This window comes from Monodelphis domestica, chromosome X (genome assembly GCF_027887165.1).
Source record: "Monodelphis domestica isolate mMonDom1 chromosome X, mMonDom1.pri, whole genome shotgun sequence".
NCBI lineage: Eukaryota > Metazoa > Chordata > Mammalia > Didelphimorphia > Didelphidae > Monodelphis > Monodelphis domestica.
In genome coordinates this window covers 35,703,126-35,968,960 of record NC_077235.1, presented here as the reverse complement: position 1 = coordinate 35,968,960, position 265,835 = coordinate 35,703,126, and the positions used below count along the sequence as shown (strand labels likewise).

Genomic DNA, 265,835 nt, shown 5'->3' with positions numbered 1-265,835 from the left:
ACACAACCATGAAAGAAACTGACCGTGCTTTGGTGCAGAGGTATTGCTAACATATAAAAAGTGCTAAATACATCCTTTATAGATTTTAATAAAAATAGTAAGTGGTTTAGTATTCACAAATGAAAGGCAGATTCAAATGGAGACAAAAGAAATAATGACTGGGTAAAAAAACAAATCAAAGAAAAATAATAATTGTGTAAAAGAAGATGATGACTTAACATACCAAAATTTTTGGGAGGAAGCTAAAGCAATACTTGGGGGAATATCATAGCCTTTAAATATATACATAACAAAAAATGAAGAGAATTAATGATCTGATTAAACATTTTTACACATTGGAAAGCCAAAAAAATGAGAAGACATTAAAAAGTCAAGGAAAAACAGAAACCAAAAACACTATGGAAATGGTAAACAAAATTAAAAGCTGATTCTAGAAAGATCAAAGATAAGACAAGCTGTAGCAACTAACACCGTTAAAAGATCACTTGAGCCTGAGCTTTGATAGAAGAAACAAAAGGCACAGGGAAAGGAAGAGCAGTAATATTTTACAATGATAAAGCACTGTAAGGTTGGCCTAATGCTTCGAATCTCATTTTAACCTCCTAATAATCCTGAGCTAGGTACTATAATCATTGTCCCCTCATTTTAACAGAAGAAATTAAGGTTCACAGAGATTAGCTTACTTGCCCATAGTTACTCAGAGAGTATCAGAGGTAGGATTTCATCCCAGTCTTTCATCCTCTATACCACTTTCTCTCTAAATCCATGGTACTTACCTGTCAATGATCAGATATGGGTACAAGGGAAAGAAAAGCATCAAATATAACCCAAAGTTTGCAAGTCTGGGCTCAGGAGATAGGTAATTAATACATTCAGCAAAGGAATATCTTGTATTGAGGTACAGAGGACAGGAATTTCCAAAGACTCTCCAGTTGTTGCCAAACGCAAACCATCCCCAAGCCTTTGTGTAAGAGGGCCTGTTCAGGGGACATTCTAAGACTCATTCTAATGCAGAAAATCACAATGGCATGTCCTCACCCTGTCCTTGGTCAGAAATCCTTCCCAAGTTCATATTTCAGGTCAGTTCTCCAGGCAGCTGGCATGCCAAGTCCTTTACTCCCACTGGTGTGCTGTTACAGAAAGACCCTTCTGACAGTTTAAAATAGATACAAACTCTCACAAATGGTTCTGGATTTTGAAACCTTCAATAGTTACTTACTTTAGACTACAAAATTCTTGAGGGTGAGACATTTGCCTATAGGAAACAATAAGATGAGGGGTGTCTCTTATTAAGCTTCATTACAGTCTCCCAACAGTCTGTAAGCTGCCTTTTAATGGTCTGGAGCAGTAGGTAAGAATACAATATCAAGTAATCCTCTAGATATTGTGGTATCACTTGAGAACTATATTAAAAAAACTAGAAAATATTCTCACAAAAATAGAACTATGTGCTCCCATATTAAAGTCAAAGTTACTAAAAAAAGTGGAAAAGAAAATGTTAATTATCACAGTATATGTGAAATACATAACTGGGGAGAGAAAAAGAAATCACTTGCTCTAAGAACTGCGTACACTGTAATCTTTGCTCTTGTTTTGCTTCAGACCTATGATTTCCTCGGTCTATTGAGCAATAAGCAACTCGAATTTTTTATCTTAAAAAGTTAAATAATTTGCCTGTGATAACATAGCTAGTACATGTCAGGAGAACTTGGATCAAGGTCTTTGAGAAAACAAGTTGAACTGATTTTGGATTATGACAAAATATAATTTCCACAATTTAGCCTTATAATCTCAAGTTTTTTTTCCATCCTTTTATACCCAGTATGAGGTTTGAGGGACAGGTTGAGGCACTGATGATTCTAGGGTTCTAAGAAATACATGTTTCTGGTGGCTTCTGTAGATCTATGACTGCAAACATGCCTTAATGCAAGAAGCTTCTACATATTTCAAGTACTTTTGCTGATAGTTTGGAATATTGGATGAAATGGTAGGTCTACAATACTGAAGTTTGAGCTAATGAGGAAGGACCTCTCTTCTTTCAGTAGAGGTAAGGACTATGGAGGTGGAATGTGGCACCTGTCACATGTCAGATACTGTCACATGTCAGCCTAACCACTTAAAGATTAAATGCTTATCTTTGTTACAAAGGAGGGTTCACTTGGTAGTGGTTGAGAAGGGCTATATTTGGAACTGGCTGAAATAAAAATGAAAGACATCTATAACTTTTTTTTTATTAAAAACTTAAAGGTACAACAACCAAAAAAAAATTAGAGTCTGGAGGACTGGTAAGTCCAACAAGGAGTTTAGACTACATTGTCTCTCAAGTCCCTTCTATTTCTTATATATTAAGTAGTAGCAAAAAAAGTTAGTTTATATATCTCTTTAAAGTCTGCCAACTACATTATACATGTTATCTCATTGAATTCTAACAAAAGTAACCCTTAAAGGTAGCTATTATCATTCTCATTATACAGATGAAGTCACTGAGGCTAAGAAATGGTAAGTGACTTGCCCAAATTCTCACTGATACTAAATGTCAGATTCATATAATAATAGGATTCTAGATTTAAAGGGTAAAGGGATCTCCCAAGTTATATAGTTCAACTTTGACATTTTCCAGATAAGGAATGGAGGCCTAGAGAGGATAAGTGACTAGCCCAAGATCACATGGGTAATAAAAGGCAGCCCCAAGATTCAAAGGTGGGTTGTCTGACTCCAAATTAACTTCTTTTCCCACTATCCTACTTGGATTCTACTATTTTTAAATCCTAGGACTCCCATTAGTGAAGTAAGTTGCTGAAGATGTAACAGAAAGACAGGCAGGCAGTTTTCTGCTAAGAACCCAGATGAGGAAAATGCCTACAGGTAAATGCTCATTACAACTTCCCTACCTTTATTCATGCTATTACCTTAAGTCTGTTCCCTCTACCAACTTTTCTTCCAGCAACTGAACTTCTACTCATCTTTCAATGCTACCACCTCTGTGCAGGGTTCCCCTAACACATGGTCCTCACTGTCATCCATCTCCTTCAGCACAAGCAAGCCACTTTGGCACCTCCCTCCTCCTCATGGGTATTGAGAAATGCTACTACACTGGCACTGTGGTGGTTAGTTTTATTATTTAACTTGTTTTTTTTTGGTTTGGTTTTGGTTACAAGAGCAAGTTCAGTGGGTTTGTGGATGAGACACATGCAAAATTTACTTTGCAAGAAAAACAGAAAACATCGGTAAAACCCAAGAAAATATTATAAAATAATTCCTTTCCTTTCTCACAAAGATAATCCCATCTTATTATACAAACTCCATTACCTGTCTCAGATCCTTGCTCTCAGATTAACTTGGGATGCAGGCTCAATGGGTTAAAGATCCTTTCACTGATGAAAAAGTTCCCAGCTATTAGTCCATTTTGGAGATGGAGATACCTCAAACTTCAGAACTTCAAAAGGCTTTTCCCTAGCTAAGAAGGAAAACCACAGAATATATGGCCATTGTCATTTCTCACATCCCTATGATAGCAGAAATGAATTATTATTTAGCATAACTTTTCATTCCAATCTGGCCTTACAAATTTTTGTTTCTTTTCTATAAACACAAATTAGATAGCTGCATTACTGAGCATTTAGGTATCTTCTCCAAAGACTATCCAAATTTAACACTGTTCAGGTAAGAGAGGGAAGACTATCTATATAGATTATACATGATATTGTGCAGAGGACCAGCATGAATGACCTAAGGAAGTCTCTCTTCTTCTCCAATGTGTCTAAATTTCTTACTCTATAAGTTGAAGGGGTTGCACAAAATGGATAACCTTTAAGGTTTCTTCTGTCTATATATTTTTTTAAAACTCTTACCTTCCGTCTTGGAGTCAATACTGTGTATTAGCTCCAAGGCAGAAGAGCGGTAAGGGCTAGGCAATGGGGGTCAAGTGACTTGCCCAGGGTCACACAGCTGGGAAGTGTCTGAGGCCAGATTTGAATCTAGGACCTCCCATCTCTAGGCCTGGCTCTCAATCCACTGAGCTACCCAGCTGCCCCCTCTTCTGTCTATATTGATGAACAACAATGTGTTACTAACACTTGCCCTCTTCTCTTCATCTGCAGAGCATTCCATAGTCTAGAATCAAACCCACCATGGTACATTCCAAGAGGCAGAATAGTAAAGTAGATTTAAGTTCTGACTTGGCTAGGAGACCTGAATTTGAATACCATCTCCAACATTTAGTAACTGAATGATGACTTAAGGCAAGACACAATCTGAATCTCAACTTCCTTATCTGGAAAAGAAAGAATTAATTTTGCATTGTTGGAAAGGGAGGAACACTATATGAGAAATGTGAGTTGTCATAAAATATATTTCAAGATGAAAAGTGGACCACGGTCATATTAGTTTGGGAAACAGTAAAACATGAAATGTCTAAGATTGAATTATATAATTCTGCTGATAGCTTAGGGAAACTGAGGCAAATAAAACTAAGCAAAAAGAAACTAGCTACTGTGCATAAAGTTGAACTAATTTACGGGCTGGAACTACCTAGAAGAAAAACATTCTGAAACAGCAAGTGAGGAGATTAGATTTTAAATAGGATTGGAGTTAGATTTGAGAACATCCTCCAAAATATAAAGGGGTGAAACTACAGGCGCCATCCTATGGATTATGAATGGATTTGAGGTCCCCAGGACACCTGCAGTGACATATGTATATGAGTAATTAAAGACCTGGGTTTGGGGAAAATTAGGCAACCATTTTATTGGTCCCCATGAAAGAGTAGGGAGAGGGGATCCTACATCTAAGAGGTTTAGACACTGAACCAAGAAGAAAAGCCAAATCCAAATATTTGAAAAGGAGTGGTTCTATCCTCTAGCATGCTCTGTGTGTCAAGTAGATAGACCTCTTTATATGTGGCCCCTGCCTGTTCTGCCATCCTGTTTGGGTAGGGATTTCTTTCCTAATACCTTGGCAGATATACATGTAAGTAAATAGATATTCTGCCTAAGCAAGCTTGAGCTTGGACCTCAGGCCCCTAGTTGCCGCTTCACCTTGAGAAACTGAATTTTGATGCAATTATATCCTTCTCAGATAAAATGCCCTTATCCAGGTGATGAGTTGAAGCCATATCCTGGCTTTCCAGAAGATACTATTCAGATAGCACAGTGTTGAGATGAAGGTGAAATGGCAGTTCAGTAGTCACACTAAGTATTTCATGTCTTAATTATCAATCTCCCAGAAGAATATAACCCTAGTTATGGATTACTGTTACATGTTATATGACTTGGTCAATGTATGCTTACTGGCCACCTTTTTAAAAATCATTTCCTTTTGTTAAGGAATTCAAGTTGTTTTACATCTGATCTATGCTCTATAATGACCAAGGATACCCTAGACATGAGTCAAGTACAAGTTTTAAGTGATTTTTCCCTTTGGTTCCAGGATTGGCACCTTTAGTGGGAAGGGATACCCCAGCCTCATTGGGTCCAGTCATTTCTGTTGTTACATAAGAAAAGAAGAAAGGAGAAAAGAAGAAGAGTTGATAACAAGAGTTGACATTTATATGGTGCTTATAAATACTTCCTTACTTCATACTTAAGACAATCTTGTGAGGTAGATCTGAATCATCCTAAGTTTGCTTTCAGTAAAATGAAATGGCAGAAGGGTGTCACTGAGGAAGATGCTAGATTATACATACCTTGAGAGGCAAGTGTCATTATAATAATCCCACTTTATAGATTAGCAAACTGAGGTTCAGAGAGGCTATGGGGCTTACCTGTGTCTGCACTGGTAGTAAAAGCATGTGAGGTGGGACTCAAATCCAAGGCTCACTGATTCAGAATCCGGCAGGCACTATAGCTCACTGTGTTTCAAGAGATGATACCAATCACTCTAATCAACGAAGGAGTGTGATGGAACGAGAGCTATTACAGAGGCACAATGTTGGAGAACTTTGGGAGCAAGTTTCTTGAAATTTCCTGGAACCAGTTCCCATACTTTGCGTGCTGCTGATAGCTCACTCTGAGGCTGGGGTCCTGCAAAACTGGATGTAGATTCCTCCTTCCTCCACCCAGACTTTAGATCGCAGAAAAAGGTAAGAAGTACAAATATGTGTGGCGTCTAGGAATATTCTTCCTCTAATAAGAGTAGAACCACATAGAAACCCAACCCTCCCATCTCAAGAAGATCACTAACTCTTCCTCTGTAAGAAGAGACTCAGGATGCTACCTAGGACACTGAGTAACTTCAGTGACTTGTCCAGGGTCACACAGCCAGGATGTGGTCAGAGGCAAGACTTGAACGTGGGGCTTTTAACTTCAATGCTAGTCCCCTAGCCACTAGGCATTACTGATACTCCCCTTTCATTTGTTTCGTCTACGAAACTGCTTTGAAGCTTTAAGATGTATATAATATTTAAGTGTGCAGGTTTATTGTTCCTTCCTTTAAATCTATGTTTTAGATTAACTAGGCTATGATTCATAGGGTCACTTCTTGTTACCATGAAGGAAAAACCCAACAACCATGCTTAGGTCTATTATCCTTATGTGTTGTAAAGAAAACTCGCTCAGACATCCAGAGGTGGATCCAAAATGACAGAGTAATCCAGAGCAGCTCCAAAAGACCACAAGAAACCTCTCCAACCAAGATTAAAATATTGCCACAAAAAGAATACAGGAGTGAAAGAATCAATAAGGAGATAGAGTGAAACAATTTTGAGGAAAAGAAAAACCCCAAAAGTACACAAAGAACATCTGGGACACCGGGAGAGCCGAATCAGCAAGAAGCTGTAGCAAAGAGGGAAGAGCAAGCCACACTCCCGCACCCCACATCTGCTGTCACAAGTTTGGAACCTATGCTCAAGCCAACATCCAGACCCTAAAATCCTGCCTGGGCAAATAGTGGTATAAGCCTATTCCACACCCCTTGAAATTTCAAACCTGTGGAGAAGTCCAGAGCCAGAGCCCAGGGAATTCTAGCCTGGGCTTGAGAAAAGGACTTAGTACACACTTTAGGGTGGTTGATAGTACTAAGGACTAAGTACTAATCTTTTTGCCTAAAGCTCAGGGCAGAGACAATCAAAGGTTTGCCCGATTGGATCAAGTACAGAGCCCCTAACCTGATGGCCTAAGGCAAGTCTTTAAGCAATCAGCATCTCAAGAACCAACTGAATCAGCATGGGGAGGGAGCTTTCAGACCTATTATACCTCAGACCATCACACCATCCCCCCAAGCCTACCTATAATTAGATAGGAAAATGAGCAAATAACAAAAAAGAATTTTATGGTGACAAAAAGTAAGGTACAGACACAGAAGGAGACAGTGAAAGCAAAGGAAACACATGCAAAGTCCAAAAGAAAAATATGGATTGTATATATATTCTGGAAGAACTCAAAATAGACTTCAAAAACCAATTAAGAGAGGCAGAGGAAAAGCGGAAAAGAGTAATAAAAGTGATGCAAGAAGAAATGAGCCAATTGAAAAAGAACCAAAAATCAACAGAGGAAAATCAGGTCTTAAAAATCAAAATCGACCATCTAGAAACTAATGATTTCATGAGAAGTCAAGAAACAATAAAGCTGAATCAAAGGAATTAAAAAGCAGAGGAAAACATGAAATATCTCAATGAAAAAAAAATGACCTAGAAAGTAGATCTAGGAGAGACAATGTGAGAATGACTGGACTACCTGAAAGCCACAATCAAGAAAAAACCTTGGACATCAAATTAGAAGAAATTATCAAAGATAACTGCCCAAAGATCCTCAAACAAGAAAATAAAATTGAAATTAAAAGAATCCATAGATCACCTCCAGTAAGAAATCCTCAAATGACAACTAATATAATAGCTAAATACAAGAGCCACCAAGTCAAGGCAAAAATGCTTCAAGCAGCTAGAAATAAACCAATCAAAAACCATGGACCCAGAGGCATCTACATTAAAGGATTGAAAGGCATGGAATAGGATATATTCAGAAAGGCAAATGATTTGGGGTTATAACCCAGAGTCACCGATCCAGCAAAACTGAGTACATTTTTTCAGGGGAAAAATAGGCATTCAATAAGATAGAAGAGTTCCACCACATTGAGAAAAAGAATTATGAGAGTAGAAATACAAAAGCAAAACATGACATCACTCATCACATGTATATATGGGCATGTGATTTGGGGTTTAGGCCCTAAAACAATCACTCTATAGCAAAAATGAATAATATGGAAATAGGTATCAAGTGACAACATTTGTACAACCCAGCGAGGGGGAGGAAAGAGGAAAGGGAAAGAAAATGTATCATGTAAACATGGGAAAATATTTTTTAAAAAAGATAGATTTCAAAGCATTCCTGAGGAATAAGGCAGACCTAAACAAAAAATGTGAAGTCCAAACATGAGACACAAGAGAAGCACAAAAAGGTAAATAAGAAAGAGAAAATTTAAGGGATGCATTTAAGTCAAAATGTTTATGTCTACATGGAAAGAGGATTTCTGTAATTCTCAAAAATTACTTAGTAGTAGAGAAGATAGAAGTAATTTACTCAGAAAGAGGGTGGAGAAGTAAGCTGATTAAGATATGATATATAATGACATGATGTTTATGTAAATGTGATGATATGGAAAGATACATATTTATGATATATGTATGCATATGAATATGTAAAAAAATCAATCAAGGGTTGAAAGAGAGGGCTTCACTGAGAGAAAAGGGAAGGGAAAGAAAGAAGGTAAATTATATAACATAAAGAGGCCTGAAAAATCATTATAGAGAGGGGAGGATAAGGGAGGTGATGGGCAATGCTTAAACTTTACTCTCATCATAACTGGCTCAGAGAGGGTAAAACATGTATACTCAGTGGGGTAAAGAATTCTATCTTACCCTAAAGAGAAGTAAAAAGGGGAATAAGACAAGGGAAAAGGGAAGCAAATGAAAGGAGGGAGAAGTGAGGGTTGACAAAAAGCAAAACATAGGTGAGGAGGAACAGAGAGAAAGGGAAGAGAGCAGGATCTAAAAGCAATAACATGATGAAGGGCAATTAGTTAGTAGTAGTCTCTCAGTAACCAAGGATGATGATTGTCTTTGTGTGTTTTTGTGCACAAAGACACGTGCATGAAGATTTAAGTGGAAAAGTCGATGCACAGAGACAGTCCCACTCTCTCGGCATTGGAAGCCTGGGTCCAGTGGCACGAAAAGTCGTTACACCTGGAGACTTCCTCAGCTGCATTGGATGGCCGTGTTGTCTTTTGTGCTCCAACACACCCTAAGCACTCCACAGTGCCTTGCTGTATCGCCATCTCAGCCATTGAAACTTCTTGTTGGTTTCTTCTGCCTGTTCCGCCAAAACAGTCTTCACATGCTGGGTGAGCAAAATCCTAGTTCACTAGGGGTTGACGACGACCCAATGGCTACCCTCACAAGGTTTAGCCAGCCTGTCGAAGCCGTTGCCCAGGGTGTGGCCGCTGCCGCATGCTAGCAGCTACTAGGAGCCACAAGTGAGAGCTGGGTGTCAGGTGAGGGTCAGAGGCTGGAGAGCTGCCCTAGGAGCGCAAGACAAGCCCTCCATACCAAAGATATTACTCCTCCCTGAGCACCCCATACATGATGAAGGGCAATACACAGTTAGTAATCATAACACTGATTTTGAATGGGATGAACACACCCATTAAACAGAAGCAGATAGCAGAATGGATTAAAAACCAGAATCCTACCATATGTTGTTTACTAGAAAAACATTTGAGGTAGGATGACACATATATTCAAGGCAAAAGGCTGGAGCAGAATTTATTATGGATCAGCTAAAGTAAAAAAAGCAGGAGTATCAATCATGATACCAGACAAAACTAAAGTAGAAATTGATCTGATTAAAAGAGACAAGGAAGGAAATTACATTTTGCTAAATGGTACTATAAACAATGAAGTAATATCATTACTAAATATTTATGCACCAAATGGTATGGCATCTAGATTTCTAAAGGAGAAATTAAAGGAACTCAAGGAGGAAATAGATAGTAGGACCATACCAGTGGGGGATCTCAACCTTCCCCTTTGTAAAGATGAATTTAGAGTTGTGACTTTAAATCTAGATTTAAATAGTCTTCAAATAAAATTCCCAAGTCATTGGAAATTTATGATAATTTAATTAATAATTAATATAGAGGAAAGGAATTTAAGGAGAAGAGAGAGGGAGAGAAAAAAGAGTTAATTTAAATTGCTCCGGCTCAGTCTGAGCCAGGGAGGAGTTAAAGGTCTTGGCCTCCCTGAGCCCAAGGGAAAAAGAAGTCAGTCTTAACACTCACCATGAGACTGTCTCAAGGAAGCTGTCTGAGTGAGCTCCTCCAGGCTGAGTTCCAGCATCAAACTGGCACTCAAGCTTCTCACGGGAAGTGATCAGCCAGATCCAACTTTCCGGGGAAAGAGGTTTTGAGAGATGAAAAAATCCCAAATATATAGACCTTTCACCCTTGCATCTCCACCTCTAAATTTTCACATCTACCAATCACTTCAAAGGCTTTCTCCAGGACTGCCCATATTTTTAGTTCTCACCTTCTTTGATTAGTCTATATCTTTTGAGCAACTTCACACTTTTTTGTTAAGTTCACCTTTTGTTAGTTACTTGACCTCTTTGTGATTAATTTAACCTTTATAGTTACTTAACACCTTTTTGTATTAAGAATAGACTTAGCTTAAAATTCTAGCTTCACTATAAGGTGAGAACTAAGTACCTTCATTGTTCAGTTAGGAGATTACAACTTTATCTTCCCCTAAAGTATGTCTAAGTAGGGTGGAGTAAAGTACTACAAGACATTCGTGATTCTGTTAAAGAGATTGTCTTCACTGTTACAATCAGGAGATAGCTAAATCAAATCTTCTAAAGTACAGTCTAAGTAGGGTGGAGTAGTTTTAAAATTCACACATTTCAGAACAAGATAAATTGAACTGAAAAATAAATAAGAAACAAATAAGATATTTGGAGAAAACTGAATAGGGATAAAAAGAAACATACCTTCTTCTCAGTAGTACATGGTACATATACAAAGATTAACCATGTACTAGGGCATAGAAATATTGCAAACAAATGCAGAAGAAATAAATGCCACTTTTTCAGTTCACAATGTGATAAAAATTATAATTAACAAGAGTCAGTGGAAAGACAAATGTAAAATTACTTGGAAACTAAATAATCTAATTCTTAAAAACCGGTGACTCAAAAAAGAAGTCACAGAGGCGGAGTCAAGATGGTGGCTTAGGAGCAGCAATAGCTCAGACCTCTGAAAACTCTTCCTTACTGATCACAAACTAAATGATCCTAGGGGACTGAAAATCAAACCTAACAACAAGACAGAGTCGGGGAACCCTCCTGAAGGTCTCAATTCAAAAGCCTTCCAGGAAGTTTTGGCCTCAGGGCACATCCAGCCCAACCCAGCTGATCTTAATCCCATCAAAAGTCTTCAGAGCTCAGGGAAGCCCAAGTTCCAATTTGGGACATTAATTCATTGCTGGTGGAGTTGTGAACTGATCAAATCATTCTGGAGGGCAATTTGAAACTATGCCCAAAGGGTGATAAAAGTCTGTATGCTCTTTGATCCAGCCATAGCGCTGCTGGGTTTGTACCCCAAAGAGATAATAAGGAAAAAGACATGTACAAAAATATTCATAGCTATGCTCTTTGTGGTGGCAAAAAATTGGAAAATGAGGGGATGCCCTTCAATTGGAGAATGGCTGAACAAATTGTGGTATATGTTGGCGATGGAATACTACTATGCTCAAAGGAATAATAAAGTGGAGGAATTCCATGGGGACTGGAACAACCTCCAGGAATTGATGCAGAGTGAGAGGAGCAGAACCAGGAAAACATTGTACACAGAGACTGATACACTGTGGTACAATCGAACCTAATGAACTTCTCCATTAGTGGCAATGCAATGACCCTGAACACCTTGGAGGAACCTAAGAGAAAAACCACTATCCACAGTCAGAGGAAACACTGTGGGAGTAGAAACACCAAAGAAGAACAACTGCTTGAATACATGGGTCGAAGGGATACGGTTGGGGATGTAGACTCTAAATGAACATCTTAGTGTAAACAACAACATGGAAATAGGTCCTGATCAAGAACACAATACCAATGAAATTGCGCATTGGCTGAGGGAAGAGTGGGTAGAGGGGCAGGAGGGAAATAATGTGATTATTGTAAGCAAGGAATAATGTTCTAAATTGACTAAATAAACTAATTCAAATAGGAAAAAAAAGAAAACAACAGATCTTCCTGTTGGCTGGTTTCCATATCTAAAAATATCCTGGGGGTCTACCAAGATGCAGAGGCAAGGAATTTTACTGAGGGAATAGCACAAGTAACTGGTTATTATTATTGTGAATCAAATTCTAGAATTACAAGGATTCTACAGATTACCTATAGTTTATTGGATACAATGAGGAAACAAAGATCTACTATCTCCCAGTTCAGTGCTTCTGCCAATCATCAAAGTGCTTCTGTTGAAGTAGTTCTCATTTATCAGTGATTGGCGAACTCCTGATAGAGCATAATCCAACTGTCACCACCAGGTTATGGCCATAACCTGAGGCCAAAAGCTGCAACCCTAATTAGACTACTCTTAAGACATACATGAGAGTATGGAAGTCACTAGATGAAAATCCACCCCTACTATTATAAACACAACACTCAGAATCAGTATCAGAGTCAGAAGGGACCCTGGAGAGCATCAAAACTATCCCATTGGTGTACAGAAAAACTCACTACATTGTCCCCATAAAGTATCTACTGAACCTTAGCCTGAAAACATCAGATGATAGAGAACTCACTACAGGTGAAAATAGTCCAATTCCACTTTGAGATAGCTCTATTTTAGAAAATTTTCCCTTACACTGAGCAAAGATTTGTCCCACTCTAACATCTACCTCTGTACTTATACTTCTAGAATACAGCAGAATAAACTTAATGTCTTTCACATGATTAAGATTGTTGACAGTTAAGATCTTCCACTTTCTTAAATCAATCAATCAATATTTATTAAGAACTTTATAGGTTATAGGCATTGCAGATATAAGAACAAAGAACCAAGCATTCCCTATTTGCAATGAACTTAAATTTTAATGAAGGAGACAAGTATATAAAAATATGTACAGCATAAAGTCAGTAAATACAAATGTAAAGAAATAGTTAAAAGTTCAAGATTGTTTGAGAAGGAGGGTACTAGCAGTTGGGGAAGTCAAGAAAGGCTTCATGCTAGAAGATGGTTATTTGAGCTGTGAGAGGGCCTCTAAGCAAGGAAACAATTTATTCCAAGTCTGGGGGACAGACAGTACAAAGACACACAGATCAGAGATGAAGTATATAGTTCATGAAAAATAGAAAGGCTAGTCTGGCTGCATCAAAGAGTATGGGAATGAAAGTAATGCCCACTGAGGATGCAAAAATAGAGTGGGATCATATTGCTTAGGACTTTAAAAACTAAAGAGAGGACTTAATATTCAATTCTAAAGGCAACAGGATACTACTGGAATTGATGGAGTCAGGGAGAGTCCCATGGTCAGATCTGTGTTTAAGGAAAAATACTCTGAAAACAGCATACAGGATGGATGGCAGTGGAGAGAGAATGGAGGTAAAGAGACCAAATGAGGTTCAGATGAGGGGTGATGTAGGTCTGAATTAAGTCTACATGAATGGAAAAGAAGGCTTATATCTGAGAGATGCTGTAATATAAAGGTAGTAACAGATTTAGAAAGCTGACTGTTCATGCAGAGTGAGGGAGAAAGAGTCTAGGACAACAGTAACTTTAGGAACTTGAGGCATTGGAAGGACTTTGGTCCCTTCAATAGAAGATTTCGGGAAAGAGGAGGATGTAGGAGAAAAGGTAAGGAGTTCAGTTTTAGATGTGCTGAATTGAAGAGATCCCTGGGATATCTAGTTTAACACGTCCAACAGTAAATTTGTCAAGTTAGAACCAAAACTCAAAGAGAGAGACTGAGGCTAGATAAACTGACCTCTGAGTCATCCATGTAATAGTAAATTAAACATATGGCAGTGATAAGGTTATAGAGAGGGTAGATAGAAAAGAGGGCATAGGGCAGAAATTTGGAGAATATCCCCAAACAGGAATGACATGCTATGGATGATGCATCAGCAAAGGACCCCAAGGAGAAGCAGTCAAGACAGATAGGAAAAACAAGGACCCACATCATGAAAATCCAGTGAGGAGAAAGGTGTCCAGTAGGGGAAGGTAGTCAGCAGATAAAGGTTGAGAAGAGATCATCACATTGTTATTTGAGAGATCAATGGTAACTTTGGATAAAGCTGTTTCAGTGGAGGAATGAGGAATGAGTGGCCAGACTGAAAAGGGATGAGGAGTGAATGGGAAGACAAGAACAAGGGTTGGAAATGTAGTCAAATGATTTTCAAGGACTTGAGCACAGAAAGGAAGGAGACATAGGATGACAGTTTGAGGGGATGGTAGAGGAGAAGCATGGAAATTTAAGGATGGCGAGGCTTGGGCATGTTTGAAGGAAGAGAGGAAACAATGGTTAGGTAGGAGATGAAGATTCAAAAGAGAACAGGTCCCAACTTTTTCAGAAAAGTAAGAGGCTTAGCTGAAGGGAATGGAAGAGTTGAGGAAGGAATAAAAGGTTCGCAGATAACTTCTGTGAGGCATGAAAAAGGGAATCAAATAGGAAAGAATAAAAGAATGCCTTATTGAGCAGTAAGAGCCAGTTGAGACTGGGTAACATGCACTTGTAATGTGCCCAGGCAGTTATCACAGTTGTATAAGACTTCCTTCAGCTTTATTCAGCAGCTCCATACCTGGCATGGTCTTGAAGGACCTCATTATTCTGGTCACCCATTTCTTGACCCTCTCCAGTTTGTCAATGCTTTTTTTTTTTAACCCTTACCTTCTGTCTTGGAGTCAGTACTGTGTATTGGCTCCAAGGCAGAAGAGTGGTAAGGGCTAGGCAATGGGGGTCAAGTGACTTGCCCAGGGTCACACAGCTGAGAAGTGTCTGAGGCCAGATTTGAACCTAGGACCTCCCGTCTCTAGGGCTAGCTCTCATTCCACTGAGCTACCCAGCTGCCCCCTTGTCAATGCTTTTAATAATGCTGTGCCTCGCAATAATGCACCCTTTACATTAAAATTGAAAAGGGAAACTGAAAAAAAAGTAGAACTAAGCTTTATTATAAGTCTCAATAAAGGATCCAGGGAATTAGTGAACTGTGAGGTTTTTTAAAAACCCTTTACTTTCTGTCTCAGAATCAATACAAAGCATTGGTTCCAAGGCAGAGGAGGACCAAGGGCTAGTCAACAGGAGTTAAGTGACTTGTTCAGGGCCACAAAACTAGAAAGTGTCTTGAGGTCACATTTGCACCCAAGACCTCACATCTCCAGGCCTGACTGTCAATCCACTGAGCCACCTAGCTGGCCCTGTGTGCTTATTTTTAAAGTGTGCATGTGTAAATAGATTTGAGGTTTTCAGGGTATACATAACTCATATTCCTATAGTGTGTAATGTCTGCAAAGTACCTTTCCTCATGGCTGTGAGACAGATTGCATAGATGTTTGACTCATTTCAGAGAATTAGACTTGGAATGGACTTCAGAGACTATTTAGTCCAACAAGCACATATGACTTTAAAGAAAAGGAAAAAGAGCAGAATTAAAACTAAGAATCATTCATTAGTATTTTCAAGAAACACCAAAAGGTATTAAACTGATTTACGAAAAGTTGGAAAGAAATAAAGTAACTCAATTCAGATTAAAACCAACCAGGACAGTTTCCAAATTTAGAAATTTGTTTGAAGGAATGGAACTTTGGACCTCAAAGGGAGCTGAGAGGTTATCTAGAACAAACCATAAATAGACTCTAAATGGCTCTTACAAAGGTTCTTGACACATGGGATCCAGTTACCACTTTAAAGCCTCCAATGGCAAGAAACTCCATTTCACTTTTGGAAAAGTCTTAATTTTGGAGGATTCTTTTCCTTATTGAAGTGACATCTGCCTCAGTGAATGAAACTCCTACCCATTGATTTTATTTCTGGCTGCAAAAGGTTAGTAATCCACACACCAGGACATCTGAATCCCAAACCAATAGTGTGTCAGGACACATCATTCATTTATCCTTAGCACCTCCCAGGGAAAAATAATTCATGTCTCTCCTACAAAGTTCTACTTGTTTCTTGTCTCCCACTAAGAATGCTTGAAAAAGGCTTTAGAGAAAAGACATGGCACTGTCAGTATTTTTGCATCTAGACTTCCTGTAGTGCAATACTGTCAAATTCTAACAGAAAGGGGGACCATTAACTTATATGTAAGGATACTTGAGGGCTATATATTGACTTAGAAAATCACTTGTAGGCTATGTTCCCCTGCCTTTCTATTTATTTTGTTAAATATTTCCAATTACATTTTAGCTGGCTCAGGTCACACTCAGGAGTATCATGGGTCCACAAGCCTAATAAACAATATCACTTTAGGGTATAAGAATATCTCCCTTAATGGAAGGTACAGTAAATATTGGAATCAATGTCCTACATGTTTCTATACCTTTTTTAATCAGTGGGACTCACAGTGTAGGAGGCTGAGGCTCTAGCCTAGTTGCACAGACTAGGAATTTCACTGTGGCAGGAGGACCACTGTGAGATATACTACATCAAACTGGGGAGTCAGAGAAATTTTGTTCCACTCATATCTCCTGTTACTACCTTCTGTGGTCTTTATTAAGTTAAGTAACCTCTAAGGGCTGATTTCCTCATTTATAAGATGAAAACAAGGTGAACTAGATGACTTCTGATGCCCCTTCTACATCTATGATTCTATGACTGTTGGTTACCACTACTTGGTTGTGTAGGTTAGAGACATCATGGAATATTTGTGGCATATAATGCAAAAAAGTATCAGTAAAAAATTTTTTTAAGAAGAATGGACCACTGAATTGTTGATGTCTACCTAAGTCTGTGTCTATTAATAAAAAAATAAATAAAAAAAATAAATAAAAAAATAAAAACACTTAAGCCTTTACATAAGTTACTTTTAATCACCTTCTAATTCAAATGCAAGCACAGATCAGCTGATTGATCCGTCAAGCTAACATGGACAAAACAAAAGATGTTTCAAAAACCGTTCTCATCACAGCTTTCTATTCTAAATTACAGTATGTTGAGAACATCATAAAGATAAAAACTGAAGAAAGCTTCATACTCTGAAAAAAAAGTTAAAGCATTTACTTATTACAAAAAAATTAATGGAAAAAGCATGGCTTTTGCCTCTAACATCCATAGTAATCACAGCCTTCCAAATGTTTTGCTAGCCTGATATGGTAAAGACAGCAAAAGAGACTGGTAGAAAGCTCCACTGATCTTTTAGCATTTTTTTAAAAGACCAGCTAAATTAAAAAAGCAGTATCAGTAATTACTGAAGCTAGGTTAAAAAGGAAGTCCCACCAAAGAATATTTTAAAGGACAGCATATCTGTCCTAAATAACATTAATCCCCAAAGTGGTAAATAGAAACAAGACAATTAAGATAGACTCCCTCCCCCAGAGTCCAATTTCCTCATCCATGGTTTCCAGTAACCAAACAAGTCGGAAATGGTATAGATGAATAAAAAAGCTCTATTGTCTAATCAGTGACTAGAACAGAAACTTCATTGGACAAAAAAGTTAAAACTCGGAAAACAGGAATGGATGATAAAATCACGTAAAAAACTTTCTTACTAACCTCTTATAGCCCTGATGCTAGTTGTAGGCCATGTGCTCAGTCTCCATAGAGTTTCATAAGGTATTATCAGGCCATAAAGTTATTAAATAGATCTTGAGAAGGTATCCAAATTAGAGTAGTTGAAACCAACCCACAAGCCTTGGGAATAAAAGGAGATGTCAGAGCATAAGAGCTGTCCAAAGGGAAAAAGAACTAAGGAGAAAAGAATTCTCCAGAATAAAAAGGGAAGGAAACTGAGTGAGACTGAGGCAATGAGGGCGATCAAAATCAAAATCCTAATAAGTTATTCCAATTCAGCATCACAAGGTACAGCAATACAATCATATTCTTTAAGTCTAAGATTTCAGTAACATACAAAGTATACAAAGTACTGTTGGTATACACCAAAAGGATAGAAGGATATACACATCAAATCAGCTCCACTGCCACCCAATTTCATGGATATCTATTCTGGTCCCTGAGAAGCAAAGCAGTATATTAGGTGGCATATTCCAGAAAAATTAGCCTTGTGCTTAACTACAGGCCAGATCTGAGTGCAGAAGTAATATACTCAGGGTGATTGGGAGCTGGTGCCTTTTCCAAATGTACCATCCTCTGGTAAAAAACAAAGACCAAGCAACTTTTGAATCTATCAGACATGAGTAAACTAGATAAGGAAACACAAAGGGGTTGGAAGGATTTCTTTCAACACTGCAGGTGCTATAGGCATGAATCTACTGATCATTCTAGCTGTACCTCCTTCTAACAGGGCACAATGCTCCATCTGGCATTATTATTTAATCTACCTACCCACCCCCATGAACAATAAAGATAAAATCACACTGGTGTAGGATCTCCTAATAAAATCTAAAAGATACATAGAACAATATGCCAGTGGAATTAGTAGTCATTTTCTTCTGTATATCCAGGGGAAAGACCCATCAGATTTAAGACTTCCAAGATGTACTTGAGTCATTAATGTCTAGTACATCCTTGTTCACAATCCTTATTTTCTGCTATTGGCTGGAAGAATTGTCTTTAGGCAGGTAGTGATATTATCTAGGGAGAAAAGATATATTATGTACAAGAGCATTTTTATCAGAGAAGGTCTGACTTGTTTTGAGTTACCCATTCATCCTCTCTAGGTAGTGAACACTAATAAGAATACCTACCCCCCCCATACAAACATATTGGGGATATCCAATTGTAATGATAATTTTAGTGTTTTGACTTAAAATCTAAATAATTTGGTCACCAGGGATGATACCCAAATAATAAAATACCCAAGTCAGCTGGAAATTATGGAGATTTTAATTAATTAGAGAGAAGGAATTAAGGAAAGGGGAGAGAGAGAGAGAGAGAGAGAGAGAGAGAGAGAGAGAGAGAGAGAGAGAGAGAGAGAGAGAGAGAGAGAGAATTTAAATTGCTCTCGCTCACGCTGAGCCAGGCAGTAGTTAAAGGCCTTGGCCAAAATGGCCTTCCTGAGTCTAAAGGAAAGGGAGTCAGTCTTATCATTCACCATGAGACCATCTCCAAGCTGGGTTCCAGTCCTTCACTGAACTCAATCTCCTGAACTGAGTTCAGAATATTTCTGAACTGACTTTTAGCCTCCTTTTAAAGAGAATTTTCTCTTATGTCACCTCCCCTAAATTTTTAAGTCTACCAATCAAAGTAGATGCTTTTTTCCCAGGACTGCCCATTCTTAGTTCTCACCACTCTTTAGTTCTCACCTTCTCTGGTTAGATTATATCTTCTGAGGTACTTCACACTTCTTTGTTAAGCTTGCCTTTTGTGAGTTTCTTGACCTTTTTGTGATTAATTTAACCTTTTTAGGCACTTAACACCTTTTAGCTTCACTATAAGATATGAGTTAAGTACCTTCATTGTTTAATCAGGAGTTTACAACTTTATCTTCCCCTAAAGTATGTCTAATTAGGGTGGAGTAGTTTCCAAGTTCATACAACTCATGAGCTACATTAAGCAAAGCAACCTAAATGTAAAAGGCAATATAATTCCTAAAAACTGGATGAAAATGGAACTGTCTTTCACATTTATAAGTGTGAGGAAAATGTTAAGCCAAGGGAATAAAGGCAATTTAAAAAGATTATAGGGTCACAGAACAAAAGCTAACAGAGACCTCAAAAGCCATTAATGTAACCTTCTCATTTTACAAATGATAAAGCTGTCTAAGAAGGATGAGTGACTTACCCAAGATTATGAAGAGGAGGGATATGAACTGGGTCTTCTATTGAGTCAGTGTTCTTTATACCATTTTAGACAATTAAATGCTTTTGCATCAACAAAATTCAAGTAGGATAAAAAGGTAAAATGTTGACTGGAAAAGAAATTTTTTTCCAGTTAAATATATCTGATCAAAATCTGAAATCCAAGATTATATAGGAAATTGACAAAGATTAACCACCATATTAAATCAGATTGTTCGAAGTCACTACTAAGAAAAATGCAAAAACCACTCAGGTTTCACCTCATAACCAGCCTACTAGCAAAGATGGAATTATTCAATATTAGAGATACTGTGAAAGCTAGTAAAACTATGAATTAATTCAAACATTCAGAGCGTGATTAGAAATTATGCAAAAGAGGGGCCGGAGTCAAGATAGCAGCTTAATAAGCAACAAAAGAAGAAGAAAAGATTCACTCCGACAATACTCCCAAACCAACCTTAAAATAACACCTCAAAACAATAGGAGTCATAGAACCAAAAAAGATGAATAAGGGGGTTTTCCTATGGAAAATAACTTGAAAGGTAGGCAGAGAGATTTGATTTTCATAGGATGGGGGAAACATAAGTAAAACAACACAGAGGAGTGTGGGCTGACCACGTACTGTGCCAAGTTCTAATTCTGGGCATAAGCCAACTTTGGGATCCCAAGACCCTACCTAAATCAACAACAGAGCACCTCATACCTACCCCTTTAAGTTCCAAGCCCTGGCACCACTCCTAACTCCAGGGCAAAATAGTACACAGTCCTCTAAGTCCTACAAGCCATCAGCAACTTTTAGAACTCCCAGTTTACAGGAAAAAATGCTGGGAAAATGACCAAATAGGAAAAAAAAACAAAAAAACACCTAACCATAAAAAATTTCTATGGAGACAAAGACCAAGGCAGACTCAGAAGGATGAGATCCAAGCAACCACATACAAAACTTCAAAGAAAAATGGGAATTGGTCTCAGTCACTGAAGAACTCAAAAAGGAATTAAAAATCAAATAAGAGAGATGGATGAAAAATGGGAAAAAGAAATCAAAGTAATACAGAAAGAAAATAACAGCTTAAAAAGTAAAATTGGCCAACTGGAAAAAAGGCACAAAAATTCAATGCAAAAAAGAATTCCATAAAAAAGCAGAATTGATTGACTGGAAAACGTGGGTCAAAAGGTCAAGGAAGAAAACTATTATTTACAAATTAGAAATGGGCAAATAGAAACTAATGACTTCACGAGATACCAAGAAAAACAAAACAAAACTAAAAGAATGAAAAAGTAGAAGAAAATATGAAATATCTCACTAAAAAAGTGATCTGAAAAATAGATCCAGGAGAGATAGTCTTAAAAAGTTACTGGACTATCTTATACCTAGCAGACTGGCCAATATGGCAGCAAAAGAAAGTGATAAATGCTGGAAGGGATGTGGCAAAATTGGGACACTAATGTATTGCTGAGAGAGTTGTGAATTGGTCCAACCATTCTGGAAGGCAATTAGGAACTTTGTGCAAAAGGCTTTAAAAGAACACCTACTCTTTGACTGAGTCATACCACTGCTGGGTTTGTACCCCAAAGAGATAATAAGGAAAAAGACTTGTACAAAAATATTTATAGCCATGTTCTTTGTGGTAGCAAAAAATTGGAAAATGAGGGAGTGTCCATCAATTGAGGAATAACTGAACAAATTATGGTATCTGATGGTGATGTAATATTATTGTGCTGAAAGGAATGATGAACTGTAGGAATTCCATGTGAACTGAAATGACATCCAGGAATGGATGCAATGTGAAAGGAGCAGAACCAAGAGAACATTGTATATAGAGACTGATACATTATGGCACAATCAAATGTAATGGACTTCTCTACTAGCAGCAATGCAATGACCCAGGACAATTCAGAGGAACTTGTGAGAAAGAATGCTCTTCACATCCAGAGAAAGAACTGTAGAAATAGAAATGCACTAGAAAAATATGTGATCCATCCCTTAATGTGATATAGATATGATTGGGGTTTTGATGTTAAAGGGTTGCACTACTACAGATAAGAATAACATGGAAATAGGTTTTGAAAAATGACACATGTATAACCCAGTGGAACTGCTTGTTAGATTCAGGAGGGGGGGGGAGGAATGAGCTGGAGGGGGGGGGGAATCATGAATCATATAACCATGGAAAAATATTCTAAATTTTAAAAGGGGGGAAAAAAAGAATTTACTGGACTACCTGAAAGTTATGATTTTTTAAAAAAGCCTAGACATCATATTACAAGAAACTATCAGAGAAAACTGCCCTGATATATTTTTTATTTTTTAAACATTATTTTATTTGGTCATTTCCAAACATTATTCATTGGAAACAAAGATCATTTTCTTTTCCTCCCCCCCCACCTCTCCCACAGCCTATGTGCAATTCCACTGGGTATCACATGTGTCCTTGATTCAAACCCATTTCCATGTTGTTGGTATTTGCATTAGAGTGTTCATTTAGAGTTTCTCCTCAGTCATATCCCCTCAACCCCTGTAGTGAAGCAGTTGCTTTTCATTGGTGTTTTTACTCCCACAGTTTATCCTCTGCTTGTGGATAGTTTTTTAGATCCCTGCAGATTGTTCAGGGTCATTGCACTGACACTAATGGAGAAGTCCATTACATTCAATTGTACCACAGTGTATCAGTCTCTGGGTACAATGTTTTCCTGGTTCTGCTCCTCTCGCTCTGCATCACTTCCTGGAGGTTGTTCCAGTCTCCATGGAATTCCTCTACTTTATTATTCCTTTCAGCACAATAGTATTCCATCACCAACATAAACCACAATTTGTTCAGCCATTCCCCAATTGAAAGGCATCCCCTCATTTTCCAATTTTTGGCCACCACAAAGAGTGCAGCTATGAATATTCTTGTACAAGTCTTTTTCCTTATTATCTCTTTGGGGTACGAACCCAGCAGTGCTATGGCTGGATCAAAGGGCAGACAGTCTTTTATCGCCCTTTGGGCAGAGTTCCAAATTGCCCTCCAGAATGGTTGAACCAATTCACAACTCCACCAGCAATGCATTAATGTCCCAACTTTGCTACATCCCCTCAAGCATTCATTACTTTCCATAGCTGTCATGTTAGCCAATCTGCTAGGTGTGAGGTGATACCTCAGAGTTGTTTTGATTTGCATCTCTCTGATTACAAGAGATTTAGAACACTTTTTCATGTGATTATTAATAGTTTTGATTTCTTTGGCTGAAAACTGCCTGTTCATGTCCCGTGCCCATTTATCAATTGGAGAATGGCTTGATTTTTGTACAATTGATTTAGATCTTTGTAAATCTGAGTAATTAAACCTTTGTCAGAGGTTTTTATGAACATTATTTCCCAATTTGTTGCTTCCCTTCTGATTTTAGTTACATTGGTTTTTTTTGTTCAAAACCTTTTTAATTTGATGTAGTCAAAATTATTTATTTTACATTTTGTGACTCTTTCTAAGTCTTGCTTGGTTTTAAAATCTTTCCCTTCCCAAAGGTCTGACATGTATACTATTCTGTGTTCACCTAATTAATTATAGTTTCCTTCTTTATGTTCAAGTCATTCACCCATTCTGAATTTATCTTGGTGTAGGGTGTAAGGTGTTGATCCAAACCTAATCTCTCCCACACTGTCTTCCAATTTTCCCAGCAGTTTTTATCAAATAATGGATTTTTGTCCCAAAAGCTGGGGTCTTTGGGTTTGTCATAAACTGTCTTGCTGAGATCATTTACGCCAAGTCTATTCCACTGATCCTCTGTTCTGTCTCTAAGCCAGTATCAAATTGTTTTGATAACCACTGCTTTATAGTATAGTTTGAGATCTGGGAATGCAAGTGCTCTGATATTTTTGAACAAGAGGGTACAACAGAAATTGAAAGAATCCACAGATCACCTCCTGCACTAAATCCCCAAATGACAACTCCCAGGAATGTTATAGCCAAGTTCAAGAACCCCCCAGGCCAAGGAGAAAATAATGCAAACATCCAGAAAGAAACAATTCAATTATCATGGAGCAACAGTCAGGATTACACAGAATCTGACAGCTTCTATGTTGAAGGATCACTGAAGGCTTGGAATATGATATTCCGGAAGGCAGAGGAACTAGGTTTACAACCAGGAATAACCTACCCATCAAAACTGACTATAGCATATTCATCTATCATGGGAGTCATATTCCAGAGACCTCTGAAATAGGTGAAAAACCATGAAATAGTGGTGTTATGTTTTATTATTTATATATATTTTAAGGCTTTACAAACCTTTTCCACATTCTTATTATTAACCTTTCACACATGCTTATAAACACTTCATATGCTCTTAAACACATTAAACATTCTTAAACCTATGTAATTTGACACTTGGGTTCACTATAAGAAGCAAGAGGCTCAGAACATTTGGGTGCCATAGTGCTTGAAATAAATCCAAACTTTTATGAAAACTTCACAAAAACACAACAATGCAGAGCAACACTACACTCAGCAATCAGGTTGATGTGAAATGGGCAACAGGAGATCCTGCTGACTGTTTGGGTACAGTGCTGGAGAGCAAAAAGACCAATGCTACAGTCACTGAACCAATCAGTGCCCAGAGTACAGAACAGAGAGCTTTCATTTCACCTTTTATTCCAACAGCCATGTACAATCTCACATTAGCAAACTTGTGCAAGTGGTAGTGGCATAATGCATTTCCATGGTGTGCAGTATAGTATTCATCCACAAAATCCTGTAATATAGTGAAAACTTCGCAACACAGAATTAGATATGATTCTGTGAAGTCTGTGATATAGCAAGGAACGACTGTATATTCTTTCAGGGGAAAATATGATCTTTTAATGAAATAGAAGATTTCCCAGCATTCCTGAATTAAAGACCAGATCTAAACAGAAAATCTGATGTTCAAAATTGAAGAGAACCATAAAAAGGTAAAAAAAATTACAGAAAAAATGTAGGGACTCAAGGTCAAATTGTTTATTTTCCAACATGAAAAGATGCTATTTGTAACTTTAAAATTTTCATTATCATAGTAGTTAGAAGTATAAATAGAGCAAGGGTGTGGTAGTAAGCTCGAGGAGTGAAAAAGAATATTGCATGGAGAAAAGTGGGAAGAGAGAGGTAAAACGAGGAAAATTATATCACAGAAAGAGGTGTGTGTGTGTGTAATTTTACCGTGGAGGGGAGAAGAGGGTGATAACAGGCAACATGGAAACCTTACTCTCATTAAAATTGGCTCAGAAAGGAAATAACAGTCAAATTCACTGGGGGGTAGAAAATCTCTATAGAGAAGGAGAAAGGGAATAAGAAAGGGGATGGGAAATATGAGGGTGTGTGATTAAAAGAACCTATAGAGAAGTAAGAGGGTAATAAGATGGGTGGTGGTGGGAAAGGGATTAATATAAAAGAGAAGGAATAGGAGAAGTGATTAAAATCAAAATACTGGTGTGGAGGGAAAGAGTGAAAGGAAAAAGTTAAGGATTAAAAGGGAAAAACAAGATGGAGGGGAATACACAGATGGTAATCATAATTGTGACTATAAATGGGATGAACTCACCTATAAAATGGGAAGTGAATAGCAAAATGGATTAAAAATCAGAATCCTATGATATGCTGTTCACAAGAAACACTTATACATTGTGGCACAATCAAATATAATGGACTTCTTTACTAGTACCATGCAATGATCCAGGACAATCCAGAGGGACTTATGAGAAAGAACACTATTCACATCAAGAGAAAGAACTATGGGAGTATAAACACAGAAAAAAACCATATGATTGATCACATGGTTCAATGGATATATGATTGGGGATTGTGACTTTAAATGATCACTCTATTGCAAATGTTAATAATATGGAAATGGGCTTTAAACAATGATACATGTATAACCCAGTCGAATTGTTTGTCAGCTCTGGGAATGGGGAGGGAAGAGGGGAAGGAAAGAACATGAATCATGTAGCCATGGAAAAATAATCTAAATAAATAAATTAATCTAATTTAAAATGTAAAAAAGTATAAAAAAACAATATGGGCGATTTCACCTCTGAAGAAAAAATTAAAGCAATCATTAGGAGCTATTTTACCCAATTATATGACAATAAATCTGATAACCTAGGTGAAATGGATGAATATTTACAAAAATATAAATTACTCAGATTAACAAAAGAGGAAATAGAATACTTAAATAATCCCATTTCATAAAAAGCAATTGAATAAGCTAACAATGAACTCCGTAAGAAAAAAATTCTCAGGGTAATATGGATTCACAAGTGAATTCTATCAAACATTTAAAGAACAATTAATCACAGTATTATAAAAACTATTTGGCAAAATAAGCAAAGAAGGAGTCTTATGAAATTCATTTTATGACACAAAATATGGTGCTGATTCCCAAATCAGGAAGACCAAAAACAGAAAGATTACAAAACATTTTCCCTAATGAATATTGAAGCAAAAATCTTAAATAAAATACTAGCAAAGAGACTATAGCAATATATCACAAAGATTCACTATGACCAGGTGGGATTTATGCCAGGAATGCAAGGCTGGTTTAATATTAGGAAAATTATCAGCATAATTATAATTGACCATGTCAATAACCAAACTAACAGAAATCACATGATTATCTCAATAAATGCAGAAAAAGCCTTCAAGAAAATACAACACTAATTCCTATGAAAAACATTAAAAAGCATAGGTATAAATGAGCCTTTCCTTAAAAATAATAATTAGCATCTATCTAAAACCATCAGTAAATATCATCTGCAATGGAGATAAATTAGAAGTTTTCTCAATAAGATCAAGATGTGAAACAAGGTTGCCCTTTATCACCACTATTATTTAATACTGTACTAGAAATGCTAGTTTAGCAATAAGACAAAAAAGAAACCGAAGGAATAAAAATAGGCAAAGAAGAAACTAAACTATCACTCTTTGAGAATATAATGGATTACTTAGAGAATCCCAGAGAATCAACTAAAAAAACTAGTTGAAATAATTAATAACTTTAGCACAGTTGCAAGATACAAAATAAACTCACATAAATCACCAGCATTTCTATATATTTCTAACAAAGCCCAGCAGGAAGAGTTAGAAAGAGAATTTCCATTTAAAATCACTCTCGACAATATAAAATCCTTGGGAATATATTTGCTAAGACAAATGCAGGAATTATATAAACACAATTACAAAACACTTTTCATACCAATAAAGTTAGAGCTAAACAACTGGAAAAATAATCATTGCTTATGGGTAGGACAAGCTAACATAATTAAAATGACAATTCTACCTAAGTTAATTTACTTATTTAGTGCCATATCAATCATACTACCAAAAAACTATTTAAAGAACTAGAAAAAAATAATGAAACTAATCTGGAAGAACAAAAGATCAAGAATGTCAAGGAAACTAATGGAAAAATGTGAAGTGGCCAAGCAGTGTCAGATCTTAAATTGTACTATAAAGAAGTAATCATCCAAACAATCTGGTACTGGGTAAGAAATAGAAGAATAGATCAATGGAACAGATTAGGGGGGTAAGTGACTTCAGCAATCTAGTGTTTGATAAACTCAAAGATCCCAGCTTTGTGGATAAGAACTATTTGACAAAAACTATTTGGCAAAATAAAGATCCCAGTTTGGGGGATAAGAACTTTGGCAAAAACTTCTAGGAAAATTGGAAAAATGAATGGCAAAAATTAGATTTAGATATGAATAATTTTGATTATATTATATTTTAAAGCTTTTGTATAAACAAAACAAATGCAACCAAAATTATAAAGGGAACAACTGGGAAAAATTTTTAACAAGTTTCTCTGATAAAGGTCTCATTTCCCAAATATATAAAGAACTAAGTCAAATTTATAAGAATACAAGTTATTCTTCAATTGACAAATGGTCAAAAGGTATGAATATGTAGTTTTCAGAAGGAAGAAATCAAAGCTACCAATATTCATATGAAAAAATATTCTAAGTCACTCTTGATTAGAGAAATGAAAATTAAAACAACTGAGGTACCACCTCATATCTATCAGATTCACTAAAATAGATGTCAAGGAAAATGATAAAAATTAGAAGGGATGTGGCAAAATTGGGACACTAATGTATTGCTGGTGGTGTTCTGAAACGATCCAACCATTCTAGAGGGCCATTTAGAATTATGTCCAAAGGGTTAAAAAACAATGTATACCCATAACCCAAAGAGAATTTTTTTTAAATGGGAAAGGATCTGTATGTACAAAAATACTTATAGATGCTCTTTTTGTGGTGGAAAATAATTAGAAACTAAAAGGATGTCCCTCAACTGAGGAACAGATGAACAAATTGTGGTATGTAATGGAATACTTTTGTGGATAAGGAATGATGAACAGGATGATTGCAGAAAGAGTTGGAAAGATCTACATGAACTAATGCAGAGTGAAATGAGCAGAATAAGAACACTGTATACAATATAACAGCAATATTATGGAACAATCTAATGTGATAGACTTGGCTCCTATAAGCAATACAATGATACAGAATAATTCTGAAGGACTCATGAAAAAGGCTATCCATCTACAGAGAAAGAACTGTTAGAATAGAAATGCAGATAAAAGCATATGATTTTTTACTTGTGTATTTGGTTATACATTGTAGAGTTTTGGTTTTTTAAGATTATTCACTTATAAAAATGAATATGGAAATATGTTTTACGTGATGATATATGTATAGCCCAGCTCTCAGAAGAGGGAGGGAGGAAGGGAAAGAGACAACCTAGATCACATAACTTCAGAAAACTGATGTAGAAATTTGTTATTACATGTAATTGGTAAAAAACAAAATTTTAACTGGGGGGGTAGAATAAGAGATGAAGGCCTGGCCAAATATTTTTTAAAAAGGAATTATGGAAAAAAGGGAGGGGGGGACTTAAAAGTCTTATTCCCTTTTACGAAGAGATCTTATTGCTGGGTACATACTACCCCAAAGAAAGTCTAAAAAAAGGCCTTATATATACAAAAATATGAACAGAGACTTCTGGGAAAGCATGGCGGCAGTCTAGACCCAAGACTCATCCTCTCATCAGCACCGACTGATATAGACTACCTCAAAAGACAAAAAATACCAAATTCATGAGAATGAAGGGACTCTACAGTAGGGCGCAGCATTGAAGGTACATGGGATTTGGGCATTTCCACACTATAAGGGAGTGAAAAAGCTCCCACCAAAACATGAGCTGATCTACCTCACCCCACCTAAGGGAGCCAGAATCAGAGCCATGTGATTTTTAAATTTCCTCCATCTTGCTTGGTCTAGCACCCAAAAATGTCCACACCCACACTACACAGGCATGTGCTAGTTAATGACAAATCATAAATAACTAACTGCTCCTGGGCTGTCCTAAGCCAAGCTTGAGTCACCACTGGCATGTGTGAGGCGCAGGAAGTGAGGTAGAGGACAGCCTCTGGAGTTCGCTCACTTCATAGGCTTTTAAAAATGCCATACAGCAACTTATGTGAAATATGATAGTGGGTTTGTTTGCTATTGTAACTAACTGGACTATTGAGAATTTTGGGGATACTGATCTAACTGTTACCTTGTGAAATTCATTTGCTTATACCCACAGTGGATCATTGCCAGATATTAAGAGGAAATGGATCTCATTTTGGTGGGAAAGCCATATATTCTATATTTTCTTAGCTGACACACAGTGTCAATGATTATAAGCTACATTTTTGAATTTTTAAAACTCTTTAATTATGTTTTTCTTGCATGTGCAATATTCTATTTCAGTTTTTTATTTTTTCTCTTTTTATATTTTTAGTACATGTCACCAGTATTAAGTTTTCTTTAACTTTTTGATTCTGCAGTAATATAAGTTTAAAATGCATTTGCTAATGCATGCCCCAGAAGCTTGAGACTATAAAAATAATGCCACTAATTGTTTAACAAAATTATGGGACTTTGCTTAATGATTCTGTCTGATTCCAGGACAAGATATACACAAAAGAGGCATTACACAGGGCCAAAGATAAACCAATCCAGGACGGATTGATGCACTTCTAAGCCAATACAAAGGACTTGAACCTAGTGTGAAGACTCAAGGTTGTGATGCTTAACATACATTAAGGCATAGGCCTTCCTTGTATCCACACTCACTCTGAAAATACTTACAGACGAGTATCCCAAACTTGGCTCCTATCTGGCTTCTATAATCTAGACCCTTTTCTGTCTTTCATAGTGTGGCAAACTTTCTGTAGTCCTGGCTAGTGACTGGGTAAATACATCATTGCTTAGATCATTTTAATTGGGCCCTGATTCAAGAACCTGTTATAGATTTGTTTTTCCTTTACTTGGAATTTTTACACATAAGACTTTGAATATTTTTATCTAGAAATTTTCTTTTTTATTTGGATTTTTCTGATGTCTTTTTAATATCTCTTGCCAATTGATTCATATACCTCATAACTCAGTCATGCATCCGCAGGTGATCCTGTGTTTTTCAATCACCCTCTTCACGGGGAAATGTAAAAATATTATTATTTTAAATTGCAAAGTTTAAATTCCTTTTGAGAAGAATTTTAGATTAAGAAACATGCTACCTCTCCGAATCCAGAAACTGAACTGTTTGGAGAAGACACCATGAAGATGCCTCCAGACCACAAGCTGCACAAGAAGATCAAGAATGAACTTTGGGTGTGATTGATTGAATATTTATTTGTATGTATACTTTCATGGCAAAGGTGACTGACCCCTAACTGGCTTTTGTCAATGCATCTAGCAATTATTGTTTTTTTCCTTTTTCCTCTTATCCTCAAATTGTTGTAGTGTTTAAGTTGATTATGTTTTCATGATCCTTTTGGGGAAAATCTTTGCCCAAACGATCAAACGTAGGATTGAAAAAGAATGGATATTTGGACCCCGGGCTTATAAAGATTAAAATTTAGGGGAGACTGAGGGAGGTAGAAATTAGTTTCTCTCTGCAAGGAGTATTATATTTTTTAGAGGTTTATTGAAGATTAAGGATTAAAGAAAATACAGGATAAGGACAACGTGCCTAGGCCAGAGAGGCCTAGACAAGACCTCATCTACATTATGGAAAGAGCCATGTCTGCCCCAAAACGGAAGTCCAAAAGAGAGCTCAAAAACCTTTGCAATCAGGTTAAATACTTTCTCGATCTCGGCCCACGTGAGAATTCAAAGCATTCCGGGGAAGTGGAGCAAAGACTTCTGGGTATTAAAGTCCAGAGTTCAAGTCTATTTTTTACATTCCCTCGTTTGATAAAAATAATTTTTCCCCAAAGGATCATGAAAACATAATCAATTTAAAGATTACAATAATTTGAGGATAAGAGAAAAAAAGAATAAAACCAATAATTGCTGAATGCATTGACAAAAAGCCAGTTAGGGGGCAGTCCCCTTTGGCATAAAAGTATACATACAAATAAATGTTCAATCAATCACACCCAAAGTTCAATTTTTTTTTGTGCAGCTGGCTGGTCTGGAGGCTTCTTCATGGTGTCTTCTCCAACAGTTCGGTTCTGGATTCAGAGAGGTAGCATCTTCTTTACCTAAAATTCTTCTCAAAAGGGATTTAAACTTTGCAATTTAAATAATGATATTTTTACATTCCCCCCGTTAAGAGGGTGATTGAAAAAAGGATCACTTAGGGATGCATGGCTGAGGTATGAGGTATATGAATCAATTGAAAAGAGATATTAAAAAGATATCAGAAAAATCCAAAAAAAAATTTCTGGATGAAAATATAGACTATCAAAGTCTTATGTGTAAAAATTCCAAGTAAAAAGAAAAATAAATCTATAACAGGTCCTTGAATCAGGGCCCAATTAAAATGATCTAAGCAATGATGCATTTACCCAGTGTAAATCTTAAAATTTCTTAGACTTCTGAATGTTGGAAATTTCACCATTGGAATGTGAACCCCGTTGGCAAGGGAGGTTCCTCCTCCTCCCTTCTTAAGATTACTTTAGGAAAGAAACCTTTTGCTGAACAATAGAAAGGGCTTTGACCTATGCTTAAGCATAGAACAGGAAGTTCTTTGAGTCATGATTGATTTTAGAATTGATACAATAGAGATACTTGGAATGACAGAACCAGGTCTTGGAAATTACAATCTCCACCCTACTCAGTCCTAACAGGATTTAGGAAGGGCTGCAGCATAGATCAAAATTTAATTATTCCAATCTCCACCCTACTCAGGGTAACAGGATTTAGGAAGGGCTGTAGCAAAGGATCAAGATTTAATTATTTGAGAATATGACTTTCAACAGACATGTGCAAAGCCACAGACCTCTGGGCAGTCCTGGGTTAAGGTAGAGCCACCATTGGCACAGGGAAGACATGGACAGTGATTGGTAGATGTGAGAACTGAGGGGAGGGAACTTGGATGGTGTCCTTAAAGATAGCGGGGTCTGAGGACTAGAGAGGGGTTGGTTGGAGAGGTTGTGCTCTGAGAAGCTTGCTCTGAAGGAAGCTGGAGGTGGAGGCCCCTGAGACTGTTTCTCCATTTTGGTCATGTGAGTGATAGGGACTGATCTCTTTTCTTTGCCTCAGCTATCTAAGGGCTTGGGCCTTTTGGCCCAGCCTAAACAGAAGGGGTATTTAAGCCCTATTCCCTCCTCTCCCCTTTCTCTCTCCCTCTCTCTCTCTATCTCTAATACCTTTCTTCCTCCTGTTTGTAATTAAACTCCATAAAAGGTTGACTGCTGACTTGAGTTTTCATTTAGGAAATACATAGCTGAATTCCTTGGCGACCTTAAATTAATATATATCAGTCTTTTAAAGTGATTTCCTTGTCACACCAGTCAATAGCCAGGACTATAGAAGGTACCACACTATGGAAGGCAGAACAGGGGACCAGATTATAGAAGCCAAGTTTGGGGATACTCGTCTGTGAGTATTTTCAGAGTGAGTGTGGACACAAGGAAAGCCTATGTCTAACAATGTTAAACACAGTAACCTCGAGTCTTCACACTAGGATCAAGACCTTTGTATTGGCCTGGAAGTGCATCAATACATCCTGGATTGGCTTTTCTTTGGCTCTGTGCAAAGGCTCTGATGTGTATATCTTGTCCTGGAATCAGACAGAATCATTAAGCAAAGTCCCATAATTTTTTAAATAATTAGTGGCATCATTTTTATAGTCACAAGCTTTTTTGGGGTATGCATTGGCAAATGTATCTTAGACTTGTAGTACTGAAAAATCAAAAGGTTAAAGAAAATCTTAATACTGGTGACATGTGCTTCAAATATAAAAAAGAGAGAAAAAAATAAAAAAAACTGAAAAAGTATATTGCACATACAAGAAAAATATAATAATAAAAGTGCTATTAAAAATTCAAAAATGTAGCTTATAATCATTGACACTCTGTCAGCTAAGAAAATATAAAATACAAGGCTTTCTCACCAAAAATGAAATCCATTTCCTCTTAATATCTGGCCATGTAACTGTAAGTATGAGGCAAATGAATTGAACAAGGTAACAATTTTTCATTTTTAAAATAAAGAACAATAGTATAAATATGTAGATATCAATATCCCCAAAATTCTCAATAGCCCAATCAATTACAATAGCAAACAAACACACTTTCACATTTCACATAAGTTGCTGTATGGCATTTTAAAAACCTATGAATTGATGGATATTTGTCACAGTTTTTACAAACGTAGCAAATCTTTCAACCTTGGTAATAAACATATATATATATATATATATTTTTTTTTAAACAAGGTAAAACTCATCTTGGGTTAAGAACATAATCAAGAAATCTATATATCATTCTGGTGCAAGTAAAGTAGTAAGCTGAAGAGTATAAATGAGAGATGCTCCTTTTTTTGGAGGCTTTTTAGGGATACAAATGCCTAAAGATTAACTGCCCCAACTTCCATTCACATATTTAGAAATGCGGGAAGGTTGGGGGTTATAAAATGTATTTCACTTCAGCTAGAATTATCCTTACCTCGTGGTAGGGGCTGGCAAAAATGACCAGAGATTGTTAAAAAATTTCAAAAATCAAAAACCCTTAAAATCATTTGAGATATTTAGCACATTAAAATTTCCAAAGGTTGTTATACAATTATAACCAGTCCTGAAGTCCATCTATCCTCTATGTGATAATTTACAAAGTCAAAATAGAAAGGCTGTTTTTTTTCATATGGGCTTCAAAGCATTCTGGGAAAGTGGAGCAAGGACTTCTGGGGATTGAAGTCCAGAGTTCGAGTCTATTTTTTACAGACTTCAATTCCCAGGAGTCCTTGGCCACTTCCCAAAACGCCTTGTAACTTCCCCAGAATTCTCAACTGGGCCAGAGAAAAAGGGGTATTTAAATGAACTGTATGGCCCTTCCCACTCTCTCCCTGCTTCTGCTACCAAGCACACACGTCTCTCAAGATGTAGTGTAAGTGAAACTGAATGGGCCTTTCGGCCCTCCTAGGCACTTGCTTTCTTATTTTGTATTTTCTTTATTTCTTAATCTTTAAAAACCTCATAAAAATATAATACTTTTAGAAGAGAAACTAATTTTAAATTTAACAGCAAGCAGGCACCAGAATCAGTGAGTGAGTGAGGGGCACATCTAGGTCCTCGGGAGCTAAGACCACCAAAGACCTACCTCTGAGGGCAGCTACACCTGAAACCCCAGCAGGCTGAAGAGTGCAGACCATGGGAGCTCTTAGGAAGGGCACAGGGAAGGGCAGCAAATAGTAAAAGCTGTTTTGCTTGCTTCAGCCAAAATTCTTGCTCCTTAACTCCATACACAGAGAGCTTGCCCATCTCACTTAGATTTCTGACTACAAAGGGAATGAAAAACCTCTACAGTGATGGCAAATTGTGCCCAGGAACAACAACCTCCCTCCAAGAAAAAAAGGAAGAAGGGGTTGACCCTGGAAAATTTTTATGGAGAAAAACCCAGGCTACAGAGGAAATAGAGGAGGAAATTCAAACATATTCACCAAAACCTTCCAAAAAAATAGAAATTGTCCACAAGCTCTTGAAGAATTTAAATTGGAGCTCATCAAAAAGATGGAAGCCTTCTGGCAAAAAAGTGGGAAATAGTTCAAAAAGAAAATGACAGTTTAAAGGACAAGAATTCCCAAATGGAGAAACAGCTAGAAGCCAGGAAAAGCAGGATAGACCAAAATGAAAAGGAAAAGCAGTCATTAAAGACCAGAATTAGGCAACTGGAAGCCAACGATCTTGAAAAACAACAAGAATTAATAAAGAAAAGTCAAAAGACTGAAAAAATAGAAGAAAACATAAAATATCTCACTGAGAAGATGACAGATCAGGAAAACAGCAAGGAGAGACAATTTGAGAATCATTGGTCTACCTGAAAATCCAGAAATAAACAGAAATCTTGACATCATACTACAAGAAATCATCCAAGAAAACCGCCCTGATGTTCTCCAACAAGGGGGCAAAACATACAATGAAAGAGTTCATAGAAAACCCTCTACACTAAATCCTCAAAAGACAACTCCCAGGAATGTAATTGCCAAATTCAAGAGCTTTCATGCTAAGGAGAAAATTTTACAAGAAGCCAAAAAGAGACAATTCAGATATCAAGGAGCACCAATCAGGATCACACAAGACCTGGCAGCCTCCACACTAAAGGATTGCAAGGCTTGGAACATGATATTCAGAAAGGCAAGAGAATTGGGTACTCAACCAAGGATCACCTATCCATCAAAACTAAGTATGGGCATTCAACAAAATAGAAGATTCCCAAGTATTTGTAAAGAAAAGACCAGAACTAAGTGTAAAGTTTGATATCTAAACACAAAGATCAAGAGAAACATGAAAAGATAAATAAGAAAGAGAGGGAAAAGGGGAAAAAATTTTTTTATTCAAACTTTCTTCTTTAAGGACTATAATTAGATCAAATTATATATATTAATATATGGGGGAAATGTTATTTGTAACTCTCACAAATTATATTCACTATTATAGTAATTAGAAGAATCATTCACAGGAAGAGATTGGGGTAATATGTGCTATAGGATGATATGCAAAAAAAGGGAGGGAGGGAATCGAAGATGGCACCAACAGATACTTGAAGAAATAAAATAAATACGATAATCTTTATCACACAAAGATACACATCAGAAGGGGAGGGGAAGGATATTCTTATAAGAAGTAGAGGAAGAGAGTGCTAATAGGTAATACTTAAACTTTACTCTCAGTGAAATCAATTCTGAGACGGAAGAGCATCTATATCCACTGGGGTCTGGAATTCTATTTTATCCTACAGGGAAAGTGAGAAGGGAAAACTAAGGGACGTAGGGTGGAGGGAGCACAAAAAAGGTAGGGAAAGAGAGGGGGAAGGAACTTAACAGACCCTAAAAAAACAAGAAGGGAACAAAAAGGGAGAGGCCAGAAAGGGAAGCATATTAAGGGAGGGGATTAGGGGGAATGATTAAAAGTAAACTGCTGGTTTTAAAGGATATAGCAAAAGAAGGACAGAACTAGGAGAGGATATCAAAATGCTGAGGAAAACACAAGTGAAATCATAACTTTGAACGTGAATGGGATTAACTCACCCACAAAATGAAAACAAACAGGAGAGTGGATTAGAATCCAAAATCTTACCATATGCTGACTACAAGAAATACACCTGAGGTGGGTAGATATTAAAGTGGGTAGAATTAAAGGTTGGAGCAAAACCTATTGGGCCTCAACTGATAAAAAGAAGGTAGCAGTTGCAATCATGATATCTGACAAAGCCAAAGTAAAAATGGATCTGATTAAAAGGGATAGGGAAAAGTAAATACATCCTGATAAAAGGGAATATAGACAATGAGGAAATATCAGTACTCAACATGTATGCACCAAATGGTATAGTATCCAAATTTCTAAACGAGAAACTAGTGGAATTGAAGGAGGAAATAGATAGTAAAACTATACTAGTGGGAGACCTAAACCTACGACTATCAAATTTAGATAAATCAAATTAAAAAATAAGAAAGAGGTAAAGGATGTGAATGAAATCTTGGAAAAATTAGAGTTAATAGATATATGGAGAAAAATAAAATAGGGACAAAAAGGAATACACCTTTTCAGCAGCACATGGTACATTCACAAAGATTGACCATGTACTAAGAAATAAAAACGTGGCAAACAAATACAGAAAAGCAGAAATAATAAATGCAACCATTTCAGATCATAATGTAATAAAAATAATGATCAGTAAGGGTACATGGATCAAAAATTAATTGGAAATTAAATAATATGATTCTCCAAAATCAGATAATAAATCATAGAAACAATTAATAATTGCATTAAAGAAAATGACAATGATGAGACATCCTTTCAAAATTCATAAGATGCAGCCAAAGCTGTACTCAAGGGAAAATTTATATCCCTGAGTTCATATATTAACAAATTGGGGAGAGAAGAGGTCAATTAATTGGACATGTAAATCAAAAAACTTGAAAGCGAACAAATTAAAAATCCCCAGAAGAAAATTAAATTAGAGATCCTAAAAATTAAGGGAGAAATTAATAAAATCACAAGTGAAAGAACTATTGAACTAATAAATAAGAATAGAAGTTGGTATTTTGAAAAAACAAACAAAATAGACAAAGTACTGGTCAATCTAATTAAAAAAAAGCAAAGAAGAAACCAAATTAACAGTATCATAGATGAAAAGGGAGACCTCAGCTCCAATGAAGAGGAAATTGAGGCAATCATTAAAAACTATTTTGCCGAATCATATGTCAATAAATATGCCAATCTAGGTGATATGGATGAATATTTACAAAAATATATAAATTGCCTAGACTAACAGAAGAAGAAATACAATTCTTAAATAATCCCATATCAGAAAAAGAAACTGAACAAGCCATCAAAGAACTCTCTGAGAAAAAAATCCCCAGGGCCTGATGGATTCACAAGTGAATTCTATCAAATATTCAAAGAACAGCTAATCCCAATATTATACAAACTATTTGACATAATAAGCAAAGAGAGAGTTCTACCAAATTCCTTTTATGACACAAATATGGTTCTGATTTCAAAGCCAGGCAGGTCAAAAACAGAAAAAGAAAATTATAGACCAATCTCCTTAATGAACATAGATGCAAAAATCTTAAATAGGATACCAGCAAAAAGACTACAGCAAGTCATCAAAAGGGTTATTCACTATAATCAGGTGGGATTTATACCAGGAATGCAAGGATGGTTCAATATTAGGATAACCATCCACATAATTGACCATATCAACATGCAAACCAACAAAAATCACATCATTATCTCAATAGACGCAGAAAAAGTCTTTGATAAAATACAACACCCATTCCTATTGAAAACACTAGAAAGTATAGGAATAGAAGGGTCGTTCCTAAAAATAATAAACACCATATATCTAAAACCATCAGCCAACATCATCTGCAATGGGGATAAACTAGATGCATTCCCAATAAGATCAGGAGTGAAACAAGGATGCCCATTATCACCTCTATTATTTAACATTGTACTAGAAACACTAGCTATAGTGATTAGAGAAGAAAAAGAAATTGAAGGTATGAAAATTGGCAATGAGGAGACCACACTATCACTCTTTGAGGATGATATGATGGTCTACTTAAAGAATCCTAGAGAAATCAACCAAAAAGCTAGTCAAAACAATCAACAACTTTAGCAAAGTTGCAGGATACAAAATAAACCCACATAAGCCATCATCATTTCTATATATCTCCAACACATCTCAGCAGCAAGAATTAGAAAGAGAAATTCCATTTAAAATCACCCTAGACAATATAAAATACTTAGGAATCTATCTGCTGAGACAGACACAGGAACTATATGGACACAAGTACAAAGCACTTTCCACACAAATAAAACTAGATCTAAAAATTTGGAAAAACATTAACTGCTCATGGGTAGGACGAGCTAACATAATAAAAATGACCATTCTACCCAAACTTATTTACTTATTTAGTGCCATACCCATCGAACTATCAAAAAACTTTTTTATTTAATTAGAAAAAAAACATAACAAAGTTCATTTGGAAGAACAAATGATCAAGGATATCCAGGGAAATCATGAAAAAAAATGCAAAGGAAGGTGGTCTTGTAGTACCAGATCTCAAACTATACTATAAAGCAGTGGTCATCAAAACAACATGGTACTAAGAGACAGAAGGAGGATCAGTGGAATAGACTTGGGGTAAGTGACCTCAGCAAGACAGTCTATGATAAGCCCATAGAACCCAGCTTTTGGGATCAAAATCCATTATTTGATAAAAACTGCTGGGAAAATTAGAAGACAGTGTGGGAGAGATTAATTTTGAATCAACATCTCACATCCTACACCAAGATAAACTCAGAATGGGTGAATGACTTGAATGTAAAGAAGGAAACTATAAGTAAATTAGGTGAACACAGAATAGTATACATGTCAGACCTTTGGGAAAGGAAAGATTTTAAAACCAAGCAAGACTTAGAAAAAGTCACAAAATGTAAAATAAATAATATTTTGATTACATCAAATTAAAATGATTTTGTACAAACAAAACCAATGTAACCAAAATTAGAAAGGAAGTAACAAATTGGGAAACAATCTTCATAACAAAAACCTCTGACAAAGGTCTAATTACTCAAATTTACAAAGATCTAAATCAATTGTACAAAAAATCAAGCCATTCTCCAATTGATAAATGAGCAAGGGACATGAATAGGCAATTTTCAGTCAAAGAAATCAAAACTATTAATAAACACATGAAAAAATGTTCTAAATCTCTTGTAATCACAGAGATGCAAATCTAAAGAACTCTGAGGTATCACCTCACACCTAGCAGATTGGCTAACATGACAGCAAAGGAAAGTAATGAATGCTGGAGGGGATGTGGCAAAGTCGGGACATTAATTCATTGCTGGTGGAGTTGTGAATTGATCCAGCCATTCTGGAGGGCAATTTGGAACTATGGCCAAATGGCGCTAAAACACTGTCTGCCCTTTGATCCATCCATAGCACTGCTGGGTTTGTACCCCAAAGAGATAATAAGGAAAATACATGTACAAGAATAGTCATAGCTGCGTTCTTTGTGGTGGCCAAAAATTGGAAAATGAGGGGATGCCCTTCATTTGGGGAATGGCTGAACAAATTGTAGTATATGTTGGTGTTGGAATACTATTGTGCTCAAAGGAATAATGAACTGGAGGAATTCCATGTGAAATGGAATGACCTCCAGAAACTGATGCAGAGTGAATGGAGCAAAACCAGGAGAATGTTGTACACAGAGACTGATACACTGCGGTACAATCGAATGTCATGGACTTCTCCATTAGTGGCAACGCAATGATCCTGAACAACCCGGAGGGATCTATGAGAAAGAACACTATCCTCATTCAGAGGAAAAACCATGGGAGTAAAAACACCGAAGAAAAACAACTGTTTGATTACATGGATCGAAGGGGATATGATTGGGGATACAGACCCTAAATGAACATCCTAGTGCAAACATCAACAGCATGGAAATAGGTTCTGATCAAGGACACATGTAATACCCAGTGGAATTGAGCATCGGCTATGGGAAGGATGGGGGGAGGGGAGGGAGGAATAGAATATGATTTTTGTAACCAAGGAATAATGTTTGAAATTGACCAAATAAAAAAATAAAAATTAAAAAATAAATAAAGTATGAACAGCACTTCTGTGGTAGCAAAGAACTAGAAAGAAAATAGGTACCCATCAATTAGGGAACTGATCATAAATGGAATAGAATACTATACCATAAAATTTGGTTATTATGAAGAATTTAGATAAACATGGGAAGACTTCTATTAAATGATGAGGCAAAGTAAATAGAAGCAAGAAATCAGGAAAATCACACATGATAATAATATATAAGAAGTATAACACAAAATTGATTGTTCCATAATTATAAGGAATAAGCTTGGCGGACTTCCGGTTAAGATGGCGGCTTAGAGAAAGCTGAAGTTCAGATCTCCGGAAAACCCTTCCCGACCGATCTCAAACTAGAAGCTCCTAAGGCGCCGAAATTCAAAACGATCAACAGCACAGACCCTGGGAACCCTCCTCCTGGACCTGGACCCGGTTCAAAAGGTACGGCTCCCCTTAAAAGCCAGAACCCGAGATCCCTCGGACCTCAGGGGTAGGAGCGCAGAGTCCAAGGCTCCCGGAAGCGGCAGCCGCGCAGGGCTCAGAGAGCAGGGTCTGAGGAACAACAACCCTCAGGGTCTTCTACCCAAGTCCCAGTCCGGGTGAAAGTTACTGCCTGGGGCTTCCGCTGCAGAGAGCCGGTAGGTCCGGGTGAAAGTTACTGCCTGGGGCCTCCGCTGCAGAGAGCTGGTCAAAACAACAGCAACCCTCAGGGCGGGCAAGACAGCCTCACGGGCTGGATCCTGCTATCCAAGTCTCAGTGAAAGTCTGTGCTCTCGGAGCTTGGGGAAGCGGCAGCCCATCCCCCCGCAGGCCGACGAAACAGCCTCACGGCCAGGGATTCTGAAGGCAACTTCCGGAAATCGAGCCAGGGGGAGAGTGTGGCCTCGTGGTCCGACCCTTCCATTCCAGTTCCAGTGAGGCATATTCAGTTTAACCCAGGGAACGCTCATAGAACCAACATCTGCCCAGGACTAAAGCCTCTGATCACCAGACAAAGACAAGAAAAGCCAATCCTCCACGTTCAGAGATGACAAACTCCACAGAAGCACAGAAGCCCCAAAATACCAAGAAAAATAAGAAGAAAGGGGCGACTCTGGACACATTCTATGGAGCCAAAATACAAAATACAGAGCAGATAGAAGAAGATATACAAGAAAATTCTCCAAAATCTTCCAAAGGAAATAGAAACTCTCCACAAGCCCATGAAGAATTTGAATCAGAAAGGACCAAAAAGATGGAAGCCCTCTGGGAGGAAAAGTGGGAAATGATGCAAAAGAAATTCACGCATCTACAAAACCAGTTTGACCAAACTGTAAAAGAAAACCAGGCTTTAAAGCAAGAACTAATAAAGCAAAGCCAAAACACCAAGAAATTAGAAGAGAACATAAAATATCTCACCGACAAGGTGATAGATCTGGAAAACAGGGGGAGAAGAGAAAATTTAAGAATAATTGGACTCCCAGAAAAGCCAGAAATAAACACCAAACTGGACATGGTGATACAAGATATAATCAAAGAAAATTGCCCAGAGATTCTAGAACAAGGGGGCAATACAGCCACTGACAGAGCTCACAGAACACCTTCTACACTAAACCCCCAAAAGACAACTCCCAGGAATGTAATTGCCAAATTCCAAAGCTATCAAACAAAAGAAAAAATCCTACAGGAAGCCAGAAAAAGACAATTTAGATATAAAGGAATGCCAATCAGGGTCACACAAGACCTTGCAAGTTCTACGCTGAATGATCGTAAGGCATGGAACATGATCTTCAGAAAGGCAAGAGAGCTGGGTCTCCAACCAAGAATCAGCTACCCAGCAAAACTGACTATATACTTCCAAGGGAAAGTATGGGCATTCAACAAAATAGAAGACTTCCAACTTTTTGCAAAGAAAAGACCAGAGCTCTGTGGAAAGTTTGATACCGAAAATCAAAGAGCAAGGAATACCTGAAAAGGTAAATATTAAGGAAAGGGGAAAAATGTTATCTTCTTTTACTCAAACTCTCTTCTATAAGGACTACATTTATATCAACCTATGTATACTAATATGTGGGGAAAATGTAATGTATAAATAGGGGGTAAAGAAAGACCAAATAGAATAATGGTTCTCACACAAAGATTCACAGGGGAAGGGGAGGGGAAGAAAACTCCTATAAGAAGGAGAGGAAGAGGGGGGGGGGGTTACTTAAACCTCAATCTCAGGGAAATCAACTCTGAGAGGGAAAAACATCCAGATCCATTGGGATCTTGAATTCTATCTTACCCAACAAGGGTAAGGAGAAGGGAAAACCAAGGGGGGGAGGGGGGGAGGGAGAACAAAAAGGGAGGGAAAGAGAGGGGGGAGGGGGAGGGAACAAAAAGGGAGGGACTAAAAAGGGAAACATCAAGGGAGGGGACAAGGGGGACTGATTCAAAGTAAATCACTGGACTAAAAGGTAGAGCCGAAGAAGAAAAGGTTAGAATTAGGGAAGGCAATCAAAATGCCAGGGAGTCCACAAATGACAATCATAACTTTGAACGTGAATGGGATGAACTCACCCATAAAACGTAGACGAATAGCAGAATGGATTAGAATCCAAAACCCTACCATATGTTGTCTTCAAGAAACACACATGAGGCGGGTTGACACCCACAAGGTCAGAATTAAAGGATGGAGTAAGACCTTCTGGGCCTCAACTGATAGAAAGAAGGCAGGAGTGGTAATCATGATATCTGATAAAGCCAATGCAAAAATAGACCTGATCAAAAGGGATAGGGAAGGTAATTATATTTTGTTAAAAGGGACTCTAGACAATGAGGAAATAACATTAATCAACATGTATGCACCAAATAATATAGCACCCAAATTTCTAATGGAGAAACTAGGAGAATTGAAGGAAGAAATAGACAATAAAACCATACTAGTGGGAGACTTAAACCAACCATTATCAAATTTAGATAAATCAAATCAAAAAATAAATAAGAAAGAGGTAAAAGAAGTGAATGAAATCTTAGAAAAATTAGAATTAATAGACATATGGAGAAAAATAAATAGGGATAAAAAGGAATACACCTTCTTCTCAGCACCACATGGCACATTCACAAAAATTGACCATACATTAGGTCACAGAAACATAGCACACAAATGCAAAAAAGCAGAAATAATGAATGCAGCCTTCTCAGATCACAAGGCAATAAAAATAATGATTAGTAATGGTACATGGAAAACCAAATCTAAAACCAATTGGAAATTAAACAATATGATACTCCAAAACCGTTTAGCTAAAGAAGAAATCATAGAAACAATTAATAATTTCATCAAGGAAAATGACAATGGCGAAACATCCTTTCAAACCTTTTGGGATGCAGCCAAAGCGGTAATTAGAGGCAAAATCATATCCCTGAAAGCTCATATTAACAAACAAGGGAGAGCAGAGATCAATCAATTGGAAATGCAATTGAAAAAACTCGAAAGCGATCAAATTAAAAACCCCCAGCAGAAAACCAAATTAGAAATCCTAAAAATTAAGGGAGAAATTAATAAAATCGAAAGTGATAGAACTATTGATTTAATAAATAAGACAAGAAGCTGGTACTTTGAAAAAACAAACAAAATAGACAAAGTACTGGTCAATCTAATTAAAAAAAGGAAGGAAGAAAAGCAAATTCACAGCATTAAAGATGAAAAGGGGGACAGCACCTCCAATGAGGAGGAAATTAAGGCAATCATTAGAAATTACTTTGCCCAATTATATGGCAATAAATACACCAATTTAGGAGAAATGGATGAATATATACAAAAATACAAACTGCCTAGACTAACAGAAGAGGAAATAGAATTCTTAAATAATCCCATATCAGAAATTGAAATCCATCAAGCCATCAAAGAACTTCCTAAGAAAAAATCCCCAGGGCCTGATGGATTCACCTGTGAATTCTATCAAACATTCAGAGAACAGTTAACCCCAATACTATACAAACTATTTGACATAATAAGCAAAGAGGGAGTTCTACCAAACTCCTTTTACGACACAAACATGGTACTGATTCCAAAACCAGGCAGGTCAAAAACAGAGAAAGAAAACTATAGACCAATCTCCCTAATGAATATAGATGCAAAAATTTTAAATAGGATACTAGCAAAAAGACTCCAGCAAGTGATCAGAAGGATCATTCACCATGATCAAGTAGGATTCATACCAGGGATGCAGGGCTGGTTCAACATTAGGAAAACCATCCACATAATTGACTACATCAACAAGCAAACTAGCAAGAACCACATGATTATCTCAATAGATGCAGAAAAAGCCTTTGATAAAATACAACACCCATTCCTATTAAAAACACTAGAAAGCATAGGAATAGAAGGGTCATTCCTAAAAATAATAAACAGTATATATCTAAAACCAACAGCTAATATCATCTGCAATGGGGATAAACTAGATGCATTCCCAATAAGATCAGGAGTGAAACAAGGATGCCCATTATCACCTCTACTATTTGACATTGTGCTAGAAACACTAGCAGTAGCAATTAGAGAAGATAAAGAAATTGAAGGCATCAGAATAGGCAAGGAGGAGACCAAGTTATCACTCTTTGCGGATGACATGATGGTCTACTTAAAGAATCCTAGAGATTCAACCAAAAAGCTAATTGAAATAATCAACAACTTTAGCAAAGTTGCAGGATACAAAATAAACCCACATAAATCATCAGCTTTTCTATATATCTCCAACACAGCTCAGCAGCAAGAACTAGAAAGAGAAATCCCATTCAAAATCACCTTAGACAAAATAAAATACCTAGGAATCTATCTCCCAAGACAAACACAGGAACTATATGAACACAACTACAAAACACTCGCCACACAACTAAAACTAGACTTGAACAATTGGAAAAACATTAACTGCTCATGGATAGGACGAGCCAATATAATAAAAATGACCATCCTACCCAAACTTATTTATCTATTTAGTGCCATACCCATTGAACTACCAAAATACTTCTTCACTGATTTAGAAAAAACCATAACAAAGTTCATTTGGAAGAACAAAAGATCAAGGATATCCAGGGAAATAATGAAAAAAAACACATATGATGGGGGCCTTGCAGTCCCAGACCTCAAACTATATTACAAAGCAGCAGTCATCAAAACAATTTGGTACTGGCTAAGAAACAGAAAGGAAGATCAGTGGAATAGACTGGGGGAAAACGACCTCAGCAAGACAGTATACGATAAACCCAAAGATCCCAGCTTTTGGGACAAAAATCCACTATTCGATAAAAACTGCTGGGAAAATTGGAAGACAGTGTGGGAGAGACTAGGAATAGATCAACACCTCACACCCTACACCAAGATAAATTCAAAATGGGTGAGTGACTTAAACATAAAGAAGGAAACCATAAGTAAATTGGGTAAACACAGAATAGTATACATGTCAGACCTTTGGGAGGGGAAAGGCTTTAAAACCAAGCAAGATATAGAAAGAATCACAAAATGTAAAATAAATAATTTTGACTACATCAAACTAAAAAGCTTTTGTACAAACAAAACCAATATAACTAAAATCAGAAGGGAAACAACAAATTGGGAAAAAATCTTCATAGAAACCTCTGACAAAGGTTTAATTACTCATATTTATAATGAGCTAAATCAATTGTACAAAAAATCAAGCCATTCTCCAATTGATAAATGGGCAAGGGAAATGGATAGGCAGTTCTCAGATAAAGAAATCAAAACTATTAACAAGCACATGAAGAAGTGTTCTACATCTCTTATAATCAGAGAGATGCAAATCAAAACAACTCTGAGGTATCACCTCACACCTAGCAGATTGGCTAACATAACAGCAAAGGAAAGTAATGAATGCTGGAGGGGATGTGGCAAAGTAGGGACATTAATTCATTGCTGGTGGAGTTGTGAACTGATCCAACCATTCTGGAGGGCAATTTGGAACTATGCCCAAAGGGCGACAAAAGAATATCTACCCTTTGACCCAGCCATAGCACTGCTGGGTCTGTACCCCAAAGAGATAATGGACACAAAGACTTGTACAAAAATATTCATAGCTGCGCTCTTTGTGGTGGCCCAAAACTGGAAAACGAGGGGATGCCCATCAATTGGGGAATGGCTGAACAAACTGTGGTATATGTTGGTGATGGAATACTATTGTGCTCAAAGGAATAATAAAGTGGAGAAGTTCCATGGAGACTGGAACAACCTCCAGGAAGTGATGCAGAGCGAGAGGAGCAGAACCAGGAGAACATTGTACACAGAGACTAATACACTGTGGTATAATCGAACGTAATGGACTTCTCCATTAGGGGCGGTGTAATGTCCCTGAACAACTTTCAGGGATCCAGGAGAAAAAAAACACCATTCATAAGCAAAGGATAAACTATGGGAGTGGAAACACCGAGAAAAAGCAACTGCCTGAATACAGCGGTTGAGGGGACATGACAGAGGATAGACTCTAAATGAACACTCTAATGCAAATACTATCAACAAAGCAATGGGTTCAAATCAAGAAAACATCTAATGCCCAGTGGACTTACGCGTCGGCTATGGGGGGTGGGGGGGAGGAAAAGAAAATGATCTATGTCTTTAACGAATAATGCTTGGAAATGATCAAATAAAATATATTAAAAAAAAAAGAAAAAAAAAAGGAATAAGCTTGGCAAGGAATAAGCAAGTGAGTAAGAAAGTGTATCCTCTTATTTTTGATGGTCATGGGGGATGCTCAGAGTATGAAAATTAACATAAGCTATCAGATACAGCTAATGTGTTGCTTTTTAAAAAAAATTGTTTATTCTTTCTTTCAAGGGGAGTATTACTGAGTAGGGGAGAAGGGATAAATACAGAAACCAATACAATGGTAAAAGCAAAAGGTTTCACTAACATAACAGAGATGGGGCCAGCCAGTTGTAAATTTAAATATCTTTTAGGTAAGGAGAAACTATTAGAGTAATTACTCAGGTGTCAATCACCCTACCCTAGCTTCTCTGTCAGGTTATTCTTCCTTTCTAGGAAGAGTACATACACCCAGCTTTGTGAAAGAAGGAGGGGCTATCCATCAAGGATACTGAGATTCAGCTCTTATCATTTCTCTCAAAATAATTTAGTTACGGTTGTTTGTTTTATTTAAGATACTTCACTCAAATGGAGTATCTTCTCCTTGAATGTCTCCCTCTTAGTTGTGGCACTAACTTTTCCAAGGGTGATGCTCACCTGGGCTATTGTATTAATTAATATACAGGCAAGATGAAATGGTGGTATGGTTCTCCGTTCTGTGGTTATTTGAGAACATCCCCCAAAGTGCAAAGAATTCCATTTTTATTGTTATATCTAATGTTACTACTTCACCACTCCCAGGAATAAGCAGAGATTTCAAAAGGGGTATTAGTTTTTGGCATTAGCATTATAGACCAAGATAATGGCTAAGTCTTTACTTAGATGTTTACCACTCCTTCTTTGTCTTTCTATTTATCTATTTTTCACCCCGTAACCAGGTAACAGGCCAAAATTAGAATGAAAATACAGTTTTGACAGGTCTAGTTTCATTTATTCTCATTTTGATATTGAGTAATTTTGGATTAAGAACTGTCAATTCATACAAAGTTTTATCATCCAAAGGGCATGGCTGACGACTTGGGGGCAGCTACTTTCTTTTAAAAAGCCAACACTTTGTTTTTATATCACCTTTATTTTTAATATATCCCCTCAACTCCTATACCTAGTTAGTTATCCCTTGTTAAGAATAGAGAGATAAAAAATCGGTCCAGGAAAACTAATCAACATACCTGAATGTGATAATATACACAACTTTCCACTGTTTCCTCCATCTCTATTGGAAAAAAGGGGGTATGTGTGGACAATGAGTCTTTTCATCCATTTTCCAGGACCACTGTTATTACAATTATATATCATCCAGTTGTTTTTTTGTCCCCTCTCCCTCTTTTAAAAGTAGTGACAGGTAGGATTCAAACCTGGATCTAGTAGTAGTTGAATTTATATATGCAGGGGTTCTCTATCCAACATACTATACATCCCCCTTGCACAAGGGCTGCCATTTTCAAGAAAGGGAAACAATGGGTATGCTCAGAAAAATTCAGCCAACAGCTTTATGAGGCTACTTCCTGAATCCTTACTACTGCTCCTAAAATTCACCTAAAGTCAAATTAGTAGTCAGAATATATTTTCAAGGCCAGCATTACAGAATAAAGTCCATAAATACTCAATAAGGAACCTATGGACCATCTCCCCCAGAAGGCCTGCCAATTCATCAACATGTCTACCAAACTAACACCATTTTCTAGCACCAGTTTGGTCTCTCAATTTATTAAAGTTACAAAAATAGAAGTATATTGTCTAATGTATAGAACCCAAACCAAATAGGCTCACAAGGTAATACTCTAAGTAAGTCACCCTATGATTGTTTAATTTTTCCAATTGGTAAATCTCATTGATCCTCAGAGAGGATACTACCCTCACATTAACATGATGGATCTTACTAATATAATTATAAAATCCCTTCCCAATTACTATAGTAGCTTTATAAAAATAACCTCAAATACTAGTAAATATTTATTATCTAGCATAAAAATATACAGAAAAACTGAAAGAATCAAACCACTAAAACAAAATTTACAAGACAGTGGTGCAAAGTGTATAGCTTGATAGGTGTCCTGCATCCTACAATATCATTAGCAACTCATGCCTAGTTGGTATACTTGCCTCTTTAACCTACAGAAATGCAGATTGTCAATTAATTAACCAGGAAAGGAGTGCAATAGGCCCTTTTTTCACTAGGTGGTGATATGCTCATCACGAATCAAATGTTTTCATCAAGGCATAGGCAACACACTTGTATAGATTTTCAGATGTTTTCAATAGCCCCACTACTTACCAAATTTTGCCCATTCTTCTCAGATCCCCTCTACACTCCCTACTTCCCCACACTATGGGTGCAAATGGACAAGTTTAGTTGCCTTCACTAGCCAGTTTCAAGTTATAGTTTAGGGCAGTGATGGCAAACCTTTTAGGGACCAAGTGCCCCAAATGAAACCCTCATGTCACATGTGAACCCTCCCCCTCCTTACCCCAGACAGGGGAGGAAGGGAGTGCTCTCATTGGGCTGCTGAGCAGAGGGGTGGTGATAGGAAAAATGTCCTCAGGCACATGTGGAGAGGGGGAAGGGAGCAGCCCCCTCCAGTACACATGGCATAGGTTCACCAACGCAGGTCTAGGGGGGAAGAAAAAAATCACTGTTTAAAAAAATTAAAATTATGGAAATCGTGACTTGGTTCTCAGTTCCAACCTGAGCTCACCATTTGGGAAATCTGCTGTCACCTAACCTCATTCATAATACTCAGATAACTGAGTGTGGCTACATGGTTTATTAAAACATAGTAAAGATCTGATATAGAGCAAAGCTGTAAAGAAACTGCTTCCCTTGATTGACTTCTCCCAAATCTCCTTCCAGTTTATAGATGGGAAAAAAATAAGGAAAAGAATTGTCTTTGGAACTTGCTGAAATCAGCTCTGTGAGCAATCAGTAGAATAGCACTGGGGTTTGGGATCAGTCTTGTTGGCCCATCTCACCAGCAGCTGAAGTTTAACAGGTTCATAGACGCTACCATTCCAAATACATCTCAGTCAAAAGACTTTCTCAGAACCTCAAAAGTCATGTGTTCCATCCTGCTGGTTCCCCAATGCTCCATGGTGATTGTGGTTATGCAAGGAAGATCTGTCCCAATTCGCCCTCCATTGTACCTAAGTATGGAAACAATGGTCTGAAATAATAAACTAAACAGTTTTCATTGTTTACATGAATATAGAAATTTTGTGATATGTACACTTACATTTTCTTACCTTTTAATTTTGAACTCACTAATCAATTCTCCCCATTCAAGACTCTAAAAGACATTAGGAAAACCTATGTCATGGCCCATGTCTCTATTACAAAGATATAGCACCATTATTTGTCAATTATCTACAGCAAATGATCAAATGCATTCTCATATAATATAGCAAATCAAATTTATATTTTAAACTCAAATTTAAATTGATCAAACCTAAGATGCCAAACATAAAAGTCAATTATTCATTTGTAAGAGAGGATACTATCAAGCTCCTTAGAAAAACACATTCTTTATCTGGTGATCCAACAGGGTGATATGATACTTTTTTCTTCTTCCTCAAACACTGACAAGACTTTATTTTATAATGAATTTCCCTGGGAACCCATCTCAAATTAAAGGGCATAGAAAAGAGATTTCAAAGTCTTTGCACTATATATATATATATCCTAGATCTCATAAGCAGTAATACTTCAAGGAAGGGAAACAATGCTTTCTTGGGAAACAGGTTGTGCTTGGAGGCGGGGTAGAGTTTTCTCTCACTCCCAAGGTATGGGTAAGATTTATGCTTGGGTCTCCTCAGAGCCAAACCTGGGATAAAATGCTTGGAGATATTATTTATTGTTGAGGGATGGGAGGATGAGACCACAAAGTTGAGGAAATGAGGATAGTATTTGGCCCCACAGATTCCTAGGAGAATTTTACTAACCTCCTCAATGGAGAAGTTCCTAATTTAGATTCTCTCCTTGAAGGATGTGAAATATTTCCAGCCCTGGGCAGCTGATGAAGTAGGCTTCCAATTCAATATTCAAGCTGTCTTTCCATTCCAGATCTGTAAAAATAAACTTGAAATGCATTATTAGTCTTTCCTCACCATCCATCTCAAGAAAAATTACAAATAAGTTAAGGCTTTTATATTCTTTTCCCTTACCCTCCACCATTCTAAGGAAAATAATATCCCAAGGGATGGATTGGTATAGCCCACCCTCCTCTTTTATTGACTATTATTTTCAAAGTCTTATTAGATTAAGGGTCCACTTGGGTGATTTTGGCCAGTCCAATTACTTTCTGTATTGATGAATGATCACCTTCCAAGGAGCCCTCAATCTCAAGTTGTAGGTCCTCTTGGCAACTCCATACTAAGCATGTGTCTGGTCCATGGTATCAATCCCTAAATGAGTAGGAGGGGCAGGTTTCTTGCCCTACTTGTTCTGCACAGCCAGATGGTCACAAATACAAATCACTAAATTATACAATTTAACAAGCTATTTAGAAAAAACACAATAGTAAACAGAAGCCAACTAAATACGGAACATCTAATTTCATAAAAATCTGTATACACACAGGCTCATTACAGAATATAATGTACACATACATATGTAGACATGGAATCCAACTGTAAACACAAAATAGGATGTAGAAAAATGAATGTACCATCCATCACTCCAATAATTCACTGACCATTTCTTGTCTAGGCATAAGAGCCAAGAGGTCTGACCCTAAATTACTTAAAATATTTACGTCTCCTAAAACAATGTCTGAACTTCAAAGTATTCTATGCTGAGCACAACAATTTACCTACCTTTTGGCATACATGGCAAGTCAAGATGTAAGTGTATGCCAAGTCACTGAGGTTCATTTAAGACATTACATATTTTCTTATACCTGCCATCCACCTTTGATTTCTCCCAGAATAATTAATTCCCTGGCAGCTGGGATAATCCTACTCATTCTCCATAGGAAGTATCCAGCTAAAGCAGTGAGCTCTCCATCCTGTACCTATGCTGGCACCTGGACTTAGGAGTCTCAGTCTGCTATCCAGAACATCAAGTCCTATTGCTCCATCACTCCCCAAAACTAACTACTGATTTCAAAGGGGATGTTAAGATTATGGTTCTCCTTGGGGAGGCTGGCAATAACAATGATGAGTTGTCATGTCATGGCCATTCTTTCCTCTTCTTACTCATTTATCCTCCTTACTTACTCAATAATCATGTCAGCTAAATAAACTGAAATAATAAAAAGGCTTATTTTTCAACAGATATAACTCTTTAGTGGGTCAGATGTCAAGGAAATAAAGGCCAACAGGCAGTGAGTATCTTTAAAATTTTCTTCTGCTTAGCTTAAAAGTCCTCAGGTTTTAGGTGAAAGGGGATAAAAGCTAAAACAATAAAGCAGTTAATTTTTCAACTGATTAAAAACTCAGTAGGTGAGATTCTCTATTTTGCCAAGGCAGTGGAGGGCGGTAGACAGTATGTCTTCAAAACCTCATTCCATACAGCTATAAGCTTCTCTGCCTCTGGGCATAAAAGAATGTGAGAAGCATAAACAATAAAGAGGCAACTTTTTCAACTGACAAAAATTCCTCAGTGGGCCAAATTTCCCAGGCTTCCAAGGCAGTGGAGGACAGTAGGCAATATTCCACACCTCATTCCACCTTCTATCTGCCAGGTGAAAGAGCGTGTGCTATCTTCAAATCTGTTGGTCTGCTCTTACAGCATTTGAGTCAGAAAGGTGAAAGCAGAAGGTGCCTAGAACAAATTCAATGCACTGAGGCATCCTGGTAGGGAAAATCAGATTTCTGTTCAAGGTCTTCAATTACAGTGGCTGGGCCAGATCAAAATATATCCAGCATAAGTATCATTGCATATGAAAGAGAATATTGCCAGCCTCAATGGATAGAAGATTATATTGTCGGAAATAAGAAAGACCCTCTCTTTACTCTACTGGTTAAGTTCTCAAGGCTAAAATTGTTATTCTTATCGACTGGAATTCCTGCACTTGATTTTTAAAGTCTTTGTGCTCTATTTAGAGGTTCTTTCTCAACTCAGAAAAATCAGTTCCTCAGGACTTGATCACTTCATAGTTTTAAGACTACAACAAACAATCCAAATCTTGAACACTTCCCAAATATACACAAGGACACTAACAAATTGGGTCAAATTTGGCCAAGATTATAAATATATGATTTTTTAAATCTCTGGAAACTAAAAATACATGTAGGACTACATTCTTTTTGCATATTATTTTCTTCCATTGCCCATAGGATTACTGGAAATGCATCGATACATACTTTATACATATTCCAAGAGTTTCAAGAACTAAGATTTTTTTAAAACTTTGGTAATCATCCCCTTGGCAAATTCATATCCAACTTATACTTCAGAAGTTCATCTTTGAACACAGAAGCATAGAAAATAACAATGTTTATCACACTTGGGACATGGTTATATAAAGAAAAATATGCAAATCTTTGCCTATCAAAAGAGAAAAGCTCAAATAACTAATTATGTGAAGAATTTAACTTTAAACAATTTCTAACAGTAAATCATATATACCAGGGTAAGATAGAAAAGAAATATACATAAGGTTGATAAAAAGGGTTTCCATAACAAAGGGGAGAAGATGCAAGGTGGAGGCTGCAACTTTAAGTCAAAGGATCTCCAAAAATTAAGACAAAACAATAAAGACTTTTCCCAGTCCCCTTTTAAAACCATTTTTGTTGGGGTATTTGGGGGCTTACTGAAAGCAGAAGCAGGAGAGGTAGAAAGATGGCTCAAAATGTAGCCTGAGTATAAATATTCAAATTATTCACAGAGACTAGCTATCCCATGCCTTTTATTTCCCTCCAATGTAATAATTCCTGGTGTATACATTCAGAAATCCACTATGGAAGATAACACCATGTTTCAAACTATATACAGCATTTTGAGTGAGTGGGCCCTTCCATCCATCAGTGCCAGTAGATCCAATGATGCCAGTGAAAATCAGAATTAGAATCGTAAAGTCCAATATCCATAACATTATAATTTGAGACTCACCAAATTATACTTAATAAAAGTATGCCTATAAAAGAATTTCAATTAATATTAAAATCAAACAAATACTACCTTTATCGAGTGATTGATGCCCCTCATTTAAAAAGCAGCATTCTTGAATATCTCTTGGAAATCTGTATGGAAAGAAATTTAACTCATCCATAAATTTCTGAATTAATATGACATTATCTAAAGGATGGTGGGTTAGACTAAATTTCAAAGTCAATTCTGTAATTAGAAGGATTGGTAAAGTATAAATTAATTTTTTGTTTTCTCTTCCAGATTGTTGGACTTTCTTCAATACCTGTAGTCTTTCACCTCTGCATTCTTAAACTTACTTATGCCTTGCAATTCTTCCAATACTTTAAAGTAATCCTCTATGTTAATATATACAAATTCAACTTTAAAAACTCATTTAATTCAATACAGAGACTAATTATCTTAAGCAGATACTGAGGAAAGACCTGAGTGCGAGTTCTACCTCTGCCTTATACTAGAGTTAGTATAAACCCAATTAAGTCACCTAACTTCTCAGTGTCCCAGGGGACTCAATGCTAGAGACTGGGGAGACAAAGTGAAAACTATAAGCAATCCCTATCCTCAAAGAGTCTACATACGTCTGGATACTTAAATCTACAAGCAGAGAAAACATTTAACTCCAAACCAAGACATTCATTTACTGGAGACAATGGCAGGTACCCTCAGGCATTACAAAACAGAAATGTAAATTAGCTAACTTTCTAGGCTCCAAACTGGGTCCTCTAACTTCTCTGGGTTTAGATTTGTTCTCCCACAATGTAGAAGGGCAATTCCATTTAATGCTCTAATGTAGCTGCTACCATCTTCCTGAAAGTCATCGTCAGTGGGCACCGTATCCATATTCCAAAGAATGACTAAGGAGTGGAGCTTAAATTGCCACTAAGTCAAAGAAAACAATTGCCCAGTAATCAAACCACCAAAGACAGAGATATTCCCTATCTCATTTCCCCTTCCTTCACATTTCTTTCCTTTGAATCCTGCTCTTCCCTGCAAGCTCTCTTGATAATTACATATTAAACCTATATCCGGGCCATGCAGAAATCCCTAGAAAAATAAATAGGAGGAAAAGGTTTCTTCCTCTGGATAGCAAGGTGGATAAAAACATCATTCACTAAGCTATCCAAATGAACAGGCTACCTATAAAAAGGTCCCAGTGCAGTATGGAAATGAATCACATAGAAGTTATCTATTTGTATAAAGATGTGTGTATAAACATACATACACACATATATTCATGCTAATTGTATAACTGGATATGCATATCCTCTACATGCAAATATGGAAAATCAGCTCTTGCTTTTATAAAACAAGATGTACAAGGAAGAACTAATACGCCAGCTATTCCAAACAAATATTTGTTGATCATTTTTTTAAAAAAACTAAAACCCTTACCTTCTGTCTTAGTATCAAATCTAAGAAGAGTGGTGGTAAAGCCTAGGCAATTGGGATTAAGTGACTTGCCCAGGGTCACACAGCTAGGAAGTATCCCAGGCGACACTTGAACCCAATCCTCCCAACTCCAGAGGTCTGACATTCTATCCATTTTGCTACTTAGCTGCTCCTTGTTGATGGCTTAAGCAGATAGTGCCAGTAAGTACATCTCTGATCAAAGTACACAATTTTAGACAGAAAAAAAAGATTAGACAGTACCTAATGAGAATGGTCAAAATCCAGAGCTACCCTTCTATATTTCTCCAAAGTCTTAGGAAAAAGTTGTCTACTTTAGTTGCTTTAACTGACTCTTCTTACTCACTTTCCAACCTCCTACAATCTGGTTTCTTATCTTAACTTTCGATTCAACTGAAATCCACCAAAATAATAAATCTCATGTTTTGTGTCAATGATCTCTTAATTGCCACATCTGAGGGCCTTTTCTTTTCGTCTTTTTTCTTGGTCTCTGCAACTTTTAAGGGTTGACCACTTCAGACACAATTTTTTTCTCTGGGTTTTCATGACACTATTCTCTCTCGGTTGTCCTACCTGTCTGACTATCCCTTCTGTCTCCTTTGCTAGATCATAGATATGCTTCCAAATTCTTCTCTATACTCTCTGACCTCAATAAGTCCCAATGGATTCAATTCTCATCTCTATGAAGATGACTCTTTGATAGCTAGCCCCTCATCTTTCTCCTGAGCTCCAGTAACATGTTACCAACTGATTATTAAACATGTCAAATTTTATATCCATAAGTATCTCAAATTCATCATATGCAAAAGTTCTTCATAACTTTCCTATTTCTTTCAAGGACATCACTATCCTTTCACTCATCCAAGTTTCAAAACTTCAGAGATACCCTCACACCTCACTCCAAACAGCCAAACTAGTTGCCAAGTCTTATTGATTTTACTTCTACAGTATCTTCCACATTCATCCTCTCCTCTCTATTCAAATGACCACTACCCTAATTCAAGCTGTCATCATTCTTCATCTAGCCTAATCAAAGAGCATTCTAGTTGGCTATCCTAAGTCTCTCCCTGTCTAATCTATGCTCCACACAGTTTGAGAACTAATATTCCTAAAGCACAGGACCAACCATATCACTCCCTTGGCTCAGCAACCTCAAATATGCCATTATTTTAGGGTTTAAATACAAATTCATTTGGCATTTAAAAACTTTTGCCTACCTTTCCAGATCATTCATTACTACCCTTTCATGAATCTTGTGATCCAGTCCAGTGGTGTCAAGCTCAAATAGAAATGGGGGCCACTAAAACACACACACGGATCTCTGTAGGCCACATATGGACTCAGAAAGCCACAGATTATTATTTTATATTTGTTGCTAAATATTTATCCAGCACATTTTAATCTAGTTCAGGCACACTCAAGAGTGTTGCGGGCTACAACAAAAAGTGTTTGACAGGGGGCAGCTGGGTAGCTCAGTGGATTAAGAGCCAGTCCTAGAGACGGGAGGTCCTAGGTTCAAATCTGGCCTCAGCCACTTCCTAGCTGTGTGACCCTGGGCAAGTCACTTGACCCCCATTGCCTAGCCCTTACCACTGTTCTGCCTTGGAGCCAATACACAGTATTGACTCCAAGACGGAAGGTAAGAGTTTTAAAAAAAAAAGTGTTTGACACTTCTGGATCCAGTCAAAATGGTCTTCCTACTTGTGTTCTTCACAATATATTCCATCAATATCCTTGCCTTTGGATAGGCACAGATATATACATGGATATTCATGCATAATATGTATTCCCTCCCCACCTTTGCCTGTTGGAACCTCTAGTTTCATTTAAAACAGCTCAAGAACCATAGCCTACATGAAATCATTCCTATGTTAGCTGCTAGTACCCTTCCACTCTACCTTCTTTATTTTGTATATATCTTACCCACATACTTCATCTTTGTCAATAGAATATTAACTCCACGAGGGTACACAGTTTTGTTTGTCTTTGTACTTTGCATTTTGTCTGACATATAGATTCTTAATAAAATGCCTGGTTCTCCCTAAATTTATATTTTTTCACAAAGATAGCACTTACATGATTTTCTTCCCAAACTCATTCTCAATTAACTAGAGCAGTAATTTATTTTCTTCTCAAATTTTCACTTTTCCTTGATACATGTGCTCTCTGAACATATTCACCCACACCCAAACTCATCTTGAACTCACATTCTCTTCACCTGGTAAAACTTGAATGTGTACTTGAATCACAATAGCAATGATATTTAATAGAAAAATAGTCATACATATATGAAACATTTTTTTTCAATCTATGGGAAATATGTTTTCATATTAATATTGAGTCACCTAACACATTTTGTTTGAGCAAAACATACATCAAAATGATGCCTAGCTTCATTGGTACCATATGTAGCAGTAACTCCTCAGTACCCAGGCTCCCACCATTGCATATGCTTTCTTGAAAAGAACACTACCTCCCAAAAATGCATTCACTGTGTTCTCCCCAAAATCTCTGTCTCTTCCTAAAATTGCACTTTCTGGTGCTCTTCCCTTAGTTGAAAGCACTCACCCTATATTCATCATCAATAGAGAAAACTAGGAGCCTTAGAAACCAGACTGAGCTCTATGACCCCATCTGTAAGGCTGTTTGATAGGGGAATGTGGTCAGTGAAGTAGACAGAAAGCAAACTCTCTAAAGCAAATTATGAGCTCAAGACTTTGGTGTGGTGGCTAGTTAATCAAAGGAAATGTTTTTCCTCCTCAATGAATAACTAACTGACCTTCAATTTTAAAAGACTAGGCATTGGGTAAACACTGTCCCCCACAATTCCATTCCTTGTCACTCAGCCTGTTCAGACAAGTTCCTATTGTCAATCCTCAAGGGTGTGCCATATGTTACCCATCAACTACATACATCAGAGTAGAGTGAGAAATGTATAGTAAATGTCAATGTATAGCAAAGTGGAAGTATATTCATTGAAGTAATCCTTTAAAGGGTGGTGGGAAAAAAGTGAAGGAAGATATGAGATATCCACCCTTCTAGAAACAATGCCTATACCTTTTTAAAGTCCCTTTTGCCCTAAGACTAGTCAAAAAGCTAGGATAAAGATGTTTGCTAGTTTATATAATGTTTCATTTATAATAATTAATTATTATTTAGTGTTTTATACAACACAATCAACTTAGTTCTACTCACTGTTGTTGCCTTTAGCATTGGGATTTAAATTTCTTTGTGGGGGTAGGGGAGGGAATGGGAGAATATAGGGCACCATACTTCCTTGGCTAGTTCTCATTTGGGAAATACCTCCTTCTCACTCTGCCTTTCTTAGATTAATCCTCTTGGGTCCTATGCCCTTATCATTTGCTCCCTTTTTGCCTCAGTTTCCTTATCAGCTATTTTGAAGATATATAGGTATGTGTGCAAGAGGGGAAGCATTGCAACAATATGATTTGCTTTATAGATGCCCTTTCATAGTAATAAGAGTTAGTATTTATAAAATACTTTCACAATCTGGCTCCAACCTAAACTGGCTCTAACCTTAGATTTCCAGACTAATTGCATGGTTAGACCCTTTCACATACTGGATGTTGCAGCCAAAAAGCCAGCCCATTTTCTAATCAGATCTCAAAGTGATCTTCCTAAAGTGCAAGTCTGACCATGTCACCCCTTCTTCATCCCCTCAATAAGCTCCAGGGGCTTCTTATCACCCCTAGGATCATATATACAATCCTCTGGCTTGATTCAAAGTCCTTCATAATCTGCCCTTTTTTACCCCTTTTACACTTTATATTCACCCCAAGTACTGCCTCTTATCTGTTCTTTGAGAAAGCCATTCTGCATCCCACTCCAGGCATTTTCTCTGATTGTCCCCGTTTCCTGGAATGCTGTCCCTCTTAACTTTCCTGGCTCCTTTCAAGTCCCTGCTAAAATTGCATGTTCTTACAGAAAGCCTTTCCCAATCCCTCCTAATTACAGTGCCTTCTCTCTGTTGATTAGTTCCAACATAACCAGTATATAGCTTGCTTGTTCATAGTTATTTGTATATTGTCTCCCCATTACATTGTGAGCTCAAGTTTACCTTATCTTTCTTTCTATCCCCAGCATTTAGCACAGGCCTTTACTGTTTACTGACTGATCTGATATTCCCTGTACACCACCTTCCATCTCCCTCTTTCATGCCTTTGCAAGAGCTGTACCCACATGTCTACAAGCTTCAGTTAGGAACAGTTTAGGTGCCACCTCCTATAAGAGGCCTTTCTTGATATCTCTAATTGTTGGTGCTCCCTGCACAACCCCCAAACTACTTTATATTTAACTTTATATATTTTGTAAGTCTTCCCCATTCCCAGTAGAATGAGTTCCTTCAGAGCAAGGATTATTTTGTATTTGCACCCTCTGCCCCTATGACTGTGCCTAGCACAAAATAAGTGTGTCAAAAATGTTTGCTGAGCAAACTAGGCCATTGGCCTCCAGACCCAAAGCCATATTTCTAAGGTCCCTCACCTCTGGGACTCAGTCTAGGAATGACTATGCCCAGATCCAGTAGATCAGATATCAGGCTGCTGACCTCCAGGACCTAGACAAAGATACCAAAACTTATACCTCCTTGATACTGCCTGAACCAGAGCATCAGCCATCAGGCCTCTAATCTATAGGTACTGAACCTCAGCCACCAGGGCTGTTTGTACAAGAGCAGCGCCTTAAGACACTACAGTAGTTCCTTCACCTTCAGGACCTGAACCAAGCCCAGAAGCTAAGACACCAGATCTTCACCTCCCAGATACCAGAGCTTTAGACACCAAGTCCCTCACTTCAAGGAACAAAGCTTCAGATACCAGATACAGCAAAGTGTCTTACAATAACAGGTACTCAACAAATGATTGTTAAGCAGACAAACTCAAGACTTTGTAGCATTAGCAAATAATGACACCTGAATTCATATAACCTGGCTGAGGAAAAAGCAAGAGCAGCAAATTATTAAGCCAGAGAAAAGAAGATCAACAGCTTCAGAAAATGTTCAGTGTCTGCAATCAGGCGTAGTAGCCACATATAGAAAATCTGGTGGAAGTCATTGAATCACTGAACAGACCAATGGCACTTCTGAGATTTTCTTTCCCTGAGACACTCATTTGATAATCCAATAGAGCTGACCACAGACTATTTGTGGTTACCCTTTGGTTTCCTTTCTATGTTTTCATCACAGCATCAAGGAGAGGGGGAGGAAAGGAGATGAAGGGGGGGGAAGAAGAGAAGAAAGAGGGAAAAGATGGGGAAGGAAGGAAAGGAGGGAAAAGAAGAGGGACGGGAAGGGAGAGGACGAGAGGACCTACACTCGAAATCTGGAGATATTTTGCAAACGTTGAATTTAACTTTAAAAAATGACTGAATTTAAAAATCAATTTGGACTTTTAAATTTCAAATCATATCTGGTACACTTGACTACAGACTGCTTGGTAATCAAATAATAAAGCTTAGGAATTATTATACTAGAGAGAAAAGTACTCCAAAACAATGTTAACTGGCCTCAAATAATTCTTTTGTACTCTGTCTTCTTTCTACTGACTAGTCAAAAATTTAAAGAAGAAAAGAATTTTCTCTTCCTCACCTAGCCTTGTTGAGAATATTAACCATTAAACTCAGAATCTACAGGATGGTCCTCATATTTGGGGAATAATTTACATGCTGCAGGGGAAATACCAATAAAGACTCAAAAGATAGGTTCTTCACCCAAAAGGACAAAGAAAGAACCTAACCCACGTAAGTCATTTGTCTTTCTAGGGAACAATTCCATATATTTAGTGGAAGGTAAATACCTTCCACTTTCAGTAAGATCATATGAGATGAGTTTGTTAGTTCCTTATCATTTCCCTCAATTAAGGCATGTTAATGTGGTTGAATTTACTTTTCTGGACAATAGAATCATTCCATGCTATACTGCCTCCCACCTTCTGACTCCAGCTATTTCCCGCCATTTCTCGCCATTTCTCACCATTTCCCATCACACATGGCACAAAATGGCTAAACAAAAAATGACCGAACACAATAATGCAAACGCAGTTACTTGAGGTCGACTAACGATAAAGAATCTATTACCTTTGGAGGCAGCCTATTACCTATTGGTATGACACCATTTGTTACTAATTTTCTCTTATTTCTTTATATCAAGTTCAAACCCGAGGCTCTTAGATTTCTGCTATCTTTTAAAAGCCAGGTCAAAGACAAATTCTAGATAACAAATAACTTTCCCCTGATCAAAGTGTTTAGAAAAGAGACCTTTTCTAGGCAGTCCATTCCACCTCGAAGTAACTTTTGGTTCTTTCCTTTCACTGCACCTGAACAAGTTCTTCCCAGCTATCCACCTTCGAGGTACCCCACCTAGCAAGTGTCCACTGCTGACTGCCCAATAAGTGAGAGATGTCAGGGCATCAAAACCAACCAACCAAACAACCCATAAATACTAGAAGGGGTGGGGGGAGGGGAACTCACATTCTCCTGCAACGCCAGCCTGTGCTTTGCTCTGCCCTCTCCTTCCAACAAAGAGGCCACCAGACATGGATTGCCTGGTGGTCGAAGCCTGAAGGCCTACTCCTTGAGAAGCATTGGGCCACCTCTCCACCTGGCCCCTTCGGAGGACTCAGATAGCTTAAGAGCTGCTCCTGCTGCACACTAATGCCTGCACCCAAAATAAACGACCACATGCCTAATCCTTCCTCCACAGGGTCAGACCTTCCAATCTGGCAGGGGGCTAGGAGGAAGGGACTTTTTTTTTAAGTGCAGGTTGCTGAGGGAGCAGTTGGGGAAGGAGGAGGAAAGGGGGTAGAGAAAAGTTTTGAGAACTAAGTCTTCCCAGAGGGGAGTGTGTAAGAGCGGGAAAATCGCCAAAGCTAGCGAGGCATGCAGTCTAGCGGTTGCAAGCCTTCTTCCCGCCCTTTTTCCCCACTGCCTTCCCTCAATCTGGCTGGTCTCTTCCTCTCCGGCTCAACTCAACTAGCCGCTTTTTCCTTTCCTCTCGTCTTTCTCTCTACAGCACCCTTCCCCTTCCCTTCCTCTCCCTCCCCTGTTCTTTTACTCCTGACTCAGACCATCGTCTTTTCTCTTAACCCAACTTGCCTCCCACGCTGAGAAAAGTGGAACGAACTTTCCCTCTACACACTACTCACAGAATACCTCCGCCTCGGGACTCTCCGCCTGTAAGCGCATGCTCAGTGAGATCCAACGGCCGCCCCACCCGACTCCGTTCAGCCCCCCTCCCTTCGGCTCGAGTCCGAGAACCCGACGGTTTCGTCAGGGTTAAACGCGCATGCTCAGTATCTTTACGGAAGCCGGTTAGGGAGGAGTTGGTGTAGGTGGGGGGGAAAGAGGAGGCGGCCTTTAGGGCCTCTGGAGGAGGAGAAGGGGGAGGAGGAGGAGGAGGTAAAGGCTAAGGAGGAAAGACGCGGACCCGAAGCAACGGCGGGACGGGTAACACCATGAATCCGTTGTGACGCGCAAGTAGTGCGGTGTCGGGGAGAAAGAAGAATAGTGAGCAGTGGAGTTCTTCGCCATGAACCTGAGGGGCCTCTTCCAGGACTTTAACCCAAGGTGAGGCCGCGCAGCGTCCCCCGGGAAGTATCGGGCCAGAGACACCGGGAGGGAAGAACCTGGAGGTGGGGGGAACAGCGAGAAAAGCTTTGGGGACCGGGAAGGAGATCGTCGGGCTCGATCCGTGGGCCCCTCTGCTTTCTCTTTTCCTATTTAAAGGTCCTTTACTGGAAACGACCCTTGTTCTCCTTCATTCTTCTCCTCTCCTGGCATTACCATCAATTCCTCTAACCCCTCCCAGGACAAACATTGTATGTCTACTTTCAAGTTATTTGTCAGTTAACTCCGACACACACACACACACACACACACACACATCAAGACACATTCACCCTGCCAACCGACGGTTTCCACGCCTCCCCCCTCACCCCCCTTTATTGTTTTCACCACTTCCTTCTCCTTCTCTTGTTCCTTCTTTCTCCCACCCCCTCTGCCCTCCAGGGTTCAGTACCAAACCTCTTTCATTTCTCTTATCCTTGTGTTACTTCCCAGCACTTGCCCTACGACTCTGAACCTCAAGGGTTTCCTTGATATTCAATCCTATACTTTGATCTTCCTTATTTATTTATTTATTTATTTATTGCCAAATTTGTATCTGGAACCCAGTCTGGAGTTGATGGCAGGATATGCTGGTACTTGCCTTACATAGCATCTTTTAATGAATAACTTAGAATTTCCCACCTTCACAGCTGGATAGGTACTGTGAGTGCCATCCCCCTGTGATTACCTCCCATTTACCATATATATACATTTTTGGTTTTTTACTATATATACATGTACATTTCTTTTTTTTAAACTTAGGTATATAGTTGTTTGCATATTGTTTCTCCCATTAAACTGACCTTTATCTTTGGAGCTTAACACAGTACCTGACACATAGTATGGACTTAACAAATATTTGTTGACTGATTGACTGACGTAAAGACCTTATTTCACAAATGGAAAAACTAAGGCAGAGAAGTCATCATTTTCCTTATCATATTAGTGATGAACCCAGGTTATATAGTGTGTTCCTATAAACAGAAATGTCTCTGTAGAAACTATACTCTGTATTCTAGGCAAAAGTTCTGTGGCTGGAAAAAGGTCACTGGAAGTTTTATAATATAGATCATAGTGAATTCTGTATGTGTTAGTTTTAGAAATAGGCAACATCATTGTTAGCCTCATAGGTATATTGTATAGAGACTCACCTTATTGGGGAATGGAGAACTTTTTCTGTGCTTCAGACTAGTTTTCCACAACTACAGGTGCCAGTAAAAGGTAATGGTTGATTCCCATTCATTCATTCATTCATTCACCAAGCATGTTAAATGCCTGCTGTTTGCAGAGCACTGTGCTAAGGGGGTGCAGTTTTCTATGATTTCAATAGAAACTATGGTATGGGAGGTCTAAAGGACAAAGATCCTTGCTATACAAGAGGATCAGGGAGGACCTTTTGGAGAAGGTGATGTTCAAGATGGGCTATAAAGGATGGAATAGAAAAGTTAAGATAAGAAATGTTGAAGAGGGACTTTCAAAACTAGGAAATACTGTGAACAAAGGTACAGATGAGGAAGAGGTACTGGTTTGAAAGAGAACAGAGTTTACTTAAGGCTGGCATATAATGCCTAATGAGTTATATGGAATAGGATTGTGGCGGTCCTCAGTGCCAGAGTTTAACCTTGATTTGGTAGGCAGTAGAAAATTACTTAAGATGTTTGAAGAGCAGCATGATGAGATGTATGCATACAAGGTGAGAATTTTGGCAACATAAAGAATGGATTAAAGGGTCCAGAGTTAAAAACTAAATGCCAAAAAGTAGTAAGACTTAGTCTTTAAGACTAAGTTTAGTGGAGATAATGAGAAAACAATTTAAAAACTGAACTTATTGATATAGTGGATATAGTGGAAAAAACACTGATTCTGGAGCTGTATCTAGACTTAAATCCTTTTGTGATTTTGGACAAATCATTTAATCTTCCTAAGCAGAAAAATGAGGATCTTGAACTAGATAGCCTCCAGGACCCATTCAGCTCTAGGAACCTGCTCTGTGACCTTGGACTACCCCCTCTGGTTTTGTTTTGTTTTATTTTTTCACAATGGAGGGAGAAGGATCTCTCACTAGAAATGTGACAGTTACTGTACAGCACTTCCCTGCCATAAAATGCCCAAAATTTTTTGGGTAATTATCCAACAATTCAGAATTCAGAAGGAATTGGAAGTAATTATTTATGGCACAGCACTGGGATTGGAGTCAGATGACCTGGGTTCAAATCTTTGGCTCTGTGTGACCTGGGGTCCAAGGTCTCTTCCAACTCCCAGCCTGTGACTTTAAGGGTGTTGGCAAGGAGAACTTTACTGCTGCAGCTACAAAAACATCAACAGGATTTTGGATTTGAGGTTTTTAAATCATTTTTGGTTATATTGAGTTTCTTCTGAGATCAATATAAGAAAATTTCATATCCCCAAACATCGACTTCATTATTTTAACTCTACTTTAAGTATATAGTCTTGAAAAGTTTAAATGTCTTCTGTATTGGCATACTTTGAAGTTGAGAAGAATGAATGAGATCATAGAGATTCCAAGAGATGAGATTTTTTTTTCTCTTGAAACAAAGAATGTTGATTGGTAGTGTTATCAAATCAAAGTTTTAGATCAGTGAGATTAGAAGGCATAGAATGGCTATATGTAGTCAACACTATTGGTGGCTATACCACTCTATTGAAGAATTTGATGTTTTGCACAATGGACTTGTCTTTTTTGGCATCCTTTACTTATATATTGTGAAGGGTCCTTAAGGCATATACATGGAACTTTTAAACACCAATTCAACAAACATTAAGCCCTAACTTTGTTCCATATATAACAGTAACCTTGTCCAGTGGATAGAATTCTGGGCTTTGAATATAGAAGACCTGGATTTAATACCAACAGGATATAGTAGCATGGGCAAGTTACCTAACCTCAAACAATTCCCCAGCTGCTTGATTGGAGTTTATCATACTCTATGCTGGTGGATATAGATGTGCCAGTCATTGAGCAGGTATAGAAAAGTGAAAAATCACACACATTCATTACCCTCAGTTAATTTACTGTCCAGTGTGGAATTAGGAAGAGAGCCTGTGCTGGAAAATGTGTTTTAAAAAGGTACTCTGTGGGGCAGCTAAGTGGCTCAGTGAATAGAAAGCCAGGTCTGGAGGCAGGAGATGCCAGGTTCAAATGTGGCCTCACATAACTTCCTAGCTCTATGACCCTGGGCACTTAACCCCAATTGTCTAGCTTTTACCATTCTTCTACCTTGGAACCAATACACAATATTGATTCTAAGACAGAGAAGATAAGGGTTTAAAAAGAATAAGACACCATGCATGTAATAGAATGTTGAGTTCTAGTTCTGTGAAATTTGCCATTGATAATAATGAAATCACTCTATGGACCTCAGTTGTTAAACAACTGTATTCGATTAAAGCAGAGGTTGTTAACCTGGGTTCCAGGTCCTTTAGAAAAAATATATTTTGTTAACTGTATTTCCATGTAGTTGATTTCCTTTCTAAACTCGGTATTTTATGTATCTTAAAACATTCAGAGGAGAGGTCCATAGGTTTCACCAGACCACCCAAGGGATCCCACGACACCAAAAAAGGTTAAGAACCTCTGGACTAAATGACTAAGCTAATGAGCTTCAAAAGCAGTGGTAGTCTTATGCTCCCTATGAAATCCTACCATTTAGCAACCTTTAGGGGAAACCCAATTCTGCTATTTTCTGCTACTACTTCCATGGAGTCCTAAAGCATACCTCCCCTCCCTCTCAAAAACAATTTGTCATTATAATACACAAAAGAGGCCTAACTTCAACAGGGGACCCAGATTATTCCAGCCTTCTGAGCATGGGAATCACTTTCTTTTCCCCTGTGCTATTGGAGCTAAAGTGACAGGTATATTTTTTCAGGTTATGGCTAATACTAGTTTCCCAGCACTCAGATGGGCAGGCAGAGTTACCAGGTAACTGCTGTGAGCCTTTTTCCAGCATCATGAAATTCTTTTCACAATTGTTCACAGCAAGTTAAGACTTGCTGAATCAGATAAATTGGCTTCATCATCAGTCATTACCTGCATGAATGAGGCTTTCTAATGGCTGGGGCATCCTAGTCATAGGATTTCCAAACCTCAATTCAGAGTGGCTGCTGGTTTACATGTATCTAGGGCATTAGCATGCCTCAGTCTTAGCCCATTCCTGGAATCATGAATTCTGGGGTTCCTAACTGCTTTGGAGATGCAAGGGACAAAAAAATGCTGCCCAATATCAGTGGTCTAAAAGCTATCTTTGGGCCTCCTGAAGCTTATAGACTCTAAGACAATTCAGATCCTGGCAGTCTTTGTTGTTGTTGTTGTTGTTGTTGAACAAATTGGAGGTCTGGAGTCAGACTCATGCCAGCATGGATTTTTAAATGAAGCTGGGTTGGGAAGGAGCCTAGGTAGGAAGAGAGAAGAGGGCTCATTAGGTAGACATTTTAAAAATTCAGTCTGTTATGTCTTTTAAGGCCACATCAGTAAAGTCTTGTCAGTATAAAATGTATAGCAATAGGGCAATGGTTGAACTTTAATAGGTATCATCAAAATATTTAAATTTATAATGGATTGTGTTTTTTCAAATAGTCTTAGGATTAAATGATCATAAATGTAATTATTTTCCCCTGACTGTTTATTAAAAAAACTGTTGAGAGGATTGAGTCATAGATCCATTGGACCTTTTCTGATCTGTTATTTTATAGCTGAGGAGATTGATACCCATAAAGGTAAAGTAATTTGCCCAAGGTCACAAGGCAGTGGCAGAGTTGAAATTTAGACTCAGGTTCTCAGCCTTGAAATTCATTGTTCTTTTCTTTCTCCTTTTTTTCTGTCATCATTCTATCTCTGTTTTTAATATAATTTTATTTTTTTAATTTTTCCATGATTATAGGATTCATGTTCTCTCCCCCACAAAACCTATTTCCATATTCAATTTTGTAATAGAGTGATTTTTTAAAACCAAAGCCTCTTCCTCTTTTTTTAAACCCTTACTTTCTATATTAGTAACAACTCCAAGGCAGAATGGCAAGGGCTGGGCATCTGTGGTTAAGTGATTTGCCCAGTCTCACAGCTAAGAAGTATCTGAGGCCATATTTGAACCCAAGTCCCCCTGACTCCAGGCATGGCACTCTATCCACTATCTTGTCACTGTACCACATTACCAAGCCTGGTCCCCCTCTCCACCCCTTCTCTTTCCCTAGCAGTCTGAGTAGGTTAGAATCAAAGAATCTAGAGATAACCAAGTTGGTTTCATGTTCTATAATTTTAAACATTTTAATTGTTTATTGAATCTCTGTGGATAAGCAGTGGCCCAATCACTCAGTAAAATTAATTTGGAGGAATTGTGATATAAACTATAGTGATTAAATGGTCCTCTCTCTAGTTGTTGAGCATCAACTGCACTTGCTGAATTGAGTGTAGTACTTCTTTCTTCACTTCTATGGTTTTTAGTCATTCAACCAATAAACATTAGCACCTACCATGTGCTGGTCACTGTGCTTAGTGCTGGGGATACAGAAAGATGCAGAAGATAGCCCCTACCCTAAAAAGCTCACAATCTATTAAGGGAGACAACAGGTAAGTAAATATGCACAAGCAAGATATATAGAGGATAAATTGGAATTAATTAACAGAAGAAAGGCGCTAGAATTAAGGTTGGTAAAGGCTTCCTAAAGAAGCTGGAATTTTTATTGGAACTCGAAGAAAGCCAAGGAAGACAGTAGGCAAAGATGAGGGTGGAAAGTAATGCTGAGAGTTGAGAAATATAATGTCTTGATCATGGAACAACCAAGAGGCCAGTATCACTGGGTCAGGGAGTCAGATGTAAGAAGACCATTAGGAGAGGGGTAGGTTATGAAGGACTTTGAACTCCAAATGTAGGATTTCCTATTTGCTCTTGGAGGAAGGTAAGAGTTCTATTGAGGATAAGGGTTTGAGGTGACATGGTTAGACCTGCAATTTTGGAAAATCATTTTGGTGGAGGTATAACAGATGGATTGGATTAGGGAGAGACCTGAGACAGGCAGACCCACCCGCACACTATTGTATAATTTTGATAAGAGGTGATATAGGCCTGCCTCAGAGTGGTGGCAATATCAGAGCAGAGGATCTGTTAGAGAGATGTCACAAAGGTGAATTTGACAGGTCTTGGCAACAGATTGGACGAGGAGATGGGGCAGAAATAGTGAGGATAGGTGGTTGACACCTAGGTTTCAAGTCACCCCATATGGTAATAGGAAACATAGGAGTTGGGGATGGTTTGGGGGGAAAGATAATTCAGTTTTGGACAGGTTGAGTTTAAGATGTCTATTGGACATCCAGTTCAAGATGTCTGTTGGAGACAAAATTGGAGGTCAGCAGAGGAGACCATCCAAGATAAGTAAATTTGAGAATCATCAACACAGAGATGATAATTAAATCCATGGGTGCTATGTGATTACTAAATGAAAAAAGAAAGAAAGAGAAAAGGAAAAGACCCTGGGTAGAATTCCATGGGACACCTTTTGTTGGAGGATATAATGTAGATAAGTATCCAGTAAAGGAAACTGAAGCAACAATTATAAGTAGAAGGAGAACCTCTAAATAATATTGTCCTGATAACCTAGGTCAGTGATGGCAAACCTTTTAGAGACTGAGTGCCCAAACTGCAACCCTCACACTACATGTAAGCTGCCCCCTCCCCTATCCCCAACAGGGGAGGGAACAAACACTCCCATTGGGCTGCTGGACAGAGGGGTGGAGCAGGTGATAAATGTCCTCAGGTGCCTTCAGAGAGGGAGACGGTAACAGCTCCCTCTGGCATGATCAGGTACACATGCCATAGGTGGACCTAGAGAAAAGAGAGTACCAAGGAGAAGAAAATGATCAACAGGATCAAAGGCTTAAGAGAGGCTAAGGAAAATAAAGGTTGAGAAAGGGCCTTTGGATTTGGCAGATTAAAAAATAGTTGGTAATTTCGGAGAAAGCAGTTTTAGTGGAATGATGAGGTTAAAAGGCAGAATATCTAGAAATTTAGCCACAAAGGGCAGAAAAGATAGTTTAGTGGATAGAAGGAGTAAGTAAGGATTCTTTGAAGATAAGTGGGAGACATGGACATGTTTATAGGTAGTAGGAAGGAGCCAGTAGGCAGGGAGAGATTGAAAATAAGTACTAGAGGCAGCAAGGTAGCCTAAGTGGATAGAGAGCCAAGCCTGGAGTCAGAAGGACCTAGGTTCAAATTTGACCTCAGACACTTCCTAGCTGTGTGACCACTTAACCCCAATTGCCTAGACCTTACCACCACTCTTAGAACTGTTACTAAGACAGAAGGTAAGGGCTTAAAAAATAAAAAGAAAGAAAAGAAGTTATAGAGATGACAGGAGGTAATTTGGTGGGAGAAGACAGAATAGAATGGGATCACCTGAGAAGGTCGAGGGGGTTAGCCTTGGTAAGGAGTAACTTAATTTTACTTTGTGAATGTTACATGAAAAATATACATGCCAAAAAATAAAAATCAGGTATGTTCTCTATTATCAAAAAACCTAGTATGTAAAGTATCGAGAAACTCATTAAATGCTATGCAGCTATCTTAAGGGCTGTCATGTTCAAGAGCAATTAGACAATTAGACTTGTGTTTGGACCCCGAGATCTGGCCTAGGGTCAGTGGGTATGCCTTTTGATGAAGGTATGTCCTCCAGAGCCATATTGTAGTGCTACTACATTTGACTAATTTGTGTATTTAGTCATCTGAAGCCATGGGTTTTCAGTTGCTGGCTATGTAGGATTTTGTCTTCTAAATTGCTAGGCATCTCAATTGCTATTCCGCCCACACTGAAGCTACCCTTTATGGTATTTAGTTTGATGTATATTTGGAGGCAGTTTCTCTGTCCCCCTTCCTTTTCAATTTAAAATTCTTATAATTAGATTTGCAAGACTCTCAGCAAGTAGATTCTTATCAGTCCTAAAATCTCCCTGGCCAGGAGCCAATTACTGCTATATTTTAAGCTGTGATTCAGAAATCCAAATCCTGTTCTCAGATACCATCTTTTTAACCAGCTGTTCATTTGGTTGAAGGATCACTCCTCTACCCTTCCATGTGGTGGGTTTTTTTTTTGGTCTCTTATCTCAAACCATCTATAAAAAGTTAAGTCTACCCTATAACAACCTTAGTGATATTTCATTGCAGTCAACCTGATCACTTCTAGAAATTAACCCAGAAGTAACCACATTATGTCATAAGGAACTTTCATTTAAGGAGAGGCTTTGATCTCAGCCTAGACTCTGCAAGCAAAAAAACCACACACAGATGAAAGTACATAAATCCAAATGACTGCTGGCCTTTAAAGAAGTTCCTTTGGGACTTTGGTTATACACTTAGTTCAGGGATTCTGCCATTGCTCAAAACCTTTTGGAAAATCTTCTTTGGAAATAACTCTGAGCCTGGGTAGGAAACCATAGAGGAACCATTGGCTCCACAGTCATTCTTTAAATGTTAAGCCAGAACAGAGTATTTACTTTTTCTTGAATGTAAACATACCTGTGCTCTTGAAAAGTGGATACAGAGGTGGTGGGGCAAAGAGATGAGGGAAGTATTTCAGAAGTGTTTGAAAATTCCCCGAGTTAGGGTTCCTTGTCTGAGAGCTTGGCATTTTCATTTACCCTAAGTGATCACAAGTAGAGTGGCAGTATATGGGACATTAATAGAATCAAAACCTTGAATTAAATTCCAGAACTGACTGTGTTCCAAATGGTAATTCAGAGTCTGTGTTCTATAATCCAGGCCACTCAGCATTAGCTGTTTATTATACTCAGTATAAAATATGGGTAAAAACATTTCCCTTTTGTTTAATAATGTTAGTAATTGTGTTTCCCAATACTTAGTTCTGTTATGTAGATAGTTTATTAATTCTGTCAGCTCTTGTTTTCTAAGCACATTATGGACCACATGAATTGTATTTTTATGTATGGTTTGATATGGAGAGAGGTGTCAGCATTAGTTAAGGGCTTGTCAAAGCAGATAAAAGTATCACTGGGAAAAAGTTTTAACAGAAAGTAAAAGGCAATAACAACAGATCATTTTAATTTGTGGTTTTCTAAGTCAATATGTTACCCACAGGGATCCATTTCTATTTGAGTTTGACACCACTGATTTACTATACCTCCTCTTTAGTAGAGAATACACTTTTGCATTCAGAATTAAACCAGCTGAAATTTCTGTTCAAAGACTTTGTTTATTGTTCACAAGGTTCTACTTTGTGCCAAGGATATATATGTACTTTTAAATAGATAATTTGTCATTCATACTGTATTATCTCAGAGCCAGGCTTAGGGAAGTGAGGTCCATCCTGGGTTCAAATCTGGCCTCAGCCACTTCTTAGCCATGTCACCCTGGGCGAGTCACTTAAACTCCATTTCCCAATCCTTACAACTCCTCTGCCTTAGAACCCATACGCAGTATTGATTCTAAGGAAGGTAAGAGAAAGAAACAAACAAATGGCAAATAATTGTATTTTCAATACCATGAAGCTCCTAGGAAGAATCTAGTATCTAGAGATAATTATTGTATGGAAATTGTTACAACAATGAACAAAGAATATGAAGAAACATGAGGGGGAAATTGTATGTAGAGATGTAGAGTTAATATTTGCACTGACTGCTGCTAAGTAAAGGAAAGCATCTTCCCCCAAATTAGATTTAGTACAACAGTCAGCAACAATGCTATCTGATTAAAAGTAAAGCACCTTGACTTAAAGGGCAAATTGCACAAAAAAGTAGAGATGGGATTAGGAACTGGACCTGGGATTTCATTGGTAGATGGAATTCCTAAGTAAAGGAGCTTTTCTCTCAATGCAGGGCAGCACCTTTGCTGTTCTTCAGTCTTTTAGAGAGTTGCCTGAAATATTAAGAATTGGTACAGGGACTTCCCCAGGGTCTCATAGCCAGGATATGTCAGAGGGAAATGGGAAGCTCACCCAGCTGGCATCAAGGTACTTTGGCTTGGGAAGAGGATGGCACAAAAGTATACAGATTGCAGATAGTAAGTATGGTGATTTGTCTTTGTCTCTCAACTATATTCAAACAAATTGTATTTGTTTTTAAAAATGTAAAGGGAAGAAAAAGCAATCATTGTGTTCTTTTTTTTCCAACTCTATTTGAGATAGGAGTTGGGGGTGAGAATACTCTTTCCTGGAAGAGAAGAGGAAGAACAGACACAAAGGCTTTTATATTTTGACCAAGGTTCTGTTTCCTTCCCACAAGGCATTACTCATTACAGGCTGTTTCTTCCTCTGCCTCTTTTTATTCTTTTTAGTCTATTTACCTGTGAAGAGGAAGAGGCAGGAAGTAGAAATCTGAGTGGAGAGCTCCATCTAAGTTTCTGCAAAACAGAAGCCCTGTAATAACAACACATTTATATAGCCCTGTACGCTTTACAGATCGCTTTCTCCACAACCCAGTGAATGTTAGTGCAAACACTAGCCCCATTTTATAGAATAGGAAGCTAAATCTTAGAAAGACAAACGGATTTGTCCCAAATCATATAAATAAACATAGCAAGTGCCAGATGTAGGATTCAAACCCAGAACTCCTGATTCATTACCACTAGCATTTAGTGACTTGAAAGCTCTAGGTTGTTTTTTGTGAAGTGAAACTAAACTTCTTTTAGCAATTTTTTTGGTGAACCTTGGGTTTAAAAATCATAGGAAAAATCACAGCCTCCAACAGAATCTGATTTTGCAGTTTGTTCTATGCTTGGGGAAAGTCACCATAATGATTATACATATTAATCCAGACTTAGTAAGTCTCCTTTTTAGAATTAAAGTGTTGGATGATTTTTTTTCTTTTTGGTAGGTTTTTGTAATTGTTTTTATCATAAAAAATTAGATTCCAACTAAGTAAAGTCAGGATGCTAAATAATGCTCTAAATAAGATTCATGTGGGGGAATTTATTTATATACTAATTATATGTTCCTCCAAATACCTCATTATAATTTTGTATAAATATTTTCGAGACATCAAGAGGGGCATGTTTTAATTACATCAAGTGAGTTGTGATTATTTTGTGTTTACATGTTTAATGTTAGGGTATGAACCTGGCTTCTGACTGTCTTTTCTTTTACAGAAGCTTTAAGCAGAGTTTAATTGATGGCTTTTGTTTTTATATCCCAGTCATTTCTGAATATGCCCATCATTCCCTTCTATTGCCAATTAGTCTTCCCTTTTAACAAAGAAAGTAAGTTAAGCAAAACCAATCTCCACAACCTTGGGTAGAAAATATTTTTATGCTTCAAGGAACATAGATTTTCTCTCTCATGGTGCCAGTCAGACTTTGCTAAAGGGAGTTCTTTTTAATCATTTTTTCTTTCTCTTTCTCTCCCTTTCTCTCTCATTCTCTCTTTTTTAGTAAATTCCTCATCTATGCTTGCTTGCTGCTGTTTTCAGTGCTGTTGGCCCTTCGGCTAGATGGCATCATTCAGTGGAGTTACTGGGCTGTATTTGCTCCAATATGGCTGTGGAAATTAATGGTCATTGTTGGCGCCTCAGTTGGAACAGGAGTCTGGGCACGAAACCCTCAGTATCGGTAAGATTGCTTTATCAGAAAGAATGTGTGATCACATTTTGATAAGTTTAACAGAGAACAGTGTGTCATAGACATATAAATTATTTTTAAATTTAGTAAGAAACCCTTTTTTGTATATGTAAATATAATGGTTGTTGGCAGTGTTGTACTATACAAGTATATCATTTTTTACAAGTTTTTACAAGTTCTTTTGATGAGCTGCAGTTTAAAAAATACTATATGATACAGAACTGTGACTTGTGAAAAGGGAAAAATTTAGATAGTCATCTGAGCAAAAACCTGGAGTATTTTTTCCCTATCTTTTGAGTCATAGAATAATAGAATGTTGTGACTAAAATGGATCTTGGACATTTTCTAGTTAAATCCTCCCATCCCAGACCAAAACAAATAAAAATGATGAAATTTAACAAGGTGAAAAAGCATGTGAGAAAACTGAGTCCTAGAGGGATGATAAGGCCAGGCTGAGACTAAAACCTAGGCCTCCTGCCTCTCAGTCCAGTTTTGCACCACTACACTTAGCTGCCTCTGCATTTTCTTGTTTAGTTTTTGATTAAGTGAGAGCAATTCATTCTGCTTGCTTATTGATTTCACTATGGTTTTAGAAAAAATAATTTATAAGCAGTTCTCCACTCAGGAGTGGGCAGCTTTTGGGAGTAAAGCTCTTCCTTCTCTCCCCTTTCCTGTTACTTGCTCACCTTTTCTAGCGAGACTATAGGCTTTTTAATGGTGTTAGAATAGACCATTTGCAACAGTCTCTGATATACTGATAAACTTACTGTGGCACAGTAGAAAGAGTGATGGATTTAGACTCAGAACATGGGTTCAGATCCCAATTCTGTCACCTGCATGACTGGGCATGTCACTTAAGCTCTCTGGGTCTGTTTTTCCCTCTAACTTTTGTGTTGATTGGATTTCTACAGTCCTTCTAGCTCTGAATCCAATCATAAGGTCCATCAAAGAGTGTGAGCTGTGGTAATAAATTGTCCAAGAAAAGAAAGTTGTACTTGGATTTGTATTTTTCTGGAAAAATACTAATGCTAGCATCTAGAGTCAGTATATAATGACGTCTTTAATCTTTTATGTCCATTGCCAGTACAAGGTTCACAAAACAGTGAAACATCTGGTGGTGTTTTGCTTATGAGTAGTCTTTTGATCTTCATTGGTAGAGGGTGTTCCTTACCATGAGATTCCTATGCCAATGAAATCACAGCCCCAGACCAAAACAAATAAAATAAAAATATTGAAATTTAGCAAGGTGAGACAGTCTAGTTTAGTTGTCTTGAGTCGTCATTTGATTCTGTATGAGTAGTTCCTTTATATTTGTAAAATTCTATTTAAGAAACTAAGTTTAAGAATAGCTAGGTGGCACAGTGGATAGAGTGCTCCACAGATTCTTGCTAGCTGTGTGACCCTAGGCAAATAACTTAACCCTGTTTCTTACTAATTCTGTGACTAGATAAGTCACTTAATCCTGTTTACCTCAAAGGGGGGGAGCAGTACTAGAAAATTAGCCTGCAGCCACTCATCCAAAATTTGAAGGGAAAAAAGAAATGAAGTTCAGTTAAAGCTTTCTTATTTTCCTTCACATAAATATATTTGTTACTGGTTTGCACATAAGGCTCTCAGAGCATTCTCGCTCTGAACTCTCATTTCTGACAGAGATTTGAACTGAAATATTTCCTGTTTTCTTTTTTCTTCCCCTCATGACCATTTTTAGAGCAGAAGGAGAAACCTGTGTGGAATTTAAAGCCATGTTGATTGCCGTGGGGATCCACCTGCTCCTTTTGATGTTTGAGGTTCTGGTCTGTGACAGGATTGAGAGGGGAAGCCATTTCTGGCTTCTAGTCTTCATGCCGCTGTTCTTTGTCTCCCCAGTATCTGTGGCAGCCTGTGTGTGGGGATTCCGACATGACAGGTCACTTGAGGTAAAAGACCATAAACTAAGGTTGATGCTTTACACTTAAACTTTTTGTTACTTATTTTAGTATGAATTTCTTTCCAATCATTTCAATGGAGTTGAGAGAGAGAGAGAGAGAGAGAGAGAGAGAGAGAGAGAGAGAGAGAGAGAGAGAGAGAGAGAGAGAGAGAGAGAGAGAGAACAAACCTGAGAAAACAGCAATAAAAATGTCCTTTTCTTACCATTTAAAAAGTGTACACAAAGTAATAAAATGATCCATCTGAAAATGACAGATTTTTATATCCGAGGCTGTTTCTTTGACCCTTACCTCTGGCAGTTTAAAATATTTTCTACTCATCAAATTGGCTGAGTTTCACTTAGTCCCTTTGAACTGCCTTCCTGACTGCATGAGGAGTAACTTTAAATAATCACTGTCTGAAGGCAGTGGATAAAGACTTTCACATGAGACTCCAACTCTTTCTATGATGGGAAGCACCACTCCAATGTATCTGATGAGTGTTTAGCCTCTGCTTGGAAACCTCTGATAAGGAGAAAGCCCCTACCTTCTGACTACCTTCTGAGGCTATCTGTTCTACTTTTACTTAGCTCTAATTTTGTATTTTCTTTCTTCCATCAAGCCTGAATTTTTCTCTTTCCCCTTTTTACACAATGCTTCTAGCTCTGAGGCCAATCTGGTATACCTCTTGCACGTATCCGTTCTTTGACTACATGAAAATAGCTGTCATGCTATTTTCTGCCTGCCCACAGCCTCCTCCTTTTCTTTATGTTCCACATCCTTGTTCCCTTCATCCAGTCCTCTGATGGCATTGTGGAAAAGCTTTTCACTCTCCTAGTTGCCTCTCTGGAGGCTCTCAAGCTTATACCAATGACTTTTCCTAAAAACGTGGTGCTCAAAACTGAGCAAAGTACTCTAGATATGGCCTGACCAGGGCAAAATAGGGCATCCTTTTCACCTCCATGGTTCTTGCAACTACTCCTTTCTTAATGCTTCCTGAAGATTACATGAGTTCGGGCAGCTAGGTAACACAGTGGATAGAGTGTCAAGCCTCTAATTGGGAGGACAAAACCTGGATTCAAATGTGGCCTCAGATACCTACTAGCTCTGTGATCCAGGCAAGTCATTTAACCTCAATTGCCTAGCTCTTGCCCTTCTGTCTTAGAGTTGAAACTAGGACAGAAGGTAAGGGTTAAAAAAAAGATTACATGAGCTTTTTTTGTCACATCATATGTCAATTCCTTGAGCTTTTAGACCATAATCAACCTATCCCCACATCTCTTCTTTTTGGAATGAAAAGAGCTAGAGAGAACCTTCCACATTTTGTACTAGTGAGGCCATCGGTTTATTTTTTTTAACCCACAGGTAACACTTTACATTTGTCTCTAATAAATGCCAACTCCTTAGAGTTAGCCAGTTAGCTGACTGCTCAGATCTTTTTGGATTCTGATGCTGTCATCTAATTTTTTAACTACCCCTCCTAACTTTGTATGAGATGTCATACTTTTTGAATTTGCAGATAAGTCTCTTTATCCAAATCATTGATAAAAATGACAAATAGCACAGATCCCTGGGTCACATTGACAGTGAATCATTAAATGGCTCTTCTTGCCATCTGGCTATTTACCAGGTTCCAGAGCCACTAGACTATACTGTCATCTAGCTCACGTTTCCTCATCTTGTTCACAAGAGTAGCGAGAGCGTTTTTGTTCAACATTTTGCTTGGATCTAGGTAAGCCATAACTACAACATTCCCCTGATAGTTCCCTACTCTAGTAATGCTGTCAAAGGAGCAGATTAGGTTATTCAAGAATGACCAATTCTTGATGAAAGCCTTCTAACCCTTTGTAATCTGATTTTTGGTTTTGTTTGTTTCCTTTTTGAGATACTAACTGACCAGCCTTTTAATAATGTTTTAGAATTGTACCAAAAATTAAAGTCAAGTTGACTGGCCTAGAGTTTGTGGACTTTGAAGTGAAGTTGGGGGGTAGTAGCATTTTTGAGAAAGTAAACATACATACAGATGCTAGCAATACTGCCCATTGATCCATTATTTCCACCTATAGAGCTTGAGAGAAATCTTTTCCGAGTCACAGTCTCAACAGTCCTTCCTACAAAAAGGAAAAATGTGGCAAAACTTGCCTGTTTCTTAGCTTGTGCGTTTGCCTTATTCATGCCTAAAACTTCAGTATTTGGAATAGTAGGATAGAACTTTGATTACGAAAATGTCACTAAGTGTTATGAGAGGATGACTTGCTAGCCAGACATGGAGAAAAGACTTAAGTGCTTGTACAGCTCCTTTGTGATATTTCATGTTCTAACAGTTGATTGATTGATTTGAGTCCCTATGAATTAAGCTGTGCCTCTAAACCTGCTTCATTCTAACTAGAATATCTCACCACCATCCTGTTTTGTTGTCCCACCTCCTCATTGCAGCAAGGTAACCCTTTAATTCCAACTAGACTATACTGTCATCTAGCTCACATTTCCTCATCTTGTCCCCAAGAGTAGCGCGAGCTTTTTTGTTCAACACTTTGCTTGGATCTAGGTAAGCCATAACTACAACATTCCCCTGATAGTTCCCTACTCCAGTAATGCTGTCAAAGGAGCAGATTAGGTTATTCAAGAATGACCAATTCTTGATGAGAGCCTTCTGACTCTTTGTAATCTGATTTACAATTACAAGATAATTGATTATCTTCCAGCTCACTCCCAACAGGAGCTATTGAAATGTTACTCTCTTCCCTCCTGAAGCTACTTATACTTACTCCTCACCTTTCTCTATCTCAGCTAAAGACCTTGCTTCTTAATTTACTGAAAAATTAAAGTTGTTCAACATCAGCCCCCTCTTCTCCCATTCTCTTCATCTAAAAGCCCATTAGCATTGGTCTTTCCTTCCAGCCCTTGACAAAGAAGTGGCCCTTCTTCTCAAGGCCAGTTTGCCTCTATGTGGACCCTTGATCTCATCCCCTCCTATCTTCTCCTCCAGAGTGCATCCTCACTTATCCCTCTCTCCAATCTTCATCTCCTACCTAGCCATTGTTTCCTCTCTTCCTTCAAACATGCCCAAGCCTCGCCATCCTTAAATTTCCATGCTTCTCCTCTACCATCCCCTCAAACTGTCATCCTATGTCTCCTTCCTTTCTGTGCTCAAGTCCTTGAAAATCAATTGACTACATTTCCAACCCTTGTTCTTGTCTTCCCATTCACTCCTCATCCCTTTTCAGTCTGGCCACCATCCTCATTCCTCCACTGAAACAGCTTTATCCAAAGTTACCATTGATCTCTCAAATAACAATGTGATGATCTCTTCTCAACCTCTATCTGCTGACTACCTTCCCCTTCTGGACACCCTTCTCCTCACTGGATTTTCATGATGTGGGTCCTTGTTTTACCTATCTGTCTTGACTGCTTCTCCTCGGGGTCCTTTGCTGACTCATCATCCATAGTATGCCACTCATGTGGGGGTATTCTTTAAATTTCTGCCCTGGATCCTCATCTCTTTCCTCTTTCCTGCTAAATGTACATGTTATCTCCCTCATTAAAATGTAAGTTCATTGCAAGTAGGAATTGTTTAAGTTTTGTATTTGTATTCCTGGTGCCTAGCACAGAGCCTGGCATATAGTAGGCACTTAATAAATGCTTGTCCACTAGTTGAGTGTGGCTAGGCTGGGAAAAAGAAAAACATAGAAAACAGTTGAGATCCCATGTATCTGTTTTTAACTGACAGAATCATTTAGCTTAGAGTCCATATAGTGAAGACTAGCTAAATTTATCTGTTTTTTAGAGTGCTCTCAAAAATACTGCCAAGTATTTGTATGAGAATGTGCAAACTCATGATGCCACTTACATTGATTATAATTTTTTTAAGTTTACAGATGCTTTATGTTTTTTGGTTAGTTGGGGGTTAGGGGATTGGGAGGTATCTGAACCTGAGATTTCATGGGAATGGGAGAGTGGGGGAGGAGTGAATCTTGATGTGGAAATTCATTTGCTCCCATGCGGATTGATTGGCAATTCTTCTGTAACTTCTGTTCAGAGTTGCCTAAGGCACGAAGGGGTCACATAGGGTTTCCTAACTTGACTGTTGGTCCTCCAGCCATTATACTGTCCTTTGTCTCTTTCATTATATTAACCTTTTCAGAATGCAAACTATACTAGAAGCTCTTTGGGTTGATTGCCAGATGGCTGACTTAAAAAGCCTGGATAAGGGGGCAGCTGGGTAGCTCAGTGGATTGAGAGCTAGCCCTAGAGACGGGAGAGGTCCTAGGTTCAAATCTGGCCTCAGACACTTCCCAGCTGTGTGACCCCGGGCAAGTCACTTGACCCCCATTGCCTAGCCCTTACCACTCTTCTGCCTTGGAGCCAATACACAGTATTGACTCCAAGACAGAAGGTAAGGGTTTAAAAAAAAAAGCCTGGATAAACAAATCTTTCTACACATGTAATATCTCATCAATTTGGGTACTCCTTCTGTGACAGAGAGCACAGCCCATCCACTCCTCCTCTGGCACATTTCTTGTGCATATCACCCCTTTGATTCTCCATTGCAGATATATACACTACACCTCTGAAAGCCTTTCTCCAGGTCTCTGAACATTAGGCATGGAGCTCTTGAGTTGCCCCTATACTTTGTTTTGTGACCTACCTACCACTTTCTCTAAATTTGCATGTTTTTGAAGGTAGCTACTACACCACTTTCATTGTTTCTCCTTTAAGAAAAAGAGAATTAGAGCAGAATTTGGAAAAATGTACTCTAGTGAGTAGAACAGCGAGGTGGACCACACCCAGTGGATAGAATACTGAACCTGAAGTCTTATTTTCCTGGCTTTAAATCCAGCCTCAGACACTGACTAGCCATGTGACTTGGGGCAAGGCCCTTTACCCTGTTGGCCTCCGTTTCCTTATCTGGAAAATGAGTTGGAGAAGGAAATGGCAAATCATTTCACTGTCTTTTCCGGAAAACCCCAAATAGAGTCACAGAGAGTCACTGTAATGACTACCCTCCCCACCTTATCCTGGGGCCTATACACAGACTTATGCTTATATATGTGCACTTTTGACCTATAACCCTGTCATGTGTGCAGTCGTGAAATGTCCAAAACCCAAGTTTTATTCATTGTACCTTCATGTCCAGGGACACCCAGAAAAGATTGATAATTGCTGTGACTTGGATTTTCCAGACAAGATACCTTCATGGCCTAAGTCTTGGGATTTCCTCCTGCCTATTTTATGTCAGAGAACCTTGGTCTCTGCCCACTCATATACTGAAATTGTACTCTCAATTTGTTCCCTTCCTTCAACAAGATTAAATGACATAGTATATTCACACAGTAGTTAGCCACCAGCCCAAGGAATAAAGGACCAAGTAAGACATTCTAAGCAGTGGAGGAAACTTGCAGGCTAGAACTGTGTTAGACAGAGTTATTGCAGTGTAGCCCTTCTGTGCTGCCTGCCTTGCTTTCATCCTGGGTGGTGAGGAGAATGGCAGTGACTGAGTGCGGAAGTGTCCATTATCCCCATCTTGTTCCATCTCTCATCACTCTCTGTTAATATTGATAGTCAGGACCTAACTGTTGGGCTGAAGTTATGAACCCCTTTAAATAATACATCATTATAGCTTGCATTATTGACTTGGTAGTATATGCTAACTTGGAAAGAGCAGTGTTCTTCAGCTTTGTCGTTAAATAATATTTTTCTTCTCCATTCTTAGTTAGAGATCCTGTGTTCCGTCAACATTCTTCAATTTATATTCATTGCCTTAAGACTGGACAAGATCATCCATTGGCCCTGGCTAGTATGTACCCTGTCTCTTTTTTTGTAACTGCTTTTTAAATTTGCCTCAGTTCATGGATAAAGTTGACTTAAAATTCCCTGTTCACTTAGTCAAAGGGAAGGAAGCAAGTGAGGGAAAATGAGTTGCAACTATTCATGAGTAAAGGTAAGCTTCAGAGACTCCATTTAAATTCTTTGGTGCTGAGGCAACTAAGTAGTACAGTGGATAGAGTGCTGGGCCTGGAGGTGGGAGGACCTGGGTTCAAATTTGGTCTCAGACACTTCCTAGCTGTGTGACCCTGGGCAAGTCACTTAACCCCCATTGCCTAGCCCTTGCTGCTCTTCTCTTGGAGTTGATACTGAGTCAGAAGATAAGGGTTTTTTAAAAAGAAGCAAATAAATTATTTGGTATTGATTCTTGTTGGAAGCTGTTTGGGAGCACTCTTTTATATCTGGGTGCCCACTTCTAAGTTAGGAGACTGATTGACAACATATAATTTCTCATCTTATTCCAAAGAGAATAGGTGATTAGTGATTCAGAATTAATTGTGTGAAGGATTGCGTTTTCATTTTATTCTTCATCCTGTGATCATCGATTGATTAGAGCCAAAAGGGGCCTTAGACATCATCTAATCTAAACACTGAGAGAGGGAAAGGGAGTTGCCTGAGGTTTCATTTAGAAGTGGATGTGTAAGTTTTCAAGCCTCACCATGGGAAGCAGAACTGTACAACATTCCTCAGGGTGATTAGGCAGTGTGGTGCAGCAGGAAAAGCACTGCCCTAGAATCAGAGGAGAGCTCAGATCCCAATCTTGGTCACTTTCTCTTCCTGCTACTCTATGTATAGCTTATATACATCTAGGCATTTCCATGTTGACTCACCCATTAGTATGTAAATTTCCTGAGGTCAGGGGCCATGTTTTTGGCTCTTGTTTATAAAATTGTGTTGATTGATTGATTGATTGATTACTGCCTGTGTGATCTTGGGCAAATCACTTAACTCCCCTGGGTCTCAGTTTCCTCCTATGTAAAACAAGGAGAGGCAGAGTGGACAAAATGACTTCTGAGGTCCCTTCCAGTTCTGTATCTGTTAACCTAGGAAAGGGTAAATATTAGGGGGAAATCTTTGTCATATCTATTAAAAAGCCCCACAAGAAAAGAATCAATAAGCTACATGACTCCAGGACATCCATAAACAAAGTACCTGGAGAAAACAGTGCCAAAACTATGCACCAACATTAACTCTCAAGAATAGTGGGCAAGCCAGCGAGGGTAAATGCTAATCCCTGCTGTGCTACTTGCTCTTCATACCATGGACTGGGTTAGTCATTAACAAAGCTATTTGTTTTCGCACAATATCAAGACAGACTCACTTCATCCTGAATTCATGATAAGGGGCAATATGTTCATTCCAGTGTTTTCTCAAAAAGTTAATTTAAATCAGAGGAGTTCTTAACCTTTTTAGTACTGGGGACCCAATAGTGTTTTTCAACACATAAGTAAAATACACATTAGGATTACAGAAGCACCAATTATACTAAAATACAAGTATCAAAAAAATTGTTTTCTATAACCCCTGACCTTCCATCTTAGAATCAAAACTGTGTATTGGTTCCAAGGCAGAAGAAGGTAAAGGCTAGGCAATGGGTTTTAAGTGATTTGCCCAGGGTCACATTTGAATCCCAGACCTCCCATCTTCAGGTCTGGATCTCTGTCCACTTAGCACCTAGTTGCTCCCTATCAAAATATTTTTTAAAGTTCACAGATTCCAGGTTGAGAACCCATGCAATAGGCAAGAGGTTCCAAAGAAGTTTCACATAGGAAGGAAGGCTGACAAACACAAGGCCTATAGGGATGTTGCTTCTAAAAGAGTATGTCCAAATTAGATCAGGATGAAATCTAATTATGCTTGGGGACCCCTCTACCTACCTTACAAGGTTTTACAAGTGATGTTTGTGAGAACACTATGAACAAAAAAATATGCTATAGGAGTACAAGTCTTATTCTTTTAACCTTGCTGATGCAAGCTTTTACCAAGCCCTGCCACATGCTACTTCATCAGTAAGGTGCTAACCAATAAATATTTTTTTTCTCCAGGTTGTTTGTGTTCCATTGTGGATTTTGATGTCCTTCTTGTGCCTGGTGGTGCTATATTACATTGTTTGGTCCGTCTTGTTCTTACGCTCTATGGACGTTATTGCAGAACAGAGGAGGACGCATATAACAATGGCAATCAGCTGGATGACAATTGTTGTACCACTGCTTACATTTGAGGTAATTGCACATAGATGAAAATATGATGGCTTTATACTTGTGAAGAAACTCCTCACAGCAGCTATGTTCCAGTGTTTGTTGAAAGTCAGATGTTGTTTCTGACATCAGCCTATAAAAATTGGAAAGCATCATTCTTTTTTCTTGCTTTATGGCAAAGGCATCGTGTACTCACGAGAACAAAAGGGATGTGTTTTTGTGGAAAATGATAGCATTTAAAACTTAAGTTTTGACAGCCTTCCCTGAAGTCCTTCTCTCATGTCAAACTGTGGTATAGAGGGTGATCCTGTAGTCTTGGAGGCTAGGTCAGTGGAGTGGAAATTCTGGGAGCTTCTACTGATCTGGAAAGGATTTAAGTACCGGCCCACTTCCAGATTGTACATTTCATGCACGAGGACCAACCTGAGTTCCTAGATCCCCATCAGACAATTGGCCAACAGGTGATGAGTAGCAGCTCGTGGCAGCATGCTAAGTGATGGAGACCTGGGATCTGCCTCAGTCGACTAAATGAGCATGTGCATTGATGAAGTCACAGATTCTTGAAATATAAAAGTAACTCAGACAAATAAATAGTATTTTTGGCTTTGTGTAGGCAGCCAAGTGATAGACAAATCAAAAAGGTGGGTTTTTCTTAAAAGGTAGACTGGGTTCTAATTGCCCCCTCCCCCACCTACTGTTAGTAATGCTAGACTTGACATTGCTTAATCTGCCTTTTTTTAAAAATGTTTCTGAACAGATTATGTTGAAAACTTTTTCTTTTAGATTCTGCTAGTTCATAAACTGGATGGCCATAATGCATTCTCATGTGTCCCTATATTTGTCCCACTTTGGCTTTCATTAATAACTTTAATGGCAACAACATTTGGACAGAAAGGAGGCAATCACTGTAAGTTAATATCTTGGAAAATACTTAAAGGGTTTTCAGTTTAATTTGGCTATTTCCTATGATGACTTTAGCTGGGCTGTTCAAAAAGGGCAGAGGCATTATGACATAGTGGAGAGGAAATCAGCTTTAAAGCCAAGAAGACTTGGGTTCAAGGCCCACTCTTTTTTTTTTAAACCCTCACCTTCCATCTTAGAATCAATACTGTGTATTGTTTCTAGGGCAGAAGAGTGGTAAGGGCTAGGCAATGGAGGTCAAGTGACTTGCCCAGGGTCATAAAGCTGGGAAGTGTCTGAGGCCAGATTTGAACCCAGGACCTCCCATCTCTGGGCCTGACTCTCAATCCACTGAGCCACCCAGCTGCTCCCAAAGTAGTGAAATGGTTTGCCATTTCCTTCTCCAGTTCATTTTATAGTTGAGGAAACTGAGGCAAATAGGGTTAAGTGACTTGCCCAAGGTCCCACAACTAATAAGTGTCTGAGGTCAGATTTGAACTCTGGAAGATGAGTCTTTCTGACTTGGCCCAGCACTCTATCCACTACACCAACTAGCTTCACTCCTTCCACTCTTAACACATGCTGGCAAGTCACTTAAGCACTTGGTGTTCTAGGCCAGAGGGGTCAGACACACGAAGCTAGGGACCTGGATTCAAATGACATTCAGAAATATTTAACAAAATAAAAATACAATAAAACCCAGGTAACATTACATTTTACAACTACACTAACATGTGGCTTGCATGGATCCTTATGTATGGATCAGCTGCCCCCAAGTCTGTTTTAGTTTGACACCACTGATCTAGATAACTTCAGTAAAATTGCAAGTTGCAAAGAAAGTGCTAATATACTTTGGTAGAGGAAATAACCTCTTCTGGAAGTTTCCTCTACCAATTCATTCACAGATCTCACCTCTTTCTCCATTTAAAAGGACTGTACCCTTGTGAGGGGGAAAAAAGAGGATTTCACATAAAAAGGAGAAGGCAAGTTCTCATTGGTGGTTAGGAATTGGCATTTCTGTTAAATCCGCATTTGTTTTCCTTTAAGAAACTTGAAAAAGTTTAGCTTCCTTTTTTGCATGGAGTTCTGGGAACTGCACATGGCTGAGATCTCTAGGATGATACAGGGTGTACAGTACCCATACCCCAGCAAGCCCCACTGCCTGAGCCTGGTTCAGGTAGTCTCCTAGAGCCACCTAGGGGCCAAGGCTGAGCTGACTTTTCTTAGCGTGGAAAGGGTTTTTTTTTTTTGAAACCCATCTGAGATAAGCGAAACAAGGCAATCACCCTTCCTCAGTGTTCAGAGCCTCCTAAAAGTAACTCTGGACCTTTCTTTTATAGGGTTAAAGTTGTTTATATAGGACAGAAGTTCTTAACCTGGGGTCCATGAACTTGTTTTATTCTAAATGTTTTGATGACTGTTTCAGTGTGATTAGTAACTGTCATTCTATGTGTTTTATGCATTTAAAGCAAGATTCTGAGGAGTCTGTAGGCTTCAACAGACTTCCCAAAAGGTCTCATGAGACCAGAAAGGCCGAGTCCCTGATTGAAAGGAAGAGTTTTTACCTTCTCTCTTGGTTATTTAAATGCTTTGTATAGTCAGGTAATTAGCAGGTTCTGAAATAAGACCCATTACAGAAATGCTTGTGTGACTTGTGACTTGAGAATTTGACATATGATGGAACCCTCAAGGGGACAAATTGCATACTCTCCATCTCAGGCACTTTGCTAGGTGTTTCTCCTTAATTTGGTGGGAAGACTGTACTCTGGGTGTGGCTTTCTCTGAGGGTGATGCCTGTTGGGCCACAACTGTGTTGGTTGGAAAAGTAAAAAGAAATTCATTCCAGAGTTGGTTTCTAATGAAACCCTTCAATTCATTTGCAACAAAGAGCTTGTGGAACTTGTAGAAAGAAGATATCCTTACAAATGTGAGGCTACATGAATCCTTCATTTATCCTTGTGGTCATTTTTCAAATTTCCCAATGGAAAATCTAAAAATGAATTGATGCATTTTTTACTGTTGGCCCCATGAGGCAGTACAGAAGTAGGTTGCATCACCATAAACTTGTTCAAAAAAGTGAATTTTACTCAACCTAAAACAATTTTTTAAAAAAACCCTTGAACTCTTCTTTTCCAGGGTGGTTCGGAATTCGTAAAGATTTCTGTCAGTTTCTCCTTGAGATTTTCCCTTTTTTAAGGGAATATGGAAATATTTCATATGATCTACATCATGAAGACACTGAAGAAACTGAAGAAACACCAGTTCCAGAACCTCCAAAAATTGCTCCTATGTTCCGGAAGAAGACTAGAGTAGTCATTACACAGAGCCCTGGAAAATATGTCCTTCCACCTCCAAAATTAAATATAGATATGCCTGATTAGGTGGAAATTCAAGACTCGTATGGACAGTATGTGGCATAAGAAATACACAAAATAGTTCTTCTACATTACTTTGCCTACATTATAAACTGAAACTGGAAGTAAAATCAAATCTCTTCATCTCATGCTTTGAATAAATATCACAGCCACTAGTGAATCATCAGTATGTAATATATAGATATTGACAATTATTTTAATATATGTCATGTGTGAGAAAGCTTTCAAGACCAACCTTTTCAGAGTTTCTATCAGCAAGTTGAAATGATATCATAAGATTGAGTAATCTGGAACTTGCCAAGCTGTTTTTTAAATGCTACTCTGCCTTTCAAAAGTAAGACTAGTCTCATTGGTGAAACATAATCTACAACCAGCCTAAATAGTTCTCTATTCCACGCCTTGTTTCATAGAATATGCATTCTTTTTAGTGTTGTTCTTGTTAAGATTTTCTTTGGGCATGCTCATAGCCATCTTTAATGGTCTAACTGGTGGATCTTTCTAATGGAGTAACTCCATGCCTGTATAGTATTTATATGAACGTTTTAGCAACGTGTAATATATTCTGTTGAAATTCTAGTTCTGTACAGTATAATTATATTATGTTAAAGTATTTTAAAAGCCTATATATGAAGATTATATGTTCTATATGGAAGAAGTCCTTTCAAGTGTTTTAGAAATATTAATGTGTGTCTGTCGGGGATGGGAACTTATCAAAGTAGTAATCAGCATGACCACGGCGACTGAAAATAGTGTTGATTTGAAATTCAAGTTTGTGTATATTTAGGTCTATACTAATAAGTCAGTGAAGACAATTTCAAAGCTCGATATATCACATCAGTAACCAGAGTTAGGCAGTTTTAGCTTTTGTTCGAATCTGGCATTCCTGTCTTGCTGATGCAATACCAGACTCTACAGTTCTGTTCTTTACCACTTTCAGACACCACATGGACAGCAGATCTAATCTCAGAACACTGAAAATGAGAAAGAAATGCAATGGCCAATTCTAAAAGGCCCCCATAATAGTTTCCCCAGAAGAGAAAGCATTAATTAGAGTTTGAATACTAAGACTTGCCTAAGGTGGGGGCAAGGGGAGGAAGCCCACATCAGAACTGTGTTCTTTTGAAGATCTGCAGTGACTTGGTGGCTATAAGCAATGCTACGCCAATTCAGATGCTTTTGTGAATTAATTCAAAAGTAATTTGTTAGTATTATCCCAGTGCTAAGAAGATAGGAAGTCAGATTCGTCCGGCTTAACAATCTTTTGACCACAAATGAAAAGAACCGTTGATACTCGTCCTCAGGATCGATCAGAAGGTGTTCGATTTGACTGCATAGGCAACTTTTTTTAATTGTCTGGATTCTGTCTAATGTAAATTCTGTAAATAACTAAAACCTTTGCACTGGCCTAGGAGCAGATATGTTCGGGTGGGGGGTGGGGGGAGGGAGTGAAGTTTTTCCAGTTTTGTGTGTAAAAACTTGAGCTAAAAGTCACTATTTTTTCCCCTCTACATAGCAGTTCAATAAACTGATTCCTCATTTTTCATGTGCACATTGTGTGACTTGTTTTGTGTGACCCTCGAGAAATGCATTCCTTTTACCCCTCTGATGTGTCGTTGCCATAGTAATTAATCCTGATTCAGTACAAGAGAATGGAAGGGGGGGTAGGCGGTGCCCCCCCACTGGGGTGAAGCTATCATCTGAGGAGTTATGACTGACTTCTAAGGCAACATCCTCCCTGAGCTGGCCTCAAATAACTGCCCTTCCCTCACAGTCCCTCAGTCCTGAGACAGTCCATCTCAGAAGCTGGAGGGCAAGCAGGGAAGGGGTCACATCTCCCTCATCCTGCACTTGCACCCCGTGTTGGCCAGGGGCCTGATGTGAAACCATTCCTAGAGTGATTTGGTTTAAGTCCCACAGAGCTCCTTTCTTCACTGAAGTCTTCCATCAGTTGGTGACGAAAGCTTTTTTTTCTTTAATTCCCCTTGTTCTGTCTAATCCCAGAGGGGGAAATTAGGAACAATCTGGAAGTTCTGAAGAGGCACTTTTAGACTCCTTATTTGAGATAGTGGCGGAATGATGAGACAGCATAGCCTGCTGGCTTCAAAGTCAAGCAGATCTGGGTTCAGATTTTGCCTCAGATACTAGTTAAGTCAAGTCACTTGAAACTTTTCTAAGCCTCAGTTTGCTTCTCTGTAAAATGGGAATAACAACAGTAACCTCACAGCTTTGAGGATCTCAAAGGTCAAGAGAACATGTGCTTAAGTTATGTCAGCTGCTAGGAATGGGGAAGTCGACCCTTCAAACTCTCCCAAAGGGGAAAGAAGGGGGTCTTCAGATGTCCTAAGGCTCACTACAGGGCATCCAGCCCAGAGGGCCCCGAGATCAATGAGGTGTGGTGCATTTTGATCTGGTGCCAAAGAACTTGGGAGCTGCTCTCGCAACCTTTCAGATTTCTGGACATCCAAGAATATTTCTCATGCCCTGCAATAAGAGAAAAGTGCAGAACTATCTTAAAACATCCAAAGCCATTTGTTATTTCTGTTTCTGATTGTGGAGTATCACTTTGACTTGCCCAAGTGCTGTGGGTGCCCGGACAGGCATCATACTTTTAAAGGGTCCTCACCGAACAGCAAATCACGGGGAATAAAATAACTCCACTTTGGCTCATTCCAGGTGTTCTGAACACCCCAGAAAGAAATCCATTGAGCAAGAGTTCTCTTCTTAGAAGCAATCTGGTGTTCCAGTTAGAGGGCTGGCCTTGAAATCAGGAAGACTAATGTTTCACTGCTGCCTCTGGAACACCATGACCATGTCCAAATCACTTCAATTCCCCCAGTCCCAACTAACTCCAAGATTACAAGATATAGGTGGGTCGGAGGCTGTCTGGGCCAGGAAACGTTAAGTCCTTGACATGAATGTGGTAAGAATTCACTGATTTTCACCATTCCAGAGAACTAGGCATTTCCACTAAGTTAACTGGAACAACTAAATAGATTTTCTCTGGGAAATCAAGAAAAAATACATCCTTCTTGAGGCCCTTAAGTGAAAGACCTGAGTGGGGCCCAGGAGAGAAAGAAGTTGCATGGAGGCCCGAGTTCACATCTGGACTGAGACATGTCCTAGTCGTGTGACCACCTCCCTGGCCCTGGATTTGCTCAGCTGTAAAATGAGAGGGTTGCTTTTGGAGGCTTTTACCTTCCCTTTGTATGAGATTCAAAAGGCAATAATCTCCAGGAATTATCTGTTCTGTTTCTTTAATTTGGGCAGGTGAGGGGGATGAGAGCTGTTACTTTTTTTGAGAACATTCAGTCTTCCATGCGGAATGAGTAGCAAGTTGTTTGGGTCCTATTGCAACAATTTCTCTAATGGGGGGGGGGCAGCCTTTTGCAGTTTATGCTGATTATTGTTGCTTATTTTTTCTGGTACACCCCACATAAAATGATTAGAATTTTCATATCCTGGGGCAGAAACCAAGATATGTTAGTTACTCTTTGACTTGTTTTGATAATTAGTGTTGGATTCTGGGAAAAAATTTGCCCATCCTAGTCATATAAAAATCCAGTGTGGGCAGGCACTTTTCCATCCACTTGGATTGAACCGGGGATCCGGACACTGATCCGGACACTCTCCTTTGTTTCTTCTCCCATGCCCTTTTGTTTTCTTTCGAAAACGAATTAACGCATTTTGTTTAGATCCAGTGGACCGATCCTGGGGCTTTCAGCAAGCCACAAGTGAAGGAAGACAATGGAAACGGTAAGTGTGCCCAATTTGGATTCAGAGGACCTCGGTCCAAATTCTAGCTCTCCCACTTATCTTTGTGACCTTAGGCAAGTCACTCTGTCTCTGGGCCTCAGGTTTCCTCATCTATAAAGGGAGACAGTTGGACTAGATGGCATCTAAGCTGTACATCTCTGGTCCTGTGACTTTTGCCTGACCTTTGCTGCATGCGGCTATTAGTGGGCCACTTTGCCCACTAAGGGGATATGGGGAGATATGGGATTGGTTGGTTTTTTTTTTCTTTAAAGATTGTATGTCCAGTATAAGAACTTGAGATATTTTGTGAAATATTTGCTAGCATAAGATGCCTTTTGTTGAGTAATATAAAGACTACCAGGGTGAGGAAAGAAACAGCTTGGCTTATATAGATAGGTCAGTGAGAAGGCAAAGGGATCAGCGAGCTTCCCTCCTGTGTGTCGCCTGATCCGACTCGGAGCCCACTCTAGAGCCGAGCTCTCACTCGGTAACTATATTAACTCTCCATGACAGCTCTGGGTCCCTTAGAACTCAATCCACTAATTCTATGAATTTATGCTGATGCCAAAACTTCCGTTTCTCCCAGCCCTGATGAGAACATTCTGAATGGCATTTTCAGTGCTGACAGGTGGCCGTGCTCATCTCTGTAACTTATTTAGCCTAATCGTTATTATAGTGCTTGGGAGGAAACCAAAATTATCCTGTGATGTCACATGAAATCCCTTCTGCTGAGCAATGTAAAGACTACTAGCTTTAAGGAACAAGATGCTTTGTATATCTAGCTCAGCAAGAAGGCAAAAGGTCAGGCAGCTTCCCTCCTGTGCTTGTCCGGTTGACATGGAGCCAGCTCTCGAGATAAGAGCTCAATAGCTCCGTTTACTAGCCATTAGAACGCTCTCCATTAATTATATGAAATTATGCTCGGGCGAAAACTTCCGTTTTTCTCCGCCCTGACGAGAACCTTCTGAATGGCATTTTCCGAGCTGACAGGTGGCTGTGAGGAGTACTCCTCTCAGTAATTTATTTAGCCTAATCATTATTGTGGTGCTTGCTAGGAAACCAAAATCATCCTCTGATGTCATAGCTGTGAAACTAGAGCAACCATTATGATGTCCTAGGCTGGCTCTGAAGTTTGTCTCTAAACTGCATTTTCACCATAAGCTCACTTGCTTAAAAGCACCAAGCCTGAGCAGACATAATGCCCATAGCTGAGAAAAACAGAGAAGATTGAACTATTTGTAATGGAATCTGGTAACTCAGAGCCACCAGAAAATTCTCCTCCTCAAGGTGGACCCGTAGACACAGAGTCCGATAATAATCCAACTGTTTCTTTTGTACCTCAGGAACAAGGTGAGATACCAAATATGGATGATGAACTGAGGGCTCTGGTTGAAGAAAATGCTTTTCGGGCTTTGATTGGAGTTCCTTTAGCAAAAAGATCCTATTTCCCGTTAACAAATGAAAGTGTGGCGGTGGAAGAAAATGAGTTTTTCTCCCTCACCTTTCCTAGAAAGCTTTGGAAAATAGTTGAAAGTGACAGATTTAAGTCAGTTTGGTGGAATGAAGATGGAAGTTGCATAATTATTGATGAGAAGCAGTTTAGAGAAGAGATTTTAGAAAATAAAGGGCCTTGTAGGATATTTGAAACTGATTGCATGAAGAGTTTCATCCGCCAGCTTAATCTCTATGGCTTCAGCAAACTGCGACACGATTTGGAAAGATCTGCCTCCCTCGATGAATTTTTGGTGGAAGAAAAAGAAGCTCTTCCATTAAGCAAGGTAATTTTAGCATGGAGCCTTTTACAGAACGAAATGTGGGCTTCTCTGCTGGGCTTTGCATGGAAAGCGGAACTTTCTGTGCATCAGTAAATAAGGGCTTTGCAGTACAACTGGGAAAATTCCCAATGGGACCTAATCATGATACTGAAGGGGTGGGTGGGTGGGGGGTTGGGGGGATGTGGTCGGAGGGGGGGTCCTTTGTTTTAGCTAAACTCCACTGCCTGTGACCTTGTCTGTATTTTAATAAGTGCCTTTCTAAAAATGATTTTCAGAAATATCTCAGTTGCATAAGCTCAGGGATTCGTATTAGAGCAGTGTAAGAAAATGGGACTTCAAATTATCTGCACTATAGTCATTTCACATTGAAAAAATGGCACCTAATTAAGAAGGATCAGTACTTTTTGGTAGCTGACTGACTAATTAGCAGAGTTTTCCAATCATGAATTAATGGACCTGGTAGTAAATATATATATATATATATATATATATGCAAAGCCCAGCATCTATATATAGAGACAGACAGAGAGAGAGAGAGAGAGAGAGAGAGAGTTACTGGGTCTTTACACTTTTTTAAAAGTTACACTTTTAAAAATAAATTTCTACTTTAAATTTAAATGTCCAGTTTAGCATTTTGAGGCTAAATCTGCTCAATCTTGATTTATTTTAGTGAGATGATTCTCTAGTGTGTGAAATCAAGGAGTTGACTGAAGGTGATCTCTACAGGTTAGAAATCTAAGGGTTAGTCAGCTCCCAAAATCTATGATTCTAAAGGGATAGAGTAAGATGGGACTTTTTATAGAAACTCCTGTGTGTACTTCTTGGATTGTAAATGCATTTTTTCATTTGATTTTTTTAGTTACAGTTGTACTATAATCCTAATTTTAAGAGAGGCTGCCCTCACCTATTGACAAGATTGAAGAGAAGAGTGGGTGTGAAAAATACAACGAAACCTCCATCCTTACCAAGTCAAGATAAAAGCAGGAGCATCTTAAAGAGAGATCACTGTGGGCTAGAAGACGAAAAATCTGCTCTGCCTGGCCAGTCAGCTAAGAAACATGCTGCTGCTGCTACTTATCCTATTTCTCGTTCCTCTTCTTCTTCTTCTGCTTCTTGCTCTTCTTCTAATTCTTCTAGTTCTTCTTCCTCTAGTTCTTCTAGCTCTTCTTCTTCTAGTTCTTCTAGTTCTTCTTCTTCCAGTTCTTCCAGTTCTTCTTCTGCTTCTAGTTCTTCTTCTTCTTCTGCTTCTCCTCCTTCTCCTCTTCCTTCTCCTTCTCCTTCTTCTTCAGTTTCAAGAGAAATGGATCCAAAAATTGTGGAGAACCAACATTTCAGTGGAAGATTTACTAGCAGCATAGAATTCAGAAGTGGCTTCTCTGCTCCACCTCTATTGGCAGGAGGAGTTCATCATACTATGCTGAACCAGCTCGGTCCTTTCCCACCTTTCCACCTGGCTCGTATGACCAGTCACACTCAAATGAGTATGTACGGAGTAGATGGAACCGCAAGTACTTCTTCATCTTTCTATCATTCTATGCCCCCTGTCCAGAGCTCATTCAGTTCTGTGGTATACCCAGGGATGTACACTGAGTTGACAACCATCCAGACACATCTGTCCAGCTTTGTACCTTTTTATGGCCCATGCTACTCGATACCCATGGTGGCTAGTGCCTCTGCCGTACCCATGCTCGTGCCGCCTGAAGAGCCCCAAACCTCTTGGTACCAACACTGTTCCGGTTGCAACTGTGGCTCTTCTAGCGATGCCCATTCTTCCAAAAGAGATGCAAGACCCGACTAATATCCAAGCTACCAACTGCTGAAGCTAAGCCCCCATTTCCCTGTTTTGTTTTGTTTTCAAGAGGCTAGTCACCAAAGAGCAAAGAGTTGGGCTACTTTATCTGAAGAATAAAATTAATTGCTTCACTTTTGGTTTCTTTTCTCTTTCTGGTTACTTCCCGAATGTGTGTGTGTGTGTGTGTGTGTGTGTGTATGTGTGTGTGTGAGACAGACAGACAGACAGACAGAATGAGAGAGGGAGAGAGAGAGAGAGAGAGAGAAAGAGAGAGAGAGAGAGAGAGAGAGAGAGAGAGAGAGAGAGAGAGAGAGAGAGAGAGAGAGAGAGAGAGAGAGAGAGAATTGCATTAATGAAACCATTCATGCCTTGTACAGTGCTAACTACATGTTTGGCACTGCAAATTTGGGATTCTTTGACCCCTTGAGTCCAGTCATTAGCAATCAGGAAGCCGTGAGCATACTAGAGGTGAATAAAAACCAGCCACTGGTGTATGTGCTATGGCTTTGAGGGGAACACAGGGCCACGGATCCCCCAGTCACTGGGATTTTTACTCAACCTCCCAGGCAGCATTCTACCTTTTGGTAATAATCTCCTCATTTTACAGATCAGAAAGTTTAAAAGCCCCTGTGATGTTTTTTAAGCCTGCTATTCTCTGAGGGGTTTCTGATGTACAGAGAATTTGAGACATCCTCATCCTTGTTCATCTTGTTCAGCTGTTTCTGGGTTTAGGCTAGGTCTGTTCCAAGATTAACCTGTCTAGCGAACCATTTTATTTATTTATGATGACCTTTACTTCTAATAGAGTCACATGGGATATTTGACTTTCGTGTGCTCTAATAGATGAAATCTGTTTGGAGAGGGTGATTCATGGCAAATCCCTTTATGAATAAGCTTACCAGTTCTTGGCAGGTGTTTCTAGGGAGAGGGAAAAGCCCTCCCACATCACACTGAGAAAAAAGAAGTGTTAAAAAAGAAAACAAAAACAAACCCCAATCCAGAAAGGCACCCTGGCCCTAGTTAGGAGAGGCCCAAAGTGGGAAAATGATATTGGATGGAGCAAAGAGGTGTAAAATCCAACCTCCAGTCCTGATCTCTAGTTTCCTTCCACGCACTGTTTGCCAGCTATAAAGTGAGGATAATTAATTAGCTTTTGTAGAATTCATGACTTCTTGATCTCATCATTCTGAGTAATAAGGATTATTATAAGAACAAAGCAAAATCACTTTATATCCTGTCTCCAGATGTCCTGTGATCTAATCGGCTCAATGAATGGGCGATAAATAATTGTATTAGCGGGCTACTTAAGCACTTTTCCAAATAGAACTGAAACATGGGTGTACCTTGGTTAAAGCAAACAGAATATAAAACTCTGAACTTGCCAGATAACAATCTGGGTGATGATTTGCTTGGAAGGCTTTCTAAAGGCCTGTGCAATGAAAGAGAATTAGCAGAATTAGGACTTATAGGATCATGGAAAAAGAAGAGGGCCCCCACTCTGTCCCTCTGGGTCAGGCAACAGGTTGAGTGACAAGAACATGAAAGGTAACACTATACCTCTGAGTTCACTGCCTGTGACTGAATGGAAAATCACTTCTGCTCTGGTGGCGCTTCTTTGGGGGAAGACCTGAACCCCTTTTCTCTGCCCACCCAGCCCCCAGAGTGAATTCCCAGCACTGAAGTCCAGTTGGGAGCAAAACTACTTACACCAATGACTGTTGGGTGGGCAGAGTGTGAGTGAGCAATCAGTAGAGGCTCTGGAGGACATTAATAAGAACTTGGATCTCATCTTGCACAAGGATGAGTTTCTGGAGGTCATGAAGTCCGGGAGGGTGACTGCTGGGGAAATGACAAGGTCACATGCTCTGGGAGTCATGTCCCCCCCCCCTTCCAACCAGAGGGATGGAAGGATGGAAGGAAGGAAGGAAGGGCCCCCAAAGCAGGGGGGCTGAGGAGGTGCTGGCATATCCTGTGAGTCAGCAGGACGGGTGGGAAAAGAAGAGATGTGCCTGCCTGGAGCTGCTGTCTGTCATACGGTTACATTTTGATCTTTTCCAGATGTTCCCAGACATCTGTTTCATGGGCAGATATCTGCCTAGCCCCAGGACAACAAACATCATTTGGATGTTGTCATTGCTCTGAATCCCGATTGGAAGGGGAGGCAGTGATCCAAACATCCCCAATGACTTCTTTACAGCCTCGTTTGGGGGAATCGGGGAACCACAGCAGGGCGTTTAAGGGAAGATCGGACCCAGGCCCCAGACACCACGGCTCGATCCCTTACCTCCCCGAGACGAGCTGGCACACTTCCCTCCTCCCGGCCGGGGAGAGGGGCCTGGGGGGGGGGACCACCAGCCGGCCCGCCCAGTGATACCCTGCCAAATGGCATTATGGGGGATGCTCTGCCAAAGGGAGTTGGTTCTAACATATGCACACCTCAGTAATGGAAATGGGACGAATACTCGGAATTCGGCTGAAGTGAAACCACCAGATGTGGCTTGGGAGACCCAGCTGCTCCCCATTGGCGGTGGGTGGGGGGCCCCCAGACCGACTTAGCCCGGCCCTTGGTTAACATTCGATAGCAGCTCAGGGTGGGAGGTACCCTGGGAAGGGCCTGGCATTTCCAAAGGAGCCATTTAGAAAATGGAATTTTAAATGTACTTACCAGCGAATCTTCTAGAACAACTGCAGCTTATGTCTTTGGGTGCTCTGGGATTTTTTAAATTCGCCATTGGGCTAGAAACCTTAGGGACATGAACTGGAGAGAGTTCCAGCTTCCCTTCTTCTCCCTCTTGCCTTCATTTTGATCCTTTGTTTTTCTAACATTTTTGTTTCTTTTGGAAAAGCGGTCACTTCTACTTAACGTGTCCCCTCAATGGCCTGGCCACCTCTCCCCGCCCCCCCCCCCCCCCCATTTAGGAACCAAGAAAAACCCTTTAGGCAGCCCTTGGGCAGGGAGAAGGTTAATTTCCTCAGCATTGTCTTCGTTTCTGGCTTTCTTCGGCCGAGGCTGCCCCGGGGTGGGGGATGGGGCCTGATCCAGCCTCGGGAGGTTTGGTGGAGGAACCGACACGGTTACCCATTCTATGCCCTTGACCCCGAGGCTGCAAACCCAGTAAATATTCACCGGGCAGTTGGACGACTCCGTGGACCGATCTGAGTTCAAATTCTACCTTAGGCTTATATATTTGCCAATTGTGTGACCCCGGGAAAAACCTCTGTACCTGTCTGCCCTGGGTTCCCCAACCGTTGTTCAGTAGTGTCCGACTCTCCATGACCCCATTTGCTTCATCCAGAGCCGGCAAGCGGTCTGTCTAGGACAAGTATGGACCTTGCTTCCGAGAACGAAGCTAGCACGGGAGAAAAACTTGAATAATAAGGTTCTGGGTTCCGGTTCCGAGCTACTGTGGCGGGGGTGGGGATGGGGGGGGGGGCGGGGAAATCGGGACAAGATTTTATTCCATTATCCAGGTTATAACCTGCCTCCCCACTCCCCTCTCCCCCTCCCCTTTTTAAAAAACAATTAAATCGCTCCCCTTAAATAGGAACTATTCTCTGGGAATAGTGCCAGGGGATTTTGACCCCTTAGGAAGCCTAGGCCTTTGGGATCCTCAATATCAGGAAATGGTGATAATCTGAGGAAGGTAAAGCAGGAAGGACAAGACTTATGGGCAGTGACGTGATGCCGTCGTCTTTTAGGGTAGGACACCTAGGAGGTCAATATTCGAAGGAGAGGATTCAGGCAATGCTTGGGGCAGGCTAAATCGGGACAGAGACCGGCCTCCTCTCTTCGCTAGTAAACCAAGGAGGAATTTCACAGCTTGGAAATCCGACAGGAGCAAAAGGAGTTTGGGGAGCCCCGCCCCCAGCCATTGCCAACCAAAGCAAAGGCGCGCGCTGCAGCGTCTGGGGACCCACTTGCCCGCTTCTCGCCTTCTCTGAGGTTTTAGCACCCTTCTCCGCCGCAGTGAAGTATTGATGCTGACTACTGACGAAAAACTTCCGCCAGCCCGCCAGCCCGCCAGCCCGGCCGCCCCACGGTCTGACAGCTTAGACTGTAACATTCCGCACCCATGTCCCCCCACCTCTCCAAGGTGCTGCCTCGTCCCTTCCCCAGAGCCCTTGGTCATGCCACTGAACATTGATAGAACGAAGAGCCCTGCCCTCCCTCCCTCCTTTGGACCACTGAACAAATGCTTCTCTTTGCGAGACTGGCCGTGGGAATAGCATCAACCGAAGGGGACACTTCGGACCTCTCTCCCAGGTCTGTTTCTCCTTCCGAGCAAGCCCACTTTTCATTCGGCTTTTCCGGCCCAACGGAGTCCTTGCTCTTGGAAAGGCTTCATAGGCACACTCCCTGAACCATCTCTGGCTCCCACTTGGCGCCTGGAAGTGCTCACTCTAGTAGTGGGCCGCTTACTGTAGCCTTAGACAGAAAGAAAGACAAAACTCCCTTCAATTCTTTTGGTACAGGACTGAAAAACCTAGACGTGTGTTTATAAGTAGAATAAATGCTTCTTAAAGAAAAGCTGGGACTGGACTGGGTAGGGGAAATTGAGGGCAGCTGAGGGAATCAGAGCAAACTCTGCCAGGACCTTTAGGGGATGGACTGCATGACCTCTAAGAGATCTTCCACTTCTAAATCGATAACCTTTGCTTCTCCCTCTGTCCCTCTCTGTCACCATCTCTGTCTCAGTCTGTCTCTGTCTCTCACAGACTCTCTCTTTCTCCCTCCCTCTTCCTCCCCCTGTCTCTCCTTCCCCATCTCTGTTTCTCTCTTTGTCTCATTCTCAGTCTCTTCCTCCCTCTCTGCTCTCTGTCTAGCAGCCTCTGTCTCTCTATCTCTGGGCAGTGTCTGTCTCTTGCTCACTTTCTCCCTCTGGCTCTTTCCCTGTCTCTTTTTTTTGTCTCTCTGTCTCAATCTCTGTCTCCCTGTCTGTCTCTGTCTCTCCCTTCCTCTGTTCTCCCTCTCCCTCTGTCTCTGTCTCCCCCTTGTCTCTATTTGTCTCTGTCTCTCTGTCCCTCTGTCTCACTCTCCCTCCCTCTGTCTCCATCTCCCCCTTGTCTCTGTCTCTGTCTGTCTCAGTCTGTCTCTCTTTCTCCTGTCTCTCGCTCTTCTCTTGTCTCTGTCTGTCTTTGTTTCTGTCTGTCTCTCTGCCTCTGTCAGCCTTTGTCTCTCTACATCCTTTTCTTCCCCCATCTCTCTCTGTCTTTGTCTCTATTTCCCTCTGTCTCCCTCTCCATCTGTTTCTGTCTCAGTCTTTGTCTCTGTCTCTGTCAGCCTGTCTCCCCCTCTCTCTACCTCTGTCTCCCTCTCCCTCCTTGACTCTATCTTTGTCTCCCTCTGTCTTGGTCTCTGTCTCTGTCTCTCTATTTCTCCGTCCCTCTCTTTTTTGCTCTCTGTCAGCCTCTGTGTCTCTATCTCTTTTTCTCTCCCCATCTCTCTGTCTCTCTCTTTCTAGCTTTCTGTCTATCTCTCTAAATCTCTCTTTTTCTGTCTCTTACTATATGTCTCTGCCAGTCTCTGTCTCTTTATCTCTGACTCTTTGTCTTTTTCTCTCTCCCTCTGTCTCAGTCTTTCTTTCTCTGTCTCAGTCCCTGTCTCAGTCTATCTCTCTATATCTTTCTATATCTTTCTCTATATCTCTATCTCTGTCTCAGTCTTTGTCTCAGTCTCTCTGTGTGTCTCAGTCTGTCTTTGTCTTTGTCTCCCCCTCTGTCTCCCTCTACCCTCTTGACTCTATCTTTGTCTCTGTCTGTCTTGGTTTCTGTCTCTATCTCTCTCTATTTGTTCTTTCTGTCTCCGTCATCCTCTCTCTCCCCACCTCTGTCTCTATCTCTATTTCTCCATCTGTGTCTCTGTCTGTCTGTCTGTCTGTCTGTCTGTTCAGTCTCTGTCTCTCTATCTCTGTTCCTCTGTCTCTTTTTTTTTCTCTCTCTGTCTCTCCCTATTTCTCTGTCTCAGGCTCAGTCACTGTCTCTGTCTCTGTCTGCCTCTTTCCCTCTTCTCCATCTCTCTTTGTCAGTCTCTGTCTGTCTCTGTCTCTGACTCTTTGTCTCTGTCTTTTTGTCTTTTTCTGTCTCTGTCAGCCTCTGCTTCTCTTTCTCTCCCCCTGTTTCTGTGTCTCTCTGTCTCTGTCTCTCTCTCCCTCTGTCTCCCTCTCTCTTCCTCTGTCTCTGTATCCCCCTTGTCTCTCTCTTAAGTCTCTGTCTCCCTCTGTCTCTGTCTCCCCTTGTCTCTTTGTCTCTGTCTGTCTCTGTCTGTCTCTGTCTCTCTGTCTCCCTCTCCCTTCCTGTCTTCATCTCCCCCCTTGTCTCTCTCTGTCTCTGTCTTTGTCTTTCTGTCTCTATTTTCTCTCTCAATCTCTCTGTGTATCTCAGTCTCTGTCTTTGTCTCTGCCTCCTCCTCTCTCTACCTCTGTCTCTCTCTGTCTCTTTCTCTGCCTCTCTCTCCCCCCTTGACTCTTTGTCTCTCTTTCTTTGTCTCTTGTCTCTCTATTTCTCCTTCCCTCTCTGTTTTGCTCTCTTTCTGTCTGTTAGCCCCTCTCTATCTCTCCCCATCTCTCTGTCTCTCTGTTTCTGTCTTTCTGTCTGTCTCTGCATCTCTCTTTTTTATCTCTGTGTCTCTCTCTTTCAATCTCTCTCTTTCTCTGTCTCTCTCACTGTCTGTCTCTGCCAGTCTCTGTCTGCCATTCTGTCTCTTTCTCTGTCTTTTTCTCTCTCCCTCTGTCTCAGTCTTTCTTTCTCTGTCTCAGTCCCTGTCTCAGTCTGTCTCTCTCTCCAACTTTGTCTCTGTCTCTGTTTCTCCCTCTGTGTCCCTGTCTGTCTCTCTATATGTCCCTCTGTCTCTCTTTGTTTTTTTCTCTTTGTCCCTCCCTATTTCTCAGTCTCCATCACTCTTTGTCTCTGTCTCTTTCCCCCTTTCTCCATCTCTATCTTTGTCTGTCTGTCTCTTTCTCTCTGTATCTCTCTCCCTATTTCTCTCTCTTGTCTTTTTCTCTCTATCTCTGTCTCACCCTCTTTCTCTTTGCCTCTATTTCTCCCTTTCTCTCTGTCTTTGTCTTTCTGTCTCAGTTTCAGTCTCTGTCTTTGACTTTGTCTCCCCCTCTCTCAACCTCTGTCTCCTCCTCGATCTTGATTCTATCTTTGTCTCTGTCTGTCTCTGTCTCAATTTCTCCTTCCCTCTCTTTTTTGTTCTTTCTGTCTCTGTCATCCTCTGTCTCTCTCCCCACCTCTGTCTCTATCTGTCCAGTCTCTGTCTCTATCTCTGTTCCTCTGTCTCTCTGTTCCTCTCTCTCTGTCTCTCCCTATTTCTTTGTCTCTGTCTCTGTCTCCCTCTGTCTCTGTCTCTTTGTCTCTGTCTTTTTGTCTTTTCTGTCTCTGTCAGCCTCTGTCTCTCTCCCCCATTTCTGTGTCTCCCTGTCTCTGTCTCCCTCTGTTTCTGCCTCCCCCTTGTCTCTCTTTGTCTCTGTCTCTCTGTCTCCCTCTCCTTTCCTCTGTCTTCATCTCCCTCTTGTCTCTCACTGTCTCTGTCTTTGTCTTTCTGTCTCTGTTTCTCTGTCTCTGTTTTCTCTCTCAATCTCTCTGTGTATCTCAGTCTCTGTCTTTATCTCTGTCCCCTCCTCTCTCTACCTCTGTCTCCCTCTGATCTCTTTCTCTGCCTCTCTCTCTCCCTCCTCCTTCTCTCCCACTCTTCCTCCTTCCCTCCCTTTCTCTGTCTCTCTGTCCCTCTGTCCCTCTCTCTTCTTTTCTCTGTCTCTGTCTCTCTGACTGTCTCCCCTCTTTCCCTACCTCTCTCTCTGTATCTCTTTCTCTCTGTCCCCCCCACCCCCACCCCCGTCTTTATCTGTCTATGTGCATCTCTGTCTTAGACTGTCTATCTCGGCGTCTCTCTCTCTCTCTCTCTCTCTCTCTCTCTCTCTCTCTCTCTCTCTCTCTCTCTCTCTCTCTCTCTCTCTCTCTCCCTCCCTCCCTCCCTTTCTCTTTCTCTCTCTCCCTTTCTCTGTGTATCTCAATCTCTATCTACTTCTCTCTGTCTCAGCCTTTCTCTTTGTCTCTCTGTCTATGGCCATCTTAGTCTCAATCTCTGTCTCTCTGTCTCTGTCTCCCTACCCCTCTCTCTGTGTATCTCTCTCTCCCCAATTCCATTTCTGTCTCTCTGTGTCCTTCTCTGTCTCTGTCTTTCTTTCTGTCTCTCTTTCCTCCCCTCTCTTTCTTTGTCACCCTCCCTCTTTCTCTCCCCACTCTCTATCTCCCTCTTTGTCTCTTAGTCTCTATCTCTTTCTCTCTGTCTCTCTTTCTCTCAGTTTCCCTCCCTCTCCCTCTTTCTCTGTCCCTCTGTCTCTCTCTCTTCCTCTCTCTGTCACTGTTTCTGTCTCTGTCTGTCCTTGTCTCAGCCTCTGTCAGTCTTTCTCTGTCTCTCCTTCCCTCCCCCCTTCTTTCCCTCTCTCCCTCCTTCCCTCCCTCTCTCTCTCTCTCTCTGTCTCTGTCTGTCTCTCTGTGTCTGTCTGTCTGCCTCTCTCTCCTCCCTAACCCCACTTGGTCCCTGTGCCAGTCTCTGTCTGTCTGGTCTATCTGACTCCCCCTTCCTTCCTCCTGTCTTTCTCTGCCTCTGTCTCAGTTTCTGTTTCAGTATCTGCATCTCTCTGTGTGTCTCTCCATCTCCCCTCAACAGCTGTCTCTTCCTCTCTATTTTTCTATTCCTGTCTCTGCCTATATCTGTCTCTGTCTCTGTCTCTGTCTTCCTCCCTACTTCCCCTCACCTCGCCTTTCTGTTTTTGTCTTTCTAGCTGTCTCTTCCCCCCCCCACCTCTTTATCTATTTCCATCTCTATTTCCCTCTTCCTCTCTCTGTCTCTGTCTCTCTGACTGTCTCTCTGTCTCCCTCTCTCTTTCCCTCCCTTGCTCTCTCTGTATCTCTCTTTCTCTCTGTCCTCCCATTCCTCCCTGCCTTTGTGTCTCTGTCTATGTGCATCTCTGTCTCAGACTGTCTATCTTGGTCTCTCTTGTATCTCTCTCCCCCCATCTCTCTCTGTCTCCTCTTTCCCCCCATCCTTTCTCTTTGTCTGAGTCTGTTTCCCTCTGTTCCTCTACTTCTGTCTCTCTATCAGTCTTTGTTTCTCTTTCTCCCTCATTTCCCCCCTTCCCCTTCTCTGTATCTCCCCTCTCCCCCTCTCTTTCTCTGTTTTGGTTTCTATCCCCCCATCCCCATCTCTCTTCGTCTCTGTCTCCCACTCTTTCTCTCCCTCATCTCTCTATTTCTCTATCTCCTATTCGTCTGTCAGCTTCCATTTGTTTCTCTCTGTGTATGTCTCTCTGTCTCTCCCTTTCTCTCTGCCTCTGTCTGTCTCCTTCCCTCCTTCCCCTCTCTGTCTCTGTCTCAGCATTTCTGTCTCTGTCACCCCACTATTTCTCTGTCTCTTCTCCCTCTCTGTTTCTCTTGGACTCTGTCTATCTCTGTCTCTTTTTCTCTGTCTCTTTCACTCTCTCCCTCAGTTTCCCTCCCTCTTCCTCTTTCTCTGTCCCTCTGTCTCTCTCTCTCTTCCCCAACTTTACTCAGTCTCTGTGCCAGTCTCTGTCTGTCTGATCTGTCCAGTCTGTCTCCCCCTTCCTTCCTCCTGTCTTTCTCTATCTCTGTCCCTGTCAGCCTTTCTATGTCTCTCCTGCCCTCCCTCCCTGCTCTTCCTCTATTATTCCTTCAAACATTCTCTGTCTCTGTCTTTGACTTCATCCCTACCTCCCCTATTCTGCCTCTGTTTCGGTCATTCTGTCTGTCTGTCTCTTTCCCCACCACTTTATTGCTCTCTGTCTCCATCTCTGTCTCAGTGTCTCTGTCTCTCACTGTCTCTGTCTCTGGCCACCCATCTGTTTGCCATTCTTTGTCTTCTGTCTCTCTGTTATCTCTCTGTTATCTCTCTGTCTCTGTCCTCCCCTTCCTCTCTCCCTCTGTCTCTGTCTCTGCCTCCATCTCTGTCTCAGTGTCTGTCTCTCATTGCCTCTGTCTCTGGCCATTCATCTCTTTGTCTCTCTATGTTATCTCTGTCTCTGTCCTTCCCTCCTTCTCCATCTCTGTCTCTGTCTCTGTCTCCATCTCTGTCTCATTGTCTCTTTCCCATTGTATCTGTCTCTGCCCAACCATCTGTTTGTCTCCCTCTGTCTTCTGTCTCTCTGTTATCTCTCTGTCTCTCTGTCCCTGTCCTTCCATACATCTCCCGCTCTGTCCCTGTCTCTGTCTCTGTCTCCATCTCTGTCTCAGTGTCTCTGTCTCTCATTGTCTCTGTCTCTGGCCATTCATCTCTTTGTCTCTCTATGTTATCTCTGTCTCTGTCCTTCCCTCCTTCTCCCTCTCTGTCTCTGTCTGTGTCTCAGTGTCTCTTTCCCATTGTATCTATCTCTGCCCAACCATCTGTCTACCTCTGTCTTCTGTCTCTCTATTATCTCTCTGTCTCTGACCTCCCCTATATCTCCCCATTTGTCTATGTCTCTGTCATCATCTCTGTCTCAGTGTCTCTGTCTCTCACTGTCTCTGTCTCTGGCCACCCATCTGTTTGTCTTTCTTTGTGTTCTGTCTCTCTGTTATCTCTCTGTTATCTCTCGGTCTCTGTCCTCCCCTTAGTCTCTCCGTCTGACTCTGTCTCCGTCTCTGTCTCTATCTCCATCTCTGTCTCAGTGTCTCTGTCACTCACTGTCTCTGTCTCTGGCCACCCATCTGTTTGCCATTCTTTGTCTTCTGTCTCTCTGTTCTCTCTCTGTTATCTCTCTGTCTCTGGCCACCTATCTGTTTGTCTTTCTTTGTGTTCTGTCTCTCTGTTATCTCTCTGTTATCTCTCGGTCTCTGTCCTCCCCTACATCTCCCCCTTTGCCTCTGTCTCTGTCTCCATCTCTGTCTCAGTGTCTCTGTCTATCACTGTCTCTGTCTCTGGCTACCCATTTGTTTGCCATTCTTTGTCTTCTGTCTCTCTGTTATCTCTCTGTTATCTCTCTGTCTCTGCCCTCCCCTATATCTCCCTCTTTGCCTCTGTCTCTGTCTCCATCTCTGTCTCAGTGTCTCTGTCTCTCACAGTCTCTGTCTCCGGACACCCATCTCTTTGTCTTTCTTTGTGTTCTGTCTCTCTGTTATCTCTTTGTTATCTCTCGGTCTCTGTCTCTGTCTCTGTCTCTGTCTCCATCTCTGTCTCAGTGTCTCTGTCTCTCATTGTCTCTCTCTCTGGCCATTCATCTGTTTGTCATTCTTTGTCTTTTATCTCTCTGTTATCTCTCTGTTATCTCTCTGTCTCTCACCTCCCCTATGTATCCACTTTGTCTCTGTCTCTGCCTCTATCTCTGTCTCACTGTCTCTGTCTCTTGCCTTTCATCTGTTTGTCATTCTTTGTCTTCTGTCTCTCTGTTATCTCTCTGTTAACTCTCTGTCTCTGCCCTCCCCTATATCTCCCCCTTTGTCTCTGTCCCTGTCCCTGTCTCCATCTCTGTCTCACTGTCTCTGTCTCTGGCCAAATATCTGTTTGTCTTTCTTTGTCTTCTGTCTCTCTGTTATCTCTCTGTTAACTCTCTGTCTCTGCCCTCCCCTATATCTCCACCTTTGCCTCTGTCTCTGTCTACATCTCTGTCTCAGTGTCTCTGTCTCTCACTGTCTCTGTCTCTGGCCATTCATCTGTTTGTCATTCTTTGTCTTTTATCTCTCTGTTATCTCTCTGTTATCTCTCTATCTCTCAACTCCCCTATGTCTCCCCTTTGTCTCTGTCTCTGTCTCTGTCTCAGTGTCTCTGTCTCTCACTGTCTCTGTCTCTGGCCATTCATCTTTTTGTCATTCTTTGTCTTCTGTCTCTCTGTTATCTCTCTGTCTCTGCCCTCCCCTACGTCTCCCCCTTTGTCTCTGTCTTTGTCTCCATCTCTGTCTCTCACTGTCTCTGTCTCTGGCCATTCATCTTTTTGTCATTCTTTGTCTTCTGTCTCTCTGTTATCTCTCTGTCTCTGCCCTCCCCTACGTCTCCCCCTTTGTCTCTGTCTTTGTCTCCATCTCTGTCTCTCACTGTCTCTGTCTCTGGCCACCCATCTGTTTGTCATCCTTTGTCTTCTGTCTCTCAGTTATCTCTCTGTCTCTGACCTTACCTCTGTCTCTGTCTCTGTCTCCATCTCTGTCTCAGTGTCTCTGTCTCTCATTGTCTCTGGCCACCCATCTGTTTGCCATTCTTTGTCTTCTGTCTCTCTGTTATCTCTCTGTTATCTCTATGTCTCTGACCTCCTCTAGGTCTCCCCCTTTGTCTCTATCTCTGTCTCTGTCTCTGTCTCAGTGCCTCTGTCTCTCACTGTCTCTGTCTCTGGCCACCCATCTGTTTGTCTTTCTTTGTGTTCGGTCTCTCTGTTATCTCTCTGTTATCTCTCGGTCTCTGTCCTCCCCTTTGTCTCTCCCTCTGTCTCTGTCTCTGTGTCTGTCTCCATCTCTGTCTCAGTGTCTCTGTCTCTGGCCACCCATCTGTTTGCCATTCTTTGTCTTCTGTCTCTCTGTTATCTCTCTGTCTCTGAACTCCCCTTCATTTTCCCTTTCTCTCTGTCTCTGTCTCCTTCTCTGTAGCAGGGTCTCTGTCTCTCATTGTCTCTGTCTCTGGCCACCCATCTGTTTGTCTTCCTTTGTGTTCTGTCTCTCTGTTATCTCTCTGTTATCTCTCTGTCTCTGAACTCCCCTATGTCTCCCCCTTGTCTCTGTCTCTGTCTCTCTCTCCATCTCTGTCTCAGTGTCTCTGTCTCTGGCCACCCATCTGTTTGCCATTCTTTGTCTTCTGTCTCTCTGTTATCTCTCTGTTATCTCTCTGTCTCTGTCCTCCCCTAAGTCTCCCCCTTTGTCTCTGTCTCTGTCTCTGTCTCCATCTCTGTCTCAGTGTCTCTGTCTCTCACTGTCTCTGTCTCTAGCCGTTCATCTGTTTGCCCTTCTTTGTCTGCTGTCTCTCTGTTATCTCTCCGTTATCTCTCTGTTTCTGACCTCCCATACGTCTCCCCCTTTGTCTCTGTCTCTGTCTCCATCTCTGTCTCAGGGTCTCTGTCTCTGGCCACCCATCTGTTTGTCTTTCCTCATCTTCTGTCTCTCTATTATCTCTCTGTCTCTGTCCTCTGCTTCTTCTCTCCCTCTGACTCTGTCTCCATCTCTGTCTCTGTCTCCATCTCTGTCTCAGTGTCTCTGTCTCTCACTGTGTCTGTCTCTGGCCACCCATCTGTTTGTCTTTCTTTGTGTTCTGTCTCTCTGTTATCTCTCTATTATCTCTCGGTCTCTGTCCTCCCCTTCTTCTCTCCCTCTGTCTACATCTCTGTCTCAGTGTCTCTGTCTCTCACTGTCTCTGTCTCTGGCCACCCATCTGTTTTGCATTCTTTGTCTTCTGCCTCCCTGTTATCTCTCTGTTATCTCTCTGTCTCTGACCTCCCCTATGTCTCCCCCTTTGTTTCTGTCTCTGACTCCATCTCTGTCTCAGTGTCTCTGTCTCTCATTGTCTCTGTCTCTGGCCACCTATCTGTTTGTCTTTCCTCATCTTCTGTCTCTTTATTATCTCTCTGTCTCTGTCCTCCCCTTCGTCTCTCCCTCTGTCTCTGTCTTTGTCTCTGTCTCTGTGTCTGTCTCCATCTCTTTCTCAGTGTAGCTGTCTCACACTGTCTCTGTCTCTGGCCACCCATCTGTTTGTCTTTCTTTGTGTTCTGTCTCTCTGTTATCTCTCTGTTATCTCTCTGTCTCTGTTGTCCCCTTCCTCTCTCCCTCTGTCTCTGTCTCTGTCTCTGTCTCTGTCTCCATCTCTGTCTCAGTGTCTCTGTCTCTCATTGTCTCTGTCTCTGGCCACCCATCTGTTTGTCATTCTTTGTCTTCTGTCTCTCTGTTATCTCTCTGTCTCTGTCCTTCCCTCTGTCTATGTCTCTGTCTCCATCTCTGTCTCAGGGTCTCTGTCTCTGGCCACCCATCTGTTTGTCTTTCCTAATCTTCTGTCTCTCTATTATCTCTCTGTCTCTGTCCTCCCCTTCGTCTCTCCCTCTGTCTCTGTCTCTGTCTCCATCTCTGTCTGTGTGTCTCTGTCTCTCACTGTCTCTGTCTCTGGCCAACCATCTGTTTGTCTTTCTTTGTGTTCTGCCTCTCTGTTATCTCTCTGTCTCTGTCCTCCCCGTCCTCTCTCCCTCTGTCTCTGTCTCTGTCTCTGTCTCTGTCTCCATCTCTGTCTCAGTGTCTCTGTCTCTCACTGTCTTTGTCTCTGGCCACCCATCTCTTTGCCATTCTTTGTCTTCTGTCTCTCTGTTATCTCTCTGTTATCTCTCTGTCTCTGTCCTCCCCTTCCTCTCTCCCTCTGTCTCTGTCTCTGTCTCTGTCTCCATCTCTGTCTCAATGTCTCTGTCTCAGTGTCTCTGTCTCTGGCCACCCATCTGTTTGCCATTCTTTGTCTTCTGTCTCTCTGTTATCTCTCTGTCTCTGTCCTTCCCTCTGTCTCTATCTCTGTCTCTGTCTCTGTCTCCATCTCTGTCTCAGTGTCTCTGTCTCTCACTGTCTCTGTCTCTGGCCACCCATCTGTTTGCCATTCTTTATCTTCTGTCTCTCTGTTATCTCTCTGTTATCTCTCTGTCTCTGACCACCTATCTGTTTGTCTTTCTTTGTGTTCTGTCTCTCTGTTACATCTCTGTTATCTCTCTGTCTCTAACCTCCCCTACATCTCCCCCTTTGACTCTGTCTCTGTCTCCATCTCTGTCTCAGTGTATCTGTCTCTCACTGTCTCTGTCTCTGGACACCCATCTCTTTGTCTTTCTTTGTGTTCTGTCTCTCTGTTATCTCTCTGTTATCTCTTGGTCTCTGTCCTCCCCTTCGTCTCTCCCTCTGTCTCTGTCTCTGTCTCTGTCTCCATCTCTGTCTCAGTGTCTCTGTCTCTCATTGTCTCTCTCTCTGGCCATTCATCTGTTTGTCATTCTTTGTCTTTTATCTCTCTGTTATCTCTCTGTCTCTCACCTCCCCTATGTCTCCCCTTTGTCTCTGTCTCTGTCTCTGTCTCCATCTCTGTCTCACTGTCTCTGTCTCTTGCCTTTCATCTATTTGTCATTCTTTGTCTTCTGTCTCTCTGTTATCTCTCTGTTATCTCTCTGTCTCTGCCCTCCCCTATATCTCCCCCTTTGCCTCTGTCTCTGTCTACATCTCTGTCTCAGTGTCTCTGTCTCTCACTGTCTCTGTCTCTGGCCATTCATCTGTTTGTCATTCTTTGTCTTTTATCTCTCTGTTATCTCTCTGTTATCTTTCTATCTCTCAACTCCCCTATGTCTCCGTTTTGTCTCTGTCTCTGTCTCCATCTCTGTCTCACTGTCTCTGTCTCTGGCCATTCATCTGTTTGCCATTATTTGTCTTCTGTCTCTCTGTTATCTCTCTGTCTCTGTCCTTCCCTCTGTCTCTGTCTCTGTCTCTGTCTCAATGTCTCTGTCTCTCACTGTCTCTGTCTCTGGCCATTCATGTGTTTGTCATTCTTTGTCTTCTGACTCTCAGTTATCTCTCTGTCTCTGACCTTACCTCTGTCTCTGTCTCTGTCTCTGTCTCCATCTCTGTCTCAGTGTCTCTGTCTCTCACTGTCTCTGTCTATGGCCACCCATCTGTTTGTCATTCTTTGTCTTCCGTCTCTCTGTTATGTCTCTGTTATCTCTCTGTCTCTGCCCTCCCCTATGTCTATCCTTTGTCTCTGTCTCTGTCTCCATCTCTGTCTCACTGTCTCTGTCTCTGGCCATTCATCTGTTTGCCATTCTTTGTTTTCTGTCTCTCTGATATCTCTCTGTCTCTGTCCTTCCCTCTGTCTCTGTCTCTGTCTCTGTCTCCATCTCTGTCTAAGTGTCTCTGTCTCTCACTGTCTCTGTCTCTGGCCACCCATCTGTTTGTCTTTTTTGTGTTCTGTCTCTCTGTTATCTCTCTGTTATCTCTCAGTCTCTGAACTCCCCTACGTCTCCCCCTTTGTCTCAGTCTCCATCTCTGTCTCAGTGTCTCTGTCTCTCACTGTCTCTGTCTCTAGCCGCTCATCAGTTTGCCCTTCTTTGTCTGCTGTCTCTCTGTTATCTCTCTGTTATCTCTCTGTCTCTGTCCTTCCCTCTGTCTCTGTCTCTGTCTCTGTCTCCATCTCTGTCTCAGTGTCTCTGTCTCTCACTGTCTCTGTCTCTGGCCACCCATCTGTTTGCCATTCATTGTCTTCTGACTCCCTGTTATATCTCTGTTATCTCTCTGTCTCTGACTTCTCCTAAGTCTCCCCCTCTGTCTCTGTCTCTGTCTCTGTCTCTGTCTCCATCTCTGTCTCAGTGTCTCTGTCTCTCACTGTCTCTGTCTCTGGCCACCCATCTGTTTGCCATTCTTTGTCTTCTGTCTTTCTCTTATCTCTCTGTCTCTGACCTCCCCTACGTCTCCCCCTCTGTCTCTGTCTCTGTCTCTGTCTCCATCTCTGTCTCAGTGTCTCTGTCTCTCATTGTCTCTCTCTCTGGCCATTCATCTGTTTGTCATTCTTTGTCTTTTATCTCTCTGTTATCTCTCTGTTATCTCTCTGTCTCTCACCTCCCCTATGTCTCCCCTTTGTCTCTGTCTCTGTCTCTGTCTCCATCTCTGTCTCACTGTCTCTGTCTCTTGCCTTTCATCTATTTGTCATTCTTTGTCTTCTGTCTCTCTGTTATCTCTCTGTTATCTCTCTGTCTCTGCCCTCCCCTATATCTCCCCCTTTGCCTCTGTCTCTGTCTACATCTCTGTCTCAGTGTCTCTGTCTCTCACTGTCTCTGTCTCTGGCCATTCATCTGTTTGTCATTCTTTGTCTTTTATCTCTCTGTTATCTCTCTGTTATCTCTCTATCTCTCAACTCCCCTATGTCTCCCCTTTGTCTCTGTCTCTGTCTCCATCTCTGTCTCACTGTCTCTGTCTCTGGCCATTCATCTGTTTGCCATTCTTTGTCTTCTGTCTCTCTGTTATCTCTCTGTCTCTGTCCTTCCCTCTGTCTCTGTCTCTGTCTCTGTCTCCATCTCTGTCTCACTGTCTCTGTCTCTGGCCATTCATCTGTTTGCCATTCTTTGTCTTCTGTCTCTCTGTTATCTCTCTGTCTCTGTCCTTCCCTCTGTCTCTGTCTCTGTCTCAGTGTCTCTGTCTCTCACTGTCTCTGTCTCTGGCCATTCATCATTTTGTCATTCTTTGTCTTCTGTCTCTCTGTTATCTCTCTGTCTCTGCCCTCCCCTACGTCTCCCCCTTTGTCTATGTCTTTGTCTCCATCTCTGTCTCTCACTGTCTCTGTCTCTGGCGACCCATCTGTTTGTCATTCTTTGTCTTCTGACTCTCAGTTATCTCTCTGTCTCTGACCTTACCTCTGTCTCTGTCTCTGTCTCTGTCTCCATCTCTGTCTCAGTGTCTCTGTCTCTCACTGTCTCTGTCTATGGCCACCCATCTGTTTGTCATTTTTGTCTTCTGTCTCTCTGTTATCTCTCTGTCTCTGTCCTTCCCTCGGACTCTGTCTCTGTCTCTGTCTCAGTGTCTCTGTCTATCACTGTCTCTGTCTCTGGCCACCCATCTGTTTGTCTTTCTTTGTGTTCGGTCTCTCTGTTATCTCTCTGTTATCTCTCGGTCTCTGTCCTCCCCTTTGTCTCTCCCTCTGTCTCTGTCTCTGTGTCTGTCTCCATTTCTGTCTCAGTGTCTCTGTCTCTGGCCACCCATCTGTTTGCCATTCTTTGTCTTCTGTCTCTCTGTTATGTCTCTGTTATCTCTCTGTCTCTGCCCTCCCCTATGTCTATCCTTTGTCTCTGTCTCTGTCTCCATCTCTGTCTCACTGTCTCTGTCTCTCACTGTCTCTGTCTCTGGCCACCCATCTGTTTGTCTTTGTCTTTTATCTCTCTGTTATCTCTCTGTTATTTCTCTGGCTCTGCCCTCCCCTATATCTCCCCCTTTGTCTCTGTCTCTGTCTCTGTCTCAATCTCTGTCTCACTGTCTCTGTCTCTGGCCAACCATCTGTTTGTCTTTCTTTGTCTTCTGTCTCTCTGTTATCTCTCTGTTATCTCTCTGTCTCTGTCCTTCCCTCTGTCTCTGTCTCTGTCTCTCACTGTCTCTGTCTCTGGCCACCCATCTGTTTCCCATTCTTTGTGTTCTGTCTCTCTGTTATCTCTCTGTTATCTCTCTGTCTCTGCCCTCCCCTACATCTCCCCCTTTGCCTCTGTCTCTGTCTCCATCTCTGTCTCAGTGTCTCTGTCTATCACTGTCTCTGTCTCTGGACACCCATCTCTTTGTCTTTCTTTGTGTTCTGTCACTCTGTTATCTCTCTGTTATCTCTCGGTCTCTGTCCTTCCCTCTGTCTCAATCTCTGTCTCTGTCTCTGTCTCCATCTCTGTCTCAGTGTATCTGTCTCTCATTGTCTCTGTCTCTGGCCATTCTTCTGTTTGTCATTCTTTGTCTTCGGTCTCTCTGTTATCTCTCTGTTAACTCTCTGTCTCTGCTCTCCCCTATATCTCCCCCTTTGTCTCTGTCTCTGTCTCTGTCTCCATCTCTGTCTCACTGTCTCTGTCTCTGTCTCTGTCTCCATCTCTGTCTCACTGTCTCTGTCTCTGGCCAACCATCTGTTTGTCTTTCTTTGTGTTCTGTCTCTCTGTTATCTCTCTGTTATCTTTTGGTCTCTGTCCTCCCCTATGTCTCCCCTTTGTCTCTGTCTCTGTCTCTCTCTCCATCTCTGTCTCAGTGTCTCTGTCTCTGGCCACCAATCTGTTTGCCATTCTTTGTCTTCTGTCTCTCTGTTATCTCTCTGTTATCTCTCTGTCTCTGTCCTCCCCTTCCTCTCTCCCTCTGTCTCTGTCTCTGTCTCTGTCTCCATCTCTGTCTCAATGTCTCTGTCTCAGTGTCTCTGTCTCTAGCCACCCATCTGTTTGCCATTCTTTGTCTTCTGTCTCTCTGTTATCTCTCTGTCTCTGTCCTTCCCTCTGTCTCTGTCTCTGTCTCTGTCTCCATCTCTGTCTCAGTGTCTCTGTCTCTCACTGTCTCTGTCTCTGGCCACCCATCTGTTTGCCATTCATTGTCTTCTGTCTCCCTGTTATATCTCTGTTATCTCTCTGTCTCTGACTTCTCCTAAGTCTCCCCCTCTGTCTCTGTCTCTGTCTCTGTCTCTGTCTCCATCTCTGTCTCAGTGTCTCTGTCTCTCACTGTCTCTGTCTCTGGCCACCCATCTGTTTGCCATTCTTTGTCTTCTGTCTTTCTCTTATCTCTCTGTCTCTGACCTCCCCTACGTCTCCCCCTCTGTCTCTGTCTCTGTCTCTGTCTCCATCTCTGTCTCAGTGTCTCTGTCTCTCATTGTCTCTCTCTCTGGCCATTCATCTGTTTGTCATTCTTTGTCTTTTATCTCTCTGTTATCTCTCTGTTATCTCTCTGTCTCTCACCTCCCCTATGTCTCCCCTTTGTCTCTGTCTCTGTCTCTGTCTCCATCTCTGTCTCACTGTCTCTGTCTCTTGCCTTTCATCTATTTGTCATTCTTTGTCTTCTGTCTCTTTGTTATCTCTCTGTTATCTCTCTGTCTCTGCCCTCCCCTATATCTCCCCCTTTGCCTCTGTCTCTGTCTACATCTCTGTCTCAGTGTCTCTGTCTCTCACTGTCTCTGTCTCTGGCCATTCATCTGTTTGTCATTCTTTGTCTTTTATCTCTCTGTTATCTCTCTGTTATCTCTCTATCTCTCAACTCCCCTATGTCTCCCCTTTGTCTCTGTCTCTGTCTCCATCTCTGTCTCACTGTCTCTGTCTCTGGCCATTCATCTGTTTGCCATTATTTGTCTTCTGTCTCTCTGTTATCTCTCTGTCTCTGTCCTTCCCTCTGTCTCTGTCTCTGTCTCTGTCTCCATCTCTGTCTCACTGTCTCTGTCTCTGGCCATTCATCTGTTTGCCATTCTTTGTCTTCTGTCTCTCTGTTATCTCTCTGTCTCTGTCCTTCCCTCTGTCTCTGTCTCTATCTCAGTGTCTCTGTCTCTCACTGTCTCTGTCTCTGGCCATTCATCTTTTTGTCATTCTTTGTCTTCTGTCTCTCTGTTATCTCTCTGTCTCTGCCCTCCCCTACGTCTCCCCCTTTGTCTATGTCTTTGTCTCCATCTCTGTCTCTCACTGTCTCTGTCTCTGGCGACCCATCTGTTTGTCATTCTTTGTCTTCTGACTCTCAGTTATCTCTCTGTCTCTGTCCTTCCCTCGGACTCTGTCTCTGTCTCTGTCTCAGTGTCTCTGTCTATCACTGTCTCTGTCTCTGGCCACCCATCTGTTTGTCTTTCTTTGTGTTCGGTCTCTCTGTTATCTCTCTGTTATCTCTCGGTCTCTGTCCTCCCCTTTGTCTCTCCCTCTGTCTCTGTCTCTGTGTCTGTCTCCATTTCTGTCTCAGTGTCTCTGTCTCTGGCCACCCATCTGTTTGCCATTCTTTGTCTTCTGTCTCTCTGTTATGTCTCTGTTATCTCTCTGTCTCTGCCCTCCCCTATATCTATCCTTTGTCTCTGTCTCTGTCTCCATCTCTGTCTCACTGTCTCTGTCTCTCACTGTCTCTGTCTCTGGCCACCCATCTGTTTGTCTTTCTTTGTCTTTTATCTCTCTGTTATCTCTCTGTTATCTCTGTCTCTGACATCCCCAATGTCTCCCCTTTGTCTCTGTCTCTGTCTCTGTCTCAATCTCTGTATCACTGTCTCTGTCTCTTGCCAACCATCTGTTTGTCTTTCTTTGTCTTCTGTCTCTCTGTTATCTCTCTGTTATTTCTCTGGCTCTGCCCTCCCCTATATATCCCCCTTTGTCTCTGTCTCTGTCTCTGTCTCAATCTCTGTCTCAGTGTCTCTGTCTCTGGCCAACCATCTGTTTGTCTTTCTTTGTCTTCTGTCTCTCTGTTATCTCTCTGTTATTTCTCTGGCTCTGCCCTCCCCTATATCTCCCCCTTTGTCTCTGTCTCTGTCTCTGTCTCCATCTCTGTCTCACTGTCTCTGTCTCTGGCCAACCATCTGTTTGTCTTTCTTTGTCTTCTGTCTCTCTGTTATCTCTCTGTTATCTCTCTGTCTCTGTCCTTCCCTCTGTCTCTGTCTCTGTCTCTCACTGTCTCTGTCTCTGGCCACCCATCTGTTTCCCATTCTTTGTGTTCTGTCTCTCTGTTATCTCTCTGTTATCTCTCTGTCTCTGCCCTCCCCTACATCTCCCCCTTTGCCTCTGTCTCTGTCTCCATCTCTGTCTCAGTGTCTCTGTCTATCACTGTCTCTGTCTCTGGACACCCATCTCTTTGTCTTTCTTTGTGTTCTGTCACTCTGTTATCTCTCTGTTATCTCTCGGTCTCTGTCCTTCCCTCTGTCTCAATCTCTGTCTCTGTCTCTGTCTCCATCTCTGTCTCAGTGTATCTGTCTCTCATTGTCTCTGTCTCTGGCCATTCTTCTGTTTGTCATTCTTTGTCTTCGGTCTCTCTGTTATCTCTCTGTTAACTCTCTGTCTCTGCTCTCCCCTATATCTCCCCCTTTGTCTCTGTCTCTGTCTCTGTCTCTGTCTCCATCTCTGTCTCACTGTCTCTGTCTCTGTCTCTGTCTCCATCTCTGTCTCACTGTCTCTGTCTCTGGCCAACCATCTGTTTGTCTTTCTTTGTGTTCTGTCTCTCTGTTATCTCTCTGTTATCTTTTGGTCTCTGTCCTCCCCTATGTCTCCCCTTTGTCTCTGTCTCTGTCTCTCTCTCCATCTCTGTCTCAGTGTCTCTGTCTCTGGCCACCAATCTGTTTGCCATTCTTTGTCTTCTGTCTCTCTGTTATCTCTCTGTTATCTCTCTGTCTCTGTCCTCCCCTTCCTCTCTCCCTCTGTCTCTGTCTCTGTCTCTGTCTCCATCTCTGTCTCAATGTCTCTGTCTCAGTGTCTCTGTCTCTAGCCACCCATCTGTTTGCCATTCTTTGTCTTCTGTCTCTCTGTTATCTCTCTGTCTCTGTCCTTCCCTCTGTCTCTGTCTCTGTCTCTGTCTCCATCTCTGTCTCAGTGTCTCTGTCTCTCACTGTCTCTGTCTCTGGCCACCCATCTGTTTGCCATTCATTGTCTTCTGACTCCCTGTTATATCTCTGTTATCTCTCTGTCTCTGACTTCTCCTAAGTCTCCCCCTCTGTCTCTGTCTCTGTCTCTGTCTCTGTCTCCATCTCTGTCTCAGTGTCTCTGTCTCTCACTGTCTCTGTCTCTGGCCACCCATCTGTTTGCCATTCTTTGTCTTCTGTCTTTCTCTTATCTCTCTGTCTCTGACCTCCCCTACGTCTCCCCCTCTGTCTCTGTCTCTGTCTCTGTCTCCATCTCTGTCTCAGTGTCTCTGTCTCTCATTGTCTCTCTCTCTGGCCATTCATCTGTTTGTCATTCTTTGTCTTTTATCTCTCTGTTATCTCTCTGTTATCTCTCTGTCTCTCACCTCCCCTATGTCTCCCCTTTGTCTCTGTCTCTGTCTCTGTCTCCATCTCTGTCTCACTGTCTCTGTCTCTTGCCTTTCATCTATTTGTCATTCTTTGTCTTCTGTCTCTTTGTTATCTCTCTGTTATCTCTCTGTCTCTGCCCTCCCCTATATCTCCCCCTTTGCCTCTGTCTCTGTCTACATCTCTGTCTCAGTGTCTCTGTCTCTCACTGTCTCTGTCTCTGGCCATTCATCTGTTTGTCATTCTTTGTCTTTTATCTCTCTGTTATCTCTCTGTTATCTCTCTATCTCTCAACTCCCCTATGTCTCCCCTTTGTCTCTGTCTCTGTCTCCATCTCTGTCTCACTGTCTCTGTCTCTGGCCATTCATCTGTTTGCCATTATTTGTCTTCTGTCTCTCTGTTATCTCTCTGTCTCTGTCCTTCCCTCTGTCTCTGTCTCTGTCTCTGTCTCCATCTCTGTCTCACTGTCTCTGTCTCTGGCCATTCATCTTTTTGTCATTCTTTGTCTTCTGTCTCTCTGTTATCTCTCTGTCTCTGCCCTCCCCTACGTCTCCCCCTTTGTCTATGTCTTTGTCTCCATCTCTGTCTCTCACTGTCTCTGTCTCTGGCGACCCATCTGTTTGTCATTCTTTGTCTTCTGACTCTCAGTTATCTCTCTGTCTCTGTCCTTCCCTCGGACTCTGTCTCTGTCTCTGTCTCAGTGTCTCTGTCTATCACTGTCTCTGTCTCTGGCCACCCATCTGTTTGTCTTTCTTTGTGTTCGGTCTCTCTGTTATCTCTCTGTTATCTCTCGGTCTCTGTCCTCCCCTTTGTCTCTCCCTCTGTCTCTGTCTCTGTGTCTGTCTCCATTTCTGTCTCAGTGTCTCTGTCTCTGGCCACCCATCTGTTTGCCATTCTTTGTCTTCTGTCTCTCTGTTATGTCTCTGTTATCTCTCTGTCTCTGCCCTCCCCTATATCTATCCTTTGTCTCTGTCTCTGTCTCCATCTCTGTCTCACTGTCTCTGTCTCTCACTGTCTCTGTCTCTGGCCACCCATCTGTTTGTCTTTCTTTGTCTTTTATCTCTCTGTTATCTCTCTGTTATCTCTGTCTCTGACATCCCCAATGTCTCCCCTTTGTCTCTGTCTCTGTCTCTGTCTCAATCTCTGTATCACTGTCTCTGTCTCTTGCCAACCATCTGTTTGTCTTTCTTTGTCTTCTGTCTCTCTGTTATCTCTCTGTTATTTCTCTGGCTCTGCCCTCCCCTATATATCCCCCTTTGTCTCTGTCTCTGTCTCTGTCTCAATCTCTGTCTCAGTGTCTCTGTCTCTGGCCAACCATCTGTTTGTCTTTCTTTGTCTTCTGTCTCTCTGTTATCTCTCTGTTATTTCTCTGGCTCTGCCCTCCCCTATATCTCCCCCTTTGTCTCTGTCTCTGTCTCCATCTCTGTCTCACTGTCTCTGTCTCTGGCCAACCATCTGTTTGTCTTTCTTTGTCTTCTGTCTCTCTGTTATCTCTCTGTTATCTCTCTGTCTCTGTCCTTCCCTCTGTCTCTGTCTCTGTCTCTCACTGTCTCTGTCTCTGGCCACCCATCTGTTTCCCATTCTTTGTGTTCTGTCTCTCTGTTATCTCTCTGTTATCTCTCTGTCTCTGCCCTCCCCTACATCTCCCCCTTTGCCTCTGTCTCTGTCTCCATCTCTGTCTCAGTGTCTCTGTCTATCACTGTCTCTGTCTCTGGACACCCATCTCTTTGTCTTTCTTTGTGTTCTGTCACTCTGTTATCTCTCTGTTATCTCTAGGTCTCTGTCCTTCCCTCTGTCTCAATCTCTGTCTCTGTCTCTGTCTCCATCTCTGTCTCAGTGTATCTGTCTCTCATTGTCTCTGTCTCTGGCCATTCTTCTGTTTGTCATTCTTTGTCTTCGGTCTCTCTGTTATCTCTCTGTTAACTCTCTGTCTCTGCTCTCCCCTATATCTCCCCCTTTGTCTCTGTCTCTGTCTCTGTCTCTGTCTCCATCTCTGTCTCACTGTCTCTGTCTCTGTCTCTGTCTCCATCTCTGTCTCACTGTCTCTGTCTCTGGCCAACCATCTGTTTGTCTTTCTTTGTGTTCTGTCTCTCTGTTATCTCTCTGTTATCTTTTGGTCTCTGTCCTCCCCTATGTCTCCCCTTTGTCTCTGTCTCTGTCTCTCTCTCCATCTCTGTCTCAGTGTCTCTGTCTCTGGCCACCAATCTGTTTGCCATTCTTTGTCTTCTGTCTCTCTGTTATCTCTCTGTTATCTCTCTGTCTCTGTCCTCCCCTAAGTCTCCCCCTTTGTCTCTGTCTCTGTCTCTGTCTCCATCTCTGTCTCACTGTCTCTGTCTCTTGCCTTTCATCTGTTTGTCATTCTTTGTCTTCTGTCTCTCTGTTATCTCTCTGTTATCTCTCTGTCTCTGTCCTCCCCTTCCTCTCTCCCTCTGTCTCTGTCTCTGTCTCTGTCTCCATCTCTGTCTCAGTGTCTCTGTCTCTCACTGTCTCTGTTGCCACACATCTGTTTGCCCTTCTTTGTCTTTTGTCTCTCTGTTATCTCTCTCTTATCTCTCTGTCTCTGAACTCCCCTTCCTCTCTCCCTCTGTCTCTGTCTCTGTCTCTGTCTCCATCTCTGTCTCAGTGTCTCTGTCTCTCACTGTCTCTGTCTCTGGCCACCCATCTGTTTGCCATTCTTTGTCTTCTGTCTCTCTGTTATCTCTCTGTTATCTCTCGGTCTCTGACCTCCCCTACTTCTCCCCCTTTGTCTATGTCTCTCTCTCCATCTCTGTCTCAGTGTCTCTGTCTCTGGCCACCCATCTGTTTGCCATTCTTTGTCTTCTGTCTCTCTATTATCTCTCTGTCTCTGTCCTCCCCTTCGTCTCTCCCTCTCTCTCTGTCTCTGTCTCTGTCTCGGTCTCCATCTCTGTCTCAGTGTCTCTGTCTCTCACTGTCTCTGTCTCTGGCCACCCATCTGTTTGTCTTTCTTTGTGTTCTGTCTTTCTGTTATCTCTCTGTTATCTCTCTGTCTCTGACCTCCCCTACTTCTCCCCCTTTGTCTATGTCTCTGTCTCCATCTCTGTCTCAGTGTCTCTGTCTCTAAATGTCTCTGTCTCTGGCCATTCTTCTGTTTGTCATTCTTTGTCTTTTATCTCACTGTTATCTCTCTGTTATCTCTCTGTCTCTGCCCTCCCCTATATCTCCCCCTTTGTCTCTGTCTCTGTCTCTGTCTCCATCTCTGTCTCACTGTCTCTGTCTCTGGCCAACCATCTGTTTGTCTTTCTTTGTCTTCTGTCTCTCTGTTATCTCTCTGTTATCTCTCTGTCTCTGTCCTCCCCTTCCTCTCTCCCTCTGTCTCTGTCTCTGTCTCTGTCTCCATCTCTGTCTCAGTGTCTCTGTCTCTCACTCTCTCTGTCTCTGGCCACCCATCTGTTTGTCTTTCCTCATCTTCTGTCTCTCTATTATCTCTCTGTCTCTGTCCTCCCCTTCATCTCTCCCTCTGTCTCTGTCTCTGTCTCTGTCTCCATCTCTGTCTCAGTGTTTCTGTCTCTCACTGTCTCTATCTCTGGCCACCCATCTGTTTGCCATTCTTTGTCTTCTGTCTCTCTGTTATCTCTTTGTTATCTCTCTGTCTCTGACCACCCCTAAGTCTCCCCTTTTGTCTCTGTCTCGTTCTCCATCTCTGTCTTAGTGTCTCTGTCTCTCCCTGTCTCTGTCTCTGGCCACCCATCTGTTTCTCTTTCTTTGTGTTCTGTCTCTCTGTTATCTCTCTGTTATCTCTCTGTCTCTGCCCTCCCCTATATCTCCCCCTTTGTCTCTGTCTCTTTCTCTGTCTTCATCTCTGTCTCACTGTCTCTGTCTCTGGCCAACCATCTGTTTGCCATTCTTTGTCTTCTGTCTCTCTGTTATCTCTCCGTTATCTCTCTGTCTCTGACCTCCGCTAAGTCTCCCTTTTTGTCTCTGTCTCGTTCTCCATCTCTGTCTTAGTGTCTCTGTCTCTCACTGTCTCTGTCTCTGGCCACCCATCTGTTTCTCTTTCTTTGTGTTCTGTCTCTCTGTTCTCTCTCTGTTATCTCTCTGTCTCTGTCCTCCCCTTCTTCTCTCCCTCTGTCTCTGTCTGTCTCTGTCTCCTTCTCTGTCGCAGGGTCTCTGTCTCTCATTGTCTCTGTCTCTGGCCACCCATCTGTTTGTCATTCTTTGTCTTCTGTCTCTCTGTGATCTCTCTGTCTCTGTCCTCCCCTTCCTCTCTCCCTCTGTCTCTGTCTCTGTCTCCATCTCTGTCTTTGTGTCTCTGTCTCTCACTGTCTCTGTCTCTAGGCACCCATCTCTTTGCCATTCTTTGTCTTCTGTCTCTCTGTTATCTCTCTGTTATCTCTCTGTCTCTGCCCTCCCCTATATCTCCCCCTTTGTCTCTGTCTCTGTCATCATCTCTGTTTCAGTGTCTCTGTCTCTCATTGTCTCTGTCTCTGGCCACCCATCTATTTGTCTTTCTTTGTGTTCTGTCTCTCTGTTATCTCTCTGTTATCTCTCTGTCTCTGTCCTCCCCTTCATCTCTTCCTCTCTCTCTGTCTCTGTCTCTGTCTCCATCTCTGTCTCAGTGTCTCTGTCTCTCACTGTCTCTGTCTATGGCCACCCATCTGTTTGCCATTCTTTGTCTTCTGTCTCTCTGTTATCTCTCTGTTATCTCTCTGTCTCTGTCCTTCCCTTCCTCTCTCCCTCTGTCTCTGTCTCTGTCTCCATCTCTGTCTCAATGTCTCTGTCTCTCACTGTCTCTGTCTGTGGCCACCCATTTGTTTGCCATTCTTTGTCTTCTGTCTCTCTGTTATCTCTCTGTTATCTCTCTGTCTCTGTCCTCCCCTTACTCTCTCCCTCTGTCTCTGTCTCTGTCTCTCACTGTCTCTGTCTCTGGCCACCCATTTGTTTGTCATTCTTTGTCTTCTGTCTCTCTGTTATCTCTCTGTTATCTCTCTGTCTCTGAACTCCCCTATGTCTCCCCTTTGTCTCTGTCTCTGTTTCCTTCTCTGTCTCGGGTTCTCTGTCTCTCATTGTCTCTGTCTCTGGCCACCCATCTGTTTGTCTTTCCTCATCTTCTGTCTCTCTATTATCTGTCTGTCTCTGTCCTCTCCTACATCTCCCCCTTTCCCTCTGTCTCTGTCTCCATCTCTGTCTCAGTGTCTCTGTCTCTCACAGTCTCTGTCTCTGGACACCCATCTCTTTGTCTTTCTTTGTGTTCTGTCTCTCAGTTATCTCTCTGTTATCTCTCGGTCTCTGTCCTCCCCTTCGTCTCTCCCTCTGTCTCTGTCTCTATCTCTGTCTCTGTCTCCATCTCTGTCTCAGTGTCTCTGTCTCTCATTGTCTCTGTCTCTGGCCATTCTTCTGTTTGTCATTCTTTGTCTTTTATCTCTCTGTTATCTCTCTGTCTCTGACCTCCCCTATATCTCCCCTTTGTCTCTGTCTCTGTCTCCATCTCTGTCTCAGTGTCTCTGTCTATCACTGTCTCTGTCTCTGGCCACCCATCTCTTTGTCTTTCTTTGTGTTCTGTCACTCTGTTATCTCTCTGTTATCTCTCGGTCTCTGACCTCCCCTATGTCTCCCCTTCGTCTCTCCCTCTGTCTCTGTCTCTGTCTCTATCTCTGTCTCAGTGTCTCTGTCTCTCACTGTCTCTGTCTTTGGCCACCCATCTGTTTGCCATTCTTTGTCTTTTATCTTTCTGTTATCTCTCTGTTATCTCTTTGTCTCTGACCTCCCCTATGTCTCCCCTTTGTCTCTGTCTCTGTCTCTGTCTCCATCTCTGTCTCACTGTCTCTGTCTCTTGCCATTCATCTGTTTGTCATTCTTTGTCTTCTGTCTCTCTGTTATCTCTCTGTTAACTCTCTGTCTCTGCTCTCCCCTATATCTCCCCCTTTGTCTCTGTCTCTGTCTCTGTCTCCATCTCTGTCTCACTGTCTCTGTCTCTGGCCAACCATCTGTTTGTCTTTCTTTGTCTTCTGTCTCTCTTTTATCTCTCTGTTATCTCTCTGTCTCTGTCCTCCCCTTCCTCTCTCCCTCTGTCTCAGTGTCTGTCTCTGTCTCCATCTCTGTCTCAATGTCTCTGTCTCAGTGTCTCTGTCTCTAGCCACCCATCTGTTTGCCATTCTTTGTCTTCTGTCTCTCTGTTATCTCTCTGTCTCTGTCCTTCCCTCTGTCTCTGTCTCTGTCTCTGTCTCCATCTCTGTCTCAGTGTCTCTGTCTCTCACTGTCTCTGTCTCTGGCCACCCATCTGTTTGCCATTCATTGTCTTCTGACTCCCTGTTATATCTCTGTTATCTCTCTGTCTCTGACTTCTCCTAAGTCTCCCCCTCTGTCTCTGTCTCTGTCTCTGTCTCTGTCTCCATCTCTGTCTCAGTGTCTCTGTCTCTCACTGTCTCTGTCTCTGGCCACCCATCTGTTTGCCATTCTTTGTCTTCTGTCTTTCTCTTATCTCTCTGTCTCTGACCTCCCCTACGTCTCCCCCTCTGTCTCTGTCTCTGTCTCTGTCTCCATCTCTGTCTCAGTGTCTCTGTCTCTCATTGTCTCTCTCTCTGGCCATTCATCTGTTTGTCATTCTTTGTCTTTTATCTCTCTGTTATCTCTCTGTTATCTCTCTGTCTCTCACCTCCCCTATGTCTCCCCTTTGTCTCTGTCTCTGTCTCTGTCTCCATCTCTGTCTCACTGTCTCTGTCTCTTGCCTTTCATCTATTTGTCATTCTTTGTCTTCTGTCTCTCTGTTATCTCTCTGTTATCTCTCTGTCTCTGCCCTCCCCTATATCTCCCCCTTTGCCTCTGTCTCTGTCTACATCTCTGTCTCAGTGTCTCTGTCTCTCACTGTCTCTGTCTCTGGCCATTCATCTGTTTGTCATTCTTTGTCTTTTATCTCTCTGTTATCTCTCTGTTATCTCTCTATCTCTCAACTCCCCTATGTCTCCCCTTTGTCTCTGTCTCTGTCTCCATCTCTGTCTCACTGTCTCTGTCTCTGGCCATTCATCTGTTTGCCATTATTTGTCTTCTGTCTCTCTGTTATCTCTCTGTCTCTGTCCTTCCCTCTGTCTCTGTCTCTGTCTCTGTCTCCATCTCTGTCTCACTGTCTCTGTCTCTGGCCATTCATCTGTTTGCCATTCTTTGTCTTCTGTCTCTCTGTTATCTCTCTGTCTCTGTCCTTCCCTCTGTCTCTGTCTCTGTCTCTGTCTCTGTCTCCATCTCTGTCTCACTGTCTCTGTCTCTGGCCATTCATCTTTTTGTCATTCTTTGTCTTCTGTCTCTCTGTTATCTCTCTGTCTCTGCCCTCCCCTACGTCTCCCCCTTTGTCTATGTCTTTGTCTCCATCTCTGTCTCTCACTGTCTCTGTCTCTGGCGACCCATCTGATTGTCATTCTTTGTCTTCTGACTCTCAGTTATCTCTCTGTCTCTGTCCTTCCCTCGGACTCTGTCTCTGTCTCTGTCTCACTGTCTCTGTCTCTGGCCAACCATCTGTTTGTCTTTCTTTGTCTTCTGTCTCTCTGTTATCTCTCTGTTATCTCTCTGTCTCTGTCCTCCCCTTCCTCTCTCCCTCTGTCTCAGTGTCTGTCTCTGTCTCCATCTCTGTCTCAATGTCTCTGTCTCAGTGTCTCTGTCTCTAGCCACCCATCTGTTTGCCATTCTTTGTCTTCTGTCTCTCTGTTATCTCTCTGTCTCTGTCCTTCCCTCTGTCTCTGTCTCTGTCTCTGTCTCCATCTCTGTCTCAGTGTCTCTGTCTCTCACTGTCTCTGTCTCTGGCCACCCATCTGTTTGCCATTCATTGTCTTCTGACTCCCTGTTATATCTCTGTTATCTCTCTGTCTCTGACTTCTCCTAAGTCTCCCCCTCTGTCTCTGTCTCTGTCTCTGTCTCTGTCTCCATCTCTGTCTCAGTGTCTCTGTCTCTCACTGTCTCTGTCTCTGGCCACCCATCTGTTTGCCATTCTTTGTCTTCTGTCTTTCTCTTATCTCTCTGTCTCTGACCTCCCCTACGTCTCCCCCTCTGTCTCTGTCTCTGTCTCTGTCTCCATCTCTGTCTCAGTGTCTCTGTCTCTCATTGTCTCTCTCTCTGGCCATTCATCTGTTTGTCATTCTTTGTCTTTTATCTCTCTGTTATCTCTCTGTTATCTCTCTGTCTCTCACCTCCCCTATGTCTCCCCTTTGTCTCTGTCTCTGTCTCTGTCTCCATCTCTGTCTCACTGTCTCTGTCTCTTGCCTTTCATCTATTTGTCATTCTTTGTCTTCTGTCTCTCTGTTATCTCTCTGTTATCTCTCTGTCTCTGCCCTCCCCTATATCTCCCCCTTTGCCTCTGTCTCTGTCTACATCTCTGTCTCAGTGTCTCTGTCTCTCACTGTCTCTGTCTCTGGCCATTCATCTGTTTGTCATTCTTTGTCTTTTATCTCTCTGTTATCTCTCTGTTATCTCTCTATCTCTCAACTCCCCTATGTCTCCCCTTTGTCTCTGTCTCTGTCTCCATCTCTGTCTCACTGTCTCTGTCTCTGGCCATTCATCTGTTTGCCATTATTTGTCTTCTGTCTCTCTGTTATCTCTCTGTCTCTGTCCTTCCCTCTGTCTCTGTCTCTGTCTCTGTCTCCATCTCTGTCTCACTGTCTCTGTCTCTGGCCATTCATCTGTTTGCCATTCTTTGTCTTCTGTCTCTCTGTTATCTCTCTGTCTCTGTCCTTCCCTCTGTCTCTGTCTCTGTCTCAGTGTCTCTGTCTCTCACTGTCTCTGTCTCTGGCCATTCATCTTTTTGTCATTCTTTGTCTTCTGTCTCTCTGTTATCTCTCTGTCTCTGCCCTCCCCTACGTCTCCCCCTTTGTCTATGTCTTTGTCTCCATCTCTGTCTCTCACTGTCTCTGTCTCTGGCGACCCATCTGTTTGTCATTCTTTGTCTTCTGACTCTCAGTTATCTCTCTGTCTCTGTCCTTCCCTCGGACTCTGTCTCTGTCTCTGTCTCAGTGTCTCTGTCTATCACTGTCTCTGTCTCTGGCCACCCATCTGTTTGTCTTTCTTTGTGTTCGGTCTCTCTGTTATCTCTCTGTTATCTCTCGGTCTCTGTCCTCCCCTTTGTCTCTCCCTCTGTCTCTGTCTCTGTGTCTGTCTCCATTTCTGTCTCAGTGTCTCTGTCTCTGGCCACCCATCTGTTTGCCATTCTTTGTCTCCTGTCTCTCTGTTATGTCTCTGTTATCTCTCTGTCTCTGCCCTCCCCTATGTCTATCCTTTGTCTCTGTCTCTGTCTCCATCTCTGTCTCACTGTCTCTGTCTCTCACTGTCTCTGTCTCTGGCCACCCATCTGTTTGTCTTTCTTTGTCTTTTATCTCTCTGTTATCTCTCTGTTATCTCTGTCTCTGACATCCCCAATGTCTCCCCTTTGTCTCTGTCTCTGTGTCTGTCTCAATCTCTGTATCACTGTCTCTGTCTCTTGCCAACCATCTGTTTGTCTTTCTTTGTCTTCTGTCTCTCTGTTATCTCTCTGTTATTTCTCTGGCTCTGCCCTCCCCTATATATCCCCCTTTGTCTCTGTCTCTGTCTCTGTCTCAATCTCTGTCTCAGTGTCTCTGTCTCTGGCCAACCATCTGTTTGTCTTTCTTTGTCTTCTGTCTCTCTGTTATCTCTCTGTTATTTCTCTGGCTCTGCCCTCCCCTATATCTCCCCCTTTGTCTCTGTCTCTGTCTCTGTCTCCATCTCTGTCTCACTGTCTCTGTCTCTGGCCAACCATCTGTTTGTCTTTCTTTGTCTTCTGTCTCTCTGTTATCTCTCTGTTATCTCTCTGTCTCTGTCCTTCCCTCTGTCTCTGTCTCTGTCTCTCACTGTCTCTGTCTCTGGCCACCCATCTGTTTCCCATTCTTTGTGTTCTGTCTCTCTGTTATCTCTCTGTTATCTCTCTGTCTCTGCCCTCCCCTACATCTCCCCCTTTGCCTCTGTCTCTGTCTCCATCTCTGTCTCAGTGTCTCTGTCTATCACTGTCTCTGTCTCTGGACACCCATCTCTTTGTCTTTCTTTGTGTTCTGTCACTCTGTTATCTCTCTGTTATCTCTCGGTCTCTGTCCTTCCCTCTGTCTCAATCTCTGTCTCTGTCTCTGTCTCCATCTCTGTCTCAGTGTATCTGTCTCTCATTGTCTCTGTCTCTGGCCATTCTTCTGTTTGTCATTCTTTGTCTTCGGTCTCTCTGTTATCTCTCTGTTAACTCTCTGTCTCTGCTCTCCCCTATATCTCCCCCTTTGTCTCTGTCTCTGTCTCTGTCTCTGTCTCCATCTCTGTCTCACTGTCTCTGTCTCTGTCTCTGTCTCCATCTCTGTCTCACTGTCTCTGTCTCTGGCCAACCATCTGTTTGTCTTTCTTTGTCTTCTGTCTCTCTGTTATCTCTCTGTTATCTTTTGGTCTCTGTCCTCCCCTATGTCTCCCCTTTGTCTCTGTCTCTGTCTCTCTCTCCATCTCTGTCTCAGTGTCTCTGTCTCTGGCCACCAATCTGTTTGCCATTCTTTGTCTTCTGTCTCTCTGTTATCTCTCTGTTATCTCTCTGTCTCTGTCCTCCCCTAAGTCTCCCCCTTTGTCTCTGTCTCTGTCTCTGTCTCCATCTCTGTCTCACTGTCTCTGTCTCTTGCCGTTCATCTGTTTGTCATTCTTTGTCTTCTGTCTCTCTGTTATCTCTCTGTTATCTCTCTGTCTCTGTCCTCCCCTTCCTCTCTCCCTCTGTCTCTGTCTCTGTCTCTGTCTCCATCTCTGTCTCAGTGTCTCTGTCTCTCACTGTCTCTGTTGCCACACATCTGTTTGCCCTTCTTTGTCTTTTGTCTCTCTGTTATCTCTCTCTTATCTCTCTGTCTCTGAACTCCCCTTCCTCTCTCCCTCTGTCTCTGTCTCTGTCTCTGTCTCCATCTCTGTCTCAGTGTCTCTGTCTCTCACTGTCTCTGTCTCTGGCCACCCATCTGTTTGCCATTCTTTGTCTTCTGTCTCTCTGTTATCTCTCTGTTATCTCTCTGTCTCTGACCTCCCCTACTTCTCCCCCTTTGTCTATGTCTCTGTCTCCATCTCTGTCTCAGTGTCTCTGTCTCTGGCCACCCATCTGTTTGCCATTCTTTGTCTTCTGTCTCTCTATTATCTCTCTGTCTCTGTCCTCCCCTTCGTCTCTCCCTCTCTCTCTGTCTCTGTCTCTGTCTCGGTCTCCATCTCTGTCTCAGTGTCTCTGTCTCTCACTGTCTCTGTCTCTGGCCACCCATCTGTTTGTCTTTCTTTGTGTTCTGTCTTTCTGTTATCTCTCTGTTATCTCTCTGTCTCTGACCTCCCCTACTTCTCCCCCTTTGTCTATGTCTCTGTCTCCATCTCTGTCTCAGTGTCTCTGTCTCTAAATGTCTCTGTCTCTGGCCATTCTTCTGTTTGTCATTCTTTGTCTTTTATCTCACTGTTATCTCTCTGTTATCTCTCTGTCTCTGCCCTCCCCTATATCTCCCCCTTTGTCTCTGTCTCTGTCTCTGTCTCCATCTCTGTCTCACTGTCTCTGTCTCTGGCCAACCATCTGTTTGTCTTTCTTTGTCTTCTGTCTCTCTGTTATCTCTCTGTTATCTCTCTGTCTCTGTCCTCCCCTTCCTCTCTCCCTCTGTCTCTGTCTCTGTCTCTGTCTCCATCTCTGTCTCAGTGTCTCTGTCTCTCACTCTCTCTGTCTCTGGCCACCCATCTGTTTGTCTTTCCTCATCTTCTGTCTCTCTATTATCTCTCTGTCTCTGTCCTCCCCTTCATCTCTCCCTCTGTCTCTGTCTCTGTCTCTGTCTCCATCTCTGTCTCAGTGTTTCTGTCTCTCACTGTCTCTATCTCTGGCCACCCATCTGTTTGCCATTCTTTGTCTTCTGTCTCTCTGTTATCTCTTTGTTATCTCTCTGTCTCTGACCACCCCTAAGTCTCCCCTTTTGTCTCTGTCTCCTTCTCCATCTCTGTCTTAGTGTCTCTGTCTCTCCCTGTCTCTGTCTCTGGCCACCCATCTGTTTCTCTTTCTTTGTGTTCTGTCTCTCTGTTATCTCTCTGTTATCTCTCTGTCTCTGCCCTCCCCTATATCTCCCCCTTTGTCTCTGTCTCTTTCTCTGTCTTCATCTCTGTCTCACTGTCTCTGTCTCTGGCCAACCATCTGTTTGCCATTCTTTGTCTTCTGTCTCTCTGTTATCTCTCCGTTATCTCTCTGTCTCTGACCACCGCTAAGTCTCCCTTTTTGTCTCTGTCTCGTTCTCCATCTCTGTCTTAGTGTCTCTGTCTCTCACTGTCTCTGTCTCTGGCCACCCATCTGTTTCTCTTTCTTTGTGTTCTGTCTCTCTGTTCTCTCTCTGTTATCTCTCTGTCTCTGTCCTCCCCTTCTTCTCTCCCTCTGTCTCTGTCTGTCTCTGTCTCCTTCTCTGTCGCAGGGTCTCTGTCTCTCATTGTCTCTGTCTCTGGCCACCCATCTGTTTGTCATTCTTTGTCTTCTGTCTCTCTGTGATCTCTCTGTCTCTGTCCTCCCCTTCCTCTCTCCCTCTGTCTCTGTCTCTGTCTCCATCTCTGTCTTTGTGTCTCTGTCTCTCACTGTCTCTGTCTCTAGGCACCCATCTCTTTGCCATTCTTTGTCTTCTGTCTCTCTGTTATCTCTCTGTTATCTCTCTGTCTCTGCCCTCCCCTATATCTCCCCCTTTGTCTCTGTCTCTGTCATCATCTCTGTTTCAGTGTCTCTGTCTCTCATTGTCTCTGTCTCTGGCCACCCATCTATTTGTCTTTCTTTGTGTTCTGTCTCTCTGTTATCTCTCTGTTATCTCTCTGTCTCTGTCCTCCCCTTCATCTCTTCCTCTCTCTCTGTCTCTGTCTCTGTCTCCATCTCTGTCTCAGTGTCTCTGTCTCTCACTGTCTCTGTCTATGGCCACCCATCTGTTTGCCATTCTTTGTCTTCTGTCTCTCTGTTATCTCTCTGTTATCTCTCTGTCTCTGTCCTTCCCTTCCTCTCTCCCTCTGTCTCTGTCTCTGTCTCCATCTCTGTCTCAATGTCTCTGTCTCTCACTGTCTCTGTCTGTGGCCACCCATTTGTTTGCCATTCTTTGTCTTCTGTCTCTCTGTTATCTCTCTGTTATCTCTCTGTCTCTGTCCTCCCCTTACTCTCTCCCTCTGTCTCTGTCTCTGTCTCTCACTGTCTCTGTCTCTGGCCACCCATTTGTTTGTCATTCTTTGTCTTCTGTCTCTCTGTTATCTCTCTGTTATCTCTCTGTCTCTGAACTCCCCTATGTCTCCCCTTTGTCTCTGTCTCTGTTTCCTTCTCTGTCTCAGGTTCTCTGTCTCTCATTGTCTCTGTCTCTGGCCACCCATCTGTTTGTCTTTCCTCATCTTCTGTCTCTCTATTATCTGTCTGTCTCTGTCCTCTCCTACATCTCCCCCTTTCCCTCTGTCTCTGTCTCCATCTCTGTCTCAGTGTCTCTGTCTCTCACAGTCTCTGTCTCTGGACACCCATCTCTTTGTCTTTCTTTGTGTTCTGTCTCTCAGTTATCTCTCTGTTATCTCTCGGTCTCTGTCCTCCCCTTCGTCTCTCCCTCTGTCTCTGTCTCTATCTCTGTCTCTGTCTCCATCTCTGTCTCAGTGTCTCTGTCTCTCATTGTCTCTGTCTCTGGCCATTCTTCTGTTTGTCATTCTTTATCTTTTATCTCTCTGTTATCTCTCTGTCTCTGACCTCCCCTATATCTCCCCTTTGTCTCTGTCTCTGTCTCCATCTCTGTCTCAGTGTCTCTGTCTATCACTGTCTCTGTCTCTGGCCACCCATCTCTTTGTCTTTCTTTGTGTTCTGTCACTCTGTTATCTCTCTGTTATCTCTCGGTCTCTGACCTCCCCTATGTCTCCCCTTCGTCTCTCCCTCTGTCTCTGTCTCTGTCTCTATCTCTGTCTCAGTGTCTCTGTCTCTCACTGTCTCTGTCTTTGGCCACCCATCTGTTTGCCATTCTTTGTCTTTTATCTTTCTGTTATCTCTCTGTTATCTCTCTGTCTCTGACCTCCCCTATGTCTCCCCTTTGTCTCTGTCTCTGTCTCTGTCTCCATCTCTGTCTCACTGTCTCTGTCTCTTGCCATTCATCTGTTTGTCATTCTTTGTCTTCTGTCTCTCTGTTATCTCTCTGTTAACTCTCTGTCTCTGCTCTCCCCTATATCTCCCCCTTTGTCTCTGTCTCTGTCTCTGTCTCCATCTCTGTCTCACTGTCTCTGTCTCTGGCCAACCATCTGTTTGTCTTTCTTTGTCTTCTGTCTCTCTGTTATCTCTCTGTTATCTCTCTGTCTCTGTCCTCCCCTTCCTCTCTCCCTCTGTCTCAGTGTCTGTCTCTGTCTCCATCTCTGTCTCAGTGTCTCTGTCTCTCACTGTCTCTGTCTCTGGCCAACCATCTGTTTGTCTTTCTTTGTGTTCTGTCTCTCTGTTATCTCTCTGTCTCTGTCCTCCCCTTCCTCTCTCCCTCTGTCTCTGTCTCTGTCTCTGTCTCTGTCTCCATCTCTGTCTCAGTGTCTCTGTCTCTCACTGTCTCTGTCTGTGGCAACCCATCTGTTTGCCATTCTTTGTCTTCTGTCTCTCTGTTATCTCTCTGTTATCTCTCTGTCTCGGTCCTCCCCTTCCTCTCTCCCTCTGTCTCTGTCTCTGTCTGTGTCTCCATCTCTGTCTCAGTGTCTCTGTCTCTCACTGTCTCTCTCTCTGGGCACCCATCTGTTTGTCTTTCTTTGTGTTCTGTCTCTCTGTTATCTCTCTGTTATCTCTCTGTCTCTGTTGTCCCCTTTCTCTCTCCCTCTGTCTCTGTCTCTGTCTCTGTCTCCATCTCTGTCTCAGTGTCTCTGTCTCTCACTGTCTCTGTCTGTGGCCACCCATCTGTTTGCCATTCTTTGTCTTTTATCTCTCTGTTATCTCTCTGTTATCTCTCTGTCTCTGAACTCCCCTACGTCTCCCCTTTGTCTCTGTCTCTGTCTCCTTCTCTGTCTCAGGGTCTCTGTCTCTCATTGTCTCTGTCTCTGGCCACCTATCTGTTTGTCTTTTTTCATCTTCTGTCTCTCTATTATCTCTCTGTCTCTGTCCTCCCCTTCGTCTCTCCCTCTGTCTCTGCCTCTGTCTCTGTCTCTGTCTCCATCTCTGTCTCAGTGTCTCTGTCTCTCAATGTCTCTGTCTCTGGTCACCCATCTGTTTGTCTTTCTTTGTGTTCTGTCTCTCTGTTATCTCTCTGCTATCTCTCGGTCTCTGTCCTCCCCTTCGTCTCTCCCTCTGACTCTGTCTCCATCTCTGTCTCAGTGTCTCTGTCTCTGGCCATTCTTCTGTTTGTCATTCTTTGTCTTTTATCTCTCTGTTATCTCTCTGTTATCTCTCTGTCTCTGACATCCCCTATATCTCCCCCTTTGTCTCTGTCTCTGTCTCTGGCTCCATCTCTGTCTCACTGTCTCTGTCTCTGGCCAACCATCTGTTTGTCTTTCTTTGTCTTCTGTCTCTCTGTTATCTCTCTGTCTCTGTCCTTCCCTCTGTCTCAATCTCTGTCTCTCTCTCTGTCTCCATCTCTGTCTCAGTGTCTCTGTCTCTCACTGTCTCTGTCTCTGGCCACCCATCTGTTTGTCATTCTTTGTCTTCTGTCTCTCTGTTATCTCTCTGTCTCTGTCCTTCCCTCTGTCTCTGTCTCTGTCTCTCACTGTCTCTGTCTCTGGCCACCCATCTGTTTCCCATTCTTTGTGTTCTGTCTCTCTGTTATCTCTCTGTTATCTCTCTGTCTCTGCCCTCCCCTACATCTCCCCCTTTGCCTCTGTCTCTGTCTCCATCTCTGTCTCAGTGTCTCTGTCTATCACTGTCTCTGTCTCTGGACACCCATCTCTTTGTCTTTCTTTGTGTTCTGTCACTCTGTTATCTCTCTGTTATCTCTCGGTCTCTGTCCTTCCCTCTGTCTCAATCTCTGTCTCTGTCTCTGTCTCCATCTCTGTCTCAGTGTATCTGTCTCTCATTGTCTCTGTCTCTGGCCATTCTTCTGTTTGTCATTCTTTGTCTTCTGTCTCTCTGTTATCTCTCTGTTAACTCTCTGTCTCTGCTCTCCCCTATATCTCCCCCTTTGTCTCTGTCTCTGTCTCCATCTCTGTCTCACTGTCTCTTTCTCTGGCCAACCATCTGTTTGTCTTTCTTTGTGTTCTGTCTCTCTGTTATCTCTCTGTTATCTTTTGGTCTCTGTCCTCCCCTATGTCTCCCCTTTGTCTCTGTCTCTGTCTCTCTCTCCATCTCTGTCTCAGTGTCTCTGTCTCTCACTGTCTCTGTCTCTGGCCACCCATCTGTTTGTCTTTTTTGTGTTCTGTCTCTCTGTTATCTCTCTGTTATCTCTCAGTCTCTGAACTCCCCTACGTCTCCCCCTTTGTCTCAGTCTCCATCTCTGTCTCAGTGTCTCTGTCTCTCACTGTCTCTGTCTCTAGCCGCTCATCAGTTTGCCCTTCTTTGTCTGCTGTCTCTCTGTTATCTCTCTGTTATCTCTCTGTCTCTGAACTCCCCTATGTCTCCCCCTTGTCTCTGTCTCTGTCTCTCTCTCCATCTCTGTCTCACTGTCTCTGTCTCTCACTGTCTCTGTCTGTGGCCACCCATCTGTTTGGCCTTCTTTGTCTTTTGTCCCTCTGTTATCTCTCTGTTATCTCTATGTCTCTGAACTCCCCTTCCTCTCTCCCTCTGTCTTGGTCTCTGTCGCTGTCTCCATCTCTGTCTCAGTGACTCTGTCTCTCATTGTCTCTGTCTGTGGCCACCCATCTGTTTGCCATTCTTTGTCTTCTGTCTCTCTGTTATCTCTCTGTTATCTCTCTGTCTCTGAACTCCCCTTCGTCTCTCCCTCTGACTCTGTCTCCGTCCCTGTCTCTGTCTCTGTCTCCTTCTCTGTCTCAGGGTCTCTGTCTCTCATTGTCTCTGTCTCTGGCCACCTATCTGTTTGTCTTTTTTCATCTTCTGTCTCTCTATTATCTCTCTGTCTCTGTCCTCCCCTTCATCTCTCCCTCTGTCTCTGCCTCTGTCTCTGTCTCTGTCTCCATCTCTGTCTCAGTGTCTCTGTCTCTCACTGTCTCTGTCTCTGGCCACCCATCTGTTTGTCTTTCTTTGTGTTCTGTCTCTCTGTTATCTCTCTGTTATCTCTTGGTCGCTGTCCTCCCCTTCGTCTCTCCCTCTGACTCTGTCTCAGTCCCTGTCTCTGTCTCTGTCTCCATCTCTGTCTCAGTGTCTCTGTCTCTAATTGTCTCTGTCTCTGGCCATTCTTCTGTTTGTCATTCTTTGTCTTTTATCTCTTTGTTATCTCTCTGTTATCTCTCTGTCTCTGACATCCCCTATGTCTCCCCTTTGTCTCTGTCTCTGTCTCTGTCTCAATCTCTGTATCACTGTCTCTGTCTCTGGCCACCCATCTGTTTCTCTTTCTTTGTGTTCTGTCTCTTTGTTATCTCTCTGTTATCTCTCTGTCTCTGTCCTCCCCTAAGTCTCCCCCTTTGTCTCTGTCTCTGTCTCTGTCTCCATCTCTGTCTCACTGTCTCTGTCTCTTGCCGTTCATCTGTTTGTCATTCTTTGTCTTCTGTCTCTCTGTTATCTCTCTGTTATCTCTCTGTCTCTGTCCTCCCCTTCCTCTCTCCCTCTGTCTCTGTCTCTGTCTCTGTCTCCATCTCTGTCTCAGTGTCTCTGTCTCTCACTGTCTCTGTCTCTGGCCACCCATCTGTTTGCCATTCTTTGTCTTCTGTCTCTCTGTTATCTCTCTCTTATCTCTCTGTCTCTGAACTCCCCTTCCTCTCTCCCTCTGTCTCTGTCTCTATCTCTGTCTCCATCTCTGTCTCAGTGTCTCTGTCTCTCACTGTCTCTGTGGCCACACATCTGTTTGCCCTCCTTTGTCTTTTGTCTCTCTGTTATCTCTCTCTTATCTCTCTGTCTCTGTCCTCCCCTTCCTCTCTCCCTCTGTCTCTGTCTCTGTCTCTGTCTCTGTCTCCATCTCTGTCTCAGTGTCTCTGTCTCTCACTGTCTCTGTCTGTGGCAACCCATCTGTTTGCCATTCTTTGTCTTCTGTCTCTCTGTTATCTCTCTGTTATCTCTCTGTCTCGGTCCTCCCCTTCCTCTCTCCCTCTGTCTCTGTCTCTGTCTCTGTCTCCATCTCTGTCTCAGTGTCTCTGTCTCTCACTGTCTCTCTCTCTGGCCACCCATCTGTTTGTCTTTCTTTGTGTTCTGTCTCTCTGTTATCTCTCTGTTATCTCTCTGTCTCTGTTGTCCCCTTCCTCTCTCCCTCTGTCTCTGTCTCTGTCTCTGTCTCCATCTCTGTCTCAGTGTCTCTGTCTCTCATTGTCTCTGTCTGTGGCCCCCCTCTGTTTGCCCTTCTTTGTCTTTTGTCTCTCTGTTATCTCTCTCTTATCTCTCTGTCTCTGAACTCCCCTTCCTCTCTCCCTCTGTCTCTGTCTCTGTCTCTGTCTCCATCTCTGTCTCAGTGTCTCTGTCTCTCATTGTCTCTGTCTGTGGCCCCCCTCTGTTTGCCATTCTTTGTCTTCTGTCTCTCTGTTATCTCTCTGTCTTTGAACTCCCCTACGTCTCCCCTTTGTCTCTGTCTCTGTCTCCATCTCTGTCTCAGTGTCTCTGTCTCTCATTGTCTCTGTCTGTGGCCCCCCTGTGTTTGCCATTCTTTGTCTTCTGTCTCTCTGTTATCTCTCTGTTATCTCTCTGTCTTTGAACTCCCCTACGTCTCCCCTTTGTCTCTGTCTCTGTCTCCTTCTCTGTCTCAGGGTCTCTGTCTCTCATTGTCTCTGTCTCTGGCCACCTATCTGTTTGTCTTTTTTCATCTTCTGTCTCTCTATTATCTCTCTGTCTCTGTCCTCCCCTTCGTCTCTCCCTCTGTCTCTGCCTCTGTCTCTGTCTCTGTCTCCATCTCTGTCTCAGTGTCTCTGTCTCTCACTGTCTCTGTCTCTGGCCACCCATCTGTTTGTCTTTCTTTGCGTTCTGTCTCTCTGTTATCTCTCTGTTATCTCTCGGTCTTTGTCCTCCCCTTCGTCTCTCCCTCTGACTCTGTCTCCGTCTCTGTCTCTGTCTCCATCTCTGTCTCAGTGTCTCTGTCTCTAATTGTCTCTGTCTCTGGCCATTCTTCTGTTTGTCATTCTTTGTCTTTTATCTCTCTGTTATCTCTCTGTTATCTCTCTGTCTCTGACATCCCCTATGTCTCCCCTTTGTCCCTGTCTCTGTCTCTGTCTCAGTCTCTGTATCACTGTCTCTGTCTCTTGCCGTTCATCTGTTTGTCATTCTTTGTCTTCTGTCTCTCTGTTATCTCTCTGTTATCTCTCTGTCTCTGCCCTCCCCTATATCTCCCCCTTTGTCTCTGTCTCTTTCTCTGTCTCCATCTCTGTCTCACTGTCTCTGTCTCTGGCCAACCATCTGTTTGTCTTTCTTTGTCTTCTGTCTCTCTGTTATCTCTCTGTTATCTCTCTGTCTCTGTCCTTCCCTCTGTCTCAATCTCTGCCTCTCTCTCTGTCTCCATCTCTGTCTCAGTGTCTCTGTCTCTCACTGTCTCTGTCTCTGGCCACCCATCTGTTTGCCATTCTTTGTCTTCTGTCTCTCTGTTATCTCTCTGTTATCTCTCTGTCTCTGAACTCCCCTTCCTCTCTCCCTCTGTCTCTGTCTCTGTCTCTGTCTCCATCTCTGTCTCAGTGTCTCTGTCTGTCACTGTCTCTGTCTCTGGCCACCCATCTGTTTGCCATTCTTTGTCTTCTGTCTCTCTGTTATCTCTCTGTTATCTCTCTGTCTCTGACCTCCCCTACTTCTCCCCCTTTGTCTATATCTCTGTCTCCATCTCTGTCTCAGTGTCTCTGTCTCTAATTGTCTCTGTCTCTGGCCATTCTTCTGTTTGTCATTCTTTGTCTTTTATCTCTCTGTTATCTCTCTGTTATCTCTCTGTCTCGGCCCTCCCCTATATCTCCCCCTTTGTCTCTGTCTCTGTCTCTGTCTCCATCTATGTCTCAGTGTCTCTGTCTCAGTGTCTCTGTCTCTCACTGTCTCTGTCTGTGGCCACCCATCTGTTTGCCCTTCTTTGTCTTTTGTCTCTCTGTTATCTCTCTCTTATCTCTCTGTCTCTGAACTCCCCTTCCTCTCTCCCTCTGTCTTGGTCTCTGTCTCTGTCTCCATCTCTGTCTCAGTGACTCTGTCTCTCATTGTCTCTGTCTGTGGCCACCCATCTGTTTGCCATTCTTTGTCTTCTGTCTCTCTGTTATCTCTCTGTTATCTCTCTGTCTCTGAACTCCCCTTCGTCTCTCCCTCTGTCTCTGTCTCCGTCCCTGTCTCTGTCTCTGTCTCCATCTCTGTCTCAGTGACTCTGTCTCTCATTGTCTCTGTCTGTGGCCACCCATCTGTTTGCCCTTCTTTGTCTTTTGTCTCTCTGTTATCTCTCTCTTATCTCTCTGTCTCTGAACTCCCCTTCCTCTCTCCCTCTGTCTTGGTCTCTGTCTCTGTCTCCATCTCTGTCTCAGTGACTCTGTCTCTCATTGTCTCTGTCTGTGGCCACCCATCTGTTTGCCATTCTTTGTCTTCTGTCTCTCTGTTATCTCTCTGTTATCTCTCTGTCTCTGTCCTCCCCTTCCTCTCTCCCTCTGTCTCTGTCTCTGTCTCTGTCTCCATCTCTGTCTCAGTGTCTCTGTCTCTCACTGTCTCTGTGGCCACACATCTGTTTGCCCTTCTTTGTCTTTTGTCTCTCTGTTATCTCTCTCTTATCTCTCTGTCTCTGTCCTCCCCTTCCTCTCTCCCTCTGTCTCTGTCTCTGTCTCCATCTCTGTCTCAGTGTCTCTGTCTCTCACTGTCTCTGTCTGTGGCAACTCATCTGTTTGCCATTCTTTGTCTTCTGTCTCTCTGTTATCTCTCTGTTATCTCTCTGTCTCTGTCCTCCCCTTCCTCTCTCCCTCTTTCTCTGTCTCTGTCTCTGTCTCCATCTCTGTCTCAGTGTCTCTGTCTCTCACTGTCTCTCTCTCTGGCCACCCATCTGTTTGTCTTTCTTTGTGTTCTGTCTCTCTGTTATCTCTCTGTCTCTGTTGTCCCCTTCCTCTCTCCCTCTGTCTCTGTCTCTGTCTCTGTCTCCATCTCTGTCTCAGTGTCTCTGTCTCTCACTGTCTCTGTCTGTGGCCACCCATCTGTTTGCCCTTCTTTGTCTTTTGTCTCTCTGTTATCTCTCTCTTATCTCTCTGTCTCTGAACTCCCCTTCCTCTCTCCCTCTGTCTCTGTCTCTGTCTCTGTCTCCATCTCTGTCTCAGTGTCTCTGTCTCTCATTGTCTCTGTCTGTGGCCCCCCTCTGTTTGCCATTCTTTGTCTTCTGTCTCTCTGTTATCTCTCTGTTATCTCTCTGTCTTTGAACTCCCCTACGTCTCCCCTTTGTCTCTGTCTCTGTCTCCTTCTCTGTCTCAGGGTCTCTGTCTCTCATTGTCTCTGTCTCTGGCCACCTATCTGTTTGTCTTTTTTCATCTTCTGTCTCTCTATTATCTCTCTGTCTCTGTCCTCCCCTTCGTCTCTCCCTCTGTCTCTGCCTCTGTCTCTGTCTCTGTCTCCATCTCTGTCTCAGTGTCTCTGTCTCTCATTGTCTCTGTCTCTGGCCACCCATCTGTTTGTCTTTCTTTGTGTTCTGTCTCTCTGTTATCTCTCTGTTATCTCTTGGTCGCTGTCCTCCCCTTCGTCTCTCCCTCTGACTCTGTCTCAGTCCCTGTCTCTGTCTCTGTCTCCATCTCTGTCTCAGTGTCTCTGTCTCTAATTGTCTCTGTCTCTGGCCATTCTTCTGTTTGTCATTCTTTGTCTTTTATCTCTTTGTTATCTCTCTGTTATCTCTCTGTCTCTGACATCCCCTATGTCTCCCCTTTGTCTCTGTCTCTGTCTCTGTCTCAATCTCTGTATCACTGTCTCTGTCTCTGGCCACCCATCTGTTTCTCTTTCTTTGTGTTCTGTCTCTTTGTTATCTCTCTGTTATCTCTCTGTCTCTGTCCTCCCCTAAGTCTCCCCCTTTGTCTCTGTCTCTGTCTCTGTCTCCATCTCTGTCTCACTGTCTCTGTCTCTTGCCGTTCATCTGTTTGTCATTCTTTGTCTTCTGTCTCTCTGTTATCTCTCTGTTATCTCTCTGTCTCTGTCCTCCCCTTCCTCTCTCCCTCTGTCTCTGTATCTGTCTCTGTCTCCATCTCTGTCTCAGTGTCTCTGTCTCTCACTGTCTCTGTCTCTGGCCACCCATCTGTTTGCCATTCTTTGTCTTCTGTCTCTCTGTTATCTCTCTCTTATCTCTCTGTCTCTGAACTCCCCTTCCTCTCTCCCTCTGTCTCTGTCTCTGTCTCTGTCTCCATCTCTGTCTCAGTGTCTCTGTCTCTCACTGTCTCTGTGGCCACACATCTGTTTGCCCTCCTTTGTCTTTTGTCTCTCTGTTATCTCTCTCTTATCTCTCTGTCTCTGTCCTCCCCTTCCTCTCTCCCTCTGTCTCTGTCTCTGTCTCTGTCTCTGTCTCCATCTCTGTCTCAGTGTCTCTGTCTCTCACTGTCTCTGTCTGTGGCAACCCATCTGTTTGCCATTCTTTGTCTTCTGTCTCTCTGTTATCTCTCTGTTATCTCTCTGTCTCGGTCCTCCCCTTCCTCTCTCCCTCTGTCTCTGTCTCTGTCTCTGTCTCCATCTCTGTCTCAGTGTCTCTGTCTCTCACTGTCTCTCTCTCTGGCCACCCATCTGTTTGTCTTTCTTTGTGTTCTGTCTCTCTGTTATCTCTCTGTTATCTCTCTGTCTCTGTTGTCCCCTTCCTCTCTCCCTCTGTCTCTGTCTCTGTCTCTGACTCCATCTCTGTCTCAGTGTCTCTGTCTCTCATTGTCTCTGTCTGTGGCCCCCCTCTGTTTGCCCTTCTTTGTCTTTTGTCTCTCTGTTATCTCTCTCTTATCTCTCTGTCTCTGAACTCCCCTTCCTCTCTCCCTCTGTCTCTGTCTCTGTCTCTGTCTCCATCTCTGTCTCAGTGTCTCTGTCTCTCATTGTCTCTGTCTGTGGCCCCCCTCTGTTTGCCATTCTTTGTCTTCTGTCTCTCTGTTATCTCTCTGTTATCTCTCTGTCTTTGAACTCCCCTACGTCTCCCCTTTGTCTCTGTCTCTGTCTCCTTCTCTGTCTCAGGGTCTCTGTCTCTCATTGTCTCTGTCTCTGGCCACCTATCTGTTTGTCTTTTTTCATCTTCTGTCTCTCTATTATCTCTCTGTCTCTGTCCTCCCCTTCGTCTCTCCCTCTGTCTCTGCCTCTGTCTCTGTCTCTGTCTCCATCTCTGTCTCAGTGTCTCTGTCTCTCACTGTCTCTGTCTCTGGCCACCCATCTGTTTGTCTTTCTTTGCGTTCTGTCTCTCTGTTATCTCTCTGTTATCTCTCGGTCTTTGTCCTCCCCTTCGTCTCTCCCTCTGACTCTGTCTCCGTCTCTGTCTCTGTCTCCATCTCTGTCTCAGTGTCTCTGTCTCTAATTGTCTCTGTCTCTGGCCATTCTTCTGTTTGTCATTCTTTGTCTTTTATCTCTCTGTTATCTCTCTGTTATCTCTCTGTCTCTGACATCCCCTATGTCTCCCCTTTGTCTCTGTCTCTGTCTCTGTCTCAGTCTCTGTATCACTGTCTCTGTCTCTTGCCGTTCATCTGTTTGTCATTCTTTGTCTTCTGTCTCTCTGTTATCTCTCTGTTATGTCTCTGTCTCTGTCCTCCCCTTCCTCTCTCCCTCTGTCTCTGTATCTGTCTCTGTCTCCATCTCTGTCTCAGTGTCTCTGTCTCTCACTGTCTCTGTCTCTGGCCACCCATCTGTTTGCCATTCTTTGTCTTCTGTCTCTCTGTTATCTCTCTCTTATCTCTCTGTCTCTGAACTCCCCTTCCTCTCTCCCTCTGTCTCTGTCTCTGTCTCTGTCTCCATCTCTGTCTCAGTGTCTCTGTCTCTCACTGTCTCTGTGGCCACACATCTGTTTGCCCTCCTTTGTCTTTTGTCTCTCTGTTATCTCTCTCTTATCTCTCTGTCTCTGTCCTCCCCTTCCTCTCTCCCTCTGTCTCTGTCTCTGTCTCTGTCTCTGTCTCCATCTCTGTCTCAGTGTCTCTGTCTCTCACTGTCTCTGTCTGTGGCAACCCATCTGTTTGCCATTCTTTGTCTTCTGTCTCTCTGTTATCTCTCTGTTATCTCTCTGTCTCGGTCCTCCCCTTCCTCTCTCCCTCTGTCTCTGTCTCTGTCTCTGTCTCCATCTCTGTCTCAGTGTCTCTGTCTCTCACTGTCTCTCTCTCTGGCCACCCATCTGTTTGTCTTTCTTTGTGTTCTGTCTCTCTGTTATCTCTCTGTTATCTCTCTGTCTCTGTTGTCCCCTTCCTCTCTCCCTCTGTCTCTGTCTCTGTCTCTGACTCCATCTCTGTCTCAGTGTCTCTGTCTCTCATTGTCTCTGTCTGTGGCCCCCCTCTGTTTGCCCTTCTTTGTCTTTTGTCTCTCTGTTATCTCTCTCTTATCTCTCTGTCTCTGAACTCCCCTTCCTCTCTCCCTCTGTCTCTGTCTCTGTCTCTGTCTCCATCTCTGTCTCAGTGTCTCTGTCTCTCATTGTCTCTGTCTGTGGCCCCCCTCTGTTTGCCATTCTTTGTCTTCTGTCTCTCTGTTATCTCTCTGTTATCTCTCTGTCTTTGAACTCCCCTACGTCTCCCCTTTGTCTCTGTCTCTGTCTCCATCTCTGTCTCAGGGTCTCTGTCTCTCATTGTCTCTGTCTGTGGCCCCCCTCTGTTTGCCATTCTTTGTCTTCTGTCTCTCTGTTATCTCTCTGTTATCTCTCTGTCTCTGTCCTTCCCTCTGTCTCAATCTCTGCCTCTCTCTCTGTCTCCATCTCTGTCTCAGTGTCTCTGTCTCTCACTGTCTCTGTCTCTGGCCACCCATCTGTTTGCCATTCTTTGTCTTCTGTCTCTCTGTTATCTCTCTGTTATCTCTCTGTCTCTGAACTCCCCTTCCTCTCTCCCTCTGTCTCTGTCTCTGTCTCTGTCTCCATCTCTGTCTCAGTGTCTCTGTCTGTCACTGTCTCTGTCTCTGGCCACCCATCTGTTTGCCATTCTTTGTCTTCTGTCTCTCTGTTATCTCTCTGTTATCTCTCTGTCTCTGACCTCCCCTACTTCTCCCCCTTTGTCTATATCTCTGTCTCCATCTCTGTCTCAGTGTCTCTGTCTCTAATTGTCTCTGTCTCTGGCCATTCTTCTGTTTGTCATTCTTTGTCTTTTATCTCTCTGTTATCTCTCTGTTATCTCTCTGTCTCGGCCCTCCCCTATATCTCCCCCTTTGTCTCTGTCTCTGTCTCTGTCTCCATCTATGTCTCAGTGTCTCTGTCTCAGTGTCTCTGTCTCTCACTGTCTCTGTCTGTGGCCACCCATCTGTTTGCCCTTCTTTGTCTTTTGTCTCTCTGTTATCTCTCTCTTATCTCTCTGTCTCTGAACTCCCCTTCCTCTCTCCCTCTGTCTTGGTCTATATCTCTGTCTCCATCTCTGTCTCAGTGACTCTGTCTCTCATTGTCTCTGTCTGTGGCCACCCATCTGTTTGCCATTCTTTGTCTTCTGTCTCTCTGTTATCTCTCTGTTATCTCTCTGTCTCTGAACTCCCCTTCGTCTCTCCCTCTGTCTCTGTCTCCGTCCCTGTCTCTGTCTCTGTCTCCATCTCTGTCTCAGTGACTCTGTCTCTCATTGTCTCTGTCTGTGGCCACCCATCTGTTTGCCCTTCTTTGTCTTTTGTCTCTCTGTTATCTCTCTCTTATCTCTCTGTCTCTGAACTCCCCTTCCTCTCTCCCTCTGTCTTGGTCTCTGTCTCTGTCTCCATCTCTGTCTCAGTGACTCTGTCTCTCATTGTCTCTGTCTGTGGCCACCCATCTGTTTGCCATTCTTTGTCTTCTGTCTCTCTGTTATCTCTCTGTTATCTCTCTGTCTCTGTCCTCCCCTTCCTCTCTCCCTCTGTCTCTGTCTCTGTCTCCATCTCTGTCTCAGTGTCTCTGTCTCTCACTGTCTCTGTCTGTGGCAACTCATCTGTTTGCCATTCTTTGTCTTCTGTCTCTCTGTTATCTCTCTGTTATCTCTCTGTCTCTGTCCTCCCCTTCCTCTCTCCCTCTTTCTCTGTCTCTGTCTCTGTCTCCATCTCTGTCTCAGTGTCTCTGTCTCTCACTGTCTCTCTCTCTGGCCACCCATCTGTTTGTCTTTCTTTGTGTTCTGTCTCTCTGTTATCTCTCTGTTATCTCTCTGTCTCTGTTGTCCCCTTCCTCTCTCCCTCTGTCTCTGTCTCTGTCTCTGTCTCCATCTCTGTCTCAGTGTCTCTGTCTCTCACTGTCTCTGTCTGTGGCCACCCATCTGTTTGCCCTTCTTTGTCTTTTGTCTCTCTGTTATCTCTCTCTTATCTCTCTGTCTCTGAACTCCCCTTCCTCTCTCCCTCTGTCTCTGTCTCTGTCTCTGTCTCCATCTCTGTCTCAGTGTCTCTGTCTCTCATTGTCTCTGTCTGTGGCCCCCCTGTGTTTGCCATTCTTTGTCTTCTGTCTCTCTGTTATCTCTCTGTTATCTCTCTGTCTTTGAACTCCCCTACGTCTCCCCTTTGTCTCTGTCTCTGTCTCCTTCTCTGTCTCAGGGTCTCTGTCTCTCATTGTCTCTGTCTCTGGCCACCTATCTGTTTGTCTTTTTTCATCTTCTGTCTCTCTATTATCTCTCTGTCTCTGTCCTCCCCTTCGTCTCTCCCTCTGTCTCTGCCTCTGTCTCTGTCTCTGTCTCCATCTCTGTCTCAGTGTCTCTGTCTCTCACTGTCTCTGTCTCTGGCCACCCATCTGTTTGTCTTTCTTTGTGTTCTGTCTCTCTGTTATCTCTCTGTTATCTCTCGGTCTCTGTCCTCCCCTTCGTCTCTCCCTCTGACTCTGTCTCCGTCTCTGTCTCTGTCTCTGTCTCCATCTCTGTCTCAGTGTCTCTGTCTCTAATTGTCTCTGTCTCTGGCCATTCTTCTGTTTGTCATTCTTTGTCTTTTATCTCTCTGTTATCTCTCTGTTATCTCTCTGTCTCTGACATCCCCTATGTCTCCCCTTTGTCTCTGTCTCTGTCTCTGTCTCAATCTCTGTATCACTGTCTCTGTCTCTTGCCGTTCATCTGTTTGTCATTCTTTGTCTTCTGTCTCTCTGTTATCTCTCTGTTATCTCTCTGTCTCTGCCCTCCCCTATATCTCCCCCTTTGTCTCTGTCTCTGTCTCTGTCTCCATCTCTGTCTCACTGTCTCTGTCTCTGGCCAACCATCTGTTTGTCTTTCTTTGTCTTCTGTCTCTCTGTTATCTCTCTGTTATCTCTCTGTCTCTGTCCTTCCCTCTGTCTCAATCTCTGCCTCTCTCTCTGTCTCCATCTCTGTCTCAGTGTCTCTGTCTCTCACTGTCTCTGTCTCTGGCCACCCATCTGTTTGCCATTCTTTGTCTTCTGTCTCTCTGTTATCTCTCTGTTATCTCTCTGTCTCTGACCTCCCCTACTTCTCCCCCTTTGTCTATGTCTCTGTCTCCATCTCTGTCTCAGTATCTCTGTCTCTAATTGTCTCTGTCTCTGGCCATTCTTCTGTTTGTCATTCTTTCTCTTTTATCTCTCTGTTATCTCTCTGTTATCTCTCTGTCTCTGCCCTCCCCTATATTTCCCCCTTTGTCTCTGTCTCTGTCTCTGTCTCCATCTCTGTCTCACTGTCTCTGTCTCTGGCCAACCATCTGTTTGTCTTTCTTTGTGATCTGTCTCTCTGTTATCTCTCTGTTATCTCTCTGTCTCTGTTGTCCCCTTCCTCTCTCCCTCTGTCTCTGTCTCTGTCTCTGTCTCCATCTATGTCTCAGTGTCTCTGTCTCTGGCCACCTATCTGTTTGTCTTTTTTCATCTTCTGTCTCTCTATTATCTTTTCTGTCTCTGTCCTCCCCTTCATCTCTCCCTCTGTCTCTGCCTCTGTCTCTGTCTCTGTCTCCATCTCTGTCTCAGTGTCTCTGTCTCTCACTGTCTCTGTCTCTGGCCACCCATCTGTTTGCCATTCTTTGTCTTCTGTCTCTCTGTTATCTCTCTGTTATCTCTCTGTCTCTGAACTCCCCTTCCTCTCTCCCTCTGTCTCTGTCTCTGTCTCTGTCTCCATCTCTGTCTCAGTGTCTCTGTCTCTCACTGTCTCTGTCTCTGGCCACCCATCTGTTTGCCATTCTTTGTCTTCTGTCTCTCTGTTATCTCTCTGTTATCTCTCTGTCTCTGACCTCCCCTACTTCTCCCCCTTTGTCTATGTCTCTGTCTCCATCTCTGTCTCAGTATCTCTGTCTCTAATTGTCTCTGTCTCTGGCCATTCTTCTGTTTGTCATTCTTTGTCTTTTATCTCTCTGTTATCTCTCTGTTATCTCTCTGTCTCTGCCCTCCCCTATATCTCCCCCTTTGTCTCTGTCTCTGTCTCTGTCTCCATCTCTGTCTCACTGTCTCTGTCTCTGGCCAACCATCTGTTTGTCTTTCTTTGTGTTCTGTCTCTCTGTTATCTCTCTGTTATCTCTCTGTCTCTGTTGTCCCCTTCCTCTCTCCCTCTGTCTCTGTCTCTGTCTCTGTCTCCATCTATGTCTCAGTGTCTCTGTCTCAGTGTCTCTGTCTCTCACTGTCTCTGTCTGTGGCCACCCATCTGTTTGCCCTTCTTTGTCTTTTGTCTCTCTGTTATCTCTCTCTTATCTCTCTGTCTCTGAACTCCCCTTCCTCTCTCCCTCTGTCTTGGTCTCTGTCTCTGTCTCCATCTCTGTCTCAGTGACTCTGTCTCTCATTGTCTCTGTCTGTGGCCACCCATCTGTTTGCCATTCTTTGTCTTCTGTCTCTCTGTTATCTCTCTGTTATCTCTCTGTCTCTGAACTCCCCTTCGTCTCTCCCTCTGACTCTGTCTCCGTCCCTGTCACTGTCTCTGTCTCCTTCTCTGTCTCAGGGTCTCTGTCTCTCATTGTCTCTGTCTCTGGCCACCTATCTGTTTGTCTTTTTTCATCTTCTGTCTCTCTATTATCTCTCTGTCTCTGTCCTCCCCTTCATCTCTCCCTCTGTCTCTGCCTCTGTCTCTGTCTCTGTCTCCATCTCTGTCTCAGTGTCTCTGTCTCTCACTGTCTCTGTCTCTGGCCACCCATCTGTTTGTCGTTCTTTGTGTTCTGTCTCTCTGTTATCTCTCTGTTATCTCTCTGTCTCTGACATCCCCTATGTCTCCCCTTTGTCTCTGTCTCTGTCTCTGTCTCAATCTCTGTATCACTGTCTCTGTCTCTTGCCGTTCATCTGTTTGTCATTCTTTGTCTTCTGTCTCTCTGTTATCTCTCTGTTATCTCTCTGTCTCTGCCCTCCCCTATATCTCCCCCTTTGTCTCTGTCTCTGTCTCTGTCTCCATCTCTGTCTCACTGTCTCTGTCTCTGGCCAACCATCTGTTTGTCTTTCTTTGTCTTCTGTCTCTCTGTTATCTCTCTGTTATCTCTCTGTCTCTGTCCTTCCCTCTGTCTCAATCTATGCCTCTCTCTCTGTCTCCATCTCTGTCTCAGTGTCTCTGTCTCTCACTGTCTCTGTCTCTGGCCACCCATCTGTTTGCCATTCTTTGTCTTCTGTCTCTCTGTTATCTCTCTGTTATCTCTCTGTCTCTGACCTCCCCTACTTCTCCCCCTTTGTCTATGTCTCTGTCTCCATCTCTGTCTCAGTGTCTCTGTCTCTAATTGTCTCTGTCTCTGGCCATTCTTCTGTTTGTCATTCTTTCTCTTTTATCTCTCTGTTATCTCTCTGTTATCTCTCTGTCTCTGCCCTCCCCTATATCTCCCCCTTTGTCTCTGTCTCTGTCTCTGTCTCCATCTCTGTCTCACTGTCTCTGTCTCTGGCCAACCATCTGTTTGTCTTTCTTTGTGTTCTGTCTCTCTGTTATCTCTCTGTTATCTCTCTGTCTCTGTTGTCCCCTTCCTCTCTCCCTCTGTCTCTGTCTCTGTCTCTGTCTCCATCTATGTCTCAGTGTCTCTGTCTCAGGGTCTCTGTCTCTCATTGTCTCTGTCTCTGGCCACCTATCTGTTTGTCTTTTTTCATCTTTTGTCTCTCTATTATCTCTCTGTCTCTGTCCTCCCCTTCATCTCTCCCTCTGTCTCTGCCTCTGTCTCTGTCTCTGTCTCCATCTCTGTCTCAGTGTCTCTGTCTCTCACTGTCTCTGTCTCTGGCCACCCATCTGTTTGCCATTCTTTGTCTTCTGTCTCTCTGTTATCTCTCTGTTATCTCTCTGTCTCTGAACTCCCCTTCCTCTCTCCCTCTGTCTCTGTCTCTGTCTCTGTCTCCATCTATGTCTCAGTGTCTCTGTCTCAGTGTCTCTGTCTCTCACTGTCTCTGTCTGTGGCCACCCATCTGTTTGCCCTTCTTTGTCTTTTGTCTCTCTGTTATCTCTCTCTTATCTCTCTGTCTCTGAACTCCCCTTCCTCTCTCCCTCTGTCTTGGTCTCTGTCTCTGTCTCCATCTCTGTCTCAGTGACTCTGTCTCTCATTGTCTCTGTCTGTGGCCACCCATCTGTTTGCCATTCTTTGTCTTCTGTCTCTCTGTTATCTCTCTGTTATCTCTCTGTCTCTGAACTCCCCTTCGTCTCTCCCTCTGACTCTGTCTCCATCCCTGTCTCTGTCTCTGTCTCCATCTCTGTCTCAGTGACTCGGTCTCTCATTGTCTCTGTCTGTGGCCACCCATCTGTTTGCCATTCTTTGTCTTCTGTCTCTCTGTTATCTCTCTGATATCTCTCTGTCTCTGAACTCCCCTTCGTCTCTCCCTCTGACTCTGTCTCCGTCCCTGTCTCTGTCTCTGTCTCCATCTCTGTCTCAGTGACTCTGTCTCTCATTGTCTCTGTCTGTGGCCACCCATCTGTTTGCCATTCTTTGTCTTCTGTCTCTCTGTTATCTCTCTGTTATCTCTCTGTCTCTGAACTCCCCTTCGTCTCTCCCTCTGTCTCTGTCTCCTTCTCTGTCTCAGGGTCTCTGTCTCTCATTGTCTCTGTCTCTGGCCACCTATCTGTTTGTCTTTTTTCATCATCTGTCTCTCTATTATCTCTCTGTCTCTGTCCTCCCCTTCATCTCTCCCTCTGTCTCTGCCTCTGTCTCTGTCTCTGTCTCCATCTCTGTCTCAGTGTCTCTGTCTCTCACTGTCTCTGTCTCTGGCCACCCATCTGTTTGTCTTTCTTTGTGTTCTGTCTCTCTGTTATCTCTCTGTTATCTCTTGGTCGCTGTCCTCCCCTTCGTCTCTCCCTCTGACTCTGTCTCCGTCCCTGTCTCTGTCTCTGTCTCCATCTCTGTCTCAGTGTCTCTGTCTCTAATTGTCTCTGTCTCTGGCCATTCTTCTGTTTGTCATTCTTTGTCTTTTATCTCTTTGTTATCTCTCTGTTATCTCTCTGTCTCTGACATCCCCTATGTCTCCCCTTTGTCTCTGTCTCTGTCTCTGTCTCAATCTCTGTATCACTGTCTCTGTCTCTGGCCACCCATCTGTTTCTCTTTCTTTGTGTTCTGTCTCTTTGTTATCTCTCTGTTATCTCTCTGTCTCTGTCCTCCCCTAAGTCTCCCCCTTTGTCTCTGTCTCTGTCTCTGTCTCCATCTCTGTCTCACTGTCTCTGTCTCTGGCCACCCATCTGTTTGCCATTCTTTGTCTTCTGTCTCTCTGTTATCTCTCTCTTATCTCTCTGTCTCTGAACTCCCCTTCCTCTCTCCCTCTGTCTCTGTCTCTGTCTCTGTCTCCATCTCTGTCTCAGTGTCTCTGTCTCTCACTGTCTCTGTGGCCACACATCTGTTTGCCCTCCTTTGTCTTTTGTCTCTCTGTTATCTCTCTCTTATCTCTCTGTCTCTGTCCTCCCCTTCCTCTCTCCCTCTGTCTCTGTCTCTGTCTCTGTCTCTGTCTCCATCTCTGTCTCAGTGTCTCTGTCTCTCACTGTCTCTGTCTGTGGCAACCCATCTGTTTGCCATTCTTTGTCTTCTGTCTCTCTGTTATCTCTCTGTCTCGGTTCTCCCCTTCCTCTCTCCCTCTGTCTCTGTCTCTGTCTCTGTCTCCATCTCTGTCTCAGTGTCTCTGTCTCTCACTGTCTATGTCTGTGGCCACCCATCTGTTTGCCCTTCTTTGTCTTTTGTCTCTCTGTTATCTCTCTCTTATCTCTCTGTCTCTGAACTCCCCTTCCTCTCTCCCTCTGTCTCTGTCTCTGTCTCTGTCTCCATCTCTGTCTCAGTGTCTCTGTCTCTCATTGTCTCTGTCTGTGGCCCCCCTCTGTTTGCCATTCTTTGTCTTCTGTCTCTCTGTTATTTCTCTGTTATCTCTCTGTCTTTGAACTCCCCTACGTCTCCCCTTTGTCTCTGTCTCTGTCTCCTTCTCTGTCTCAGGGTCTCTGTCTCTCATTGTCTCTGTCTCTGGCCACCTATCTGTTTGTCTTTTTTCATCTTCTGTCTCTCTATTATCTCTCTGTCTCTGTCCTCCCCTTCGTCTCTCCCTCTGTCTCTGCCTCTGTCTCTGTCTCTGTCTCCATCTCTGTCTCAGTGTCTCTGTCTCTCACTGTCTCTGTCTCTGGCCACCCATCTGTTTGTCTTTCTTTGCGTTCTGTCTCTCTGTTATCTCTCTGTTATCTCTCGGTCTTTGTCCTCCCCTTCGTCTCTCCCTCTGACTCTGTCTCCGTCTCTGTCTCTGTCTCCATCTCTGTCTCAGTGTCTCTGTCTCTAATTGTCTCTGTCTCTGGCCATTCTTCTGTTTGTCATTCTTTGTCTTTTATCTCTCTGTTATCTCTCTGTTATCTCTCTGTCTCTGACATCCCCTATGTCTCCCCTTTGTCTCTGTCTCTGTCTCTGTCTCAATCTCTGTATCACTGTCTCTGTCTCTTGCCGTTCATCTGTTTGTCATTCTTTGTCTTCTGTCTCTCTGTTATCTCTCTGTTATCTCTTGTCTCTGCCCTCCCCTTCCTCTCTCCCTCTGTCTCTGTCTCTGTCTCTGTCTCCATCTCTGTCTCAGTGTCTCTGTCTCTCACTGTCTCTGTCTCTGGCCAACCATCTGTTTGTCTTTCTTTGTCTTCTGTCTCTCTGTTATCTCTCTGTTATCTCTCTGTCTCTGTCCTTCCCTCTGTCTCAATCTCTGCCTCTCTCTCTGTCTCCATCTCTGTCTCAGTGTCTCTGTCTCTCACTGTCTCTGTCTCTGGCCACCCATCTGTTTGCCATTCTTTGTCTTCCGTCTCTCTGTTATCTCTCTGTTATCTCTCTGTCTCTGACCTCCCCTACTTCTCCCCCTTTGTCTATGTCTCTGTCTCCATCTCTGTCTCAGTATCTCTGTCTCTAATTGTCTCTGTCTCTGGCCATTCTTCTGTTTGTCATTCTTTGTCTTTTATCTCTCTGTTATCTCTCTGTTATCTCTCTGTCTCTGCCCTCCCCTATATCTCCCCCTTTGTCTCTGTCTCTGTCTCTGTCTCCATCTCTGTCTCACTGTCTCTGTCTCTGGCCAACCATCTGTTTGTCTTTCTTTGTGTTCTGTCTCTCTGTTATCTCTCTGTTATCTCTCTGTCTCTGTTGTTCCCTTCCTCTCTCCCTCTGTCTCTGTCTCTGTCTCTGTCTCCATCTATGTCTCAGTGTCTCTGTCTCTGGCCACCTATCTGTTTGTCTTTTTTCATCTTCTGTCTCTCTATTATCTCTCTGTCTCTGTCCTCCCCTTCATCTCTCCCTCTGTCTCTGCCTCTGTCTCTGTCTCTGTCTCCATCTCTGTCTCAGTGTCTCTGTCTCTCACTGTCTCTGTCTCTGGCCACCCATCTGTTTGCCATTCTTTGTCTTCTGTCTCTCTGTTATCTCTCTGTTATCTCTCTGTCTCTGAACTCCCCTTCCTCTCTCCCTCTGTCTCTGTCTCTGTCTCTGTCTCCATCTCTGTCTCAGTGTCTCTGTCTCTCACTGTCTCTGTCTCTGGCCACCCATCTGTTTGCCATTCTTTGTCTTCTGTCTCTCTGTTATCTCTCTGTTATCTCTCTGTCTCTGACCTCCCCTACTTCTCCCCCTTTGTCTATGTCTCTGTCTCCATCTCTGTCTCAGTATCTCTGTCTCTAATTGTCTCTGTCTCTGGCCATTCTTCTGTTTGTCATTCTTTGTCTTTTATCTCTCTGTTATCTCTCTGTTATCTCTCTGTCTCTGCCCTCCCCTATATCTCCCCCTTTGTCTCTGTCTCTGTCTCTGTCTCCATCTCTGTCTCACTGTCTCTGTCTCTGGCCAACCATCTGTTTGTCTTTCTTTGTGTTCTGTCTCTCTGTTATCTCTCTGTTATCTCTCTGTCTCTGTTGTCCCCTTCCTCTCTCCCTCTGTCTCTGTCTCTGTCTCTGTCTCCATCTATGTCTCAGTGTCTCTGTCTCAGTGTCTCTGTCTCTCACTGTCTCTGTCTGTGGCCACCCATCTGTTTGCCCTTCTTTGTCTTTTGTCTCTCTGTTATCTCTCTCTTATCTCTCTGTCTCTGAACTCCCCTTCCTCTCTCCCTCTGTCTTGGTCTCTGTCTCTGTCTCCATCTCTGTCTCAGTGACTCTGTCTCTCATTGTCTCTGTCTGTGGCCACCCATCTGTTTGCCATTCTTTGTCTTCTGTCTCTCTGTTATCTCTCTGTCTCTGAACTCCCCTTCGTCTCTCCCTCTGACTCTGTCTCCGTCCCTGTCTCTGTCTCTGTCTCCATCTCTGTCTCAGTGACTCGGTCTCTCATTGTCTCTGTCTGTGGCCACCCATCTGTTTGCCATTCTTTGTCTTCTGTCTCTCTGTTATCTCTCTGATATCTCTCTGTCTCTGAACTCCCCTTCGTCTCTCCCTCTGACTCTGTCTCCGTCCCTGTCTCTGTCTCTGTCTCCTTCTCTGTCTCAGGGTCTCTGTCTCTCATTGTCTCTGTCTCTGGCCACCTATCTGTTTGTCTTTTTTCATCTTCTGTCTCTCTATTATCTCTCTGTCTCTGTCCTCCCCTTCATCTCTCCCTCTGTCTCTGCCTCTGTCTCTGTCTCTGTCTCCATCTCTGTCTCAGTGTCTCTGTCTCTAATTGTCTCTGTCTCTGGCCATTCTTCTGTTTGTCATTCTTTGTCTTTTATCTCTTTGTTATCTCTCTGTTATCTCTCTGTCTCTGACATCCCCTATGTCTCCCCTTTGTCTCTGTCTCTGTCTCTGTCTCAATCTCTGTATCACTGTCTCTGTCTCTGGCCACCCATCTGTTTCTCTTTCTTTGTGTTCTGTCTCTTTGTTATCTCTCTGTTATCTCTCTGTCTCTGTCCTCCCCTAAGTCTCCCCCTTTGTCTCTGTCTCTGTCTCTGTCTCCATCTCTGTATCACTGTCTCTGTCTCTTGCCGTTCATCTGTTTGTCATTCTTTGTCTTCTGTCTCTCTGTTATCTCTCTGTTATCTCTCTGTCTCTGTCCTCCCCTTCCTCTCTCCCTCTGTCTCTGTCTCTGTCTCCATCTCTGTCTCAGTGTCTCTGTCTCTCACTGTCTCTGTCTCTGGCCACCCATCTGTTTGCCATTCTTTGTCTTCTGTCTCTCTGTTATCTCTCTGTTATCTCTCTGTCTCTGACCTCCCCTACTTCTCCCCCTTTGTCTATGTCTCTGTCTCCATCTCTGTCTCAGTATCTCTGTCTCTAATTGTCTCTGTCTCTGGCCATTCTTCTGTTTGTCATTCTTTGTCTTTTATCTCTCTGTTATCTCTCTGTTATCTCTCTGTCTCTGCCCTCCCCTATATCTCCCCCTTTGTCTCTGTCTCTGTCTCTGTCTCCATCTCTGTCTCACTGTCTCTGTCTCTGGCCAACCATCTGTTTGTCTTTCTTTGTCTTCTGTCTCTCTGTTATCTCTCTGTTATCTCTCTGTCTCTGTCCTTCCCTCTGTCTCAATCTCTGCCTCTCTCTCTGTCTCCATCTCTGTCTCAGTGTCTCTGTCTCTAATTGTCTCTGTCTCTGGCCATTCTTCTGTTTGTCATTCTTTCTCTTTTATCTCTCTGTTATCTCTCTGTTATCTCTCTGTCTCTGCCCTCCCCTATATCTCCCCCTTTGTCTCTGTCTCTGTCTCTGTCTCCATCTCTGTCTCACTGTCTGTGTCTCTGGCCAACCATCTGTTTGTCTTTCTTTGTGTTCTGTCTCTCTGTTATCTCTCTGTTATCTCTCTGTCTCTGTTGTCCCCTTCCTCTCTCCCTCTGTCTCTGTCTCTGTCTCTGTCTCCATCTATGTCTCAGTGTCTCTGTCTCAGGGTCTCTGTCTCTCATTGTCTCTGTCTCTGGCCACCTATCTGTTTGTCTTTTTTCATCTTTTGTCTCTCTATTATCTCTCTGTCTCTGTCCTCCCCTTCATCTCTCCCTCTGTCTCTGCCTCTGTCTCTGTCTCTGTCTCCATCTCTGTCTCAGTGTCTCTGTCTCTCACTGTCTCTGTCTCTGGCCACCCATCTGTTTGCCATTCTTTGTCTTCTGTCTCTCTGTTATCTCTCTGTTATCTCTCTGTCTCTGAACTCCCCTTCCTCTCTCCCTCTGTCTCTGTCTCTGTCTCTGTCTCCATCTATGTCTCAGTGTCTCTGTCTCAGTGTCTCTGTCTCTCACTGTCTCTGTCTGTGGCCACCCATCTGTTTGCCCTTCTTTGTCTTTTGTCTCTCTGTTATCTCTCTCTTATCTCTCTGTCTCTGAACTCCCCTTCCTCTCTCCCTCTGTCTTGGTCTCTGTCTCTGTCTCCATCTCTGTCTCAGTGACTCTGTCTCTCATTGTCTCTGTCTGTGGCCACCCATCTGTTTGCCATTCTTTGTCTTCTGTCTCTCTGTTATCTCTCTGTTATCTCTCTGTCTCTGAACTCCCCTTCGTCTCTCCCTCTGTCTCTGTCTCCATCCCTGTCTCTGTCTCTGTCTCCATCTCTGTCTCAGTGACTCGGTCTCTCATTGTCTCTGTCTGTGGCCACCCATCTGTTTGCCATTCTTTGTCTTCTGTCTCTCTGTTATCTCTCTGATATCTCTCTGTCTCTGAACTCCCCTTCGTCTCTCCCTCTGACTCTGTCTCCGTCCCTGTCTCTGTCTCTGTCTCCATCTCTGTCTCAGTGACTCTGTCTCTCATTGTCTCTGTCTGTGGCCACCCATCTGTTTGCCATTCTTTGTCTTCTGTCTCTCTGTTATCTCTCTGTTATCTCTCTGTCTCTGAACTCCCCTTCGTCTCTCCCTCTGTCTCTGTCTCCTTCTCTGTCTCAGGGTCTCTGTCTCTCATTGTCTCTGTCTCTGGCCACCTATCTGTTTGTCTTTTTTCATCATCTGTCTCTCTATTATCTCTCTGTCTCTGTCCTCCCCTTCATCTCTCCCTCTGTCTCTGCCTCTGTCTCTGTCTCTGTCTCCATCTCTGTCTCAGTGTCTCTGTCTCTCACTGTCTCTGTCTCTGGCCACCCATCTGTTTGTCTTTCTTTGTGTTCTGTCTCTCTGTTATCTCTCTGTTATCTCTTGGTCGCTGTCCTCCCCTTCGTCTCTCCCTCTGACTCTGACTCCGTCCCTGTCTCTGTCTCTGTCTCCATCTCTGTCTCAGTGTCTCTGTCTCTAATTGTCTCTGTCTCTGGCCATTCTTCTGTTTGTCATTCTTTGTCTTTTATCTCTTTGTTATCTCTCTGTTATCTCTCTGTCTCTGACAATCCCTATGTCTCCCCTTTGTCTCTGTCTCTGTCTCTGTCTCAATCTCTGTATCACTGTCTCTGTCTCTGGCCACCCATCTGTTTCTCTTTCTTTGTGTTCTGTCTCTTTGTTATCTCTCTGTTATCTCTCTGTCTCTGTCCTCCCCTAAGTCTCCCCCTTTGTCTCTGTCTCTGTCTCTGTCTCCATCTCTGTCTCACTGTCTCTGTCTCTTGCCATTCATCTGTTTGTCATTCTTTGTCTTCTGTCTCTCTGTTATCTCTCTGTTATCTCTCTGTCTCTGTCCTCCCCTTCCTCTCTCCCTCTGTCTCTGTCTCTGTCTCCATCTCTGTCTCAGTGTCTCTGTCTCTCACTGTCTCTGTCTCTGGCCACCCATCTGTTTGCCATTCTTTGTCTTCTGTCTCTCTGTTATCTCTCTCTTATCTCTCTGTCTCTGAACTCCCCTTCCTCTCTCCCTCTGTCTCTGTCTCTGTCTCTGTCTCCATCTCTGTCTCAGTGTCTCTGTCTCTCACTGTCTCTGTGGCCACACATCTGTTTGCCCTCCTTTGTCTTTTGTCTCTCTGTTATCTCTCTCTTATCTCTCTGTCTCTGTCCTCCCCTTCCTCTCTCCCTCTGTCTCTGTCTCTGTCTCTGTCTCTGTCTCCATCTCTGTCTCAGTGTCTCTGTCTCTCACTGTCTCTGTCTGTGGCAACCCATCTGTTTGCCATTCTTTGTCTTCTGTCTCTCTGTTATCTCTCTGTCTCGGTTCTCCCCTTCCTCTCTCCCTCTGTCTCTGTCTCTGTCTCTGTCTCCATCTCTGTCTCAGTGTCTCTGTCTCTCACTGTCTATGTCTGTGGCCACCCATCTGTTTGCCCTTCTTTGTCTTTTGTCTCTCTGTTATCTCTCTCTTATCTCTCTGTCTCTGAACTCCCCTTCCTCTCTCCCTCTGTCTCTGTCTCTGTCTCTGTCTCCATCTCTGTCTCAGTGTCTCTGTCTCTCATTGTCTCTGTCTGTGGCCCCCCTCTGTTTGCCATTCTTTGTCTTCTGTCTCTCTGTTATTTCTCTGTTATCTCTCTGTCTTTGAACTCCCCTACGTCTCCCCTTTGTCTCTGTCTCTGTCTCCTTCTCTGTCTCAGGGTCTCTGTCTCTCATTGTCTCTGTCTCTGGCCACCTATCTGTTTGTCTTTTTTCATCTTCTGTCTCTCTATTATCTCTCTGTCTCTGTCCTCCCCTTCGTCTCTCCCTCTGTCTCTGCCTCTGTCTCTGTCTCTGTCTCCATCTCTGTCTCAGTGTCTCTGTCTCTCACTGTCTCTGTCTCTGGCCACCCATCTGTTTGTCTTTCTTTGCGTTCTGTCTCTCTGTTATCTCTCTGTTATCTCTCGGTCTTTGTCCTCCCCTTCGTCTCTCCCTCTGACTCTGTCTCCGTCTCTGTCTCTGTCTCCATCTCTGTCTCAGTGTCTCTGTCTCTAATTGTCTCTGTCTCTGGCCATTCTTCTGTTTGTCATTCTTTGTCTTTTATCTCTCTGTTATCTCTCTGTTATCTCTCTGTCTCTGACATCCCCTATGTCTCCCCTTTGTCTCTGTCTCTGTCTCTGTCTCAATCTCTGTATCACTGTCTCTGTCTCTTGCCGTTCATCTGTTTGTCATTCTTTGTCTTCTGTCTCTCTGTTATCTCTCTGTTATCTCTTGTCTCTGCCCTCCCCTTCCTCTCTCCCTCTGTCTCTGTCTCTGTCTCTGTCTCCATCTCTGTCTCAGTGTCTCTGTCTCTCACTGTCTCTGTCTCTGGCCAACCATCTGTTTGTCTTTCTTTGTCTTCTGTCTCTCTGTTATCTCTCTGTTATCTCTCTGTCTCTGTCCTTCCCTCTGTCTCAATCTCTGCCTCTCTCTCTGTCTCCATCTCTGTCTCAGTGTCTCTGTCTCTCACTGTCTCTGTCTCTGGCCACCCATCTGTTTGCCATTCTTTGTCTTCTGTCTCTCTGTTATCTCTCTGTTATCTCTCTGTCTCTGACCTCCCCTACTTCTCCCCCTTTGTCTATGTCTCTGTCTCCATCTCTGTCTCAGTATCTCTGTCTCTAATTGTCTCTGTCTCTGGCCATTCTTCTGTTTGTCATTCTTTGTCTTTTATCTCTCTGTTATCTCTCTGTTATCTCTCTGTCTCTGCCCTCCCCTATATCTCCCCCTTTGTCTCTGTCTCTGTCTCTGTCTCCATCTCTGTCTCACTGTCTCTGTCTCTGGCCAACCATCTGTTTGTCTTTCTTTGTGTTCTGTCTCTCTGTTATCTCTCTGTTATCTCTCTGTCTCTGTTGTTCCCTTCCTCTCTCCCTCTGTCTCTGTCTCTGTCTCTGTCTCCATCTATGTCTCAGTGTCTCTGTCTCTGGCCACCTATCTGTTTGTCTTTTTTCATCTTCTGTCTCTCTATTATCTCTCTGTCTCTGTCCTCCCCTTCATCTCTCCCTCTGTCTCTGCCTCTGTCTCTGTCTCTGTCTCCATCTCTGTCTCAGTGTCTCTGTCTCTCACTGTCTCTGTCTCTGGCCACCCATCTGTTTGCCATTCTTTGTCTTCTGTCTCTCTGTTATCTCTCTGTTATCTCTCTGTCTCTGAACTCCCCTTCCTCTCTCCCTCTGTCTCTGTCTCTGTCTCTGTCTCCATCTCTGTCTCAGTGTCTCTGTCTCTCACTGTCTCTGTCTCTGGCCACCCATCTGTTTGCCATTCTTTGTCTTCTGTCTCTCTGTTATCTCTCTGTTATCTCTCTGTCTCTGACCTCCCCTACTTCTCCCCCTTTGTCTATGTCTCTGTCTCCATCTCTGTCTCAGTATCTCTGTCTCTAATTGTCTCTGTCTCTGGCCATTCTTCTGTTTGTCATTCTTTGTCTTTTATCTCTCTGTTATCTCTCTGTTATCTCTCTGTCTCTGCCCTCCCCTATATCTCCCCCTTTGTCTCTGTCTCTGTCTCTGTCTCCATCTCTGTCTCACTGTCTCTGTCTCTGGCCAACCATCTGTTTGTCTTTCTTTGTGTTCTGTCTCTCTGTTATCTCTCTGTTATCTCTCTGTCTCTGTTGTCCCCTTCCTCTCTCCCTCTGTCTCTGTCTCTGTCTCTGTCTCCATCTATGTCTCAGTGTCTCTGTCTCAGTGTCTCTGTCTCTCACTGTCTCTGTCTGTGGCCACCCATCTGTTTGCCCTTCTTTGTCTTTTGTCTCTCTGTTATCTCTCTCTTATCTCTCTGTCTCTGAACTCCCCTTCCTCTCTCCCTCTGTCTTGGTCTCTGTCTCTGTCTCCATCTCTGTCTCAGGGTCTCTGTCTCTCATTGTCTCTGTCTCTGGCCACCTATCTGTTTGTCTTTTTTCATCTTCTGTCTCTCTATTATCTCTCTGTCTCTGTCCTCCCCTTCATCTCTCCCTCTGTCTCTGCCTCTGTCTCTGTCTCTGTCTCCATCTCTGTCTCAGTGTCTCTGTCTCTCACTGTCTCTGTCTCTGGCCACCCATTTGTTTGTCTTTCTTTGTCTTCTGTCTCTCTGTTATCTCTCTGTCTCTGAACTCCCCTTCGTCTCTCCCTCTGACTCTGTCTCCGTCCCTGTCTCTGTCTCTGTCTCCTTCTCTGTCTCAGGGTCTCTGTCTCTCATTGTCTCTGTCTCTGGCCACCTATCTGTTTGTCTTTTTTCATCTTCTGTCTCTCTATTATCTCTCTGTCTCTGTCCTCCCCTTCATCTCTCCCTCTGTCTCTTCCTCTGTCTCTGTCTCTGTCTCCATCTCTGTCTCAGTGTCTCTGTCTCTCACTGTCTCTGTCTCTGGCCACCCATCTGTTTGCCATTCTTTGTCTTCTGTCTCTCTGTTATCTCTCTGTTATCTCTCTGTCTCTGAACTCCCCTTCCTCTCTCCCTCTGTCTCTGTCTCTGTCTCTGTCTCCATCTCTGTCTCAGTGTCTCTGTCTCTCACTGTCTCTGTCTCTGGCCACCCATCTGTTTGCCATTCTTTGTCTTCTGTCTCTCTGTTATCTCTCTGTTATCTCTCTGTCTCTGACCTCCCCTACTTCTCCCCCTTTGTCTATGTCTCTGTCTCCATCTCTGTCTCAGTATCTCTGTCTCTAATTGTCTCTGTCTCTGGCCATTCTTCTGTTTGTCATTCTTTGTCTTTTATCTCTCTGTTATCTCTCTGTTATCTCTCTGTCTCTGCCCTCCCCTATATCTCCCCCTTTGTCTCTGTCTCTGTCTCTGTCTCCATCTCTGTCTCACTGTCTCTGTCTCTGGCCAACCATCTGTTTGTCTTTCTTTGTGTTCTGTCTCTCTGTTATCTCTCTGTTATCTCTCTGTCTCTGTTGTCCCCTTCCTCTCTCCCTCTGTCTCTGTCTCTGTCTCTGTCTCCATCTATGTCTCAGTGTCTCTGTCTCAGTGTCTCTGTCTCTCACTGTCTCTGTCTGTGGCCACCCATCTGTTTGCCCTTCTTTGTCTTTTGTCTCTCTGTTATCTCTCTCTTATCTCTCTGTCTCTGAACTCCCCTTCCTCTCTCCCTCTGTCTTGGTCTCTGTCTCTGTCTCCATCTCTGTCTCAGTGTCTCTGTCTCAGTGACTCTGTCTCTCATTGTCTCTGTCTGTGGCCACCCATCTGTTTGCCATTCTTTGTCTTCTGTCTCTCTGTTATCTCTCTGTCTCTGAACTCCCCTTCGTCTCTCCCTCTGACTCTGTCTCCGTCCCTGTCTCTGTCTCTGTCTCCATCTCTGTCTCAGTGACTCGGTCTCTCATTGTCTCTGTCTGTGGCCACCCATCTGTTTGCCATTCTTTGTCTTCTGTCTCTCTGTTATCTCTCTGATATCTCTCTGTCTCTGAACTCCCCTTCGTCTCTCCCTCTGACTCTGTCTCCGTCCCTGTCTCTGTCTCTGTCTCCTTCTCTGTCTCAGGGTCTCTGTCTCTCATTGTCTCTGTCTCTGGCCACCTATCTGTTTGTCTTTTTTCATCTTCTGTCTCTCTATTATCTCTCTGTCTCTGTCCTCCCCTTCATCTCTCCCTCTGTCTCTGCCTCTGTCTCTGTCTCTGTCTCCATCTCTGTCTCAGTGTCTCTGTCTCTCACTGTCTCTGTCTCTGGCCACCCATTTGTTTGTCTTTCTTTGTGTTCTGTCTCTCTGTTATCTCTCTGTTATCTTTGGTCGCTGTCCTCCCCTTCGTCTCTCCCTCTGACTCTGTCTCCGTCCCTGTCTCTGTCTCTGTCTCCATCTCTGTCTCAGTGTCTCTGTCTCTAATTGTCTCTGTCTCTGGCCATTCTTCTGTTTGTCATTCTTTGTCTTTTATCTCTTTGTTATCTCTCTGTTATCTCTCTGTCTCTGACATCCCCTATGTCTCCCCTTTGTCTCTGTCTCTGTCTCTGTCTCAATCTCTGTATCACTGTCTCTGTCTCTGGCCACCCATCTGTTTCTCTTTCTTTGTGTTCTGTCTCTTTGTTATCTCTCTGTTATCTCTCTGTCTCTGTCCTCCCCTAAGTCTCCCCCTTTGTCTCTGTCTCTGTCTCTGTCTCCATCTCTGTATCACTGTCTCTGTCTCTTGCCGTTCATCTGTTTGTCATTCTTTGTCTTCTGTCTCTCTGTTATCTCTCTGTTATCTCTCTGTCTCTGTCCTCCCCTTCCTCTCTCCCTCTGTCTCTGTCTCTGTCTCCATCTCTGTCTCAGTGTCTCTGTCTCTCACTGTCTCTGTCTCTGGCCACCCATCTGTTTGCCATTCTTTGTCTTCTGTCTCTCTGTTATCTCTCTCTTATCTCTCTGTCTCTGAACTCCCCTTCCTCTCTCCCTCTGTCTCTGTCTCTGTCTCTGTCTCCATCTCTGTCTCAGTGTCTCTGTCTCTCACTGTCTCTGTGGCCACACATCTGTTTGCCCTCCTTTGTCTTTTGTCTCTCTGTTATCTCTCTCTTATCTCTCTGTCTCTGTCCTCCCCTTCCTCTCTCCCTCTGTCTCTGTCTCTGTCTCTGTCTCTGTCTCCATCTCTGTCTCAGTGTCTCTGTCTCTCACTGTCTCTGTCTGTGGCAACCCATCTGTTTGCCATTCTTTGTCTTCTGTCTCTCTGTTATCTCTCTGTCTCGGTCCTCCCCTTCCTCTCTCCCTCTGTCTCTGTCTCTGTCTCTGTCTCCATCTCTGTCTCAGTGTCTCTGTCTCTCACTGTCTCTCTCTCTGGCCACCCATCTGTTTGTCTTTCTTTGTGTTCTGTCTCTCTGTTATCTCTCTGTTATCTCTCTGTCTCTGTTGTCCCCTTCCTCTCTCCCTCTGTCTCTGTCTCTGTCTCTGTCTCCATCTCTGTCTCAGTGTCTCTGTCTCTCACTGTCTATGTCTGTGGCCACCCATCTGTTTGCCCTTCTTTGTCTTTTGTCTCTCTGTTATCTCTCTCTTATCTCTCTGTCTCTGAACTCCCCTTCCTCTCTCCCTCTGTCTCTGTCTCTGTCTCTGTCTCCATCTCTGTCTCAGTGTCTCTGTCTCTCATTGTCTCTGTCTGTGGCCCCCCTCTGTTTGCCATTCTTTGTCTTCTGTCTCTCTGTTATCTCTCTGTTATCTCTCTGTCTTTGAACTCCTCTACGTCTCCCCTTTGTCTCTGTCTCTGTCTCCTTCTCTGTCTCATGGTCTCTGTCTCTCATTGTCTCTGTCTCTGGCCACCTATCTGTTTGTCTTTTTTCATCTTCTGTCTCTCTATTATCTCTCTGTCTCTGTCCTCCCCTTCGTCTCTCCCTCTGTCTCTGCCTCTGTCTCTGTCTCTGTCTCCATCTCTGTCTCAGTGTCTCTGTCTCTCACTGTCTCTGTCTCTGGCAACCCATCTGTTTGCCATTCTTTGTCTTCTGTCTCTCTGTTATCTCTCTGTCTCGGTCCTCCCCTTCCTCTCTCCCTCTGTCTCTGTCTCTGTCTCTGTCTCCATCTCTGTCTCAGTGTCTCTGTCTCTCACTGTCTCTCTCTCTGGCCACCCATCTGTTTGTCTTTCTTTGTGTTCTGTCTCTCTGTTATCTCTCTGTTATCTCTCTGTCTCTGTTGTCCCCTTCCTCTCTCCCTCTGTCTCTGTCTCTGTCTCTGTCTCCATCTCTGTCTCAGTGTCTCTGTCTCTCACTGTCTCTGTCTCTGGCCACCCATCTGTTTGCCATTCTTTGTCTTCTGTCTCTCTGTTATCTCTCTGTTATCTCTCTGTCTCTGAACTCCCCTTCCTCTCTCCCTCTGTCTCTGTCTCTGTCTCTGTCTCCATCTCTGTCTCAGTGTCTCTGTCTCTCACTGTCTCTGTCTCTGGCCACCCATCTGTTTGCCATTCTTTGTCTTCTGTCTCTCTGTTATCTCTCTGTTATCTCTCTGTCTCTGACCTCCCCTACTTCTCCCCCTTTGTCTATGTCTCTGTCTCCATCTCTGTCTCAGTGTCTCTGTCTCTCACTGTCTCTGTCTCTGGCCACCCATCTGTTTGCCATTCTTTGTCTTCTGTCTCTCTGTTATCTCTCTGTTATCTCTCTGTCTCGGTCCTCCCCTTCCTCTCTCCCTCTGTCTCTGTCTCTGTCTCTGTCTCCATCTCTGTCTCAGTGTCTCTGTCTCTCACTGTCTCTCTCTCTGGCCACCCATCTGTTTGTCTTTCTTTGTGTTCTGTCTCTCTGTTATCTCTCTGTTATCTCTCTGTCCCTGTTGTCCCCTTCCTCTCTCCCTCTGTCTCTGTCTCTGTCTCTGTCTCCATCTCTGTCTCAGTGTCTCTGTCTCTCATTGTCTCTGTCTGTGGCCTCCCTCTGTTTGCCATTCTTTGTCTTCTGTCTCTCTGTTATCTCTCTGTTATCTCTCTGTCTCTGAACTCCCCTACGTCTCCCCTTTGTCTCTGTCTCTGTCTCCTTCTCTGTCTCAGGGTCTCTGTCTCTCATTGTCTCTGTCTCTGGCCACCTATCTGTTTGTCTTTTTTCATCTTCTGTCTCTCTATTATCTCTCTGTCTCTGTCCTCCCCTTCGTCTCTCCCTCTGTATCTGCCTCTGTCTCTGTCTCTGTCTCCATCTCTGTCTCAGTGTCTCTGTCTCTCACTGTCTCTGTCTCTGGCCACCCATCTGTTTGTCTTTCTTTGTGTTCTGTCTCGCTGTTATCTCTCTGTATCTCTCGGTCTCTGTCCTCCCCTTCGTCTCTCCCTCTGACTCTGTCTCCGTCTCTGTCTCTGTCTCTGTCTCCATCTCTGTCTCAGTGTCTCTGTCTCTTGCCGTTCATCTGTTTGTCATTCTTTGTCTTCTGTCTCTTTGTTATCTCTCTGTTATCTCTCTGTCTCTGTCCTCCCCTTCCTCTCTCCCTCTGTCTCTGTCTCTGTCTCCATCTCTGTCTCAGTGTCTCTGTCTGTCACTGTCCCTGTCTCTGGCCACCCATCTGTTTGCCCTTCTTTGTCTTCTGTCTCTCTGTTATCTCTCCGTTATCTCTCTGTCTCTGACCTCCCGTATGTCTCCCCCTTTGTCTCTGTCTCTGTCTCCATCTCTTTCTCAGGGTCTCTGTCTCTGGCCACCCATCTGTTTGTCTTTCCTCATCTTCTGTCTCTCTATTATCTCTCTGTCTCTGACCACCCCTATGTCTCCCCTTTTGTCTCTGTCTCGTTCTCCATCTCTGTCTTAGTGTCTCTGTCTCTCACTGTCTCTGTCTCTGGCCACCCATCTGTTTCTCTTTCTTTGTGTTCTGTCTCTCTGTTCTCTCTCTGTTATCTCTCTGTCTCTGTCCTCCCCTTCGTCTCTCCCTCTGTCTCTGTCTGTCTCTGTCTCCTTCTCTGTTGCAGGGTCTCTGTCTCTCATTGTCTCTGTCTCTGGCCACCCATCTGTTTGTCATTCTTTGTCTTCTGTCTCTCTGTTATCTCTCTGTCTCTGTCCTCCCCTTCGTCTCTCCCTCTGTCTCTGTCTCTGTCTCTGTGTCTGTCTCCATCTCTGTCTTTGTGTCTCTGTCTCTCACTGTCTCTGTCTCTAGGCACCCATCTCTTTGCCATTCTTTGTCTTCTGTCTCTCTGTTATCTCTCTGTTATCTCTCTGTCTCTGCCCTCCCCTATATCTCCCCCTTTGTCTCTGTCTCTGTCATCATCTCTGTTTCAGTGTCTCTGTCTCTCATTGTCTCTGTCTCTGGCCACCCATCTGTTTGTCTTTCTTTGTGTTCTGTCTCTCTGTTATCTCTCTGATATCTCTCTGTCTCTGAACTCCCCTATGTCTCCCCTTTGTCTCTGTCTCTGCCTCCTTCTCTGTCTCAGGTTCTCTGTCTCTCATTGTCTCTGTCTCTGGCCACCCATCTGTTTGTCTTTCCTCATCTTCTGTCTCTCTATTATCTCTCTGTCTCTGTCCTCCCCTTCTTCTCTCCCTCTCTCTCTGTCTCTGTCTCTGTCTCCATCTCTGTCTCAGTGTCTCTGTCTCTCACTGTCTCTGTGGCCACCCATCTGTTTGTCTTTCTTTGTTTTCTGTCTCTCTGTTATCTCTCTGTTATCTCTCTGTCTCTGACCTCCCCTACTTCTCCCCCTTTGTCTATGTCTCTGTCTCCATCTCTGTCTCAGTGTCTCTGTCTCTAATTGTCTCTGTCTCTGGCCATTCTTCTGTTTGTCATTCTTTGTCTTTTATCTCTCTGTTATCTCTCTGTTATCTCTCTGTCTCTGCCCTCCCCTATATCTCCCCCTTTGTCTCTGTCTCTGTCTCTGTCTCCATCTCTGTCTCACTGTCTCTGTCTCTGGCCAACCATCTGTTTGTCTTTCTTTGTCTTCTGTCTCTCTGTTATCTCTCTGTTATCTCTCTGTCTCTGTCCTCCCCTTCCTCTCTCCCTCTGTCTTGGTCTCTCTCTCTGTCTCTGTCTCCATCTCTGTCTCAGTGTTTCTGTCTCTCACTGTCTCTGTCTCTAGCCACCCATATGTTTGTCATTCTTTGTCTTCTGTCTCTCTGTTATCTCTCTGTCTCTGTCCTCCCCTTCGTCTCTCCCTCTGTCTCTGTCTCTGTGTCCATCTCTGTCTTTGTGTCTCTGTCTCTCACTGTCTCTGTCTCTAGGCACCCATCTCTTTGCCATTCTTTGTCTTCTGTCTCTCTGTTATCTCTCTGTTATCTCTCTGTCTCTGCCCTCCCCTATATCTCCCCCTTTGTCTCTGTCTCTGTCATCATCTCTGTTTCAGTGTCTCTGTCTCTCATTGTCTCTGTCTCTGGCCACCCATCTGTTTGTCTTTCTTTGTGTTCTGTCTCTCTGTTATCTCTCTGTTATCTCTCTGTCTCTGTCCTCCCCTTCATCTCTTCCTCTCTCTCTGTCTCTGTCTCTGTCTCCATCTCTGTCTCAGTGTCTCTGTCTCTCACTGTCTCTGTCTCTGGCCACCCATCTGTTTGCCATTCTTTGTCTTCTGTCTCTCTGTTATCTCTCTGTTATCTCTCTGTCTCTGTCCTCCCCTTCCTCTCTCCCTCTGTCTCAGTGTCTCTGTCTCTCACTGTCTCTGTCTCTGGCCACCCATCTGTTTGTCATTCTTTTTCTTCTGTCTCTCTGTTATCTCTCTGTTATCTCTCTGTCTCTGTCCTCCCCTTCCTCTCTCCCTCTGTCTCTGTCTCTGTCTCTGTCTCTGTCTCCATCTCTGTCTCAGTGTCTCTGTCTCTCACTGTCTCTGTCTCTGGCCAACCATCTGTTTGTCTTTCTTTGTGTTCTGTCTCTCTGTTATCTCTCTGTTATCTCTTGGTCTCTGTCCTCCCCTAAGTCTCCCCCTTTGTCTCTGTCTCTGTCTCTCTCTCCATCTCTGTCTCAGTGTCTCTGTCTCTGGCCACCCATCTGTTTGCCATTCTTTGTCTTCTGTCTCTCTGTTATCTCTCTGTTATCTCTCTGTCTCTGTCTTCCCCTAAGTCTCCCCCTTTGTCTCTGTCTCTGTCTCTGTCTCCATCTCTGTCTCACTGTCTCTGTCTCTGGCCACCCATCTGTTTGTCTTTCTTTGTGTTCTGTCTCTCTGTTATCTCTCTGTTATCTCTCTGTCTCTGTCCTTCCCTTCCTCTCTCCCTCTGTCTCTGTCTCTGTCTCTGTCTCCATCTCTGTCTCAGTGTCTCTGTCTCTCACTGTCTCTGTCTCTGGCCACCCATCTGTTTGTCTTTCTTTGTGTTCTGTCTCTCTGTTATCTCTCTGTTATCTCTCTGTCTCTGTCCTCCCCTTCCTCTCTCCCTCTGTCTCTGTCTCTGTCTCTGTCTCCATCTCTGTCTCAGTGTCTCTGTCTCTCACTGTCTCTGTGGCCACCCATCTGTTTGCCCTTCTTTGTCTTTTGTCTCTCTGTTATCTCTCTCTTATCTCTCTGTCTCTGAACTCCCCTTCCTCTCTCCCTCTGTCTCTTTCTCTGTCTCTGTCTCCATCTCTGTCTCAGTGTCTCTGTCTCTCACTGTCTCTGTCTCTGGCCACCCATCTGTTTGCCATTCTTTGTCTTCTGTCTCTCTGTTATCTCTCTGTTATCTCTCTGTCTCTGAACTCCCCTACGTCTCCCCTTTGTCTCTGTCTCTGTCTCCTTCTCTGTCTCAGGGTCTCTGTCTCTCATTGTCTCTGTCTCTGGCCACCCATCTGTTTGTCTTTCCTCATCTTCTGTCTCTCTATTATCTCTCTGTCTCTGTCCTCCCCTTCGTCTCTCCCTCTGTCTCTGTCTCTGTCTCTGTCTCTGTCTCCATCTCTGTCTCAGTGTCTCTGTCTCTCACTGTCTCTGTCTCTGGCCACCCATCTGTTTGTCTTTCTTTGTGTTCTGTCTCTCTGTTATCTCTCTGTCTCTGTCCTTCCCTCTGTCTCTGTCTCTGTCTCCATCTCTGTCTCAGTGTCTCTGTCTCTCACTGTCTCTGTCTCTGGCCACCCATCTGTTTCCCATACTTTGTGTTCTGTCTCTCTGTTATCTCTCTGTTATCTCTCTGTCTCTGCCCTCCCCTTCCTCTCTCCCTGTGTCTCTGTCTCTGTCTCCATCTCTATCTCAGTGTCTCTGTCTCTGGCCACCCATCTGTTTGTCATTCTTTGTCTTCAGTCTCTCTGTTATCTCTCTGTCTCTGTCCTTCCCTCTGTCTCTGTTTCTGTCTCTGTCTCCATCTTTGTCTCAGTGTCTCTGTCTCTGGCCACCCATCTGTTTGTCATTCTTTGTCTTCTGTCTGTCTGTTATCTCTCTGTCTCTGTCCTTCCCTCTGTCTCTGTCTCTGTCTCTGTCTCCATCTCTGTCTCAGTGTCTCTGTCTCTCACTGTCTCTGTCTCTGGCCACCCATCTGTTTGCCATTCTTTGTCTTCTGTCTCTCTGTTATCTCTCTGTTATCTCTCTGTCTCTGTCCTCCTCTTCCTCTCTCACTCTGTCTCTGTCTCTGTCTCTGTCTCTGTCTCCATCTCTGTCTCAGTGTCTCTGTCTCTAACTGTCTCTGTCTCTTGCCACCCATCTCTTTGCCATTCTTTGTCTTCTGTCTCTCTGTTATCTCTCTGTCTCTGTCCTTCCCTCTGTCTCTGTCTCTGTCTCTGTCTCTGACTCCATCTCTGTCTCAGTGTCTCTGTCTCTCACTGTCTCTGTCTCTGGCCACCCATCTGTTTGTCATTCTTTGTCTTCTGTCTCTCTGTTATCTCTCTGTCTCTGTCCTCCCCTCCGTCTCTCCGTCTGTCTCTGTCTCTGTCTCTGTCTCCATCTCTGTCTCAGTGTCTCTGTTTGTCATTGTCTCTGTCTCTGCGCACCCATCTGTTTGTCTTTCTGTGTCTTGTGTCTGTTTCCTCTCAGTGTCTCTGTCTGTGTGACTCTGTTTCTCTGTGTTCCTATCAGGCTTTCTGCTGCTCTTCTGAGGCCTGGTTTTCATTGGTCCTGGGAATATCTGTTCAGGAAACTCTCTGTGGAAGTGGAGAGCTCCAAGGTCTTTCTGTAAGGCACCCCAGAGGTATACACTTGTGCCGCCCATATGTGATTGTGCCCATGTATATGTTTCATCATATAAAACCTTACAATAAAATTCCTTGGACAGGGTTGGAACTTATAAATCAGTTAACCTCTGAGCCTCAGTCTCCTCATCTGTAAAACTGGCAAATTGTGTGATTGGGTCTCTGTTGTCCCTACTAGTTCAGCTTACATTAGAAAGAATTTAGATTTAGAAGCTATGGCGAGTCTGTATTCAGCTGTTGAGTTCGATGGCCTTCGTGTTCTGGTGGCCTCAGTGGTCCCAGCTGTCTCTTTCGACTTCGGCATTCTGTGATCCTCTAAGGCTTGCAACAGAGCTCTGAACCGCTCTTTGGTCATGATCGGAAGGTCAGTTCAGTCCTGCCATTAGATAAATAAGGAAACTGAGGTACCTTGCACATGGTAGGCCCTTGATACATGTACTTCAGCTAATGAAGTCCGTTTAGTTTCAGTGTGGTGCCAGCTAGCACCTGTCAGAGCTATTATTAGGACCCTGGAATGTCATACCCAAATGTGGAATTCCCTGTTGTGCACACCCAGGTTATCTTGGTGTTCTTCTAGGCCTAGGGGGCTCCTTGGGTGGCTTCTTCAGATACTAGGCTAGCCTTCTGCTTAGTGAGTGAGGTCTGTGTCCCCCTGCTGGTTGGCATGGCGACCTGCCCTTTGTTCTTAAGGGGCTTTGGTTTGGGGGAGGTGCCCGCTCCAGACCTCCAAATGGCTTCCCCACTGTCAAAGGGGGGGAAGCAGTCTTCTGGAGGAAGGAGGAGGGTCCTAGACCCCCAGGGCATTCTCCTGCCCTGTCCCCAGAAGCCCCTTCCCTTTTGGTGTCTTTCCCAGAAAATGGTTACCCAGCTTCCTTGTTAGGGCCTTGTCACACAGTGAGACAGTCCACGAGTTTAACCTGGGCTGACAGCCAAAGTGGCTCTTCCCAAAGCCTTTAGTGTCCAGCCAGGCAGCCAACTGGGGTCCAGTGCCCACTGCCCTCTTTCCACACACATACAGCTGCGAAGGGGCTCACCTCCTCCCACCCTCAGGACCCCAAACCTTCTTTGTCCTCCCCCAAACCTCCTCATCTGGCCAAAACTGCAGAGGAGCAGAGAGGGAGGGCCTTCCCCAAACCCTCTGGGGGTGGGCGGCAGCTGCCATGCTGTTTCCTCAGCCTCTCCCCACCGCCATTTCTCTTCCTCGAAGCTCCACTTCTCTGTGCTTCCACAGTCATCCAGTGTCCCTATAACATAGTTAGAAGTGGGGGGAGAGTTTAGTCAAGGCCTGAGAACCGCCCCCCCCCAAAAACTCATGAAGTCCAACTCTTACTGGTGTTCGTTTGGTCTTCCCGAGCCCACAGAGTGGTGAAAAGGTCTTCTTTTTCGACTGCCCTCTCCCTCTCTGACCGTCTGGTACCCATCTATGGTCAATTTGCCTTGAATCTCCCTCAACGGGGCTACCTCCAAAAGGGCCCAAGCCAAACTGGCCAGAATATTCCAGAAACAGTATTTGAGAGCAATGTTAATTGGCCTGTCCTGCTGTCCACCAATCAGGAGGGCTGGAACGTACAGAATCTTTTGCCTAATAAATATCACCATAGTTTCAATTTTGAGTGAGATTCTAGATTCTTGGCACAGGTTATATGAGCAGCGCTCACACCGCTGAGATCATTTTAGTCTTAGCAGACCAGTGGGTGTAGCAGGTTCGAAATGTTCTGGGGGAGAGCAAATAGTTCTACTTAGGGCAGGACAGCTAACTTTAAAACCTCAGTAGGTAGAAGTCTGAGGAGCCTGTTAAAAGGCTTACTCCCTTTTTTAGTTGACCTCAAAGGGTCAAGGAGTTCTGGGTATTCCTGGAAGGAATGTTTCCTGAGCCATGAATAAAAATCCCAGTTTACAAGGAAAGGAGCTCAGCAGCCACTTTTTGAGTCTGACAGAAATTGGCGATCTTCTGTGCCTGTCCTTTCCCAAGAAGCTTTGGAAGATAGTAGAAAGCGACCACTTTAAGTCCATCCGTTGGGATGAGAATGGAGACTGTGTAGTCATTGATGAAGAGTTTTTCCAAAGAGAAGTTCTGGATAGGAAAGGGCTCATAAGGATTTTCGAAACTTCTAGCCTGAAAAGCTTCATCCGACAGCTCAATCTCTACGGATTCTCTAAACTTCGCATAAACGTGTCTTCAGCTCACTCTCACCAGGGGATGAAAAAAGTGATGGTAACAATCAGTCCTTACTCCAGTTATTGTATAGAGTTAAAATAGAAAGTGTAGTATAGAGCTGAATTCTAGTTACATTTAACTTCTCTATAGTTAAAATAGAAAATCACTGAATTATAATTACTATACAGTTAAATGCCATAGAAATAAAATAGAAATTCTCTGTTGAATTTTAAAGTTAAAGTTAACTTTTACATAATTAAAATGTAAATTCAATGAATTATAGTTATTATAGAGTTAAATTCTATATAAATAAAGTATTAATCCTCTGTTACAGTTATTATAGAGTTGAATTTTAAAGTTAAAGTTAAATTTTACACAGTTAAAATATAAATTCAATGAATTATAGTTATTATAGAGTTAAATTCTATATAAATAAAGTATAAATTCTCTGTCACGGTTATTATAAAGTTGAATTTTAAAGTTAAAGTTAAATTTGACACAGTTAAAATATAAATTCAATGAATTATAGTTATTATAGAGTTAAATTCTATATAAATAAAGTATTAATCCTCTGTTACGGTTATTATAAAGTTGAATTTTAAAGTTAAAGTTAAATTTTACACAGTTAAAATATAAATTCAATGAATTATAGTTATTATAGAGTTAAATTCTATATAAATAAAGTATAAATTCTCTGTCACGGTTATTATAAAGTTGAATTTTAAAGTTAAAGTTAAAATTGACACAGTTAAAATATAAATTCAATGAATTATAGTTATTATAGAGTTAAATTCTATAGTTACCATTAAATTCCATATAAATAAAGTATACATTCTATCATAGCGATTATAGAGTTGAATTCTAAAGTTACAGTTAAATTCTGTATAGTTAAAATATAAGTTCTCTGAAGTATAGTCATAGAGTTTAATTCTAAGGTTAAAGTTCAATTCCATGTAGTTAAAATAGTGAAATTCTCTGAATTATGGTATTTTGATATTATGTATGATAAGTGAAGGGATTAATGGTAAACTCAAAAGGAAAGAAATACTTAAAAAGGTTATATTTGAGAGCAGATACAACTTTTGAGGGCACAAGAGGACAGGAAAGGCTCTGAAAATCTCTTATTTAAGTAGCTCTGGCTGTTTTCGATTATCCCCAATTCCCCAAAGCCTGGTGTATTTCCATAGGATCAATGGAATCATTTTCATATTTTGAACACTTTAGACAGAAATTTCCCAGAAACCTCGAAGGTCTTTGCCTTTCGTTATTTATTTAGTAAAGAAGAATCACTAGTAAATCAAGTTAGGTTGATCTCAAAGCAGAAGGTGAAATATTAATAGATCGTAACATTTTTGAAAATTGAAACTGAGCAACTGAAATGGCCCAATGAGAAGTGAAAAGGGCTAAAATGTATCTGATTTCTTTGCAGATTTATCGGAACTCCAATTTTCGAAGAGATTGCCCTTTTCTGATTCAAAGAATTAAAAGAAGAGTGGGCATTAGAAACAGGGCTCAACCCAACCCTGTCTCTCCCTTACCAAAAAGAAAGAAGCCGAGGGTCCTGAGAAGACAGTTCTCCTTTAGGGAGGTAAGAATGGCTCGTTATAGAAAGTGGGTAATGGCCAAACGAGTGAAGAAGAAGGTGCTGAAGAAATTTGGGCATTTTCAGAAGAGGAGCCTTAAGACCTACGCCCTACAAGCAAGAACTTTCGAGAATTCAGCTGGTCATTCCAGACAAATCCAACCACGAGTTCTCCCTAGGAAAGCCCCAAATAGTACTGGGTCAAGTCTTTTTATTCCCCAAGAACCAGCTGCATCAATTGATCCTTCCAATATGGGGCTGCTACCACCTTCAGTCTACCAGGACTTTACGTCCCTAAATGCCCAAATCACTACTTTAATGTCTTTATGTAACCCATGGTTTGCTATGTTTGTGGCTGCTGCTTCATCCATGCCTGTGTCAGAGCCCAACGAGCAGCAGGTGTCTTCTTCCGCCCATCCTTGCCCAGCTTGCAACTGCTGCAACGGTAACGAAGCACCTTCATCCAAGACAGTAACAACCCAGAGTCCACACAGCTCTTCTGATTAAGTCGACTACAATTTCGCAATGACTACTGTCTCCTATTTTTGTCTTTGTGTAAAAACCTATACAAATTAAAGTCTTAAAATCCAAAGCAACATTTGCTCTAGAGTTGGCTTTTTTTTTCCCGGCACCTCCTACTTTATCAGTTGGTCGGGATGAACACAGGGGTGTTTGCTCCTGAAATGGGAGCACACGTAGGCACCTATCTATGGCACTCACACTGAATAGGGCTCAGAGCCTGCACAGCGGGGGGTCTGGTCCAGAGATGAAGATGAAGATCAGCCAGGGAGGGGCATAGTACAGCTATATAAACCAAACCTGAATAAGAAGCATAAAAATAGCAGCAGCCATTTATGACACCCTTTATACACCAACTTATTTGATCACCAGGTACTATTGTCATCCCTTTACCCATGAAGAAACGGAGGGTACCTTGGGTCACACAGCTATGTGTCTGAGGCAGGATTTCAATTCAGAACTCCCTGTCTCCAAGCTCAGTGTTCCATCCACTGTGCCACCAAGGTTCCAATTACCTACTTAATGAGAGGTATTAAGGGCTGGGGGGATGAGGGCCTAGCAAGCGAACACACCTGGCGGGAAGATCTAGCGGGGCTTAGAAGGGCAATGTGGAAGGGATTAGTAAAAAGGTGGTAGTTGAGGCCAAGGGAACAGGTGAAAAAGCCCCGAGAAAGATTACAAAGGGAAAAGGGCTGAGGACAGAAGGTTCTGGGATATCTAGTTAAGGGGCAAGAGAATAAAGAAGGCTTGAGAGAAAGCCAGAAGGATAAAGACTTTCAAAAAGCCATTAACTGTCCCTCTCTCCTTTCCTTGGAGATGGAAGCTGCCTTACAGGTGCAGATTTCTGCATAGGTTGACAGCTAATATCCTACCACTGATTGAGTTTTTTTCTTGTTTGCCTTTTCTCAAGGGAAAGCTAACTGGTGGCAGGTGTCACGGCAGAGAACCCAGAGGAGGGGTGTATCTGTCTGCCGACCACTGTGGCCTAAAAACAAAAAATACCAATCAAACTTAAAAACAAAATTGAAGCCACTTAGCCAAGGATTCTGCAATCTTGATAACTGATGACCTTGGGGAAAATAGTATTGATAAAGTGGCAGATGGAAACCGGACTAAGTAAGACAGTGCGACGGCATTGGACTAGAGATCACTATATTCTCAAGTTTGGAAAGAGGAGGAAGGGGAGAGGATGTTCAGTTTTACCAACTGAAGAATGTCTGGGGCTGTGAAGGAGAAAGTGATTTTTATTGGGGGGAGGGTAAAAGTCAGTTTTAAATGTGTTGATACTACACAGATGGATTAGTTTAAAACTTCCCTTCTCGGCCTGTTAGGCTGTTGCTATGGTAGTTGCTTTTGTTTATGAGGATGGCAGTGTTCCGTTGGGGGGAAGGGGAGATGAGTGAGAAGTGAAGCTTCAACAGGAAATGTTTGTGATGTCAAAAGGAGAGATCAAGACACGTTTTTCTAAAAATAGTTTAAATCTTGGCACTGTTTAGATCTTGAATAGGGCTTTCCCAGTCAATATCTGCCTCTTATGGAGAGCTTATTTGAGCAGTCACCTTGCATGTTGTGTTCTCTGCTCCCACAATGCTGTTTTTTTACTAGAATTAACACAGAAAAGAACATAAAACCAAGCCCAAGGGGCAAAAACTTTTAAAAATGTTTTATTATTACAGGCTTGCAATGGACAGAACTGATAAAAAAGTCACAAGATGACATTTATTGGTTGTTTTCATTGTCTTGCCGTATACCTCACGGATGTTTTAGCTTGAAAATCATGATTCCTACTATCTGGTGTTAAGAAATAATTTGTTTTCCTTTACAAGACATCTAATGTTATTATAATAAGATGAATTGACAGTATCAGTCACTTACATACGAACCATATCCATTAAAGATGTCTGGCTCAGTTCTCTGCCCCTTTATTCTAGGGAAGCTCTGATGAATTTTCCCTGCTCCATAGGGATCACTTCTTTGGGGATATCCACTTGAAATATATCCTTTCCACCTTTAGCAAAGATGGGCCGTAATAGCCATCTTGGGTTTGAAATTGTCGTCAGGTACTTTTGTTTCACATTGGTCAATACAGCTTGGTTTTCCAGGTCCACCAGCTTCTCTGGAGCCATATTTCCAGGACACTGCAAAGTTTCCCCGACGTCCACGAGCCCTGGACAGAAGGAAAGAAGTACCCGTGAGTCAGGGTTTTATTTTCCCTTTAATGAACACGTGTGTGTGTGTGTGTGTGTGTGTGTGTGTGTGTGTCTTTTTATATATGAAATACTGAGTTAGTAAGATAACATAACACTCTAGGTGAAGAACAAGCAACAGGAAGAATGTTGTTTGTCCTTCCTTTCAGAGAGGACCAATGACATCAAGAGGGTGATGTCTTGACTTGCGCATGAATTAAGTGAGGGAGAGTTGCACAGTCTTTAGCCTCATTCCAGCTTCCAGAGGCATCCAAGTCTAGTGGCAAGGCAAAAGTCAGGACAATTAGTGAGACCCAGGTACAGGGGATAACTGTGGCACCTCTGATGTCCAACCATCTTCTAAGCACTCCACAGCACCTGCTTGAGGCACCCTTCATAGCCACTGGAACAAATTGTTCTCAGCTGCCCATTCCACCAGGGGAAGTTTTCACATGTTGGGGACAGAGATCTCCTCTAACTCATCCATGTATTTGTGGCCCATCAATTACTCTCAACCTGGTTTAGCCCATTGTGGAAGTGGCTTACTGGGGTGTGGCCACTATGCATTCTACAGCTTCTTGGAGCCAAGGATAAGAGTGCCAGGTGGACACAAAAGCTGATTGAGTAGCCCTGAAAAGGGCTCAACAAACCCTCACAATAGAGGTGCTAGTTGTCCTCCCTGAACACCTAGCAGTGATGATGAACCTATGGCACACTGAGTGCTCTGTGGGCACACGTGCCACCCCTCACCCCCAGGGACTAGTAATTTGTTACTAGAAAGGCAGAGGGACTTGGGTGGAGCTGCTCCCCTCCCCCTCTCCACCACACATGATGACATTTTTTTACACCACCCTCCCCTCTGCCTAGCAGCCCAATGGGAGTGCTTCCTCCTCCTTCATCTGTCTGGGGTAAGGGGGGCTGGGGTGGCATTCAGTCTGGGAGGGTAGGGTGGGGGTGGGGCCTAGAACTCCATCTTTAAAAGGTTTGACATCACTGACCTATACGCTCCAAATAGGGTCAAGGAAGTGTGACACAATTGAAAACAACTAAACAACCATCAAAAGAATATTAATTTACCCAAAGAAAGATTTTAGAGACTTTATAGCAAACCCCTGTCTAGACTTCTAGAGTTTTATGAGAAAAATAAGAGGTAAGTCAAAGATCATTGATGGTCTTGACTATGGATTTTGGACCTAGGAAGTCAGGAAGCCTTGTGTTCAAATTATGCCTTCGATACTCAGGCAAGCTACTTAAATGTCTCTCAGCCATAGTTTTAACATCTGGAAAAAAGAGGATAGAAAAGGCATCTCCCTCTCAGGAATTATTGTGGGTATCAACAAAAATCAGTTATGGGAAGAACTTTGTAAACCTTGAAGTTCCATATAAACCAGTTATTATTGTCCTTAGGCAAATATGTGGTAGAATGGATAGGGTACTGGGCCTAGAGCCAGGAAGACCTGAGTTCAGATGTAGCCTCAGACACTTAGTAGCTGTGTGATCCTGGGCAAGACGCTTTAACCCTGTTTGCCTTCATTTCCTTAATTGTAAAATGAACTGGAGAACCCCTTTCAGTATCTTTGCCAAGAAAATCCCCAGAGGGGTTACAAATCATAGCACTCAACTGAACCAACTAGATGACAACAATAACAACAACAAATATTTTTGTCATTGCCTCTGGTAATGGAGATCCTAACCATACCATCCTTGAGTAGATTTTGTCAGTTGTTGAGACTGAAAAATTCATCCTTTAGGGGCAGCAAGGTGGCTTGGTGGATTGAGAGCCAGGCTTAGAGACAGGAGGTCCTGAATTCAAATCTGGCCTTAGACTCTATCTGACCTTGGGCAGGTCACATAAGTCCCATAACCTAGCTGTTACCACTCTTTTGCCTTGGAACCAGTTCACAGTATTGATTCTAACATGGAAGGTAAGGGTTTTGGGGAAAAAAGAGAAATACACATCTGTAGACCAAAACCCTAACCTCCTACCACAACCATCACCAACCCCACAACTCTCAAAGTAGCTGGAACTTTGAAATACCTTCAGAGATTCCTAGATTATTATAGGTATCCCTGAAGTCAAGCAGTGAGTGAGCGACACAGCTAGGAAATAATCCAGGACTTCTGGCTTCAAATTCAATGACCTTTCTACCAGCACACAATGTTGTTGTTCAGTTGTTTTGTCACATTCAATTCTGTAAGCCCATTTAAGGTTTTCTTGGCAGACACGAGTGGCTTGCCATTTCCTTCTCCAGCTCATTTTACAGATGAGGAAAGTGAGGCAAGCAGAATTAAATTACTTGCCCAGGGTTACACAGCTAGTACGTGTCTGAGGCTGAATCTGAAAGCAGGTCTTTCCACTATGCCACCTAGCTGCCTAGTAACTGGTAGCTAAATTGTGAGTGAGTGTGTGTGTGTGTGTGTGTGTGTCTGTGTGTGTGTGTGTGTGTGTCTGTGTGTTAAGGGATGGGGAGCCTGTGAATGTGGGATTCCTTAGTAGGCCAATATTATTCTTCTCCATTTAATCCAAACAGCCTTAATTAAACTCACCAGCAATGACTCCTCTGCCAAACTTCTCTCCTTCATCCAATAATGCCTGAATCTCCATGCTTGTCATCCCGAGCCTCTCTACCAGTATATACTTCCATGATTCATCTTCCCAGTCTTTTTGAGCAATGTGAATAGCAATGGTGCGGCTGTGCTGGTTTGCCAGCAAAGGACGCCAACGAGTCTCGAGGGTTTTGACTCCATTTAGGACCAGGCCAGCATAAGGCTGCCGGAAGGAAAGACAGCCAAATTTCATCTTTCTCAAGCTTCTGCTTCACTCATTTGTCTTGCAGCCTATTTCAAGTTGCAAAAAAAAAGGGCAAATGAAGCATTGTGCACCAAGTACCATTGGCATCTTCCTCCTGGGCCCATTAGGCAACTTCAGAAGCAGAAACACTTTACCCAAATCAATTGGGAGGGGAGAAATGTCCAATTGTAGAGCAAAGATGAATTCCAGAGCATTTTGTTTCTAACTTTTGGGTCTATAAACTAAGCCTGGTGATAGAAAGTGACAGGAACAAGGAGAACTTAGAGCCATCTCTTAGAGAATGTTTGCTCTGGGCAGCTAGGTGGTCCAGTGGATAGTGCCAGGCTTGGAATCAGGAGGATCTAAGTTCAAATCTGTCCTTACTAGCTTACTAGCTGTGTGACCCTGGGCAAGTTACTTAAGCCCAATTGCTCAGCCCTTACTGCTCTTAGTGGCTATTCTAAGACACAAGAAAAGGGTTTAAAGAAGAAAGGAGTGACACTTGGGTGGGTCTAGGGACTACTTTCCTCCCAACACTACAGTGGGGATAATCAACACTGATGTCTCTGAGTTTGGTATGTGGATAATTTTACATGTGTTATTTTTCCCCATCCATTCTCACTTACTCCACCCATCCATTCATTCCATACCTTCTTAGATCCTACTCTGTGTGGGGGCGTGGGGGTGGGGGTGGGGTGGGGGGGTCCTGTGGAGGGCATGGAAGCACAAGTGAGCCCTGATCTCTGCCTTCCTGGAGTTTCTGGAGAGTGGGTAGGGAATTTATGCTAGTGGAGGATACATTGAAACTGAGTGTTTGATTATTAGCAATTCAGCAACCAAAGGCACATCTGGGCAGAAGTGGGGGGAGTACCGGATGGGATGGGGGGAGGCTTTCCATTTCGACTCTTGCCCTCCACCCCCACCCCTTCCCCCTGAGTGGAGCAGAACCTTAAGATTGAGCCTGGGTGAGATAGCCCCAGGGCCCTGAAACATGTAGACAGCACCAGGAGGGAGGGGGTAAGGGGGTGTCCCAGACTGGAGCTGGAAGGGACCCCCCTCCTGGGTCACTAGCTCTAACCCCGCCCCTCCCCCCTTCATTTTATTCTTGACAGAATGATGGCCCAAGCTTTCAGGGGAGCAAGTGAGCCGGCCATGCCCAAGGTTACAGGGGCGGTAAACTGTCCCGCTGAGATTCCAAACGGCTGGGCCGCGAGGCCTTACGTCACAAAAGCTCGAGAGGCTTCTTATTCGCCCTCAGCTCCTCGCTGGCTTCAGTCAACTCTGAGCCAGTGACCCCCGCCCTTCTCTCAAGCGGGAGCGGGGGAGGGAGGGGTGGGGGGGGGGGCGGGCAAGCCCCCAGGCTTAGGCACTTCCAAATTTTTCCAGCCGGGGTTCGGGGAGGAGGGGGAATGGGGCGCGAGGAAAAGGAGGGGCAGGAGGGAAAAGGGAGGGGGACACAGGGCTCAGGCCTTCAGCTTCGGGCGCCACCAGTGCCTCCCCCGAACCAGGCCGCAGAGCTTGCAGTTCAGAGACGGAACCCGGGGCTGGGCCCGAGACCAGCGGAGCAGGATGGAAGGGCCCTGAGGCGGCCTAACGCTTGCCCGAGGACCCCGAGCCGGGCGGGGGAGGGGTGGTGGTGCTCGGGTAACGACTCGTGCAGGGAGGGAGCGGGCAGAGGGGGGCGGCGGGCGGTGGGCAGCAGTGCTTGCTTACAGAAGTGAGTGCAGGTCTGCGAACGGAGCCTCGGCGGGAGGACAGCGGCAGGCCAAGCCCTGGGCAGCAGCAGGCCGACCGGCTAGGCGGGGAAACGAAGAGGAGGAGGAGGAGTTTGGGGAGGAGCTTCCGGGAGGGAGGGAGAGAGGAGGTGTGTGTGAGAGAGTTTGTACTGTGTGTAATACTTTGTGTTTCTTGTTTTGTGACGTGTGTGGGTTTTTTTATTATGATGTAAATGTATCTGTATATGCTTTGTATATATGTACAGTGTGTATGTGTGTTGGTCTGTCCCTTTGGACTGAGTGTGTATACTTTGTGAGTATTACTTTTTTTTCCTGTGTTTTTTTTAGTGTGGTATGTGTATCCACTCAGGGTGTCTGTATATGCTTTGTGTATGTGTGTGTGTGTGTGTGTGTGTGTGTGTGTATCAGTTAGGGTTGTGTGTGTATTTTGTGAGTGTTGCTTGTTTTTTGTGTGGTTTGTGTATGTGTGTGGTGTATATTCACTCAGGATGTATGTATGTGTGTGGTATTTATGTTGTGTCTATGTATGTCAGCTTGCACTAACTGTATTCTTTCTGGGTGTTCCTCTTTTTTGGTGCATGTGTGTTTTTGGTGTGGTGTATATATATATATAAATAAATGTATACATACACATATACATACACATATACATACACACATACACATACATACACGTATACATATACATGCATGCATGTATATCCACACAGGGTGTCTCTATATGCTTTGTATGTTTGTAGTATTTGTGGGTGTGTCAGTTTGGACTGAGAGTGTGTACTTTGAGAATGTTGCTTGTTTTGTGTAGGTGTGTTTTTTGTTGTGGTGGTGTATGTATCCACTCAAGGTGTCTGTATATGCTTTGTATGTATGTAGCATGTGTGACTTAGGACTGAGTATGTATACTTTGTGAGTGTTGATTGTTTTGTGTGTGTTTTGTTTGTGTGTGGTGTGTATATCCACTCAAGATGTATGTATGTGCTTTGTATGTATACAGTATGTATGTATCTGTGTCTGTGTGGGTCAGCTTAGATTGAGTATTTATACTTTGTGAGTGTTGATTGTCGTGTGTGTGTGTGTGTGTGTGTGTGTGTGTGTGTGTGGTGTGTATTTGTTCCACTCAAGGTGTCTGTATATGCCTTGTATGTATGTAGTGTGTGAATGTGTCAGTGTGGATTGAGTATCTATACTTTTTGAGTGTTGTTCATTCTGAGTGTGTTCTTGGTGTGGTGTGTATATCCACTCAAGATGTCTGTATATGCTTTGTATGTAGTATGTGTCTTTCAGTTTAGTGTATACTTTGGGAGTGTTGCTTGTTTTGTGTATTTTTTGCGTGGTGTGTATTTCAACTCAAGGTATCCATATGCTTTGTATGTATGTATTGTGTATGTGTGTTTGTGGATTTAGTGTGTATACTTTTTGAGTGTTGCTCATTTTTTTGGTGTGGTGTGTGTATCCACTCAGGGTGTCTGTATTTGCTTTGTATGTATGTAGTATGTGTTTACATGTAGGTGTCAGTTTGGAATGTGTATATTTTGTAAATGTTGCTTGTTTTGTGTATTTTGTGTGTGGTGTATCTTTCAACTCAAGGTGTCTATATGCTTTGTATGTATGTAGTGTGTATGTGTAAGTGTGGATTGAATATATATACTTTGGGAATGTTCCTCATTGTGTGTATGTGTGTGTGTTTTGGTTGTGGCTTGTGTGTCCAATCAAGGTGTCTATATATGCTTTGTATGTATATAGTGTCTGAATGTTTGTATAAGTGTGTGCATGTGTAGGTCAGTTTGGACCCAGTATATACACTTTGTGAGTGTTGCTTTTTTGTGTGTGTGGTTTTTTTGGTTTGTTTATCTACTAAAGGTACCTCTGTATGCTTTGTATATATGTAGTGTGTGTGTGTGTGTGTGTGTGTGTGTGCGCGTGTGTATCTGTCAGGATTGAGTGTGTATACTTTGTGAGTGTTTCTTGGTTTGTGTGTGTGGTTTTTTGTTGTTGTGGTGTTTGTATCCAATCTGAGTGTCTGTATATGCTTTGTATGTATGTAGTATGTGTATGTGTATTGGTGTGTCAGTTTGGAATGCATATGTGTATTTTGTAAATGTTGCTTGTTTTGTGTGTGTGTGTTTGTGTGTTTATCCATTCTGAGTGTGTGACATCTTGGGATGTTGTGTGTTTTTGTAGGTTGTGCTTCTGTGTGATGGACTGAGAAAGAGCTGCAAAATGGCAGAAGTGACCCAACATTCATGGCAGTTGGCCTGCTGCCTTACTTCCCTGAGTATGGGGCAGGGAGGGGATTTTTTTGGCCTGGCCACATACATGTCAGGTCCCAAACAGTATGTGGACCACGACTCCAGACTCCCAGGCTAGCCTCTCCTAGCTTTAGGGTTGGGAGGGGGGAGGGGGGGTGCCTTGGCTTCTGGATAAGAGCCCCACCCACCTCCCTTAATTTCAGGCTGGAATCCCCATGCTGACATCATTGATTGAGTCATTGGGTTCTTGCAGGGAATGCAGATGCTCTCTTGTCTAATCCCTTCAGTTTATGAATGAGGGAACTGAGGCCTTGGGTAGTCCTTCTGACATTAAGCCTTAAATTACTTTGTATATATTTAGTGTTAGTGTGCCCACACCCCCTCCCCCTCTGTAAAATGCAATCCCTTTGAGAACAGGGATTGTTTCTGTGTTTGTTGCCCCCTGTGCCCAGCACAGTGCTTGACACATAATAGGTACTTTGTATGAAAACTTGGTGCATGCACCAGTGAAAGTGATTTGTCTCAGGTCCCACAGGTTGGAAAAAATGGCCAAGGCAGAATCAACATGTGAGTCTCCTGACAGAAGATCTCAGGATCTCCGTCAATCGATTGCAGACATTCAGTAAGCTTCTCCAGTGTGCCTGGCATTGTGCTAGGCTTACAACACATGTCCCGAAAGTCTTTGTGTACATTTAAAACCTTTAATAGACTAAGATAATTGGGACACTCTATAAAGTTCTCTGCAAGCTTTCAAGTACTATAAAAATGTTAATGTTTATTATTGCCATTATATAAAACAAAGGCAACTAAGTAGTATAGTAAATAGGCTGCTGGGCTCATAATCACAAAGACCTGAGTTCAAATGGTATCTTTCTCCAGCCTGTATTAACTGTGTGACCCTGGTTGTCACTTACCCCATTTTTCTCAGTTTCTTCATCTGTGAAATGAGATTGGACTCCATGGCTCATATGGGCCTGGCTGTTTCTAAATCTATTATCCTGTGGAATACAAAATAACCTTGGGGGTAACCATGAGACTTAACATGGCCTCAATCAACTGCCTCTTTTTTCCTCCTAGTGAGAGCTTCCTGTCACCTGTTGGATTCGTACTGAACTTCACTGGCAAAGTGTGGATGAGTTGATATGGAAAGAGTACATTCTGTTACCTGATAGATAAACCCCCCACAGATTCAAATTAGGGACCAAATCTTCTCCCCCTTGCCCTGGATATTCCAGTGTTTGTGTGCACACAGAACAAACAATTCACTATGAAGGGATATTACCCACTGTAAAAGATCTGGTCCTGCCTTGCTGAGCACAACATTCCTTTCTACTGTAGACAGAACTTAGAGTCTGGAGTTATAGAGTTTGGGTTCAAATCCTGCCTCTGATGCTTTTCACCAATGACAATTTGAACAAGTCCCTCAGATTTTCTGGGCCTCAGTTTCCAGAGCTGAGGTCCTTCCCAGCTCTAGATTTGTGACCCTATGATTTTACATATGAATTCTTTAAAATCATGAAGCTATAGCATTTTAGAAATGGGCCAGGCCCCAGGCCTTTAAATACCTCATGCAGTTTGAGAGAATTGTGGATCTACTGGATAGATATTTTTTGAAAATTAGGTGCATCTCCATACCTGAATACTACAAAAATTAACACCTTTCTCTCCTTATCCATCTAGGAGTTGGAAAAGTAAGGGTCCTGCTTGGGTAAGATTTGATACGATTAGAGGAAGGGGAAGTGGAGGGAGAGGAACCAAGAAATACAGTGTCTTTAATCCACTGAGGAACTGCTGAAGATTATGGACTAATTCTCTTCAATTTTCCTTGATCTATATAGGGAGTGACAGCAAAGGAAATTCACTGGATTGCATCAGGTTTCTGGTAGTTTGCTGTATGTGTAAGTTTAACCAGATTAGTATGTGTTCATCCTAAAACTAGGTTCTGTTTTTTAAAAACAACCTTCAATCCTGAAGTGCTCCTGCTTCTCACTGCTGTTTGTTTTTCCCTGTTTCGTTTTGTTCGAAGACAGTGAAGCTTCAGAGAATAGTATCACAAAAAGGAAAGTCCAAGAAAATGAAGCCTGGGAGCCTTACACAAACAACTTGAGTACTGTTCCATTCTTTGACCCAACAGCCAGCACCTTTCCTGACACCGAGTAAAAAAGAATCACCCGTATTTTACTATACCTAATTCCATTGGCTAGATTTTGTTTTCATATGGGCCAGTGTGAGTCCAGGATTTGATATGTACCTTTTTTCAGGCTAATATGTTTATTCCACATTAATACAGTGATGCCTCCACTAAAATCCTCCCCCTCTATTTTTAAGCCCTCACCTTCTGTCTCAGAATCAAAACTGTATATTGGTTCCAAGGCAGAAGAGTGGTAAGGACTAAGCAATGGAGGTTAAGTGATTTGCCTAGAGTCACACAGCTAGGAAGTATCTGAGATCTGAGGTCTGATTTGAACCCAGGACCTGCCATCTCTGGGCTTGGCTTTCAATCCACTTAGCCACCTAGCTGCCCCTTTTAGTATCAATTCTAAGACAGAAAAGCCACACAAGCTAGGCATTTGAAGTTAAGCGACTTGCCTAGGGCCACACAGCTAGGAAGAGTCTTAAGTCTGAACCTAGATCCTCCCAATTCCAGGCCTGACACTCTCTTCCAGGCCTGTGCTACCTATCTGTCCCTTTGGTTGTCTATTCTAGTTTAGAAGTGATCCTGTCTTCTCAAAAGGTATGCCAGCTAGCCATAAACTCTGGTAGGCCCAAATAATCTGTAAAAGGGTCTTTAATCTGATAGTGAGATTATCTGATAAATTCAGATAGTCATAGAAAGCTATAAACCCAGTGATATGAATATTTTGGACCCAGCTATTTATGATAGTTATCCCTGAAGATATAGAAGGTTCATGATCTTCGGTAGAGACATTGCCAACACCAGTGGATCTTTGGAAGTAACAAAGCTTCATTTCTCTGGAACTTTGTTTCAGATTTTCCGAATGTTGTGAGGGGCTAAAACTAAAAGAGAATTTTTTTCAACCCTTACTTTTCTGTCTTAGTAACAGCTCTTTGACAGAAGGACAAGCCCAGGTAGGTAACTGGAGTTAATTGACTTGGCTAGAGTCTGAGGCCAGATTTGCCAAACTTAAACATTTTTATTGAAAATCTTTCTAGATTATGTTACACTCTGTTCTGCTTTGGACATACAACTTGGGGACTAGGAACTTTGATACATGAAGGTATCTGTGACCTTCAGTGAGCTAGAAGTTAGTGGATGAATACATTTGTATGATATATGTTTGCCTGGGTGATTTCTCTGTAATTGAAAGCAATAGAGCTGTTGACCCAGCATGAGTTTCATCTTTAAGAAGGCATCACTATAATTAAATGCAACAAGAATTTATAAAGTACATTCTAGGAGCCACGCACTATGCCAGACTGGCCAGGAATGGGCTTCTTTTCTGGAAAGAGACTATAGGTATAGCTATACCATGGAATTCCTCTGTGGGAGTGGGAGGAACAGAAATGTTGGATAGGCATGGACTCCCTTTTTGAAAAGAAGAAAAATCTTACGGTATTTTAGAAATGGTGCTATTCATAATAACACAACCTTTTCTTGATGACTTGGGGTGGGGCATGAGGGTGAAGAAGATTTGGATCCCAGGAGATATTCTGGAACTTGACTCCTCAACAAGGTTAGTGGTATTAGCTTGCTTTGGGGTTATTTGCCTGTTTCTCATAAAAGTGGCATAAAAGACATTACATTACCTTCAGGTAGTATGTGCATGCACGCGCATGCGCGCGCGTGTGTGTGTGTGTGTGTGTGTGTGTGAGATGGATATAAAACGAATTATTGAATTTCTTATAATAATTACTGAATACCAAAACAATCTGTTCCCAAATGGCTTCACAGGCCCTGAGGGGGAAAAAAAACATCTTCTTCTAAAGAAAAACCATTTGTTAAATGTCTACTGGATGAAAGACACTGTACTATCCTTTAATTTCCTGGCAGCCTTCAAAAGTTATTATACCTGCATTACCACTAAATCCTTAAGCACTCTCTTTGTCAACTTTGTCTTCCCCATTTGTGTGTCTTGAATTAAGTTTATTGATAACAGAAGGAACATTCCTGATCACTTTTTTTAATTTTAATTTTTTTAATTTTTAAAACCCTTATCTTCTGTCTTAGAGTCAATACTGTGAGTTGACTCCAAGGCAGAAGAGTGGTAAGGGCTAGGCAATAGGGGTTAAGTGACTTGCCCAGGGTCATACAGCTGGGAAGTATCTGAGGTCAGATTTGAACCTAGGACCTCCAGTCTCTAGGCCAGGCTCTCAATCCACTGAGCCACCCAGCTGTCCCCTCATTTATTTTTTAAAATAAATTTACTATTTCCCTATTCCTTCCCCTTCCGTCTCTTCTTACAGAGAATCAAAAAAGAGGAAAAAGACGACTTCAGCAAAATTAAGCAACATCTCCACCGAGTTCAACATACAGTGTTCCACACCCATAGTTTCCCTCCCCTTTCTGCAGAAAAGGAAGACATTCTCATTCTTTTTCTTGGGAGTGGCCTTTATAAGACTCATTTTTCACTTGTCATTCCATTTACATTGCTGTAATTGTGTATTTTTTCCATTTTTTTAAGTAATGTGTTGAATTTTTGATATGCTTTTTCCTCTTAATGATTAATTTTATTGACCTTTTTTTCTATGTTGCTTAATTTCCCTTTGTATTTCTCTCCTTCCCATAGAGTCATCTCTTATACCATTCTTTTAAAGAAGAGGAAAAAAATTCTTCAAAGTTGGTTAACACAATGAAAAAACCTGATGTTTACTGCAGATGGTCCCCTACCTCTGCAAAGGAGTGAGGGTGGGGAGGGAAGGGAAGGGAAGCTGGCTTTTCATATTTTTTCATATTTGGGGGTAACAAGCTCCTTCGTTATAGGATTTGGCTTCATTTATTTTGTTGCTTGTTCTATCCATTTCCATTGCTGTGTAGATTCTTTTCCTGGTCTAGTTTACTTCACTTTGTATCAGTCAGATCAATCTCTTCCCATGCTTCTCTCAATTCACCACATTCATCATTTTTAGTAATATAGGAATGCTCCATTTCATTCATGTTCAATTTGTTTAGCCATTCCTCTCTTGATGAGCATCTGTTTTATTATCAGTTCTGTACATCCACAAAAAGCATTTCTATAAATATTTTGGCTTCTCTGGATTTTTTTCCAAATCTGTCTTACTTGTGGGTACATGCTTAGCAGTGCCATCTCTGTGTCAAAAGTTATGGACATTTTAGTCACTTTCTTAGCATCATTCTAAATTGCTTCCCATAAGGGTTGAACCAATTCACAACTCTACCAACAGTATATTAGTGTTCTTGTCTTTTGTGTAGTTCTTTAACATTGACTATTTTAAACTTTTACCATCTTCATCAATTTTCTGTTTATGAGGTAAAACCTTAGGGTTTGTTTTTGCATTATTAGTGATTCAGAGCAGTGTTTTCATATAGTTGGTTATAGCTTGCAATTCTTTTGAGAATGGTTTGTTAATTTCTTTCAACCATTTATCTATTACAGAATGGTTTCTCATATATATTTGTTAGTTCTTGAATACCAAACCCTTATAGGAGATATTTGATGCAAAAAATTTCCCCCTGATCTACAGCTTTCCATCTCCTAGTTTGTTTATTTTGTTTGAATAAAAGCTTTTCAATTTCCTCTAATCAAAATTATCTGCTTTACCTTTTGTGATCTCTTTATCCCTTACTTAGATAAGAATTCTTCTTCTAGTCTTAGCTGTGAAAGGACCTGATCTCTTTTTCTGACTCCTAAGGAATTTGTGATCATTTCAAGAATCTGTGTGGATGTACTTGGGAGAGGGCTTACTATAAAACTTATTGAGTCTTTATCACAAGAAGGTATTACTGTAGATTTGACACCAGACCATAATTTTCTCCATCCCCTTTTTAAATAATTTATTTTTAACAATTCCAGGCACAAGCAATGTTAACATTACATCTTTAGTCTTAAATGACAGCAAAAGTCCTGGAGAAGTCCCTATTCTAAAAGCCCCATCATAGTGGTAGTAAAGAACTGTATTTTCCCGTTGGAAATGTTAGAATGTGGAGTAGAGTGCCTGATCAAAGATTGCTCATTAAATAAATCACATATACACCCAACACTCTGGGAGAAAATCAAAGATTCATCAATTAAGCCTCAGTAAGCCTTTGAAATAGTGAGATTATGTTCCACTTCCTATAAAAAGTTACAGAAACACATAATGCACATGGTTTACAGATGGACCCCAGTGGTTCTATAAAGCTCCCTATGCTACACAGAACTCTGCTGTGCCATCAATTTGAATTTAAAATTATTTTGCTGCTATAATAAGCATTAATTATTGCCTTAATAATTTTGTTGCTGCTTAAAATACAGAAAGGCTTTGGAGGGACAATTTAGGTGGCCTAGGTCTTTGAAAATCTTTCCAAGATCATTTGAGCATCAGCCTTTAAGTTCCTTATAACAAATGGAGGCATACATAATTATAGATGTACCCCCAAATAAGGGAAAAAGACCCTTCAAAATACACTGTTGTATGTGTGTATATATTTATCTATAGATAATTTACATGTGTATAATTATATATAATAATATAGATAATATATCTATTTCTATATAGATAATTTAGATATATGTTTATCTATAAATATAGATTTATGTATCTTAATGATAATGTTTCTCACTGATAAGCATTTTTATGGTAAGGACTCTCTCAACTTTCCTTCCCTCCCCACTCTTCTTCCTTTAGTTTATTCAAAACTACAAATACTGATGGTTTCATCCACCTTGATATCTGTGAAACCCCTGTTGCTTTGATCAGCTTCCTTTTCTTGCCTTTGCTTCCATGATGTTGAACTTAAAAAATAGATTTTTATTCCCATCTTCAGTTTTTACATCCCGTAGCTTTCCCTCTGCATTCATTCCCCATCCATTGCCTCTCCCAAAAAGCTATTCTTTACAACAAAGGGTTTTTTAAAGACAGGGAAAAAGGAAGAAACTAAAATTTAGTCAAACCAATCAACACACATTAAAAAAATCTGATGTTAAAAGCAGTGCTCCACATGTCAGAGACCTTGGAGGGGGATGAAGAAGAGGTGTTCTCATATCACCTTCTTTGGGGCCAAGTTTGTTCTTTAGAGTTCTGCAACATTGGTTTTTCCCGTGTTGTGATGGTTGCTCTTTCTGTTTTCATTGTTTGCACATATTTGTATATTGTTCTCCTGACTCTGCTTAATTTTCTCTACATCCATTCGTATAAGCCTTTCCATTTTTCTCTCAGTTCAGCATGTTCATTATTTCTTACAGCACAGTAATATTCCATTACATCCATAAACCACAATTTGTTAGCCATGTCCCGATTTATGAACATCTACTTTTTTCACCAGTTCTTTGCTACCACAAAAAATATTGTCCTAAATATCTTGGCACGTGGGGGGGGGGCAGGCTTGTTTTTTATTTTTTATCCTTTATCTATATGTTCTGCAGACGAAGCATGCATTCTGTTCTGTCTCCACTTCTTTTTCTCTCTTTAATCTGTCCTTGGCCCTTTTCCCCCTCCTTCAAGTATCCTCTTGATTTCTATCTATTTCAATGGATTCAATTGTAATTTCTAAGCTCCTGCCTCTGTCTCTGGCCCCAGTCACTCCTAAGAGGGTTCGTTCTGTACTTCTCTCCACCCGCATATGTGTCTGGCACTTGAGATGCAACGTGTCCATAACAGAATTAACCATGTTTCCTTTAAAAATCTATTCTTCCTCCTAAGATCTTTATTTTTCTTTAAGCCCCGTAGTCTTAAATCTTGAGTTATCCTTGCCTTCTCCCATTCTTTAATGATTTTGCTGCCCCAGCACCATCCAGTTATAGAAAGAAAGGATTTCAAAGCTGTAAAGCACCTTAGAACTGAGGCCCAGAAAGGGGAAATCACTCACTGGCTGCTAGGTGGTGCAGTGAACAGAGTTTAGACCTAGAAGCAGGGCTTAGACCCAAGTTGAAATTCAAATTCGGCCACTTCCAGGCTGTGTGATCCTGGGCAAGTCACTTAGGCCCCATTGCCTAGTCCTTGTTACTCTGATACTAAGACAGAAGGTAAGAGTTAAAAAGAAGAAGTAGCTTAAAAAATCTTTCTGCAAGTTTTAATGACTTTTTTTTTCACATTTAATAGCATTCAAATGCTCTAAGACTTTTGGGACACCCTGTATTTTAATATAATTGGTTCTTTTCTTAATCCTAACACATTTTATTTTATGAATTTAAAAATATTATTCTGAGTCCCTCCATTTATCAGATTACCAGATCTCAAGGGATCCATGATGCAAAAAAAAAAAAAGCTCAAGAACACGTGTACTAAAGGCTTTTGTTGGAAGAGAGCCATTACCAGAGTGGTCCATTAAGAACCCTTTTGGGTTAGTGGTTTGAAGGCTGGACACAAGGGAAAGACTGGAGGCAAGAACAGTCAGGAAGCGACTATTCTAATGATCTAAGTAAGAACTGGGGAAATCATCACTAGGGCTGATATATTGAATTTAGACCCATTTTTTTAAACCCTTACCTTCTGTCCTGGAGTCAATACTGTGTATTGGCTCCAAGGCAGAAGAGTGGTAAGGGCTAGGCAATGAGAGTTAAGTGACTTGCCCAGGGTCACACAGCTAGGAAGTGGCTGAGGCCGGATTTGAACCTAGGACCTCCCGTCTCTAGGCCTGGTTCTCAATCCACTGAGCTACCCAGCTGCCCCCTAGACCCATTTTTGATAACAGGGAGGGGAATATTGGGAAATGATCATGATGGGAACAAATCATCAATGAAACTTTAAATAAATGCATTTTTAAAAACTAGGCTCAAAAAATAAAAAGAAAAAAAGGTTGGATAAAAGAGCTACTACTAAGGTAGAATCAATTAGAAAAATTGATGGGAAAAGCACTGAACTGGAAGTCAGGACTCCAGAATTCTAACTTTGGTTCTGCCACTAACTAGAATGATCCCCTTGAACAAGTAATAGTAATAATAATAATAGTTTATAACTAACATTTATATAATGCCTGCTATGTGGCTGGCCTCCAGGTCTGGAGCTCTACTCACTGCTACCTACCTGTCCCTGTACTTTTTATTCAAGATTAAAAATTTGCTATGACATTTGAGAAACCCTGCATAGCTATCAATTAAAAAGAAAGATTAGACCCTTCAGGTTAGGAGCCCCTGATTTTATGGTTCCCCATTGTTTTATTGAATAAAATCTTCCTCATTCTAGCATCCCTAAAACCACCATCTGAGCCTGTTGAAATCCTTACTTCTAAGTCCAACTCAGATGCTACTCCTAGAATCCTATTCTGATTCATCCAATTGAATGTGACCTCCCCCAATCATATCTCTCCTAGTGCTTTGCTGGGATGGCTCCTTTGTTCTTTTGCCCCATTCTGCCTTGTTACAGATATCTTCACCTCTGTTCTCCAATGGGCTCCAATGTAAGTTCCTTTGTAGTCTTCTCACAGAGCATGGTACCCTGATCATAGTAACCACTTGGAAAAGATTTGGTCAACTGAATGACATTATATCAAGCTACCTTTTTGCTTCAAAACCTGGCCCCCTCCTTCCTTTCCAGCCTTCTTCCATATTCCTCACCTATTGGCCTTCTGGCTCTTCCTCACCCATATTCATCTTCTATAGCTGTGCTTTTGCCTCAACTATTCCCTGAGCTTCGAATACTCTTCTTCATTATCTCTACCTCAAAGGATTCCTCTCTTCAAGACTCAGCCCAACACCATATCCTGCCACTGGGCTTTTTCTTGTGTCTTTGATCCCCTTGGTAGTCTGGTGAAGTCTATGGACCCTTCTCATAATCAGGTCTGTTGCCTACATTCATAACTGAAGGACCTGCTGAATTAAAGATGTATTTTTTCCCATCCACATTTAGGAATCCCCTGAAATCCATCCATGGATAGAGGCTCTTGGCCGAGAGCCTCTGTTCTACAACAAGCCTTTCTTGATCCCCCCAACTATTGGTGACCTTTCTTCCTAGATAACCTATTTATTTCATCTTTATTCCATATGTGCATTAGGTACACGTTGTCTCTTGATCACATTTAAGCTCCTAGAAGGCAGGAATTGTTCATTTTTGCCTGTGTCCCTAGTGCCTGACTCAGTGCCTGGTACACAGTAGGCCTTTAATAAATGTCATTGGTCGATTTCTCTAAGTATGAACACAAGTAAGAATGTAAAAAAATTGTAATGCACAATAGTTCTATAAACTCCTACATGTTTCAGTCTATTCCAACAAAAGGTCTCTGTTCTAGCCATTTGGGGGGTTTTATTTTCATTGTTGACCCCAGGAGAATCAATGGAATCTTTGTATTCAGTTTAATTTTCCATATTTGGTTAGATTTTCAAAGTGCCATTGTGTTTGGAGATATTCCCTTTATCACCCTCAAATTATAATAATAGTAATAAAGCAGTAAGGGAAGATGATTGGAAACATAACACACAGCCACTGTTCCAGTGTAAGGAAGGCAGGTACCATGGGAGGTAGATGTTTCTTGAATACATGGGGCCATAGGATCTAGAGCTAGCAGGTGTAGTTGGAGTTCATTAGGCCCAATGCCTTCATTTGACCCATGAGGGAACTGAGGAGCAGTCAAGTCACCTCACAGAAACTGATAGTTGAAAGGGACACATGAAGCCATTTAGCCCAACCTGTATTTGAGCCAGAATTTGCTCTATAATATCCCTGACAAATGGCCATCTGGACTTTGATCGAAGGTCATTGAAGGGGAACCTATGAATCGGGTCCTAGATCTATAGATGAAAAGGGCCTCAGAAGCCCTCTTATCTAAGCCTCTCATTTCACAGGTAGGGAAAGTGAGGCCCAGGAAGTTTAGGTGTCTTGCCCAAGGTCACAGAGGCAGGATTTAAATCCAGGTCCTCCAAGTCCAGAGTGAGTGAGTATTTTTCCCCCAGCTATACCACATGGCCTCTCATTTTACAAATACCCTATTTATTACTTACCACTTTGGGTTCACTCTCTTAGGAAGTTTTTCCTAATTTAATTTCCAGATTTAATCTGCCTTTTTTATAGTTTCTATACTCCAGGTCACATAGGGAGTAACTAGCAAAATCTGAGTCCTTGAACTTCAGATCAAAAAATCCAAGGGATGGGGAATTTGGTGGTTTGGGAATATTTTATAAACATCTTGTAAAATTTGGCCTGTGGCATTTCAATTGTTTCTTGCACTTAACTCTGATTTACTGGTGATTTCTTGACTAAAACCCTAATTATTTGTGAGTTGTAAGTTCCCCGTCAGCTCTCTTGCCCCTCTGGACCTCCTCTCACAATTGTGCCTTCCTTTCATATCCCATTCTCTAGTTCCTTGGAGAGAACCTTTCTTGATTGTCTGTTCTTCTTTATCCAGGAAGATTTCATGGACTTGTTCCTTTTCTTGGCTAGCTTTTGAAATTTCCCTGAGTGCTTTGGGGCTACTTTGTTCCAAAGCCCCAGCTACTGCTTTGACCCACAGGAGGAAATAAATGTTGTCTCATACCTCCTGAGAGCTTGGTTCATGCCCATCACTTGGGGCTATCTGGGATAACTTCCACTGAACCTGTATAAAGAAGAGCTTCTCAGAATAAAGGACAACTTTTATGACAATGCCCTCTTCTACATCCTCCTTTAGGGTTTGCAGAATAGCCCAGTGTCTGCTGAGCCTCATCTTTTCAACCATTCAGGCCTGTCCCTCTAATACAATGTGAAATACCAGGGTTTTCTCTTCTTTGTATGATCTTGCTTTCCTTGAATGCATTTTTTCTGGGGTTTTTGAGTCTCTTGCTCCAGGAGGAAAGAGTAAACTATATATGACTATCAGAGATTTCTAATAAATCTTTGATTATTGCACTTTTTAAATCCTTTCTATTGTCTCCTCCTCTTCTCCATCTCCCTTTCTCTCACCTTAAATAACTTCCCCTCCCTTCTCTCCAATGGAGACTTGGACTCTAATGTTTCTGCAATTTCTAGGGAAAATTTTTGTTAAAATTTCTAGTCAACATTCTTTTCCTCTCCACTAAATGCCCCAAACTTAGAAGACACTTAAAAAAAAATTACAGAACTTTTGTTCACCAGGTTCAAAATGTCTGTTTACATGTGAGATTTGGGGCTTGTGTTTAAATCAAAAGCACATTTTTCAAAGAATACAATCCTATTCCTCTCCTCATTGTGGAAAAGCATCCCTCATAATCAAAGAGTATGGATTGTGAATATAATTTTAAATTCCTTCTAGCAAGAGGAGAGATTTATTTATAAATTACAGTATTTGTGAACCCTGTGATATTGCTTGAGCTTTGCACATCTCAAGTGCAGGTTTTCTTTTTGACTTTTTGTTCTCTAAAATTTGATTGCTATATTGCTGTTTTTCACCCTTTATAAAAAGAGTTATAGTAAGTAATTCAGCAATATGAAATGTTTACTTGTTCGGTTTGTGAATGCAATTCAGTATTATGCAATAAATTTGCTTTTTTAATTTCCAAACCTAGCAGTAAAATAGATTTGCATAGGCACTGTAATGAGTGGTCTATGCAATTACAGTGGAGAGGGCTAGGATTGAGTTTAACATCTTTCAAAGGAAATTATTGTTGGAGCTAGAAGTACTGGTGCCTGAAACCGGGTGGAACATGAAGTTGGTCTGGCTCTGAAAAATCACCTCTCTTGGGTGTAAAGACAAGATAATGCACCTTGATTATATTCTCTTTGGAAAGAGCATATGATTTGGAATCAGGAAACCTGGGTTCAAATGCTGCTTCTGCCACTTACTAATTGATCTTACCAAGACCTTTAATTTCCATCTCTGGGCCTCAATTTACTCTTCTGCCTTTCCATCTTTTAAGTTCTGTGATGTAGGGAGCCCCAAATGATAAGCAGAATAGTGTAAAGGACTTGAAGTCAGGGAGACTTGGATTCAAATCCCACCTCAGACACTTCCTCTGTGACTCTAGGTGAGTCATTGAACTTGTTTTTCCCATCTGAAAATCAGAGGTTTTGACTCAGTGGCTGCTGATATGATATCTGAAAGTGGATGCCTGGAGAATGCTTCAGAAAAGAGGCCTCCTTTGTCTTTATGAGACAATGATAAGGACTGGACTGTTTCTCATAGTGCTCCCTCTTGACTAAATGAATTCCCTTCTCTTTTCTTTAAAAGTTGTAAAAACAGAAGAGCATTATTCGAAAATAGCTTCTGAGTCAGGAAGCCAGGCGTATGTTATGACAGTGATGTAGATGATTGAGTCCGTCCATGATTTACCTGGGTGTACAGTGGTGGCCAGTGACTTGGTATCCTTCATTATTTTTGCATTCAGTCAAGAAAAGAATGGAAAACATCCATGCTTACACATTTCCCCCAATGTCTAAGCCTTTACTGACTCGCAGAGGCTTATAATTTCATCCAAAGTCCTTATCACTGCTCTGCTGACCCTGTGAATTCAGAGCAAACCAGAGCATGCCTGGAAGATTTCCATGGGACGTGGTACCATTAAAGACCAAATTCTTGATTACGTGGATGTAGAAACTGCCCTTTAATAATATAAAGGAGGCGGGAAGCTGCTGATTCTCATCCAGCCAAGGCAGTATGAGGTAGTTATCACAGACTTTCTAGAACAGTGTAATTCACATCAAAAAGCTTGAGCCAGAAGAAAAATAATAGCTGACGTCTATTAGGCCCTTCATCAATGAGTGTTTATTAGGTGTGTGCTGTGTGTGCTAGGTGCTGGGGATCAAAACACAAAGGGAAGCAATCCTGGCCCTCAAGGAGCTTAGAGTCTACCTGGAGGAGACATTGCATGCACGTATGTATATATGTATGTATGTGTATGTAAAACATGAAGACACAAGGCAAGAAATGCACACAGGTACGTACCTCCACGTATTCATGTATGTCACATATGTCATCTTGTGTGTTCTATATACACACATGTATATCATCTTGGATGTTATGTATTCCTATCTATATACGCATGTGTACATATATATGATCTTACGCATTTTCTTTTGCACACATCTCACCGCATATAATATACATGTGTGTATTATACATACATATCACACAAAAGTTTCGCCAAGTGCATTACATGCATTATCTGATTTGAGCCTCATGACAACTGGGGTAGATGTTGTTTTCAGATAATGGTGAAACAGTCTGAGAGAAGTAAGTAGTAGGCCTTGGCCAGGCTTACTCAGCTTGGGAAGGTCCAGGCCTTCAAGGAGCCTTCAAGTTCTTTGGCTCCCAAACCTCCCACTGGAAGTAAGGAAATGGAGGCTTAAGGAGACACGGGGTGACTTGCCCAAATCACACCGCTGGTTACTAACTGAGCAGAGATTGAACCTCAGACCTTCTGACTCTTAAGTCAGCCAAGTGAAATGAGCTTGACATCCGCTAGTGGAGAAAAAGCCCAATCAGACTTCTGTTTCCAACATAATATAGGCCCTTGGGGATTCTGCTTATGAGAACTTCTGGTGACATTTTTAAAGGGGCTGCTGGGTAAAAGCAATTAGTTGCCTGCTTTCAAAGCTGATGAAATGCAAGTGTCCATCCCAAACACTTGCTTGATAATTGCCACACGACATGCACTGGAAGGAAACCTACAACTGATCTCCATCCACTCTGTTCAAGTGCTGTGAAATGAGCACCCCAAATGATGTGATGCAGAGACCCTGCCCTAGGAGCCTCTTCCTGTTCAAGCTATATGGCTTGAATGCACTTCACCTTGAGGAAGCCTGGTTCCCTCCCTATAAGCTGAGGCCAATAATGCCCATATTTCCTAGCTCACATGGAGGGCTCCTATTAGGTGAGTACTTCATAATCTTTATTTTTTTTAAAACCCTCACCTTCTGTCTTAGAATCAATACTATGAATTGGTTCCAAGGCAGAAGAGTGGTAAGGGCTAGGCCCAGGGTCACACAGCTGGGAAGTGTCTAAGGTCAGATTTGAACCTAGGACCTCCCGTCTCTAGGTCTGACTCCAGCTGCCCCACTTCATAATCTTTAAAGCACAATAGAAATGTGGTATGGTGGTGGCAGCAAGTCCCTTGGCCCTTGGGAAGAGTCTTTAAACTCCTTTAAAGTAAAATATTTGCCTTAAGAATACTTCATCAAGTCCAGCTTCTCCAGCCTCTAACATTCACCTTTATAAGCATGGCATCAGGGACAGTCCAGTCAGCTGGCTGGAAATAAGGTTCCTATTATGTGCCAGGCAATGTGCTAAGCACTCAGGATACAAAGAAAGAAAAGAAGCATTGGACTTGGAGCCAGAAGTTCAAATGTTGCTTTGACATTTATTAGCTGTGTTTAACCATGGTCAAGTTGCTTTTCCTCTGTGAACCTTTTTTCACATCTGTAAAATGGGTATAATAATTTAACAACCTCCCCCACAGGATCCTTGAAGGGAAAGTGCGTCATCAACCTTTATGCATCATAAATGTATGAGGAGATCTTATCATTTTCAGATTAGGAAGTACATATGCTAAGATGAAAGAATTCCTTACCAAGTTGTAGAGATTCCATGCGCTGAAATGATCTGCTAATGAAAAATTTTGAATTCAAGTTAACAAGCCCTTATTAAGCACTTTTATGTACAAGGGTCTGGGTATACAAAGACAAAAAGGAAACACAGTCACTGTCCCAAAAGAACTTGAGTTCTACAGAGGAAAGCAACAAACACCCACAGATAAATAAATATCAGATCATTTGTGGGATAGTCAGAAACCAAGGCAGTGTGGTGCAATGAAAAGTACTAGGCTGAACCACCACATCTGGATTCAAATCTTGACTCTACTATTTGCTACATGGTTTATTCTTGTGCAAGTTATTTTAGCTCCCTTTCCCTCCGTTTCCTTATCTATAAAAATAGATTAGAAAAGATGTTTTCAAATGTCCCTTCTAGTTCCAAATGTATGATACTACTAAGAAATGTTGGAATTGCTGTGGTGCAAATGGGCATAATTTGAGACTTTAAAAAAATAATAAAGCCTCACCTCAAAGTTTCTTATATTGGACCCCCCCAAAAGGTAAAGGAGCTTCTTTTTTTGGCAGGTATTTTATTTTATTTTTCCCCTTTTTAAAAAATTTAGCATATTTTTCCATGGTTACCTGATTTATGCTCGCCCCAACTCTTTCCTCTCCCCTCCCGAAGTCAACAAGCAGTTCCACTGGGTTATGCATGTATCATTGTTTAAAATCCATTTCCATATTCATATTTGCAGTAGAGCAATCTTTTAACATCAAAACCCTAATCACATCCCTATTGAACTATGTGACCAATCATATGTTTTTCTTTTGCGTTTCTGCTCCCACAGTTCTTTCTCTGGATGTGGATAGCATTCTTTCTCATAAGTTTCTCTGGATTGTCCTGGATCATAGCATTGCTGCTAGTAGAGAAGTCCATTACATTTGATTGTACCACAGTGTATCAGTCTCTGTGTACAATGTTCTCTGGTTCTGCTCCTTTCACTCTGCATCACTTCCTGGAGGTCATTCCAGTTCCCATGGAATTCTTCCACTTTATTATTCCTTTGAGCACAATAGTATTCCATCACCATCAGATACCACAATTTGTTCAGCCATTCTCCAATTGAAGGGCATCCCCTACTTTTGCAATTTTTTTGCCACCACAAAGAGCGCAGCTATGAATATTCTTGTACAAGTCTTTTTCTAAAGGAGCTTCTCCTAGAGCTGAAACTTGAAGGATACCAAGGATTGTAAGAGGTAAATGTGAGCTGGAAATGCATTTAAGGCATAGGAGAATGACTGGGGTAAAAACACAGAGATGGCAAAGCTGGACGTGTTGTTGAGTTCTGGAAACAAGTGCCAGGTCAGTTTGGTTGTAATGCAGAGAGTATGAAGAGAAAGACTGTGTAATAAGGCTAGAAAGGCAGGTGGGAGCTGGATTAAGGATTTAGAGGTCAGCCTAAATTTTACCCTGGAGCCTGAGAGTGACTTGCATGGTTAGACCTAAGCTTTGGCAGCTAGCTCTGTGGAGGCATGACTGGAGAAGAAAAAGATTAGAAGCAGAGAAAGCAATTAAGGGGTCATTGTAGTAGTCTGGATGGGGGGTGGTGGTGTAAGCGCCAGAACAGGATGTTGCTTGTGTGCTTGTGAGGAAGAAGAGGGAGAGATGTTGTAGACAGAGGGAGAATGAACAGGCCTTGGCAACTGATTGTTTATGGATTGGGGTAGGTGGGTGTGGATTTGAGAAATAGTGAACAGTCCAGAAAGATTCCAAGGTTGTGAACCTGGAACCCAGGTGGCCGAGAGCATGGTAGAACCCTTACTGGGGAAAAGAAGCTTTGGAGTGAAGGAGAAGGGGGAAATGAGTTCCATTTTGGACATGCTGAATTGGAGATGTTTATGGGACATGTGGGAGCTGCTTTTCAGCAGGAAGTTGGTTAAAGTAGGGCTGGAACTCAAGGAAGAGATTAGGAGTAGATATATCAATATGAAATCATTTGCTTAGATGTGACCATGAACTCACCGGAGCTATGAAGCAACTAAGTGGTGCAATGGGTAGAGCACAGCATCAGGAATCAGTTCAAATCTAGCCTCAGATGCTTACTAGTTGTATGAACCTGGGCAAGTCACTTAACAGCTGTCAGTCCAAGTTTCTTTATCTGTAAAACAAGGATACTTCTAGCACCTAACTCCCAGAGTTGTTTTGAGGAGAAAATTGGCTGATGTTTGTAAGCTTAGTAAAGTTTGAAGGGCTACATAGTTTTATTATTCATAAACGACTGGTAGTAGTAGAAGTAGTCATTAACCGGCTTCTTAAGAGAGAGACTTTATGGAGAGAAGTAAAGAAGTCCCAGGATAGAGCTTTGGAGAATACTCGTGCCTGGAGGGACCAGAACGGAAGAAGATCTGGTAAAGGAGCCAGGGAAGGGTTGATTACAATGAAAAACAACTCTGAAGTTGAGTGGGAGTGAGGATGGCTGGAACTGTGGATATAAGTGAACTTCTGCTTTGATTCCCATATCTCTGTGGTCTCCCTGCAGTTCAGCTCCGTGTTAGGGGATAACACCCACCTCTGCAACACCAAGTCCCCCTAAAAAAAGGGAAAGTGGATCAAGTTAGGGTAGGCTGCTGCTGGTAGGAAGTCCTACATGGACTTCCCATGCTTTGGGCAAATTTCTGACATATCGTAGTGGACTTCTGGTGAATTTCTGATGGTTTATGGCAGACTTCCGATGCTTCTGGTTACCCTTGGATAAGGGAGACGTGTGAAAGCGAAACCAGGGTTTAAGGGGGTCCTTCTGTATACACATTGCTGATAAGGGGTGAATATAATCATTGTTGTATAGGGAGAGTATTACATAAATTATATTTATTTATTTAATATAGTGTTTATTATTATATAACAACATATATCATGATATATTGATATTATATTATTTACACATTTATTTTATTTTTAATTTTTATAATTTCATGGTGTCATGTGTGGGTCAAACCCACTCTGAAAATCCACTAAGGTTCTGTTTTTCTGTGTCACAGTACTGATGCAGTGTAATTAAAATTGTTCAGGCCAATTAACACTCCCTCTGATACTTGGACAAGAAGGCTGCTAGGCAGTAATTGCATTAAGACTCCAGAGCCTGTGGTCAGAAAGGATTTTGACTGTGATCTGGGTAATACAGTCTTCAAAGTAGTGCTAGAAAAGGCAGGCCAGGTCCATCATTACTTTGAGGACTTCATTCCACCAGCACCTGAAACACCTTAGGGAATATGTTTGAGTTCCTAACAGGGACCCCTAAGTTCCTGAACTCAGAGGACTGTATATTCCAGTTTGATGTTGGGTGGAGGAGCATTAGCCCAGATTTGGGTCTTATTCTTTGGCTGAGCCCATAACTAATTAGCCAGGAAGGGCCTTAATTAAAGTGGTTTGAGTTTGACCATTTCAAAGGCCAACGAGCCTGGTATAAGGTGTCTAAGACAGTAAATAGTGCATCTCAAATCAACGTGCCACCCGTTTCCTGACAGTTTACCTACTTGTAAGATATTCTACCAGGGAAAGGAATCAAAACTGCTGAATAAAACATGAAGTTTAGAGTAATTTGTGGATTTCTACTGTTTGTATTAATACTGTCTTGATTCCCTGTGAGTAGAGGTGCTCAAGACTTGACTAGCTCTAATTTGAAAAATGTTTGTGGGTAGGCTTTATGTGGCTGTGAAAAAATTTAGTTGGTTTAGTATGGAGCCACGTCCCCTGGAGTGACATCAATATATAGTTGACGTGATGGTAAAATAATGTAGTTCCTTGAAAAAGGTCAGGTAACTAAATCATGCTGAGTCATAGAGTCATCCACCAGAGACAGCAAGGGAAGAAATTAGGAGGCAGAAAATTCTCTCTCTCTGGATCTGTCTCTTCTCTCCTTCCTTTTCCCCCTTCTCCCTCTCTCTCTCTCTCTCTCTCTCTCTCTCTCTCTCTCTCTCTCTCTCTCTCTCTCTCTCTCTCTCTCTCTCTCTCTCTCTCTCTCCTCTTATCTCCCCCTTTCTTTGCCTCTCCCTCTCTCTGCCTCTCCCTCTCTCTTCCTCTTTACCCTTCTTTTCATGAATTTGTGGTCTTTTTAGATAACAAAAGCAAACTTCTGGCCAGCTTAGTGTAGTAGGAGGGCAGTAGATTTGGAATTGGAAAGCCTACTTTCACGCCTCAGTTATACTGCTCATCCCTGTTCTCCTGGCCAGTCATTTCCCTCTCTCAGAATCTCCATTTCCTTCCCTGTAAAATGATTTCTCTTTCCAGATCTCAAACCCAACAATTCTAGTTTGAGAATCCTAAGAGCATAGGTAGATTTTGAGCTTTCATTTTTCAGAAGAGGAAACTCTGGGGTTCAGAGGGACAGTGGGAATTTCCCAGTGTTACACTGGTAGAAAATGACAGAGCTGGGAACTGAGCGCAGGTCTTCTGACTCTTGGTCCTACTGTTCTTTCCACTGCATCAAGACCAGAAGAATCTTCTAGGCACATGCCCTTCTTGAGCATTAGCAGAATGACATTGTTCTGATAAGACAGCAGGATGCCAACTATATGGTGGCTCAAACTGGTGGACTTATAGTGCCAAGAGTGTTGATTACTAGTTGATTTCATTACTAGTTGAATTTCATTACTGGTAAGAATGTATTTGAAAGTTTTTATTTTTGGTTCATTTGCTATGATGTGGTCTGTATATGATTTCTTGTAATGTATATAGCATATCGTATATATTACTCGTATATGATTACCCTAAATCACAGTTTCTTAGCCTTTGTTGTATACTGGATCTCTTTGGCAGTCTGCTGTAGCCTAGGGACCCCTGGTCAGAATTAGGTTTTTGAATGCATACAATAAAATGCATAGTATTACAAAGGAATCCAATCGTACTGAAATACAGCTATTAAAATATTTCGAAAACAAATTTACTGACACCAGGTTAAGAACTCTTGCTCTAAATAAATATTTTTTCAGAGAAAGATACCACTCAGGAATAGCATGGTAGAGAGGTTTATTCCTGCCCTTCTTGGTCATTTTTCTTCTTTTTTCCAAACCACCCAAGGTTATTTGTTGCTAAGCCATCATCTTTTATTAATCAGAGTAGAAACCACATGACTAGAGGTCAAGGAGAAGTGCTAGGAGTTAGTAGACAGCCCTCTAAACCTCTAAAACATAAACTGTGATGGGAACAGCACAATGGTGACTGGTATAATACACTATATTATATACTTTCAGATGAGCCCGTTCTTAGTTCAGTACTTGCTTTGTGACCATGTTCTAGTCAATGCATTTTGGCTAAGAGTCTCTTGTTTTTACCTGGGTTCTTAGAAAAACAGGGAGTTTGGGCCCTTTTGAATGGCTATTTGGCTGAAGCAGTTGTGTCTGAGGCCTACCGGTCCCATAGTCCTTGAAAGAGCCAAAGTCTGCACTTTATTGATTATGAGAAGGAAGACAGTTCTCACTAGGAGCACTGGCTAGACTTCTTTACCCTTTAGGCCTATGGGGCCTGAGGCCTGGAAGTGCCTAAAAACATCCTGAGGTCTGTTCCTCTTTGTCTAGATCACAGTAGAAGGTTTCCTGGAGGGAAGGAGGAGGACTAGGGCACCCATCTCCCCCTGGATGGCCTTTATTGTAATCTACTGAAGGCTAAAACAACTGCAGGAAGAGGGATAAGGAGCAGCCTTACAGTTTTTCTGCCTCTGTTCCCTCTGTCAGAAACCAGAGGTGTGCTACGTGAAAATCTCTCCCAAGTTAGCACAGTCAAATGCACATTGAATCACATCCAATGGACTTTGTTTTTTCAAAAATCCAACTAACCCAGCTATTTCACTCTATTAATATGTTTAATCTGCCCTCATCCTAATGCATTGGGAGGGTAATGACTTCATATTAATGTCTAGCCACTTGTAAATTGAGGAAAGTGTCCTAGTAAGTCAGCTTCTACCTTTGGATTGTTTGATTATAGTGATAACTAAGGGCATAATAAATAATTTATGACTCTTGCCTATTTGAGGGGCAGGGTGGTACACAAGTGTCTAGAGGACCTTCCTTGGAGTCAGGAGGATCAGGGTTTAAGGCTCACTCTTCAGTCATACTGGCTGTGTGACCTTGTACAAGCTGCGTGGCCACACACTGTTCTGGGCCATTCTCCAAGATGGTGCCTCACAGATGAGATGCTGCATCAGTAAAATCGCCACCCTTAAATCTATCTGTGATTTTACAGGAACTACCTTCCTTTATCTCCAAACAACTAACAACAATAGCGATAGCAAACTTCCCCAAAACAAAACTCTACCCCAGAAAACTTACTTTCTGGAGATAGAAAATAGATTAAGACTTGATTATTTCAGTTGCTATCTCTGGATTTCAATTTTCTTATCTCTAAAATGTAGAGTCAGATTGGTTATCTAAGGTCTAAGATTTTTTAAAGGCAAATTGTAACCTTTAGTGTGATAAGCAGTGTGGAACAGTAGAAAGTACATTGGTTCTGAAGTCAGAGGACCCAATTTAAATTTGGATTCTGATACTACCTGGGCCTTAGTTTCTTCATCTGTAAAAAGAGGAGGTTGAACTAGATGGTCTCTGAGTTCCTTTCATCCATTAAATCTATGATCGCTGTCACAGTTTGTAGTGAACTTATTTGTTTAAGATGTTCATATACATATTAAATCCCTTTAACAATATTCTGATAGAATAAAAAGGCCCTGAGCTATGTAGGCCTTCCAGGCTGCTGTACTGGCACCAAGGTGCAATGGAGCATAGTTGGACCAAAGCCTCTGGTGGATTCCTTTAAAAAGAGATTTGATTGATATCTTTTGTTTTTATGTCTCCTAGGTCTCTGTCTCCCCCTGCCCTGCCCCATCCTTTCTAACAAAGAATTTTTTCAAAAAGGAAAAAACAGGGGAAATATCAGCAAAACTCATGGGTACCCTGAAAAAATCTGACATATTCAGTATTGCACAACCATAGACACCCTCCCCTCCACCCCCTAACCCCCTCCCAACCTCCTCAAAAGGCAGGGCAGGAGTGTCCTCTCATGTCTCATCTTTGCCAGCCAAGCTTGCTCTTTATAATTTTGCCTCGTTCATTGTCAAATATTTTAGGGCAGTGGTTCTTTCATCATTGTCATCATCTTGTGTATTATTTTCCTGGCTCTGTTCATATCACTTTGCATCAATCTATTCAAGTCTTTCTTTGTGTTTTGGTGATGATCATGTCCTTTATTTTTTAGAGCTCAGTGATATTCCTTTCCATTCTTCTCCGGTTTGTTTAGCCGGTTCTTTTTGGATGGTTACTTTCGAGCTACAGTTATGTGCAGTGCCTGAAGTGAGCCAGTCTAGAGTGGTTTCATGTTGGTCTGGAAAGTAGGATTGGATCCTTCTTTTCTTTTTGTTTTTTAAGCTGGCTGAGTAGCAAGAAAAGACTCTCAGCTTCTTTTCTTACCAGTAGTCCAGTTCCTATTTGTTATGGAACTATAGGAAAGGATGTTTGACTTAAATCCAAAGGTTTTACATGTTGCAAAATCTAATTTTGTTAGGGGTCCTAAAGCATTTGCTCAGGCATGTTTGGCCTTCTTTTTTAAAGAATATCAGCCAGGAAATTGGAGGTTGTCACAGCACAGGAGATAATCTATACCAAGTGCTTAGGAAAACTTAAAAATGACTTTATAACTGTCAATGGCCACTGTCATTGTTACAAGCTTTTGGATACTTGGGAAAATGCGGTCATTATTTGCTACTTACCTGGGGTCCACAGAGAGATTTCATGTCTGTGAATGTGGATAGAAAAACAAACGACATCTTTATTTTCCCAGACTTCTTACTGAAATTGAATGTTTCCTTCAATTATTTCAAAATATTATTTTGAGAAGGGAAAATGTTCTGAGGAGAGAGCCTATGGGTTTCACCAGGCAGCTTAAGGGATTCATGGCAAAAAAGTCAAGAACCCCTGCTTGAAAGTGTACACGTTACACACATACACATTCTCTAAAACTATCCAAGGTTCCATAAGAAAAGGAAATCATTTTCTATTTTGGTGGGGTATAGGCCTGACATTGGGGTCACTGAGTCAAAGGTTATGCACAATTGAATGACTTTGGGGGCAAAGATGTAAAGTACTTTCCAGAATTGATGAGCCACTTCACAACACCACCAACCATGTATTAGTGTGCCCATCCCACAGCATCCTCCCTCCTCCAAATTGTGTTTTTATTGATCTTTTTTCACCTTACTAAAGTACCATGTGAGGTAATAATTGTGCTAGAAGAACTAAATTCTCATCAGATCCTCAGCTTATCTGCAGGGGTCTAAACTTTCCATGCAAATGATGGAGTTTCCTGCCCCCTCCCCCAAGTCACACAACTCTCTGATTGCGATTTAAGCAGCTCTTCTCCCCTAATTCTTTTCCTCTAGCCCTTATGATCAAAGGAATTTAAAACTTAAATAGGAAATCATGAACTTTGGGACGAAAAGAAAACAAATCTCAGACCTCTTCAATCACTTCCAAATCATCTCCCTTTCATTCACTAAGCAGTCATTTTCTGGAGAAATGATTGAAGGAAGAGAGGACTTTTAGGAAATGTAGATTCAAATTGCTTTTGTCGTTTTAGTAAAAGTGGCTTGAGATAAATGAAGGTTGTTAAATGTGTTGATGGAGTATGCTTACTATTTGCCCAATTCCTCCTTCCCCCTCCCCACCCCCTTTTTTAGTATGGGGAATCAATTTCAAGGGTCTGATTAATTGGTACCTTGTAGATGGGTTGCCAGAGTGGCTGTGACTGAAAAATTCATCAGCCTGAGACCACCCTGATTGGATTCCTTTCTAAACTTAATTTAGACTAGTCCTTAGGTGACAAAGGCCACCATCAGGCCCATCCCCAAATCCTTGTATTCCCATAGCATAAATTTCAAAATTGTGCTCCATAATGACCAAATGAGGGAACTGAGAAAGCTTGCCCTGGAGAAGAGAAGATTTGAGAGGAAAGGGGACATGATGTCCAAAGTTTCAGATATTTGAAGGACGGATGTATGAAAGAGGTTCAATTTGTTTTGTGTGATTTCAGAGACCAGAACAAAGACAAGCAGATAAAAGTTACAGGGAGGTAGACTGCCTTAGGAAGTACTGAACTCTCTGTCCCTGGAGATTTTCAAACCGAGATTGGAAGAACACTTTTTTAGGAACAGTTATCTATATTATCTAGGGGCTATCTGACCTTCAGATGTCAGGACATCCTGTGTTCTTGAGAGAGCGGGAGACCGGTTGTGGGGGGATGAGTTTGGACTGGTGCAGAACTAAACTACACATTTGCCACTGTCACTTTTTTTTTGATCCTCCATCATTCCTTCAGCCTCCTAAGCTACTATTGACACCAACCCTAAAGCACACTTCATTGTGTTCCTAAATGCCTTTAGGAATCTCAGACATCTGTTTCCCATAAGCTTGGTGGCCACTTTTCCCTTCCCATCAGACCCTTCATAGTTACTTATGCTTCTGATGATAACTTCTTTTCCAATTCTGCTATATTTCTAGGTAAGAAAGGGGGAGCAAGAACTCTGTCCCAACTTTTGGTTGGGGAAACTGACAAAATGCAAATTGACTTTATCTGCTTACATTATAGAAGACTGCAGTTCTGCTTACTGTTCAAACATGCCATTACAGCACTGTTTAAGTAGCAAAGAGGTGCTATCTTTTCAACCCCTATAATCCTCCAGGTTGCACTGCCCTAGGGAACTGACACGAGCTTTTAGGTACTTGGGGAAACGTGGTCATTATTAGCTAAAAATGGATTAAACCGAAAAATGACAGGCCCCGACTTTCAGAGTAAATTGTACAGTACGTGTCTCTAAAGATACATAGGATGCTTTTGACATCAATTGACCATACTTCCATTAAGCTACCCAATTCTGTATAATTTGTACTGAAATTTTAAAGGTTATTTCGCATAAGTAGACAAAATGAAATATTTTTTAACCGGAACATTTTTTTTTGTCAAACACATATATGCAATCAGGACCAATGGGGAGCTGTGTGACCTCAAGTCCATACTTGCTATTTACATAATTTTGAAAAGTACAAAGTTGAGGTGCATTATTTAAAGGAAAACATTTAGATGACAAAGTTCTATGGCTGGATACAACTTGTACAGAACTTTGCTTGATTTTTAGCTTTTCCCAAAGATAACATTCAGTATGATTTTTAACTTACTGTACAGCCTAAAAATTGGTTATAAAAATGTATATATTATTATATTATTTTAGATGTATAGTAGATGTCATAAATATATTTTTCCAATTACACATAAAATAATTTTTAATGTTTGTTGTTAAAAATTTCAAGTTTTAAGTTCTCCCCTTCTTTCACTGTTCTCCCCCCTCCCAGAGACAACAAGCAGTTTGATATAGGTTATGCAAAGTTATGCAAAGTCTATTTTCATATTAGTTATTTAGTAAAAGAAAACACAGACAAAAACTCCCCCAAAATAAAGTAAAAAATAGTATGCTTTCATCTGCAGTTCAACTCTATCAATTCTTTCTTGGAGGGGGAGTGGATAACATTCATCATAAGTCCTTTGGAATTTTCCTGGATCATTGTATAGCTGACAGTTGCTAAGTCATTCAAAGTTATCAGCAGATAATATTTGCTGTTATTGTGTTCAATGTTCTCCTGGTTCACTTCACTCTGCATCAGCTCATATGTAGGTCTTTCCAGCTTGTTCTGAAATCATCTTGCTTATCATTTCTTATAGCACAATTGTATTCCGTCCCCATCATACACCACAGGTTGTTCAACCAATTCCCAACTGGTCCCTCAATTTCTAATTCTTTGCCACCACAAAAAGAGCTACCATAAATATCTTTGTACATATAGGTCTTTTTCCTTTAAAAAATCTCTTTGGGATCCAGATCTAGTAATGATATTCTCAGATCAAAGGGTGTGCACAATTTTTAGCCGTTTGGGCATAGTTCCAAATTGCTCTCAGGCATGGCTGGATCATTCACAATTCTACCAATAGTGCATTAGTACCCCAATTTTCCCACATCCCCTCTAAAATTTATCATTTATCTTTTCTGTCATTTTAGCCAACCTGATAAATATGAGATGGTACTTCACAGAGTTGTAATTTGCATTTCTCTGATCAATAGTGATTTAGAACATTTTTTCATACAGCTATAGATAGTTTTGATTTCTTCATCTGAAAACTCCCTATTTATTCCTTTGACTATTTATCAATTGAGGAATAGCTTGTACAGAATTAATTTTTATTTTATTTTTTACCAATTACATCTAGTAACAAATTTCCATATAAGTCTTCCAAAGCTATTATGATCCAAATTGTATCCCTCCTTCCTTCCCTCCCTGATCTCGGAGCTAGCAAGGAATTCAATCTGAGTTATACATGTACTATCATACAAAACATATTTCCATCCTCTTCATTGTTGTAAGTGAGTAATCTTATAAAACCCAACCCCTCAAATAAAAATCCAAATAAAGTGAAATATCATATGCTTCGATATGCATCTCAACTCCAACAGTCTTTCCTCTACAGGTGGATAACTTTCTTTGTCATAAGTCCTTCAGAATTGTCCTGGATTATCATATTGCTGAGAGTAACTAAGTCCATCACATTTGATCATTCCACAGTGTAGCTGTTCCCGTGTACAATGTTCTCCTGGTTCAGTTTATTTTACTCTGCATCAGTTCATGGAGGTCTTTCCAACTCTTTCTGAAATCATCTTGCTCATCATTCCTTACAGCATAATAGTCAGAATTAATATTTTAATGAAAATTACTTTCCTCATGATTTTATATTCATTAGTAATGACTTAATAATGTTTTTTCAAGGCTCTTTTGTGGGTTTGAGTGCTACCTCCAGTGATACAGATTATAATCTCTTCACCCTTAGAATAGTGTCTCCATAATAGAAGACACCTAAAAAATGTTTGTTGGCTTATAAACAATTGTCTGAATAAGATTCTTGTAGTATCATCTCACAAGGTCTTTGTGAGCCTTAATTAACATAATGTATATGAGGGCGTTTGCAAACTTTAATATAAAGCCCTAAATAAGTGCGGGTAAGCATTATTCATTAGGTCTCATGGCTGAAAAAATTCCCAGAATCACAGAAAGGAAGAAACTAAAGGGCCATCTAGTTTATCCCCTTTATAATATGTTTGACAGGTGGAATCCAACCTGTTCTTTTTAAAAAAAATTTTTTAAACCCTTACTTTCTATCTTAGAATCAATACTGGGTATTGGTTCTAAGGCAGAAGTGTGATCAGGGCTGTGAAATGGGAGTGAAGGGACTTGCCCAGAGTCACACAGCTAGGAAGTGTCTGAGTTCAGATTGGAACCCAGGACCTCTCATCTCTGGGCCTGACTCTCAATCCACTTAGCCACCTGGCTCCCCCCACCCCAACCTGTTTTTGAAGACCTCAAGTAAGGGAAAATCAAGTGTCTCCTAAAGCAGTCCATTCCCATTTGTCTCTACAATTTCCACTTGGCCCTCTGGGACCAAGAATGAGTTAAATCCCTCTTCCACATATTATTTCTTGGAAGATAGCTCTCACTTGCTCCCTTAAATCTTCTCTTCTTCCAAGCTAAATGTTCCCAGTTCCTTCACTCAATCCTCCTATGGCCTAGACCAATGATGGTGAACCTTTTAGAGGTGGAGTGGCAGGCCCTGCCCCCACCCCACTCCCAGACCAAGTGCTATGCCCACCCCCCACACAGGGGAGGGAGAAAGCACTCCAGCTGAAGTGCTGGGCAGAGGAGTGGGTAAAGTGAGGAATGTCCTCAGTGAGTGTAGAGAGGGGGAGAGGAGTGGCCCGAGTGCTCTACTTTCTTCCAGCTCTGCCCTCTGTGAGTTGCCCTCCTTACCCCCTATGCACTCCCATTGGCTGCTGGACAGAGGGGTGGGGGATGTGAAAAAATGTCACCAGGAATGGTGGAGAGGGGCAGAGGAGTAGCTCTGTCCAAGGCCCTCTGCTTTTCCAGTAATGAACTCTGGGGGTGGAGGGGGCAACTGTGTGCCCACAGAGTGCTGTGTACCATCTTTGGCACCCATGCCATAGGTTCACCATCACTGGCCTAGATCTTCACTGTCCTTTTCTTCTCTCTAAAGACTCAGTTTCTCAGTGCCTTCCCCTAAAATATGATTCCTGTTGCCAGTCTCAGGTTGATGAGTTCTCTCCAAACTTTGGTAGACTGGTCCCCAAATAGCATGCAGCCTTTGTTAGTGAAGCCTTTGCAAAAAAAAGGGATTGTATATAGAAATGGGATTCACACATCTCTGAGATACCAGCTCACACTGATGAAGTTGGCGATTGCTTTGAAGTGGTTTTGCTTGATTGTTTTGAGGGGAATATCATTTGGTTGTGGGAGGAGGGATTCTTTGACAATGATTTGAGGACTGTCACATCAGAACAAAATGTATAAAGGAAAGAGATTTTTCAGTATGCATTTATCATAGAAATGCTTCACTTGTATTTCTTCATTACATAAGAGAAATAATTTAGAAAACAGTTAGTTGGATTAATTTTATACTGGATCTTTCCTGGAAACTTTCTGAGAGAAGATAAATCAAGAGTCATATCACATTGGAGGGTGCGGGGAGGTTTTGATCTGTAGCACTGAAATAAGGGAGTCCCCACATGGCAAGAGTGGTGGAGTACATTACATTTCTAAAAGCATCCAGACAAAATGAAACAAATAATACACTGTTTTATTTATCTAACAAATAGTAGGCATTCACTAACTATTAGTCAAATTTTGTCCTGGCTCCCAGGAGATAGAGAGCAGAGTGGGAGGGGTGGTCAGGAGACCCAAAGCCTTGTCTTGCCTTGCCTCTGCCACAAACCAGTTCTGTGACCTTGGGCCAAACACTCCTTCTCTGGCCTTCAGACTCCTTAACTGTAAAATGCAACAATTGAATTATATGATTTCCAAGGTTTCTTTCAGCTCGTTATCTACTCTACCAAGCATTTGTGAAGCTCCCATTGTGAGTGAGGTACTGTGGATACCAAGATATTGGGAAAACCAGGGCCTGCTTCTTGGGGCCTTCCTTTCCTCTGCCCTAACGTGCTGCCATTCACTTCAAGAAGCTTTCCAAATAGGAAGGCAATATAGGGTATACTGGAAATATCAGTGTACCAGGAATTAAGAGACCTAGCTTTGCATCCTGCTGTGGCTATACTTAGCTCTCTGGCCTTGGACAAGTCAGCTAGCCTCTCTGGGTCTATTTCTTCATCTGAAAAAGTATTTCTAAGTTTTCTTCCAATTGTAAGATGCTGTGAATTCTAATCGGTAAGGGGTATACTCTATAGTTAAGCAGTGGGATGATCCTGGAAATGGAAACCAAGGCAGGCAGATGTTATCTGTTGATCCTCCTTAACAAAGTCACACAGGTGGCTGGAAGTGGCTGGACTCGGGGTCAGGAAGATCTGAGACTGAACCCAGCATAGAATCTGATCCCTGGCAAGTCACTTAACCCATCTCAGCCTCCCTTTCCTGATCTGTAAAATGAGAATAATCTTAGCACCTACCCTCATAGTGTTGTTGTGAGAATCAAGTGAGATAACAGATGTAGAGTGCTTTGTAAACTTTTAAGTACTATGTAGATGGCAGCTATTATCATTATTGCCAGGCATAATGTGTTAAATTCTGTTAGAGAGGTATTTGTGGGAGGAAGATTTTGACAAACAATCAGGGAACGCATAGGCATCCAGGAGGAGGGAGCAGCATGAACAAAGACATAGAAGCAGGAGAATATGCTTCTTCATAGCTTTTTGGAAGCAAGTGTGGGATATCAAGCTTCAAAACCTGAATAAAAAGTAACCCTCTACATTCATGCATGCTCATTAAATGCCTGACAAACCGCAGTGTTGTCAAGTCATTGAGATTTGGAGACAGGTTCTAGGGTAGTTTTAGCCTTGAACTTGCTGGCCATTGTTGTGATGTTTCCTATGATCTTCATATTCTTGTTTATTTTGAAAATTGGGGGTTTTTTGAATTCTTGGCTCTTTTCTGTTGTCTTCACTGTTGGTAGCAACCATTTTCCACTAGATGGCAACATCACCCATAACTCCCCAAGTAGAGGCTACATAATAATAATAGCTAGAATTATGGAGTACTTTAAAGTTTTTTGAAACACTATTCCTATATTATCTGGTTTGATCCTCCCAGAAACCCTGAGGTAGGTGTTGTTATTACCCCTGTCTTACAGTTGGAAAAACTGAGGAAGGCAGATGTTAGTTGCTGACCCTCCTAGCAGAGCCACACAAATGGTTTTCAGTGACTGAGGCAAGACTAAATCTCAGGCCTTCCAGACTCCAAATCTGGCATTCCCCTCCCCACGCTCCCCATTGTACCTAGCTGTCATGTATAAGATCAGGAATGATTTGGGGGATGAAAGAATGAAGATCCAAAAGGCACCTTTGAGATCTTTTAGTGCAAAGCTTCTTAACCCTTGGGAATATGTAAATGGATTTCAGGAGGTTCAGGAACTTAAGTGGGAAAAAAATGACATTTTTTATTTTCACTAACTTCTAACTAGAACTTTATATTCCTTTCAATTATTTACAAACATTATTCTGGGCATGGCTCCATAGACTTCACCAGACTGCTTAGGGGGTTTACAACAAAAAGGCTTTACAACCTCTGATCTAATCACTAGATTATTGTCGATTCCCTCTCATTTTACAGATAAGGAACCTGAGGACCAGGGAGAAGTGCCTTCAAGTCTCCAGCTCCCTAGTGGATATCTGGAACTAGATGTCTCACAAATATTTCAAACTTAAAATATCCAAAACTGAATTCGAAATCTTCCTGAACTCCCCTTCCAGGATTCATTCCACTACCTCAGGTTCCTAATGGTTCATGGGATTTGAGGGGATCTGGAGCTGGTCTGGGTCAACTGCCATGGTGAGTGATAGGCTCCCAGAGCAGTTGGTATCAGCCTAAAGAAATGGGATTCAGAAGAAGAGAACCCTCTTCCTCTTCCTCAGGAACTCAGCAAGTTGGACTTTGTTCAGCTTGGTGAATCTGGCTCCCTCTCAGTCACTATGGAAACTGGGGACTCAAGGATTCCTAAGAATAGTTGAGCCTCAGTGATCTCTGGATACACAGTCTCTTTCCTTGGGAGCTGGGCTTTGTTTCCACAGTCCCAGTCTCATTTCTGTGTTTAATTTCATCTGTGGAGCCTCCTTTCTTGGACATCGTTGTTTTGTTGAATTGTGTCTGACTCTTTGTGACTCCTTGGAGCATATTGTCCTTTTCTTGGCAAAGACACTGGAGTAGTTTGCCACTTCCTTCTTCAATAGATTAAGGCAAACAGAGGTTAAGTGATTTGCTCAGGATGATAGAGCTCCCAAGTGTCTGAGGCCAGATTTGAACTTAGGTCTTATTGACTCCTGGCCTAGCGCTCTGTCTGCTGCGCCACCTAGCTGCCTCCCTTTCTTTGCTAGTATCATATAATTCCTTTTGAGCTCAGTGGTTTTCTTACTCATGGAGACTATAAAACTAAAAAGGATTTGACTTCATAGAACATTCTGGGAGAAGACTGGCTGCTACATTCTCCCGAATCTCACATTTCTTTGCTTCCTTTTTGCCTTCCCAGGTTCCTCTCGTGGCAAAAGCCCCCGATTGCACTTAAAATAGAGAAAAACAAACTCCAACAATTCAGAGACCAGCAACTTTCCTGGATGAGTAACTCTGGTAAATACATATTCTGCGACATGAATGCTATCAGATGGGAAGTAGAAAGGCTGTGACCTTGTACAACATTCTGTACGTACATTTCCTGGGAAAAACTCTCCAGTGTACTCTTTTGCACTTAAGAGTAATAGGTCTTGTCTGCTTGTGAGTCAGAAAGCAAAGCTGAGTGCTTTCAATGACCTAAAATGAATCATTCTTTTGAACATAAGTCTTAGGACTCTTTTAAATGGCTTTTCAACTTCAGACAAGCAATTATAGAAAGAAATGTTTTGATGAAAAAAAATTTTCCTATCTTCTGTTTTGACAATCAAAAAGTTTCTGGCAGCTACATATCTATATATATTATGCATAACATATATGCTGTGTGTATATAAATAGATATCATGTGTGTATATAGAGTATATATATGTGTGCATGTGTATATATACTCATATAATAGTGTATGTATCCGTTTGGATGTCTATATGTACATAGATATACATACACATCAGATATATACACCTTGTAAACTCTAAATGTGAACCCTTGCCTGTTGATTGATTAGTGAAGGGCAGAGGGTACGCAGTAGGTTCACTTTTCCTCCTGGTCACCCATTTTCCAAAGATAGCATTGACTTGGTGAGGTCTTTGGAACACAAAGTTCTTGACCTAGGTAGAGAAGGAGACATTGATCCTCATGAAGATCTAAGAGATAGTCATCCTTCAGATCGCTGAAGGATTGCTACATTACTGGGTATTCATTGAGGATGACCTCACTGGCACGTAGGCCCAGCTACTGATCCAGGTCTTCTTGGAATCTTCCTGGCTACAAAGACGATTGATTCTCGCACCTAGGGTAGGGCCACGTCTACAGATAGAAGTTCAGGGGCCTCAGTTTTGCAAGACAAGGAGCCAGTCAGGTCATTCTACTTATATACCCTGCATGTGTTGATCATGTTCAAAGAAACAGAATATAACTAAATTCATTTAATACGAACACATCTTTCTAATGAACCTCCTTTCTCTTTGGACTCTAGAGGTATAGAAGGTCTGGTAGCTTGAAAAAATGGCACTTCTAATGTTCCCTCTACTTCCAGCTCCGCGGAGACAACCAATCAGCTGTTGTACAATGCAACCATTTTTTCTCATAAGGGACTAGGAGTCCTTGTTCACTTATAATCAAATAGTTCTATTTATGTCTGCTACTTGCTAAATTGACTTTCTCCAATAGCCCCAATTTATGAGATTATCTCAAAAAAGTAAACTCTGCTTCAACGACCTTCTTTATTCTGTTTTGCAAACGTGTGTGTTTTTTTGCAAATTGAAATCCCTTTCCAGAATTCAAAGGTTTTCCTGAATCTAAATATATTAAGCGCCCCTCACTTCTATTGCACTGCGTGTCCAGGTGCCCGGAATGGCTTGCTTCTGCCCATAGGCTTCTCTCCAGGATTTTGTATTTGAAAAAAAGGGTTAGTGGTTTCAAGGGCACAGACTAATGATAATGATTCCTCGGTGTGTATAGAGCTCTTTACCATTTATCAAACTCTTTCTCATATATTATCTCATTTGATCCTTACAAGAACCCTATAAGGAGGCACTTCAGACATTGTTGTTCCTCCAGAATCAGAGGGATCTTTGAGATCAACTAGCCTTACCCTCTCATTTGGTGCACAGTGCCTGGGACAGGAAATGCCTTTTAATGTTTGTGGAATTATTGAATTTAACAGATGAGAGAGCTGAAGCCTAGAGAGGAGAAATGATTTGTCCAAGGTCACACATTTAATTAGTGGAAGAGTCAGGACTTGAATTCAGGTCTTCTAAATGTAAGTCCAGGGCCCTTTTGACTCTTTGCCATTTTACTGATGAGGTAACTGAGGCCTAGAGAGGAGAAATGATTAAGCTTTACACTGAGTTAGTGAGAGAGCTAGGATTAGAATACAGGCTTGCTGATGTTCATTTGAGAACTTTTTCTACTCTAATAATTCAGTGTTTACTGAAGTCTTAAGCATCCTGTGTTGACTTGTTGATATTTGATGACTGTGGGCTGTGGCTGGATTTTTGGCAGAGTAAAGAAGGACATGAAGTGACAATTGATTGGACATGAGTGGTTAGAGGCAATGAAAAGCTAAGGATGACTTTGAGGTTGTGAAACTGGGTGCAGGAAAGGATTTTTGTTCCCTCAGCAGAAATAGAGAAATTCAAAGGAGTGATGGCTTTAGGGGAGAAGATAATGAGTTCTATTTTAGACATATCATGTTGGAGTTACCATTTGGGCATCCAGGTGGAGATATTTAGTTGGCAGTTGGTAATACAGAACTGGAAATCAAGAGAAAGATTGGACCATAATTAAAGATTGGGGAATCACTGATGTGGAGATGATTATTGAATCTCTGGGAGCTCATGAACCATTGAGAAAGGGTAGAGAAATAGAAGAGAAGAGGGTCAAGGGTAGAACCTAAGGAGGTACCCTCTAGTGAGGCCAGATAGATAAAGAATTGCAAACCTGCTGATCTGGGGGGCTACAAAGAAAAGTCTGACTATCTTTAGTGAACACTAACAGACTAAGATCACTTGTAATTCATAATAACCTTTAGGAATGTAGATCTAGGCCTAATTTATGATTAGATCATTGATTTAGAACTAGAAGGGCTCTTTGAGGATATCTAGTTTAACTTCCTTATTTTACAAATGAGGAGTCTGAGATCCCAATGGGGAAAGTTACTGTTTACATTAGTAAAAAGGGAAATATAATTTTGTGTTCTCTCTTGGCCTGTTGAAATCCAATCCTTTGGAACCCAACTTAAATTTCAACTTCTCTATTAAGCTTTGTAGGCATTTCTCCTCCTCAATCCCAAGCTTCTGAATGTCTTTCTCATGGCACCTGGTACCTCTTATGTATCTATTATATTCTGTGTGTATCATCTTCTGCTAATGCTCTCTCCTCCAGTGCCTTATCATGAGGGATCATAGGTCCTCCAAGGCTATGCCAGTTGAAATTGTTCATGTGGAAGGGTTTAAAATATAGACCCAATGATAGATTTTCTCTTGTTGGAGGGTCAGCCTAGCTAAGTTCAGAGAGGCTCACCTGGTCACAAAGTAATATGTTTTGGTTAGGGCAACTACTTGAATATCTACATCGGCATAAATGGATTGTGATCTTTGGGATAAGTATCCACATTGAGGAAATCATGGTTTCTAAATGTATTAAGGAAATTATTCGTGACCAACCCCACCTCCCGAATGACCTTTATCAAATAATGCAGACTAAAAATAGTAGAAGAACTGAGTATACAGTGAGAGGAAAAGTGAATTTCAGTTCAATTCGTTAAACATTTATTAAGTGTTTACTATGTGCTAGATCCTGTGCTAAGCACAGAGGCTACAAAAAGAGGCAAAAGACAGCCTCTGTTCTTAAGAAGCTCACGATCTAATGAATGAGAGATTTAGGTAAATGAGGAAAAAAGAGGAAAGAGAAGGCATTCCAGCATAAAAGAGACCAGCCTGAATGCCACATTGGATTACAGAGAGAGACAATAGTTGAATAGGTAAGTCTGTGCCAGATCATGGAGAGTTTTGAATTCTAGAATGAGAAATTTAGGCTTTTGTTCTCTTCTAGAAAATGAATTAGTTGTACTAGATGATCTCTAAGGGCCTTTCTAGATCTAAATCCGTTGATCTTGTGATCCTGATTCTGGGAGCTATTGAAGGCTTTGGGGGTGAGGAATGACAGGAATGCAACTATGTATAAGAAAAGTTAATATGGTAGCATATGTAGATTAGATTGGAGAAGGAAGAGAGGCAGGAATTAGGGAGACCAGTTAGATTATTAGACTAAATCTGGTGACAGCCTGCAGCTAGACCAGTGGCTCTCAACCTTTCTAATGCTGTGACCCTGCAATACAGTTGGTGGCTATTTCAAAACTGTAATTTTGCTACAGTTATGATTTGGAATGTAAATACCTAATATGCATTATGTATTTTCATTGCTACAAATCAAACATAATTTAAACATAGTGATTAATCACAAAATCAATATTTAATTATATGTTGAGAAATATTAATCCAGCAAGAGGCAGCCTGAGTGCTGGGGCAGAAGGTAAGTCCTGCCTCGGGAGGGGGTCCGCAGACACTGCCTACTTCTTCCTGTTGTCTCCCTCCAGCTTGAGCTGAGGCTTCACTTTGCTGGGGTTACTCGGCTCTGTTATCCACTCCAGGACTCGTTCTTAACCCCTACGGAGCCAGTGCCCACCCGGGTGCTCTCTCTGGGTCTCTGTTTTGAGTCCAGTCTCCAGGCAACAGGGTAAATCCATTGCCCCTCATGGGGGAGGGCTGCTGATAGGTAACTAATATTAGTACCATGTGCGGGCAGCAGGGTCCCTGTTCTTTCTGAGATCTTGCTGTAAAGTAGAGCAATTTCTCATCAGAAATATGTATTTTCTGATGGCTTTAGGCGACCCCTGTGTTTTGGTCATTCAACCCCCTCCGGGGTTGCGACCCATGGGTTGAGAACCGCTGAGCTAGACAGTGACAAAAATATGGAAAGGAAGAGATAGGTACGAGAGACATTACAACTTATATGATTTTGTGTAAAGTTCTTCTCTGGGCTTTAGTTTTCTCCTCTGTAAAATCAAAGGCATAAGATGGTCTTGTGAAGCTTTACAGTTCCGTGATTCTGTGTCCCTTCTCTCTTCCCATTTTTGTAAAAAACAGTCATTTTTAAAATTCTGAATTTAAAGGCTAAAAGAGAGCATTTCCATGAACACAAAAATTGTATTCTCTGGGAAACTGAACCCTCATTACACACTGCTTGCCTTAAAAAATTCAGTTCTATGTGTTACTTTTAAAACTGTCTGTGCTTCTCTTCTGCACATTTAAAATTCTGTTACATTGCTGTCTTTTTTCTCGGCCTCATTATTGCTACCCCTCCTCATTAACCTAGTGTAATGAGACGGACAACGACAGCAACAACAAACCCCTCGTAACAAATCAGTCTAGTGGAGCAAAACGAATCCACATAGTGACCCTGTCCAAACATGTCTGTCTCTTTCTGCATCTTATGTCCATCACCCTTGGTCAAGAGGTGGGTATCATGCTTCATCACAGATCTCCTGGTGATGTCATTACTCTTTGCTTTGATCAGAATTCTGAAGTCTTTCAGGGTCATTTTTCTTTACAATGCTGTTGTCATTATAAAAATGTTGTCCTGGTTCTCCTCAATTCACAATGATTCAATTACTACCCAGGATTCTCTGAAATCACCCCTTTCTTCATTTCTTATGACACAATAATATTCCATTGCATTTATATACCATGATGTGTTCAGCCATTCCCCACTTGCCTAAGAGGAAATCTGAGGCCTCCTTTTTAGAAGCCTGTTCTCTTTTCCTCTCTCCTACTCCTTTTAATCTCTTTTTTGGATAAAGACTTTTGTTTTGTTTGTGGATGTTCCCTCCCTGATATATTCTCTCTTAATTCGCACTTTCCCCACTGCCATCCCACACAGATCAGAATGTTTTTTTTACATAGTCTTACATATGAAGAAATATGCTGATGATATTTAATCATAAATCCAATAAACTGGTAAGAATAAAAAGGATTTGGTGACCCTATGACATCTGGCATGCATACTTTTAGAAAAATGATAAAAGTGGGAAAGGAATTGCATTTATTTTCATCTGTGGAAAAGTTGATTCAAATTCATTTCTAAGCTGATTCCTCAATGTCAGCCAAACTATGTTCTAATGGGCTGTTTCCCATTTGTGGAAGTAGAATTGAAAAGTATTTCACATCTTTCTCTATAGGTGCCAGTAGCTTACATAATCGGTATTAAAAAGAAAGCCCACAATGTTCCTCCATCTCTGAGGGGGGCCATGGCTATATTCTCTTAGGGAAGGCATCACAGATTTGAAGACCTTGAAATGCTTGGTCAGAATCATGTGTCACTCCATTATTGCAGCTGAGCACTTAGTAGCTGCTTGCTGGGCAGAGAAGTGCCTCTCAGAGGCTGCCTGCTCATTCAGAGTCCACATGACATGGGGTCTGAGACTCTCTACCTCTAGCTGGCTGGAACAGTACATTTGCTATTTTCTACAATTTTCATTTTTAAAAAATGCTAATAATTATGGCTTGCCACAGGCAAGTACATTTCTGAACAGTTGGAAGAACTAAGGAGCAAATACATTGCCCATAGGTCCTTATGTGGACACCTTTCCATGCTGCCCCACACTCAAATTGAAATACTGCCACATTACAATTTGCAGCCAGATTCTAAGGTCGGCATATCATTGATCCCCCAAACTTTCTTTTCAGTTATACTAACACCGAGAGCATTTGTGTCCCTTGGCTTTTTGATGCCTATTTCATAGGCCCCCAGAAAACCCCTGATCTATCCACTTTCTAGCACAGATCAGATTGTATTTGTTTTTGGTTTCCTTTCCCCCTAGACATCTACGAAGTGCGTGTTAATTATTCAACCGATTCATTCCAACCATCTTGATGAAAACATCCTCTGCTCTTCAGAAATTGGCCAGTCTCTAGCGCGCCTCTGTTTGGCTTCCAGAATAAATGCCTAGATGTCATGCAACTCAGCCTTTTCGTGGAGAACTCAAAAGGAACTCTGATGTGGGACTAATTGTTGCAGAGATACAGGTAAGTGATTTTGCTGGCATTAGAGCTGTTGTAGCTACTTATTATTTCCCCACAAGCTCCACCTGATCACTTCCCTGTTCTGCTTACTCATCCATCTATAATCATTCCAATTGTGCTAATTTTGATATTGTCTTTATCAACAACAATAGTTGATGAAGCCCTCATGTACGGTGACTTTACATAATGGAAGCCTATAATTTCCTGGCTTGCTAAAGTAAATCAATTTGATTAGTGATGGCATGTTCCAAACTGTAGCTCTTTTATGTAAGATTTCCTTTAAGAAAACAGTTCCTTTGACTAGTGGACCCATTGAGACCCAACTCCATTGGCTTCAACTTATTACTTATAAGCAACATTTAGCAGGTTGAAATTGCCTTGGTTTCACTGAAAATTTACAGTTACACAATTTTATTATACTTGGCTTATTCTGCTTTCTGAGGAAGCCAAGGTGACTTGATTCTTTTCTCTTTACCTAAATGAGATAATGGAAAGAATACTGAACTAGAAGAGAGGAAACTTTGGTCCAAGTCCTGTCTCTATTATGACCAAGCTGTATCTCCTCTAGCAAGGTAGATGAATATACTTATCACACCTCTGAGGGCCCTTCTCAGAGGTTTAGTTTGACCAAGAGTTCAGTATAAGAATTACTCTGCAGCATATCTGGCAGGGAGGTATCGAGACTCCAGTTGAACACTTTTAGTGACAGGGTGTTCACTACCCAATGAGGTAGCCCTTTCTACTGTAGACGTCTGTTAAGCTGGCAATCAACAAGCATTTTTAGTGCCAGTGCCAGATATTGTCGGGTGCTGGGGATACAAAGCCTGAAATGAAACAGCCCTTGCCATCCGCTGAAGAGTTTCCATTCTACCTGGAGAGAGACAACATCAACAGATAGATATATAAATCTCTACACAATCACTTTGGGCCATTTCCTGGGCAGGCATTAGCAGTTCCTGGGATAATGAAAGGCTTTCTTTACAGTATGGTGCTTGAGCTGAGCTTTGAAGGAAGCTAGAGATTCCAAGATGTATATGTGAAGTGGGAGTACAACAGACAGAGGAGACAGCTTGCGCAAAGACCCAGAGATAGAAGATGAACTGGGCTTGACCATACTGTGCTTAAAGGGAAGTAACACTTAATGAAGTAGGTTGGGGCTAATTGTGAAGGATACTTTAAATAACAAACATATTCCTGCACCCCATGAACAACCATCAGCAGGAACACTGGGTTTTTGTCTATTCTTTCTCCTTCTATACTACAGGTCCAAGGTCCATCTGCAAGGCCTGATGTGACCATGAATCTTCCCATAGGATATTAACATCTGGAATACAACCCTGCTTTTCCTTCTTCCCAAACCGCTGTTCTTTGGGCTTCTTTCATTGCTTGGCGGCCCAATGAGCCTGTCTGTCTCAGGACTGCCCCAGGAGATATATGTCAAAAAAGATTTCCTCAGGAAGAAGGTAAATGTTTGTCTTCAAATGTCTGGTGCTTAGCATGGTACTCTGTAAATAGTGGGTGTTTAATATAAATGCTTGTTGAACTAAACTGCATTGAAATAAAATATTCGTGTGCATTTGGGAAACCTTCTTTTCCTAATTGCACAAGTATCCATTTTTAAACATCTTTTTAGATTTGGGACTCTTTGTCAAGAGAACAATGCTAGGGTGGTATTGGACTCTGTTCCCATGAGGTCAGAAGTCATCATTCAAACCTCTTCTCCTTCTAGGATTTTGGATGCTCCCAATAGCACGGAACTGAATCTTAGTCTTAACGAGTTTCAGACAAGTGTTGTCTTCAGCAAAAGTCTATTGAGAAATAGCTCTGTAGAAAGAAGGATTAGCTGGAAAAATCCAGCGGTACTAGCTGTCACCTATCCCCAGTTTCATAGAATCTAGTGCCAGGATTATTGCACCTTTCCCAGAAAGCTCTTAGGAAAGATTGCTCACTTTCTAAATACCTTCCAACTTTCTTACAGGATATCGAAAAGACACTGGCAGGCACCCTTCTTTCAAGCTTGACTCTTTTCTTTTCTTTGTGCTCTACCCCTGAGTGTTTGGCAAATGGATCAGAGCTTCCACTGTTGATTTCAGTTGGTGTCTGCTTTGGCTTCAAGCTCCCTAGACAGGCGGGAGATGTCTAATGCAGAGGATCATTTCTGACTCTTGTTAACCACAAGAAGTCTTTTTCTGTTTGAATCTTGAGCCTCTCTGTGAAAAATGCATCCAGCGGTGACTTATATTTAGTGACACCTAAAATAGGCTCCTTTTTATCTTTACCAGTCAGCTCTTCACAATCTGCATTGTGGATGGTCTACAAATGTCATTTTCAAATCATTATTCACATTGTCACCTACCTTGCTTTAAGTACTGCTCTGCTGATAAAGACTCAGCTCTAGCCTGGCAGGAGCTGGAGGATTTTTCACTGAAACAGTAACCTCCCAATTCAATTTTACTCTATAATAATTTCTTAAGAGCCTACCATTTACAAAGTCCTAGTGAGCGAGGCTTCAGAGGAGATGCAGAGTTTTAGACAAGACATGATATTTACTTTCCCCGGGTCTGGTGAAAGGAATAAGATACAGACTACTGTACAACACAGCCATACACAATACGAGATGTTTGGAGTACTATGTGTGTCCCAAAGGGAATTTCAATTTTGAGAAAAGAGATGAGAAGAACTTTAGAAAAGGTAGGATGGCTAGAGGTGGTGAAAAGCCGGGAATATTGGGTGATAAATACACAGAATAAGGATTTATTAACCCCTTGCTATGTGCCACGTGCTGTGCCAAGCTCTGGGGGAGTACGGGGAGGTAATGGAATAAGCATTTATTAAGGATCTAAATAAAATGTTCCAGTCACTCTGCTAAGTGCTTTACAAACATTATCTTCATTGATCCTCATAGCAACTCTCCAAGATGGGTGCTGTTATCATTCTCATTTTACACTTGAGGAAATTGAAGCAAATAGAGTTTAAAGGACTTACCCAGGGTCAAACAGCTAGTAAGCAGTCTAGGCCCTGATTTAAACTCAAGGCATCCTGACTCCAGGTCCAGCCTCTACTATACCAGCTATAGCTGCCAAAGCCTTAGTCATACAAAAACAATCTTGTACTTAGTATACATTCTAATAGACGAAGCCAGCACATCAGGTAGAACTGTAAAGGGGAGGGAGTGAAGAGGGAGACTGGAGGGTCTCAGCCATTTGGAGGTGGAACAGAGCAGAGGGCTCACAAGCAGAGTGCCTGGCCGTCTCTTGGTTTGGGGGTTCATGATAGGGGCTCAGCAGGCAGCAAGTCAGTCTCAAAGTGGAGTCCTGAAGATTTTGAACCTGATTTAGATCCCAGTGAAGGGTTTTGAACAGAGTAATATGAACATATTTATATAAATAATACATATGTCCAAATGGTCTAAACATGGCTCTCAAGAGGCATTTATAAATATCAGAGTTTTGGAATCTTGCCCACTCCTCTTCAAGGGAGAGTGTGATTCCTGCCTTGAGGGGAATAGGAGAAGGACTTCAAGACTAGGTGTTTCTTCCTCTAGTCCCTTAGCATGGCATTGGATCTATCCATCGTCTAAATATTACTGATCTAAAGGCATGATTTTGCCTCAAAATCAAATCTACTTCTCTGGTTTGTAGCCCTCAGCTTACACTCACCAGTTTAACTCCTCCCAGCCACTTATCCAACTAAAACAGCAAATAACAATTGGGGAAGTTATACAATACACACCCCAGAAATACACATGAGTGAATAAGCTCTCCTGCTAGGAACAAGATACCTCCATTCAAGCCAGAAGAGAAGCCCCAATCTCACTCAAGGGGGAAATCTCTCTCCTTGTCTCTAAGGAGACAAGCTGGAAATCAGGGATAAATGGAGGAGCCAGTTTCCCCTACATTTCTGGAGTAGGTCCCAGAGAGAGTCTGACACCACACATATCCTCTTGAAGAAAAAAATGCTTCTCTTCTCTCAATCTCTGCACTGATTCTTCCCTCATGCAGGCTTCTAACCTTGTGTCATTATCTTCTCTGCTAATCTGGAGTTGTTCCCATGGAACAGCCTGAAAATGTACCAACCTTGGGTGAAAGCGTGTTACATACGTCCAGGGATATGCTGGGAAACACTTAACAGCTGGCTTTCCAAAACAATAAAAGTATATTCACGGCACACTTATATAACTTTTAATCTGTGTTATTAACATTTGCTCCATCATTTTCTGAAGTCTAGACAATGAACAGAATAGATCAAACCCTGATTTGCAGTACTTGTGTAAATGCTCATTCTGAAAATTTAACAACTGACCCCTCAAACAGGTTTGAGTTAGCTCTAACACACACCCCAGAACTGAATTCAAATACCATTCATTCAGCTCCTACTTTGTTCGAAGCAGTTTTAGGCCCTAGGAGAGGTGCAAAGATTAGATTAGACATGATTCCCATTCTTAGGCAACCTACTGTCTACTAGGAGCAGCTTCCAGTCTCCTGGAGTGGGCAACTAGCCGAGACAACCAGGTGGTTGTTTGCAGGCCCCTTGGTGATGCTGCTGATCTGGAGATGTGAGCAAATATAGGACTCGGTACACATATTTGAGTGTCTTCTTGGAGGTAAGAGATGAGCATGAGTGAAACCCAAGAAAGAGGTGAGTCATCTCAGGTCATTGTTTTAGGACTGGAGCATCTGCTTCTGAAAGGTGCTGGTGTCCATTCTTGGCCAGGAGTACCGTTCTGAGAGTTGAGAGAGGAGTAGGCTTGGAGAAGGGGGCAAGTCACACCCCTTCCCAGCATCTCCTAGGTCAAACTATCCCACTGTGATTTCATTATTTCTCCACAATTGTTGGGAATTTCCAGAAACCAAAGGACTTTATGTTTAAATCCTGATAGGCTCTGTTGATTCCATCAGTTACAAACCCTCTCCACCAACCTAGATCAATAACTTGCCAATAACTTAGTAGAGAAGTCTTGGGCCTGAGAGGTAAAGTGACAATCCTCAGAGTTCCCCAAGCTAGTGTGAGGCAAAGGGAAGCATGGACCTCAAGTATTCTTGACTTCAAGTCCAGCACTTCAAGCCTCCAAGCAATGCCACTACTATAGAAACAGAGTAATACCTTTCAAATGGAAAGAGTAATGATTCCCCCATTATTCACCGATTTGATTTATTCATTCTATTTCTCTTAGTGCAAATGCCTAAGAGCTGCCTGCCCTAGTCAATGTGGCCTACGGCTAAAGTAGTCCCCAGTGTTGTTACCTCTTGGTTTGAGCAGAGCACTAAACAAACCCTTGGTCATTCAGTCAACAAGTTTTTATTAAGTAGCAGGTACTGTGCTCAGCCTGGGAGAGTCAAAGGAAGAGGAAATATACTGGATTCCTGCCCTGGGGGAGCTCATATTTTAATGGGGGGATACAGCAAATAGATGGAGTAGATGGGAGGCAATCTCAGAGCCAGCACAAGGCCCTCATCTAGTGCAAAACCTTTATTTTACATTTGGGGAAATGGAGGCTCAAGAAGATAATTCAACTTCTCTGTGTTCACATAGCTAGTTATTAAAAGACAAAGAGCCAGCTCTCCTGATTATAAGCCTCTGGCTCCTTTCGACTATCTCATATAACATCTTCATCAGCATTAGCATTTTACTACCACTTTGACACATGAGATACTGAACATCAAGAGAGGATGATCACAGCTTTGAAATCAGTTCCCCAGAATGCTAGACCTTGTACCAGTGACAGACTGAGCTTCACTATTTTTTTTTATCTTGAACATCCATAGCAGAACTTGCCAAAGAGGGACCTGGACCAAATCCAAATGTGGAAGCAGGCCATATGAACCACTGGTTAGATCACCTATATTTGATGAGCAATGAAAGTAAGTTTACTCTCACTTCTGACTTCTACATAATTTATTACTTTTGTTCTAACTACTTCATAGTGCCTATATTTGACATCTCAGAAATGACTTGATTTGTCTTTTTTATTATTTTATTTTTTAAAAGATATTTCATTTTCCTAATTACATGAAACAACTATTTTCCACATATGTTTTCTGAAGCTAAAAGAGTCAAATTGTCTCCCTCTTATTCCCTCCCCACTCCTGGAAGTGGTAAGCAATTTGATCTGGGTTATGCATGTATTATCATGCAAAACATATTTCCATATTGTTCATTGTTGTAAGAGAATACTCATATAAAATCAAAACCCCAAATTAACTAGTGAAAAATCATATGCTTTGATCTGCATCTCAACTTCAGCAGCCCTTCTTCCCCTGGAGGAGAATGACATTCTTTGTCATAAATCCTTCAGAATTGTCCTGGATTATTGTATTGCTTATAGTAGCTAAATCTATCACAGTTGATCATTCCACAATATTGCTGTTACTGTGTACAATATTCTCCTGGTTCAGCTTATTTCACTCCACATCAGTTCATGTAGGTCTTTCCAGCTCTTTCTGCAATCATCCAGTTCATGATTTTCTTACAGCAAAATAGATTTACATCACCATCATATACCACAATTTGTTCAGCTATTCCCCAACTTATGGGCGTCCTCTCAATTTCCAATTCCAATATGATTATATTAAAAAAGTTTTGTACAATCAAAACCAATATAACCAAGATTAAAAGGGAAACAAATAATGTAAATTGTGATAACTTAAGTAAATTAGGGGAACTTAGAATTGTTTACCTTTCATGGAGAAGGGAAGAATTTATGACCAAAAAAGAGAGAACATTACAAGATGTGAAATGAATAAGTTCGACTATTTTAAACTTGAATGGGTTTGTACCAATATAACAAAGATTAGAAGGGAAACAACAAACTGGAGGGGAAAATTTATAACAAATTTCTCTAATAAAGGTCTCCTTTCTCAAATATATAGACAACTAAGTCAAATTTATAAAATACAAGGTATTCCCCAATTGACAAATGACCAAAGGATATGAACAAGCAATTTTTAGATGAAGAAATCAAAGCTAGCAATACTTATATGAAAAAAATGTTCTAAATCTCACTTGATTAGAGAAATGCAAATTAAAATGACTCTGAGGTACCATCTCATACCTATCAGATTAACAAATAGCTCTGAATGATTGCTTTAATTTCCTCTTCATTGATGGTGAATTCAGCCTTTTTATTTTTGATATTGGTAATTTGATTTTCTTTCCTTTTTAAAATCAAATAAACCAATTTATTTTATTTTTATGATACCAATTCCTAGTCTTATTTATTAGTGCAATAGTTTTCTTACTTTCCCTTTTATTAATTTCTCTTTTGATTATTAGGATTTTCAATTTAGTCTTTAAGTGGGGATTTTTAATTTGTTATTTTTCTAGTTTTGGGATATTTCAGACTTTCTTCTGTTTTTTCACTCTTTTAATTTGATTTTATTGTTTCTTGATGTCTCACGAAGTCATTAACTTCTATTTTCCCAATTCTAATTTTTAAGAAATTATTTTCTTCTGTGAGTTTTTGAACCTCTTTTTCCATTTGGCCAATTCAACTTTTTAAAATAGTCTTTTTTTCATGAGATCTTTATGTCTTTTACCCCCATTTGGCCAATTCTACTTTTGAAGCTCTTATTTTCTTCTTGTATTACTTTCATTTCTCTTTCTCATTTTTCTTCTGTCTCTCTTATTTGATTTTTTAATCCAGAGCTTGAGACCAATTTCCATTTTTCGTTCAGGTTTTGTGTGTGTTTGTTTTGATCTCATTGTTCCCTACTGAGTTTGTGCCTTATCTTTTTTGCCTCTCTGGTGAGGTGGGTTTTTTGCTGTTTGTTCATTTTCCTAGCCTTTTTTTTAAACTTTGATTTTTATCTTAAAGGTGGGCTCTGTTCTTAGAGTTGAGAGTGCACTGTCTTAAACTTCAGTCTGTCCCATTAGACTGTGATCTCCTTGAGGGTAGGGACTCTCTTTTGCCTCTTTTTTTTAACCCAGTGATTAGCACATTGCTTGGCACAGAGTAGGAGCTATATGGTTATTGACTAACTGGCTATTTGAAGAAGAAGAACTAAATTTATTCCACTTATCCTGAGAGGGCAGAAATATGATCAATGGGGAGATGGATTTTGACTAAATTTAAAGGAAGAGTTTCCCAATAATTAGAGCTATCTGACAATGGATAGAATTGCCTTATAAGGTAATGATCAACCTGTCACTGATAGTATGAAGTAGGACACTTCAAAAAGCGAGTCCAGACACCCAAAAATTCAGTTATTGGAACTGTTATTTATTGATTGATAAAGAATAAAGAATCTACCAGCTAGGACAGCCTTCCCTAGTGGAAGCTGTATCAGACTGACATTACAGGGTAGTTTATATAGGTTACAAGATACAAAGTCATTTCCTTTCATACATAGGTTCTTATTTGAGAATCAAACAAACCTTATCACAAACACAGTCAGTGACAATACTTTGGTTATTCAGGGGTGGTTAACTTTCACAGGTACTTAATTCACTTATCCCTAGTTAGCTAACTGTTATCTTGCCTTCTAACCTGACCTTTTTGATGTTCCTGATGTTCCTTTGTTTCCTAACCTTCATGATTCTCATCTTAGGTTAATTAGATTCTAGCCTGCCCCCTGCATAAGCTGCTTGACCTCCTGGGGGGACTGAGTCAGTTTCCTAAAAAATGCAGGAAGGTATTAATCTGCTTTCTCTACTCCATTTTTATTATCTAACCTGCTTCCCTTATTCAGACTACTTCAGTATTCAAGTAAAAACTTGATGGCCATTTGTCTGGGGTATTGTTGAAGATATTGATGCTTCTGGGAGGGTGGTAGAGCTAAATTGTAAAACTTCTAAAAGTCTCTTCTGATCCTCAGTGTCTATGTTTTGGGGAATTTGTGAATAATTATTGGCTGGATTTCTTAACCAAATGAAAGAAAATAGACGTGAATAAATCAATTCCATTCAACAAGAACTTATTCATTACTTACTATGTGCTAGGCATTAGGAATTCCAAGACAAAAATAAAATGGCCCCTTCCTTCAAGGAATATATACTCTACTGAGTGATATACTATTTAAAGAAATCTGCAAATCCAAATCATTCTCAAAGGGAAAGAGAACTAGAAAGTTGGGGAGTCTGAAGAGGAATCTTAAAGGAGATGGTGTGCAAGCTGAACTTTGAAGCCTATGAAAATAAGCCTATGGAACAGATCTGGAAAGTTATATGGGAGCCATACTGTGGGAGGGCTTTAAATGCTACACTAAAGGTTGATTTTGTCAGAGAAACTACTGAAGATGGGCACACAAATTTCTTCCTTTCATTTAAGTTTTGTTGATCAGGTATAGGAATGGAGTTTTCTCAGGACAGCTGGTCAGAGGCAGGATGAAGCATTTCTGTACTCAAAGTGACTGCTAACCTCAGAATCACCAGCCATAGAACTGGAAGAGAACTTAGAGGTCATCTAGTCCAACTGCTTCATTTTAGAAATGGAAAAACTGAGCACCAGAGAAGGGAAATCACTTGTTCAAGGTCATATTAGTAGGAAGCAGAAAAGAATTTGAACCCAGGCCCTCTGCCTCCAAATTCATTGGTCTTCCCCTGTACCATATTGCCCTTGTTTCTCTCTAAACCTGCCTAGATCACTTGCAGCCTCAGTTTGGAGTCAGTGGAGACATGTAGGTGAATGTTCTGTATAAGTTTCGTGGGGTTTTTCCCTGTCCTGGGAAAATGGAGATAACATCAGGGCCAAAAGGAACTGATGCAAATTGAGAAAGAAAACGTATAAGAATCGTGCCAAGATTCCAATTCTCAACCCCACCCAATTGTATTCCTTTCTTCCCTACCTTCCCTTCCTTCAGCGGCTGTTTGCTTCCCAGGAAGCAGCAGAATCGTTTAGTTGTGAAGTTGAGGAAATTAAAGGAGAGGAAAGGAAATAGGTGAGAGCTAATTCCATTGCGTCCCCAATTCCACATGCTCTAATTAGAAAGAATCCCCAATCTATGTATATTATTCAAGGGAGAGCTTGTTCTGGAACCAAAGCAGGAAGCCCATTCAGTTCAATAATCGTTCTCCTACTTTGGGACCCCAACCAACATTTCCCCAATTAATCAAGCTTACAAGCATGACAGCAAGAAAGGCTTTGGGAAGAAGTCATTTTTCCTTTTGGTTCTACATCACCTTCATTTCCAAAATTATGTCTGCCCTACACAGAGAACCATCCTTTATAACAAAAGACAGAGAAAAAAATTAATTCAATAGCACTAACCAACACATCACACAAACCTGACGGTAAATGCTGTGTTCCAAGCTCACCATCTCCCACCTCTGCTTCTGCAAAGAAGGAAGAAAGGAAGGAAGGTGGATTTTCTCTTCTCTTCTTCCAGACCAGACTTTTTCATTCTAATTGTACCACTTTCATTTTTTGTTTTCTTTTCTTCTTTCCATATAGATATATATGTGTATAAGTATATAGATTTGTACATATATGCATACACATGTATATATGGTTATAATCATTCCTGGTTCTACTTTCATGAGTGAATGAAAAAGTCATTTCTTAAGGCTTACTATGTGCAAAGCATTACTTTGCTTTATTAGCTCATGTTCCCATGCTTCTCTGGATCCACCATATTTAGACATCTTACATCTTACATATATTCCATTTCCTTCATATACCAACCTTTGCTTAGCCACTTCCCAGTCAATGGTTGTCTACTTTGCCAGTTCTTCGTCACTTAAAAAAGTTCTGCCACGAATATTTGGGGTTTATGGAGCCTTTGATCCTTTCTTTGACCTCCTTGGGAATGAGTTAAGTTTTTGGCTTGCTGTGGCTTCATTTGTTTGATACCAAGGTCAAACTTCTTCTTGGCTTCCTCCTTTTTTAAAACCCTTATTTTCCATCTTAGAATCATCCTGTGTATTGGCTCCAAGGCAGAAGAGTGGTAAGGGCTGGGCAATGGGGGTCACACAGCTGGGAAGTGTCTGAGGCCAGATTTGAACCCAGAATATCCCATCTCTGGGCCTGGCTCTCAATCACTGAGCCACTTAGCTGCCCCTGGCTTCCCCTTTCTAATAATTGCTGTAGCCTGAAGTCCACTTGGTTGGTGGGATGCAATCTCTTTCTTTCTAACCATTCTGCTTCTTTTTGTCCAAGAGCATACCTGGGAAGTTTCCACTCTTTGCAGCTTACCTACAGTAGGTGATCTGTTAATTATAAAGGGGACTTATTCTGTCTGTGCCCACTGGTTAAAACCTCAAGCCCCCTCCCTGCCATGGCCGTTCTTTGTTGTATCTGCTCCTGATTCATATGAGCAGTGGTAACTGGATTACCTGCATGGAGTGCTCTGTCAACACCTGTGAACAGTGGAAGCAATAGACACATCGATACTCTGAGGGAAAGGCAAGGAAGGGTACCAAATGAAGAAGCTCTGGTTTATGTGCTTGGTGGTTACAAAAGTCAGCACAGAGATCGTTTTATTTGCTATGCACAATAAGCCTAGGAAGCAGGGATTTCAACAGGTCACTATGAAAGATGGGGAGACTCAATTCCAGGCTTGAAGGAGCTTGTAAGCAAAGATGGAATTAGGAGAAAGTAGGATGGAGAGTCAGGAGCAGATTGGGTTCAATTGGGTTAAACTATGGAATACACAAGGGCCTCCCAAAAGTCCTTGTGCATTTTAAAGCTCTAAAAGCTTAAAAGCTATTTTATCTATTGACTATCCTTAAAACCTATAAAAAGGTGAAATTACACTAGAGCTTTGGGACACCCTGTATAGATAAAAGGGAATCATATGAGATAAGGCTAGAAAGATAGAGTGGAACCAGATTATAAAAGGCATTGGATAGCAAGACCAGGAATTTCTATCTTATTTTGGAGTCATGGAACGGGTCACCTCATTCCTTTGCTCCAAACTTTTCAGTGGTTCCTTATTTCCTACCCACTAATGTTCATTTTCACCTGTCTGGCATTCAAGACACTCCACAATCTACTAGCATCCCATTTTCCCCACCCATATTACTCTTCTCTACAGATTTATGTCCAGCCCAATTGGACTTTTCTCCACTCCTCAAAAACATCCCGTGCCTTTAATCACAATGTTTCCTCTGCTTGGAATGTCTTCCCTCCCCTTTCCTCATGGTTTTGATAACTATCCTTTAAACTCACTCTAATTCAGATGTCTACCTCTATTAAGCCTTCCATGGTGCTGCTAGGTGGCAACAAACTTCACATGGCAGTCTGTTTTTATCATTTTCTAATGTATTGATCCTGCAAAATGATGTAGCATAGCTATTTGTGTTGGTGTCTTATCCCTTGACTATAAGATCACTGAAGGGAGGGACGTGTCTTACCCAGACTTTTTCATCTTTGCCAGTCCTTGCAATACATACAGTGGGCACTTAATAAAAATGTCAAATATGGTCTACATGTATGTAAGAGGCTACTTAATGAAGATCTGAACCATGATTTCTTCTGATGCAGTGGCAGTATTCAGAAGAGGAGAGAGGAAATAGACATTACTGAGACAGAATGGATCCTATTTGGCATCTGGTGGGATAAGGGGCTAGGTAGATGAGGCGAGAGAACCAGAAAGGAGCGGAGCCTAAGATAACTCTGAGTTTATAAGCCAGAGTAGCTAGGAGTATGGTGGTGCTACCAATAGAAATGGGGAAGAGAAAGAGAAAGGCAGGTTTTGAGGAGAAGCATGGTTTCACTTGGACCTCTCAGGGAGTAGAAATGGAAGCAGTGGATGGTAGGAGTTACCCAGGCTGGACGAGAAAGACAGATGATCAATCAACAAAGGAAAGGGCATTATTCACATGAGTGACTATAGTCTCAAGCTTGTGTAGTGTGGGCTTTAAAATTAATAATAACTACATATTATATTTTTTAAAATGTATTAATAATAAGTAGGACAAAAGAATTGTCTGAATTCAGCCTGGTCGCAGGTCCAAAAAGAGGAAGAAGGAGCAGTTATAGCCACTTAAATGCAATCACACAAAACCTGGGGACGAAGGAGAGACTATAGGGAATTTGGGGAAATACAAAGGACTTCTGGGGAATGAAGTCAAAGGTTCAAAATTTATTCTCCATTTATACAGTAGGAAGGGAAATGAGACCACAGAACAGGACTGATAGATAGGGATAAAGGAGGATTAGATATGCCAGGCACCCTGAATGAAAAGACAAAGATGAAACAGGAAGATCTAAGGAGTCAGAGATCATGATGAAGGTGAACAAGGGCTAACAGAGGTAAAACAAGAGCTTGGGGGTAGGGATGATGGGGGGGGTCTGACCTGTGGTCTCTTGGTGGGCTGCTGAAGTAAGCAGAGTAAGTTCATTATTATGGAAATCTCTGAGGAGAAAGGTAAGGAAAGGCTCTGAGAGCAATCCCATGAGCTGGATTTCAAAAGTCATTGAGGAAGGAGCGAGAGCATCCAGGAGGTTGGCAAATTCCAAGGATTGGAAGGAAATTATATTTTATATGGCATAGACTTCCTTCTGCTAAGCTGGAAAAAGCCGTAGGTCTAGATCTAGGCAAGGCTTTAGCAAAAAACAACAACAAAGGAAATCTAGTGTCAGACTTCATGTCTGATGTTTGAGACCCTGTCAGGGAGGCCGCAGTAGACCATCTATGAAGAACATCTACAAAGTCACAGGGGGCTCATGTTCAGTCTGTGTCCACATGAATGAAACTACAGATTCTTAAAGTATTTGAAGTATGAACTTCCTTAAGCTATGTGCTATATCGGTTATTATGAATAAATAAGCAGACTTCAGAACTTTAAGGAAGCCTGGTTTTAATCAGTGTGGAGTCACCTCTTCTTCCCCCAATGCAGTTTGGAACCTTTCCAGCTTGGTAGGACCTGCAGAAAACTCAGGGTCATCTGCTTATTGGGAGGTAGCAGTGATGAAGGAATACATTTTACGATGACAGCATGAAGAAATGTTGGGAATGATTGATCAAATTCCCAGATATTTTATTGAAATGTGCTGTATACATAGGTATGATTCTTTGAAAAAGTCTTATCAAATCTGTGGCATCCTGTCTGGAAAATGGTAAATGAGAAAATGGAGATTTTAATTGAAGAATCATAGAAAATCCTCTAAATGCCTTTTAAAAATGGGTTTCTCCCTAACACGAGAAACCATTAGAAATCCATGTTTGAATTTCTAGAATCCTTGGAAAGCATTCATTTTGTCACAACTTCTTTGAAAACACTCTGCTATGTATATTTATGATGCCCCATAAAGTTAAGAATAACTCTGTGTTCTCATTTAGAAACCAAGGCAGAATCCAGAATCAATGAGCTATATACAGCTGTGTATTGAGACTAGGTTTCATTAATGAAAGGGATATGCAGACCTAAAAAAATCTGCATAAAATAAGTATTTCTCTTGAAAACAAAGTGCAAAAACCCTTAAGATTTCAGAAACAACAAACTGTGTAGCCACCCACATATTGGAGCCACTTCAGGAATCCTTAGCTGTTGGATTTGTGAAATCAATTGATACATAAAGATGCAGCTGTCTTAGTAATCAGAACTTGCTGGTTCAATGGACTGTCACTGGGGGTGTGAGTGCCTTCTGCACATATGGCCCCAGTCGAAGATCTAGAGTTGCTCATATCATCAAGTTAACACCCTGGGATATAGCAGTAGGGTTTTATCGGTGCCAGTTGTGAAGTCAACATGTGGTCTAACTTTGACTGGTAATTCTAAGGTTCTCTTCTCCTGGGAAAAAAGAGGGAAGGGAGGGGGAAGGACTGACTGTTTTGCTCCCATTATCCTTGTCCTATATCCCAAACAAAGCATAATGCTGGCTGAGATCCAGGTTAGAGCAGCCTATAGCTGCTGAACTCTGTTCTAATCAGATTCTATAACTATGGCAACAAGGAAGTATTGAGATTTGAGATTACAGCATAAGATACCGCTGAAAGTCACAAAATAGAGTGTTTTGTGGTAGTGTGTATACTCACATCCATAACTCATCCCTATAACACAGAGTGAATGGGACTTTGCCCCAGGGTGCTGACATTCAGAGGCTTGTGCTTCCCTCTTGGGGTCATGCATCCTTTCCTGTGTTCCTCCTTTGGTTCGCATCATTGTGCCATGCAATAGCACACACGTTCCTGATTCACCATACCACTCCCAAGTCCCCATGAGCACAAGGATCCAATCTTTATGGGACCATTCTCTGTTCCATGTCTGTTGCTCCATTTCCTGCTCTTCGTGCATTTTTGCCCCAGGCAAAAAGATTCTTAGTTGTGGCTCTGTGAATATTGTAGGTATTTCTTTTATTCCAAAGGATGGTTTTAGGCTTTGGGGAAATGGCAAGAATTTCTTAACCTCTGCACTCTGAGGGTGATCATATTGTTTACTTAAGAAGAAAGGCATGGAGTGCTGGTCTCAGGGTCAAGAAGACCTGGAATAGAATCCTACTTCTGACATTGAAGAGCTATGTGACTCTGGGCAAGTCATTTAACTTCTCTGAACCTCAATTTCCTTATCTATAAAATGAAAGTAATAGTACCTGTAATTCCTACTCCACAGAGTTGTTACAAGGTTCCAATGAGATATAAAGCACTTTACAAATTTTAAAGCACTATATGAGCATCTGTTATTGATATTTAGAGCCAGAAAGAGACTGTGTCTTGCCAACACCTCCTATATACCGTGTCCAAAGCTGATGATCTCTTCATCTTCTCTTGCCTAAACACCTTTCCTATGGTCTTCCGTGTTTCTGTTGAAGGCACCAACTTTTCTGTATCTCTGATGGAAGAGCCACTGGTAGAAACCTTGGTGTCACAGTTGCCAGATCCCTCTCTCTCTTCTCTCCTCCCTTCTCAAATAGCTGCATCTAATCAGCTGCCAAGTCTTGCTGATTGTACCTCCACACCATTGCTGATATCACTCTTCTTGCCTCTCCCACAACCAGCAGCTAATCCCAGGCCCTCCTTACTACTTGCCCCAGGTGTTGTCATAGCCTCCAAGTCGGGGGTCATTCTCTCTCTAGTCTCTCTCCTCTCCAAACCATCTTTTACACAGTGACCAAAAGATGTTACTAATGCAAGGTGGACCTTGGTGCTCCCTCACTCAAAAAGCTTTCAGTGTCTCTTCTCCAGGCCGCTACGACTGGGCTTCTGAACCTTCCTTGTGTCATGGACACCTCCTTACAATATTGTCTGCCTTCAAATGGAAGGAAATGTTTCATTTCATTCAGAAATCAATGAAAATAAAGATGTCAACCCCCCATTCAACCTCTTAGATTTCCTGAACTCTATCCATGGGTCCCTTAGAAAGCCCAAGTTCTTACCGCTGTTCTAATATTTAGTTTGGCATTCAAAAGCTCTTATAACCTGGCTCAAGCCTACTTTTCATGTACCCTTCATTCAAGTAATCCTGTACTACAGGTTTTCCCCCAAATTCACCTGCCATCTCTTACCTCTTCCATATTTGCACAGCTCTATCCCCATGTCTGAATTGCATTTCCTTTTGGCCTCTGCCTTTCCAATTCTTTATCTTCCTTCAAAGCTCCATTCCCATTGCTACTCTTGCTGTATGTAGCTTTCCTTGGATACCCTTCTTCCCCCATTAAAAATCTCTTCCTCCTCACATATTCCTAAAGTACTTGGATTTCTCTTGGGTCTTTTCATGTCCTATTTTGTGTAACCATGACCGAGAGTTTTCCAGTGCCTCTGGGCTCACACAGAGGGAGGTCATTTCTACAGGTGGTCGGACCCATGCAAGGAGGACCACTTTCTCTCTTTTGGCTCCATGTGCCCGCCTAGAGTTACTATAGGGCAGTCTCTAAAAGAAAATTTAGGCAGAATTTATGGCTAGATTTCCCCAAATGTGAGTAAAAGGAGTCCTCTGCTCCCGTGTAATTAATCATTTAATCTGTCAATCAGCAATCATTTATTAAGTACCTATTAGGTGCCCAGAACAAGTCTGAAGGTAACAATATGGGTCCCTATTTTTCATTTCAGTTGGAATGCAGAAGATGCAAAATGCTCCTAGGAGCCCAGTAACAGACACAGAAAACATGTAAAGCGTTCATATATCCCTAAGCTCTCAATGGGGAAAAAAACTGGTTTTGGGGCTGCATTTGAGGAATCCTTTTTACATATTAAAGTGAATCTCTTGCTCACGTAGAGTTCTATGCAATCTGTCCTGGAATCATAAAACTATTCTGTGGTTTAGAAGGCAAGGGCATTTTGGGGGACTGTTGAACAACTTGTCCTTCCCATAGGATCTATATTCTTCAGATACATGATAGCGGGGTGGGGGTTTGGCGGGGCAGAGTAGAGTCCAGATTTCTTTCCTATCCCTATGATGTGACTTTAGTCCTTCAGCTGCAAGGGCCATATGGACAATCCTCTTCTTTATCTAGAATTTCCAATGCCTCAACTCTCCAACTTGAGGTCACTTATGAGGCATTCACAAAGGCTGGTGCTGTTCTGAAAATGGCTCTTTTCTGTCTACAATGTTGGGTTCTGAAATCATGTTGCCAAGGTAATTTGAAATTCCCCCTTCTATCATAGAGGAGTTTGAGTTTCATAAATATTTTCTATGAACTCTTGTCTTTGGTAAAGTAGACACGCACATGTCTGTTTCTACCATGGCTTTCAGTAGGAAATCTATTAGTGCTCTAGTTTCTGCTTTCTCTTGGGCTGAAGAAGTCCACTCTGTAATTCTAGTCTCTGATCCAAGCCCAGAAGGCTGCAAGCAAGCCTATGTGACTCTCAAGGCAGCCATTATCAGTTCCTTGGAGGAAGGAGACTGTGAATATGCAGATGTCCTGTATACTCAATCATATCCTCCCCTCATGCTGATCTACTCTACTTCAGTCTTGTCTGCCTTCGGAATGGGAAAAAGGCGAATAAGCAAAAGGCTTATTCAGTCAATTTGCTTTCCCAGAGAGGGGAATGGGGAGGCTCCTCTGACAAAAGTTTATATTCTCAAGCTTTTGCCAGTCAATCATTCATCTTGGAGGCAGCCTTGGTCAATAGAAACTAGAAACCAGGCAGTACTTGTCAAGTGTCTTCTTTTTTCCTCCAATGCAAAAGAATTTTAAAAAATAATGCAGTAAGAAAATTTATAATAGATTGTCCTGTAAACCGAGGGCACTCTCTCCCACAAATATTCATACCATCATGGGGGAGAGTGAACATTTGTAGGGATCAGATATAAAGAGGACCCTCATGTGGGGACCACATGTGGCCAGAAAACATGTTTAGAGGAGTAACTCATACCTCCAGTGCATCAAAACCCACCAACATCCTATACCAATGTGTCTCTGTTTCCTTGCTCTGCTGGTATTGTGGTGTCTTTGTTAGGTTTGTTGCTCTCTTAGGGACTGCTGGACACCTAATCCCACTGAGAATTACCTTGGGGACTGTTGCTGCTACTAGTGGCTGGGCTCAACTCTTCATGACCCCATAGGCCATCTCACTTCCAGGCTTCTAAGTCAACGGTCTTCAAAACTTTTGGGCACTATGCCCTCTTATTGATAAAACACATTTTTGAGCATATCTCTTTTCTCTATAGACATATGTATGCACATCTTCATATGCATATGTATACATAATACTATATACACATTTTATGAATTTATACATACACACAAAAACCACATGTCTAAATGTGTCTATCTGTAGTGAGACTTTTGACTTATCTTCCCAACCTATACCAGTTCCCAGGGAATGCCTGGCTGTATCACCCCTTAATGGTTCCAGGGATGCCTCTAAGGAACGATGGGGTGCTTTTGGTGCTATTATTACTCCAAACCCCTATCCAGTGTGTCCCTCCATTCTCAGTTATCAGTAATTCCTACCTCAGTATCATTTAGCATGTTGACATATGATATGTTTTCAATATCAGTGATGAGGAAGATGGACCCTTATCAGGAAAGCCTGCCTCTCTGGTGTCTGTAAAAGCAAATTGATAGAACAGTTTGGCCATTTGTTTATTTACCTTTTCCTATTTAGAAGGCATATCAGCCTTGCTCAGCCTTTCACAAGGGGATATTTACTAAAAAGCTATGGCAAGAAGTGAAAACGAAAACAAATATTTGGCCCACCAAATTCACTCCAGGAGTACCTGTAGAACCATGATGACAAACCTATGACACACATGCCAAAGATGGCACACAGAGTACTCTGTGGGCATGTGTATCATTGCTCTCCACAGTTCATTACTAGAAAGGCAGAGGGACTCAGGCAGAGCTGCTCCCCTTCCCACTTTCCACCGTGCCTGATGACATTTTTTTCACATTCCCCCCCCCCCCGCCCAGCAGCCCATTGGGAGTGGGGAAGGTGGGTGACTCATAGGTGGCAGAACTGTAGTGGAGCAGAGTGCTCTGGCCACTCCCTTCTTCCTTTCTACACTCACTGAGGACAATTCTCACTTCACTCACCCCTCAGTTCAGCAGCCCAATGGGAGAGCTTCCTCCCTCCCTTGTGTGGGGTAAGGAGCGGGGGCACCAGGCACTTAGTCTGGGGGGGATAGAGCACATGCTCTCTGGCAGAGCAGGGGGTGGGGCATGGCACATAGTCTCTAAAAAGTTTGCCATCACTGCCTAAGAACCATTAGGGGGAGATGTAGCCAGCCATGCTTGGGTATGGCTTAGCTGTTTACAGGGGAGTTGCCCCTCTGTCCTATACCGGCTTCTTCTCTGACTCAATTGTGCAGCCACACAGTTTCTGCTTTGGACTCCTGTCATTGAACGTGTAGTGGCTTCTCTTAGTTTTCTGAGCTCACAAGAACATACTCTAGTTCTCTCTGTCTTGATTCTCATTTACTTAAGAGCAAGAAGGAACAAATGCAAAGAGGCAAAGAAACAAGAGGCACCATATGTTCACAAAGCAGTCGCAGAAGCCCTGCATATGCTCAGAATTGAGGGCAGAGCCCCTCTATTACATGATATTATGAACTTATAAAAGCAGGTCCCCAAATCCCTCATGCTGGTTGGCAGCCTCCTTGTACCTGCTCTGACAATTGCCCCCCCACCTCCAGTGGCCAGCCCAGTGTCCCTCTGCCTTCCATGTATATTCATCATATACATTTACTTCTACACTGATATATCATGTTCACTGACAGGAAAGTCAAGTAGTTCATTGGAGTCAGGAAGACTCTGAGTTCAAACCTGGCCTCTTACTAGCTCTGTGACCCTAGGCAAGACTCTTAACTTATGTTTTCCTCAGTTTCCTCACCTGTAAAAATGAGGATAACAGTAACAGTTACCTCCCGGGGTGTTGTGAGGTTAAAATATGGTAATATTTGTAAAGCACGTAGCACAGTGCCTGACACATAGAACATGCTCTGGGAGTGTTAGTTGTTATTATTAACCAATCATTAAACATTTATAAAGTACCTTCTGTGTGCCAGATGCTGGAAATACAAAAGGAGGCAAAAGACAGTCCCTACTTTCAAGGAGCTTACAATTTAATGTCCCTTATAAAACATACCCCCAGAATAGAATTAAAGAATAAGATGAAATAAACAGTATTATAAAAATAATTATTTATGATTTATTAATTAAAAACCTCTTTTCTTCTTTCATTCAAAATATTATTAACAATATTGTAATGAGAGCACTATGATTAAATGTGCTTTATTATTCTTTAAAACTTGGGCTTGACCCTTTGTGATTTAGCAATTAATTTTATTTTGATCCTTAGTTTTAATGGCTGTCAAAGCTGAAAAAGACACTTTGTAAAGATGTGTAAATCCCACTGGGATAAGTGCATAATCGGCTGTACCAACTAAATCATGATCCCCATTTTTCAATCCCATCCTCCAGTGATGCAAACATTTCTAGTAGAAAATCAGCTAGCAAACTTCCATCTTCCCTGTCGTCAATCGTTTGAAATAATCAGAAAGCGTTACATTTTATATTTTTAACCAACGACTTCAAAACCCCCTGGAAAAATGGAAGATTTTGAAACAGGATTGAAAATTCTGCTTCCAAGGGTTGGTGTTTTTTTAAGTGTGCAGCTATGACAGTTTTTATAGATGATCCACTTACATCATTTTTGGCAACAACAGCTTGGATTTTAAATGTCTTGCTAGTTCTGATGCTTCATCCTATCACAAGCTAATATCTCAAGACACAATATATGCTTAGGACAAGGTTCATTACTAATAGTATGTATAAATACATATTTCACCTAATCTTCTGGATAATTTTGAATTTTTCTGGCTGATGTCTCATCAGATTTGATTAGATTGTCGTTGTTTCTTACCTCATTATGTGGCTGATGAAGAGATGCTATTAAGAATCGTCAGCTATATGCCATTTTCTTGTTGTTTGCTTGTTGTGGCTCACATTACTGGCATCGTCTTCAATCTGTGTTTTTTTTTTGCCGGATCTTTTAAAGTCCCTGGTCTATTTAGTGATGGCTTGTTTAGTTAAGACTAGCTCATATAATCTGTGAAGCTCCTAATCTGGACTCCCATAAACTGGAAAACATCATAATACACTAAAACTGGATGGAAGTCATAATCAATACTGGGGTGCTCTGGAACCCCCAGTCTTACATACGAGCTATGACATGTGATCATCTGCCACAGGGACCAATGGAAAGGGCTAGAGTCAATACATATCTTATATATTTGTAAAACTTAATTTCTTTATTAATTTTTTAGATTAAGATGAATATAAAATGGAGTTTTCATATTTTCTTCCCATACCCCAATGTATCATATATATATATATATATATATATATATATATATATATATATATATATATATATCCTAGGACTGTGCTGGTGAACCTATGGCATGTGTTCTATAGGGGGTTGCTCCCTTGCCCATCTCCATCCATGCATGAAGACATCACTTGCCCCTCGATCCAGTAGCCCAATTGGAGCACTTCTTCCTTCCCCTGTTTGGGGTAAGGCAGGTGGCTCACATGCAATGTGAGGGTGCAGTTTGAGCACTTGGCCTCTGAAAGGTTTGCCATCACTGCCTAGGTGATGCCACTGTGCTAGATCATGGTAGATATATAAGTGGATAGCAGACAGATAGATAGGCAGACAGATAGACAGACAGACAGATGGACAGATAGACAGGTGGACAGACATAGATGGATGGAGAGACAGACAGACAAATAGACAGACGGACAGATAGACCAGACAGACAGACCAGACAGACAGACTGACAGACAGACAGACAGACAGACAGGCAGACAGACAGACTGACAGACAGACTGACTGACTGACTGACAGACAGACAGATAGGCAGACAGATAGACAGACAGATGGACAGATAGACAGGTGGACAGACATAGACGGACGGAGAGACAGGCAGGCAGACAGACAGACTGACAGACAGATAGGCAGACAGATAGACAGACAGATAGACAAGTGGACAGACATAGACGGATGGAGAGACAGACAGGCAGACACACAGATGGACAGATAGACCAGACAGACAGACCAGACAGACAGATAGATAGGCAGACAGATAGACAGACAGATGGACAGATAGACAGGTGGACAGACATAGACGGACGGAGAGACAGGCAGGCAGACAGACAGACTGACAGACAGATAGGCAGACAGACGGACAGACAGATAGACAGACAGACAGATGGACAGATAGACAGACTGACAGACAGATAGATAGACAGACAGGCAGACAGACAGATGGATAGACAGACCAATAGACAGACAGACTAGGCAGGCAGGCAAGCAGGCAGACAGATAGACAGACAGATGGATAGAGTGAGTGAGCGTGCCAGGCACTGTGCTAAGTGCTAGGGATACTAATATAAGCAAGTAAAACAGCCCCTACTCTCAGGGAGATTCCATTCTAATGAAAAAAGATAACTCATAAAGGTATGCAAAAAAAAGGGAGGGGTACCTGATCCTGGGTGGAAACATGGCAAAGTTACTGCAGAAGGTAGCCTAGAGGCCTTAATAAGATAAACAAATTGTGGTACATGTTGGTGATGGAATACTATTGTTCTCAAAGAAATTATAAAGTGGAAGAATGCCATGGGAACTGAAACAACCTCCAGGAAGTGATGCAGAGTGAGAGGAGCAGAACCAGGAAAATATTGTACACAGAGACGGATACACTGTGGTACAATTGAATGTAATGGACTTCTCCATTAGTGACAATGGTAGTGATCCAGGAAAATTCTGAGGGTCTTATGAGAAAGAACTCTATCCACATTCAGAGGAAAAACTGTGGGAGGAGAAACACTGAAGAAAAACAACTGTTTGATTACATGGTTCGGTGGGGATATGATTGGGGACGTAGACTCTAAATGATCACCCTGGTGCAAATATCAATAATATGGAAATAGTTCTTGATGAATGACACAGGTAAAACCCAGTGGAATTGTGTATCGTCTATGGGAGGGGGTTGGGGGTAGGGTAGAAAAAGAACATGATTTTTGTAATCCTGAAAAAAATACTCTAAATTAATCAATTAAATAAAATTAAAAAAAGAAAGCACCACAATTCACAGAGTCATGAAGAGTTGTACACAACTGAAAGGCTGAGCAACAAAAACAACAGCAAACCTCTCTAAGCCTCAGTTTTCTCTTATCTTAAATGAGGAAATTTGATTACTCTCAGGCCCTTTCAAAGCATTTCCACTGAAAAAGACTCAAATAAAAAGTTTATCAGTGGAGAAAAAAATAAGATAAACAGTCATCTGTCAGAGCCAAACAGTAGCACAGCCAGCTAATAAAAGCCAGGCATAGTGCCTCAAGGCTAAGATTAAATTTGTTGTTGTTCAGTCCTGTCTGACCCCATTTGGGGTTTTCTAGACAGAGATACTGAAGTGGGTTGCCATTTCCTTCTCCAACTCATTTTACAGATGAAGAAACTGAGACCAACAGGGTGAAGTAACTTGCCCAGGATGACACAGCTGGTGAATGTCTGAGGCCAGTATTTGAACTCAGGAAGAGTAGTCTTCCTAATTCCAGGCTCAGCATTCTATTCACTCTGCCTCCCAGGTACCCTTCAAAACCAAGCTGTGTTTCTACTAGGTTAAATATTTCTTTTGTCAGTTATCCTCTTAACAAAGTCCCATTGGGCAAGTCTATAATCTATACTGGGTGCTATACTAGGGGCAGCTAGGTGATTTAGTAGATAGAGCACCAGCTGGACCTAAAGGTGGGTACACTTAGGTTCAAATCTGCCCTCCGACACTTACTACCAGTATAACCCTGGCAAGTCATTTAACCTTTCTTTGCCTTTTTCATCATCTGTAAAATGGGGATAAAAATAGCCCCTACCTCCCAGGGTTGTTTGTTGTGAAGCTCAAAGGAGATACTATTTGTAAAATACCTAGAACATAAGTGCTACAAGGATGTTAGCTGGAATAATGACGATGATGATGATCAAACAAGATGTAATTGTAACAAGCTTAGTACAGGGCCAGGCACATAGTACATGCTATATAAATGTTAATTTTTGTTATTACAATCAAAGGAGATAATAATTGGAAGAGCTTAGCATGCTTTGAGGTATATTTTAAGTACTATATAAACATTGTTGTTGTTATTACTCCTACTATTATTATACTGAGGAAAACACCTTCCAGTTCCCAACGAAGGTTTACTCACTGTAAACTCATATTGGTTGGTTGATCAAGAATTTCAACAAAGTGACTTTTTTGATCAACTCATCTTACACTAGCAATATACTGGTTTGGTCGTGTGCCATTTCTCCCAAGGAGATAATGAAGTTCATGGAGGGCAGAGATGATTTGGGATTTGTTTTCTTGGAGCCCAGCATGGTACATTGCACATAGAAAGCATTTGGTAAGTGTTTGGTGAATTGAATTTGAAAGCACTTTAGTCTTTGGGGAGGCTAAGGGTCTGGTAAATCCAAGATGGCATTGTTATTATTGGTACTTAGCTCAATTCTATCTTCCACAGAATAGTTGTGTGAGTTTGTAGAATTGCCCCAGCAGCTGAGAAGAGACAGAAGTGATTGTGTGGCACTGAGGCAACACAGAGAGTCATAAAGAAGGGAGTGAGAGCCAGGGTCTGAGATTCAAGGTTCCAAAGTATGAGGCATCTTGCCAAGCCTTGATATATTCTATGTAATCAGGAGGCAATATAAGGAAATCAAAGGTCAACACAGGTCACACAGTATGGACCAGATGAGAGAGAAAGGCGGGTTGGCTGGATTTGGACAAGGTTAAGGTGAACCAATCACAAATGGTTCTGAGTGAGCTGTTGCTCCTGTAGAAGTCTCAGGTTTCCGAGGCCTTTTACCCCTAGCCAGCTCAGGGCTAGCTGGTTGACCTGGTTCCCTGCAGTGGGAATGGGAAAGGTAAAAGAATATGTATGAATTTATATAGTACCTACTATATAACTGGTATAGACACTGGGCAGATTGTAGGAGTCCCATTAACTAGATTTTTTCCCATTTGATCGTTGCAACTTTCAATATTCTCAAGGGGGTCTCTTTGCTGATTAAGGTTGGCTCCCACCTTCTTGAAGTAGGGAGCTGTCTTTATTGATCTAGGGGGATCTGTCCATTTACCTTCTATGAGTGACACTCTGGCCTTTTCTTCATCATGGCTCTCTTCTCCTGAAGAGCAGGAAGACCAAAATCTTCCAAGGTGGGCCAAAATAAGAACTTTGGCCAGAGGAAGACTCTAGTTTTTGCACGGCTATCCGAGCCTGCAAGGCCTCAAGCCTCAGGGTGTTTGGGAGAACTGATGGTGTCATATTTAGTATCAATCTTGTCAGCTTAGTCCTTGAGGATATAACCTCAGGAAAATGGTAAGTAGAGTCAACTCTGATGTGGGACCCAAGTTATAAGTGAAGGGGCCTCTTTGTAGTGGTGGGGCACCCTGGATACTGCCAGATTTCATTGATCTGCTAGCCAGAAATAAAGGAATTGAAAAAAGACAAGATACCAATAAAAGCAAAAAGTAACATAGGAAAGTTAAAGGATTAGGAAGGAAGAAAAATGGAAGCGATAAAGGTTATTTAGCAAAGAGAGAAAATCTAGAATCTTTTCAGTACATACCTTTCTGTGAATGACTTCCCAAAGTTAGGAAGTAACATATACTTCACAGCTGGATTAGAGTCTGAACCCTCAAATGAAAAGAAGAGAGCTAACATTTTTATCAAAGTACCTGACATTGAAACCATAGCATTGGAAATGAGCTCTAAAAATGGGTTTCAGTGACAGGCAGAACAAATTCACTGGATCTCTTCCAACCATATTCGTTAAGTGCTTTCCCTGTTAAAATTAAAATATGTTTTGTTGGATGCTTTCTCAGATAACTTTGCTTTACTTTTCCCCTCTATGTTTTCTGAGAAATTTGGTTATCTGTCTGCCATGAACATGTTACATTATGTAGTATTGTAAAAATGGTCATTTCCTGTACATATCTTATAAATCTATTTACCTTTCAGAGAAGGATTTTTTCCCATTGTATAAATTAAAATTGCATTCTGATCAGGGGGCAACTAGGTGTCTCAGTAGGTTGAGAGCCTGGCCTGGAGGTTCTGTGTTTAAATCTGACCTCAGACACTTCCTAGCTGTATGACCCTGGGCAAGTCACTTAATCCCCATTGCCTAGCCCTTATGGCTGCCTCTTCTGCCTTAAAATGGTACTTAGTATTGATTCAAAGTTAGAAGGTAAGGGTTTAAAAAACATACTGGTTGCTCATGGTCATCTTTGAACATATCAAAATTAATTTGTAACAGTGGACTGGATTCAGTATTCTTCTTTGACATAGACATTTCTATTGACAATTGATTTCAATACATTACGTGTAGTGTTCTATAATAAAATCAATCGAATAATAATGGCTAACATTTTTGTGACACACTTTAGATATGCTATACATCATTTGATATTTGAGAGACAACTGTTTGAGAAATGAAATATGCTTTTCATAGGAAATGTATTAATATGCCAGTCACTTTTAATGCCTCCTGTCCTCTAGGTCCTGAGACTTATCCTGCACAACCATCTCTCTTTTTTTCAGTTCTATACTGCCTGCTCCTTCAAGTTTTCCTAGTTGTTGACCTAGAATTCCTTGCTCTCCTGGCCTTTGGGCACTCTTAGAGAGATGTGAACCGTCATCCCTAGGTAAGCCTCACCATCTCATTTCTCTGCTTCTTCTGCAGGACTGCTGACCATTCAAGAAGAAAGGAAAAAGATTAAGCTGATTTTGCCCTGTATAAATTCCTGCTATCACAGCATCATCTGGACCCAGCCCTTGTTGCTACTTTACAGTCTCCTTGTGCTCTGCTAGCCAATTTCTATCTCATTTGCCATAATCTCTCTGTTAAGCCTTTTCCTTCTCTCATTTCTCCCAGTTCACTGCCAATCTAGTGCAGCAACAATAAGAAGAGGGACTGGATCTGGGAATTCATTGATGTAAGGAGCTCCTGAGTGAGGAGACTGCTGCCTTTTTTGCAATTTAGACTCTTCAGAGAATCGTCTAGAACACTGAGAGATTAAGTGACTTGTCCAAGGTCATATGGTCAATCTGTGTTCCAAGGCCATTTCTCTCTTCACATCATCTATCTAGGAATCCTATGATCAAAGGAAAGGAGGTTAGTCTGGCATGACCTGTTCTTGATGAAGTCATTGCTTTCTTGTCTAGCTGTTGACTTCAAATTGCTTTAATAATAGGTTCTGGAATTTTGTCAGGAATCCAAGTCAGATTCACTGGTCTTTAGCTTGCAGTTTCTGATCTCTTTGCTTTTCTTACAAATTGGGGAAAACTTGCTTTTTTTTTCAGCCTTGTAGCTGTTCTTCATGAGTGGCTCAGTATTCACATCTGCCATTCCTTTCACTACCTTAGGATGTAGTTTCTCTAGCCTTGGAGACTCACATTCATTAAGGACTCCTGGGGAGTCTTTTATTATTTCCCTACTTTTCTTGGCATAAAACTCCTTCTTCATCTTTTTTGTTATGTCCTTGTGCTCAAAAGATCATTCTTCTCAGAGGAGACAGGAATTAAAAAATGAGTTGAGCGACTCTGACTTCCCTCCATTGTCCAGTGTAGTCCACCTCAACCTGCAGTCCTACCCTGGCTTTGATCTCGTCTTTTCCCTAATGTAGCTAAATCTTACCCCAAATGACTACTTTTATTGGATATAGTATTCCTTTCTGGGTTTAGCTTATTCTGAGCTTTAGCACTCCAGACACTGTTCTTACCAGACTATGCCACACATTTGTATTCATCCACTTCTCTACCTTTGTTAGCATTTTCTCTATTTGAATGTGTGTATTGCTCATGTACGTCTTTTGTATTTCCACACGAGTCATCCAAAATGAGGCATTTCCACTGAATCCCAAAGTTCCTTGACTTTTGACTTGCCACTGGACTTCGATGACTCTGAAAGAGAGAATGAGACTGACGACTTTGTGTAACTCTACCTCACTTAAAATCCAAAGTCAGAAGATGTCACCAGTGATTTCTTTTAGGATTTCTTCAAGTACAAAGGATAGCAGTCAATGGACCAATATCTATATCTATCCTATCCTATCCCATCCTGTCTATCTGTCCATTCATCTCTCTCTCTCTCTCTCTCTCTCTCTCTCTCTCTCTCTCTCTCTCTCTCTCTCTCTCTCTCTCTCTCTCTCTCCCTCTCCCTCTCCCTCTCCCTGTCTCTCTGTCTCTCTCTCTCTCTCTCTCTGTCTCTCTCTCTCTCTCTGTCTCCCTCTCTGTCTCTCTGTCTGGTCTCTGTCTCTGTCTTTGTCTCTCTCTCTGTTTGTCTCTATCTCTGTCTGTCTGTCTCTGTCTGTCTGCCTGCCTGCCTGCCTGTCTGTCTCTCATCTTGCTCACTCCTCTCCAAGGGAAACTATGAGTCCTGCCTAGAAATAAGAAGGAAAAGGGACCACAAGGATGACCTCTTTATTTTCCTCAAACAGAGAGTAACAGATTAGAATTATACGTCTATTCTCCTAATTATTGCTAGTCTAGGAGAATAATTATTTTATTAGGTTCAAGCCACTTTTCTGTGGGTTCTCCAAACTTACATCCAAAAGTTTGACCCCTGCCCACCAAATGCTAGTTACCAAAAAAGAGCAAATAGAGGATAGTAAGTAAATGCATTATCCAAGCAGAGTACAAACATGAATCAGAGACGTTATATAGATTTCAACTCAGCTGAGAGAGAGTGGTACAACTCAGTCAAGGGGGAGTTCCCCAAAGTCGCCAGGTATTCAAGCTGTAATTCAGGGACATGCTGAAGATTTAGATGTCTCTTATATGCCTGCTTTTCAAAGCCTGTTTTCTTTCTCTTCTGATCTCTCCCTGAAGAGAGTCTGGAACTGCAATGCCATCTAAGTTAGAAGGAGGAAGAATGTCTCTTTTCTTCAAAGCCTTTGTGCCAGTTCCACTCCTCATGTATGCACATAGTGTCATGTCATTATTTGTTCCACCAATAAGGAGAATCTTATGCAAATGTTCCAGATTTGAGACCTGGTTTACATATGCATGTCTTTTAAAAATTAAGATGGTCCAGAAATCCAAATCCCATTTTAAAGTTCCATCTTCTTAATTGACTATTCGCTTCCCATATTTGTTTTTGTTAAGAACAAACACATTCTAATTAGACATCTTATTCCATGGAAACAAAAAGTTATTCACCTTTTCTATGTTTCTCCATATTGGAGTTCAACATAGTTTTTTTATAAACTTGATTAAATAGAATTTGGTTTATGCCTTCTTCACTTGGATATAATTTGTCTTTCCAAAGTGTGTCAAGATCCTTATGTCACTGAGGCTGAAGCATAACTGCTCTGGCCACATAATAGAAAAAACGATTCATTGAAAAAGATCCTGATGATGGGAAAGATTGAAGGCAAAAGGAGAAAAGGACACTGTAAGATGAGATAGATAGTGTCATGGAAGCAATGAGCATGAGCTTGGGCAGATTTTTCTGGAGACAGTGGAGATTAGAAGGGCTCGGCATGTTATGGTCCGTGGGATCACAAAGAGTCAGAAATGACTGAATGACAACAACAGCAACTGATGGACTGATTCATTAGGGGTATCTATCCAGTTGTATGTTGGGATTTGTACAATTGGTATTCTTTATCCATTCAGTTTAGCTGCTTTGCGTATCCATTTGGTCTTTGTGGAGATTGTTAGGCTGATCTTTTGAGCGACTATGGACCTCATTGAGCCTCTAAGGCTTTGTGTAACCAGCCCAGTGCCATCAGTCAATAGGATTATGTGGAAGATCCCTCATCGTATATGGGGAATTTCTGTTGTCTTTGGATTCTCAACATGGTGTTCTTCATGACACTGGTGAATCTTAATCAACAAGTACCTGTTAGACACCTACTATGTGCCGGGGACTGGGGGTACAGAGACAAAAAAGAGAGTATTTAACCTCAGAGTTTACATTCCATCTGTAGAGACCACATGTATAGAAATGAGACTCGATCAAATGTATAAATGCAAGGATATAGGAGGTAAAGGACTTTAGATGCCAAATAGAGATGTTTGCATTTGATCCTAGAGATAACAACAAATATGTGGGCCAGTAGTTGTTGATAATCTCCTGATTGCTCTTTGGAGGGTAATAATGTCAAGCAGAAAGGCTTGTACAGGCCTAGAAGTAGCGAGGTGGTACAGTGAATAGGGAGGCTAGGCCTGGAGTCAGGTTGACCCGAGTTCAAGTATGACCTCAGATACTTACTAGCTATGTTACTAGAGGCAAATCACTTAACTGTCTGCCTCAGTTTCCTGAGCTGTGTAATGGGGATGATAATAGCATCTACTCTCAGAGTTGTTTGAGGATCAAATGAAATAATATTTGTAACATGCTTTGCAAGCATTAAAAACACTGTATAAGTGCTAGCTATTGATTAAGAAATTTCTGAGTAGTCTACAAGCTTTGGCTTCTTTCATTTCTTAACCTTGAACTCTATTTTCCAACTTATTTTTCACTATCCTTCCTTGAACCTACCTTTGCATTGATGTTAATGAGTATCAAGTTATATGTTTACTCGGTTTGTAGGACCTTGTCAAGTTCTCTGTAGAATTCCTCCACTTAATTCACCCTTTGTACCAAGTGTCAACATGCAAGCTGCAGTTGTCTTTATGTCCATTTCAAGGAAAGAGGTCCAAGTGCCCCATAAAACGCTTTTTCTTACTGCCTTTGTGTACACGATAAAGCCAACTCCACCTTTATTTGTTCCTCCAAGGAAAAACTAGAAGCCATCTTTATATTTAGCTGTGACTTCCCTTTGTCTTCTGCTTTCACTTTGAGGTGGGGATGTCAGTTTGGGCATGGTTCATTCCCTCTCTTAGTTTGTCTACTCCTTGATGGCTGGTCAGAGCTCTCTCATCAGAGCACCAGCTATTAAATTAATGTTTAAAATGGCCTACAAAGGATGTGATTCTTAGCAGCCTCCCTCTTATTTTCTACTAGTCTGTCACAGTCACCATGAGAGTAGGAAGTGGACCACAAGATAAAGAACCATTTTGTCCCTCTTTGTTTCCTACTGCCATGGCTAAAGAATGAATCGCCTATGATCAGTCTCCCAGTGATGTCTCTCAGTACTAGCATGCTAGGCATTGGCGATGGACCCAATCAACAATGAAGAACTCACTGAGGAAGGATATTTTTTCCTGAAAAAGTGTTAGTCTTTCTTACCCAACTTATGCATTGTTTATGCCATTACTTGAAAATCCAGAGGAGGCCTGTCTTGTAGCACTTATTATATATAACCAAATGGCAGCAAAGGGCTTAGTAATGATGTTAAAAGCAGACCCCAGTGTATATAGACATTACTTTCATTTCAGTGAAATGGCAATGCTACCTGCAATGATATCCACTATTTTTCTAATCTAGATTTATTTCTACACAATAGAGATGTACAAAGCCATAAAAAAGCCTGCTCTGGTAGTGTCCAGACCCCCCACAGGCCACTAGAGAACATCTTCCCACCTTGTTATTACAATTAAGTAGGCCAATTGGCCACCTAGTGCCAAATGCAGCCTATACACCAGCCTTGTAATTTTGGAAAAAGAAGAAAAGGAAACAAAACCTTTACTGGGTAATCATTTTCTGGCTATAGGAGGAGTCTGAATATTCATTTCCTTTTCATTTTATTTAACTTCTTTAAATTTAATTTTATTTTCCCCAGTTACCTATAAAAAGTTTCTAACATTTTTATTTTTTAATATAATTTTTATTTTATTTTTAAATATTTTCCCCTGGTTACGTGATTCATATTCTCTCCCTCCCTTCATCCCTCCCTCCTCCTGGAGCTGACAAGCAATTCCATTGGGTTATACATCTATTGTCACTCAATACCTCTTTCCATATTATTCATTTTCGTATTAGAGGAATTGTTTAAAACCAAAACCTCAATCATATACTCATATAAACAAGTGATAGTTTCTAACATTTAAAAAAGAATTTGAGTCTCAAATTCTTTCTCTCCCTCTCTTCTCCCCCAACCTTTGCCCCCTGCTGAGATGGTAAGCAATGTCATATAGACCTTACATGGGCAATCAGGTAAAACATTTTCCCATATCAGTCCTTTTATGGAAGGAAACTCAAACCAAAACAAAAGCATTAAGAAAGAAAATGAAAAGATTTTGCTTTATTATGGATTCAGATTCCATCAATTCATTCTCTCTGGAAGCAGATGGCATTTTTTATCACGAGTTCTTTGGGGTTATTTTGGATCATTGTATTACTGAGAATAGCCAAGTTATTCAAAGTTGCTCATTGCACAATATTGCTATTACTGTATACAGTGTTCTTGTTCTGCTTACTTCACTCTGCTTCAGTTTGTATAAGTCTTCCCAGGTTTTTCTGAGCTCCTTGTGCTCATCATTTCTTACAGTACAATAGTGTTCCATCACAATCATATACTATAATTTACTCAGCCACTCCACAATTAATGTGTATCCCTTCACTTTTCAAGTCTTTGTCCCCATTAAAAGAGCTGCTTCAAAATTTTTTGTGCATAGGTCCTTTCTCCTTTTTGTTTTTTATTTCTTTGAGATACCAACCTAGTAATGGTATTGCTGGGGGAAAGGGGTACGTATTGTTTTATAGCCCTTTGGGCATACATCCAAATTGCTCTCCAGAGTCATGGAATCGGTTCCCAAGTTCCCCAACATACATTAGTGTCTCAATTTTCCCCTCCAAATTTTGTCATTTTACTTTTCTGTTATAATAGCCATTCTGGTAGGTGCATGATGGTATCTCAAAATTGTTTTAATTTGAATTTCTGTAATTAATAGTGATTTGGAGTATTGTTTTATATGACTATAGAAAGCTTTAATTGCTTTGCCTGTTTGTATCCTTTGGCCATTTATTGATTGGAGAATGACTTGAATTCTTTTATATTAAGCTCATTTCTCTATGTATTTAAGAAATGAGAACTTTGTTAGAGAGACTTGAAAACTCTTTTCATTTTCTTTCTTAATGCTTTTTTTTTGGTTTGAGTTTCCTTCCATAAAAGGACTGATATAGGAAAATGTTTTACCTGATTGTCCATGTAAGGTCTATATGACATTGCTTACTATCTCAGCAGGGGGCAAAGGTTGGGGGAGAAGAGAGGGAGAGAAAGAATTTGAGACTCAAATTCTTTTTAAAATGTTAGAAACTATATAAATGCTTACTGTGTTACTCTCCATCTTATTTCTACCCATTTTCTGTCTCCTTTTATTTTGTCCATCCTCAAAAGGATTTAGCTTTTGACCACCACATCCCTTAATTTGTCCTCTTTCCTTTCAGCCCTCCTTCTCATCCTTTTCTGTGGATTTTTGTGCCTCTTATACCAATGGACATATTCTGTTTTTTAAAGTGTTATTTTCTTCAGTAATTTTTGTGCCTCTTTTACTAAGCTGTTGGCTCTTTTTTCATGATTTTCCTGTTTCACTTTTTTTCACCCAATTTTTCTTCTACCTTTATTGATTTTTAAAATCAATTTTGAACTCCTCCATTAATTCTTTTTGTGCTTAAGACCAATTCATATCGTTCTTGGAGACTTTGGATATTAATAGTATTGACATTATCTTTTTCTGAGTTTGTGTTTTGGTCTTCCCTGTTACCAGAATAACTCTATTATGAGTTTCTTTTTGTTGTTTGCTCATTTTCCAGCCTTTTTTCTTGTCTTTTGACTTAAAAATAACTGTTACAGGTGGGTGCTCTGTTCCTGTGGTGAGGGGAGCAGTGTTTCAAGCTTCAGATTTTTTGTGCATCTGCCTTCAGAGCTAGATCTAGGGGATCTATAGGTTTTCAATTCCTCTGAGGTAGTATGATCTAAGGAGAGGCATATTTAATAGTCTCCCAGGCAATGCTCTGGTCTGTGAGTAACCACAAGCACCCTTTTATACGTTTTGGAACTGCGACCAGGATCTCCTTCTCCACTGTGGTCACAAGCTCTGGTGTGTGCTAATGCTCCTCCTCACCCTGAAACTCCAACTCAGGGCTGCAACCTGGATCTGTGAATGGGCTATGCCACAAGAGTCTTGCACACAGAGCTAGCAAAGGGACCCCTATAATCTCCTTTTGAGCAGTTGTCTGACCCCCTTTATCATCTATGACTGAGAGTTCTGGAAGCCTTTGGTACTGATTCAGCAGCCACACAAGACCTGTTGCTGAGGTGGGGCCAGCCTGTATATACTGCTTTGTGCTCCATCATCATTATACTTCTTTAGGAAGGTAGAGTTCCACCCCATCATTTCCAAATACCTGCAAAAGTGTAGAGTAGTGTAACAAGTGCAATACGAGAAGTCTGAAGAGCTGAGTCAAGGCCTGGTTTCTCTACTTACTAATTGTATGACATTGGGCAAGTAACTTGGGGGAATAATAGGTTCATAAATTTGGAACTTGAAGACACTATAGAGGCCATTGAGGCCAACTCCCTCATTTTACAGCAGTACATGACATCTACACAACAACTGATCATGTACTAGGGCATAAACACTTCACAACCAAATGCAGAAAAGCAAAGATAATAAATGCATCCTTTTCAGATCATAATGCAATAAAATTATAATCAATGAGGGTCCATGGAAAGAAAAATTAAAAGTTAATAGGGAACGAATCTAATTCTAAAAAAGGGATGGGTCAAAGAACAAATTATAGAAACAATCAACGATTTCATTAAAGAGAATGACAATGAGTAGACAACAGCAGAATTTATGGGATACAGCCAAAGTAGCACTTAGGGGAAAATTTATGTCTCTGAACACTTACATCAATAAAATAGAGAAAAAGCAGATAAATGAACTGGGCATGTAACTTAAAAAAAAAACTAGAAAAAGAACAAACTAAAAATTCCCAAAGACTAAATTGAAAATCCTAAAAATCACAGGAGAAATTAATAAAATAGAAAGAGAAGTACTGAACTAATCAATAAGACAAGGAGTTGGTATGAAAAAAAAAATAGATATAGCATTGGTTAATTTGATTAAAAATGGAAAGAAGAAATTTAAATTACTAGTAGAAAAAATGAAAAAGGACAAATTTACCACCAATGAAGAGGAAACTAAAGCAATTATTAGAAGCTGTTTTGCCCATTTACATGACAGTAAATCTGACAATCTATATGAAATGGATGAATATTTACAAAAATATAAATTGCCCAGATTAACAAAAGAAGAAATGGAATACTTAAATAATCCCATCTCAGAAAAAGAACATGAACAAGCCATCAAAGAGTTCTCTAAGAAAAATTCCCCAGAGTCAGATGGATTCACAAGTGAATTCAAATATTTAAAGAATAATTAATCCCAAACTATTTGGCAAAATAGGCACTGAAGGAGTCCTATCAAATTCTTTTTATGACATAAATGTGCTGCTGATACCTAAGCCAGGAAGAGCAAAAACAGAAAGAAAATTACAGACCAGTCTCCTTAATGAATATCAATGCAAAAATCCTAGATAAAATACTAGCAAAGAGACTACAGCAATATATCACAAAGATCATTCTCTATGACCAGATGGAATTTATTTCAGGAATGCAAAGCTGCTTTGATATTAAGAAACTATCAGCATAATTGATTATATCAATTACCAAACTAACAAATCACATGATTATCTCAGTAGAAGCAGAAAAAGCCTTTGATAAATTACAATACCCATTCTTGTTTAAAAATACTAGAAAGGAGGAAGCTCGGTGACTCAGTGAATTGAGAACCAGGCCCATAGATGGAGGTCCTGGGTTCGAATCTAGCCTCAGACACTTCCTAGCTGTGTGAGCCTGGGTAAGTCACTTAACCCCCATTGCCTAGCCCTTACCACTCTTCTGCCTTAAAACAAATGAATAGCATTGATTCTAAGATGGAACATAAGAGTTTATTTTTTTAAATACTAGAAAGCATAGGAATAAATGGTTCTTAAAATGATAAGTAGTATCTATTTAAAACCATTAGCAAGGATTATCTGCAATGGGGATAAGTTAGAAGTCTTCCCAATAAGATCAGGGGTGGGTGAATCAAGGATGCCCATCATCACCATTATTATTTGCTATTATACTAGAAATGCTAGCTGTAGCAATAAGAGAAGAAAAAGAAATTAGAGGAGAAATTAAAGAAGGCAATGAGGAAAGTAAACTATCTGCAGCAAATGATATGATAGTATACTTAGAGAATCAAGTAAACTAGTTGAAATAATTCATAACTCTAGCAAAGTTGCAGCATACAAAATAAACCCACATAAATCACCAGCATTTCTATGCCTTACTAATAAAGTCCAGCAGAGAGATATAGAAAGAGAAATTCTATTGAAAACAACTCTAGACAATATAAAATACTTAGGAAACTGCTTGCCAAGACAAACATGGGAATTATATGAATACAATTACAAAACACTTTTTGCACAAATAAAGCCAGATCTAAACAACTGGAAAAAGCATTAAAGTGCCCATGGGTAGGCCAAACTAGTAAAATAAAAATTACAATTATGCCTAAATTAATTTACTTATTCAGTGCCATGCCAATTAAACTACCAGTGGATTATTTTATAGAACTAGAAAAAATAATAAAATTAATTTTGAAGAACAAAAGATCAAGAATATTAAGGGAATTAATGAAAAAATGTGAAGGAAGGTAGCCTAGACCTACCCGGTCTCAAACTGTATTATAAAAAGCAGTCATCATCAAAATCTAGTAATAGCTAAGAAATAGAATGGTGGATCAATGGAATACACTAGATAACATAATATATGAAGATAAATAACCTTAGAAACCCTGTGATTGATAAACCCAAATAACTCAGCTTTTGGTATAAGCATTCACTCTGACAAAAACTGCTGGGAAAACTATAAAATAGTATGGCAGAAACTAGGTATGGCTCAATATCTGAGACCCTATGCCAAGATAAAATCAAAATGGATACATGATTTAGACATAAAATTTGATATACCACAAGTAAATTAGAGGAACATAGAATATTTTACCTTTCAGATCTGTGGAGAAAGGAAGAATTTATGAATAAGCAAGAGATAGAGAACATTATGGAATTTAAAATGAATAATTTTGACTTTATTAAATTTAAAAGGTTTTGTATGAACAAAACCAATATAACCAAGATTAGGTGGGAAACAACAAACTGGAGGGAAATTTTATAACAAATTTCTCAAATATGTAGAGAACTAAGACAAATTTCTAAGAATATAAGTCATTCCCCAATTGACAAATGGTCAAAGGACATGAGCGAGCAGTTTTCAGATGAAGAAATCAAAGGTAACAATTAGCATATAAAAATGTTCTAAATCCTTCTTGATGAGAGAAATGCAAATGAAAACAACTCTGAGGTACTACCTGACACCAATCAGATTGGCTAATATGACAGTAAAGGAAAGTGATAAATGTTGAAAGTGATGTGGCAAAATTGAGATACTATGGCATTGCTGGTGGACTTTTGAACTGATCCAACCATTTTGGAAGGCAATTTGAAACTATGCCCAAAAGGCTATAAAACTACATAAACCCTTTGAACTTGTAATACTATTACTAGTACTGTATATCAAAGAGATAAAAAAGGGGGAAGCATCTATTTGTACAAAAATATTTATAGCAGCTCTTTTTTGTGGTAGCCAAGAATTGGAAATTGAGGGGATGCCCATCAATTGGGGAATGGCTGAACAATTTGTGGTATATGATGATGTTGGAAGGCTATTGTGTTGTATGAAAGGATGAACAGTGCCCTCAGACACTTCCCAGCTGTGTGATCCTGGACAAGTCACTTAACCCCCACTGCCTAGCCCTTACCTCTCTTCTGCCTTGGAACCAACACACAGTATTGATTCTGAGATTGAAGGTAAGGGTTATAAAAAAGAAATGATGAGCAGGATGATTTCAGAAGGAGCTGGAAAGACCCACATGAAGTGATGCAGAGTGAAATAAGCAGAACTGGGAGAACATTGCACATAGGAACAGCTACACTGTGGAATGATCACCCATGGTAGACTTAGCTGCTCTCAGTAATACATAGATACAGGACAGTTCTGAGGGACTTATGACACTTATCTACCCCCCAGAGAAAGAACTGTTGAAGTCAGAATGTAGATCAAAGCATACTATTTTTCATTTTATTTTATTTAGGTTTATGATTTTGAATGAGAATTCTATTACAACAATGAATGATATGGATTATTTATTTATTTGTTTATTGTTATGCTTTGCATAATAATACATGTAGAACCCAGATCAAGTTACTTATCATCTATGGGAAGGGGGTGGGAAGGGAGGGAGGGAGACAATTTGGATCTAATGACTTCCCAGAAGTTATGTGGAAAACTATTATTACATGTAATTGGGAAAATAAAAAAAAATATATATATATATAATTTAATCTTAGTTCCCAAGATGGGGATAGAAGATTCAACTTTGTCTAATTGCTGATTGTGATACAATTGCTTACTGATGGATCCACAATATCATTCATCATACTCGTGTACTCATAGGTCCATAGCTCAGCCAGTTCTGCTCCCCATCTCGCCTCTTATCTCCTGAGCTTACACTGCACACAGGGTACTTATGCTGGTGGGTTTCTTTCTTATTAACTTCTTGTCTTCCATATTTTTTCTCATTCTCTCATGAGAATGTAAGATCCTATCGTACCCCTATACATCACTATGCTTAAGATAGGTTCATTTTGCTTCCTAATCGCTAACCATTGAGCTTGTATTCCTAGTTTGAGAAGGAAGTAAGTTAGTTTGGCATGATTTGTGTTTCCTCAAAGCGTATTGACTGCTGTTTCTCACTGTGGGGACCTCTTGGTATTCCGAAATGACTTCCTTAATAATTGGCCTCACAATTTACCAGATATTGAAATTAAATTTATGACTTTAATTCCCTGGATTCCTTGGAGATTTTTGTGAGGGAAGAAAAATCACCATATTGAATCATGACTCCCAAGTAACCTTACTATCATAAACCAGGGGGATGGAAAATAACATTTCCATTTGGAGACATTTCTTCTTCAGTCTTGCAAATTATAATTTTAAAGAGTCATCGTGAACTCCAATTATTTCTTGAAATGCTTTTTGTCCATCACATCATTTTAGTGACTCACATTTTCTGGCTTAAGTATCATAACAGATACCTTGCAGGTGTTAATCAGGTACGTTATTGTGCTGCCTTTACATAGTCAAGTGGACATTTGCCCTTTTATATGGAAATTTGAACGCATTTGAGAAATAATGACATTTTCTTAAAAGGTTTTTTAATATATGTTTCAGCAGCTATCTGTCCACTAAAGAAATGTTTCTAGTTGCCCTAGCAACCAGCAATTTGGGCTAGTTAACTATTTGCAGCTTCCACAGTGACTGAGTTCTGATCCTATGCTTCTCCTGGCCTTGCTCAGTACCAATTGGCACTGGAGCGCCCCCTTCAATTTTAGGGAAAGGCTGGCAGAGAGATTCAAGGAATGTATTAAAGTGAACAGTTGGTCATCTTGCAAGTGGTGAATGTTATATCACACTGAAAACCACGAAAGGCTTTTTAAGAAAGTTTGTTTCATGGTAATCCCTCCAGGTCTCTACCTGACTAAGAAGCTGTGTGTGGCAAGGTGTCCATAAGGTGCTGGACTTTTTCGGTGCCCTTTGAGGCCAAGGTTCTGTGAAGAGGACAGTCTAGACCCAGCAAATAATATGCTGATGCTACATTCACTTCTATTCCACTGCTATAAGAAAGTGGTAAGAAAGCATTTATTTTGTTCGGCATCGTTGTTTACTTTTCGTTAGTGTAATCTGGACATGATGGAAAGAGTTGGAAGACTACTGGGCAGATTGCTGGTTTTAACAGATAGGGGAAAAGAGAATGGTTTCATCTGGTTTGAATAATGGGGAGCATCCTTCCTCTTTGTCATGAGCTGCCCACAGCCTTTCTTAGAAAGTTGGTATTGCCAAGTGTTAAGGTGTGAGAGTCTTCAGCATCTGAGTTTGGAAGCAATCCCCTTCTTAGCAAATTGTGCTCTTAGAAAGGACTTTGCTAAGAGAAAGAGGGCCTCCTTACCTCTTCATGCACAAACCCCTTTGCTCTTTCTAAGTCTGCCTGGTGGAAAAGTTATTCAGTGTCTCTAGCACAGACTGAATTTTTGCCTTTGGCAGAGGAAAAGATCCTTGAGTCTTAAAAACAAGACAAAAAACAGTGGACCCGATTCACTAATTTGTCACATTCTCAAGGATATCTTGGGAATTGGGAGTTTAGAAAGGTGGCTAATTTGGGGTACTTGATTGCTTCTTTCTAAGAGTCCAGTAGATGCTAAAGTTTTGCAAGCCTGCAGTGATATATTATCGCCTTGTTTCCAGCATTTCATTGTATAATCTGTGTCAAGAAACAAATCTGGAATCCCTAATGATGATCTCTTTGTCTTTTCTGGTGGTATAAACCCTTCCATCTCTGTAAACAAATGTGAATTCCCTCTGGACTGCTTGTTGATATGTTGTCGTTTAAATTTCTTTGGTTGTTCCAGTGGTGCGGGTTTTGATTTCACTCTTGTACCTTCGCTGCGGCTTATGCATATTGTGAGACAAACTACTGTCAGTGTCATTCAATGAATCTAGTGGCACACAAACATATTACACACACACACACATACACACACACACACACACACACACACACATATATATACATACACACATAATGCCTTTGCTATTGCTTTGCTCTAGCACAGACTGAATTTTTGCCTTTGGCAGAGGAAAAGATCCTTGAGTCTTAAAAACAAGACAAAAAACAGTGGACCCGATTCACTAATTTGTCACATTCTCAAGGATATCTTGGGAATTGGGAGTTTAGAAAGGTGGCTAATTTGGGGTACTTGATTGCTTCTTTCTAAGAGTCCAGTAGATGCTAAAGTTTTGCAAGCCTGCAGTGATATATTATCGCCTTGTTTCCAGCATTTCATTGTATAATCTGTGTCAAGAAACAAATCTGGAATCCCTAATGATGATCTCTTTGTCTTTTCTGGTGGTATAAACCCTTCCATCTCTGTAAACAAATGTGAATTCCCTCTGGGCTGCTTGTTGATATGTTGCCGTTTAAATTTCTTTGGTTGTTCCAGTGGTGCGGGTTTTGATTTCACTCTTGTACCTTCGCTGCGGCTTATGCGTATTGTGAGACAAACTACTGTCAGTGTCATTCAATGAATCTAGTGGCACACAAACATATTACACACACACACACACGCACACACGCACACACACATATATACATACACACATAATGCCTTTGCTATTGCTTTGTCAAGTGAGGTTTAGGAGTTCCCGAAAGTGTTCTATAAATTTTAAACCTGTTTCTTTTGTGCTTTGAGAATAACTAGCAATCCACTTACACTTTTTTACGGAGGTAGTTAGTGTTCATCTTTCTATAGGGAGGACAGAAATGGCATTAGTTGTGCACTTATTAAACACCAGATATATTGACCGAAACACTTGGAAAATATGATCTTACTTGATCCTCATGACAATCCTGTATGGTAGGTGCTATTATTAATCTCATTTTACGGGTGAGGAAACTGAGGCAGACAGAGTTTAAGTGACTTGCCCAGAGTTGTGGAACTAATAAGCACCAGAGGCTATATTTGAACTCGGGTATTCCTGCCTCCAGCCCCAGCATTCTAACTTAACTGCCATGGAATAATGAGAACATTCTTTAACCTTAGATGATTTTTTTTTTTTGCTTAGACCTCTGGATCTGATGCTGACCACACTGAAAGTATGCCTTAATACTAGCATTGCACAAGTGTTAACTGCTCTGAGTATGTTCTTCACTTTCAATTTTGGCTTCAGAATCACAGGGCCATAGATTTAGAGCTAGATGGGATAGTAGAGGTCACTGACTCCAATACACTCATGTTATAGATCGAGGAAACTAAGGCCCAGGGAAGTTGGATATCTTGTTCAGGGTCACACTGCTAATAAGTGTCGGAAAAGAGATTCAGACCCAGATCTTCCTGATGTCAGGTTGAGAGTGTCCCCTGTCCCCTGCCCCAGCCACGTTGCCTGCCAGGCAGTCTCTTAATAAACCCAGTCTCACTTTTCTCCTTGGCAGTCTTTTACTTACAGTTTCTTACCTGGTGAAAACCAAAGGATTCCAAAGTATTTCTATCATCCATTTGTTCAGTTTGACCTCATTATTCAAGCACAAAACCTTGAATCTTTTCTTCCTTTGAACACATTAAGAATTTTGCAAATTAACAATTTAGTGCATGCATTAGAGAACACCTATAGGACATGAAATTTCTATTTCTCTCTCTCCCATTTTCTTTTTCTCTCTGTCTTAGCCTGTGTCTCTGTGTCTTTCTTCCTCTGTCCCTCCCTGCCTGTCTCTCCCTTTGTCTCTGTTTATTTCTCTTTCTCTCTTCTCGTCACATATCTATATCTCACTCTCCCAGTTTGTCTCTCTCCCATTCTTTTGTTCTTTCTCTGTCTCATCTTGCTTATTTCTCTGTCTCTTTCTGTCTCTGTGTTTAAGTCTCTCTCTCTCTCTCAGCCTTGATCCCTCAACAGCCTTTCTGTTTCTGTCTGTCTCTTTCTCTTTTCCCCTCTGCGTGTCTTTCTGTTTTCCTCTCTATTTCTCTCCTCCTGTCTGTATCTCTGTCTCTCTGCCTCTTTCTGTTTCTATCTCTTCCAGCTTCCCTCTTTCTTTTTCTTTCTGTCTCTCTGTCTCTTTCCATTTCTCTCTGTCCCACTATGTCTATCTCTGTTTCAGTCTCCTGGTGTCTCTGTCTCTGTTTCTGTTATCCACTGCCTTTATGTTCTGTCCCTGTTTCTCTATCTTTCTCTTTCTCTTCCTGTCTTTCTCTGCCTCAGTCTCTTTCTTAGCACTCTATTTTCTCTCTCTCTCTGTCTCCCCCTTTCCCTCTTTCTTTCAATTTCTGTCTCTCTGTCTCTATCACTGTATTTAACTCTCTCCCACTTTCTTTCTCTTACTCTCTGTCTCAGTTGGCCTGTCTCTATCTTTCTATCTCTGCCCCTCCATGCCTTTCTGTATCTTTGTATCTATTTTTCTCCTGCCTCTTTTACTCTTTCTCCCCAGCCTGCCTGTCTCTGTCTCAGTCTCTTAGTTTCTCTCTCTCCCATTCTCTTTTTATTTTTTCTCTGCACCACCCTGCTTGTCTCTGGTCTTTCTTTAGGTCACTCTCAGCCTTGGTCCCTGGCAGCCTTTCTGCCTCTCTCTCTATCCATGTCTCTCATTCGATTGCCTGTATTTACTTTTTCTACCCTATTTTTCTCCCCATTTGTCTCTTTGTATCTTTCTGTCTCTCTCTGCCTTTGTCTCACTGTTTCTCTCCCAATTTCCCTCTTTCTTTCTCTTTATATCTCTCTTTCTCTATCTCTGTTCCTCTCCCTCCCACTTTCTCTCATTCTTTCTGTCTTTATCTATGCCTCTTCCTGCTTTTCTGTCTCTCTGTCTCTCTTTGTCTCTCCCTCTTCCTATCTGTCTCTCTGTTTCTTTCTCTATCACTCTTTCTCTATTTCTCAAGTCTCAACCTGATTGTCTCTCTGTCTCTTTCTTTCTCTGTGTTTAGGTCTCTCTCAGTTCCTTGTAGCCTTTCTCTCTCTGTCTGTCTCTCTATATCTCTGTCTCCTTTTCCTTCTGCCTGTCTATTTTCCTCTCTATTTCTCTCCCCTTTTCTGTCTCTCTGTCTCTTTCCATCTTTTTGTTTCTCTCTCCCAGTTTCCCTCTTTCTCTTTCTATCTCTGTCTCTCTGTTTCTCTCTTTCCAACTTTCTCTCATTCTCTCTGCCTCACTGTACTTGTTTCCATGCCTTTCTGTCCTTCTGTCTCTGTTTGTCTTTGTATCTCTGACTATATCTTCCCTAGTCTCTCAGTTTCTCTCTCTTTCTTTCTGTCTCTTTGTCTCACCCAACTTGTCTCTGTCTCTTTCTATTTCTCTGTATGTATCTGTTTCTCTGTCTCTGTCTTTCCCCCTTCCTGACTGTCTCTGTTTCACTCTCTTTTTCTCTCTCTCTGTCTCATCCTTCTTGTCTCTGTCTCTTTCTGTCTCTTTGTTTAGGTCTCTGTCTACCTTGGTTCCTCTCTACCTTTGTGTTTCTCTTTCTCTCATTCCCCTGGCTAACGTTCTCTTTTCCTTTCTCCCTGTCTTTCTGTCCTTTTCTGTCTCTGTCCCTCCCTGTCTTTCTGTCTCTGTTTCTCTCTCTTGTCTCTGTCTCTCTTGCTCTGTCCCTCCCCTGTCCCATCTCTGCCTCAGTTTCTCTTTCTTCCACTCTCTTTTTCTCTGTTTCACCCTGCTTCTCTCTCTCTCTCTCTCTCTCTCTCTCTCTCTCTCTCTCTCTCTCTCTCTCTCTCTCTCTCTCTCTCTCTCTCTCTCTCTTCTCTCTTTAGGTCACTCTCTGCTTTGGTTCCTCCGTGCCTTTCTGTCTCTCTGTCTCCCTATCTCTGTCTCTCATTTCCCTGTCTGTATTTCTTTTTTCCCTCTCTATTACTCTCCCCATCTGTCCCTGGCTTTTTCTGCTCCCTGTTTATGTCTCTCTCTCTCTCTCTTTCTGTCTCCCATTTCCCCCTTTTTATTTCTCTTTCTGTGTCTCTCCCTCTCTCTCCCCTCCCCCTGTCCCACTTCAGTCTCACTTTACTTGTCTCTGTCTTTTTCTGTCTCTCTTTTTGCCTCCTTCTGCCTTGGTCCCTCTCTGCCTCTTTATCTCTCATTGCCTCTCTTTCCTCCTCATGTCTTTCTTTTTCCTTCTCTATTTCTTTCCCTTGTCTGTCCCTCTGTCTCTTTATGTCTCTATGCTGATATATCTGTCTCTTTTTCTCTCTCTCCAAGTTATCATTTTCTTTCTCTTTCTGTCTCTATCTCTCAATTTCTCTCTCTCCCACTCTCTTTTTCTCTTTCTTTCTGTCTCTGTCTTTTTCTTGTCCCTCCATGCTTTTCTGCCCTTTTGTCTCTGTTTCTGTCTCTCTGTCACTCTATATCTCTCTTCCCATGCCTGTCTCTGTCTTAATCTCTCATTTTCTCTCCTTCCCATTCTTTTTCTCCCTGTTTTACCCTACTTCTTTCTCTGTCTCTGTCTCTTTCTGTCACTGTTCCTTGTCTTTCTATCTCTCTGTCTCTCATTCCTTTGGCTATCTTTCTCTTTTCCTCTCTTTTTTCTCTCCCCCTGTCTTTCTCTGTCACTCTGTTTATATATATATATAGTAACAATTAAAACAGTTTATTGCCAAATACTACTTTAACGGTTACTATATATATATATATATCTGTCTGTTTCTCCCACTTTCTCTTTCTTTCTCTTTCTGTCTCTCTGATTCTGTCTCTCTGTTTCTCTCTCTCCCACTCTCATTTTTTCACAATGTCT

At 41.7% G+C, this 265,835-nt stretch overlaps 4 protein-coding genes and 4 long non-coding RNA genes across 17 annotated transcripts; 4 read left to right on the top strand and 4 right to left on the bottom strand.

The window, feature by feature from the left end:
* Positions 1-47,178: 47,178 nt before the first annotated feature.
* LOC103101900 (uncharacterized) lies at positions 47,179-62,850 on the bottom strand. Of its 5 annotated transcripts, none has more exons than XR_001625469.2 (6): positions 62,783-62,850; positions 54,249-54,310; positions 51,424-51,569; positions 51,068-51,190; positions 50,372-50,415; positions 47,179-50,272 (listed from the first exon to the last, which is right to left on the bottom strand). It is a non-coding gene; the product is annotated as an uncharacterized LOC103101900 (long non-coding RNA). The 5 variants fall into 5 exon arrangements; XR_474673.2 differs by lacking the exon at positions 62,783-62,850 and adding an exon at positions 62,109-62,776; XR_001625474.2 differs by lacking the exon at positions 51,424-51,569 and having other exon boundaries at positions 51,068-51,203.
* Positions 62,851-62,923: 73 nt separating this feature from the next.
* Positions 62,924-89,570, top strand: TMEM185A (transmembrane protein 185A). 2 transcript variants are annotated; one of them, XM_001364343.4, is made up of 7 exons: positions 62,924-63,203; positions 74,633-74,809; positions 76,527-76,734; positions 82,436-82,519; positions 84,594-84,770; positions 85,530-85,653; positions 87,783-89,570. In XM_001364343.4, the coding sequence occupies exons 1-7, from the start codon at positions 63,166-63,168 to the stop codon at positions 88,025-88,027; spliced, it is 1,053 nt and encodes a 350-aa protein (XP_001364380.1). In that variant the 5' UTR covers positions 62,924-63,165; the 3' UTR covers positions 88,028-89,570. The 2 variants fall into 2 exon arrangements, with proteins under 2 accessions (XP_001364380.1, XP_007507331.1); XM_007507269.3 differs by lacking the exon at positions 85,530-85,653 and having other exon boundaries at positions 62,937-63,203.
* LOC130456130 (uncharacterized) lies at positions 76,569-169,602 on the bottom strand. 4 transcript variants are annotated; one of them, XR_008914633.1, is made up of 6 exons: positions 169,374-169,602; positions 168,567-169,287; positions 168,232-168,419; positions 99,222-99,767; positions 98,566-98,691; positions 76,569-76,697 (listed from the first exon to the last, which is right to left on the bottom strand). It is a non-coding gene; the product is annotated as an uncharacterized LOC130456130 (long non-coding RNA). The 4 variants fall into 4 exon arrangements; XR_008914632.1 differs by having other exon boundaries at positions 169,125-169,287; positions 169,374-169,598; XR_008914631.1 differs by having other exon boundaries at positions 168,232-169,287; positions 169,374-169,601.
* LOC130456131 (uncharacterized) lies at positions 84,478-98,559 on the bottom strand. Its single transcript, XR_008914635.1, has 2 exons — positions 97,049-98,559; positions 84,478-84,879 (listed from the first exon to the last, which is right to left on the bottom strand). It is a non-coding gene; the product is annotated as an uncharacterized LOC130456131 (long non-coding RNA).
* On the top strand, positions 91,591-95,472 carry HSFX (heat shock transcription factor, X-linked). The gene is made up of 3 exons (XM_007507268.3): positions 91,591-91,774; positions 93,118-93,552; positions 94,409-95,472. The coding sequence occupies exons 1-3, from the start codon at positions 91,766-91,768 to the stop codon at positions 95,345-95,347; spliced, it is 1,383 nt and encodes a 460-aa protein (XP_007507330.1). The 5' UTR covers positions 91,591-91,765; the 3' UTR covers positions 95,348-95,472.
* LOC103102448 (heat shock transcription factor, X-linked member 3-like) lies at positions 168,841-172,379 on the top strand. Its single transcript, XM_007507267.3, has 2 exons — positions 168,841-170,258; positions 171,631-172,379. The coding sequence occupies exons 1-2, from the start codon at positions 169,920-169,922 to the stop codon at positions 172,288-172,290; spliced, it is 999 nt and encodes a 332-aa protein (XP_007507329.1). The 5' UTR covers positions 168,841-169,919; the 3' UTR covers positions 172,291-172,379.
* A 1,571-nt stretch (positions 172,380-173,950) lies between these two features.
* On the bottom strand, positions 173,951-179,150 carry LOC100025458 (protein EOLA1). The gene is made up of 3 exons (XM_001376354.5): positions 178,993-179,150; positions 177,036-177,326; positions 173,951-174,469 (listed from the first exon to the last, which is right to left on the bottom strand). Exons 2-3 carry the CDS (start codon positions 177,286-177,288, stop codon positions 174,225-174,227), a joined length of 498 nt encoding a protein of 165 aa, XP_001376391.1. The 5' UTR covers positions 177,289-177,326; positions 178,993-179,150; the 3' UTR covers positions 173,951-174,224.
* On the top strand, positions 179,112-248,665 carry LOC103103589 (uncharacterized). 2 transcript variants are annotated; one of them, XR_008914681.1, is made up of 6 exons: positions 179,112-181,886; positions 182,342-213,523; positions 219,945-220,149; positions 221,411-221,609; positions 224,611-226,007; positions 247,061-248,665. It is a non-coding gene; the product is annotated as an uncharacterized LOC103103589 (long non-coding RNA). The 2 variants fall into 2 exon arrangements; XR_001625475.2 differs by lacking the exon at positions 179,112-181,886 and having other exon boundaries at positions 181,901-213,523; positions 247,061-248,664.
* The last annotated feature ends 17,170 nt before the right edge of the window (positions 248,666-265,835 follow it).

What these genes read in the sequence shown, in the direction of transcription:
- HSFX (XM_007507268.3), top strand. An exon ending in AAGCTCTTCCATTAAGCAAG is followed by an intron (nt 93,553 to 94,408) that starts GTAATTTTAGCA and finishes TGATTTTTTTAG; the next exon opens with TTACAGTTGTACTATAATCC.
- LOC103102448 (XM_007507267.3), top strand. Translation starts at nt 169,920, where the DNA reads ATGAATAAAAATCCCAGTTTACAAGGAAAGGAGCTCAGCAGCCACTTT. An exon ending in AGGGGATGAAAAAAGTGATG is followed by an intron (nt 170,259 to 171,630) that starts GTAACAATCAGT and finishes ATTTCTTTGCAG; the next exon opens with ATTTATCGGAACTCCAATTT.
- LOC100025458 (XM_001376354.5), bottom strand. Translation starts at nt 177,288, where the DNA reads ATGAAATTTGGCTGTCTTTCCTTCCGGCAGCCTTATGCTGGCCTGGTC. An exon ending in TGGCAGAGGAGTCATTGCTG is followed by an intron (nt 174,470 to 177,035) that starts GTGAGTTTAATT and finishes CCTTCTGTCCAG; the next exon opens with GGCTCGTGGACGTCGGGGAA.
- TMEM185A (XM_001364343.4), top strand. Translation starts at nt 63,166, where the DNA reads ATGAACCTGAGGGGCCTCTTCCAGGACTTTAACCCAAG. An exon ending in GCACGAAACCCTCAGTATCG is followed by an intron (nt 74,810 to 76,526) that starts GTAAGATTGCTT and finishes GACCATTTTTAG; the next exon opens with AGCAGAAGGAGAAACCTGTG. An exon ending in TCATCCATTGGCCCTGGCTA is followed by an intron (nt 82,520 to 84,593) that starts GTATGTACCCTG and finishes TTTTTTCTCCAG; the next exon opens with GTTGTTTGTGTTCCATTGTG.